The 234,077-nt window shown below is 38.5% G+C and overlaps 1 long non-coding RNA gene across 1 annotated transcript; it reads left to right on the forward strand.

Moving 5' to 3' along the window:
* Positions 1-25,891: 25,891 nt before the first annotated feature.
* On the forward strand, positions 25,892-161,721 carry LOC147914557 (uncharacterized). The gene is made up of 3 exons (XR_015555185.1): positions 25,892-26,131; positions 55,313-55,411; positions 161,670-161,721. It is a non-coding gene; the product is annotated as an uncharacterized LOC147914557 (long non-coding RNA).
* The last annotated feature ends 72,356 nt before the right edge of the window (positions 161,722-234,077 follow it).

Raw genomic sequence — 234,077 nt, forward strand, 5'->3', positions numbered from 1 at the left:
TATACTCAGAGCTAGAATTTTTTCAGTACAGTTTATTTTTTCATAGCTGTCTTGAATGGATATTTTAAACTTAAATGGGTTCCATTTCTCCTAAAATAAAGCATCTTTAGAGGAGAAGTTTTAAGGGAACAGATGAAATTTCGTTACCATGCTTGTGGTCACACCTTGTCAGAATTTGGGTCCTAAATTTCACTGTGATATTGATATTTGCACACATTTAAAGTGACATTATTTGGCAAAAGAACAAGTACCTAGTTTGAGTTAGTGGTGCACTTGGTGATGACTAACCACGTACTACAAGGTTAAAACAATTTTTAAAATCACTTGTTAATGTGATAAGACCAGGCTTGTGTTTTTCTTAACCTCATTTTCAATGGCCCTTTTTGTTCAGCCAATAGGTGAAAAAATGTTTGCAAGTGACAGATGTATTCTTTACTCAAATGGAAAGGACATGAGGGTGAGATATTAACTGGTTGATTCACACCTTCGTGGGCATTAATCCCTTATTCTAAAATTGAGTAGTGTTTTTAGTATAACTGTCCCTAGTTGGAGCCTAAACCAAGGATTTCATCTATGTGAATGGACTAATGGGATTGGTCTTGTTGGAAAAATGTATTTCTGGAAGCATTCTGTTCCAGAGAATAATTTATTGAGTATAAAATTATATTTGAATTTCTCTCCTTTCTCCCTATTACTCCTCCTCTCTCAGATCATCATTCCACAAAAAACAATCTGCCCAGCTAAACAAATTCTACCAAATGCTCAGACTTTACCTTCTTTGTTATTCTCACTCTGCAGTGGTGTTCCGCATGGTCAATGAGTCTTTTGGATATGGAATTTAGTAGGTATTTAACAGATTCCATTTTGATTTTTTTTAATGTTTGTGGATTGACCTTGTCAATGATCCTTAGTAATTATTTAAGACATTTTTGGTTTCGTTTGATCACTTGAAAAATTAAAGCTTGTCTTTATTATTTTTTTGTCTAAATTTTGTCTTTATGATTATGGTCACTGTTGCTATGCAATATATCCAGTTGTATCTTCCGTTCTTCCTCTCATTTCCCCCCCCCACCTCCCATGCTCCTAACACAGCAAACTCTGCAATCTTCCTTCACTGCTCTGCTTCACAGGAGCTACTCTCTGCTGGGCCTCACGGAGTCTTACCCTGTACAGGCAGAATCCAGACCAAGGCCAAGGAAGTGATGGAATCCCCATGCATACTTATCCCCACCCATCTGAGTAGCTCCCACGATGCTGGGAACCTGCCTCTCAAATTTTGTCTTCTTCCACACCTTTGAAATCAGATAATTGCCTCCTCAGCTACACAAAGTTACTATGTTTTATTTGGGCTCTATCTTCAGATACTCAAGTTCAGAAAAGATGAGAGTCTTCTCATACTTTTCCATTCACTTAAAAATGACAGTTCTTTTGCCTGTCACCTATTGCTCAATGCTTCAAAAGTCTCTATCACAAATTTTATCCATGTTTATAGTGATTAACAGTGAGAGGACAATTTCTTAGCAATTACTATATCACAATCAGAATTGGAAATCCTATAGAATTCTTTTAAAAAATTTTCTTTAGATATAATTCACACATCACAAAATGCATCCTTTTAGAGTACACAATTCACTGGTTTTAGTATAGTCACAAAGTTATGCAACCATCACCACAATCTAATTCCAAAGTTAGATTTTCAGCACCCCAAAAAGAAACCCCGTATACAATAGCAGTCACTGCCCATCATTCTGTTCCCTTAGCCTGTGGGGGGCTAAAATATTTTCTGACTCTATAGATTTGCCTATTCTAGACATTTCATATAAATGAAACCATGCAACATGCAGTCCTTTGTGACTGGCTTCTTTCATTTAGCATAATGTTGTCAAGGTTCATCTATGTCACAGCATTTATCTGTACTTCATTAATTTTTATTGCTAAATAATATTCCATTATTGGATATATCACATTATTTATCTATTCATAAGTTGATGGTCATTTGGGCTGCTTGTACTTTTTGAATATTGTGAATAATGCTGCTATCAACATTCACATAAAAATTTTGTGTGGACACACATTTTTATTTCTCTTGGGTATCTATCTAGGAGTATCATTGCTTAGTCAAATAGTAAGAGTATGGTTAACTTTTTGAGAAACTACCAGACTGTTTTCCAAAAAAGCTATACCATTTTAAATTCCCACTGTAGTGTGAGGATTCCAATTTTTCCACATCCTCACCAACACTTGTTATTATCTGCCTTTTTGATTACAGCCATCCCAGTGGGTGTGAAATGGTATCTCAATTTTTCTGATGGCTAATGATGCTGAGTATCTTTTCATATGCTTATTGGCTATTTGTATATCTTCTTTGGAGAGCTGTCTATTCAGATTCTTTGTCTATTTTTTATTTGGGTTATTTGTCTTTCTATTATTGAATTGTAATAGTTATTTACATATTCTAGATACAAGACACTTATCAGATATATGGTTTACAAATTTTCTCCCATTCTGTACGTAGTCTTTTCACTTTCTTGATGGTGTCTTTTGAAGCACAAAAGCTTTTAATTTTGATAATGTCCAGTTTATCTTTTGTTGTTGCTGCTGCTGTTACTTGGGCTTTTAGTATCATACACAAGAAACCATTGACAAATTCATGGTCATTATGCCTCTGTTTTCTTCTAAGGGTTTTATAGTTTTAGCTCTTACAGTTGGATCTTTCATCAATTTTGAGTTAAATTTTGTATATGGTGTGAGTTAGGGGTACAATTTCACTCTTTTGCCCGAGGCTGCTGGTTGTCCCAGCACCACTTGTTGAAAAGACTATTTTTCCCCCATTGAAATGTCTTGACACCCTTCTTGAAAATCAACTGACCATAAATGTGAGGGTCTATTTCTGAACTCTCAATTCTATTCCATTGGTCTTCATCTCTATATTTAGTCCAGTAACACACTGTCTTGATTACTGTAGCTTCATGGTAAGTTTTCAAACCAGGAAGTATGAGTCCTGCAGCTTTGTTTTTTTCAAGATTGTTTTGGTGTTTTTGGATCAGATGCTTTCGTATGAATTTTAGCATCAGTTTGTCAATTTCTGCAACAACAACAACAACAACAGCTGAAATTTTCATAGGGATTATGTTGAATCTGTAGATCAGTTTGGGGACTATTGCAATCTTAACAACATTAAGTCTTTCAATCTGTGAATATGAATGTCATTCCATTTACTTAGGTCTTTAATTTTTTCCAACAATGTTTTATAGTTTTCAGAGTATACATTTTGTGCTTTTTGTTATATTTATATCTAAGTATTTTATTTTTTTATTGTATTGTGAATAGAGTTGTTTTATTAATTTTATTTTTGGTTTGCTTATTGCTACTGTATAGAAATACAGTTGGTTTTGTATATTGATCTTGTATTCTGAAACTTTCTGAATTGGATTATTAGTTCTAATAGTTTTTAGTAGAATCTTTAGGATTTTCTATATATAAAATCATGTCATTTTCAAATGGAGATGGTTTTACTTCTTCCTTTTCAATTTGAATGCCTTTTATTTTATTTTCTTGCCTAATCGCCCTGGCCAGAACCTCCAGTACAATGTTGAATACCAATAACATCTTAAAGTCTCCCAACCTCCAACCCCAACAAAACTAATCTCTATAACTACACTCAATAATTCAGTAAAGACACAATTTCCTCAGTAAATACTGAGTGTACACAATGTATAAGACACCGTTTTAGGGGTGGCTTCTGTTCAAGGTGACAGTGGTCTTTATAAAACACAGATCTAACTATGACGTTCTTCCATTTAAAACTCGTTAGCGATGGTGCCTCATTACTATTAGAAAAAAGGCTAACTTCTTAACAGGGCTCCCCGGATCCTACCTTTCCTGGCAGGAGAGTAAATCTCCAACGTCTTTCCCTGCTGCTTCTCTCTTCAACACTCTGATACTAGGCAAACTGAATTTATTTTAGTTTTTCCAAACGCACAATACAGTTGATCCTCATTATCTGAAGATTCCATATTTGTGAATTCACCTACGGGCTAACATTTCTTTGTAACCCCCAAGTCAGCACTACTCACAGTACTTTCGCAGTCATTTACAGATATGCGCATGCACACAGTGGCAATTGAACAGTTGTCCTTTTCATGGTCTATTTAGCGTGACATTTTTTGCATTTTTGTTCCTTTTTTGGGGATTTTGCTGTTTAAAATGGCCCCCAAATGCAGTGCTGAAGTACTTTCTAGTGTTCCTAAGTGCAAGAAGGCTGTGATGTGCCTAATGGAGAAGATGCGTGTGTTAAATAAGCTTTATTTAGTTATAGTGCTGTGGGCTGAGTTCAGTGTTAACAGATCAACAATGTATATTAAATAAGGTGTCTTTAAACAGAAACTCAAATAAAACAAAGTTATATATTGTTCAGTAGATGGAAATATTGTGACCAGAGGCCCACAGGAACACAACCCTGTATTTCCCTGAGGGGCAATGAATCAGTATTTGTTAATCTAGTGTTTGAAGGGACTTTTTAGATCATACCTACTATAAATAATAAGAATCCTCTGTATGTCAAATGATAATGACAATATAAAAATAGCTAACATTTGCTGAGTGCCAATTATGTACCAGGCCCCGTGCTAAATAATTTACAGGCGTTATCTTGTTTAATTCCCATTATCCTATTTAACTCATAAGGTAGGTACGATTATTGACCCCATTTTTTAGATGACATAACTGAGGCTTAGGGATATTAACAAGTCTCCCCACGAAGCTGGGATTTTTCTCCCCCTGGTAGACTGAATTCAGAGCCAGGGTTATTAAAAATATTTCTTGAATGATGAATGCCTTTTGTTATGTTGCATTCCATTCTATTTGAATTTGTAAGTATAGTCTTTAATATATTTCTTGGTTATTTTCATTTTGTTCTCTAATTTTCATTTTGTTCTCTAATAATAAAAATAATAAGTTGTAATTTACTGTAATTATCTCTGATCATTCTAACCATTGGCATATTTAACAATTTCTGTGTTCAATTTCTGCCGTTTTAGAAGTCTCAGATTGTTTCTCATTCTAGAATATGTGAAGAATAACTCTTTTGAGTGAACAATGATTACTAAGTACCTAGTTCCTGATGACATTGAAAATGACAGATTTCCTCAAAAGGAATTTTCTCCATCTATAAAATAGGGGAATTTTAAGGTCTTTTAACAACTCTGTAATTCTTTTTTTTATTGAAGTATAATTCACACACAATATTAATCTCAGGTGTACATCCATAATTCTTTTTCTAAAAAAAAAACTTTCTCACCATTAAATTTCAGGAAAACAGACAATGCATAGAAAATGTTATTAATTTTCAATAACTTTTTAAAATAATATTCCAATTATTTGAAACACTGCCCAAACAATATAATGAAGAGTTATTTTAATTTTATTGATAAAGAAAACATGACCTTCTCAAGGCATTGGCTATAGAATCAAGGAAACTAAGTTCTCTTCATGAGTTGAGATTTAAACAGCATTATCCTCCTTCAGCATTAATGTGACACATCACACAAGGTGTCCTTAGAGAGAATTACAGTCTTTGATTAACACTGGACTTATTCAATAAGCAAACCAAAAATAAATTAATCCTAAGGAGGATTATGACAAGCCTCAAAGGGAAAATGCCTTGATGGCCAATGAAAAACAGAACCAAAAAATGCACAACTTTGAAAGCATAATTTTATATCTCGTTTAGAATTCTGTCCCAAAGCTCTGTTCAGATTTCTGTAGAGTTTCCTATGGGGAGTGGGGGAGAGGGTCTCAGCAGAATGCTTCTAAGACTCAGAGCCAGGTTAACCGAGGAAAGTTGGGCCAGCACTTTCCTGAGAAATATGAAGTCCTCAAGCAAACATCCATAGATCCAGCTTCACTTCCTAAGTTCAAAACAGCCTGTTAATATAAGGATATATGTTTCTATTTCAAACTTTGAGGAGCCAAATATCTTCCTAAAAAATGGGGAAATTGGCTATAGGAAGGCTAAAGGAATAACAGGATTGGAACCCTATGGAGATTAAGCAGCATTTTTGTTGAAAGACAGAAGCAAAGTGTTTAGTGCCAAGAGGAACCAATCACTCAGAGAGGAAAGAAGTCGAATACCTCTAGTTAACTTGACTTTGCAGATCTTGGGTTGAGGCCATCTTTGCTATCCTTGACTGAAAGAAGTAAAGGAATCCACTGAGACTGAAAACTACTTGGGAACTGTGGTCTTTGTTGCAACCCAAGAGAGTAACAGGTCCCAGAAAAATGAGATGAACACAACTCACTACTGTACTGCGTGTTCTCCCCATAGAAATAGTGCCGTTTCAACTCGTAGACAAAAATAAACACCTTCAGAGTTCCATTACAAAGGCTCAATATTCGCATGGTAATACTGTTAAACATACAAGGAAAAATAAACATTTTTAACTGCTATCAGAAACATATTCAATAGAATTTAAAGTCCAGGATATTTTATACCATTTTATTTATTTCTCAATTCTTTGCCATATTTTTGAATCATCAGAAAGCTTTCTAAAGAACACATTCTATTTGGGTGCATGCCATCGTTTTTATTTAAAAATTTTGTAACTTTTATTTTAGCATAATTTCAAATTCTTTGAGGCATTCATGCTTGAGATTGTTTCTATAGTTCATGTTCTTATGGGTCTGAAAAGAAGTACCTAATAGTGGCATATGACAGGAGTTCATCAAGCATTTATGAAATAAGTGAATGAATGAATATAGAAAATTGTTTTCCTTAAATAAAATTAATGATCTCCTGAACAACATTCTTGATTAAAGCCCTTGTATTTAGTGTTAGAACTATTTTAAGTTGCACTGAATTCATATGTAAAATCACATAGTCCTATTGGCAAACCTTCACTGCCCAGGATCTCTATGGAATGAATGTTCTGTATGGATTTAATCCCACTTATTTCCCCCAATTTAAGCCCATCTCTTAGTGAATTGATAATGAAAAAAGTAAGAAAGAAACACTGTATGAGACCACCAGGCCTTGCAGGGAGAAAGGTATACTGTTCTGAATTATTAGGGAAAGTTTAATTAAACTCTGTGTCACTTGGAATAACATCAACATTATTTTTGAATCGGTCTAGCTCTGGGTAAATTGTGAAGAAAGAGAAGTTTGTTTTTAGGTCCTACCCTCCAGCTTTCCGTTCTGTATCCCAGCATCTCTTGCTCACTTCCATTGCCTGCTTGCACCTCCCATGATCCAGGCCCATTAAGGTATCCACATGCTGCCTTCTGGATGCCACTGCACCCACAGTAGCTCTCCATCTAGACCTAATGTGAGCTTCCCTGTGCTCAGAACCCCGTCAGATTCTCTGTCTTCTTCCCATCCCTATCAAAACTTTCTTGTCCTGAGTTCTATCCTGTCAAGACCCCACTGTCTTCTTTTTAAGGAGATTGCTAACTGATCTGATACATGCAACCTCACTGATGTGAATCTCTGATTAATGTGTTGTGGAAGAAGCCTTCCATCACCTCTTTTAAAAAATAATTTTATTGAAGGAATAACATACATTCAGAAAAGGTGCATTAGTCACAAGTGTGCAACTCAATGAAGGTGAACACACACATGTAACCAGCACTCAGATCAATAAATAGAACATTGCCAACAGCCCAAGCCCTTCTCCATGCAGTATATCCCCCAAGAGTCTGCTCTACTCTAACTTCCAGAAGCACAAATATTGTCCATTTTGTACTTTACTTGAATTGAATCACATTGTATGTACTCTTTTGTGTCTGGCTTCTTTCACTCAACATTGTGCTTGTGAAATTCCTTTATATTGTTGCATGTGTTTGTGAATTATTCTCGTGGTATATATAATATTCCATTATATGAATATGTCACAATTTTATTCTTTCTATTGTTGATTGGCATTTGAGTAGTTTCCAGTTTGGGGCATTAGGAATAGTGCCAAGAATATTCTTCATATGCTTTTTTGTTTGTTGATTTTGTTTTGTTTTTTGGTGAACATAACTGTATTTCTGATGGATGTATACCTAGGAGTGGAATTGCCAGTCACAGGGTACACATATGATCAGCTTTAGCAGAGACTCAGAGAATGTTTTCCAAAGTGATTAACCAATATATAGTCCCTGCAGCAGAGTGTTAGAGTTTGTTTTTTCCAAATCCCCCCTAACACTTAGTATTGTTTGCTTTTCCTTTAGTTATTTTTGTGCGTATATAATAATGTTTCACCATAATTTTAATTTGCATTATGCTAATGACAATGAAATTTTGAGCATCTTTTCATGTGTTTATTAGTTGTCTATATACCATCTTTTGCAAAGTGCATATTAAAGACTTGTCTGGTTTTCTATGATTGTTTTTTTCTTGCCGAATTATAGACATAACTGTATTTAAGAAAGGAACTCTAACCAGGGAAGCATGGAAGTAAGCAAGGTGTAGAAAGCCTGGGAAAGAGGTCGAGACCTAGTGTTGTTTCCATTTGTCTCAGCCCTCGAGTGTATTTCTAGGGAACACAGGAACTCTCCTCCTGTCCTTACCCTCGTAGACCGTTTGAACCAATACCCTCCCTTAGAAAATGGATAACATTTACCATCCAAGTTACACATTTATGTTATTTTTCATCTGAGAAAAATCTGGTTCTAAGTCAAGATTCTGCTGAATTGGCATCAAATATCAAAACCCTAATGGAAAAAAGACTGCAGAGAACCAGAATTGAGGGCGGAATGGAATAAACATCCTAGCCTTCGCTGTTGTGTCTCTCGGCCATTGATGCCACTATGGTAATGTTTTCCTACACGTGTGGTCAGAGTAACTAAAAGCAAAGCTTCACTGAAAGGCACCCAGAATGAGCCCACAGCATTTGAACCAGCCTGAGGAATTTTCCCATCAATGGTCCTCCTGAAAGAATGCAAGCAGCAATGCAGGGAATAACAAAAATGCCGAATTACTAATACTGTCATCTGTATTTTCCATTTGATTTTTTCTTTAATTTCTTACTTAGTCACAGGACTGCTATAAGTTCCTAGGTTTGGCAAGGATCTCTTAGTTCAATTTGTGTCAGGTTGGCCCATCAGTTGGCTTGGAAAGGTGGTGCAAGAATGCTGGTTAGTGACGATTTCAGTTCAGCCTGATTCAATTTAACCTCAGACTCGGAACCTATAAAACTATGTATTTTACATGATTTCGTAAATGCCACAGCAAATAATTATCTTTTGTTTTTGTTTTTGTCTGTTTGTTTTCTTTTCCCCAATGGTATGAGCCAACCAACACCCGACGACCCTAGTGGGCTATCTCCCAGTTGTTTGGCAGTCCACTTCCAGAGCCTCATGAGCCAGGATGTGAGTCTGCTGTGCTCCCTACTGAGCAGAGTGAGCTTAACCAAGTGACTTGACCTCTCTAAGCCTCCGTTTCTCATCTGTAAAATGGACTAAAGATAGTATCCACCTTTTAGAGTTGCCAGGATTAAAGGAAATTATACAAGGAATACATTAGGTATGCACACAATAAAGTTGGCTAATATTACTACATACTTTACCACACAAAGATTACTTCATAAAGATGTGTCTTTAACATCTAACATTTATCTGTAGTATTTTTAACTTTTCTAGTACTTTGGTAATGTTTCTTCTTTACCAACCTGCCCTTTAGCCATTGAGCTTTCTCAAGTCAGAAATTAGGAAAAGTGACTTTTTATCTCTATGTTAGATTTAGAGAAATCAATCAATAGACCTGTGGTTATCCTAATTTATGAGTGAACAGAATTAACAAGAAAATTTTGCCTCATGCAAGTTCCCAAGTGGTGAAAATGTAAATAAAATGCTTTAAGTACTCAGATAAAAGAATCAGAAGCAAGATTTTATCAAAAATACCCAAGATGCAAATATAAGCCTGCAACAGGCTTTAAATAGAGCAGGAAGTTGACTAAATTCTCCTCTCTCCCCGTCTCCTTCCCTTCCTTCTCCTGGGGTCTGAGGGTCTCCTCTTGAACCATTCTAGTTCCCATTTAAATCCACTGCGAAAGTTCCCCCAGAACATCGCTTCCCCAGCCACTTAAACATAGCTTCTCCCTAGCTCATATCAAAACATCTTTACTGTGTGATACACTCTTAAAGTGTGCCCCACTTTGCTATCACATTGGAAAAAGAAAAGTCCCGCTAAGATAGCTTAAAAGCATTATGGGACCACCTAACAGAAGATCTGTCCACATGAACAGGCGAATCTTGGTTTAACTCAAAGGAATCAATTCTTGATGCTTGGGAATCTCTTACAGAGCTGTGGGTGAGACATTTTGGGAGAAAACAAATTTTCTAAATACGTCAAATTAGTCAACCTGTCAATGACTATACAGCCCTGTGGGCAATCCCAGTCCTGATTAAACACATCCACTGTGTGTATATATCTCTGTGGGTTTCCTTTAACTTTTCCAATACTTTTTTCACTACATGTTATTATGTCCACTAATATAACTCACATCTTCCCCTCCTCCCATCACTTGAAAGTTGTTACAGGATACCATCTGAATAAGGGCCATACTCGCACACCCTTGACAAGCTGGACCTGAAAAGTAATTATCCTGGATTACCCCAGGTCCTCTGATGCTAAATTAGCTGTCAGATCCATGCACACAGTTGCTCTCTGACCCTCAATTACTCTTCACAGAAAACCTGCAGAAACCCAAGGAGAGCAGTCCCTATGCTATTGGTTTAATTTGCTTACCATTTATAGACCTGGACTCAGTTGGGAAACAGATTTATTTAGTCACTAAGAAATTCATCCAACCTAGGTACATATTAGGCAACAATTAAATGCTTATTCATTGGCTGGCAAATAAGCAACATAAAAAAGGTGGGGGAGCAGAATCAATGTTAACACTGGAGCAGGCCTTAGGGATAATGACTGAGCTCCATCCCCTTCTTCTGCAGATCAGTAGACTAAACACAGAGAGGCAAAGTGACAACAAATTTTACCCAGGGCTCAGGATCCCTAGTGTAGTACTTCTTCCACTGTGATCTCTGGTCTGTGTATCAAAAGGAAAAGACTAGGGCATAAAACACAGTATGATGTTGTAGCTATAAAATTTTATCACCAATTGTTAAGGAGAGCTGCATATCCCATTGATAGATAGACACCTTAAAAATATACTTCGCTCTTCTAACTCTGTGACTATAATGTTTATGATAGCTTCCACGCCCACAGAGTTTCCATTTATATATTTAACCATTGTAACTCCAATTCTAAGAAGAATTGTAAATTTGTTTGCAGCTGGCTCAACAACTGGATGATGAGATAAACCTAAATGTTCAGTGGTGGCCGGTATTCCTCTAACGGAGTCATCACCCTCAGCATCACTCTGGTCTTGATGTATACCAGTAACAGTACAACACATGACGTGTCCAAATCAAATGCTCCAGTGCTCAAGAATAGAAGAAGCTATCTATTGGTGTTGTAGGGAATGTCATGAGTGTCAAAATTGAGGGAATAAAGCGTGAAATGGTTAGTCTAGTGTTAACACAAGGTTATTTGTACTGAAGTAGGAGATAAACAAGAGCAGGGAAACTTGAGAGCATAGTGGAAATAATTTTGGATAAAACATTGAAGTTAACCTGTTTATATATTACATATCATTTCTTCTTTCCTATTCTTTATTCTGCTTTTTTGTAAAGTGGCAATTCAGTGCCTAAGGCCAGCCCACAGCACGTAATTTAGCACCTGCTGACTCCTGTCTGCTCACTAATTTGGCATCCATGGACTTTAACATCATGTGACTTTTCATTTTGATTCAAGGATGTTAAAATTCTGCTATGAATCACAATTCAATCAAAAAGTGATTTATGTAAACTTTCTGGTAGGAAACAAAATTGAAACATTCTCATCATTGAGAGAAAATACCCTGTTGTCCTCTTGCCCGTTAGAGAGTAAATGAGTCCCTCCTAAACTCCTCTCTGTATAAATGAGACAACTCCGAGGACCAGGAGGCATTGGTCCTGCATCCTCCAGGGAGGCTCACATTTTCCAGTAAAAGTGTGAGAGATCAGTCTCAGCCAGGCACAGATGGAATTCACATAGTGCTCCCTACTGTCCCTAACCATCACCCCATTTCCCCTTGTCCTGTGTGTGTGACCATCTCTGTGACTTTTTAAAATAATGATTTCAAAATGGAAGATGCTCAGAAATGAAATGGAAACAGTTAAAATGGTCTGTATCCAAAGGAGAACAGTGCAAAGCATGGAAATTACGGGTTTGGGAAAAATGTTTTCTTGGTTTATTTGATTAACACTTTGCCACTGAGGAGAATTTTCCTTTGAGGTTTCTTATTCTGGATAGTTTTTAATGTAATTGGTTTAAGTAATACTTTACTTAAATATATCTTAAAAAGAAATCTGCCACTAACTATAAAATTTTCATGTTCAGTCCAATTGACTTCAAAGTAATCCAAAATGCTTATTCCCAAGTGACACCTATCAGTCTCCAGCTGTGTTCCTGATGGAGACTGACATCTGAAACCAACAATTAAAGTCACCTAATGCCAGGACTCTCTAAAGTCTGAAGGGCTTTACAGTACCCTATCAAAGCTGCTCATAACCAGCTCATTCTATTATTGTTTCTATAAGTGTGCTGGGAAGATTAATTTCTTGACACTCATTTAACATTACCCGAAAAATAATTTTCAGAGCCGAAAGGTCATTCTTTGCCAAATCAGCACATTGAAAATAGTCTGTTTTAATGAAAAACTGTAAGCATCATTAAGGCTTTGACTATTTTGTGTGTATTCCATAATCATCCTGGCCTTTTCTCTCATTATCTATGTGACATCAACTAAGAGATGTTACCTAATTTTAAAACTTGCCTTAAAGAGATAGAAAAGCCAGAGAGAGAGAGAGAGGAAAAGAAAGAACCCCCAGGGTATACTACCACTCAGATTAAGGTATAACAAAGCAATTTTCTTGTTCTGGGATGTAGAAGTCTCAAAACTCATGCAGCCAAACCTCAGGAAACATACAGAAATATCATTAGTATCAAGCTCTAAATTTGAGATTGGATTAATTTATTCATGCAACAGACTTTTATTGGGTACCTACTATGTGCCAGGTCCTGAGATGGGTTATGGATGATGTCAAAGGAATTCTTGCTGAGAGAGGGAAATGGACATCCTGAGCTATGAGTGCAACTAGAATCATCACATAACTCCTTTATCCAACCCTACTGCCTTCCCTCTACTTCCTACCAGTGAGGCAGCCCCTTCTCCAACTCCTTCTTCCCTTGATTTTCACTCATAGGAATAAATTACCAGGACCACGTGGAATGGGTTAGAGAGATCTGAAGGAACTTAAAAATGAAACTGTACAACTGTTGGGCACAATGCATACCTATCAAAGTGAACAGTTAAGGCACTGAATATCTGGTAGATTTCCAACAGATTCTCAATTTTTCAAAAGTTTCCAGAGGGGATACTCCAATCTGTAGTACACTGATGAATCCCAATTCCATATTACATAAGCAAAAATAACACATAAATAGCATATAAAACCACTGGCAAGATTATAAATGTTGAAATACAAACTCTTTTGAAGAAAGAAGCATACTTTTTTTGCTATTGCTTTTGCCTTTTATTTGTTTTAGGAACTAAATTCTTTCTGTACCAAAGATTGCATTTCAAATAATAGGTTTTGGTCTGACATAGATAATAATTGACTTTCAGCCAGAAAACAGAACAGGATAAATGGCACTTTTGAGGTTTAGTATCAAACAGGGTGCTAAATAGAGAATAGACAAATAATATTTTTGAAGATGATTTAGAGAGAGAAGCGTTCAGTTAAATATCTAATCTTCTAGATGATAGTAAGCCATTCTAGTTAGTAAAATGTCAAGTAAACATTTGGAAGAATGTTTTAAGGCTGTGTGCGTGAACAGCTTTATGGAGGTGGATTTCAGGGTGTGGATTGCAAGGCAATTGATGTAGCAAAAGTACCACAAACGATACTTTGGCATGATGACTTCTAAATTATAGGTTACAATCCTGGAGAGATAACTGTAATAATTAGATTATTTCTGAAGAAATTGCCCCAAGTGCAACCATCACAAAATATTTTGTTACATTCTTGACATTGTTAGAGAAATGGTTGTTCTACCTTTGCCCAGAATTATGGATCATCTGCATCTGCAATGGGATTATAGTTTTGGTGACTATACTCCATGAAAATCTGATGGTTTTTGAGAAAGTCCAAACAAAAGGCAATTGCAGTTGAATTTTGTGTGGGTTCATTCCTTCATTTTATAAGATGATTGGGGCTCTTCAGTTTCCTCACAAGAAAATTCTAGAGGCCTTTTAATAGAAGTCCATGAAGTTATGAAGTTGTGAAGATGCATTAAGAATATTAAAACAAGGCAGCAGTTTTTGCAAGAAAGGGATGTTTTTAAAGTATAGATTAACTCATATATAATAATAAGTTATTAATAAAAACTAGAATTTTGGGGTCAATTTAATAGGCAGAGATGGCTATTTTGTTTGCTAGGCCGTCTCAGATCTCACGCTGTATATAAATTTTAAAAACAAGAAGAAAGCCACAGACACTCATTTTCAAACCAGTGTACAGTCCTTGAAAGTACAAAATTCTGGTACTGAGTTGAGTAATTCTTTATGAGTTTTAATATGATAAATTATTCATCACTAATACTTTAACAGAAATGCTAATAACATTAAAATAACAGATTTGCTATTTAATGAGTTGAGGGATATAAGTGAAATACAAATTGAAAAAATGAAGAGAGAACATTGTCCTTTATGTTTGATCAAGAATGGCACCAAAGTACAATCTGTCGACTCCTTAACAAGCAGAAAACCTAAACGAAGAGTTAATCCAGCTGGTTACTCACGGTGCACAGACCATTGAGGGCCACGGGAAGCCAACCATTTCGTGTAAGCACATACTTCAAAGCTACAATGACATGGAAAAGGAACTAAAGCAAGTTTTTCTTTGTTTTGAAATACAACCTTCAATGAATCATTGTTTGCATATTGAACTAAATGCATAAACAATGCTGTTGTGGGTTTAATTTGTGAAATGAGTGTAAGCCTTGATGAGCTGTGATGTTTGCTATTTGGAAATAGAAAACTACTTTTAATTTGACATGTTCATCTGAGAACTGATACAAACATAAAATATGTAGGCTTCACAAATTAGCTTAAAGTTCGATATTTTTCTCAGTAAGAATTTAAATGATAGCACAAAAAGTGATTGTTTTAAAAATTACGTGTCATAGGTTATGAAATTTTATGACAAAATACCCAATAAAAATATTTTTAAATGCTCCAATATTAAAAACACAAATGAAATACTTTCAGTTGTTGGCAATGGGTACTTAAGCCCGGCACAATTGTGTCCTCAACCTACACAGCCAGTCCTTGCGTGTTGTGTGTGCATCATGCTTGTTTTCAGTTTGATGGTCTTTTAAGTTAAGTATCACTGTGATGTGTTCAAAACGTATTCACATTGTTTTGCTATTTAATATAAATATGAACAATATAAATATATTAATGAATAATATTATTAAATAATACATTAAATAATTTAAATAAATATATTCACTATACATGTAAATATTTCTGTTTATCTAATATTGATAAAGCAGTCACATATCAAACATAAACATCTTTGAATTTTGTTTTGATACTAAAAATAAAACCGTAATTTTAAGTCCTGCTTTACTCTAAAAATGGTTAATATAAATTTTAAATTAAAAAGCTTTATATACACACATAACACTTCTGGTTTATTCTTATTTGCCAGTTTCAACTTGCCGATGAACTGATGTCCAACTTCTGTATGTAGTATTAGTAAAGAGAGTAGGTCACATTCTCCTGTTTTTAGAAATTTGATAACCATGGCAAATGGAGCTCATTCATGCCATTTTTGTAGTAATATTCTGAATTATATACAACAGGAAACCTATGCTAAAGAATGGTTTTATGGGTTTCTGATTCTAACCCAAAAATATAAGATGCTACAAAGAATCAATCTGAAAAACAGAAGAAAAGGGGGACTTTTAAGAATGGATCTTGCCAATTATGTTATTTTTCAATTAGTTGCACATCTTTATAAAAATAATATTATATTTAGAGAGTTCCTGTTAAAATTTGTCATCCGCAGGCACAATAACACACATGTTCCGTGCTGAGTGACTTCAGCCCACGTGGGAAGAGTGGAGACCTATACTTTACTTCCATTTCTCCAACAATTAATGAGCAGATCACTTAACGTCTCTGTGACTGGAGTTTTGTAGCCAGAGAATAAGAGGTTTGGGCCAGATGACAACCAAACCTATTTATAAGTTTATAAAATCAGTTATTCTATGACAATTATTATCCTACTGTTATCGAGAAAAGAAATGAATTATCTGGAACTTTTTGGTGGGTTGCTGACAAGGGTGGAGTAAGCACGTTAGAGAAACTGTGGAAGGAATTACTTCATAAAAATGAATGATATATTTCTTAAAATGCAAGATTCCTAGAATTCTAGCCCTAGATATACTTTGATGAACTTTGCCCTATTTTTTGTTATGTAATCTTTCAAAACAGTGTGAACCTTTTTAAAAGCTATTTATTTATAGGCAGCTTATATGGACAAAATATGATTAGAAAACAAATTAAAAGCAGATGAGAAAGAATAAAGGCAGGGTGGGGGCTTAAATGGTGCAGCGATGAGGCTGGTACAAAAAGACATACCATAGCAGCCCCCGCCCTTGCTGGGGATGAGTCCCAAATGTGGTTCTAAACATTTTAGCAGTAAGTCAAAAGGAGAAGCTTAACTACACAAGTCTCAGTGCCTTCCAGATGTAAGAAGCCTATCATTCCGATCATACTAAGTCTTCTTTGTCTTCACATGCCATGAACTAACTCTCAACAACAGCCTGTGAAGTAGATGTAAGAACTCCTTCCACGGGCCTATTCTCACCAATACGATTCCTTATGTCTTTTTTTTTTTTTAATTATAGCTATACCAATTAATACAAATGTATATTTCAATTGAAATGAAATTTCAATTTCAGGCAATCTAAGGAGGCTCCAACAGTATGTCTATAGTACATCTATTAAAGAGTCATCACTGGTGTCTTCAACACGTCTTTATGTAGTGCCTACCATGTGGAACATTCTACACTGAGCACCATAGAGGATTCAAAGATGAATAAAATGGAGCCTGCCTGCAGCCTGCTATCAGTAATCATCGTACTACAGAGACTATTAGCCACAGCTAAGACAGACACAACTATGGAGGACATTCATGAGAAAGACCAAAGATCACCCATGGCTGGGTGGCTGGGCGGCTGGGTGGCTGGGTGGCTGAAAGTGCAGCAGATAGTGCTGGAAAGACAGGATGGGACTGGAGGTGGGAAGCTCCGGAATGTGGGCATAAGGGTTTATTCCCTCAAAAAATAAAGCAGTGCCATGAACAGAACTGTGTTATAAAGTGAGTAATCTGATAGGAGAAGTGGGGAAAGGCTTTAGCAATGGGAAAACCAATTATATGGCTATGGAAATGGTTTGTGTGAGAGTAAATAAGGCAGAGATTAAGTGAGCATTAGCAAAAATACAAGGAGGGAACAAAGCAAAGCTTATCAGGACTCAGCGAAAGATGGGACCAACAGGGCTAAGGAATGAAAGGACTCATGTCCACCTCCAGGTGGCTGGGATGTTCTTGGTGCCGTTAGCAGGTTAGGGAACACTGGGAGAGGAGTATCTTGTTTGGAGGAGGCTCCAAGGGAGAAACAATGGCTTCTACTTTTGTTGTATTGAATTATACGTATTCCTAGGTATAAACACACTTCATGATCTAAGGCTGGGTCCAAGTGCTACCGCCTTCATTCCGCCAGCTGGAAGCAACTCTTTCTGCTCTGAACTAAAATAGCCTGTTTGTCAATGTTTCTCTTAAGGAGACTGACACTTTCTGTCTCATGTAATAACTATTTTTAAATGCCCTATTTCTGCTCTTGACTGAAATTTTCTGGAGGACAGGGACTGTGCCTGATTCATCTCTGGACCTCCTTACATGGAGCAAGCATGCTTGAGTACTAGGAGCAGATGCTAAGGAACATCCGCATTTAAGTGACCAGAGGGGAGTCAAGGAGAGGATGAAGAAAGTGGGCAGAGAAGTGGAAGTGGTCAAGGCCAGAGCAGACCCACAGAAGCCAAGGAAGAAGAAAGTTCCAGTGAGTAGCTTGTCAGTAGGGCCATTCACCAAAGAACTGGCCTGCCAATAGGAGGACTGAGCAAAAGATTTGACATTGAAAGAAGAGAGTTTTGGGAATCTGATATCCTGAAACCCAGGATGACAACTGGGCGATGCCACCAGGCCCTGGAGTTCCTCAGGACTGACGTCCTGGATGGCTTCAGTCTTGGCAGTTATGAACAATTTTTTGGCAATAGGACCAATTTGGGGAAAAAATTATTAAATGTTTATGGGGTTTCTTTTCTTATCCTTCATTCAAAATTAAAATAGCTTCATTGGCTCCGATGGGGACAAAGGGTCTATTCTTATAATTTAGACTGCCTCTTAGTTGAAGGTTGATGAGAAGAATGCTACAGCGTTTTAACCACTCAAATATACAAATGAGGCAGAATTGAGGCGCAACAGCACAGAGGGCTCCCTAAGGCTCGTCTCACACGTGTGTACAGCACTTGAGAGAATATAAAGTTTTTTCTCCGTGCACTAGCTCATTTCACCTTGAAATAAAGGCATGTGGGCTCCTCCTTTTGTTTCAAATGGAGTAACCGGCTCACTTTAAGTTACAATCACGTTAGCCAGGGCGCTGTGGCCGGATCTGTTCATTTAGTTCAGTGCAACAATAATGGGCATGTATTAACATCTGAGCTCCACATGAGGCACCGCAAATAGAGGAATGAAGGCCGTCATCCTGAATCCTTCCCTCCTGCCTTTTTCTAACCCAGCCCTCCCTCTCCTGTCTGGTGGGTGGGTTGTCCCCAAGCTCCCCTCTTGAGCCACGTGCTCCAATCTCTCTGTTTTTTTGAACTCATAGACTGCTTTGGAAATTCTATCATGAAGCTGGGATGGTTCATCACTGATCCTGAAATGTGGGACATGTGCAAAATGCTTTATCTCTCTAATGTAGAATAGTGAGAAGCAGAATACAAGAGAGGAAAGTTGTTTGGGGCTTAAAGAGTACATCAAAGTGCCCAAAGGGGATCCTACATGAGTTGGCATTCCCCCAAATCAAATTAAACATATAAGAGGAGGGTCCCCATCACACTGAATGTTCTCTGCTCTATTGCATTCTGGTTATCAACTGGAGTATTTGGTCACCCTTCATTTAAGCACCTCATTTTTATCATTTTTTAGTAAATATTTGTCAAGTGTTAGATACAAGTTAGCGTGCATGAGAGGGAAAGGAAGATGTGAGGTTCTACTTTGCCACCTCTGCTCTGGGCAGTTCACTGCTGGGTTAAGATATTTGCACTTTATTAAATAGACATTTGGAACCTACTGGAGATTTTTAACTGAGAGAAGAGCTATACTTTAGAGAAAGAAGAACTCATATCTCTGTCGAGTGGAATGGCAGAGAAGGGCCTAAAGGAGGAGATGCCAATTATGACAGAAGAGGCAGATGCGGAACTGGGCCTGGGGAAGCAGCAAGGATAAGCAAATGGAAGGATAGATGAAGAGACACTGCCAATACAAAATAAACTTGTCCTGTTGACTTGTTGTATATGAAAGGGAAGAAAGAAGAGTGAAGGATGAATTCAAAGAGTTGAGCCTCGATGAAGGTGGTGCCATTAACAGGATTAAGTCAAGGAGAGCTGCTGGGAGGGGCGGACAGGATGGGTGATGCATTCAGCTTTGAGTGTGTTCACCTTCAGATGCCAACCAGCCCTGCAGTTGAGGATGCCCAGTCTTCTAGGAAGGAGATTCATGTCCTTAAATTGCCCATTTAGAGGTGAAAGAAGAGATTGCAGAAGTGAATGAAATTGTAAAAGGAGAGAATATAGCGAAGGAAGAGAAGAGAACCTATGTCTAGGTCTATTTCTTAGTAGAATTAAGAGAAAAGGGGAAGCTCTGTAGGAACCAGAGATGTAGCAATCAGAGAATAGAGACAGAATCATGGAAGTTGAAAGTGGAGAAGGCTGCTGAAAGTTAGCAGAAGTTTGCTGTTGATAATACCAAATGCTTCCTGGAAGGCAAGGGTGATGGAGACTAAGAAATGACCATTAGAAGACCACTGATGAACTCAAGGGGAGCTGTCTCAGTAAAGGGAGGGGAGCAGAGGTCAGATTTCTAGGCCTTAGTAAGGCTGAGAAGCAGATGCTCTGAGTGCTGACCACATATTTTGAGAGGGTTGGTGGCAGAAAAAAGGAATCAAGTGAACAGGAAAGTCATTTTAATGCAGCTTGGGGTGGGGGTGGGGCTGAGAATATACACTTAAAATTGAAAAACACTGTATAAAGAAATTGTTTTTAAATGTTTGTGCTCTAAAATATAGTGGAAGGAATGGACATTAGGGAGCTTTCTTTACAATTTTCAGTGATATTATTTTATAATATTTCCATTCCAAAATATTCAGTCTAAATGGATTATTGCAATTTAGTAATCTTCCTAACTTTGACATTTTATAAAAATAAATAGATACTGGAGTTAACCATTTCAAATGCATTACGTTAAAGTTGTCAAATGGATTTATTTGCCCTCCATGAAGTAAAATTCCTCCTTCCACCAATCATTGAACTGTGTATCTGGAGACTTTCAAATTATAATCAGCAGACATTTTTCATAAGCAGATAAACATCATAAGCATATATAATAAAGATCTATATAAAAGAAGAGATTAATTGGATCTTTCCTGTTTTGAAATGTAGATAGTTTTAAGCCAATGAAATCGAAAGAAGAACAAAGTCATATTGTTCATATTTTGACTACTATTATCATTTAAATCTGCATCTGAAGTACTTGAGAAATCAGGATTGTTATGGTATACCAAAAGAAATACTATGTGAAGTGAAAATAGAGAAAAAAATAATCTGTAAGTTTGTTAGAATATGAAAGTAGCATGTGTTGGTGAGAATTTGCACTGAAGCCATAACACAATGCCACAGAAGAAAAAACAAGTGGGACTCATTTAGAATGCTAATGAGACCACACCTGGAACAATGCATTCAACGTGGGATACCTCTAAGGAAAATGAACAACTAGCAAACTGGAAAGAGTTCAGAGACGAGCAATAAGAATGATTAAGGGCTTGGAGAGACTGAACTGAAACAAGATTAAAAGGCCTTACATTTGTTTAACGTGGCTAACAGATGACTAAAAGTGGGCATGATATCTGTTTATAAACATCTGAAGGTTGGGCGTAAACATGGAAGATAGAGTAGAATTGCATAATATGGTACTAAAAGGATTTAACTTGAGAAAAAATGTCCAGAGAGAATTGAAAAGTAAATATCATGAAGCTGTCTCCCCAAGAGTGTGCATTTCCTTTTCTTTAGAGACTCTGCCAAGAATGAGGAAGTTCAGCAGAGAGCCTGGCAGAAGAGAATGACCCAACAGGTCTGCTGCAGATCTGATTTCTTCATTTTCACAAACTAGTAGGAACCTTTTCAAGCTTGGTCTGTTTGCACAAAATTACTCAGAAAGTGTGTTTATTTACAGATTTTAGAAAACCAGCAGCACAGCACTTTAGATTCCTGGGAAATCAGGTTTTATCCTCATTGGTTCCATACTCTGTCACTGGTAGAGTAGTGGAGTAAAACAGTCTTAAAGCTGGTCCATATTGATACTGGACCCTCAAAGTCCATTCTCTCAAAGCTCAAAGAGTTTGGTTTAGGATTTACCTAAGAAACGACTGAATGACTGTATTTTTTAAGAATTGTGTATACTTCCAGCTAAACTTCAGAGGTACACCAACAGGGAGTTAACTCAAGAGATCCATTTTGGGATTATTTCTACAAACATCCAGTCTTCTGTTTTCGTTTTTGTTGAATGTAATGTCTTATTCCATTTTTTTTAGCCTAACGTTTGTTCTTACTAAAGTGAGGGAATGGTTTTCCCTTAAGGTTACTTTAAAATGAAATTAAAATAAAAATTATGTTTTGGATTATGAACTCCTAAAGGGCTTTGTTTGTTTAACTTGACTCATACAAAACCCAATGCCAAAACAGTGCCATGCACACTTGAAGAATAAACAAATAGTAGATGATAACTGCAGAAGCATCCTGCCCAGGGCGGTTGGTTAAGGGAATTGCTAATAAGTGAATCTTTTATTTCCCCTGATTTTCACTATAAGGTCACTTTTTTTCTCCCTCCACAACAAATGCCCTTTATCAGATGAAGTTGAACATTTATGGATATTCTGATGGCCTGATTCAGGTTATGTGGGACCCACTAGTGTTTCTGAATTACTTCCAGAATTTTCCAGCAGATTTGAGACTTCAGAATTTCCCTACATATCCTTTCAGGCTCTCTGAGGTTCTCCCATGGATCTACTTTTCCTCTTCACTGCCTCGTAGAACTTTGTTGCAGCACCAGCCTGGGCCAGTAGATCTGCCACGTCATGATGTTAACAGATGGAAAGTTTCTTTTATGGTGGTTAAGGCCTCAGATGGAGTGTGTGTTGAGGAGGGAAAGTCGATGGAGAGGGAGGGTAATGGGTAACTGGTGTCTTCTCTCAGGAGAGTAGTTTGGTTTTTAATTGTGTGCTTATGAATTGTTTGAATTTTATCACAAGTAAGATAGTAAGAAAAACAATAAAAAATAAATTAATTTTAAAAAGATTTCAACTTCAGATACTTCAAGTGTATTTTAGGCAAGGAAGTCAATAATTGAATAAAAACAAAATTTAAAAAGTAATATCTAAAAGTAACTTGGACTCAACATTTCTCAACAATAATGGAAAGGGAGGGCTTGAAACTATGTTTTGGAGAGCCTGAGGGACATATTCTTTAAACCAGTGTTTCTCAAACTGGTGTCTCAGATAATTTTGGGTGGTGCAGGATAAATCATTTTTATTTCCATAATATACATTCATTTGCAAGGTCATCTTCTACTCATGGCAAGTTACACTGGTTTTCCATTTATGATGAGGATAAAAAGTTGCCTTTATTAGATAAACTTATTTCATAAAAATAATTTAAAGAAAATTATTAAGCAGATAATATTACAAGGGTGATATGGCAATAATTATAAAAGTGGTATTCAATAGAAATGGTGGAAATAATGCCTTGTTTAAACAAGCAATACAGTTTTGCCTATGCAAACAAAATTCTTTGTTTCCTATGTTCAACTTCTTATTTCAAATGTGGACTGCAAATGTGACATTTTGTATCATTCCTAGTGGTATGCATGCAATATATGTATATTTAAGACTAGACGGATTGGAAGGTAATCATAAGAAACCGAACAACTAATATTGTGATACAATCCTATTTTCTTGGAATAACTTCTGTAAACATATTCTTATGGAGATGTATAAAAAATTATGTGGGAGAAAAGTAACTTGAAAGAAAGGTCAGTATTGCTGAAAATCTGATTTTAGTAGAGAGTAAAGAAATGTGCTAAAAAGTTATATTTGTGTGAAAATATGCTGTACTAAAGTATGATATGAATTTTTATTTTATCTAAATTGTGCATGTCCTCACCTATATTTAGAGGTCACACTAACACATAATGTTTTATACCCAAATAAAATTTAAAAAATTGTGGCTTTATGAGGAGAGTATTAAATTCAGCATTGCACTTAATTTTTACATGATCTTTGCTATAGCCACCGAGCGTTCTTAGACTCTGAATGATTCAAAAACATTTAAATTGCATATTTTGCCCATAGCATATACACTGTACTAAAAATAATTACTATTTTTCTGACTACTACCATTAATACTGATAGCCTCACGGTCGATAAGAGTGGTCTTCGGAGTTACACAGATGCTGGTTTGAATCTTAGGTCTGCCATTTATTAGCAAGTTGTTACAAATTCTGAGTCCTTAGTTTTCTCACCAGTAAAATGGGAAAATAAGATCTGCAAAGTTAATTAAATCTGCCCATTGCTATTTCCCTCTTAAGTGTCTATTAACCGGCATCGTCTCCAGGCCAGAATGTGCTCTAGACCAAACCCACCTCCAGAACTCCTTCAACCCCGAGAACCAGAAAGAGAAACATTACTCCTGGCAGTGCCGAAGCCCTTCAAAATAAATCTGCAGGAAAGAAAACCCAGTGAGTGATGAGAGCAGCCAGGAGCGCCTTTATCAGTTTAAATTTACAACCTCACCTTTTCCACTGCCTGTTAATAATTGTAGACAATGCCCCACTAATTGAGAAATAAATTGAAACTACCAGTATTTGTTTTTGCTTTTGAACTTGACGGTGTCCATGTCAGTTGCATAAGATTACGCCCAAGTAGCCAGTGAAATCTTTTTCTGAGCTTTTCTACAGAATATAACTTAGTTGATAATATATTAAAACTAAATTTTCTTTGAATGGGAGTAATTTCTGCTAGTTAACTTGTAATCCCTCAGGCCACCTCTAAGGCAGTGTGAGGCTTGTTGAATCTTAGGGTTGGTGTTTAGAGACCAGTGGGTTTGTCTTTGGGAAAGTTACTTTCTGAGGTTTCTTTGGGCCTCAGTTTCCTTAGCTCTTTTACGGGCTTAAATAACCACCACAGAGTTGTGAAAATTCAATGAACCCATACGTGCCTTAAGTGACCGGTGTAGGACTGACAGTAAATTCTCAATGAATTAAAACATTTAAATCGATGTGACAATTAAAGAAGATGCCCCTAAAATAGACAATAGGTTTTAGGAAGAGGTGATTGAAAGCATACAAAATGTATGTATTGTTTATTGTCTACTTTGCTGCGGCTTCTGGCTGTGATATTCACACGTGTGCATATAGAATGCTAAATCCTATGCGGGTGCGTAACGTGCAGAAGGCTCAGGCATGAAATGTCGCTTCAGCAATGTGCCTGGGGAAGCTCTGACGCTGCCTTGGAAGTCAGTCGTCGCCGCCTGACCTTTGGGCGTCTGGGAGGGATGCCTATACCTGCGCCCAGCGCTGGAAGGGGCCCAGGCCCTTCCCAGCACAGCCTATCCCCGACTGCGCACTCGTTCCCAGCACATATCTTCACGGAAAAGGGTATTTCCTCCCTTCAGAGAAAGCTCCCCAGTCTGGCGTGGGTTGGTTTTTATTTTACGTTGCTGCAAGTAGGCGAAGTCCCTTCTGTCTCCACCCTTGGGGTAAGTGGAAAGAGTCCGGCTGGGGGCCCGCAGTGGCCCACACTGGGCACCGGGTCCCGCGGAGTTACAGACCCCTCAGGGGCTGCCCCGCAGAGGCAGGTGGGGACAGACAGCGGTTCCCAGGTCCGGGGAGGGGAGTGCGGCCGCGGTTCCCTCCCCCAGCCGGGAGGTGGCAGGGCCGGCGCCAGGCCGGTGGGGGCGGGGTGGGGGCGGCGCGGAGGGCGCGGAGATTACCGCGGCGCCACCGGGGACACCCAGGGCCCCGAGCGGTCCCCACGCGGGACCGCAAACCATGACAACAGGCAGTCCCCCGAGGTCGAATAAAAAGGAGCCGGTGCCCCGCGCGCCGCCGCCCCCCGCCGCCTGCCCCGAGGTCCCCGGCGGCCCCCAGTGGCCTCGGGCGCCGGCGGCGGCCCCCGCCCCCACCCCGCGCGCAAGTGCGCGGCCGCCCGCCGCGGGGCGCACGCCCGGCCGCTCCCGGCCTCCGCGCAAAACTTCGCGCCGGGCCACGTGAAGTTGTCGCTCCCCTGGCGGAGGGGACAGAGCTTCGGGGCAGGCTGCAGCGGGACGGCGGCGGCGGCTGGGCGCGCGCTCGCTTTTTCTTTTCTTCTCCTGTTTTTTTCCTGTCGTCAGTCCGGAGTTTTGGCTGCTCGCCTTTCCTCCTCCCCCTCGGAGCCGGCTTCTCCCCCGCCCCGTTTCTCCCCCACTTGTGTACGCTATTTGTTGCGGGGTGGCCGAAGGGGATGTCCTGTTTCCACCAGAGGCACAGCGCGAAGGGGAAACTTCGACACTGGAAGGAACGAGAATAAATATCTAAGTAGCGACGCGCGGATCCGCGGCTGGGACACGCGCTTGAACTTCGGGATCCCGAGGCGGCCGGGCGGCAGGAGGTGAGTGCCCCTTCTGGCGACCCCCGTCCCAGGCCCCGCGGGGGTCCGGGCTTGAGGGACCCCGCAGACTCGCTCGGGAAAGTGTACGCGGCTCCGCCGGGGCGCCGAGCGCTGGGGACGAGGACGCGCGGCGGGACGGTGTGGGGGCGCCGAGTCCCCGGGCGCCCCGAGGCGGAGTGCCGCGCGCCCGAGGGCCCTCCGCTGGGACTGCAGCGCGGCGCTCGGTCCTGCAGGACGCCCCCGGCCCCGAGGGTCCCCGCCGAGCCTGCGTGTCCCTTGCGGGGCGGCGGCGGAGCCCGCGCGGAACGGGGTGCGCGGCTCCCCATCTGCACTCCGTCCCCGCCTCGCCGAGACGCGCTCCCGGGGTCTCCCTCCATCCTCCTGTGACATTTATTACTTTGTGATGACCCCCTAGGTCAGCCAGGCGCAAGGATGCTGACCCAGGTCCCCTGGAGGCCCCAGCGCCCGGGTTTCCCGGTGCTGGGGGCTCTGATCCCGCGGCCGGAGCCGGATTTTGAACGGCGGCCGTCCCTCTGCCATAGTTTTATGTGGCGTGGACCGAGTGTCTCCTGCAGTTTGCCAGGGTCCGTGAAATTAGAGGCGCCTTGTCAGAGCAGTCGCGTTCATTGGCTCGGGACGCGGATGCCATGGAGGGATTATAACTTCTCCAAACGAAGGGACCTGGCTGGGAGAGCAGGTTTGCTCTCGTTTCAAAGCCTGCTGGGCCGGGGGTGCCGCGGCACTGGAAACGGCTCGCTGTTTCTGCGTCGTTAAGCAGGATTTGGAAGTAGACCCTGTGTGTGCTTGTTTTATTTTGCGCCACACAGTAGCCAGAACTTTCGTTTAGTAGCACTTTAGAGATGTTTCTTTCTTTGTACGCATTGTTCGGAACAGCTTGGAGCTATTAGAGAATTTGCGGACCCAGTCCGGTGGCAGAGCGGTGGCGGCACCGGAGAGGGCAGTTAAATTTTTGTGACCTCTTGCCTAGTTGGAGTGGCAATGCCTCCGCTCACGACCACCTCTCTTTCCCCTTCCCTTGAAGGCTAATGGGGTGTGGGCTTCGGCGAGCGTGTGTGTGTTGTTTGGAAACGATCTTCTCCCCTCGCCCCCTGCGCCTCTCCCCTGGACTGCCGAGCGGGCAGAGTCATTCATGAATCCTAACCCGAGGGCAGCGAGGCGCAGAATAGGGACGGGACTTGTGTTTTGGTTTCAGAGCACTTCCACGTGGAGCACCTCCGTGTGCGTGTGTGTTGTGTACTTGATCTGTGAGGAGGTATCAGGAGTCTCGTGTTCAAACCCAGTGGGCCGTTGGCCATTAATTTGCTTTCCTGGCTGTCATTACAGACACTTCCAAAATCTGATACCTAAGAGAACCAACAGGTTAGGTTTCACATTAAGAGCTCATACTTAACAGTTTTCTTTCTCCCTTACCCCTTTGGCTTGGCACCCTGGGCTCAACGTAATTGATGGAGCGAAACATACCTTCTCCAAGATGGCATTTTGTGCCTCTTCTCGTCAGCGGCCACTTTTTGCGCCCTCGGGCGTTTGTCAGTTTCGGTGCGGGCTCCTGCCGGGCTCAGGTGGGGTCCAGGAGCCTGGCACAGCCGCGGCCTCCCCCTCAACAGCCTCTGAAGTTTCTTTTGCACGTAGGTGACTGACAGCGTTGAAAGTTGATGGTGGTTTTTTGTTTGTTGGGTTGTTTTTGTTTTTAAAACGTCCTCAGAACAAGGATAGACTTGGTAACGTTTCCCGGGTAGGACTTCTTAAGCAGAAACATTGCCTTTACTTTTTCCTTTTAAAATATTTCTGGCCAGTTTGTAGCTGAAGAACCCAAAAACTAGGAAGGAGGTCAGAGAGAGAATCCTAAAACAAAATATTTGATATGTGGTAGAGTGCGTTTTAGGAGACTGCATTCAAAGGCATTTGTGTATTTTTTAAAATAACATTATCCCACGTAGCAGTAGTAACAGACACAAACTGTTTTGTGTGGAGCTAGACTGCCAGAATCTGATTTTTATGGCAACAATACCAAAGGCACTTATAACTACACCCATTTTTATTGTTATTATAAACCATAAAAATAGTTTGTTCGACTCAAAAGTTGTAAGTATTCAAAGTTAAACTAACTTTTAGAAATGACTGTACAAGATAGTTAAAAACTTTGCCAGTTACAGCTTTGAAAGTAACATCATTAGATTATCTGGAAACTGCCCTTTTTTCTGATTATTAGAGATATATACTTGTCTCATAATAAGTGGGGGTCTAAAGGCCTGTTCTCCTTTCTCAATTACTTGAAAATAGTATGCTTCAACATTTTTAGGCCATCGTTATTAGAGGTTGTTTCACAATTATAACTGAAATAAAAAGATTTACTTGATTATTCTCTTTTTTGTTAGTCAGTATTTATTTTATTGGACATTAGAAACTTAATTTCTCCTTTACGAAATGAAAAGTTTTATGTATATGTATATATTCATAGCTAATATTAATTTTAAGTAATATGTTCAAGTTTAAAACTTTTAAAAACCCTGAGATTTGTATAAAAAGAATTGGTTCAAGAACAATCATTATTCTTATTAAGAAATGCAGGTGCTGCATTCTAGCAGATTTGTAGAAGCTAGTTGAAAAGAATTGTCTTTACATGAAAGTTTGTTTTTTGAAGGGAGGCAGATGAATAGTTTGTCATTTTGTTATAATTTATTTTTTCTTTTAAAATAACTACTTTGAGGTGAAAAAAAGAAAAACAAGTTCTCCATTTCTACGAGTTTCCTTTTTATTTATATTGTAATTTGGGGTGTAAATAAATTTTACATAGCCACGAGAAATAGAGTGTCCAGTTTCATGTTTTCAATCTCTGTTGCAAGCTCTAAATGACTGATGCTGTGTCTAAAAATATATTTATGTGGCTTGGTATTTCATTTAAAAAATTTATGCTCTGAAATTAAATTACCCAGAATTTTTAGAAAAGTAGAATGATAGAAAAACCATAACTATTGTTATGAAAAGTTAGGATGGTGGCAAGTTCACATTTTAACTTTCAAACAATAAAATTAAACTTATTTCACCCAGTGGAACCTCACACTTTTTTATAGAAAATTCAAGAAAAGGGGAGATAATCCTTTTCAAGACTTAGTGAAGTGTTAAGTAATTTAAGAGTGCAATATTTATTATGTTTTTTCATTATCTTTTTTTTCTGTTACTTAAATGCAGGAACACTGAACATTCAGTAAAAACAGGCCCCCCTTTATAAGGCGTTTATTCACCATGGTTCTGTATTGCAGCTGCTGATCATATTTCATGGAGCTGTTAAAGCACTTAAAACCTAAAATTAGGTACTGTCTGGTTGTAAATATTTCAGATCACTCATTTAGGAAATAAATAGAAAAGCGTGCTATCAAAAGTAGAAGACATTTTGAGAGGTCTCGTTGAAGAGCTCAACAAACCTCTATCAAACACCTTGTTATTTTAGTGAGAATATAGTCATGACAGTTTCTTTTTCAAATGGAGATTATTCTTACATGTTCTAAACTCTTACAGTGTGTCTCCTGTAGAGTATCTTAAACTAATTGTATTCAGAAATACAGTTGGGGGATTTTCTTACAATGGTTACTAGGTGGATGAAATCAACACCAGGAGGAATGGATGACGTTGCAATGTACCTGTGTCTCATGCATTTTTCTCGGTGAACTAAGATATGACGTGCTCTTTCAGGCGTCTGTTCTAGGGAGGGATGAGATGCAATGGTGTATGTAATTGCAGCATATATAATACTGCATTTTGCAGTTAGAAGTGTTTTCATATATGGGACATTGAGTATTCGTTAAATTGCACATGGAGCTGAACTTGGTGTCATTTAGTTTGCACTCGAGTGGAAGAAAATAAACAAGAATCACATATTCAAAAGCAGTACAGTACAATCAGCAAAAACTGATTGCTTTTAAGAGGTTTGAAGACTTTGTAAACATTGCTGTCACCTAATTTTGCTGTGGCACTGCACAGTCGTATCTGCTTTGGTGACACGCCATTTTACTCTTGAAGTTTCTGATTCTTACTGGATCCCCATCCCTGTTTTTCCTGGGAGAGAGGTACTGAAAATGAATACTATTACCCTTCCTCTCCTGACTCCTCTACTTCTTCCAGAAAAGAGATGAAATGGATTAATTTAAAAATAGAAACCATTTTGAGTTATCAAAACCACATTTCTGTGGTGGTTTGAAATAGTTTCAGAGTGCACCTCAGAGCCTCACTGTAACCTTTTCTGTCATTGAAAGGTGCTAATTGATCTTAGGGCACTGACATAATAGTATAGTTTGATATTTGAAACCTTTCAGCATTGGTCTGGCCCTTTTCTCGCCCTGAGATTTCAGTCCATGGCTGATGAAGAATAACACCATATTAAAATGTCAGAAATTGTAATGTTTTTCCCCCGTATGAAACATTTTAATACAACATACTCATTTTTAAAGCTTTTATTTTTGTAAAGTAAGTAAATTTATTTTAATGTACTTCTGGGCTGTGAGAGAAAGACCTATAAGTGTTATCATGTTAGGGTTTTTAAATATTATTTTTTCACAGGTTGATTTTTTTGGATTGAAATTTTTAGGCAAAGTCTGATTGCTGTGACCATATTTGAACACTTTCAAAATGAAGTTACATTAGTCTAATATAGAATATCCATTTTGAAATTCCATATCGAAAGTATATATTTTTAAAGTGTGTTCAAATCTTAAAGTATATTTTAAAATAAAAGTTGTCAGTTCAGTTTTTGTGTAGTTATAGTTTTTCTAAGTCGTCATCATTTTCATCATCATAACATCACAGCTAACATTTATTGAGGATTTACTTTATGCAAAACACTTTAAAGTATTTTTGTGGATTCGATAATTTTAATCTTCTCAACTATGCTATAAATTAGGTACTTTTATTATTCCCATTTTACAGATGAGAAACTGAGACCCAGTCACTCGGTGCTGTGGAGCCAGGATCCATCTCTGCTGTCTGACCCCAGATCCCTGATCCTTAAATCTAGGCAGTTACTCCCACCAGTGATACATGAGTCATTTTAGGTGGTACCCAAACAAACATTTTATTTTTGTATTGTTAGTTATGTTTTTATTTATAAGGGTATTAGAAAAATATGTTAAATTTCATATTAAACCTAAGACAAAGCCAAAAAAGTATTGAAGTAAAAACAAATTTTTAAAGCATCTATTTAAAGAAACATATTAAGTGGCAGTGAACAAGTGCTTGGCTAAAAAAGCCAAAATCATGAAGTTTGGTGGCAAATGACTGAATTTGGAGAAACTGTTACTCTAGAATGCTTCCCAAACGTTAAGAACTTATGGCCAGATCTTTTTAATGTTTAATTTACATGTAAAACTTTCCTTTGCTTTTGAAGACTTATCCATTGGTTAGATGTTATCAATTTTACAGGGATTTTGTTGTTGGTGTCATTTTAAGCCTGAATGCTGGTGAGGAATCTCAAATCTACACATTCATGTTGAGCCAGCTAATAAGGACTTCATAATGAATTTCTAGAGGCAAGTTTAAGTCACAGTGGGGTCACCCATATTTTGGAAATACTTTCAATTTACACAGATATCAGACTTTGCATTTTTAAGGTTTTTTTCTAGTGAACACTTTTGCTGTTGATCTGTTCTATAACTTTAATATATTTTTCCATTTTCATTTTTTATTTATTTATTTATGTATTTAGTCCCAGACCCCTTGATTCAAGTGAAAGCTGACGCTGTGCCCACTAGAGCAATACCCACTGCTCCGAGTAAAGCGGGTCGCAGGTGGCCTGTGAATCACGGCCAATACTGCCCTCCTACCGTTGCCACCTCCCAAAGTCTCTGTAAGGGTCTTGAGTGTGTGAAAGTGGGTGCAAAAACGAAAGGGGTGAATTTAGAGGACCCGCTGTAGTATGTCAGTATGTCATCCATTTAAAAACAAAATGCAACAAAAAACAACTCTCAAATACGCAAAATATCTCCCGGTGTCATGTATGGGCAAAAAGTATGTCTGTTCACCCTAGTATAACTTGACTGCTTATTAACCAATCTGCAACTTTATTTCAGTTTAGTACTGAGAAAATAAAAAGTAGTCAGAATGTTTCCCACATTGAGTTAGAGGTCTGAATGAGGCACACAGAATTTGTATTTGCAAAGGTTTGCTTTGTTAGAGAATCTTTTGTTCTTTAAAGACTTTATGAAGAAACATCAGCGCTGACATAAATTGATGTGACCTTGGATAGTCACTTAAATTATTGCTACTGTTTCTGTAATTCTTTCCTCCTTTCTTTTTTAAAATGAAAGGGACATTTCTTATGAAAGGCTACAATTAAATCATAAAAATTTACATTCATGTGCCATTAAGTTTAATTCTACTCACAAAAGCAATAGCATTAAATTTGAAATTCTATCCTTAATCAGGTGGGTGTACCACATACCAGGAGGGCTTATTCTCCACAAGGTCATACACACAATTCACAGACCTCTGCATATACCCAGTGGAGCGATCTATTCATTACATTTTTCCTCTGCCTCTGAACTCCCTAATGTTGAGGGATTTGAAAAGACCTGAATGGTCTGACTAAGAGATTGAATATTAATGTGGCCAGTATGTTGAAAATGATGATGACTTGGGGAGTCAAGAGGTCTCTGAATTAGCTAATTCTTTTCACTTAAAATTTTATATTTTAATGCAAATCTGTATTCACGTTTGATTATGACTCAAGTAATTCTAGCCAAATTTAATCACAAGGTGGGTGAGTCACGTTCAGATTTCCTTTTGCAGGTTTTCAGTAATCTCAAACTGTGCTTCTAGTAGGTAACTTAAGAATGTGAAATTCCATAAGTCTGTCAAGAACAGCAATGCTGCCTCAATTTTTTACAAGAACTTTTAGGTGTTAAGAGATGCTACTGTTTTATTTTTCTCAGTTGACCCAAGAAGAATTTTAATTTAGATCTGTTTTGTCTCCTTAATTGTTGACTTTCGTTCTTAAAGGCTTCATTCATGAAAATATGTAGCAAAGTTCTAGGTACATGTAAATGCCTTTTTAAATGCTTTTTCATTATCAGTGTTGTTGACATGCAAAAATTAGAGTGAGGTGAGTAGGTTTTTTCTATTCTATATAATTTTGAAGACTTTGGGATTTTTAGTCTATTATAGTAAGTTTTGCTTCTTCTTGCCATATACCATTCGTAAGGAATGGTTAGCACAGTAAGTTATTTAACCATGGTAACCAAGGTCACAAGTTTAATCTTCAGATTATCCTGTTAGCTTTAGGTGGACACTTGTCCTATACACACTTGGTCATATTGTCTTTGTCATGAAGAGTATAGTTGTGGTATCTTGACTGCCTCTCCTGGGGAACCATTCTGGACTATGCTGGATCTGTCTCCAAGATTCCCCTCCCCATCCCTAGGATGGTCAGCCACATTTGTACAGCTTTTATCAGGTCCCTTTTGACTTAAAATTCTTAAAAAAATTTCCTGTTGCCATAGAATAAATTCCAGACTTCTTAGCAGGGCCTGCAAGGCCCTTCATGCTGAGACCCTTGCCCAGGTTGCCATTCTCCTCTTCACCACCCTCTCCCAAGAAATCTCTTCTCCAGCCACATGGAAAACTACAGTGCTGAAAGACCCCTGGTCGTTTCCAGTTCATTGCTTTGTGCATGTGGTTCTTTCTACCTGGAAGGCATCTCTCCTCTGCCTCTGAAACTTCCTTTTCTACTTCTTTTTCAAGACTCAAGATGCAAAATGTTACCTCCTCTGGTGAGTTGTTCTGCCTCCAGAGGCTGAGTTGGATGCTTCTTTTCTCTTTGCTCCCAGAGCACCCAGTTATTAGCTTTAGCCTGGCACTTGCCACGTTGAAGTGTAATTGGTTACATGAGCTTCAGTCCTGCTCTCGACTGAGAGGTTACTGAAGCTATTACCAGTATTTGTCATGTCGATATCTCCAGTATAGGAGTTAGTAAATTCCTGTGGAGCGAATGAGGAAAGATAATGGGGATGAAAGCAGTGGTGGTGCACTGGACATCCTCTGCCATAGGACTGGGAATGGTGGGAATGGGTGTGACCATGACAAGGCAGGACAGCCTTGAGAACAACCTCAGGGCTTTTTGGTATTAGCAGCTCTGAATCCAGGCCCAACTTATGTGTATGTGTGTAGTGATGTAGAAATGTATTTCCCACATGACCAATGGGACTTCAATGATCTAGTAGATAAGCCAAGGATCCTGAAAATCTCTGCAGATAAGAATGTTTCATAGCACTTGAAATCTGAGAGACCCAGTTTTTTTTTTTTTGGTGAGGAAGAGTCGCCCTGAGCTTACATCTGTTGCCAATCTTCCTCTTTTTTCACTTGAGGAAGATTAACCCTGAGCTTACCTCTGTTGCCAGTCTTCCTCTTTTTTCACTTGAGGAAGATTAACCCTGAGCTAACATCTGTGCCAGTCTTCCCCTATTTTGCATGTGGGATGCCTCCACAGCATGGCTGATGAGTGGAGTAGCTCCGCGCCCGGGATCCGAACCCATCAACCCTGGCCGCTGATGCAGAGCATACTGAACTTGAACCACTTGGCCGCAGGGCTGGCGCCGAGACCCAATTCTTTTTCTAGCACGGTGGTTAAGTACAAAGAATATGGAGCCTGGCTGCTTGGGTTCGAACCCCAGCTCTGACACTGAAGACGATGTAATGATGAGCATGTTACTTAAACTGATTTTGCTTCAGTTTTCTCATGTGTAATAGAACATGCTTCATAGCGTTCTTATGAGAATTCAATGAGTAACTAAATGTGAAGTAGTTAGAAGAGTGTCCAACATGAGTACTGTGAGTAGGAGCTGTTATGATTATAATGATTGTAATTATATATGATATGTGCTGTTAATGATTATAATGGTTATAATTATATAATATGATATGAGCTGTTATGATAATAATGGGGTGCCCTTCATTAGACTACTCAAAAAGTTCCAGAGATTTTTAGAGCTGAAAGTCCTTTTGGGGGCTGTAGATTGGAGACCATAAGTTGAGTCCCCAGTGTCCAGGTACAGATTTGGTGCTCTGGGGTGATCTTGGCAAATCTGAGGCTGTGTTTGGAGCCCTAAGAGAAGACATTAGAGGTGCTCAAAAGTCAGCTTTGACCATTGACCTTGTGCAGTATTTCTTTTAACAAATACTTCCACCAGCAGTAATCTAGAATTGATAAGGCTTTGATCTATGTGGTTTCTCAATTACTCTAAGCAATTATAAGCGCATCGTATAATGGTACTTTAGTTTATAGCCAATATTTAAGTTTCTTCAGTTGCTTTTTTTTCAGCCTGAAGTTACCAATGATAAGAATTTGTGTAATTATCAATTGACAGTGGGCTTGATGAACTCATGGTAAACTTTTAAAAAGATAACTTAAAATATTGCTATGATTCTTATCTTTCTGGTGACAATAGGGGGTTATAAGCACCTCTGTTTCTAGCATTTATCACTCCTCAGAGTCAGATGTAATGACTGTATGGCAGAGTGGGGCTGAGGGAGGAAGGAGAGTTAGAACATTAATTGTCAAAGTCCCATTTTTGCTGCTTACCTGCAATTGCTGCCAGGTGCATCTGTATAAAAATATGGTGCTAATATTGATGTTTTCCCTGAAGCCTTCAATATATTTAGACCAGGGTTTCCCAAGCTCTGGTTAGTGACAAGTGGGGCTGGATAATTCTCTGTTGGGGTGTGTGTGTGGCTGTCCTTTGCATGCTGGGATGTTTAGCAGCATGCCTAGTCTCTACCCACTAGATGCCAGTAGCACCCTTCCCCGAGTGGTGACGGTGTCTCCAGGCATTGCCAGATGTCCTCTGGAAGCAAAATTACCCCCAGTGGAGAACCCATAACCAGAGTAGATCTTAAGATCACTTGATATAGTCAGAAGATTCCTAGGCATCTGCATGAGAGGACGGTTCTATTTTCAGTCAAGTGTGGAGAATCTTCATACCTTCCTCCCAAGTTAAACACAAAGTCACACAGCTCTCATTGGTCTGTGTCGATAGGTAAACTTGACATAGACGGGATTCACAGATAAGCTTTACCCAGGTTTACTATCTTCAGCATATTTTCCTCTTCCGGAAATAACATATGACTTGGGGGAGCAGAATGCCTGAGAAAGTGTGTGTAGGAAGTAGATACCTATTTGAATCACTTATATGTCTACACTTTCTATTATTTTTACTGTTACTTGTCAGTAGATACTTTTGATTCATTTTTAATAATGACAGTTTTTTGTCCTTTTCAATAGATAAATATTCAGTAATAAGAAACTTTTACTTTATTTAGTCTGTAGTGTCAGAAAGAGTAAAGCTACCTATAATCACAACTGCCTAAGATTAAAATACTTAATCAGTTAAATCGTTTGTTCATTTGTAATGCAAAATTCTCAAACAAAGTATGTCTTAACTTTCAGTTTGTACCATTTCAGGATCTTGGGTTCAATAACGTTGGTACAGTCTGCAGAAAGTAAAAATGAAAATATTTCGTGTAAAAACTCTTTTCGTGGATTACTAAATCCAAACTTATGTTCTAATTCTATAGGTTTAATCTGGACATACACATTTTATCTATGAATTGATATGCAGTTGTGTGTAAGTAATGTGGCTGTAGTGTAAGTACCACCTCTGACCTCTGCCTAGTTTAGGTATATGTGAAAGATGTTTCAAAAATTACTGAGCAAAACAAAATGGGAACAAATAATGTTAACTTAAAGTAAGAGAGGATAAATTTGCCTCCATGAGTTGTGGGTTGAATGTGAAAATTATTTTGAAGTATGAAACAATTAATATTATAAATATATGATTAGACTAATATTCATATGAGGTTTAAATGATAGAGAATTTTTGTTTTAATCTCACTAGTTGTTGCAAAGATACTTGAAATTACAAACACACGTATTGTCTAATTTAGTGGTTTTACTGTAATTGTATTAGGTGGGTAATCATGTTACCTGGAAGCAGTCAGACTGAGGGATTTCACATCATTTACTAATTGATGCTCGAGCAGCCAGGGCCGAGTGCTGTCTGTCTCTTAACTCTCCTTTGATTTGTGTTTTAATTTTTGAAATATACTCGTAAGAGGGGAAAGTGGCTGCAAATCTAGCACACTGTGTGTGTCCAAAATAGCCTTCTGTTTTCTAAGAAGAGAACCCCACACAGCTGCTTGTGAGCAGAGAGGTGAAGTGGGTGCTGGGCAACCCAGTGACAGATGGGGGTCATTCCAGGGGAATTAGGGAGATGTGAGTCCGGGGTTGAAATCATGAGTTTTCAGACAGTGGAGGAGGGTTTTGCTCCATGCTTTGACAGGAAGCACAGAGAAGACATAGGAAACCTCAAGTCCATCCAGGCACTTTCTGCCTGACATTGAACAGGAAGCCTGGTGGCCCTTTAGTCATTGGAGAACAGCCAGCAAACCAGAGGTTTCTGTTTTTCCAAATGAACACTTCTTGGGTTCATAAATCAGAGAACCCTCGAGAGAATTCAAGTCCCATATCTACTTTCTCAGGTTGATTCTTTGTACAGTGGCTCCTAACGTAAGACTAGCCTACTTTTATGAATGCTCCATGGCATAAAATACAGTTAGGCACTTCCGTTCCTCTCCCTGGAATATTCTCACCACCCTTGTCCTCTACCCCCCAACTGCCTTAACCTACTTGCCTCTTACTCTTTGCTGCCTACCTGGACAAAAAATCTACTCATCTTTCAAGGCTTAGCTCAGATGTCACCTCCTCTGGGAAGCCTTCCCTAAGGCTCAGGCAGAAGTCATTCTTTCCTCTCTGTAATGCCATAGCACCTTATTTGGGCTATTAGTATAACATCTCATTGTACTGGGCTAATTATCTGTGCATCTATCTGTCTTCTAGAGAGATTCTGAACTCACTGAGGGGAGAGATCCTGTCTTTCCCTCTCTGTAGCCCTAGTGCCGGGGCATATCGATGGAAATTCACTCCCTGCCCTGTTGCATGCATGTGTTCAAGAACACACATCCAAAGCCAGACAATTACAAAGAATGAATCCTGGTTACATTTTAGAAACTGATTCTCTTTACTTGTGGTCATGGAAGCCAGTTTATTGGTTATTTTCTATTCTAACTTATTTTAAGCTTCGTTTATACCAAAGTATTACTGATTTTCTAGCAGAAGAAAAGATATGTCCAGCATGAAGTGGTATTTTGAATAAACTGAAATTAAAAAGACAGATTCTAATTGAGGTTTCTGGTCTTCCTGTTCCCACTTTTCTCCAGAAACAAACTGGGACCTCTTTGGTTGCTTTCTGCTGAGATAAATTTCATGTTATTTTGAAGAATTTTTAACTCTCAGAATTATGGATTTCATCGGAGAGGAAGCATGTTCTGAATTTGTTTATATCAGTGTTTCAAAATGTGGAGACCCAAAATCCCAGATGTATCTGTTAAAAGTTTATGTGGCCTTTTGGTGAGAAAAATTAGGTCTGTTTTCAGGCACAATTGAGGAAGGAAAATTTTTTGTTTAGTTTCTAGTGGTTTGTTTTTAGGCATTTTCCACAAAAAGATGAGCAAGACCCTTCAAAACCACCAACTTGCTTATTTAGGGGAAAAAAAAGCCCTCCTATGTCCAAAAATAACATTAAATTAAAATGATTGTTTCCAATAGTTTCGAAAATTGTGGTTTTATTTCCTCGTGTGAGTCATTTCTGAATCCAGCACATGATTGCACTGCATCATGATGAAGCATATCTGCTCCATATTTTAGTAGGTCACATCGTTTATCAGAGAATCAGATCAGGAGAGGAATGTAGCCTGACTCTCCATTTCACAGATGGATACTGGATTAGGGATGTTAAGTGATTTATTCAAAAGGAAGCTAAAAAGAGAACCTCGTGCTGGAGACATCCTAGTGCTCTCAGCCCTACATCTCGCTGCCCTTATTTTTCTTTGTTCGTGTCTGACAAGGGTTTGCAGATCCTCGAATGAGACCACCTTTGTGTGTATCCAGGCCCTGCCGCCATTCATAGCCATGTAACCTTGGGGAAATTACTGAGTTGCTGTAAACCATAGTTCTGCCATGTATAAACGGGGAAAAATGATAGTACCTGCCTCATGGAGTTGTTGTAAGGAATAACTGAATTCATACAGGAAAGATACTGAAAATCCTCGGTATATATTTTGAATTGATTTCTTTGAATAAACAGCTGAGTGTATTTAATAGTATTCAAAAAAGAGACGTTCATGCTGCAGAAGCAATGATTTTGTTTTAAATCAATCATTTTTTTAATCCAGACATTGTGTAAGATACTAAAACAGATGTGATAGGGGTTACCTTTGAAGGAAGGAGAGAACCTTATGGGAAGGCTGATAACGTCCTTTATCTTGATCTGATTGCTGGTGACATAGGGGTGTTTGTTTAATAAAAATTCGTCAGCTGTCTATTTTTTGCTGGCACATTTTACTGTGTGTGTATGTTATGCTTTATTAAAAAGTAAAAATATCAGATATATTTAAAGTAAAAAGTGAATGCCCCCACTTTATTCATCTCCTCCACATTGTACAAATCAGGGTAAATTGTCTTAGCTCAGGCACTTCCTTCCAGACATTTTTTTTCTATACATGTGTAAATGTGAGAACTACACGAGCATGTCATTTATTTTTATTTTATATTTTTAATCCAAAATGGATCATTAATTGTCTTAATACTTGCTTTTGACCTGCTGTATCTTCATACTTTTCCACAAAAGTACACATCTTTGGGTACTTCTACTGAGCAGTCCTGGTGTCTAGTGGGTAAGATCCGGTGCTCTCACCGCTGCGGCCTGCGTTCGTGTCCCAGTCAGGGAACCACACCACCCACCTGTCAGTTGTCACACTGTGATGGCTGCTTGTTGCTGTGATGCTGAAAGCTCTGCCACCGAGATTGCAAATACCAGCAGGGTCACCCGTGGTGGACGGGTTTCAGCAGAGCTTCCAGGATCAGACAGACTAGGAAGAAGGACCTGGTCAATCACTTCTGAAAAAACTGGCTGTGAAAACCCTATGACCATGTAGCAGTGAAGCAGTGTCTGAGCACAGGGTTCTGCTCGGTCCACAGGGCTCTAGGAGTTGGAATGGACTTGATGGCACTAACATCAACAAACTTCTATTGAATGTATGCATGTGTTTTATCATTTATCTCTTCTCTTCTTGGTACATATATAGGGTGCTTCCAGATTTTTACTATTACAAAGAATGTTCCAGTGATGATTTTTATATATCTTTGTACATTTGCCAAAACTTCCTGTAGATAAATGTCTAGATGTAGGATTACTAGGTGAAAGAGTTATGTGCATACTGCATAGATGGTGCCAAAATACTTTTCAAAAAGGTTATAGCACCTTGCATCCCTGTGATGATACTTGCATCTTTCTCATAAAAGCCAAGGGAAATATTTTCTGCTTAACGGAACATGTAATTATTTGTGCTCTGGTTAATAAGAAGGTTTATAATAGTAAATTCCTTGAGACTTGTACATCAATTGAAGTAGTTCACTGATAATAGCAAATAATTCTGTTAACCATGTATATAAAATCTGTTATATATAGTTAATCTCTTACTTAAGAATTGTTATTACTCAGTTATATGACCGATTATTATATATATTCATAGTTCTTATACTAATTGTTAGGAAGAAAAAAATCAGTACATATCATATTCATGATATTTTTTCACTTAGCACTATATAATATTTGCCAAAATCATTAGGAAAAAGAGCTCTAACTCTGATGTTGTTGGTGAGGATTTATGAGGAACTATGTGTTGTTGTTCTATTAAGAGCCAACTATGTGCCAGGCACAGTTGTGAGCCCCTTACATATGTTACTATAGCTTTTTAACATACAGATGAAAGGTGTGGACATTGTATTGTTATAAACGAGATTACTCCATTCTGAATGTATGTTGATAAATATTACTATATTTCAAAATATGAACTGTGTCTTATCAATGTACTAATTTGTAAATCTGTGAAATGTTATAATATGTTTAATATGAAAATTGAACTTAATGCATCAAAATACAAAATTACTGCTCAAGTCCCAGCTAAAGTAATATGATATATAAAGTTTAAAATGAGGTATATTAGTCAGTTGGCTTTATTGTTAGAGTCTTATATATAGAAAATCCTGTCTCCAGAATATTTAGTTCTTGTAGTTTCTGGTTAATTCAGATTCTGGTTAACCTTTAATGGTTATCTAATGCCATAAAAGAGTAATCCAACTCAAAATAGCTAACTTATTCCTCCAGCATTGGATAAATATGGCTATCAATTTTTGTGGGATTTCTTTTCCTGCAGAATTTCCTGTTATTCTAGGGGATTCAATAGGACTTATACACATAAAACTGAAAATTATATTACTATGGGGAAACTGCTTTGTGCCTTTGAGAAGGAACTCTCTTGCTAACTTAAGTACTATATGTGTGTAGAATAGCTAACTTATTCCTCCCAAGAAATTTCATGTATGCAGTTAAAACACTCTTAAATTGATTAAGGATTTGTTATATATTTCCAGAAGCACTCAAGAGTACTTTTATGGTTATAAGAGTGGAGTGCATTAGAATGCCAGAAACCAGTGAATACGCTAGAGGCCTTCAAAACCATGCCCAACATTCCTGCCTGTACCATATAAACATGTGGGGCAGCCTGGAAAAACAGAACAGCTCCCCTTCCCCTCAACGTAGGTAAGCCTATGATGATAACACTTCAGCTGGCTTGAATATTAATTTGAAACTTTTTCTGTTAGAAGTAATTTTTATTACTTAGCAAATGGAATGGTGAAGTAATAAATATAACTGATATTTATTTCTCAAGTAAAGTATTATTTTACATCAGATTTGACCAGTTACCTTTATATTTTTTGGAAAGCATATTATACGGCTACCACAGTATTTTCCCTATTAATCAGGGAAGCTAAAAAGTGCTTTATAAATGTTGAATCAAAACTCTCACTGCTGTGAGGGAATCAAATTTCAAGCAATATACTCCTTTTATAGGGTGAGAAACTGAAGTATGGATAAATTACAAGGTTTTCCTAAAGCCGTACGTCGAGTCATGGCAGACATGGAAATCAACAATTCTGTTTGTCTGGTTCAATCTGAAACTTCTTGAAATTAAAGTTATCTATTTCCTGACGTGCCTTAAGAGTGTTTCCTTATTTATTTATTCATTCTTTGATTCATACATTATATAGAAATCAGTGTTTTTATAAGATACAGTCTTGATGTAGGGACTGTAATACTTTGAATTTATATATCTTAGATATTTCCTTTAAAGAAACTCCTTGTATTTTTTTCATGACCATGAAAGAGTGAAGGCGTTAAAAAGCAAGTTGGATTGTACAGGTGTGGGCCACAGCAGTGTGTAAGAAGTACTCGAAGCTTCTTTAGGAGCTAATGTGGTTTGTTCAAGTGTTGGAACAAGAACTTGGCTGAAGCCCTAGATAGTCTGGAGCATAGATGGTGACCAGGGGAAACCACAGCAATCATCTAGAGTATGGAAAGGACTAGAGTCCACATTTCGACAACTGAGTGTCTTCGTGTTTGGTGTAATCAAGAGGGAGAAAATTATTCTGCTGCTCTCATCTTCCTGAGTTTCAGGTCTTACATTTGTGATTCTAGTTACTGTGATCTTTTTCCTGCTAGTTTAACCAGTATTAAACTTTCTTCATCCTCTTCATTTTTTCCTCCAAGCTTTAAGAGTCACAGTTAAAGCAAATGGTATTTCTCTTGGTCAGAACTCACTTCTCCTTGATTGAACAGCTGCTGCCACAAGTAACTTCAAATGAGGAAATTGTCTAGCACCTTCCCAGCACAGCACCCTGTAACAGAGAATCCAAAGAATATAGGGATGCCAACTGCCCTCAACCTCTTCTGCAGAGAGTTTAGTGAAAAAATTTTTGATGGTTTGTTTGTTTTCTTGTTCTTTTCTAGCAGCCCTGAGACTTAGGACTCCGACTTGATGGCTGGCCAGCTCTTCCCTTGGAAGAGTTCTTTCCCAGGAGGCCCCTCAGGCCCCAGAGCCTTGGAGTCCGGGGAGCCAAACCAATAGATTCTACAGACAAGGCCAGGCATATCCACGTCCTAGGCAGACCAAACCTTCCTGTAGTTTGAACGTTCGTTTTTTTTCTTCTTTAATTTTCATGAAGAATAATTCAGTCTTAAACAAACTAGCAAACAAACAAAACCCTAGGGTCTTTCTGAAAGGAGCATTCTTAATGCTTTGAAATTCGTTGTCATTAATTTCCATTTCAGCTAACTGGGTTTCTTTTATGTTTTTGTCTGGGTGTAAATATGATATTTGGTATACATTAATGCTGGTCTATATTAACTTAATGTCAATTTATGATTGAGTGATTTAAAAATAATGATGCACTATGACCTAGTTCGTATCTACCTTCCATTTAACGCATTTTCTAGGCAATTATGCTTTTGTGGTTGACTAAATTCATCCATAGTCCTTGTTGGGAAACAAAGATGTTTTTATTAAAGATGTGGTCTTATTAACTAGGGATACTTAACTTGAGGACAAAAAGGGTTAGGGGTGACATGAATGATAGCACTCTCTTAATATCTAACAGCCCGCCACGTATGAAAGCAGGGTTCAGTTTATGCTTTCTGGCCCTGGTGGGCGGACCGGAGTGGAAGTTCTGAAAGGTAGATTTTAAGACTAATGTATAAGGAAGAATTGAAAGAAGAAAAGAGAAGACAGAGGTGGTTCTATTCACTGGAGCTAAGAAGCTTCTAGTGTTATATCTACAGACTCAGATTATCAGTTTGTAAATAAACCCCACTTATTTCTATGCTCTTCATGATCTCAAGACAAAGAAATAAGACTCTATGGATTCCATTCATCTTCTTTCTCTGTCTGTCTGTAAGTTTGCCCTAAGGTCAAAACATACAGTAGGGAAGCACAACATGGAGTTGAACCACAACGTGAAATCTACTTGAGACGTTATTTTTTGAATTCTTACAACTGTAGCCCTTAGAATGTTCTTTGGATTTTTAGAAGCTATAATGGCAGGTTTTTTGTAAATGTGATTCCTACTTTGAATGCAGTTACAAAGTCAGTGGGATGCTTTTATACTCTGATGCTACAGAAAAATATATTGAGAGAAAAGAAGGTGTTCAAACGTTCCTAGATGCCTCAAATAAAAATTTGGACAAATAAAATTCTCCAAAGTAGTCCCAAATTTAGGAAGGCAAATAGCATCATAGTCATGTGTTGTTTAACCACAGGGACATGTTCTGAGAAATGTGTCATTAGGTGATTTCGTCGTTGGGCGAACATCACAGAGTGTACTTACACAAACCTGGATGGTACAGCCTACTACACACCCAGGCTCTATGGTGCTAATCCTGTGAGACCATTGTCCTATGTGCGGTCTGTCATTGACTGAAATATCATTATGTGGAGCATGATTGTATTTAATAAATCGTTAACTAATACTCACTATAGCTGCAATTCAAGCAAGTAACTTGGCTTTAGATAAATCAAATTTACTGCTACGTTTTATATCTCTCATGTTTACTTTGTTATATATTGCACCCCCCCAAACAATAAAAAATATGACTTTCAGGTGTCATAGCTTGATTCCTGAGAAATTGGTATTGTGGAAAATTTGAAAGGAAAAGATATATTTGTGTTGTTATTGTTTTTATCATTAATTTCATTTATGGGGATGGGTACTTCCTGAGTTTAATCTTCTGCTTCACAAATTATTTCTTTAGCAGAATCTAATTTGCTGTTTAATTAATTCATTCATTTCTTTTTTGAAATTTCAATGCATATATTTTTAAAAACTATTTTTATGGTTCTTTTCCAAATTTGTGTATTTGTTTTTCCTAATGTGTGGTTCCTTCAGTTTTGTTTCTATTCCTGCAGTCTCTTTAATTGTTTTAAGTATACTTATTATATGGCATTTTTCAGATTGTCCTATAATCTGGAATTTTTGGATTCCAGTTCTCCTGTTGTTGCATCTGCTGTCTCTATGGTGTTTTTTTTCCTTAAGGAGCTTATCATTGTTGATGAGTTTCTCTCTCAGACTCTCCAGTGCCCTATGGAACAGTTTTGTTTTTGCTTTCCCTGGAGTCTAGTGATTTCAAGCCCTGGATCAGTCTTGATTTTGATTTTTTGGCTTAGGTTTCCATGCCACAGATGCAGCATAATTTAGAATTTACATTTGTGCGAGGCTGAGGTTTTGATTTATCTCAAGTAAGTATTTTCTTTTATTCTCTTCCCAGGGGCTCCATCATATGACAAGCTTCCTTGCTGAGTCTGATGGTGGGCTGAGTGTTTCTAGCCCTCCCTCAATAAAAGGGACAAGCTTCTCACACTCCCTCCTTTATGCATCCCCTCTGGCTTTTGTTCCCTGCCAATACATGAAGATAATGACCACAAAAACAATAACACACAAAGATAAATATATCTTTTCCTCTCAATTTTTCCAGATCACCGTTTTCTCAAGAATCAAGGTGTGACATCTGAAAGTCATATTTACCTCATCAGTTATCTTCATATATTTTCCATGTCCTATTGCTATGTCTTTCATGTTCTCCCTCCTATCCACCTCTTCTCCAGGCTTCTTTCAGCCACCACATCAACCAGGTTCTCTTGATTTCTCACCTACTTCATTGCTACAGCCTTCGAGTTGCCCCTTAGTTCTGGCTACTGTTCATCTTGTTTTTCAGAAATCTGAAGTAGATGTGTTGTTGCAGTTATATCACAGATGCCATCCTTTATTTGCATTTTAAGGCTATCAAAATATGGTAGTAGCCAATTGTATTTATTTGCTAGTATTTAGCACTTTCCTCCTACTTTTGCTAATTCAAAACTTCTTAGCATCCCATTAACACTGAATGCTCATTCCTCGCTCATGCTTTCTTTTCCAAAAACATGCTCCCTTCTCTTTCACATACCCATCTATAATTCTGTCAGCAGCAGCATCAGTCTCTCAACACTAAGGAAACCACACAGCGTTGATATTTTGTAGAATGGCAAACCAAAAAGGACAATGGCAAATGACTTCATCAAGATATTGTTCATTTTTACAAACTTATTTGAATTCAGAGAATTGGTAAAAGACTGGTGACTTTTGACTACTATCTAAATATAGATAGTTGATGCAGCTCCTGGAAATCACTGATTACTATAATATTCTTAGTTGAGCAGAGTTAAAAATCATTACATTTTCACAAGAAATCGCATAGTACTACTCCACTGTACGGTGAAAAATGTTAAAATGTTTTAAATCAGTATATAAAGAGCAAAATATAAAAGCAGAGATTTTATTTAACTCTGTTAGTGGTAATCAAATGGCTTGCATTTTTGAAAAACGTGATTTCATTTAATCCTAACAAAATATAACACAAGTATTATTATTGTCCCTATTTTATGGATGAAGAGAATGCTATTTAGAGGTATTAATTAACTATCCCAAGGCCATACAGTTTTCCAGTGGTAAAGCAAGGACTCACATGTAGACCTGTTTGATTCCAAAAGTCTTTACTCTGAATTATTAAATTTATATTCCCTCTAGCAAAACTATCTTTTAGACCTCTGGGGTTTCAAGAGTTGAATACTAAACTTTGGAGATCTATTCTTAAATTCTTTCAAAGTGCAACAAATTTTCCTCAAGAGGGGCATAAAGTCATCAGATGTGTGATAAGTAATATATATTCTTCATCAAAAAAGGTTCCTAGGTATGGAAGAAAGGTTTATGGCTGAGAAAAAAACAGACAGTTTGTAAGAAAGGGCTCAAATCATTCTTTTCTGCCAGGCTACAGGAGAGCTAGCTGAATGAACCATTACGATGTGTACAAAGGCTCAGCAGAGTAATTGTGAAGTATGGGTTGGCAGGAACAGGAGGGCAGTGCCTGAGAAGGGAAGTTGGTCTTCAGAGTCAGCCTGCGTATCTGTAGGAGTCACTGAAGTTGCTCAAGCTCAGAATTCTTTCAGTCGTTTCTCTGGGACCGTCCGGTTATAACTGTGTCTGTGTTTGCCAGGATAATTGACCAACCATCAACAATTAGCAGACACAAACAAAATAGGAAACCTCAGCTGGCCATGCTTGTCAAAAGTCAAGTGATCATAATGGTAATTCCAGGAAGATTACTGCCATCAAATGAACTTATCACTAATGACCCAAATGATTATCATAAAATTGAGCTCGTTACAGTGTTTTAGCATGAGAAATTAACCCCATTATTATTAAACATTTTGTATTAAATGGACCATTTTGCAAAGTCCATGCTCTGTCTTAATAAACAGTTCAAAAATAGCCCAGCATCTAGTTTGTAGCTTGGCTCCATTTAAGGAGATTGAAGTCAGGCAGTGTGCTCATTACTGTTCGCCCAGATCTGTTTCTTGGACACCTTTGCTGTTTCCTTTGGGATAAGCAGGGAAGAGAGTCACGTGCATGGTCAAAGAAGGGCCATCTCCACCTCTGAACAGTAGGCCACAGAATTGGAGCTAGGTGCTCTTTGTGCTGTTGGCTTCCCTCTCTGGCATGCTGCCTGAGCAGTTGGAACCAACCAGTGCCTGACCCAGCTTCACAGACCCATTAATGAAATTTGGAGGGCAGTGTGGTAACCTGGTGCGTGGGACATGAAAGCATTGCACTTCTTGACTGTTGATCCCAGCCAGAATTTCTCAACAATGTGATGAGAAAGTAAGTTGTTAGATTTCCTATACAATTGCAGTTTTATGTTAGGCAATATGCTTAATAAAGGAGAGAATTTAATTGAAGACTATGAGCATAGCTTGTGGTATCCAAGGAAGAATTAAACAACCAAGCAGCACCAGGAAGGGCATAGAAACAGGGAGACTTCTGGAGTAACAAGGTCCAGGTCCTTACATTCTGCCAGGACTTTCTTACCATCCTCGCTTCTGCTCCTCTTTCTGGGTCAGCTCCCTTCTGTCTCTCCCTAGCAGACCACGCTTTTTCCACATGGCTGTAAAGACATGTGGAAGTTTGACATCCGAGACATTTTGCCACCGAAGGAGGACGAGCCTGGTACTTTCCCAGGCCCACATCCTAAGCAATAGGAAGGAATTGTGATGAGTCATTCAGTGGAAGTGATTCAGTGTAACTGGAAAAGACCGAGAAATCTAACAGGTTATAAGCTGAATATGGATTAGTGTAAGATGTATCTTATATGTGTATAATATACCCCTATGCAAGCAAACCTTAACTTTCTACACAGTATGTTTCTGAAAATATACTTGCAGTTTGAAAATCTGAAAGTCAAACAATAGATTAGCTATCTGAATGATAAAATATCATGGAAGGACACCTCCCCGGGCCCAGGAAATTCTGCTCATGTACATAGATTCTTCAGAGCCCCCACCTAGGTTAAAAGGGGGCTGTGCCAGAGGTTATGGGCAGGAGGCAAGGGTGGCCTCTGCTGTGCCCGCACCCTCGCAGGTGACTCCTGGTGCTGTTTCCAGCCATTGGCTGCAGGGCCCTGTGATGGTAGTGACAGGGCGAGGGAACAGCAAGACAGTGGGACATGAAGTGCAGGAGAAGGGAGGTGGAGCTCTCCCCCAGGACTCCTATTTGGGACAGACAGTGGCCCCAGGGAGCAAAAGCACCCGATTACTGGTTCCCCTTCCTGGGACATTTTGGCAGAGGGGTCAGCTCGGCACCCCACAGCTTCAAGTAGGACTAATTAAAGAATTTCCGGTTTATCCTAAGGGTAGGATAAAGCTCTGAATTGTTTTAAGAGATACAATCAGATCTTTATTTTAAACTATTCTAGGGCCGGCCCCGTGGCTTGGCGGTTAAGTGCGCGCGCTCCGCTGCTGGCGGCCCGGGTTCGGATCCCGGGCGTGCACCGACGCACCGCTTCTCCGGCCATGCTGGGGCCGCGTCCCACATACAGCAGCTAGAAGGATGTGCAGCTACGACATACAACTATCTACTGGGGCTTTGGGGGAAAATAAATAAATAAATAAAATCTTTAAACTATTCTAAACGCTTGGGAGGCTGTTGCTGCAGGCCAGGCAAGGGACAAGATGACTTAACTGCTGTCGTAGCAGCGAGGAGAGGGACATGGAGCATTGAGTGAGCTCTGTGAGGTATTGACTGGACTTGGTAATTTACTGAATGTGGAGAGGAGTGGGCACAGAGTCAGAGACAAAGCCTAGGCGTCCGGCTTTAAAGAGCAGTGGAAGGCTGTGCCGTTGGTGTAAGTAACCCAGAGGCTCAGCCTCTTGCCCCGTCCCCCACCGGCCCGGGTGCAGAGAGCCCCTTCACGTGCGTGTTTTCAGCCGGAGTAGTGCAGGCCCGGACAGTCGAGCTGTTCTTGAAGGTTTGATTAGAAAGACGGAGGACTAGGGCTGCATCACACCAACTCTGCAGGCTCCTCGAACTTTCTTCAACGTCTTCGCTCTCTTTAAGGCGCCTTTAAGGCGCGGGGTCCTGTGTGTCTCCATCACCTGGATCAGGCCTCAGTACCTCCTTCTATTTCTGAGAATTGTTTTAAAACTTGATAGATGAAATTCGTTATATATTTAAATTAGAAGAATTGTTGATTTTTTTAATTCTAATTTTCTAAGACACAAGAGTTTATAGCTTACTCTAGAGCCGAGTTAGAGAAGGATATGATCAATTTTGTATATATTGAAACTCTAACTGCAGGAGGAATAATCTAACTTGGAATGGATGGGGTTGCTGTTACTCCTGGTTTGAATTCACCTTTTCTTGGGGAATGGCCTTGAAATAGAGCTGGGAACTAGATTATTGCCTCATAAAACAGCATGAGGTTACTGTTATTCCTTAATTTTATATCTTTATTATGAGGTAATACTTCTCTTACTGATTTGAAGAGTGTGCTTGTCTTTTTCTCATATATTTGTGAAAACTAGATGTTAAAGGATTTAGCATAACAACCATTGCTAAATTATGATGTAAAATAATACTGTGTCTGCAATTAGCCTAGGTAGTTTTACTTGGTTCAATAATATAAAATCACTGGGCTCATAATATTTTAGTACCTTAGTGTGTTTGGCAAAGAAAGAAATTCATGTTACCATAAAAAAGTTAAACTAAGTAACAATTAATCTCAACTTTAAGGAAATATAAAGCAAAATATTATGTTGTAACATGGAACATTGATGCAAATAGCTCCCCAACTGGAACATTAAATAGATTCTGAACTGGTAGTTAACCAAAAAAGGCTGGTCTTTGCTTAATTCTCTTATGCTCCAGCATCTTTCCTGAAGTCTTAATTTTTAATTTCACTTGAGTTACCACCAGTGCCCTGAGATGTGGTCCTTCTAGAAAATGATCACTTCTTTCCTAAGGATCAACATCCTTAATTTAATTCTTATGCATCCTTTCTGGAAATATCACATTTAAACCTTGATCACGTCTTAATAATCATTTCACTGTGAATAACTGTACTTGTGTTGTGGGTTGAATTGTGTCCCCTAAAAGATATGTTCAAGTTCTAACCCTCTCAACCTGTGAATGTGGCCCTATTTGGAAAGAGGGTCTTTGCAGATGTAATCAGTTAAGATGAGGTTTTACTGGGTTAGGGTGGGTCCTAACCCAGTGACTCGTGTGCTTATTAGAATAGGGAAAAATTTGGGAGCCAGCCCGGTGGTGTAGTGGTTAAGTTCACGCACTTGGCTTCAGTGGCCCGGGGTTCGTGGGTTTGGAACCCTGGGTGTGGACCAGTGCACCACTCATCAAGCCATGCTGTGGTGGCACTCACATACATAATGGAGGAAGATGGGCACAGATGTTAGCTCGGGGCCAATTTTCCTCAGCAAAAAAAAAAAAAGAACAGGGAAATTTGGACACAGAGATACACATGCTGAAGAAGGCCACGTGAAGACATGGGCAGGGAGAATGCGTGTGATGATGGAGGCAGAGATTGCAGTGATGCATCTACAAGCCAAGGGATGCCGAGGACTGTTAGCAAACACTGGAAACTAGGAAGAGACAAAGCATTCTTTTCTGGAGCCTTCAGAGGGAGCCTGGACCTGCCAACACCTTAATATAAGACTTCTTGCCGTCAGAACCATGAGACAGACAGAACCAACAGACAATAAATGTCTGTTGTTCTAAGCTACCCAGTTTGTGGTACTTTTTTACAGTAGCCCTGGGAAAGTAAAACAACGTGCTATATTATAAGTAAACATAGGTTAAATTGGTATCAAAACTCATTTTATTCTAAGTATATTTTATTGTTAGGTCAGGTGAGTAGGAAAATACCTGGTGGACTAACTCTTAATATTGAATTTTCTGAAAAGTTACAATACTCTAGCTTAGCAAATAATTTGTCCCCCAAAGTTTCTATTACTGTCTTTATACCAAGTGAAAAATATTATGAAGTCAGTGATGTACTTGAAAAATGTAGGACAAAACAGAATTTTTATTAAAATAGCCACATATTTGAGACAAAATTTTCAAAAGTTAAATTATCTGGCTGTTTACATTTTTTGTTCATGTCATCAGATACATTAGGTATGATTTAACCCACCATTAATTGTGTCATTCGTTCAGTTGATATTTATTAAACATCTAATGTTTGCCAGGCAGCAAGGTAGTGCTGTAGAGAACACTGGTAAATAAGAGAAAGGGTGTCAGCCCTTGAAGACATTACTCTGGCTTCAAAATGTAATCCATGTAGAAGAGGCCACAGAAGCCGCTTGGAGAAAGAGTCTACTTAGAAAATTCATCTTCACTGCTGTAGTTTCAACTGATCTTGTAAAATCGTGTTAGCATCATTTGCTTTTACTTACTCTGTGCTCCTGTATTATAGTGGAAAAAAATAAAATTTTATTTCTTGCACACACAATAAAATCAGCAATAATCAAAGTATGTGAAACCAAAAATATAATTCTTTATCAAATTAATTTTTAATGTTTTCTTTTCATTAATATCCAAGTGCATGCTTCATTGTACATGCGTTAGGATAGCTAAAATTTTGTGTTCTGATTTTTTTGCTTAGTACACAATCAATAATTTTGCTTTTCCATGTCGTTTTTATAATTAGTCTTTTGATCATTAAATTATACTGTATTAAATTGACCACAGTTTGTTTAATCAATCCTTTACAAAGATGAGGCTGTTTCTAGTTTTTATTATCATAAATAACACTGTAGTGAATACTTTGTGACTTTTTTGGGAGGAAGTTTACTCCTTAGGAAACTTAATATCGGGTGAAAGAGTTTAATGTATTTGTAGCTTTTAAAATGCAGTGACAGATTGCTTTCTAAAAGTGTTAGAGAACTTGACATTATCACTAGCAATTGAATGAAGACACCATTTCACTGCATGCTTTCTGACAAAGGGTATTATCAATATTTAAAATGGTTTGATTATTGAATATGTATACGGTAATCCAAAATGTATACTTGTTGCTTAAATATGTGTCTTTTGACAACTATGAGAGTGGACACTTTTCCATATGTTTGTTTATTACTTACATTTTATTATGTGATTTGTGTTTTCATATCCTTGCTTAATCATTTAACAGGCCCTTGAACTTTTCCTTGTCAATTTCTTTGTTCTCCATGTCACATTTATAATATTGACTGAAGATATTTTCCATAATCTGCTGTGTTCTTTTACTTTTCGGCTGTTTTTCTCTATTTAGAAATGTAATTTTGTTTTGTTTTTATTTAGCTGAATCTATTATCCCTTACCTTTGTAAGCTGGTACGGTGTTTTTACCATTCATCTTACCTGTTTATCTATTGGAATGAAAAGAAACATCAGATTCTCCCCTTTAAGAGAGCACTTGGCTAATGTGTTGTCCAGGTAGTGAGGAGAAATGGCTCTAAAGGAGATGATCGGCCACAGTTCCATCCTGGAGGATGAGGGAAGGGCTCGTGAGGCCGGCAGGTCAGCATCAATTGAACTGGTGGCTGGCACTTACTGTGGCGTGCACCATATCCAAGGCAAGCCTGAGCCAGAGTGGTCCTGGGTACCGGGGGAGGCAGCAGTGTACAGAACTAAAGATCAGGAGGTCCGCTACCATAGGAGGAGCAAGCAAGGCATCAGCAAGAATTGGGACCAGAGTGAGAGACCCAGATCTGATTCGAGGAACGAGTCCATAAGAAGATGGGAGAGGGTGGGAGAGAAAGATGGAGGTTGAGCCAAGAGACAGAGATGGGCTTTTTCAGGTCACCATTTCTCAGGCCCACATCGCAACACAAAAGTGACATCTTTAAGTCTAGAACTCTCTGCCTCCTTACCTTCCTGAATTCAAATGTACGCTGCCACACCTTTCAGTGTGCTTAATACCTACCCTTCCCCGTTCGCATGTCATATGAGCTTTAAATTATGCTTTTCTCTGACATGACGCTTCTCTGGTTTTGCAGTATTTTTAATCAGTATCTTATTAAGACTGTCACGTTGCATACATATAAGTTGCCATTGCCATTTTATGACTTTTAACTCTTAAGATTGGAAAAAAACTTTGATCTGTGTCTGTGTGTTTGTATATGCATAAAACAATTTATAATTCATATTTTAAATTTCCTTTCTAATTTTTAAGATGTCTTGTATTCTAATAAAGAAAGTAACAGGTTTATTGTAGAAAATATTGCAAAGCAGAAAAGAAAAGAAATTAAAACCATGTCTACCTGGTTGTAATAGGGAATATGTGAATGGATTTATGTAAAATTGGGCAAAACCCTGCATATGCTGAATGTTCAATAAACTGATTTGGGAACATATTGTTTCTGCAGATTGGAATACTTATTTTTCACTTAAGTTATATTTTCAGAAATTTTTGATATCACTAAATATTCCTTGAAATGTGTTTAATAATTTATGCCTGTGTTTATGCCTGTGATGAACACCTTCTTTTATGTAAATATTTTTCTAACCTCCCATATTCTTTTAATTTTATTTTTTGAATTAGAATTTGAAGGGCTAGAAGTGTATCATTTATTAGTGAGTTTGGACGTTGTTTTGTGGTGATGGACCATTTTTCTGTAGGAGTGTGTGTGTGTGTGCCTTTCTGTTTGGATTGTAAGAGCTCTTTATATGTGAAGGACATTAGCCATTAGCCCATTTGATATTTGTACAGATATTTCTTTTTATATTTTCGTGTATCTTTTTTTTTTTGGTGAGGAAGATTAGCCCTGAGCTAACATCTGTTGCCAATCCTCTTCTTTTTGCTGAGGAAGATTGGCCCTGGGCTAACATCAATGCCCATTTTCCTCTACTTTATATGTGGGATGCCTGCCATAGCACGGCTTGATAAGTGGTGCGTAGGTTCACACCCAGGATCCAAACCTACGAATCTTGGGCTGCTGAAGTGGAGTATGAGAACTTAACCACTACCCCACTGGGCTGGCCCCTATTTTTGTGTATCTTTTAACTTTGTTTATTGTGTGTGTGTATGTGTGTATTCAAGGGGGTGTTTGGCTTTTTTGTACTATATTCCATTGCTTCTATTATAAAATCCTTCTCTATCTGGGAATTAAAAAAAGATATGCCTATTTTTCTTAGAGTTTTTTAAACTTCAGTTTGCCTGGAAAATTTTTAATGTATGGCGTGGAGTAAAGATTAACTTTATTTGAGTAGGTAACCAGTTGTCTCACCATAGTTTATTGAGCAGTTGTCCTTCTCATGTATGTTTGTAATATCTTCTTTATCCTAATAGTCTTATTTTCATTCTCTTTTTAAAATTGGGCATGTATTTTATAACATTATATTCTTTAGAACTGAATAATGATCATCTGGTAATTCAGACAAATTTTCCTGTAATAGGAAGCTGTCGTGTTAACATGCACATTGCATTTCCTCAGTTTTATGTTCTTAAGAAAGTGAATGGTTAATGCAGACTCTTAATTTTTAATCTGTCAATTGCTTAATGACAGAGCTCTCTCAGCAAAACAGTGTACTAAGTGTTTATTACAGACCATGCCTCCAAGGTTGTCCACAGATGTTTTAGTTAATCTGCAGGGTTCCTGAGTAGCTATTCACATATCCCAATTTTACCATGATGTGATTTTCCAGATCACTATTTCTATCACCTATGAGGACAATATTAATGAATTTTGTTCTTTAAAAATAATGCTTCTACAGATTACCAACTATCACATAAACCATAGTGTGTTTTGGTAATAAATACAGATAACTTTTTCACTTTCCGCCTGTGTGTCCATCTTTTTGTTCTAGATAGTCCACTCTTAATTGAAGGAAGCTGCTTCTACGTGGGAGTGGCAGGAGAAGTGAGAAAACCACATGGAAGACACCCAGGATTTAAATGAACAATCAGTAAGTCTGAATTCAATCTCAGGTTTGCTGAAGAAAGTTGTGATAAGACTACTCAAACTCATACTAAAAGGAATATATTGTAAGAAGCAAGTTTTTTGTTAAATGTATTTTTTAGTCGATTTTTTAATTCTCTTTCAAGACCATAAAACAAACCTTTGGAAATTTATGGTGCTCCTGCTTAACGATATCACATTTTGAGGTCTCCCTTGATTGACTGCTTGTAAACCCAGTGGTAGAAAGACTAGAGCCTTGAAATCCTACTAGGGGATTTATGCAGTCTAGACATGTTTACACACTTCCTGAATGAGGGTTTATTCCAGAGTGCTTAGATAGCGCATGTGTTGTTGAATCTCAGAAGCATAAGTATATCACCAGCATGCTTGTTGTTCATTTCAAGGGTGGCAACTGCAGTCCTCAAGGGCTTTCCTGATTGTGCAAACCTCTTTGCAGAGTGAAGACTGCACAGGATTGGTGGCAGTCATTCTAAGATTCTGATTTCTCAAAGAGAAAGGATTTAGGTGGCCTTTCTGCTAACTCGTCAGTAGTGTCTCCATGACACTAGTTCTTTAGTGTGTGGAACTGGAGTCGGTGAGAGGGCTTCCCCCACACTCCCACCCGCCTGCCAACTGCGGCCCAAGCTGTTCTCCCCACCGACAGCTAGCCATGTCACAGGTAAGGGGAAATGTGTACCCACCAAGTATGTGTTCTGCAGGTTGATGCTGTTCTTTACTAGCTTGTATGATCATGACTTGATCTTAGAGTCTAATGTTTCACTCAGACAGCAGAGGACAGTGTATTTGTGTATAATAATGTGGTTATGATGAGTCCACTTTTAAAATACAGAGGAATATGTGTTCTGGTGTATCCATGCCGTTCCAAGTTAATTTGTGTTCTGTTAAGTATTTCATTTAAAAGAAGTGATAATCGAGTCTTTAACTTGCATACAATGACCATTGTCTAATTTCATTGTGTATTATTTAATTTCACATGGCATCATTACAGAAAAAAATGTTACAAAAAATTACAAAGCCATAAAACTATAAAAAATCTGTCAAGTAGTAGAGATGTTATTCCTCAAAAATTGCCTGACATTTTTAGAAATGTAGATAAATGGCAGCGGGAAGGCAGGGACTTCAAAGTAGTTTGATTTTTTTTAATGCTGGTTATCAAACTTAAATATTCGTAATGTGGACTCTAGCAAAATAGATGATAGTCAGCATGACAATATGTCACCCATGCCATCGCATGTCTGTAGATCCCAGTGGTGTCAGAGGTCTGTGGGTGTGACCACGTAGGTACCTGAGTGAACGACGGTGTCATCTTAGCGATGATGCTTCAAGAGAGGGCTATTGTTGATCTATACTTTGTTCTAACACACCGAAGGTTACTTAAAGGTTTGTGTGGGTGTGTGTGTGCGTGTGTGTATATGTGTTAGATTGACCAACTGTCCTTGTTTTCCAGAGACCTAGGGGTTTCCCGGGACATGGAACTTTCAGAGCTAAAGCAGGTGGAGTCCCCGAAAACCGGGATGGTTGACCGGTTGACCACACCCTAGGGTGTGTGTTTACTCAAGTTTTCAGTGTTTGTTTTCAGTGCAGGGGAGGTCAAAGAGAGTATGTTTTTCTGTTTAGCTTTAGAGTGAGGTTATTACCCAGGATGCTTCATATCACCTTTTACAAAATGAAACCCAGCACTTGTAAATCATCTAGTTTCCTCGCAGGGATATTTTAGGGTTGTGAAGCTCAAGATCTAAAAAAAATCTTTTTTTAAGTTTCCGGTGTTGCTAATGTGCAGCCAGGTTTGAGAACCAGAAATCTAGGCTGACCTTGTGGCCTGTCAGCTCGAACCCAGCTGCTGAATTTGTGGTGTGAACGGAAGAGATTTTGAGAGAAGAAAAGAATGATCTTCACCCTTCCCTCCTCTTTCCCCTCTCCCACATTAACTCTCCGCTTGAGGGTTGTGATCTGGTCAGAGTCAGATTGGGTGCTCCTGAGCTGTGGGGTGGTGGACAGGCCATCAGGAGTGGGCGCTTCTGCTTTAGACCACAGGAAGCTTGACGTTTGTGTCAAGAGTTAATGGCAATGGCTTTGATTTTATTAACATCGTAAATCCTTCCTCCTCCTTCAGCATCCTTAGACTTAGGAGAACATACACGCCAACTTGCTCATCTTGTTCATGTGCAAAGGGATGCTTGGGACTGTTCAGTGACTTGCCTGCGTTGGCATGGCTGGTGAGCCTCAGATTTGGGAGTTCACACAGGTCTTCTGACTCCAAGTCCAAAGCTCTCTCCATAACATCAACATGCCTTCTCGCTTTTGGGTTTTCTTATTTTGACATTCATCACTATAGAAAGGGCAAAATAATCAGAACCAGCTCCCTTTACATTGAGATTATTTCTACTTGAACGAAATCATCAAATGACTTTAAATCTTGCAGAGGATATTAACATCTCAAAACTTTTGGAAAAATGATACTTAGTTTTTGTTGATATAGCACAAATAGGATGGAATTAAAATAAAGTTCATAATAAGATGAAAGGGAATTTACTTAGATCATAGCTATTTTTGTTCAAGAAGAATTCTTTCTCTAGGCACAGATATAGCAAGAGGTGCCATTTATGGCTCATGCCCACTCCATCTAGCATATTCCGTACACTCTCTGCAATCCTTACCATATCCTTGCAATGTAATTGTTATGGTCACCATTTTACAGATAAGGAAATGGTGGCTTAAACAAAGTCAAACAACTGTTAAGTAGCAGAGATTAGAATTGAACCCACTTTTATCTGGTCCTAAAACCTATAATGGATTTTGCATGATACAACCTAGTCTAGTGGGCAAGGGCTGAGCTGTGAAATCAGACATCATCTCTGACACTTAAGTACCTCGTAATCATTGGGAAATTACTTAGACTCTTCCTCATCTGTAAAGTGGGGAGGATAATAAAAAGAAGTTATATGAAGGGCTTAGCACATGCCTGGCTTAGAGTAAAAACTCATCAGTGTTAGCTGCTGTTACAATACCTGACATCTTTAGATGGTCTTTAATGAGCGCGTTTTCATTCTTGCATATCCAACTAGCTTCTGGTGGACACCCTTGCCTAGAAGTGCATAGGTCTACAAACTCAGCAGATGAAAACTGAACTCACCAGCTCTTCTCTCTCCCAGTTTTTCTCCGTTTCCCCTCTGTTCTAGTTCTTCTCATCTCAGTGGATGGCACCATCCGCTGCTGAGTAGCTTAAGTCAGAGAACGGGTGGTCACCCTTTTCTCCTTCATCCCTGTCTCAAAGTCCTGTCCATTCTTAATTTTTAATATCTCTCAAAACTGTTCTCTTTGCTCTAGCTCCTTATTTTGGATCTTTATTTTATCTCTTCACTGTCTTTTTCTGCTTTAAGTTGCTTCTAGAGTGGTCTTTCTAAAATATGTACCTGATTATATCACTATTCTACTTAATATCCTTCACAGGCCGTCTCATGCCCTCAGGAGAAGGTCCCAAGTGTGTGTTAAAGCACACAGCCTTAATTGCTTACCTGTATTGCTCCCATCCTCTGTCTGGCTTCTTTCGTTTCCCTGAATCTCACAGGTTCTCTGAGGTTTCTGCGCCTTCGCTGGTGCTGTAGACTCTTCCCAGATGGGCCTCTTCCCTACATGACAACTTGTAAATCTTGAAGACTCACTATGGGTTTTACTCACTCTGAGCAAGCCTCTTCGACTGCCTCCTTCTCCGCACGCAGTCAGCCACGCTGGGTCAGGTGCCTCTACAGTGTGTGCCATATCCTTCGGCTTTTACACTGTCCCAGGACTTACCTTCCGGAACTGAAATCTTACCTGTTTCTTTGCCTCTCTACTAGATTATAAACTGCTTAAGAGTAATAGCGGGTCTTGTTCATCTTGTATCCTTACTTCTCAGCTGAATTCTTGGTGATATTCAGTAAAGGTTTCTTTCAAAAGCTTTTGTATACTGTTAGTAAGGTATGTTAATGAATAGCCTGAACAAATTTTAGAAAGCCAAAATGTTACTTCAGAATGGATTACTGACTCATGAATTCATGTTTCACTTAGAGTTTTAAAAAATTGCATATAACACATAATACTAGTTTAACAACAGGTGATCAAAACAAAGTTTGGTCTTTTAACAATTTTGTTTTTCTTGCATTATATCTGGATCTTATTTTGCAGTCTGGCTTAGAGGATCTAGGGAATTTTGAGGTAAGCAATTAAAGTAAGATTTAACTTTAATATTTGTCTGAAATTCTGTGTTAGAACTTCATAATTCTTTAGAAGCAGTTGGTTAGATCTAATTATAGCTTACTACAATTTTTAACTAAATGTTGTTCTTGTTAATAGACATGTGAATCTAGATTATACATAGCAGTATCAGTGTCTATACTAGCCATCCCTGGTGGTCTCGTGGCTAAGATCTGACGCTCTCACCACCGCAGCCTAGGTTCTCGTCCTGGTCAGGGAACCACACCAGCTGTCTTGTCGGTTGTCCTGCAGCAGCCGCCTGTTGCTGTGTTGCTGAAAGCTAGGCCACTGGGATTTCAAATACCAGCAGGGTCTCCCAGGGTGGACAGGTCTCAGAGGAGCTTCCAGATTAAGACAGACTAGGAGGAAGGACCCAGCCACCCACTTGCGAAAAATTGACCGTGAAAAACCCCGTGAACAGCAGTGGAGCATTGTCTGATATAGTGCAGAGGATGGCACGGAAAGACCAGGTAGGGTTCCGTTCTGCTGTCCACAGGGGCCCTGAAAGTCAGAATTGACTTGATGGCACTAACAGAATGTATCTATACTGATAATCAGAAGTTCCTTTGATACTGTGAAACATGGTGTATTCCCAGTATTCAAATAAAGGATGAGCAATATTTATTGTTTTTATAGCTTCTATAGTATCCTTACACATCAAGATATTTTAAAATCCTATTTTGGTGGTGCTGAATATTCTCACAAAGTTTTTCTGGTCTGATTCATTCATATCAAAGTGAGATGGATTCTGGTCCTAAATTTATCATCAAGCTAGACAGTTTGAAAAAAAATACTGTTTGTTATGTTATACTATAAAACAGTAATGGCTACTAAGTAAAATGAGGTAGATTGAATAAGTTACAGGTTATGGTAGGATTGCATTCCCTAATATTAAACATTAAGGGTTTGAATATTCCTACATATGTCAACATTGTTACTGAATCAGTTGACTTATATTATTGATGACATATTTCAGTTAGTGAGGTCTAAATTAATTTGCATTCGTTGGATCAATATTATATGTTATATGTTTCAGCAATATTTTTATGTTCATACATATTTGTAGATATTAATAGTATTTATTTTCTTCCCTCAAACCTGCTAACTTAATCATGCGTATTAAAATTCTAGAGTTAGTTTAATAAATTAATCTGTTTTCTGTCTCTGTTTTTCTCCATTAGAATATCAAATAACTTCAGATTGTTACTCAGCTCCTTGTTCTTAGAGATTCTGTAGCATCATCTTTGACTATAGCCACTAGCCCATCTTTGAAACCTGTGGTGAGCCATTTGGACAGGTTTCTACCTGTTGTATGGGATTGAATGTACCATCCAGCTTATCATCAAGATGTCGCTTCAGAATCGCCAGTTTCTGTCCCTGTTTCATCATTATGCTAGAAAATTGTTTTGATCAGTTTCGGTTTAAATAATTTTTTATTTTTGATAATGTGGCATTATCAAAATCCTGAAATCTTACTGTTCTGTGGCTTTTTTCTTGGATACTCTAGATCAATTTAAGCAGAATACATGTAATGTATTTTATTCAGATCTAACTGAAATCAGATTATTCCTTTTGAGGCTCCACGTCTGTTTGGAAGAACTTGGCCTTTAAACTAGTCAAAAGAATCATGTTTACAACAAATATTTTTTACACCATTCAACTGGACAGTATACTTTAGAGTTCAGTGGAATTCTGCTTAAAGCTGAAACAATTTCAGAACTGCCGTAACTCCCAATTGCCAATTATAGCTTTGCTTTGCAGTAATACGATAGAGTACTAAACTGTGAAATTTCAAAGTGGATACATTAGATATATTTTACTTTTTATTAGTCATTAAGACTTACTCTTTCATTTTAAACAATTTTCTAACTCTGAATTTCTGTATTTTTGCATGACTTTATAAGGATTCATAAGACAATTCCATGAATTATCTTCTATGACCTTCTAAAATGATAATTTAGTTTATTAAAAGTTTTTCACAAATTTTAGAATATGTAGAGAGGGAGAGCCCCATATTACACAGAATATGGATTGTGATTGCATACCATTTGCCACACTCTAGAGAGGAAATGCACGTTAGGCTTTTCGTCTGTCAACTGTGCTCAGGTGGAAGCACCTGCCTATGTTGAGAAGGAGCCTAAAGCTTCCTCCAGGCTCACTGGAGAAGTAACATGATAAGTTTAGTGCAGTCTGCCGTGGACTTTGTAAACTGGTTATTGGTGAGGAGGAGGGGTGCACCAGAGCCTGGATGGTTGTCAGCAGTTTTGAGCACTTTGGGCAGTATAGATACAAATAAGAGCTATGGTATCCTTCAGTACCAAAGTCTCTTATCTGAATTTACAACATCTATGGTATATGGATTGTCCAGTAATTCTACCTTATGAATTAAAGTGAAAATAACTGTTTATGGTAGAAATATAATCTATTTCTTTCATGCTTTAATAATTTGGGAAATGGGAAACATTAATGCAGTGTAACTTTTGCTATAAGGTGTACAGCAAAAGGCCCATGGTCACTGATTGAAAGGGCTTGCGTTCATTGACAGGCGTCGTGCTGAGTGCTTTTTGTGACTCATCTCATTAAACCGCTCCATAGCACCATGTGGCAGGCTCTGTCATAACCCGTCCAAAGAAGGGCATGCTGAAGCTGAGCTCAGAGATCTTATTCAAGGTCGTGAGAGCTAGAAAGCTGTGCTCATGGAGTGTGAGCTCACATAGTCTTATTCCAGAATCCGTGCTGCTAAACACACTCTCTTACCTGCTTTGATCAACTTAATGGTTTTCAGAGTCTTCAATAAAGTTGTTGTTTTAAAGTATTCATTAAAACTCAACTTGATCTCAGCATATTTAAACAAAGAGTAGAGGTTTTAAATATCCTGAGTCTTGGTGAGAAATTTAAGTTATTCCACCATGATTACAGATCAACTACACGATCTTCATTACTAAATATTTTGAACAGGCAGTCGTAAGATAGTGGAATGTATGAAAATTGGATGCTAATTCAACAAATTCAATTAAATAAATATTTAAAGATTCTTCAATCCCTGTAAGGGACTTTGCTAAACTAAGGATTAAAAAATAAATATAGTACGATTCTTGTCCTCCCCCAAATTTTAGTTTAGTGTAAGATTGCAAGATGTTATGACAAATTCTAATGTTATTTTAAAATGAGATTTAGGCAATGGCTACTAATTGATTCAGTGAATATTTGTGGAGAACTGCTGAATTTGAAGCATGGTTTTAGATGTTGGAAATACTTGGTGGACAAAATGAACAAATATTATTCTCATAGAGCTTATATTTTAGTGAGAGGAGACGAACAGTAAGCAAACATAGTATGTCAGATAGTAATAAATGCATGGAGGAAACCAAGTAAAGCAGAGAGGAGCATAGGAAATTCGGGGGGGAAGGTGGGTGGGTGAGGAAAGCTGCAGTTTTTGGAGACTAGCTGGGGATCTCACTGAGAAGATGGCATTTGTGCAAAGATTCAAAGAGGTGAAGAAGCGAGCCATGTGGGTATCTGGGGAAAGTGGGTTTTGGTTAGAGGGAACAGCGACTGCAAACACCGTGAGGTGGCAGCGTGCCTGGTATGTTCCAGGAATAGAAAAGAGGCCAGTGTTGGTGGCAGTGGTGGCGAAAAGGCAGAGATAAGGAAATCATCAGGATGGGAGTGTGGAGGTGGAGGCGCACACATTGTGGAGGGGTTTTAGGCCGTTATAAGAGCTTGGGCTTTTCTGAGTGACATGTGAAGCACTTGGAGGGTTTTGAGCTTAGGGATGACATGATGAGATTTAAGTTTTTAAAAGTTTTTAAAAGTTTCAATATAGATATCTGCTATATTGAAAATAGACTGTATGATGCCAAGAGTGGAAACTGGGCTATTGTAAGTATCCAGATGTGAAATGGACAAGAGAGCAGTGCAGCTGGTGAGACATGATTGATTTTAGGATGTGTTTTGAAGATAGAGCCAAGATGACCTGCTGATGGATTGGATGCGGATTGTGAGAGACGCACATGACTCAAAGATGCCTTCAAGGTCTTTGTCATGAGCGGTGGGAAGGATGGGGTTGGCCTGTACTGAGATGAGATGACTTAGAAGGAACAGATTGAGAGTGGAGATGAGGAGTTCAATTTTAGGCATGGTAGCAGAAATATTGTGTTTTTACCAATCCTGTTTCGTACTCCTCTTTTCTGGTGCATTGAGGCCTACACTTCCTGGCCTCCTTACATTTGCAGGACCATATACTGTTTTTGGTGCATGAAATGCAAGGGGCAGTGATGTGCGTATCATTTCCAGGCTGAGGCAGTGAGAAGCCTGTGAGTGATTCTTTGGTCTCCATGTTCCCCCAGCATGATGAATGAGGAGGAGGCCTCGGGTAAAGATGGTGGAGCCCCGAGACTGAGAGGGGCTAGATTGCTGAGGTACTGCATAGAGGACAGATTCCCAGCAGGGTATTAAGCTCATGAGTTAATAGAGACATACTAAGTTTTACCTGATATTAGACATATGCATGGAAATGTTGGGTTGTCCATTGGATATAACCGTTTGGAACTCAGGAGAGAAGATTGGACTTGAAATATAAATTTGGGAGGCTTCAGGGTATCAGTAGTATTTATAGAAATATTATTGGTTGAGGTCACCAGAGAGTAAGTCTAGATAGAGACAAATTAAAAGAACTGAGCCCTGGGGCACCCAAAAACAGGGGTTGAGGAGATGTCAGTTTACGTAAGACAGCTGCTTGATCCTGTACCATGACACCTGTAAGCATGAGTTGTGCCACATCTGTATGTTGCCACACTCAGTGAATCCTCCTTCAGTGTGCTTTCTTCCAAATTTTCCAACAATCACGTATTATATCTGGGTTACTGGTTGCTGGGTTCACCTCTCTCAGGGGCGAAAGAGGCAGCATACAGCTGAATAGGTATTGAGACATCATTCACTTCTTTGTGTTTTCCATCAAAGTAACAAAAAGCCATAAATATTTAGAAGAGAATAGTCAACAAGTATTTATTATTTTCTCATTGCCGTATTTGTAGATGTGATGTTTCTAGGCGTTACAACTTAGCAAAGAATTGATCTCCATCAGAGTTTCTCAACTTCAGCATTATTGACATTTTGCGCCAGGTAATTCTTTGTCGTGAGGAGCTGTCCTGTGCCTTGTGTGATGTTTAGAACCATTTCTGGTATCTACCCACTAGATGTCAGTAGCACCTCCTTCCCGCCCCAACTCGCTCTTTGGTGACAATCAAAAATGTCCCTAGATGTGGACAAATGTCTTCTGGGAGGAAGCAAGAGTCACTGATCTATATTATGTCTGCTTTCAATGAGTTACTGGTTTATAGACTTATTATATACTTATATACTTATTTCCTGCGAAATATTTCAGAAGGTTTCCCTGAGCATTTAATATAACATGCTATATTAATGCTAAATTTTGAGAGAACTGGGATGAAAAGACAAAGACATGCTAATACAGAACTTAAGCAAGAAAACAAAATAACATTGCCAGGCTAACAGTATAGAATAATAAGTACTATGTTATCAACAGGGAAACTCTGTTTAAGAAAAGTCAAGAGAGGAATTCTAGATAGGCTAGGCCACCCCTTAACTGGGTCTTGAAAGGCAGGATAAATTCATATGGACGCAAGAGGACCTATCCTGGCCTGGCAAATAGCAGGAATTGAAGAATCAGGAGTGCAAACTTCAAGGCATTGAGGCCTGCGCAGGAACCGTGGATGGATTAGAATTACTGAAGCAGAAGCTTTGGGGGGTGACGACGCAGAGCAGTGGGAAATCTGGCTGAGACTTCCTGAGTCCAGGCTTAAAAGAGCTTTGCAGCCAAGCTCAGGTATTTACATGTTGCTTGGTGTCCAGCATGATGCTGGTCACTACGTGATGTATGGAGATGTACAGGATACTGCCCTGTCTTTTTGGACTTTTATCTTGGACATAATGGAAAGTCACATAATTTTTGAGTAAGGGAGTAATATTTTTAAAATGTTGTTTTAGGAAAATTAACCAGATGCTAAGAAGATTAGTGAAGGTGTGAAACTGGGCATGGAAAACGGTTTAGGGACCTTGAAGCAGTTTATGTGTGAGCTGAAAAGGGCCTGACGCAGGGACAGCAAACTTTTTCTGTAAAAGGCAAGACAGTAAATAATTTTGGGTTTTCTGGCCGTACAATTTCTGTTCAACTACTCACCTCGGCTGGTGGAGTGTGAGAGCAGCCATAGACAATACATAAATGAATGGACATGGCTGTGTTCCAATAAAACTTTATTTGCATAAACAGGTGGCAACCTGCAGACTATACTTGGCCAACTCCTGGCCTAAACTAATGATGTGACAGTGGAAAGAAAGCATGGAAAGAATCAATGAAAAGAACTTGAAAAGGAAGCTTTGCTGAACTTGGTAACTAACCAAACAGGGTTAATGGGAGGAAGGGTGAGTGGTGGATGGGGAGAAGGAAAAGGCAAGGATTATCCTGGAGTTTCAAGGTTAGGAGTTAGAGTAAGGGACTTCAGGAGCAGGTGTCAGTGGCTTCAGGACAGAGAAGGACGTGTCTGAATTTAGAACTTTTGAGAACATGTTCAACTAGCAACTGGTGAAGCTCTGTTGTGCTGTGGAGGAGCTGTCTAGGCTGGCCATGGAGAGCAGAACAGTATTTTCCTTGAGGTCCTGTGTGTAAGGGGAGATGATGTCTGTCAAAAGGGCAGAAAGATGAGGCTCAACCTAGGAGAATCCCATGTTTATTAGGTGGAAGGAGGAAGATGGATCAGGAGAGACTCAGAAGAGATAGAGAAACAAAAGGAAGATCAGGTTACCACTGTCTTCAGAGCCAACGACGAAGATAACTTCCAGGAGGAATCGGTCATCCCTGTCTGACATTTCAGGGATCAAGCAGAATGGGGACTGAGAAAAAGGCTGTTTCATTTGCTGATTAGAAGGTCATGGTGGCACTTCAGAATCCAGTCCCATTAGAGTTGTGGCGAGAAAAGACAGCTCAGAGATTCCATACAGAGAAGATGACAAGGAAGTAAGAGTAAGCTCATGAGTTTAAAGAAGAGAAACAGAACAGTCATTGAAGAGAGGTCCTTTCCTCACAAGAGGAGGCTTGCATGGGGTTGATGACAGGGCAGAAGGACGCAGTGGAGAATAGACTCAAGTTGTTCCAGAAGAGATAGTTAATGGGGTTTAGTGGAGGTCAGAATGATAACGTTGGCATGAGGAAGGGGCTGATTCTGAAAATGTTAGAGACTGTGTATATCCTCGCGTATTCCAAGGTGCTCTCCCTTGATGGCATTCGATTATTTAGTGATTTAGGAGGGAAGTACATTTGTTCACACAAGCTCAGGAAGTAGATGGAAGCATGGTAGGATTAAGGGTTTAAGTCATATAAAGAACATTAGCAATAGCCATTGTTTTAAAAAATGGTAGGTGACCTGCTAGAACTCAGTACATTGATTACTGAGAGACATTTTCTGCTTTCCCTTAGCAAAGTGGGTCACATTGACTAGAACTTAAGACTATGTGTTAACATTGAAAGTTTATTTTTTTTGCACTGAAATCATTAAGGAATGACAAGAAAAAACACTTTCGTAAGTTGTTGAAAAAGCCTCTCATGTTTGGAAGAAACTGCCTGCTCTGTTTTCTTTGGATATCAGTACATCCAACAAAAAGAAGAGTCTGTTTGTTTAGATGTGATTGGGTCAGATTTGACAGTAGAGTCAGACCAGAAAAGTACTTGTCTCAAAAGTACAGGAAATTCTATCATTTTGTATCTTCTTGGATTAAAGATGGGCGCCTCTGAGACTTCTTCAGGATACAGGTACCTTGTAAGGGTTAATATGGTAAGAAGTTCATGTCAGTTCTCTTGGCAGGAGCCAGGGTAGCAAGGTGGGAGAAGGACTGTGCAAGGAGCAAAGGAGGTTAAAACAGAAAGAATGAAGACCGCCTGCTGACTGCTTGGCTTTCATCGCTTTCCCCTAAGTGCTGTGGATGCCGCATGTGGACGGTGGGTTGGGTCTAGATTGTGGGCCCCCAGTGCTCACAGCTAACACTCATGTGGTCCTCGCTGTGTGCCGTGGGTTGTCTAAGTGCTTTATGTATATTGGTCCTTTAACTCTCACTATGGCTCGACGAGGTGGGCGCTGATACTAAACCCCAGTGTGTAGGTGGGGGTCACCCAGCTAGTGGGAGGGAGCAGGACTTTTACCCAGGCAGTCTGGCTCCTAAGCTGATAGTAACTGCTGGGCGATTCTGCTGGGAAAGGGCTTTATTTATTCTTCAGTCCTCCACCCTGGCTCGGGCCTTCGACAAAAAAATTTGAAATGTTTTGAGTTTTAATACATGAGAAGAAGAAAAATTTGATTGTGTCCGTGTTCTTTTCTATTAACATTTTCTTTAATTCTCAGATCTGTCACACCAGAAATGCTGTGAAAGGGGCAGACTGAGTCCTAGAAAATACATGGTGTTTGTTTGTCAGTCTAATGATTAAAAAGGGACGGAGGTGGGACCTAGAGTCTGCACTGGTTTTTCTACACCAAGATCTTGAGGAGGGTTCAAAAGCACACTTGCATTTCTTTTACATTAAATGTCGTGCCCAGTCTGTCTCCTTTTCATCTTGCATGCTTGATGCAGAGGGCTGGAGGACTTGCTTTACAGGTGTAGGACCCTGAGAGATTACTCTTCAAACCCTTGATCTCACAGATGCAGAAACGGAGGCTTAAGCACCTTATCCGGCTAAGGCCATCACAACAGCACTGTTTGGAAATAAGATTTTTTAACTTGTTTCAACATCAACACTAAAATTTGAATGCTTTTGTATACAGCTTCTTAACATCTGGAAATTAAAATCAGCCTCCTGAAAACTGCATTGAACTATTGCTATATTTAGAGGTTGGGGAAATGATTGCATTTGAGCTTGTACTAGAGTTGTTGTAGGTCGAGGTCACATAAGAAAGCTCAACAAAGGTGTGAAACACTTTATTTTACGTGTTTGTTTTTCTCCTAGTTGTTATTTACTGCTCAGTCAGCATTTACAGAAGAAAAATAATTTGGCTGCTTAAGTTACTCTCATATAGGATTTCAAAGGACCTTATTAGAGAGAGATGTAATTTCATCCTCTGGACCTTTTATATAACAGAGTGCATATTTGGGTTACTTCATTTTGACCCGGAATTAAACAATAGATTAAAGTTGTGCACAGGAAGTGAAGATATTTATTCAACAAAGATTTAAAAGTATATTATGGTTGTTTTTCAGATTGCTTGGATGTCTTTGTACTTTATAGCTTTACACTCTTAATTGAGTTAACTCTTGTCTGAGTAGCTCCTGCCTCAAAGAGTTTTCTGTTGATTTCACATACCTTATCAAATGTAGGTATTTGATAACTACTATGTATAATCAATAGCTTTTAAATACATAACTTTGGCAAATTGATATACATTGTATGCTTTTACATATGGCGTAACTACATATGGTCATTTTGGTTATGGTATTCGGTAATGAAAAATATAGAGTAGATGTCATAAGTTGTAACAATGCTTCAAATATTAATATGAAAGGAAGTAAGCCTGAAGGGCCCTAAATTCAAAGTAAAAAACCTTTACAACTTCAGTTCTGAGAGCGTTGTCATGAGATGAAGGAGACAACGTCAGGGTTCTCCCAACCCTCACTGTCTAGCCGGGCGTGTGTCCTTCATGGGACTCAAGGTGGTCACCTCTGCTCACTCCCCCCAGGACCAAGGCCTTCCTCTTTCTTCAGGACTCTGTGATTTGCATAATAATACCCACGCGGATCTGTGTTTGGGGTGATTGTTTCCATCCTCACTGTGAGATCCTGAGCTTCTTTCTTTTCCATGAAGTGCAGTTTTCATTGGCTAGGATCCCAGCTAGACTGAGGCTTTTTTCTCCTTTTGTTTGTTTGTTTAATATCTTAGATTTTGAAAGTCATTCAGCATTAAAGGACTTGCATATTATCCTAGGAGAATAATTTTTGTTGGAAAACCCTTGTGAAAAATCATGAGAGGTGTTTAACTGTTTTTTAAGTAGCTTGTTATCCACGGTTGGAGATGGAGCCTTTCTGGAGTGCTCCTCTGCTGAGCATTTATGTGATACTTACAGTGATTGTATCTGCTTACTTTTTGGATGATTCAGATACATTCCATTGTGCATAAATTAGTCTGCAGAAGTAAGACAGGAATCATTAATGATAATTTCAGGTTATGCATAATTACTTTTAGAATGTTGAGTGAATATGCCAATCTTTAAGGGAGTAAATCTTACACTGAACGTTTCTAGTTTAATATTTTAATGCTAGACTTATTTTTTCCCCTTAGTTTATTATGGTTTTTTCTTTGCGCGGTCATTGGAATTGTGTGTACATTGTTTCATTCTTCAGCCCTTTAATGTCAGGCTTGAGATTTAAGGGAATTAATTGAAGGCTTTCAGGATGTTGGTGTTTGTTACATGAACATGGATTGAATGTTGATGTTGGGATCTTAAGCTGGAAGTTGCTTTGCTGTTAGATTTCATCAGATTGAATGTATCAATCTTTATACAAGGAATTGGGGGAAAAATGTACTCCTAGAGCCTGATTTTCTCTGTTTTGGGGACAAGTAACAAATTTTGAAATCGATAGAAAAGGAATTTTCAGACTTTAAAACATTACTAAACAACATCCTTTGACATCTGGATGCATGTGAAAAAACTCCCAGAAATTGAAGTATGTCCATTTAAATATTTTTGTCCTTTTTCTAAGTCTTGCCCCTTTGGCAGTGTCTTTGTGTGTTAAAGCTTGAAAAGATCGCAGAGACCGAACAGTCCAACTCTATCGTTTCATAGATGTGATTAAAGTAAACTGAGTACTGGGAAGATTCAAGAGGTTGTTCAGGGAGATTCAAGAGGTTGTTCAGGGAGATTTAAGAGGTTGTGTTTACACAGCCAGTGGGTGACAGAGTCAGGATTCAAGCTTGAGTTTTTGAGTCCCAGGCTGTGTTCTTTGCAATGCCGCTGTGCTTGGCTTTTACATGTCCCAGAGCATTCAGCTATGACATATGTTAAAGTTTTGAGTCTAGGGAACTTTCGTTGATGAATTTTTTTGAAATTACACAGGGTAAACCTTTACTGAAAGTTTCAGACTGATTAAAATCCACATCCACATCCATATTCAATTCCCAGTATTCTATAACACATTGAAAACTCTGAGCCAGGATTTCTCATCCTCCGTAGAATAAATATGAGACTTCTTACACTGAACCCAACAGTAGTGCCCTATTGCACAGAGAATGTGAACTAATTTTAATTGTTTTCTCTGAAGAAGATGGTATTAGAAAATGGTATTAGTAAAAGTAAAACTAGTCTGATGAAATGATATAAGCGTTGCAAAGAAATTTCTTTCATATTCTGTATTGCCCACATCAAAAACTATTTATAGTTTCTTTTTTGTTTTTGTTTCTTTGAGAGTCAGAAATCACTGTGCTTAATGGCAGCAGTGGGTTTTCAAACCCTGTGTTCTGGTACACTTCACAATTACCAGCACCTATGCCACACCCTCTCTCTCTCTTTCTTTGAACTTGGCTTAGATTATTTAACCTTTTTTTTTTTAAGCATATTATATTATAAACCACCAGAAATGCTTTTTTTTTTGAAACTAGGGAGACTCTATGAATAAATAAACATTCATATTCATGCTTCTTTTCTAGAATATGGAGAATAGGGAGTTAATAAGTACATCAGTAATATGAAAAGCTGTTCAGGGTTTCTGTTTAAATTACTAGCCAAGAATCGAGAAGACATTTTCAGTTGCCTCCTAAATAGTCATTTACCTCTTTTCTTCTTTGTTAACAGAATCCCGATTTTGTTCAGGGCCACCCAGTGCCCTACGTGTCCAATTGGTTGAAGCCAGAGTTATGGTAATCTTAGTCTTCTTTGTCAGTGATTGGTCGAGTGTTGGGCAGGTGACACGAGGGGCTTCTGGGGAAGATCTTATTCCATCTAAGTAGAGGGCTGCAGGAGTGAGGACTCCTCTCATCCGTCATTGCTCACTGCTCTGGAGGCTGTTTCAGGAGAATGTGAAGCGTTAGCCGTTCTCTGACAATGAGGTGATAAGCCTAAGAATGGAAAGCCAAAATGCTGAGGGTGGCCAAGCAGAAGGACAGAGGGAACTAGCATCCTTGATGAAATTATCGAGCCGCCAGGCTTGGCGCATCCTCCTTCCAGACTCTTGCTGGTGAGATAATTGTGTTTCTCAATTCAAATCTTCTGTTGTATTTGTTAAGACTTGTGTGTGTGGTTTCAGTCCCTGATGGAAAGGAGAGAAAAACCAGAAGTTATAGTCTCTGACCTTAAAGGATCACATAATCCCATGCTTCTTGAAACCGCTTTTTAAATAAGAATCCATCTGAAACTAGGGTTTGCCTTATTTAATTTGTTTTAACTTTAAAATTTTTATTGAGGTATAATTTATATGTAACAAACTGCGTGTGTGTGTGTGTATTCTGGATACAAATCCTTTATCAAATACATACTTCACAGACATTTTCTCCCAGTCTAAGTCTTGCCTTTTCCTGGTCTTTGGAGCTTGTTAATTACAAAAAAAAAAAAAAAAAATACAGAAAAGAAAAGAAGAGGAAAACGGGATTTTGACTGACATTGCATTGATCTTATAGATCAGTTGGGGGGAATTGGCACCTTAACAGTGAATCTTGGGTCTTCTGACCCATTTATTTATGTCTTCTCTAATTGCTCTTGGCAATGTTTTGTAGTTTTCAGCATACAGGACTAACACAGCCTGTGTCAGATTCATGCCTTAGTCTTTCATATTTTTGATGCTATTGCAAAAGTTTTTTTATTTAATTTTCAGATTGTTCATTGCTTGTGTATGGAAATAAGTTGGGTTTTGTATACTAATATTTTATTATGCAACCTTGCCAAATAATTATTAGTTCTACTATATTAGGTGTTCTATATAGATAATCATATTGTCTGTGAATAAAGACAGTTTTACTTTTTCATTCCTCAATCTAAATGCCTTTTATTTCTCTTTATTGCCTTATCACAGTGGCTAGAACCTCCAGTACAATGTTGAATAGCAGTTGAGAGAACAGACATCCTTTGTATCTCTTTACATCAAGTTAAGCGTGGAATCGTTAGTAGTCCATAGAAAGTCTCAAATGAAACTTCTTGGAAGGCTCATGATTGATTTTGAAAAAATCATTCATGTTTAGCATTCTTCTCTGTAATATGTCTTTATCTTTTAAAATATAAAGTAAATTTTAAAAACTTAACAGTTGTCATTCGAGCACTGTCTCTCCCCTGACCCCAAATATCCATGAAAGGGAAGTTCCAGGAAGATGTGCTGTATTTAATCTTGTGATTTTGAGCATGTTTCTTAAACCTTAATTTGAGAATCAAGATAACATAATAAAATGTGGATCACTTATGAAACACATCTTGAAAATGCAAAGCAATGTAAAACAAGTGCAAGTTGTAGAGCACTGTACTGAATTATCTTGTAGGCTATGTATTAATTTGTTTATCTCAGGCCTTCGCAACCAGACTGTAGTTTCCTCAAGGAGGGACCACATCTTAGTCTTCATTGTATCTACCACAGCCTGTAGGATAGTGCCTTACACAGAGTTTGTAGAATGACTGTTCCACAAGAGCTTCCTCAACTTGAGCATGTAGAGATTACTGGAAATAAGTAAGAGTGTGATTATGCTTAAGTGGTTAGCTTAGAAACCAGATTAGAAGAAATAGAAGTGTGTGTGAGTTGAGGGCTGTGGTTGGATTGGAGGACAGGATGCCTATGAAGTGAAAATAGACTGTATGTCCATTATGATTGAGAAGTGATACAGAACAATGTTTCTCATATTGGGATCTCTATACCCAGGGGTCTATAGATATGTTTCTTGAGGGAATGGGCTTAAGTTCTTCATAAAAACTCCTGAAATATTGTATATTTGAGAAAACAAAATTACTATCCATGTTTTTGGGCCATGTGAATGACCCACGACCTTATAACCACGTACCTCTATGAAATTTTAGTACTGTAGTTTATGTTTTAAATTATATTTTATTGGCTCCAACTGATCACACAAGTGTCAACAGTTATCTGGTTAACCTGATTACTTAATATTTCTCAAATTAGACTCCACAGATCATATTCTTAAAGGTCTTAAAGTCTGGGAAACACAGATCCAGGACAGTGAGCCAGAACAGGGTGGATGAGACACACTGTGGTACCCCAGATGTTTGTAGCCTCTCTGCCTCTATGCCCCTGAGTCTTCCAGCTTTCTGAGATCAGCAGGGAGGAGCTACCATTCTCTTGAGTCAGTCCATGCTGCTGCCTGCTTCTCTGCCCTCCCGCAGATCTTTGCCGTGGCTCTCAGAACAGGAGAGGGACAGCTGTCCCTCTCCACACTGCTTTGCCTCACGCTACCCACAACCGTCTTGCCTTACTGCTGCCCTGTTCCGTGAACACAAGGTGGTTACTGTGGCAGATGCTTACGAACTTCTAGGGGAGATTGTAGAGTGAGTACAGTGAAATATAAGAGCTTGAAACTCCCCGTCACACGTCACAGTTTGTAGAAATTCATTGGTCATTCATTGCTCCCTGGTCATCCATCCCCAGAGGTCTCTGTCTTGCACTAGATCCCCATGGTCTCTCTTCTCTGATCTCCTTTGCATCTACTTGCCTTCTCTAAGTATTCTGAATTTCTCTTCTTTGTCCTCAATTTCTCTCACTTTATTTTACAGAAATTCAGTTCTGTCTTTGTCATGGACAGATGTGTAAGGACATGTCTCCATCATTATGGTATCATACGGGGTATTTTCACTGCCCTAGAAATCCTCTGTGCTCCATCTGTTTGTCCGTTTCACCCCCCATCCCCAACCCCTGGCAACCATTGATCTTTTTACTGTCACCATAGTTTTTCATTTTCTAGAATGTCATATAATTGGAATCATACAGTGTGTAGCCTTTTCAGATTGGCTTCTTTCACTCAGTAATATGCACTAAGGTTCCTCCATGTCTGAGGCTTAATAGCTCATTTCATTTTAACACTGAATAATATTCCATCGTCTGGATGTACCATAGTTTATTTGTCCATTCACCTATTGAAGGACATATTGGTTGCTTCTAAGTTTTGGCAATTATGAATAAATCTGCTATAAGCATTGTGTGCAGGTTGTTGAGTGGACATAAGTTTTCAGCTCCTTTGGGTAAATACCAAGGGGCATGATTGCTGGAATGTATGGGAAGAGTATATTTAGTTTTGTAAGAAACCAGCAAACTGTCTTCCAAAGTGGCTGCACCATTTTGCGTTCCCAGCAACAGTAAGTGAGAGAGTTCCTGTTGCTCCACATCCTCACCAGCATTTGGTGGTGTCAACGGTCCAGATCTTGGCCATTATAATTGGTGGGTAGTGGTGTCTCATTGTTGTTTTAATTTCCATTTTCCTGATGACGTATGCTTATTTGCCATCTGTATATCTTCTTTGGTGAGCTGTCTGTTAAGGTCTTTGGTCTTTTTTTTAATCCAGTTTCTTTTCTTAAGTCAAAGTTAATATTTTGAGTTGTAATATGCTATGTGTGAAAGCTTGTTTGTGGTCAATACAGTTTTTTCCCAAAGTATACAAAATTAATGTTTCAAATGACATCTGAATTTCAAAAGGATCCTTTAAATGATTGGCTCTGTCAATATGTTCTTCATCTGATTATATGTATAAGAGCTCCCCTACAGTGGTGATAAATGGAATCATTGATTAATGTTAGGACTCTGAACTCACCTAGAAAAAATAGATTTGAAGCTGTACTCCAAGAATTTCGTTTAGCCTCACCAGGGCGACTGTCTTTCTCAAGCAGTATTCTAGGGCCCTGCACTGTGATTGGGCTTGATCGTTAGAGAGAGATACAGCAGCAAGGTGTCTCCAAAAATAAAAAATAACAACACCTACTACTTATTGAGCACCTACTAATTATAAATCACAGTGATTTATATATGATATGTAATTGTTCATACATATTAAATATATGTGCATATAGAAAGAAACAAACAAAATATATACATTTGTCCTACAGTGGTAAGTGCTATGGAAAAAGAGCAAGGATGTGTAATAGGATAGAAAGTGATGGGAGAAGAGGCGTGTGTACTATTTTTCTGTAGGTTGATGGTCAGAGAAGGCTCCGTTTGTACAACTGACATTTGAGCAGAGGCCTAAGGGAAGTGAAAGGATGAGCCCTGCGAATATGTGAGGGATCAGCCTTCAGGCAGGGGAACAGCATGTGCAGTGCTCTGAAGATGGGAACTTGCTTGACATGATTGAGGAGCAAAAATGAGGCCAGTGCGCCTCAAGCGGAATGAGTGTAGGGGAGCAGGTGGGATATGAGATCAGAGAGGTGGTGTGGGGCCAAAACCTGTAGGCCTTGATCAAGATTTTGGCTTTTCCTCTGAGGGAGATGGGAAGTCATTGGAAAGACCTGAGCATATGTTTCTGACGTGATGTGACTTACATTTTAGGTGGAGAATAGACCGTAGGACAACAGGGAAGGATCTGGAGGACCAGTTAGAAGGCTATTGTAGTAGTTCAGGCATGAGCTGATGGTGGCTTGGGCTAGGGTAGTTTCTGTGGCAGTGATGAGAAGTGGTAGAATTCTAGATCCATTTCAGAGGTAGAGCCAACAAGATAAGCAAATGGGTTGGATGTGGGGTGGGAGGAAAAGAGAGGGTCATTGAGGACTGCGTTTTTGACTCTTAAGTACTACGATGAGAAAATCTTCAGGAGGAAAGATTAGGAAGGAAATCAGGAGTTGAGTGTTTGTATGATGTGAGGAAGGTGTTTTCTCCCCTAAATGGCTAACCATTCCCAGCACATTTATTGGCCTGCCTTGTTTTTCATTTATCATCTATTTTTCATTTTTCATCTATCAGATATCGATTTATGTCCATTAAAGTAGATATAATTGTGTTGTTTAAAGCTTTCATATTACTGATTTTTTCACTTAACCTATCAATTTTTGTGGGGGGAGGGTCACTAAGTCTATTAATTACTGGGATGGGTGTGTTAAAATCTCTCACTGTGATGGTGGATTTATTGCTTTATCTTGCAATTGTGTTTTGGCTTTATACATATTAAGGTTATGTTATTGAGTCCATGCATATTTAGAATTGTTAATTCTTCCTGGTGAATTAACTTTAATCAGTATGTGTTAACCTCTGTATCAAATGCTCTAAGGTCTATTTGGTTTTTTAGTAATCTAGCTATAACCATTGTTCTTTTGGTTAGTGTTGGTGTTCTTGTTTTTGAGCTCATGTTGTTTTGAACTTTATCTCTGGGAATCCTGTGGGGCCTGGATTTAAAATATGTTCCTTCACAGAGAATTTGAATTTGCTCCTGCCAGATGCCTGGAAGCCCTATCATCTGGGGTTAATTTAAACTAAATTTTGATTTAGGCTTCTTTGGCAACCCATGTAGCGTGAATTTTGATTCTCAAATTGAGTGATTGTGGGCTTGTGGTTAGGAATTCTCAGGAAAGCGTTTGCTTATTTTCCCATTGATGCCAAAGTCAAGACAGACGTGTGGCCCCATCCTCGCCCTCTGCAAGGTGGGACTTTTTCTGCTTCATCACAGGGGGTGCAGCCATTCAAGGGTCCCACCTTGGTGTGAATGTCCCAGATCTTAACATCTCACCCTGTTTGGACTCCTGGCTTTGCCTCATTAAAACCCAAGTTTGGGGGCTGGCCCCGTGGCTTAGCGGTTAAGTGCACGCACTCCCCTACTGCCGGCCCGGGTTCGGATCCCAGGCGCGCACTGACGCACTGCTTCTCTGGCCATGCTGAGGCTGTGTCCCACATACAGCAAGTAGAAGGATGTGCATCTATGGCATACAACTATCTACTGGGGCTTTGGGGGGAAAAAAAAAAAAGGAGGAAGATTGGCAATAGATGTTAGCTTGGAGCAGGTCTTCCTCAGCAAAAAGAGGAGGATTAGCACGGATGTTAGCTTAGGGCTGATCTTCCTCACAAAACAAACAAACAAAAAAAAACAAAAAAGCCCCACAAAACCCAAGTTTGAGTCCACTGGGCATTGACTCCAGGGCAAAGCCCAGCCTGTGGGCAATAACCTGAAGAGTTTTCCAGTCTTTTCAGCATTGTCCTCTGAAGAACTCCCTTACTTTCCTGCTATCTCAGCCATGCTTTAAAAGATACTTAATTTTTATACAGCGTTTTTACATCTGCCTTACCAGGAAGGGTTTCTCTAAGCATCTGATTCACAGTGGTTCTTGCTGGCACGCAAGGTTGAAGCACAGGAAGGTTTGAGGCCAAGCCCAGCATTGTGGTGTCTGTTCACCAGCTTTGTGGGGTAAATACCTTCAGGCTGCATGAAGATTCTCTTCTCCAACAACCTTCTCAGTGGTTTTAGCATTTCCTAATGATCATTGCCTGAATTAACTATTACACCAAGGTGAGATTTAAGACCTGTTGTTTATTTTACATGTATTATTTGCCATTTTTCTATAAAGAAGAGCTTTTTCCTCTGACCTATCTACCTTTTTTCCTCTTATTGTGTTCTCAAGGATTATCTTTAAATTAAATATGTTCTAATCCTTTACTGTCATTATTTTTGATAGTCAAACTGTCCTGAATTTGTGAAGTGGGAGCCCCTCAAACCGTCTCCTCTGCCCTTTTGACATGCCCCACTTACAGCTTTGAGTCCCTCGTTGATTTTTAGAGCAAGATGATGTCGTAGGCTTGCCCCTTCACTAGATCTGGGATCAGCCAGTGTTCCTGCTTCTTTTGGGGGAAATAGCATTTATAAACCAAGATCAGAGTTCTGGATGTGCTCATTGCTCCTGGAGTGTCACTGCGGTTAGGCTCTTTGGGTGGAAACAACTAGCAAATCTAATTTTTAAAACCATAAGTTTATGCTGATATCTTCAACTTTCAGAGTTTATTTGCTCTAAAAAAATCAAATACCGTATGATTTCCTTCATTAAGTAGTAGATAATAACAACAATAAACAAACACATAGGGACAGAGATTGGATTGGTGGTTACCAGAGGGGAAGGGGGGAGGGAGGAGGGTGAAAGGGATAATTTGGTACATGTGTGTGGTGATGGGTTGTAATTAATATTTTGGTGGTGAACATGATGTAATCTATGCAGAAATAGAAGTACAATGATGTACACCTGAAATTTTTACAATGTCATAAACCAATGTTACTGCAATAAACAAAAAATTAAAAAAAAAAAAACTTATCAGAGGATACACTTAAAAAAAAAAAATCAATGTCAGAAATGATAGCATAGTGGTTCATAATCCCCATTCTGAAATGTTATGGCCGTTTGACCTTGGACAGTTTACTTAACCACACCATGTCTTTTTTAGTTTCCACATCTGCAAAATCAGAATGAGTACCTACTTTAGGAGGTTGTTGTGAGAAGTAGGTATGTTGATATAGGTAAATTGCTTAGAACTGTCCCTGCCTCAGAATATGCACTTCATAATTATTTTCTAAAAATATTAAGTTGGACCTTATGGAACGACCACTATTTGACCATTTTTAATCTACAGAAGTGGTAATTTCATGTGGTTCAACCTAATAAATGTATGAACACCTTCATTCACTGGGTGCCTGTTAGGGGCCGGGCGCCATGCTCTGCAGTAGACACTGAAGATGAGTAGAAGAGTCCATGCCCTGAAGGAACTGAGAGAGAAGTGATGGAGCTATCAATAAGGTTTCCCAACAGTGCATTTCATGTAGTGGAGAGGAAGGCAGCACTCTTCTTAGGTTATCATGAGTCACTTGGGGGCAGGAGACAAAGTCTGGAAATCTAGAGAACGAGCAGGGTGCGATTTTAGATTGGAGCCCGCAGACTTAAGGTGGGAACCGCTATGGAACATACCCAGAGAGTGAATTAGAAAAACTAACCACATGTGTGCAGTAATATGTGCAGTTATGCAAACAAAAAAATTCTAATAATCATGAACCTATTTCCATAATGACAAAAATTAACATACACATTAGAATCCTACTTATTCCTTTTTTGACTCTTTTTAAAGAATTTTCTTTCTATCTTTCATGTGTGACACAAACTCAATTCTATAGTAGTATTTTTACCATTTAAATGGTGCCATTAAACACTCAACATATGGTTACCCTTCACAAATAGCACTACAAATAGAAATTTATGGGATGAATGTTAATACTTTATTCTCTGATTCTCTCATCATCTCTTATTAAATGTTAATGTAATAAGAATAACACACAATTAGCATGAATATGTGGCTGAAAATAGCTGATCTTTCTTCAAGAAATAGTGTCTTTTATTGGCAAATATTTAGTTAATTTCAGTGTTAATCACAAATATTTGTACAGAATGTACTGTAACTTGATTTCTTTTAGGAGTAATGCATTTTCATGCTGGCTGCCATCATTTCAGACTTGCTTTAATTGATGCAAGTGTCAGAATGGCAGATTGTTATGAGTAACGTTTTAAAACTTGTGATGAGCACTGTAGTTAGTCACCACGCTGCTCTGCTTGCCTTCTGTGTTCTGTAAGTCCAATGATTTCTTTTAGTCGTTATAAAATTAAAAGCAAAGTTTTTGTAAAATTCTAAGAAACTTCATCTTGCTGAAGAACAACTCTAGCTGGTCTTGACTTTTCGTACCATATGTTTCATATTTTATACACTTTTGACTGTAATGAGACTGGCATATCCATGTGAGTCATGCTGATGAATAGGACTGTGTGTTTGTGTTTATGCTCTGTATGAGGGTTCTAGAACATATGTAATTATTACAATTATAAGAGTCTATTAAACCATCTTGATAAGAAACTTTAAATATGTAAACTATTCATTAAAAAAACCCTTTAGAGAGAAATTCTTGAAGGAAAACATGATGAATGAATGTTTGTTTTAAACATTATAATATTGTATTAATAACACATGATGAAAATACCAACTACTGTTATCTTTGGCTGGTGAGTTTTTTCCTTTGTGTACATTCTGAATTTCCAGGTTTGCCCTTGGTGCACCAATATGACTTTTGTGATTATCAAGATTTTAGTGGATTCCTGGATGCCTTTTGGGGTCCTTTGGTTATTTTATTTCGTGAAAAAAGCAATATCTTAATACAAAGTGGATGAAGGTAGCTGTGCATATGATCATAATAGCTGTCTTACTGCATATCAGGCGCTGTGCTGAATATTCTCTGTGCATTATTTTATTTAATCTTCTTGCAACCATACACAGTAGATGTTGTGTTTATCTCTGTTTTGTATATGAGGAGAATTCGAACCTGAAGATGTTTAGTAACTTGCATAATGTCAAAGACAGTGAGTGGTGGAGCTGAGATTTGGACCTGTCTGCAGAATTCAGCTTCTGATCCACTGTGTCGTCCTTGATTTATTGTGTTGGTTGTCCGTGCTACCTTCCTTCATGCAGCAGATTTTTGGTCAGTCTGGACTTTGCATGAGGAAATGTGCTGGACTTCAGAGGCAGAAAGGCGATTATGAAGGAGCTGACAGTCTACTGGGTACACAGTCGTTGAGCTCTGATTACCAGGAACTGTGGAAACACAACAGCACAGGACTGAATCTTCCTGGAGAAGACAGGGGAAACATCAGGTTAACTTCTTGGAGGAGTGATGTGTAGGCTTAGCTGGCAGAGAAGGGCAGGAGGGTAGTCCAGGAAGTGAGGACAACGTGTGCAAAATGGTGGTTTTGCAGATGACTCAGAGGCCAGATTTTGAAAGACCTCAGATGCCCAGTGAAGGAGTTTTGACTTTTGTTGTGTGAACTGCGGGAAACCATTAAAAGAGATTAGACAGTAATAGAATTAGATTTTTCTTTTTAACAAAGAATTCTCTAGCAGCCCTGTAGAAGTTTTGTTACAGTGGGGAGTTTGCAGTTAGGGAAAGCAGACTGAAGGCTTTCAGGATTCCATGGCCCAAGTCCTTTTGAGAACAGGGAAGAGATAAAAATATCTGAGTGCCCGAGATTTGAGTTTAAAACTGGAGTTGTAGTGCATTGAGCTGGTTTTTGGAGTCTAAACTACGTATTCTAATGCACCAAAATTAATAACATTTTTTACAGCTTACTCACTAAATAATTGTTTCATAACTGAAGGAATTTGGAATTTATTCAACCAGAAACTTTGACATTCTACAAACAAATTATTCATAACAAATGATCAGTTATGCTTGTTTTAATTTTTTAGCCTAGCTGTTAGCTTCTGCAATGAAGTTGAAACTTTTAAGAAAATAAATACACACAAATGCACGTTTACACAGCAGTTTACTATTTACTTGTTTGTAGTAAATTCTGAGTAGCTATAGATTTTAAAAACTAAAATCTTAAATCTTTGTGAACAGATGACGGCATTATCACCATATGATAATAATAAATTTATATTTATTAAATGAAAATGTTCTGAAAAGTTTGTATAATTAAAAGTTTTCTGTAGACATGAAATAATGTATTATATCAGCTACACCAGTCACAAATAAAAGATTTATATTATTAGCTTCATCCATCAATCTGTAGACTTTTTCTGTAAAGGACCAGTGAGTAAATATTTCAAGGGGCCAAATATTTGTGGGCCATATAGCCTGTGTTACAACTACTTCACTCCGCCATGGTGGGCTGGAAGCAGCCATAGCCAATATGTAAATAAATGAATGTGGCTGTGTTCCAATAAGACTTTTTTTTACAAAACCAGGCGGCAGGACAGATTTGGCCCACGAGCCATAGTTGGCTGACTCCTCCTCTATAGTTTTGTATGCTTGCTTGTTTTTGATTCTTAATTTTATTAGGAGATGCAGGCTTGCACTGAACAATATTGCATTTGACTCTAGTACATGCTTGGTGTAAGCATACTGGTATTCAGTGTTTTCTCAGTGATATTTTTTTCTTAGAAACATTGATTAGTTTCATATTTGGCAGAAGTAGATATATTAATTTTTTTGTTTTGGTTTTTATATTCTCTTCTGTTTGAAACCAGTGAAGAAGTTCTTCGTGGTGATTTGACTACGGTTTGTTCATTTTTTAATGATTTTGGATCTTCACTTAAACAGAGAGACAGTCCCATCAGAAGTCCACTTGGAGGCGGGTGCCAGAGCTAGACCAGTGTTTTCCAGCCCATGTTATAAAACTGGAGAGGCCATTGTTTACAGGCTCCCTTTCTGCTACCTCCAAGATGGCAGCTATGACTAGGCTCTGTTCTTCTAGTCTTTCTGCCTTCCCCCATTCCTGGGGTCAGTTGTAGAGATTTTGGATACTTTACCAGCACACAGTAAAATTTTCACTTAGAAACACTCAATTATGCTTATAATTGGATGGAAAAGAGGAATTTCGGTGTAGTCCATCTTGTAAGATTTGGTTTAAGAAGAATATTCTTTTCCTTTGATATGAAATATAAATGTTACAATACCCCCAGTTCTTTCAGTTTAAGCTAAATACCACTTCCTTCATATCATCTTTCCTTCTCACTAGGGCCTGAAGTGATAGCTCATGTGTCACAGTCTTGGTAGTACTTTGTTAATATCATGCATGTGAAATTTACTGTGAGATAAATTTACTAAATTTACTATGAGATTGTTAGCTCCTAGTTGGAGGTAGCTCAGGTGGAGGAAGACTTATCTTCTTCATCTTCATGGTGCAGTGGAGTCTGACACAGTACTTCTCACAGAAGGTTCAACTAAATGTGTTGGCTGAGTGAATACATAAATGAGTGTTCTCCTTGGAACAAGAATGGTACATATGATATTGTTGGTAGCAAAGGTTTCCCTCCCACATCCTAAACACATAAACTTTCTAGTGGGTTTCTGTAGCCATCATGCAGTTTAAACTTAATTGAATATCAGTCCTATGCTATGTATTACTTTAGATTCTAAGGGTAAACTAATTAATTAGTTGATTATGGGGAAGACAAACATTAGTATATTGTTTTAATACAACGTGGGAAGTCTAGCTGTGGGAACATGTGCAGGGTTCTATGATAGTCCAGAGGAGGGCACCTCACTCCAGAATCTCCTTCAGGAAGATGGACAGTCTTTCCTTCCCTTACATTCCCAGCCAAATCCTGAAATGTGGGTTCAGGAAGCTAGGGAAATAGCAGAAAGAAGAAGAAGGGAAGAACATTGAGGCTGAAGAACTGGCTTTAGCAAAGGCAGAGGTGGGTGAGATGATGTGGCATGCACCAGGAACCACAAGCAGCTCTGTTGTTGGAGGGCTGGGAGCTGAGACTGGAGAAATGGGCCTGGCCGGTTTATGGATGGTTATGTGTATCACGGTAAGGGACCATGAACTTTATCTTGAGAGGAAGAATAGCATAGTGAGCAATTGTGCATTCCAGAGTGTGAGTTTTAATCCTGCCTCTACAAGTTACCACAAGTTGAAAGACCCTTTCCATTTTTCTTGCCTGTAAAGTGGGGATACAAATGGTCTATCTTCTAGGGTTTTTTCATTAATTCAAGAGTTAATTTATGAATACACACTATGTTCCAGGACTTTCTAGGCATTGGAAATACAGCCCTAAACAAATAAACAAAAATCCCCGTCCCAAGGAGCTTACATGCTGGATGAGGTGGGGTGGGGTGATAGACACTGAACAATATAAGGAAAATGTGTAGTGTGTTAATTGGTGGAAGGAGGATGGGGAATCCTGGGGCCAGGTCAGGAGTGGAGAAAGGGGGAGGTTACAGTTTTAAATAAAGTTGTCAGGGAAGATCTCTTGGAGAAGATGACCCTTGAGGAAAGACCTGAAGGAGGTAGGGGTCCCATCTCTGAGGGTATCTAGGGGAAGAGCCTTTCTGGCAGAGGGAACAGCCGATGCAAAACCCCAACATGGAATGTGCTTGACTTGCTTGAGGAACATTCAGAGTCACTGTGGCTGGAGCAAGGCAAGTGAGCAAGGGGAGATGAGGTCGGAGTGGTGACGGGGCCCAGAGTTTGCAGGTCCTTGTCGGTCATTGTTATGACTTGAGTGAGATGAAGCATTGGAGGGTTCTGGGAAAGCACTAATGTGATCTGACTGTTTTAACAAGAACGTTTTGGCTGCTAGTTTGAGAATCGACTAGGTAGGGCAAGGTCAGAAGAAGGAAGACCAGTTAAGAAGATAGTGTGATAGGAAAGGAGTTGCGAGAAGTGGTCTTTGTAAGGATTAGACAACTTGTAAATCACTTAGAATAGTGCCTGGCACATGGTAAGCAAACAATGAATGTTAGCTACTAGTTGATTGTTAAAACTTCCGATGACATTCAGCAAAAAGGGTCAATGCTTGTTCTTTGACTTTCCATTGCTGAGCACAGTGTCCTCCATGAATTGATAAGCATAATGAACATGTCTTTTTTTTGGAATTGAAGAGAAAACATATATTCCATTACCAACTGAGACATGACAACCTTACCTGCAAACAGCTGCCATGAGGAGTTAAGCATAGGGACTCAGCCAGCTAAGAAGTTGATTGCTACTATTTAGGGAGCACTCACAGAGAGCAGGTAGTGTAGGCTCCTTATCATGTTTTCTTCTTAATCTTCTGAGTAACCCAACGTGGTGGCTATTGTTATGCCAGTATCCGTACTTCAGATGAGGCTGCTGAGGAAGTTGAGTGCTCATAGAATTGGTAAATGGCAGCCTTGTGTTTGGAAACCAGGTCTGTCTTTTTTTCCACTAGGTAAGATTGCTGCATATTTATTCAAAATTTCAAGTAGACTATACAAAATAATAGAATATATAAGTAAATAAACATATGGAGGACATATATGTTATATTTTTGCCATTATTCACAACACTTGAGTAATAGTGATGATGTATGTGTCTAATGTTATTTTGTGTGTGTATATATTTATTCTTCTAGATGGTATGTCTGATGTAGTTACAGTAAACATCGGGCCAAACATAATCACTTTCCCTAGTGGTTTTAATGATGTTGCAAAATTTTATGATGCTTTCAGGTCCTTTTCTGTCCCAGGTAGACCAGTGTATTCATATTGCATGATTTGTCATGAATTACAAAGCAAGGAGATAGGGCAAGGAAAGGTTAAATGCCTTGGTGAAGGTACTTGCCTGGGTAAGTGGCAGAGTTTAGATTAGAACAGAACAGATGGGCTCCGGAGCCTGTATCCTTATAGAATAGAGCACTGGAAGGCCTAGTCACAGGCATGTGGTGTTAGAAGGGCCTTATAGACGAGGTCCTCATTTTGCACGTAAAGGAAGTGGGGTTCTGACAGTGGAATGACCTGCTGTAGCCAGTGACGGGCAGAGCCAGTACTGTAATCCAGGCCTCTCACTTCCATTACCCTGCACAGTCTTAATTTGATCAGCTGTTTTTCCAGGTGAAAAGTATATTCTCCAATGGGGAAAAACAAGTGCTTCTTTTATTCTCTCAAAGTTTCTGAGCAACTTAGTTTTATTGTGGAGATTTAGTAAAAATGGAATCTTTAATTTGAAAACCAGACTTGCATCTTTTAGTTATGTTGTATATTTAATGATATTGAAAAATTACCATATTCAGAATTTCTCTTGTTTGTTGCATGTTAGTTTATAATATTTAACATTTAAAAAAACTGATACTAGAGCTATGTGTAAGTAGTTATTTCTATAAATCAAATATAAGGGATAATATATGCCTTATGTATAAACCACATCAATTTAAATCATAAAAGAACTGAACTGGACAGAGATCCTCAGTAGGAACTTTAAAAAAAAAGTATCACATGTGTTTAATCCACACTTTCCAGTCGCTGCCACAAAGCAAGGAATGATTTATGTACAAGACAAACGTTTTTTATTATTTTTGTAGTGGGGTATTTATTGCACACACAGTAAGTGTTATACCCAAAACAAATATACAATTGGGACATTGTGTTTAAATTATCTTCTGTCATGTACTATATAAACCAACAATAGTTTGAAATGTATTTAAACTACCATCTGGGACGAAGCAAAAGCCGTTCCAGGATCCAGCACATAAGGAATGTGAGCCGAGTTTCATTAGGAGCCTCCTAGCACGTCTCTGCATCCTGAATCATTTCTTCCACGGTTTGAAAGAATTCCAACATCCGTCCCAGCTCCCAGAGGTTTTGAGTGTTTTTAATAGATCTTGACATTTTTTTCTGACCCCATAAAGAACTAAATCAATGAACTTAAATGTTATTGTGTTTAGATTTTCTTTTAGTCTAGAGAGATAAAGTTATAGTTTGTGTCTTCTAAAAGCTTCAGCAGAATGCCCCATCTCTTGAGAAAATTTCTTACTGGGGTTTGACAGTTTGAAAGGAGCAGTCTCCCTTTTAGAGTTGACTCACCTGAATTGAGAACCTGCTGCCATAATAACAGGTAGGTATTTAATCAAGTGCCCCTTAAGTGCCGTGGGCTGGAGGCATTTCAGACCTGAATTCTGGCCCAGCTCTGATGGCTGTAAAGCCTGTCTGTTTTCCTTTCAGGACACTGTTTGTTGCATTTTCCCTGTATCATGACAACGATACAAATAGTGATGGTTACTGAGTCCTTTCTATGTACCAAGCGTGGTTCTAAGCACTTTATACAAATTATCTCATTTACTCATAACAACAGTCCTATAAGGTAGATACATTTATAATCACTATTATTTTACCTACGAGGAAACTAAGGTCATGAAACACAGTGTGAATTGCCCAAGGTTACATGGCCAGAAGTGCTAGCCTTCTAATTCAATTCTCACAACAGTGCAGGCATCATCTCTATTTTTACAGATGATGTAACTAGGATCAGAGAGGTTTAAGCAACTCAGCCGAATCATGTATCTAGTAAATGGAAAAAGCAGGAGTTGAATCCAGGACTTCTGATTCCAAATTCAATAAGTTTAGGCTAAAACATGTTGTCTCATTTTCAGTAATTTTATTTTGACACATATAAGCTTTAATACACCTATGTAAAGTATTTAAAATAAGTTTAAAAAGCATTTTTTATTCAGAGAGGTTTTTGGAATTCTTTATGTAAATTGAATCAGAGGAGACGCAAGCTTGTAATTGTGGATGTGGTTTTCTGTGGGTACTAAACTCTCCAGTTGCACTGGAATATTGTGTTCACCCTTTAAACAAAATATAGCAAAAAATAACATGCACACAAAAGCATTCTAGGTATTATGTTTGAAGAGATGCAAGTATAGTTTTGTTATGATATCCAGTATAATACAGGTTCCTTTAGTAGTTAAGCTAAAATATATTTTTTTGCTTTATTAAAACAGTATAATACTCTTTTATAGACAGTGAAAAAAATCACTGAACTGTGGAAAGCAAAGATATTTAAAGTGAGATTTAATGGAGATACACTTGTTTTCAGGGAACAAATTTCAATATATTAGAGTTTAAGTAGGTGGAGTCTGATGATGGTTGTGTGATAATCCAGAAGTGCAGTAATTTTAGACAGACCAAGCCTTGAAATTTAATAAAAAGATTTTAAAATAAATTAGGCAATGACATTGCAATAATAAATACTCTCTTAAAATAGCCAAATTTTAACTTATTAGTCATATCTTTATATATATGCAGATGTAAAAGAAAAAGTTTTTTTTCCATAAAAATTTTCTGTTTTAAAGCCCTGTAGACATTTTCAAATAAATCTTTGTTCCCTCTTCTGATTAAGGTAGTACTCCTCCAAAAGGCTTAGGAGTGGTTCTCATTAATTTGTTATTAATCTTACCATTCTGGTGTTCTTTCCTCAATAGAAGACTAATAAAACCATTTACCACAATAAGATAATGTACTAACATGTCTATTTGCTTTGAAACCAGATCTCTTTTTCTGGTTTGAGACTTGTCAATCACATCGTTCTCTGGCACAAGGAAGCCAAGGAAGGTTAGTCAGCCTGGCAAGAAGATTGCACAGTCAAACCCCGTGGTGAGCGATGGACATTTGGGGCGAGACCTTCGTCTTATTCCTTTGGTTATGAGACAGTGTCCTCTCCTGATGACGAAAGTAACAGGGAGAAGGTTCTGGGGATGTGCAGGGGAGAAGAAAAAAGATATCTGGGAAAGCCTCTATGATTTGCTGATAATTAGCAAGTCTTAGACAGGGAATCCCCCTTTAGTGTGAGGTTTTATGATTATGGGTTGAGGGAGCCTCGTATTCACACCAGGAGCCTCGGATCACACAGTCTGGAAAGTGAGGAGGCATATTTTACTTATTTGGAGGTTTCAAGTGGAAAGCCTGTGTGAAAACACTGTGCTGTGTTTTGATAATTCCTGCTTTATAGGACCTTCAATAATTTCTACTTCCAGAAGGGAAAAAGCTTTTCTCTTAGCAGAATATTTATTGGTGAACAGGGATTTTAGTGCCTTGTTATTTCTCAACTACATATTTGTCGTCTCATTCTGACTTGAAAACAATTTAACTTCACTAAAAATAAATATTTCTGATTCTGAATAATTCTTCATTTATCTCCCATTAATATGTTATTGCAACATGTATCTCCTGCTCCCCCAAATCTATTAGTTGTTTAGCATATAATTTTAATATGATATGCGAGGATATGAATTTTGTTAGCTTGAATTTTAAATTTTCTTCCAGCTGTGATTGAGTGAACCATTAGTTGCCGTAAAAGCAAAAATGTAGCATAGACCTGACATGAGAAATGACTATCAAGTACTTGGTGATTGTTCTCTGAGAATTTATGAACTTGGATGTGGCATTACTATTTGGTTAACAGTATTTCTGTTGATTTCAAGACTTACGTGACTCTAAAATATATTTGGAGGAGTCCTGAGGAAAAATAAATATGAAAAAACCTGAAAAGAAATGTGAAGCACCACAGATTATAACAAAATTATGCGATTTAGATGTGAAGTGTTTAGCCAAATTCAAAATCCAAAAATAGATTCTTGAATATTAAAATGTTAAGATAATTTAAAAACTATATGGCTAACATTAATTTTGTAGGAAACCACTGTAACTTTTATCTTTTGAGCTTTCCTTTATATTAGATTTCTAGAAGGTCATATATATATTTTTTTAATTTCCGTTTCTTGGAATTTTTCTTTTGATGACTGTCATAAGAGCTCAGAATTCTTTTTTTCCATATATGTATTTGAAGTTACCTTATTTAGTTGTCTTTTTAGTACCTGAAACCTAAAACTAGCTCTTACTATTTTCTTCTTGCTCATTCTCCACATCCAGGCCATTACCATTATCAAGGTCTGTCCAGTTTGCCTCCAAAATGTGCCCAGTGTGTTCACATCCTTCCAGCTCTGCTGCTTTCTCAGATGCCCCTGCCAGGCTGTGATAATTCCTCTTCTGAATCTTTTCAGTTGCTTCTGGAAGGCATCCCTTTTTCCCCCTCTCTCCTGTGTCCTGTCTATTCTTTTTTTTTTTTTTGAGGAAGATTGGCCCTGAGCTAACATCTGTTGCCAATCTTCCTCCTTTTTTCCTTTTTTTACCCCAAAGCCCCAGTAGATAGTTGTATGTCATAGTTGTATGTACTAGTTGTTCTTTGTGGGACGCCACCTCAGCGTGGCTTGATGAGTGCTGAGTAGGTCCACACCCAGGATCCAAACCAGCGAACCCCAGGCCGCCAAAGTGGAGCGCCTGAACTTAACTGCTATGCCACCAGGCTGGCTCCTGTCTATTCTTTATATAATGGAAGGAGTAAATTTTTAAAAATTTAAAACTGGATTGCATCTCTCTCACCCCACAGTCCTTCAGTAGCTTGCCATTGCACTCAACTGAAAATTCAAACTCCTTACCACAGCCTACAAGCCTGTATGATCTGCTGCCCCTAGAATGTAAACTCCGTGGAGACGTTCATTCCCATTCAGGAATGTTTATAGAACTTGTGTACAACACAGATGCTGTGCTGGGTACAGGGGACACAGTTAGCAATCAGTTAATGAATAAATAAATAAGAATGAGAGAAGAAAAAGAAAAAAGGAACATATATGGACCCTATATGCGTGGAACTTACAGTCTAGCGGTAGGGTAAATATTAATCAAATAATCACACACAAAAAAAGCCCTGCAAAAGTAAAAGAGTGATAAATGCTACGGAGAATAGGTTCGTGGTTTTATGAAGGCATGTGACAGTGAAGTCTTACTGAGATAGTCACGATTGAGGTGGTGAATAGGAGTTAACTATGTTGAAAGAAAGCATGGAGTGTTTGTGTGGGGGGGCGGTGAGGAGGTGCAGGGCAAGAGTTTCACAGGAGAAAGAAGCAGTGTGTGAAAAGCCTCTGGGGGCACAGGTAGACCATGGCCCAAGGGCCTAGGAGGTGACCATCTCTGCAGAGTGTTTCGGGTCTCATTGAAGGATTCTCTAATGGATTGAACGTGGGGAGGCGTGAGGAAAAGGGAGCAATTAATAGGTTTTTGGTTACATTTGGGTGGATGTTAGCAAACATAATTAAACATTTGGAGACCTAGGTTCAAGTCTCCATGGTGCCACTTACTTGCTCTGTGTGTGTGTGTGTCTGTGTGTGTGTGTGAGAGAGAGAGAGAGAGAGTGTGTGTGTGTGTGAGAGAGAGAGTCACCAACCCACCTTACGCAAGTCACTTAGCCTTCTGAATGGCAGATCCCTCATCTTATTTGTAAAATAGACATAATAGACGTAATAAAAATACTTAACTCATTGTGGTGAAAGTCAAATGAAATAGTGAAAGAACTTTACAAACTATAAGTTGGTGTATACCTAGATTATTATTACTATTTCTCAGATATTTCCCCGTATTCCTCAATATTAGTTTCCAGCCATTCTGCAGCTGGACCGTCTTCCTCACCATACCAGTAGCATTTGCTCAAACCTTCATTTTCACCCAAAGCAAATGGTTTCACTTCAACTTATCCTCTTTATTTTTTTATTTTTATTTTTTGTGAGGAAGATCAGCCCTGAGCTAACATCCGTGCTAATCATTGTCTTTTTGCTGAGGAAGTCCGGCTCTGAGCTAACATCTATTGCCAATCCTCCTCCTTTTTTCCCCAAAGCCCCAGTAGATAGTTGTATGTCATAGTTGTACATCCTTCTAGTTGCTGTATGTGGGACGCAGCCTCAGCATGGCTGGAGAAGTGGTGCGTCAGTGCGCACCCGGGATCCGAACCCCGGGCCGCCAGTAGCAGAGCGCGTGCACTTAACCGCTAAGCCATGGGGCCAGCCCAACTCATCCTCTTTAATAGCTTCTTTGCTTCCATCCTCTTTTTCTGCCCCTATTAAATTTATCTTCCTTTGTTGTTTCTTCCGTATTGTCTTCCTTTTTTTTTTTCTTTGACTATTCCTTCCATCTTGGGCTATATTTCACTTTCAGAATATGGCTTTCTTCTGTTCCCCTATGGTATTGAGCCTAAGGCTATGCCCTCTTTTGTTCACTTCATATTCCCTCATGGGGAAGAGGAGTTTAGGATTACATATGGAGATGTCCAGTCTTTCAAGATCATTCATATTCTTTTATATTTATTTTCATTTTCTTTTATCAACTAGGTTTTCTTGCTTTGAAACATTTTTCAAAGCTCATGTCTATAACATTTATTTTATTACTTTTTTTTTTTTTTGGTGAGGAAGATCAGCCCTGTGCTAACATCTGCCAATTCTCCTCTTTTTTTTTTTGTGCTGAAGAAGACTGGCCCTGGGCTAACATCTGTGCCCATCTTCCTCCACTTTATATGGGACGCTGCCACAGCATGGCTTGCCAAGCGGTGCATTGGTGCGTGCCCGGGATCCAAACCCACGGACCCCAGGCCACTGCAATGGAGCATGTGCACTTAACCACTTGCACCACTGGGCCAGCCCCTATTTTATTACTTTTTTTAAAGGCAGAGGTTACATATTGAATTTATAGTATGTGTATAGAATGTGTAAGTATGTATGTATGTATAGTATGTGTGGTATTTATAAGTATGTATGTATGTATAGTATGTGTGGTATTTATAAGTATGTATGTATGTATAGTATGTATAATATGTACATGTATGTATGTCTGAGTGTGCATGGGTGTGGCAGAGCTCTATTTGTTACATTTTGGTCTAGGGACAAGGAGATGCTTCTCTTCTTTTGGGATGGGAGGACATTGTCTCTCTTCCTCTGGACAAGGGAAGTTTTCCCAAGTCGAGCCTGTCTCCTTCCTGGGGAAGGAGGAATGGCCCTCTGCCTGGGTCTGCTCTTCAGATTGCCCAGAAAAAGTTACCAGATAGGCAGAGCTTGAGGATCTGTGCAAATTATGTGCTTCTTACTCCAGTTCACATCTTACATTTATTGTCTTTATTTTGGAAAAAGAATCATTTCAATTAAGTATACTCCCCTTTTCATTTTGTCTCCCTACCCTCGGTGACCTACAATATATTTTCTAGGAGATAATAGATTTAGATGCTGATTAGGATGATTTAATGAAATATAAAATCTGTGTGAGGTTAATTGTTGCTACTCCCATAAAAAAATCAAACTGGATTTACTTATTGATTGCCAAAATATGCTAACCAACATCCAGCTATTCAGACAAATTTGAGTCTACATAATTTGTTTTTGTTTTACTTTTGTAAACTCCCTTTTCCTTTCTTTGTTACAAAATCTACTATAATTCTCTGGCTTCTTTTCCTTATATAATTGTTAGATTGGGATTTTGTTTTCATCACCTTCATTCATTTTATTATTGTATTTAAGCCAAACTACGAAGGAATCATTTTAGAGAATGTATGTGAAGTATTTCTCCCTTTTCATGAGGATCTTTCTGACATCTTTTTCTGAGGGAGACTGTAAGTTGACTTTGGTTAAAATGCTAATTTTTCATCTTTTCAAAATACCCTTTATGGACTTGAAAATGGCTAAATCCTAATGTAAAGCTGCATTTTTGAAAGCTATTTCTATATTAAAAAAACATTTCAAGTTGTGGAAAGTTTGGAGGTTCTACGTTACTGAGTAAAGCTATCAGTGGAGGTGTATGTGGTTGTGAGAGAAACATGAAAGTGTAAATATGGCCAAATCATTCATCTGATACAGATTACTTATGACTCTGAATTGTACTTCAAAAATTGAAAGACACATTGAGCATCACTGATTAAATGTTATCCTAGAAGAAAAATATAGATGAGAACGCCGTAAGTAGCATAGTGTATGCCTTTGTGTGACTATATGTGTGTATAGAAAAACTTGTATTTTATACACAAAACTTGCTAACTTCTGCAAAACTTATATTACTTGACCATTTTCAGTTTCTGCCGTTAATTTGCCTAATTTTATTACTCTACTTTATTGCATGGATTAATTTTCCCAGGTGGTAATAAAGCACTGTTTTTGTTTCAGGCACACCAATATAACTTGTTTCCGCATGAAAATGTTTCAGCTTTTAAAACCATATTTCTCAACTAAAATTCAGTTAACATAGCAATATTACCATCATCATCAAAAGCTTATATTATACATGATTAGTTTTATTTTGATTTGACTTTCTTCACCATTCTTTACTGTTAAAACATTTTTAGCCCATAAAACATTTTATACGGTAAAATAAAGTAACATATAGCTCTCTCCCTATGGTAGTTGGTGATGGGAAGTCCAGTCGAAATTGCTAGGCACAATTGGAATCCATTATGAACCAATATCAGGAATGACCGTTTTCCCTGTTCATCTAAAGTGGGCGTGTAATTTTGGGTCGTGGCAGATTTTCTAATACAACTTTGTAAGTACATCCTATATAAACTTTTGCTCTCCCCCAGCTCCTGTCAGTGAAAAGGACATGTCTAAGCTGAGGGGAAACCCACTGCATGGGAAGGGTGGCACATGGTTAACGGAGCCTCTGGATGTAAAGGTCTGTGGTGACTGAAGCGGCACAGAATTCCAGCTTTCAGGCCACTAACTCCACTTGGCTTGCACAGCTGTGTAGTCAGGGGAGGCTGCAGATATTATTCAGGATAGCAACCACAAAGTCTGTTTTTTGTAGAATATTTTCCCAGTGCTTTTGGAAACCCATCAAGTGTTAAAACTAAGTGTTTCCTGGGAAAGTTGATTTTTCTCTCCTTTTATGGTGATTTCAACCTTAGGTGACATATTTCTTTAATCATATATAAACCACAGTTTTTAATTGGGAAAATTACATTAAAATAGTTTTGTGGGAAATTATTGAGCAAGAAGGAAAAATCTATCTTTAGGTGAGATTTGGTTAGCAAATATTCTTCAATTCAGAAAATTTGCTGAAAATTCTCTCAAAAAATGGTAAGACAAGATTAGTGAAAGACAAGTGCCATTGATAGAAAAGTGGGAGGATACTAAATAAATGTTAGGAGCAGAAGTGATTAGAGTGACTGAGGCAAATTCCTAAGGCTTCGAACTAGACTAAAAAATTTGAACTATGTCTTGACTTAAACAGGAAGCTCGTGGAATTATGGTGAGAGATGTGTTCTATAGCAATGATCAGAAGTATATTGGCTGTTATTTTAATTCATTTGAAAAGCATCTTTCTTTTTTCCACTGCTAAGATTTGTTTTATTGAAAAGATGTTTTGCGTCTCCTAATAGAAATTCATACTGGAATAAAGTGGCAGCCGCAGTGTGGTAATTTCTATAAAGGGGGAGATGTAAAATCAACAGGAACAGAATGTTTTTCGAAGTGTCAGCGGAAAGGTCTGGCTAGCTGGAACGAGCTGTGCGACCACGCGGGCCCCCCCCCTCCAGACAGCTCTCTGCCTTCCCACAGGGCAGCCTGCAAACCCTGGCGGGCCCAGACGCCTTTCTGCTGATGTCACTGGTAGGTGGGGATGTGATTTGTATTCCTGTTGAAGAGGCTCTCTCTAATTCCCGCTTGGGTAAACTGAAATCTCTCTAATTCTCTCAAAAGCCTGGCAGCTTTCCTTTTGTCTCAGCAAATAGCTGATATTAGTGAAGGCTTATATACAGTTTCTTTAATATTATAAGGTGTGTGAACATGTAAAAAATAAGCTTAGGTACAATCCCTCCACCACGCATGCTTATAGGCTCCATGGTAAAAATCTTATAGCCTTAAGAACACAACCATAATCAATGTAGTTCTATAATCATCTGCTTAAACAGATGTTAGCATGGATATTTAGCTAAAATAGACTAGAGCAGATTTTTCTGGGTAGTGGAGTTGTTTTTTGGTTGATGTTGGGAGATGGTCTTTTTTAGATAATTGGGTAATTTAGGATATCAATCCTCAAGTGCTTAATTGGAATATTACTTACCACTGCTCTCCTGTACTTCTTTAGTTCCTTTCCACTGATTTCCCACTCTACCTTTTCTTGGCCCTTCCTTACTTGTATATGGCTATTCATTAATACTGTGTTTTGCCTCTTACTCATCTCACACCAACAGATACATGCAGTATTGGTCTCAGTATTTTCCTCTCAAATCTCTATTTTGATGTGGCTGGCACAGCCTTCTTTTGCCTTTTACATGTTATTTCAGGGTGCCTGTCAGCAGGAGCTAGGGCTCTGACCACTTCCTAACTGCCTGTCCATGACTTTGCTGTCCATGCAACATTCAGGCCCTCTGGTACCTTCCCTGTGTCTGAGTGGCTTCCAGCATTTTCTTCTTTTGGTCTGCAGAGAAGCCTAGACTTGCTTTGTTCGTTTTGGACCATTGCGGCCTCATCTAAATTCTTTGTTCATTTTGGAACAGGAAAGAAAACAACAAGGAGAGACAGAGATGGGGGTTAGAGGGCCGGAGTCTACACTAGGTGATGTTATCACCATCAGGCAGCTGCTGAAAGCTGAACAGCTCCATTCATTCTCTGGGCATATCAAAAGGTCGAAAGGCTGTGGGACCTTAAGAAATAGAGATCCTTGAGGGCAGCTTGTTTCAGTATCTCATAGTACACCTGTAATTACCAAATAACAAGTGTCTGTAGACCTTCATGATGCTCCAGAGAATCTCAGCTTCATTTGAGGAATTATAGTCACCCACATGGGTGAATGGCTGAAGATTAATTTAGCTGCCAGGCAAGCAGTGTCCAAATTGAGTTTGCTGTAACAAATCCAGTCATCAGTTCTGGGAAAGCATTGAGGCAAAAGTAATTATGATTTTATTATTAACAACTTGTATATGTACTAATAACAACAATGTATTTCTGGTCTCCCTCTTTGGTTTTATGTTGGAATTATTGTAACTTAACAGCATTCTAAGTTTATATTAATTATTGTTATATCATTATTTAGAATAAATGTGCTTAGATTAATAAATATAAAAATAATTATTAAATAATACATATCTAGTGTTCTGAAGTCAAACTGGTCTCAAGTATATGAAATAAAGAGAGTGATATCTTCTTCTCATCATGTCACTCTTAGGCCCTAGTTGAGAACCACATAATAGTTTGATGTGCATCCACCTGAATTTTTATATGACCATTCTCAATCTCACTGTCAGTCATCCGTCTGTCCATCCATCCATCCATCCATCATCATTTATCTTTTATACACGTGTGACCATACTATTTACCTTGTAATGAAACCTGCTTTTTTCGTGAAGTTTTAAAGATAAGTATATACTTTTGTGGAACTTGCTTGTATGTATCTGTTTGTTGATCTACAATTCAGGAGGATGGTGTACCAATGCTTTGTTTCTTAGCCTGTGGTTATTCACTTGGAATGTTTTTTTCTGAAGCTTTGCGATTTGTGAGCAACTGAAGTCCCTGATTTGCTGTAGGTGTCAGGCTCTTCTGCGAGTGTGACGGGTGATTGCTGGCTCCACTGAGGATAGAACTAAAGGGGGAAGATGTGAGAGGAATTATCACGAGTTTAGAAACAGAATTTTAGAGCTGAATGGGCGTCAGTGATTGTTTAGAATTTGATGTGACGATTTTTCCGGCGGTTAATAAACTGTTAAAGAAAACTGTGGTTTGTCTGTGGAGGAAAGCAAAAACCAGGGGCTTCTCTGCCTGTACTGGTTATTTTCACACCCTCGTCCTGGGGCACCTGTGTGCTGATCTTCACGTCTTCTCTGTCCTCCCCACCTGATAAAACTTCCTCTTGGTTTATTCTGTTTCCGGATGCTCTTTTTGTTCTGCTGTCCGTCTCCTTCCAGTTCAAAAAGTAAACGATTTTTTTCACCGTCCAGAGTCTCCTGAACTAATTTAGTTATTCAGCGTTTTAACTGCCCTTTAAACACCCAGCAGACCTGAGCGCGTTCTGTACCACTGTAGAGACTGCTCACACATGTCACTCCGGCTTGTTTTTACCTCGTACTCTCGTTTGTACCTAAGAGTTTCTGATTTTGGGTTTCCCTGTAAGTCCTGGACTGTGCTTTCTACTTTTTCTTTCACTTGCTTTGGTGCCATTCTCGTTTTTTTAATGCAGTCGACACTGTATTAATGTGATCACCGGAGCATAAAATACCATTTTTCTAAATTCCACCTGAATCTGTGGAGTCGTGTCCGAGCAGTGGATCCACCTACAGGAGGCCACGTGCACGGCATGGTCACCTGCCACAGTGGCAGCGGGCAGCTCGAAGGCTCTGCTGTCTAGGCAGCCCTCCTTCTGAGGGAGTCCAGTCCTAACAAAACCCCATCCCTTCATTCCCCCTCCCCCCTCTGCTACCAGATTTCAGACCCCAGGAAGCCTTTCTTCATAGCCCAGTCTTGAGGGGGCAGAGGGAGGAGTTCTTCATCCTCAGGGATTGGATTAAATCTTGAGGATAGCCGCAGGGTGGTATGTTTTAAGAGGCAGAGAATTTCAGGACTAGATACAAGTAGGGGATCATGCTTCTGTGCTTAGAGTTAGTAGTCAGAATTTAGATGTAATCAATTGCCATGAAACTAGATGAATAAAAATCTCCCTTTAAGATTGTTTGTTTGTTATTATTATTCTTTTTTACATTGTATATTTTGAAGTTAAGCTGCGTATGTGTATATGTTCATAATTATTGCATCTTTTTTTTTTTTGGAGGAAGATTGGCCCTGAGCTAACATCTGTTGCCAATCTTCTTCCCTTTTTCTCGCCAAAGCCCCAGCAGACAGATGTATGTCATAGTTGTATATCCTTCCAGTTGCTCTATGTGGGATGCCACCTCAGCATGGCTTGATGAGTGGTGCGTATGTCCATGCCCAGGATCCGAACTGGCAAACCCCAGGCCACCGAAGCAGAGCATGCGACCTTAACCTCTATGCCACCAGGCCAGCCCCCATAATTATTACATCTTCTTGGTGGATTTTCCCTTTTGTTACTGGACAATGTCCCTTTTACTCCTATTCATGCTTTTTTGACTTAAACTTTATTTTTCGTATCGACATCACAGTATCAGCTTTCCTTTGGTTAGTATTTGTTGAATGTTCCGCTTTCCATCCCTGTGTTCTCATTTTAAAAACAATTGTTTTGCATGGTTTTGTTTTAGGGATGTCTCTTCCAAGCAGAATAAGCTTGATTTTTTTATTTTTAGATAGCTCTGATAATTCCTGTCTTTGAATAGGGAGTTTATTGTTTACATTTATTGTCTTTGTGGGTATCTTCATATTTATTTATATTTTCTTCTTTTGAGATTTATATTACCATCCTTTTGCTTTGCTCCTTTTTTCCCCCTTCCTGTTCTCTCTTGGATTGTTAAAGCTTTCTGTGTTTCATTTTATTTTTTTCTACTTATTTGAAAGCTGTACACTGTAATTCTGTTTCTTTAGGAATCACTTTACCTTTTAAATATAAAGAAATTATTATACATTTTAAAGTCTAAAGTTAATCTGTATTTATAGTCTCTTTCTGAACATACCTTAGCATGTTACAATTTATTACCCAATGAATAATTTTCATTAATATTGACTAAAGTTTCAGTTTTATCTTTTTTATAATGCAATATAGTTATTATTTTATAGTAAACAGTTAATTAAACTTAGAATATTTTATCTTTTTTTTCTTTTATCCCGTTGTATCCTTATGGATTCATTTTACCACATACTGAAGTAGATCCTTAAATAATTGATTCAGTGATGGTCTTAAAGTGATGGTCTAAGGGTGGCATTTTTTATATTTCATTTTTGAATAATAATTAGGTGGGTATAAAATTCTAAATTAACATTTATTTTCTCCTCAGCACTTTAAAAATGTTATCCTGTTGTCTTCTGCCTGGAACACACTAAATAAAAATGTTTTTTGAGTAAATGAATGACGTCTGTTATTGCTGATAAGAAACTCCTCTCAGTCTAATGTTTTGTTTCTTTGTTAGTAATCTGCTCTTTCTTTCTCTCTAGTGGCTTTTGATGCTTACTAAACTTGTTGTTTGCAAGTTTATTATGTTGTGTCTAAGTATAGTTTTAGCTTTATTTATCCTACAAGATATTCAGAGAAAATTCTTAACTTTAATATCTCCAAATATTCTTTACCTGTAATTTTTATCTTATCCATAATCTGTATATCTTTATCTATAAAAGATATTTATAATCTCTTTCCTACAACTCCTATCAGATATGTGGTCTTTATCTATAATCTTTTTTCCTGCAACTTCTAGCAGAAATATGGTGGACCTCTCAGTTGCTCTGCGATGTCTATTTCAATAGAAAATCTTAATTTCCTTTTGATATTTTTAATTTGTAATATCTCCTGTTCACAAAAATATCTCCTGATATTTTTAATTTGTAATATCTCCTGTTCTTTTAAAATTTGTGTCAGTTGTTGTTTACAAAAGTTTTATTTTTCAGGAAGAAGGGCAAGGAACTTTTCCTTTTTTTTGAAAATTCTAAATTAAGTTCCATAAAAGTATTTCATATGGAGAAAAATTAATGTTCAAATTGGTTGATTTTATTGGTTGTTTCTTGAGATTAGGGTTCCCTTTAATGTGTTTTGAAATTTTGGTATGCAGGTTTGTTTTGAGTAGGAAGATTTCAGCAAAAGTATTTTTTTTCTAAACATCCTTTCACAATTAGATGAAATTGAGTAGGAGAGAGGCAGTCGACTATACTAGCTCATAGTCTCAATTAGTGATCCTAAGTTTTATCCAATATCTTGTGTTGAGCACATTTAGGCTTGTGATGCTCAAGAGCCAAATTCCCACCTGATTCTGGTCACGGAGGCCAGTAGGTCCATGGTTTCTGGCTCACTTACCACTTTTCCATTTCTTGCGTGAAGATACTTAGCGATGTTTTAAGAAACTTCAACTATAGCTTTATGACTTTATATTTGCTTGTGTTTATTTGTTATTATGGGTTTTGAGCCAGAGGAGGTGTGTCAGTGTTTGAATGTGTGGAAGCGTCTTGATTGGAAGTTGAGATTAGACTTGGGGAATAATTATTGAGAAAAAGTAAAAGGGTGAGCATTTGTTATTTAAATCGAGTGGCCACTTCATTTATTATTCAAACTGAGACACTTTTGAGAGTAAAAGAACGTACTACTAGTAAACCAAGTAATACCAATTAGTAGGAGTAAACCAAGGCCATTACAGGAAAATTGTTGTATAATCATTGGGCTATGAAAGACTATTATCCCTTAATTTTTAAATATGAATTTTTGTGACTCAGTACCATAGTCATTCTTTCCATTGATGTCTGTACTCCACCCAGTTACAAGATGGCTTTTCCTACAAGAAACACATGATTAGAATATACATTTAAAGGCCAGTAGACTTTGAAAACTTAAATAATACAAGGCTGTTGACAAGAAAGTGTGGTACAGGACTAAATCTGAAACTAATTTTATTCATTAATTTACTTAGCAAATACTTACAATTCCCTCTTTAAAATATTTATAGTGTTGCATCTCATGACAGTTGAGCCTCATTTCCCAGGGAACAGACGCAGGAATGTCGGTCGTAGGAGCTGACTCTGAGGTAAAGGTGGTGTGCTCACTGTTGAACACATTATATGATGGGACTATGTCTTGACTATTATAATATACTATAATTGCCAGTGAATCTTGTAAATAGACATGTATAAGAGAAATTCAGAAGCAATATGCCTTGCAAATCCTGAGTGAACCAATATACAGAACTTTAAAACTATCAGCATAAAAGGATTATATTTTGCAAACACATTTTAGATTTTGTATGCATTACAGAATTGACTGCACATATCTGCTACTGATGAAACACAACCAATTGATCTCTAATTAACCTACTTTCTTTGAGATCCTATGATTCTAATGATTGTTTCTAAATATAAGTATTACCAGTTTATCAGAACAAAATTCATTTTCACTCTGTATATCTATATGTCAATACAAAATTCATGTGTGTGTGTGTGTGTGTGTGTGTGTGTGTAAGGATCAAAAGCCCATGATGAATACAGGCTTTAAATTTTTTTACTCGTTAGCATATCTCCCCAAGCCAACATAATTCTTGTTTTTCTCTTTTTAGAATAAGCCCATGCCATCATGTTTGTCAGCTAGAGGGATAGCCATCTCATCTTTTGTTTGTTAGAGAGTTTCAATTATTTAATAAGTGCAAGTAATTAAGACATTAAGAATTAAAGTGGCTCCAGGAAGAGCTTTGAGACTCTGAACTGTCGTGTTGCCTGGGTTTCTGAGTTTGAATTTCAATAAAAGCGAAAAATTTTTGCTACAGGTTGTTTCAAATTTTTTATAAGGTGCAATATGTTGATATTTTTATCTGAATTAGGGACTGAAAAATTATGTGAACTTCAGTTAATTGGAACAGTTACAAAATCCAACCACATGCTTTTATTTCTTACTAGATTGGAATTATTAGTATCACCACATGGCTCAGTATCAAAGGGCGGTTTTTTGCTTGCATGTAATAACTTGAGTTGATAATTTGGTTCTAGTGGAAGCAAGGGTTATTATATGTATGAGCACACACGTGTGTGTGTGTGAGAGAGAGAGAGAGAGAAAGAAAAGAAGAGGAATAGGAGTGAATGTATGAAGCATCAATACTTTCAAAAACTTGTTTTCCAGTAACTAGCTTTTATGTGCTAATGTAGATAAAATAATAAAGGAATTATCACAGTTATTTCTGGAATCTTACAAATGCATAACAGTCTCCCATCAGGTTATAAAGCGCACATCAGGAAGAGGGGATACAAACATAGGTTCTTAATACAGATCTGTGAGAAGCTACATGTTGTAGTGTCTGGATATCTGGGTGGCCATTTTTCTTCCCAGATAATAAAAGAACTTTTTTGGGTTAAAGCTCATCCTCCATTAATTTTTTAAAAAATTTCCACCTCCATCTGAACAAGTTCAAATATTATTGATTTCTTCTTCTTTTGAAAATCAACCCCTCAAGTTTTCAATGACAACTTGAAAATTGGATACCAGCTCATATATAATGCATATAACCTCTCCACTGCTGTCCAAACAGTCTTCCTATAGCTTCATATTAGAAGCATAAACTTCTTAAATTCAGAAAAATGCATTAATTATTATACAGTGCATCTCTTTATATGACAGAAAATTTATACTGTATTCTATCCTCCAAAAAATAATTTTCAAGTGTCCATAATTGTAAGTTATATTTACAATAACATTTCAGCTTCTGAAATGAAAAATGTAATTTTGAAGGAAATAAAAGAAATTTAAAATCTTAAGATCTTAAAATTCTATTTTGTGTGTGTATAAGAGAGAGAAGTGTCATATAATACTTGATTCACCCACTTTCTGTTTTCAAGAATTCAATTTTAAAACTTTTTCTTTCTTATGGAATATATAATGGTGGTTACTATTTTGGTTTTATGAATTCTTTTTTCTTTTTATGTAAAATAGGTGTGTAAAATCATTCCACTGTGTGTCTGAAGTGTTAGGAAAATAGAAGATCCCTGTGGAGGTGAAAAGATAGAAAACCAGTACCAGGTTATTTCTCTGGTCCAAACTGGTTCCCAGCATAGGTCAGGGCATGTCGTAGGTCTGCAGTGAATACTTGTTGAATGAAAGATTGCATGAACTTCCTTAAATATGGGTCTTAATAATAATAGTAAATTAAAGGAAAGCTTTTCATTGGAAATAAACCAATATTTCAAAAAATCAAATTAATAAATCCAATGGCTTCTTTCAAGTTTCATTAGTTTTTCCTGTAAACTTATAGAGCATATTTCAATAATTCTTTTGACAGAGGCAGTCTAGTCTCTGAAAGCCAGTTGGCACATTTCTAGGATGCCAGATTAGCTCACAGCTAAATTATCCATTATGGCAACCAAGAATCTGTTCGTACAATGGGCAGAGTGTGATTAATGCAGCATGGACAGTGGGGCAGGTAAGAGTGGGAGTTCTACAGGAAGATGGTTGTGATTCCAAGAAGCAAGGACTGATACAGTCGTGTGGAACGTAAACCTGTTGGTAGAGTGGGGGAGAGCCATACATGTATACGTAGAGAGAGAGAACTGAAATACCGTGTCTTATTGCTGTGGAGGATTTGGTTAGTATCAAAATTGCTATTGCTTATACTCACATCTGTGCGATCCATCTGGTTAGCGTGAGTTAGCTGTGGAGATTGACTTTGTGATATTGTTATAGTCTGTCCTTTCGAGTCTTTACAATTCTACATTTTCATAGTTTGCACTTATTTCCGTGTATCAATTTGCATCTAGAAAGACTGATGTTTCTCTAAGGGAGGGGTCAGCAGACTTTCCATGTAAAGGGCCGGACAGTAGACGTTTAGGCGTTGTGGCCCGTTGTCCTGGTTGCAGTGACTCAGTCTGCCATTATAGCAAGAAGGCAGCCATAGGCAACAGGTAAACGAGTGGGTGTGGCTGTTGGCTTTCCGTTAGCTCAGCTATAGGAAAACAGGTCTGGTTTGCTGACCTCAACCCTCACCAACTCCCCCAGGCTCCCCAACTCCTGCCCCGTGGCCATTAGCTTTTCACAAGTGATAAACTGAACCTCTCTACCATCACCCACCTGTCTTACAGTTAGTTCTGTTGTGATGCTGTATCTACAAGTTCCTATTCAGTGGTCTGCCTCTTTGCCTCCTATGCTTTCCAGAAGACCCTGAGGGGACTTCCATGCCTCTTTGCTGGTTCAGATTTGGGGAGAGGTGTGCATCCTCTGCCTGTCTGTCTCATTCTCTCACAGACGGAGGCAGTGATGCCCAGAGCAGCCCAGTTTCAGAGCATCTTGACTAGAGGTTGACATGTGCTGGGGGACCTCAGCCCCTTCTGCTGTGTGGGGTGAGTTCTGTTGTGGGACCGTTGCCTGGTGCCTGGTGCCTGGTGCGGCTGGGTCCACGCTGGGCAGGGCTGTGCGGCTGCAGACCCTGCTGCTCTACTGGGGTTGGGACCTTGCCTGTTTGACTGGACAGCATGATTCCCTCTTCTCCAGAGCTCTGATTATCTTCCTTGTACCTTCCCTGGGGGTGAAGTGCTGCTCTTAGTGGGCAGCTAGCCCTCAGGTGACTCCATCTGTTCTTGAGTACTGGTGGCATCCTGGTCTCCTGTGGCTGGGCCAATTCCATCACTTGGCCTTTCTGGGCTCTCAAGGCCTGCCTGAACCAAGCCTCTTGGGGCTTTCTTCTTTGCTCCCATCTTCCCTGTTTCTTAACCTCCCAGTGGCACCAGTTTCTGAAGCCTCACCCCTGGTCCGGTGTGAGTTATGTCAACATAGAGATTATGTTGCTTCGTTTTAGTGTACTGATATATAATTTGATCTTTTGTTCAAATCCCTACATTTTACAGTTTTTTGTTAAATACAAGTAAAACTTACACTAGTATTGATTTTGAGATATTTTTCAAGGAACTTTAAAATCAGCACTCAAAGATATTGAAAATAAATTGAAATCAGAGAAAAGATCAGTGGGATCTCATATGGTCAGATACATAGGGAGCAGTTGGAGAGTCACAGGAGATAAAAACAAGGCTGACAGAATGGCTATAATTAACAAGACAGGAAACAACATGTGTTGGAGAGGATGTGGAGAGAAGGGAACTCTCATACACTGCTGGTGGGAGTGCAAACTGGTGCAGCCACTATGGAAAACAGTATGGAGATTCCTCAAAAAATCAAGGATAGAACTACCATATGATCCAGCTATTCCACTGTTGGGTATTTATCCAAAGAACTTGAAAACACCAATTTGCAAAGGTACATGCACCCCTGTGTTCATTGCAGCGTTATTCACAATAGCCAAGACTTGGAAACAACCTAAGTGCCCATCAAGGGACGAATGGATAAAGAAGCTGTGGTATATATACACAATGGAATACTACTCAGCCATAAGAAACGACGAAATCCAGCCATTTGTGACAACATGGATGGACATTGAGGGTATAATGCAAAGTGAAATAAGTCAGAGGGAGAAGGCCAAATACCGTATGATTTCCTTCATTAAGTAGTAGATAATAACAACAATAAACAAACACATAGGGACAGAGATTGGATTGGTGGTTACCAGAGGGGAAGGGGGGAGGGTGGAGGGTGAAAGGGATAATTCGGTACATGTGTGTGGTGATGGGTTGTAATTAGTATTTTGGTGGTGAACATGATGTAGTCCATGCAGAAATAGAAGTACAATGATGTACACCTGAAATTTTTGCAATGTTATAAACCAATGTTACTGCAATAAAAAAAAAAAAAAAAAAAAAAAAAAAAAAAAAAACAAGGCTGACAGCACTGGTTTTCCTCGATGATAAGGGTGTACTAGGAGGTTTTCTGTTTTACATCGTCTTTTACAATTCAAGACTCAAAATACTTGATACAATTCAGTAAGTGGACATATACAAGAGACTAGTGATTCTATTCCTTTTGTATCAGCAAATTTCTAGGAACGATATTGAGTCATAATAATTTTATTACAAAATCAGACTATAGAGACTGTCGTATGTGTACGGACTGGAGAGAGGAAAGATTGGATGCCTAGAGACCAGTTAGGGGCCTCTGTAATTGTCCAAATGGCAGGCTGGGCGGGGTGAGACATATGAAATGGAAAAAATTCCTAGAGACTGCAAGCTGGTTAGTGTCCCTTTCACATGGGTCAAGCCGGTAGACCTATAATAAAGTCAGGATCATTGATGTAACCAACGTAGCCCTTTGGGATAAAGGGCTGGTGAGTTAGGGGTTCTGGGAGGGCAGTCTCAGAGCAAGAGTTAGAGCTGCACCAAAGAGTTGGACCGCCTGACGTAACAGCAGTTCTGCACCTTGGTAGTGGGAAGGTTATTTTACCTCCCTATGGCTAGTTTTCTCATCCTTAAAATAGTGCTGTTAAGAGTAACCAATTTCATGGAGTTAGTTATGTAAGGATTAAATGAGATAGTACATGCAAGACACTTAGAACATTTGAAAAATAGGTTATTATTATTAGTATTTGGAAACCTGGATTTTAATCCCTGCTCTGCCATTTACTAGCTGTATTAACTCTGGGGAAATTAATTAAATTACCTTTGTTTAAGTATCCTTATCTTTATTGTGGGAATAATATTATCTATCTCATAGAGTGACTATAGGGATTTATTCAGATAAATATAGGTAATCTTTTAACACATACTAAGTGCTTAATAAATGAGAGCACTCATTAGCAGTCTCTAAAGAGATAAAATACCTGTTTTAAATACTCTGATTGGTTTTAGGGAGAAAAAGAAATACCTGTTTTAAATAATCTGATTGGTTTTAGGGAGAAAAAGAAATATATATAGAAGTAAAATCTATCTGCTATATGTCATTTACTTAAAATTAGTTTATAGTTTTTCTCCATTGATAAATATTTTTAAAATGTAGTCACTATAATTAAATCCAGTTTAGTATTTTGTAGGGATAGAGAAATAGGTAAGAAATACCAGACAAGTGAATATAGAGAGAATTGTCCTTCAAGACCCAATATAGATGAATTTTAAGATCTTGAACATGGATTGTTTTGATAAATCCACAGGTTTGTTTTGACAGACCATTACAGGTAAACGTTTGGCTTATAAAAATGGTACTGGGTGTTTATGCAAAAGTCTCAGCTGATATCAACTTCAAAACCTTGGAGATTTAACTCAGTTCAATAAAGAGAGGGCCTCTTGAGTGCAAGGAAATTTCTCTACTCAGTCTGTTTTGGAAGTATCCTTCATTTATTTGTGTAAATCTTTTAAAAATACTTTTAAGCAGCAACCTCTCCCCGTTCTTGGAGTGGCAACAATTAATTCTAGTATCTTGTGGTTTGATGATTGTCTGTTTTCATACCATCCAAACTTTTCAAAGTTTTAAAACTTTTTTGAGCTTATTTTTTCCCATGTCTCTTTTCCCAATACAAATAATATTCACCTGAAGAGCCTTATCATGTGCTAACAAGTCCATTTCCAGTTAGAGCCCAGACCTATTGAGTAACTACTACAAAATGTATACAGACACTAAAGAGGGATACCAAAAAATGGCAATGTAACCTCTCATAAAAGAGCTGAAATTCTAGCTGGGGAATTTTAAATTGAATGATAATGTTTTTGCCAATTCACAAAAAAAAATTTTTTTATAGCTTTGGAAAACCTTAGCCTGTCTACTATGGAAGAACAAGTCACAAAACATCAATTAATAGAAAAATCTCAGAAACACCCAGTCTTGGTTGAGTTGTTAACTTATTTTTGTGAGAACTGCGTATGCTCATGGCTGATTTTACATTGCGCATGTAGTCATAACGTCTTCTTGTAAAACTGTTCTTAGTTCATATTGATAGAATTAAATACTCAAATTAAAATTGAGGTATTTCTCAAAGGGCCCAGTGTTTTCCCACAAATTCTCTGTGTGTTATTTGCTTGAGACCTGCCATTGTAGTACAGTGTTGTACCTGCCATTGTAGTACAGTATACACCTGCGTGTAAATCCGCATGGTACAGACCACTTAAGGGCTGATGAGGATCCTTTGTGGAAGTGAATGGTGATGTGATGTCAAAGAATTCTGAAGTGGTGTGTTTGGGTTCAACTCTAAAGGAAAGAAGACATGATTTGTCAGAGAAGGAGCCCAGAATGCAAAGGAACGAACAAGAGCTATCCAAGAAAGGTGGGTCAGCTTGACCATTTAATGAAAAATGTACAGTGGGCAGGGGAGAAAAAGGGAAGAAAGAGAGTGGAAAATTGCAAGTGATTCAGAAAGGGCTTCTGTAGGAACTTTCTAATTCTATCAGCTGATTGAAAATGAAACAAGCTGCCTAAAAAAGTTGTGAATGTCGCAGTGGGAGAGAGACTCAAGTCAAGAGCATCTTGTTTCAGATGTTTGAGGAATCCACACATCAGACAGAAGATAGACTAGATGCCTTCTAAGATATGTTCCACCTCTGAGGTGCTGTGATTCTTTATGATTTATATTGCCAATTAGCCAGTGAATATAGTATGTGAAAGATACAACAATACAATTGATTGCTCTGTAATTATAAATTACTCCCTCAGTTAACTACAATTAATTTGTTTTTTCTTTTTAAACACTGCTGAAGCAATACATTTCTTTATGGGAAGACTATGTCACATTTTCTAACTTGATTTTTTAAAATCCCATTTAAGAAAAATCTGCCCTATGCTAGTAGAAATAACAAAAATCAAAACTACAGTCTTAGACTGAGATTTTAATATATAAATATCTTTTTTGGGGATCAGAATCCTTAAGATAAACCAAGTAGAATAATTAAAACTTATATGTTTCGCTGATAATTTTTGGAATGTCCTAGATTTGTCATACACTGTGGCATTCAGAAATGCCCAGATTTTCCCCAAGTAAATAAAGAAATGTCTCTTAAATGTTTTCACCCCTTAAAAGTCTGGTTTAGTGGGTTTCATTTTTTCTTATGCTGATTTATCAGGATATGTATCTTGTGCCTAGTGCAGAGAGAGTGGTGTATTTATAAAAGTGAAGTATGTGGTAACCGGAATCACTTAAAATTGTGATTTATGTTGGTTCATGGCAAATTAAAAAAAAATACATTGACTTTGTAAGACTCTTTTTACTGGTTACTTTATATAAAGAAATCAAGCAAAATTCTGGTTTCCTTCCTAATGCTGTTTGATTATTTTGTATAATTGAAGCCGTTTTTGTACCAGAAATGAAAAAATTAATGATTATTACATTCTTCCCTATTGTCATTTTGAAGTTGAAATTTTAGATTTTTAATTCTGAGGTCCCGTTTTATATTTATCCTATAAATTGAATAAGTTCTGTGAATTAAAATTTTCACCAAATGGATACATTTTTATGGCTGACAAAATGATGGCCCTGAACTTCCAATGGACCTTAAAAATGGTGTGAAATATCAGAAATCTTGGAAAAATATGACTTTGGAGAAGGATAATGCATAGGTGTGATCAGTATCATTTATTGTTGGCAGAATGGCAGAACCCTATCAATAATTCATTTTCTTAAGGCCAGACTGATACCTAGCGAATCCCTGTGTCATCATCAGCATTATTTAAAAGATGGCACAGAAGGTAACATCTGGAAGCCAATTCATCATTTAATTAAATTATCCTGTAATGAAATCTTCTGTAATGAGATTAATTTTAATTATTAATCGGGAGTTGACATGGGCACAAGGCACCATGAATAATAAATGAAAGGCTTTGTCTGTTCCATTTCTAAGAAAGGACCTACTTTACTGCAACAGTGCTTTCTGTAGAGCCCTGCTCAGTCCTTGCAATGTGATCATCCAAGAAGCTGGCTTGATTTTTATTTCACAACCTAGAGAGAGAATAATTGATCAATACTTTCAGATTTTAATTCCAAACCTATGCATTTCCAGTGTACACACTGATTTTTTTACTTGAAGTGATTTTCAGTTTTTAAAGTATTTTGAAGATGTCAGAGATAGAAAATACTTTTACAAAGTAATCTGAGTTAAAGTCCTAATTTTCAGGTACGAAAATGTCACTGTTTTTTCCCCAAATTTATTGAGATATAATTGACATATAACGTTGTGTAAGTTTAGGGTGTGCAATGTGATGATATATTGCGAAGTGATTACCACAGTAAGGCTAGTTAACACATCCATCACCTTGTGTAATTACAATTATTTTGTTGTGATGAGAACATTTAAGACTTACTCTCCTAGCAACTTTCAAGTATATAATACTATATTGTTAACTGTAGTTGCCGTGCTGTGTATTAGATCCCCAGAACTTATTTATCTCATAACTGGAAGTTTGTACCCTTTGGAAAATGTCACCTTTAATGGCTAAAAATAGTTACTGCAGTCACACTTGGTATCAACTGTAGGTATGTAGTTGTGCTCTCTTGTGAATGGTCTGTCAGCTCCTGACAAGTCTGTCCAAGGGGGGTCATTGGCCTCCAACCAGGCTTACACTGGTCCTAACAAGACAAGACAGTGGATGATTCAGGAGACTGAACCAAATTCAGTGGGGACTCAGCAGTGCCCCGGGAGTACTGGGCATCTCAGTCATGGTCACCAGGTTGAAGCCTTCCTCAAGACCCTGGCCATATTTGCTCAGATCTTATGGCTTCCCTTTCCCTTGGTTGCCTGAATGGAAGACAGTCATAAGAAAGAGGAATGAGGCCTACTCTTTGTGGACATAGAAATCAGGGTGAGGGCCCAATTAACAGGACCGCAGACTGAAGGGTCTTTTAAAAAAAAACAACAAACTGATAATTTCATCCCCCTTGATTAAAGGTCTTCAGTAGATTCCTAACTTCATTTAGGCTAAAGTCTAATATTCTTAACAAGGCCTACGAGGCTTCTGTAACGTCAGCTTTCTTTCATCTGCCACCCCCACCCCCATTCTGCTATAGTCCCAGTAATATTATTTTAGGAACTGGAAGGTGCAACAATTTTTCCTACTTAGATGCTTTCATAGTACAGTTCCTGTTGCCTTCTCCTGGATATTTTTCAGATGTGCTCCTAGTCATACTTTTCAGGACTTAGCCTAAATGCCACCTCTTCTGAGAAGCCTTCCGAGATTCCCCAGTCTAAACCATTTCTCCCCATTTGTTATAGTCTCTCATCACATCTCGATTGATTCATTTAGTATAGTGTTAAATTATTTTGAACTTACCATGTGCCAGGCAACTTTTGCTTTAATTCCTATAACTTATCAAAATGTGTAATTATATAGTCATTTTCTACGATTATTTATTTATCTCTCCCACTAGACTGTAAGCCCCAAGAAGGTAGGGAACACGCTGAAACCCTGGCCCAGTACCTGGTACATAGTATTCCCTCAATGAATACTTGATAGATGAGAACAACAGAGATGAGAACTTTTTAACAATCAAATCTCCCAGACATCAGACTGAGCTTCCTTAAGAGGCGTGCACTTTCCATCCGTGGAAATGTTTAAAAAGAGTCTGGACAACTGTGTGTTAGAGTTTGTCTCCAGAAATAAGATTTAAGCATCAGAAAGGAAATTGAAACAGATGACTGTACAATTTTATTCTAATTCTGTGTGGTGATTCTAACATCTAGGAAATAATAAATATTTGCTTACTAATTAATTGCCTAAGACAATTATTACTTCTCGGCGATGGTCTCTCAATATTTGCTTCATAGAAGAAATTGAACATTTTCCTCATTTATTCCTTAGCTGTTTGTTGAGAATACTATGTGAAAACTGAGACTACTGGCTCAATATGTTAGCCATAGCAGTGTCTAACACTGTCCCCTGCGATTCTTTTTTCCCTTTATTTTCTACCAATTATGTTAGCAAGAACACCAGTCTTAACATATTAGAATAGTGATGAATGTATAGAAAAGGGAAAATAACACGATAACTGTAGTAACATCACATTCTATAATCGGATTAGGTTGTACTATACATTTTGAGTCTTATTTATGTGTAATGACAAAACTTTGGCAGATAAAATTATCTTGCTTTCTGAAAAAATTCCTTTATGATTAGGAATTTCACTGGTGGGCTATGTCTATCCACTAAGGAACTCTTTCTTTTTAATTGGCAAAATTCCACTGCTCTCAGCTATCTCTTGATCTTGACCACTTGGAGTAATTAAAAAGTCGGAGCAGAAGAAACCACGAGCTTCCGTGCAATTCTGCAGCCCAGTTTGTGGTTTCGATCTGTGACAATGAGTCAGTCTTTGGAAAGGATATTTCCTACCCTGCTTAATAGCCTTCAACTTCTAATATGACAGAAATTTGAATTAGCAGATGCATATGCTAAAAGCAAAGCATATTTTTTTCATTCTGGTTTTACAAACCTAAATTGTCAGCGCATAGGGACAGAATTCATGTAACTCTCTCGTCACACCCCTGTGTCTGAGAGAAGAGATCCAAGCTTCAGTGTTTTGCAACCAGAGATTTAAAATAGTCCAGTCCAGAACAGAACATTTCTTTCAACATGACCTGGTTGCCTGCAGGTTGGTAGCCATAGTAAGACTTCCAGAGCAGGAGTTTTTTTGGTTCTGGCATGGTCTCTGGAGATTATATTAGTAATTGTGATTAGCAGACTCTGCTTGAATATATTTTCCTGCTGCTGTGCATCTAGTTGGCTTGTGTCCGTGGGGCTGAACAACTTTAGCATGAACTAGAAGTTGTGTTGTGTTTCTATAGTTTTCCTACGTGAGTGTGCATTTGCCAGTCTGTCTATTTGATCACTCTTAGCAAGGAAAAAAAAGTCCCCTAGCAGCCTCCACCGAGTTCTTTATAAAATAGCTAGTCTATTTCATTAAGGTTCACTTTATTAAGGCTCTGTTACGTACCCTGAATGTCTTGAGGAGTATTAGCATAAATATTAGAAATAGTACCTATATAAAGAATATTTTATGATACATTTATCTTTGGTTGAAAAGTTACTTACATGGCTGAAATTTCAAAATCTAGCCAGTAACTGAACTACGTACAGATCTAGCCAATAAATAATACTCTTCAGCTAATTTTAGGAGTAAGAATGTCATCAAAGCTGTGACAGTTTTACATGGCTTTTGCTATGGCACAATGCCTTTGTTGTAAGAGAGAATTCTTTATTCTACAAAAGAAAGTTATTTTTAGACATGACTGATGACCTGGTAGAGGCCTTTCTGCATTTCTGTTTTTTCGAGGCACTCCATTGATCCAGATCACTAAAAAGTAAATAATTAAAAAAAAAAAGAACTACAGCAGTGGTGCACCCGTGTGCCTAGGGCTCTGCTTTTCCTTTCTAGCTAATTATAGATGGACTCAACAACCAGTTCTGGAGACTTTGATTGCTACTTTATACATATTTACAGGCACTTCCATTCTGTCTCTATACAGTTCTAAAGGTAAATAAAAATAATTAGTAACATCAGCCATCAGGTTCATTTATTCGTTTATTCAACAGGTATTTATTGAACATCTACTGTGTGCCAGGCACTGTGCCAGGTAAAAAACTACCAGATTCTGTTCTTGCCCTCACGTTGCTTGTAGTCAGTTTGGTAAAAGAAGGATAAAGCAGATAACCATGCCAATAAATGTGAAACCCAGCTGTCTTAAGTACTGCAAAGCTAGGTAAGTAGGTAAAAGGTTTGTCTGAGGAAGGGGTTGATTAAAGACTAAAAGTGATGAATAGGAGTTAACTAGGAAGAGGTGCTTGGGGAGCACATTCTAGAAGGAATAGCATGCACACTCTGTAGGAGGAGGGAGCATGGTGCTTTGTAGATGGAACCCTGAGAGCAAGGTAAGCTCTAAGTGCAGTAAAGCTGTGCAGGTGAGCAGAGGCCGAATCGCAGGCACTTGTGGGCTAAGTTAAGGGTTTTTTTTCTTTTTTTGTCTTTATCCTAAGAGCAATGGGAAGCCCTTGAAGTGTTAAAATGTGTGTGTGTATGTGTGTGTGTGTGAGAGAGAGAGAGGGGCTGAGAAAAAGATTTGCTTTTAAAAAAGATAACTTGGGCTGCACTGTAGAGCATGGGTTAGAGGCATTAATAAAGGATACACAGAGGGCCGGCCCCGTGGCTTAGCGGTTAAGTGCGCATGCTCTGCTGCTGGTGACCCGGGTTCGGATCCCCAGCGCACACCAACGCACCACTTCTCTGGCCATGCTGAGGCCACGTCCCACATACAGCAACTAGAAGGATGTGCAACTACGACATACAACTATCTACTGGGGCTTTGGGGGAAAATAAAGGAGGAGGATTGGCAATAGATGTTAGCTCAGAGCCGGTCTTCCTCAGCAAAAAGAGGAGGATTAGCATGGATGTTAGCTCAGGGCTGATCTTCCTCACAAAAAAAAAAAAAAAGGATACGCAGAAATGATTGTGATTTATTGTAGCACAAATGGAAGAAATTAAAATCCATGAATCCATCGTGATGCTTAAGGGTAGGGTGCGGTGGAAGAAAGCTCTTCTTTATAGAAAAATGCCAGCTGTTGTAAGTAGAAGGAATGATAGAAAGTCGCCATTTGGGCAGTTCCAATATAAGAACTGATTGGGGGTCATTAACAGAACCTAAAACCATTAGATGAATGCCTGCTGGGGACTCGTATATTCATATGGTACCAAAAACTCACCCCGGAGACTGAATACTAATTACAGAAGAAAAATGTAACTTTGTAGTGGCAGGTCACCTCTTTAACCAAGGGATTAAATTTAGCTTCACTGATGGTGGGACAATCTGACATTACAGGCTTTGTGATGTGATATGATATGAAGTTCCCAGCCTCACATATGAAGTATTGATGCAAAAGGAAAAAAGAGTTTACCCTGACTATAGTCAAGCCTCTAGATCCAACTCTGAGTTTGTGGAGAATATAAGAAATGGAGGATAAATTAAATGACACCATAAGGTGGGAAATTCTATAGGACTCCTGGCCTAAATGTTTTAGAAACGTGGTATCATGGATTAAAATGGTGGGAGGCTGTTCAATATTAAAAGAGATTAAAGAGATGTAACAGCAAAACAACTTGTGAAAATCTTGGTTGTATTTTGGTTTTAAAAAGCTGTTATAAAAAGACTTCCTTGGGACATTTGGGGATATTGGAGGATTTTATGGTATTATTAATTTTTGTAGGTGTGATAATGAACCTGTTCTTAGGAGATGACATGTTTAAAGCTGAAATGTCAGCTTACTTTCAAGTGATTTAACAGCAATTATAAATATAACGGCAATTAGAAATAAAGATAAGTAAATATGGAAAAATGTTAGGAATTATGGAAGCTAGGAGGAGAATATCTAATATCATTGCATTATTCTTTCAATTTTTTTTTTGTCTGTATGAAAATTTTTATAATAAAAATTTGGGGGCCAGCCCCATGACGTAGCAGTTAAGTGCTCGCGCTTCGCTGCTGGTGGCCCGGGTTCGGATCCCAGGTGCGCACCGATGCACCACTTGTCAGGCCATGCTGTGGCGGCGTCCCACATAAAGTGGAGGAAGATGGGCATGGATGTTAGCTCAGGGCCAGTCTTCCTCAGCAAAAAGAGGAGGATTGGCATGGATGTTAACTCAGGGCTGATCTTCCCTCACACACACACAAAAAAATTTGGAGGAAGAGATTAAATGGCAACCTGGGTAGTTACTTGACTCGGGCTATGCATCTGGTCACAGGGTTTCTGGTACTTGATGAACTGTAGCTGGTGGGCTAATCCTTTACCAATTCAGAAAGTCAGCTCAACGTCTAGAACCCCAAATCTGCCAAGTGCTCCAGGTCTTGAACGCCTGGAGTGTAATCACGTCGGCAGTGTCAATGCGTGTGGTGTGGTATGAATCTCAAACCCTACGTCCCTCTACTGAGAGTTTGGGGCTTACGGTTGATACCTGCCTGCAACAAATAGGCTTAAACAATGCAGGAAGAACAGCTGTGGATACCAGTTAGGAGGCTGTTGTAATAGACCTGAGAATAGATAACATGAGAGCTGTGTACCAGGATGGTGCTGATGAGAGGGAGGCATAAGATGTGAGAAATCAATACATTTTGAGAGGTAAAAAATGACTCCACTTAATATTATATTGTTAATGAGGAGTGAGACAGAGAGAGGTCTAAAGGATGACTCCTAGGTGTCTGACTTACCTAACTGGAAGAATGTTGGTGTCAGATATGGAGGGTCAGAAGTCTGAAAGTGGACGAGTTTGGGAAGAAAGATCCTAAGTTTGGTTTTAGATATCATTGGTTTGAAATATTTTGAGAAATTAAAGTGGAAATGTATCATTTGATTATATTGGGTCGTTAAATGTAATTTGGCTGGAAAAACAGACCTTTAGAAAGTACTGTAGTGCATTTCTTTTGCACAAAAGAGCACTAATTTGCACTAATTTGGTATACTTCCCTAATTGCTCTCACTTAAGACAGTTTCCAGATGATGAAACGATAAATTCTTTTTAATAGTAAAATTTTTAAAAGAGCTTTTCTGCACTGTTTATTCTCTATGAAGCTATAGTATGTAAAAATATTATATAAGTAATTTTTTTTTCAGAATTTCTCCAAATATAAAAATTAACATTAATTCTGTGTGGGGGTACTAACTTTTAGAGCTTATTTTGTGGACTGACCATCTAGTCATTAGCCAAAAAAAAAATTTCCAAAATATTTCTACCACAAGTAACAGATACTCATTTTAGAAACGTTCAACAAATTCTAATGAGTTAAGGGGAAAAAAATGTTATTCATAATTTTACTAGCATATGATGTAGATAATTTATGCTCTTTTTAAACTCAAATTATATTTGAGTTTTATACGTCGTGAATGGATTTATTACTTTTGTACTATCCATGTATGTTTTACTGTATTTATTCAACAAGAGGTAACTGGATGGTTTGTTTCACTTCACCTGAATGTGTATTTATATTCCAGGATGGTTCCATCAGGAAGGTCTCTACTTAATTTACATTGATAGCAATTCATTAAAAGTAAGCCTTTTATTTTTAACTCTAAAAGTCATAACCATTTAGGCTCTATTAAAGCTGTGTCTACAAACAAATGATAGATAATTTAACATGAGACCACGGCCCTTGATGCAACACTTTGGTTGTGTTGTACTTTTAGTCATTCCCACACTTGTCCCTTAAAATAATTTCTTAGGAAACATTATAGCAGCCGTACTTGGCAGTGTTGAACTTAACTTTGGCATAATGACTATAGAAGAGGCAGCAGTTCTCTTCTTGCACAAATCAAGAACAAGTGTATGCATGCACATGCACACAATAAAATTTAGAAAATTTTATTACTTATTTTTTTCTCATCTCAGAAATAGGCAGATGTATTATGTACTAAAAATACAGATTCTTAAGAATCATGTTTATCCTGTGAAGAAGATGGTGTCTTCTGGGCATCATTCATCTGTTATAAATTGATTGTCATAGTCATTTTTATCACTATCAGAAGACCTTACTAGATGCTGACATCACTGCTGGGAATGCAGGATGTGGTAAGGGAGGGTTATTGGGCGGGTGTTGTGCTGGGCATCAGGACACCTGGGTTCTGTGCAGACTGTACCACAGACTTGTCATATGTCTTTGCGCAAGTCATTGCAGATGAAATCATTGTTTCCTGAGAATTTGGATGGTCTGTTTAGGGAACGGGCTAGTGGCCAAGAAAAGAGACTGTTGTTTGGACTTCAACCGAAGCAGCACAAGGTAGTGAAGTCCATCAGGGTAGACCCAGTTCAATTTTGTTAGGTCTCTCAAAGAGACAAGTTCAGATACTCAGTCCAGGAGCTGGTGGAGTGAGTGGAGCTGTAGCTTCAGAGTATCTAGCAGTTGCTGTGAACACCAGTGTGTTTGCTGCCTGCCTCTGGAGACCAGCAGGTGTATGATGGCTGCAGTTAGGTCAGACTGGTTTAGATGCCCAGAGGTGGTGCAGAGCCATCACTGGAAGAACATCAGATTTGTTTGTTTCTAGAATTGGGGAAATATGATTGTGTGTCTCTGCAGCAGAGGTCATCCCTGGGGCGGAAATGAAAATATGCAAGAGAAATGAGGGGAAAAAGTCATTCTTGCTTATTAGTAAGATTATCCTCTGAAAGCATGATCACGGATTCTTGGCTGTCTAATGAAATACGACAGCCAGAAGGGGCCTATAGCCTACAGTTATGGCAGAATGTTCAGGAGACATGTGGTTTTGGAGTGATAAAAAGAGAAGAGCTTGTATTTAGAGAGGGCCTACTAAGAGTTCCAGCTTTGACTGGCTGATGAACAAGTTATGACAGGGTCCCGGTAGGTGTTCATAGGTAGCTAAAGTGGAGAACTGGGAGGTCACTGACTTAGAGGCAGGGAAGGGCTGTGCTTCCAGAGGGCAGAAAAGGTTAGTAACATGATGTTGAATCATCAGGAATGATGGCCAAGGATGGATTACAGAGGTGTGAAAATAGTTGCTGAAACCAGCAAGCAAGTTTGGAAGATTGCTCCCGGGATTGATAAAATTTAGCAACCAGTATGGGTAGAGGTTATATATGGTGGTGAGAAAGACTTAAAAGAGAAGAGGGTGTTAAGTCACAATATCAGAAGTTGTCATATCTACTAAAGAGAGTTAAAAAAGTTGTCACCAATGTTAAGAGTGTACGTAGGCTTAATGTGTTAAAGCGTACACAGAAGTTCATTCCACACCCCTTCTGTTTACTGGAGGGATTGTGGTTATAGACACAAAGAGAATTTAAAAGCAAAACAACAGTTGTATAATCTCATGTCCCGTTTTTGCCAAATTGGTTTTGGACCATTCCTCTAGCTACAAGAGTGCTTCTTCTTCTGCCTTTACCCCTTTGGACATACACGGCTTTCACTCAGGACTGGTGTCATTTGAAAGGGCGTGGGCTTGTTTGACTGAGATTGTTTTCAGGGTCGCCCTAATTACTTTCCTCACATTTGCACAGCGTGGATTCTTCAGGTACCTGGGCGTCTGTTTACTGTGCTTATCCAGCGCTTCCTTTTGCAAATCTTCCTTGGAAGACTGGAAGGCCTTCTTTTAAAATGTGTGTTCAGAGGGGCTGGCCTGGTGACGTAGCAGTTAAGTTCACTCATTCTGCTTCGGTGGCCGGGGGTTTGCAGGTTCACATCCTGGGCATGGACCTATGCATTGCTTATCAAGCATGCTGTGGCGGCATCCCATATAGAAGAACTGGAAGGACCTACAACTAGGATATACAACTATGTACTGGGGCTTTGGGGAGAAAAAAGAAAAAGAGGAAGATTGGCAGCAGATGTTAAGTCAGGGCCAATCTTCCTCAAAAAAAAAAAAGAAAAAAAGTGTGTTGAGGGTCCTCAGTGCAGGGTTCATGTCCAGGGTCTATACCCCAGCACACGTAAGTGTGGGAGGAGTTAGATTTTATCATTTCCTAAGTTTTTGGGTCTGTGATAAATAACTTTTGTTTAAAATCCAGTCCATCAGCAAATCACATTGGCTGTATCTTCAAAATACATCCCTACTTCAGCACTCCTTACCCCCCACCCCAATTTCACGCGGATTAGTGGCCCAGGCTTGGAGTAATCTTCCTGTGTGTTCCCTCAGCCCTGCACATGCCTTTCTTCACACAGCAGCGAGAGCGATCCTTTTGAAGACTGACATCAGTCATGCCGCTCTCCTCTAGTGTCTTCCTATCTGACTGGCAGAAAGAGCCCAAGTCTTCATTGGCCTACAGGGCTTGAGATCATCAGTGTCACCACTCCCTCTGACCTAAGCTTGGAGTCCCTTTCTTTTCTCACTCCTCTGCGGCCGCATGGCCTCCTTGCTGTTTTCAGACACTCAAAGCACCTTGGGACTTGTACACATCCACCCCCTGGAGCGGTCACCTGCCAGATACACTGAAACTTCCTTCTCTCAGGTCTGTGAGGTCCCTGTACAAATATAACCTTATCAGTGGGGCTTGCCTCCCCCACTCCAATCCCCTCTAATCTCCTTTCCAGCTACATTTTCTCATAGTCCTTATCACCATCTGACATGCCATATATTTTACTTGTTCACTCATTTATTGTCTGTCTGACTCCACTAGAATGTAAGCACCAGAAACCCAGTGACTTTTGTCTCTTTTGTTCATGCTTTATCCCTGAGTACCTACAAACTACTTGGAACATGGTAGGTATCCATTCAAATGTTAGTTGAATGACTAAGTGGTTGAATGGACATGTGGATGAATTTAACCTATAAGGTAATTTAAATTATAAAGTAAGTGGTAAAGCCAGGATTCGTATGCAGGCCACTGTTTGGTCAAAGCCACTGTTCTTTCTACTGTACCATGTGAACGAGTCTGGATCCTTTCCTGAGAAATGTCGATGAAACATTAGCAATGGACCCTTATGTCGAGTTCACTTTAACGTTAAAACTTAAATTCCAACTGGATTTAGCTTTATGGATTTCCAAATAAAAATAGTCTAATAAATTCTAGTTTAGAGGTGTAGCACTGAACAGAATTTAGAAAATTCTTTTCTGTCATTGAAACAAAGGACTTTTGCTATAGTTGAATAAAAAAAAAACATTGACTCACAAATGACTAGCTAAGGGAGAGCAGGATTTCTAGATAAGCAGGACAAAAAATTTCCACTGTTTCTCACCAACTATGTAGCTAATGGGGATGGTGGCTTTAAGCCAACTACCACTTAAGGGGAAAAAAAAGCTTACCATTCAACAAACGAAATAGTTAGTGAGGAATGGATAGTATCTATTGAAATTTGATTTTCAGCAGTCTCCCCAAGTGACTGAATAAATTTTTTCAACCTGTTTACTTTTGAAACATGCCTTCTCATAGTCAAATTCAGGATTAATTATATGACAGAATGTGGTCTGATGCTATTGGATTTTCTCAAAAATTCTTGAAGGGTCATTTGAAACATGCTGGGACCATAAATGGGCTGACTGACGTAGGAGCATTAGCCTGGAATGGTCTGGACTTGGGGGAAACTTACTGACTGTAGGGCTGAGCCCCAATCCAGATCATAAAATCTCAGAAGGTGAGTTGAAATTGAGACCAATCTAGTTTGGTACCAACACCTGTGGGTTTCTTCTTTGGCAGGTGGAGTCAGATGGGTGGGACCATGAAGCCATGTTGGGTATGGGTTGATATAAACCTAAGGATGAATTCTAGCCAGTAGGTAAGATGAGGACACAGGCAGGTCCAGTCCCCAGAAGGGCTTTATGAAGCCTGGACACATTTTCAGGGTCCAGCCAAGTGGGCTGAATTTCAGGACAATTGTATGGGCCCATCCCGGGTAAAAGGAGATAAATACAGGTCAGCAAGCCATTCAAGGGGCAGAGGAAGGCTGTTGTATAGTAAGCATCGAACTTAGGTCTACATTACTTAAGATGACCTGATAACAAGGTATGTTGCTGCTGTCCAGTTTAAGGCACCCACTGTAATACATGTGGTTACTAATATTTTCTGAACTTAACTGAACTTGGCTTAAGGCATACATTGAACTTATCCTGCATACTGTAATTCCTTAGCATTTTTATATCTGGGCCTGGCCAGGGTAAACAGATATTGACAAGAGAATTTAAGATTTCTGAAATCTTTATTCAGTGTACCTGAACCATGAAGTAGACTTGATATAAACTAACAGCACTGATTTATTTTATTGCTGAAAATTCCCTTATATTTTGATGCTAATATTTCTTTAATATGGTACAGATGATTCCCAGTTGTGCACTCCACTATATAGAACTATATTCTGGACACTATTTTCTATATTGGGCTTACTGATCTTTATGATTTTGATAGAATGATTTTGTGGTTAATTTATTTTATAAGTTATAGAGAAATGAATAGTTGCCATAAATGTGAATATTTACAGGTCAATGGCTATTTTGAGTTATTTGATTTATTTTATAGGTTTCTGCTCAGGAGGTGGAGAATAAATTGATCTTCCTTGAAGTGTCTTATGAACTATTCTAGAATATGTGCAAACCTCCTGGGAAATGAAAGGATGAGCTTCTTTAAGAAGAGCTTGACCTTAGGCCAACGTAACAAAACCTCAACTGTGAAAAGATCTGTCAGAACAAAATTGTGCACCTTAGCAGATGTAGTTCCTGCCTGTGACTCCTCAACTGAATTCACCAGGAAGGGTTTGCAACCTTTTACTGTAGATCTATTATTGGTTTTCATTTTCTACTTACTTGTATGCTCTTTACTCTGTCCCTACTCTGCCATCCTTGAATCTCAGCCCTGTCTCTTCTTCTTTTATGGCTTTCTTGGCATAGACCTTGATCCTAACTCGGAGTAGGTTTCGGCTGGTGTCTTAGGTCAGTATTGGTCTCGTTCCCGTTCCCTAGCAGCTAGCCCCACCCTAGCCCCGCAGTCCCTCTACCTCCACCCCCAGCACCTCCCCCACATACACACGCACACACATTGGTACATTGTATTCTGATGCCTTTACTTTAACAAAGACTAATAAAAGCAGATAACATACCACTTTACCATTTACAAAGTGTTTGCACATTTATTTTCTTATTTGAGGTAGTGGTTGCTGTTTCAAAACAGAAAAGGAAGAATGTGGTATGAGTTAAAGAAGAATTATATTTTTTATAAATATTTATACATATTCACATATAGGTAAGAAAGCGTCCACATATGTTGTTTATAAATGTTTTCTTGTTATAGGATGGGATATCAAATATTATGGACTCTTATATATGTACAAAATTTTGTTTGCTCATCAGAAGAATATTGCCCCCAAAGTCTTACAATTTGATAGTCATTATTTATTAATAAATTTTGTGAATTATTAAATAAGTCATTACTTTGGCCTTGTTTGTCATGCTCTGTATAAGAGTGACCTCTTGTTCTGGAGATGAGAGGCAAGAGCAGGAGAGTCTTCATCCGGTACGGATACAGATGAAGGTGACGAAGCAGAGCTAGATAGGAGAAGAGACAAGCTTGTGTTGAACACTTGCCAAATGTTAGGCACAGTTATATGCCAAGGGCATTGGACTGGAAGTCAGGAGACCCAGGCCCTTGATTACATGATGTGTCTGACTTACATCAGGTCTTCAGTTCCTCACATGAAATATACTGGAGCAGATTTAGGATTCTGTGATATCAAGTATATGTAACAAGGGATGTCCATGCCCCTTTCCCTTTTGAAAAGATTTATTGCATTTTTTGCTTTTTGAATAATACAATCTCACAAATTTGAGTCCAAAACTGCATTTCAGTTTTTTGATAATTTTGCTTTTGCTTATCACCGTAGGAACTTATTCAATTATTTCAATCTTAGTGGATTGGTCAACATTTCAGGTCAGTTTTATAATCTATTTGTTTTGGTTCCATTTATACTTTGACCTGATCAATTTTGGGTAATAAACCAATTAGGGGTGAAAACTACCTTTAGAAAAAATTGGTATTTTTAAGTGAGATGACATTTGAATATAAATATTATATATTTTTATATATTTTGCATTTATAGGTTATATAAGTGAAACATATTTCAGTATAATATTGCATACAAATATGCATGTATACAGAACCCAAATTGTGGATTCTAATATTTCTTTAATCATATCAGAGTTGCATCTCTTCCTTTACTCATTCCATTCTCAGTTGTTGTATAACAACTTGAAGGATATAAAATGTTTATGGCATTTATGTAATGTTGCTCCATATATCAATATCAGTGGAACTGAGAAACTTAGTGACCTTTCTCCTAAAAAGGCCATTAATACTTTGGGTGTTTTCTCCTCTACTTAATCTGGTTAATAGATGGCTTCCAGTTTGGAAAGAAAGAGTCTCATTTCTGAAAAGAGACTGGATGTTCCTTCAAGTTTCTTTAGTTAGGCAAAATTATTAGCTCTTGACGTGCTGTTTTCATAACTGTGTGTAGATATGGAACTGTGATCTTATCTAGCATTTTAAAATGAATCAATGGAATTAAACAGTTTAAAAGAAAAGAATGTGTAAAGTTATTCTATGGAGGAAAGAAAACCGTTAAGCACTGTCTTTTCATATGATGTGGAGGGGAATCAGCAGAGATGATGAGATGTGGGCTGTGCCACTTCTGTCTTATGGAGAATCGTATTTTGTGGCATGGATCATTTGGCCAATCTCTCTTAAAACTAAACTTTCCCATAATTTTGTGAGAAACATAGATACTAAATATGATGTATATAATACATGTTTGCATAGACATACACACATATAACTGAAGATTTACTGAAGTATTTTTAATTGTAATGGTAAATCCAAAATCTGCATACTCAACTTTTAACTTCCAAAGACATGTTATCAGCTTTTTCGATTATCAATCTCATTCTCCTTTTCTTTTTTTTTTTATAATTTTATTTATTTATTTTTTCCCCCAAAGCCCCAGTAGATAGTTGTATGTCATAGCTGCACATCCTTCTAGTTGCTGTATGTGGGACGCAGCCTCAGCATGGCTGGAGAAGCGGTGCGTCGGTGCGTGCCCGGGATCCCAACCTGGGCTGCCAGCAGCGGAGTGTGCGCACTTAACCGCTAAGCCACGGGGCCGGCCCTCATTTTCCTTTTCTTTTAAATCAACCAGAACACAGCATATTGAAAGAGTCTATTGACCAGCATTTCTGTTTCATCATATGTTTTAGTAATAAGTGACTGTGCACACATTTAAAATCATATTTTAGTTGTATCTTAAAAAATTGAAATTGAGAGTAATGGTTAACTAAATTGTGGATTTGTCTGTTAATTCAGTTAACTATAAGAAAAGTGATTCTGTGGAAAGGGCGAAAGTACTAAAAATAGTCTATCTATTGGATTCTGCGTCAATTTTCAAGGCTTTCTGAGGCATATTTTACTGTTTACTTCTGCCACAATATGTAAGAGAAGATAAGGAAGAACGTCTTTCAAGAAAGAGACTGTTTCTAATTCGGTTTCTCCAACACTGGTTACCTGCAATGGAAGACTTGGTAGCATACTGACCCGCAGTCAACATGCATGAAGATGTAGACTGCGTGGGTGATGGACACTCACCTGTTCACTCCTTCCTCAGTCAGCTGCACTTACAGCGGCCTGTATGGGAACTGTGTCAGGCTTAGCGATTCTGAGAGGAGACTGCTCTGGGGAAATGGTTACTTGATACAATTGAAGTGACTGGGTTCTCCATTAGTCTTTTTGAGCTTTCTGGTTATATCTCCACTGTGCTCTGAAAGGTTATTTTTTTAGTGATAGGTTTAAATAATTTTAATTTTGGTCAAATTTTATATAGATATTGTCTTTTTTTTTTTCCCAAGCTGTAGTTATATAATCTTTCTTGACGTGTACTTAGAATGTACAGTTTCATGGGCTTGAAAAGAGTAGAAGTAAATAACTGGAATTAGCATTAAAGTAGTCAGAGGAAGGCTTATTCAGATCAATAAACCACCTTATACGTGTTCTATGATTTTTAATATCAATTGACTGCAACTTTTAATATCAATCAAGAACGTTTTTTCCCAGGATATCAAATTTATTATACTTAAGAATCTTCTGGTTAGAAATCTTGGGGACTCAAAGTTATAGTCTTAGGATATTACAGAAGTATTCTCTTTTCTGTTTATTTGTGCAGTTCCTTAATTATTATCCTTTTTACAAAATAATAGCTAATATTTATTGAGTGCTTCCTGTGTTGCTAGAGACTAAGTGCTTCTCATAGTTTGTTATTCCGTTCTCTCTTCTATCAGCTTTATCTGGCAGGCAGGCCCATCTTACAGTGACAGAACAATAGTTTGCCCGAGGTCGCACAGCTCAGGAGTGGCCGCTTGGGGATTTTCATCCCGTCAGGCTGACTCCAGGCTCTGAGTCTAACCCACACCACACTGTGCCCAGGGTGTGAACTTTACACATGATGCAGAGGTTGCTACAGTTTCCTCTTGCTACAATTGTATATCTTATGCAAACAGAAACATTGTTTTTGTGATGAGATGTGAACAAATTACATTTAAAAAGTTTTTGGTAATATGGTATTGTAAAGATGAAGATCCAATCCTTCCTCTAAGGAGCTCGTGGATACTGGACAGATAGTTAACAAATAATTGCGGTGTGTTATTACAAGGGTCAAAGCAGAGAGTGGCAGCTGTGCCACGAGGGGTCTTTAGAGAAGACTAGATGCTTGAGATTAAGTGGGAGCAAAATACTCTGTTCTATTGACCTTCTTCTGGCAATTTGGTCCAGCATTTCATGGTATCCTTCTCATGTCTCAAGTCACATGAATTTCTGATCATGGTATTTATTCCAAACTATGCATTTCTCTACAGTTTCATTATGGTTGGTTTTTATATGCTTTTCGGTTTCTCTTTATGAATATTTAAAATGCATATTTGACTTTATAAGGTTCTTGGGGAAAGATAGTGATTATTCTGTTTTTTTCATTTTTCCCCTCAGAATATATTTGTATTCGATTCTTTCCTTTTCTAACTTCTGATAGTAAAATGTGTAAATTATACACTCAAAATGGAGAGTTATAGGGGTAGTGTGTCATGTGAATGGTCCTTATGCATGCCTCCCCATATCCTCTCTCTCATCTTATAGCTATCATATCTCATAGTAAATATTGAAAAGGGAAAGATGGTTGCCCAGATTTAGCACAGTGTCTAGAAATAATAATTGCTAACCTTTATCATGAATTACTCTATGCCAAGCGTTGTTGTTAGCATTTTTCAAAGATTATTTTATTTAATCCCCACAACTCTACACATAATTAACTATTGTTATGCCCATTTTAGAGGTGATGAAACGGAGGCACAGAGTGGTTACATAATGTGTCAAGGTTCTGTGCCTCGCTAGTGGCAGAGTAAAAACATGAACTGAAGACTTCTGAGTCTAGAGCCTGGATACTCTGCTTCACTGGGGCTCTTGGCTGTGAGAGAAATCTGTAATTTATGAACTGGTCGTAACTGTATTTATTCAGTAAATACTCCAAATTAGAGAGTTCTTTTTCTCTATGAATATGGCATTGCTTAAATGTTAACAGGAGAGGCAGGTAATATAGGTCAGAGTAGCTCTGTCAGATGTGCATTTTTCAAGTCTGGGCTCTGCTCTAACAGTTGTGTGACTTTTGCAAAGTCCCTTCACTCCAGCCCTCAGCTTCCTAGTTTGGCAGATGGTGTTTTAAGTACCTTATACCTTTAAGAGTCGATGATACAAGGTTGCTCTAGTATCATTCTTGCTGAAACATGATGTGAGTTGAAACCTTCAGACTCACGTAATGGGCACTCTTCTCATCTTTTCCATCTTTTCACGTGAGACATTCCCTTTGTGGTCTCATCCAATCTCTGTGTTTTAAATACTATTTTTATAATGAAGATGCACACTTTGTTATCTCCAGCCTAGACCTTTCCTCTGGTCTGCAGACATCTAGTTCATTAGCAATTCTGTTGTCTCTATCCTTAAACTATAGCCAGAATTCCATCAATTTTCAATACCTTTATTTCTACCACACCTGGTCCAGGGGCTTCGTCTCCATCTGGATGACTGAAGTAGCCTCCAGACTTGTCTTTCTCTGGTATGTTCTCTGCACAGCCCAAAGTGAGCCTTTTAAAACTTACGTCAGATCATGTCCCTCCTCTATTCAAACCTTCCACTGGCTGCCAGTGTCACTCAAGGTAGAAGTCACAGCGTTACAGTGGCCTACAAGGCTCCACGTGATCAGGCCCTTGATTGCACTTTTTACATTATCACTTATTTCTCTCCTGCTCGGTAATCTACTCTAGCCAAATTAGCAGGTTGTGGTCTTTGAATACACCAGACCCACATCTGCCTCAGGGCCTTTGCACTTTACCCCCTGCCTAAAATACTCACCGGCCAAATGTCTCCATGACTTATTTCCTCATCCATTTTAGGTCTTTCCTAAAATATCTTTTGAATGAGGCTTTTCCTGGCCACTTGTTTTATAATTGCTCCCCGCCCCATTCCTGATTTTGCTGATGGTAATGAACATCATCTAGCATAGTAAATTTTACTTTTCTGTTTGGCTACTTTTTGTATCTCCATTATTAGTATGTAATCTTTATGAAAATACAGATTCTGTATGTTTTTATTTCAATATTATATACTCACTGCCTGGAAAATTGCTTGACACATATTAGCCACTCAGGAAACATTTATTGGGTTAATGTATGTATGGGTGAATGAATGAATAAATGAATGAGTGACTGTGTCTAAGTTTCATTAGGAATTTGAATCTTTATTTGAAAATAATTACAAGTTAGTATTGGTCTCTTTTTCTACTATCTAGGGCCTATGAGCATATACTGAAAAGAAATGCCTTGAGACCCAGGCAGGTAATGAAAACATATGAAATACTTTGAGTATAAAGCAATTCAGAGGTGTGGGGGCTGTGGCAAACCAGAGGGGTGAGCCCCCATTTGGGGGCTGCACCTCACTGCTGTCATGGGCCAATGGTGCATCACGATTTGACTTAGAAGAAGCAGCTGGAAATCCAGATTTTTATGTGAGCTCCAGCAATTTATAAATGTTGACTTCAAATTCAAAATTGTGTGCAGGTCAAACAAAACATATCTTCTAGCCAGATTCAACTTGTGGGCTGCCAAGTTGGGAGCTCTAGTAAAAAGAAGCATAAACATCAAAGATCTACCTATTTTAGCAAACCTTATCTGTGTAAAATATCATCAGAAAAGTTTGTAAAATAACATGGAAAATGTGTAAAACATTAAATACCAAAGAAATCAAGAATATTTGATGAAAAATAATTCCTAGAATGTTTTGAAACATTTCTGATTCCCTTTACCATTTCCGTTGATTGCTATTCAGGGTGACAGGGGCCTGGTCTATGATGTTGACAGCATAATTGAACAGAGAAACAAGCAAATAAAATTCGTTGAGGTCCCATTATGTGTCACACACAGTTGTAGGTTCTGGGGTTACAGGAGTGAAGACACGTAAGTACATCTTGCTGTGAAACTTCCAGTCCATTTTGGGGGAGAGGGTGATAGTCAGTCATCAAATTAACTAATGAAAAAGCTAATTTTATATACACCTAAGTGCTATAAAGACATAAAACAAAATGTTCTGTGACAGAGTACTGGGGTTGGGGTGGTGGCTAATTTGCAGAGTAGTCAATGAAGGTGGCTTTGAGATGGTGACATTTGAGCAGACACCAAACTGACAAGAAAAGCCAGCGTTCAGAGATCTGGCGCCGAGCTTCTAGGCAACAGGAGCATTAACTGAAGACACAGGAAAGCAGGAAGGAGCTGACTGTGTTTGGGGAACAGCACACAGGACAGGACTGGAGTGCAGCCAGTGAGGGGAGAGCTGAGTGAGATGTGAGGCTGGGGAGGCAGGCAGGGCCCACGTTAGAACGCAATGATGAGGATGCCCTTAGAGCCCAGGAAGTGGATTTGGATTTTGTGTGAACTACAATAAATGGAAAGGCGTTGGATAGTTTTAAGCATAATCTAATTTATATTTGAAGCAGAAACCTTCATACTTTTTTGATTTAGACTCATAGAAATATTTTATGTAGCGCGCGCACACACACACTTTAAGTTTTATGAAAATATACTTAACTTCATTATGCACAGGACGCTCTGGTATTTTCTTTTCTATTCCATTGCATTAAAAAATCCTGGTTTTGATTTTATGCCCCAGTAAAGAGTCAGACCCTACAGTTCGCAGATCAGTGCGTTTAAGGCGCTCTCACCGGTTTGTAGATGAATTGTGGTAGGTCAAAAATAGAAGCGGGGAGAAGACGAAGACGGCTTCTGCAACAGCAGAGGAGGTCAATTATGCTCTCTTGGACTAGGATTGTCATCATGCAGACAGAGAGAAGTGTAATGGATAAGAAGGACTGAGGGAGAAGGACAGGCTGACAGAGATTTTTAAAAAATCAAAATTATTGACATACAAGTTACCTACAAAAAACTGCACACATTTTAAATATACTGTTTTATGTTTCGACAAATGTATACATCCGTGTAACTACCACCATAATCGAGATGTAGAACATTTTTGTCACTCCAAAAAGTTCCTCATTCCTTTTTGCAATCAGTAAATCCCCTGCCCCTGTGCCCAGGCAGCCACAGATCTTTTTGTAACTAGGGAGTGGTTGTGCCTTTTGTAGAATTTCGTCGGAATGCGTTCATACAGTGTGGTATTTTCTTGTTTGGCTTCTTTCTTTTCACATGATGCTTTGGAGCATCACCGAGTTCTTGTGTGCATCAGTCGTTTGTTCTTTTTATTGCTGCATAATATCCACTTGTATAGCTGTACCACAATTTGTTTACCCATCCAGCAGTTGGTGAACATTTGGGCTGTTTTCAGGTTTTTTGGGTTGTTATGGATGAGCAATGGATATTCATATACAAGTCGTAGTGAGAATTTATGGTTTTATTTTTCTTGAGTAAGTACTTAGGAGTAGAATTGCTGGGTCATATAAATGTCTGTTTCAATTTATAAGAATCTGCCAAACTATTTTCCAAAATGGTTTTACCGTTTTACATTCCAAGCGACAACGTCTAAGACTTCCAGATCTTCCACATTCTCACCAACATTTGGTATTGTCTTTTAAATTTTAAGTTTTCTAGTGGGTGTAGTAGTGATATCTCCTTGTGTTTTTCATATGCAGTTTCCTGTTAATAGTGATGTTGAGCATCATTTCATGTGGTATTAGCCATTATGTGTCTGTTGTGTGTGTATGAAGTGTCTGGTTAGTTCTCTTGCCTATTTATTATTGGATTTCTTATCTTCTTACTTTTGGTAGTAAGAGTTCTTTACACATTCTGGGTGTAAGTCCTTTGTCAGATGCATGTATTGGTAATATTTTCTCCCAGATTGTGACTGAAAGTGTCATTTAAAGAGCGGATGCTTCTAAAATTTTATTTTCACCAAAGTTGGAAAATTTTTGGCCATTTTTATGCAAACACTTTTCTGCTCCGCCCCTGCCTCAATTATGTTTGATGTTTGATTGCTTAATATTGTCCCACAAGTCCCTGTGGCTCTGTTACTTTTCTTATCTCTTTCTTTTTTCTCTCTGTGCTTCAGTTGGCTATGTCCCCACGTTAGCTGATCTTTTATGTTTTGGAGTCAAATCATTAATCCAATTCAGCTAATTTATTTTTATTTCAAATAGTCTATTATTTTTAGCTCAAGAAGTTCCATTTCATTCTTTTTTTACACATTTCTTTTTATTATGCTCATATTTTCATTTAAATCCTCAAACTTATTTATAATAATGGTTTTAAAATCTGTTTCTCCAAATTATATTATCTCTGTTACTTTTGTGTATATTTCTAATGACTGATTTTTCTCCTGGTTTATTTTCTTTGCATGGCTAGTCACATTTCAGGGGATGCTGAACATAATGACCATTCTGTGGTTGAGTGTCTGCATTTTATTGTCGTCTCTATGGAGTGTTAAACCTTGTTTTAGAAAGCCATTAAGAGCTTCTGAATCAGCTTGAATTTTGGAGGCTTGTTTTTAAGAGTTGTGAGGGTGAGTCCAGTGTAGCCCTTCATCTAGCATTGGTTTTGCCTTGTCATTAAGGTGTGAACTTCCAGGGTCTCAACAGAACGTCCCAGATATTCATCGAGGTCTTTCCACTCCAGTTTGGTGGAACTCAAATGTCTTCTTAGCTCTCTGGAAACTCTGCACATTGTTAAGATTAGAGCTCATCAATTGGTCATTTTTTTTTGACCTGTCACGTGGAGTTTCAACCTATACGTGTACAGTTTAATTTTAGCAAACTGCGTAGAGGGACCCCAAGCAGATTTCTGGACTCTTTGTCTGCATAGCTCTGTTATCCTCAGTGCCCTGCCCGTGTATTCCAGGCTCCCTATCCTTCCAGAAATGTGATATCTGACTTTTTACCTATCCGCTCCCTGCATCACAGTCCAGAAAGTGACTCTAGACAGAAAGCTAAATGATCCTCCCGCTCACCTTCTTTCCTGGATTACTCTGCTGACTTTGTCTCTTATCTAAAATCAACCATTTCATATATTTTGTCTGGATTTCTAGTTGTTTTACTATGGGGGTCAAACATATACGCAAGCAGAGAAAGGTCCCTGATGGACTCTCATACCGCTGTCCGTCTTCAACAGTTAACAACGGAATACCAAACCTGTTCACCTAAGCCCTCTTCCCACTCCTCTCACCCATCTAAGATTATTCTTAAACAAATCGTGAGGAATAATTTAAAGTAAGAAATGGCAAGACTTCATGCTATGTTAAAGACAAAAATAACAGAAGAGAAAATAGTATTTATTGAATCCCTACTTTATTTATTTGGTACTCATTCTTGAATTACAGATCTAAAACTTTTTTATCTCAGAAACCTTACAGCTTAATTTAATCTTTTTGAAGGCTGCCAATTACTTTTTTTAATAAATAAACTTCATTTTTTAGAGTAGTTTATTTTTTAAGAGCACGTTCACAGCAAGATTGAGTGGACTATCCAGAGCTTCCACCTTCTCCTTGTCCTGCCTCACTGTCCACCCCACAGTGGTACATTTGGTAAGAATTGATGAACATGAGACACATCATAACCCAGAGCCAAATACTTTTTAAATATACGTTTGATCCGTGTTTATATTTCTGTTGCTAAAAAGCATGACAATTAGGCCAATAGTTTCAATAGTTTATGTACCTTAAGCATTGTCTGGTATGCAGAATTGCCTTGTGTGTCATCTAATTTGGCTAAAACTGGTAAAACACAATAATCTCACAATTCAATGGCTGCCGTGGGAGTGACCCACAATGTCTTGTTCTGAAGGAAGTTTGTGCTGAGATTTTTTATTAAGATAACTAGTCTGGAATTTAAAAAGATAAGCAATGAAACAACGTGGAAATGTTTTAAGATAATATAATACTTAATATCAAGTGGAAGAAACTATGCAATATGTTCGTGTACATTATAGTTTGTAGTATCTATTCTACATATTTTACATAAGTGGTTAAAAATGTCATATACATACATATAAAAGTGATGTAGATAATGTGGTGGATATCTTAAAAGGAATCTAGAAAAAATAAATGTGAATAGTTTTTCTGATGGAATATTTTTTCTTTCTAAATTTCCTTTAATACTGTTTCATTAATAAATACAAATTAAAATAAATGGAAAAGAAAATAATTGGACACCCATAATTAATGAACATAACCAGTTGACTTAATTTACAAAACATGATGGTGATGAGGCCAGAATTGCAGCTGCACTGAAAGGAGAAAGTCAGAAAAAAACATAAAGTTGAAGCCAAGTTTTAATAAAAGGAAGAGTCTTGTGAGACAGAATGAAAGTTGGGAAAGCAATTACCCAGAGCTAAAGCAACAAATTTAGTACCACTAACGAAGCTCCTCGTGTCTTAGCTTAAAATATCGCAGTTGGCAGTTGTGAAAAGTTGATAATCTCGTTATCCCAACACTAAAGATATTTTGGACATGTATGCACAAGTTCAAATGAAAATAAGTGTGTAGGGCCGGCCCTGTGGCTTGGTGGTTAAGTGCGCGCGCTGCAATGCTGGTGGCCCGGGTTCGGATCCCGGGTGCGCATCGAGGCACCACTTCTCCGTCCATCCTGAGGCCGAGTCCCACATACAGCAACTAGAAGGATGTGCAGCTATGACATACGACTATCTACTGGGGCTTTGGGGGGAAAAAATAAAATAAATAAAATCTTAAAAAAAAAAAAAAAGAAAATAAGTGTGTAGCTTATTATCAGTGAAAGCACACATATGTTACAGTCAAAATCCTACTGTGGGTAGTAGTTTCTCTACTTTGAAGTAAATTTCAATGTGTTTTTAAAAATCATGACTGTACATTGTGCTGAGAATGTTTATTTCTTTAACAATGGGGAGAATTTTTCTAAACAATGTTATCATGATTAATAATTATTGAGTCATTCTTCCATTTCAAGTTCACATAAAGTTTCTCAATTATCTGCCGATCAATATTCCATTTCTGACATCTCGTCAATGGGCAGCACTGGTGTGTGTGTGTGTGTGTGTGTGTGTGTGTGTTATGAAATGACAGATCTTTTGTTCTGTTAGGTAGTTAACATTGAAACAAGTGAGGGTTATTCACCCTCCCTTCCAAATCCTGCTCCTAGGTCAAAATCAAAGAAGTCTCAACCACATTCTGCCTTCTATATAAAAATGTGTTCAACATTTGTTAGTAAGCAGCACAAAAAAGATGATCCCATAGTTTTTTCTATAGGCTCAAGGTACTTCTAGCTTTAGATCCTTTTAGGTGTTGGGACCACCACCTTGCATGAAAGCTTCAGTTGATGCAAATGTCAAAATTCCAAAGGCAGGATTCTCTCACGTTATGGCCAGGATTAGGCAATCAGAGTCTTCTATGGTTCATGACTTGGCTTAGGATTGCTTAAAGAGTTAGCCAATGGCGTCTCAAAAGTAAACGCTACAGGCTTCTCTGATTTTCATGCTTGATTTATGCAATAGTGGGAAGTATTGCTAAAATATTTTAGTGACCCACTTATGTTAAATACTTGTAATTTCATCTGTGTGAGCTCGTTTCTAACATTCACAGTGCTACTCAAGAGGCCACTGTGTTTATCAATGAAAACTCATTTCTGATAGTAAATATTCTAATTTTTAGAATATTAGTTGTTGATGGAAATACAGATACCAGAAGACTTTTATTAGCCACCCCAGGGAATGCAGGTTTTCTGATGAGAGGGTCACCCCTCTGTTGTTGCATTTTTTTTAATAGAATGCTTATTACGCCTAAATTATAGCTTAATCTGAGTAATCCATACATAATAATACATTGTATATGCTACAGTATTTTAAGGAAAATTGCAGACATCGTAACAGCATATGTATTTGTAATATTAAGGGCAGGGTTACATATGCTTTATAAATCCTTGGTTATAGCTTCTGTGACAAAATGCCGCCTGAATCCTTGAATGAACCTTGTCTAACTATGGATTCCAGAGAGGTGAGGTTGCCATCTTTATCAGAACTGAACACACCACCAGTAATAGTAATAGTTACTGTTATTGTTTCGAGTAGTAGTGGCAGGGGTGGACTGAAAAGTCACAGCAGTAATAATAGTCATGATAGAGGAAGAAGGTAAAGCCCAGCTAACGTTTCCTGAGCGTTTGCTCTGTGCTGTGTACTTCAGGGTCCTCACCATATTTAGTCACCATGGTGACTCAGGTGCTGTTATTTTATCCTAACTTTTCTGATGAAGTTCCCATAATTGCAAGCAGAAGAAATGGAACACTAATTCTCTACTTTCTGATTCCATAACATGTCCTCATTTCCACTGCCTTATTATACTGCTTCTTCTTCCATCAAAGCTTTTATAAGGATTCCCATAAAGGTTTTTAGATGCATTTCTGTTAGGACTTCTGGAATAAGAATAGTTTATAGGGAAAGAAAGGATCTAAAGTTCTTGAGTTTCTTAAAAGTTGTGCCAAGGGAAAAAATGTGGAAAACTTCATTTCTGTTTATGAAGGCATTCTGCTTCTGTATAAAGATATGAGTCAGATCCATTGAAAATAGATTGAGATGTAGTTTTTTTTTTCACATGAAGGTTTATGGGAAATCACAGAAACAGGGCCTCTCTGTAGAACCTGAATTTTCCCCAGAGCACAGTCAGCTTCTCGTGAAGACTGCCGCTGAAGCTTTTAGACAACAGAATAACAAATCTACCTTTTGGGCCCATAGGCATCCTAATAAAGGTTCAGATAAGTGGTTTTGAAAAATAGTTCTTTAATGATTGTAGTTTCCTAGGAGTGAACCACAGCCCTAAACTTGCTTACTTTTCCTCCTGATTGCTCTATAAGTATCTTTGATAAGGTCTCTAAATAGCTTTATGTCAGTTTTTGTGTTCAAAGGTTAAGCTTCTTATTTTGAAAAATCTTTTTTATATTACGTGCTTCAAGAATTCAGGATCTTGAAGGTGTAAAAACCAAAAAAATAATAAATAAAATAAAGGGCGTGCTTTTATTAAAAACATGATTACCAGTAGGGTTGCGTTACAGAGTTGCATGGGGTCTTAGCTGAAGCTGCCGTCACAAACTATCATAGACTGGGGGGCGTAAACAACAGAAATTTATTTCTTATGGTTCTAGAGGCTGGGAAGTCCAAGATCAAGGTGCCAGCATGGTTGCTTGCTGGTGAGAGCTCTCTTCCTGGCTTGTAGACAACTCCCTGTGTCCTCACATGGTGGAGAGAGAGACAGGCAGCAAGCTCTCTGGTCTCTCACTTTGTAAGGGCGCTAATCCCATCATGAGGCCCCACCCTCATGATCTCACCTAACCCTAGTTACTTCCCAAGGGCCCCATCTCCAGATACCATCACACTGGAAATAAGAGCTTCAGCATATGAATTTGGGAGGGATACAATCATTCAGTCCATAACATGTATCATCAACTTTAAAGTCAAGAGTCATACCGCTTATTTACAGTTTTTCACTCAAATGGAATAACACCTGTGAATTATTAAAATTGACACATTTTACTCAAATTATATTAATACATACTTTGATGGTCATGGTGATGATGTTAGGGAAATCAGTACTTGAGCAGAACTCTCTATGGTACTTTTCTTTTTTTTTTTTTTTTAATTTTATTTATTTTTTTCCCCCCAAAGCCCCAGTAGATAGTTGTATGTCATAGCTGCACATCCTTCCAGTTGCTGCATGTGGGACGCGGCCTCAGCATGGCCAGAGAAGCGGTGCATCGGTGCGCACCCGGGATCCGAACCGGGGCTGCCAGCAGTGGAGTGCACGCACTTAACCGCTAAGCCACAGGGCCGGCCCAATGGTACTTTTCTTAAACTTTTTTATTTCTGAGGTTATTATTTATTGTTTATGACTGTCACTACGAGAATTATGCAGAAGATAGCAGAAGTTGACTGCTGCTGAGGGGAGAGTGATGTCTCCTAGGTTCAGATTTAGAAATGATAGCTATTATTATGAAATCTGCTATTTTGATATGATAAGGACCAAATGGGATATCGAATGTGAAGGAGTTTTGAGAATGAGCTTACTAAAGATTAGACTACTGGGGCCGGCCCCGTGGCTTAGCGGTTAAGTGCGCGCGCTCCGCTGCTGGCGGCCCGGGTTCGGATCCCGGGTGCGCACCAACGCACCGCTTCTCCGGCCATGCTGAGGCCGCGTCCCACATACAGCAACTAGAAGGATGTGCAGCTATGACGTACAACTATCTACTGGGGCTTTGGGGGAAAAAAAATAAATAAAATCTTTAAAAAAAAAAAAAAAAAAGATTAGACTACTGTCCATTAGCATTCAGAGTGTCAAAGCATGATTGGGCATGTTTTAAAGAGCGAATGAAGAGCATTGGTTAATCCAGTACGTTTTTTAAATGCAAGAGCTTCTATCGTATTATGGCATCATAATAACTAATAGGAAAATATATGATAAGAATATAGTAAATACCCACATAGCAATAACCTTAATTATCTGTTATTATAACTAATGTGTAGTGGAGTTGTTTAGGAAAAATTAATTACAAGCTTTTAGTTAGACTCAGACAATTCTTCTGACAATCAAATTCAGTTGTCTGTGAATGGGGCTCCAATTGATATTTTCATTCATGATCCATAATAAACTTGGTTAAGAATAGTTATATATTTAAAGTTAAGTCAGTAGTTTTTCCTGTATATTTATAATTACAATTACAGTATATTTAATGGTCTTTGCTTATTAGCACTTAAGCAGTCTTTAACTCTGTATTTTTTCTCTTTTGGTTAAACTGAGCCTTTCCGAACTGAGTTAATCCTATTTTAAAAGTTTATTTCCTATTATAGAAGAGCAGAAAAAATTAACTGGTCTCCTTATGTACGTATACACTCTACGAGTTTCATTTCCTAGCAAAGAAAAGGGATGATCTTTGTATTGATCTCACAAAATCTATTTTGCAGAAATATCTGAATGTTATTAAAGTACCAAAACAATTTTATAGAGGTAAGTTTTTAAAATCTAATTAAATGATAGTACCTAATTTAATTGTAGGATAATTTTTGAACTGAAGAAATCATTTGGAAAAGTTCCTGAACTGTCTTTCCACTCCCACACCATACGTTTCAGAATCTGACATAAATCCAAACACTACCATTTCCAGGTCGTGTCAGAAAACCAAAACTGTTTGTTTTGCTGCAGTTTTCAAAGACCTGGGAGGCCATTATCCAGAGCAGCTGTTTTCTTACTAATACTTGTTTCTCTTAGTGTGTGTTCACACCAGATGGGGCCCTTCATCACTGGGGTTGCTGTGTTTTGTAGTTAAGGGCAGGTAAAGGGGTCTTTCTGATAGTTTTGCTTGGGACACAGATTTCAGTTTATAGTAATGCTTATTGTCATTTTGGGAACAAAAATAATAAATATAATATTTACTTATATATTCATAAAAATATATTTACTTATATATTTATGTATTATGTTTAGGAACAATAACTCTGTGTACGTCATATATATTTTATATAATATCAGTAGGCCCGGTTTGCCTGAGGTATTATGAAGTCTTGCTACTGTATAATATTTTCCTTTCAGTATAGTTTGGATTGAAGGAAATGTTAAAGGTAAAACAAACCCTGAAGTGAACCTCACTGATAACTTCATAGCTTCTGTTGACTTACTGTTAATTTTATTGAAGTTCTTGCTTCAACACAGCAAAGCTGACTGGTCTAAAACTGATTGGATAATAAGAAACCAGAATGTTCTTTTTCCACTCTCTGATTAGAGCTTTCTCTTTAAAGGAGTGATGGCATAGTATACTGGAGGGTCCTGGACTTGCATCAGAAGACCTGCATTTGAATCTTGACTATCGAGTATTGTTTTTGTGACCATGAGGAAGTTGCAAAATATCAGAATTTTCAATTATTTTCCTCTGAAATTTGAGATAGCAACTATCTTACAGGATCAAATGAGAAAATGAGTAGGTGATTCTAAAAAAACTCCTTTTTTTTTGGACTGGAAAATATATGTGTAGAATCATACTTCTACATGAAACTCACAGTGAAAAGGAGTCATCCATTTTTGTTGGTTTTTACAGATATCCTAGGTATTACCCATTTAAAGAACCAAACTTCTTTCTAGTTGAACTATTTTGATTATTTTTCCTTTCTATTTTTTTTGTGTGTGTGTGAAGAAGATTAGCCCTGAGCTAACATCCGTGCCAGTCTTCCTCTATTTTTTTGTATGTGGGATGCCTCCACAGCATGGCTGGTGAGTAGAGTAGGTCTGCACCCAGGATCCAAACCCATGAACCCAGGTCGCCAAAGTGGAGCACATGGAACTTTAACCACTCAGCCACAGGGCCGGGCCCATTTTGCTTAAGTATTTTTCTAAACTTATTTCACTTATATTTGCTTCTTATAATGCACAGATAGTATGGCCTTATATTTACATGTTTGTTCAATCAATCATTAACAAAAATTTGCAGAGTGCTCTTCTGTGCCACGCACTCTGCTGGACCCTGTATATGAACTGATGGAAAAGCAGACATAAGTCCAGTTTTCACAGTGTGTGAACTAGTAGGGAGGCAGCCATTGGAGAGGTAAAAACAAACAAACAAAGGCATACAAATTGTGATGAACACTAAGAAGGAAATCAAAACCCTGCAAGGAAGAACAGGGAAAAGTGCTTTAGATTGAGTGATCGAGAAAGGTCTCTCTGAGAAAGTGAAATTTAAGCTGAGATCTGAAGGATGAGAGACAGCCAGTCTTCCAGAATGTGGGGGAGAGCATTCCAGACACAGGAAATGTGGATGAGAGGCCTTAGTAAAAAAAGGGCCCATTTTGTTTTCAAGAAACTGACAGAAATCTGTGGTGGCTCGAACAGAGTGACATGGAAAAGAATTGTCTGATGTAAGACGTAGAGGCCGGTACACTTTATAAAGCACACTACAGAAAATAGCCTAAGGCAACCAGGTGAGACATATAAGACATTGTTTTTTGTTAGACAAATATAGACACTGAAGGTTAAGGAGGATGACTTGCCCAAGGTTGCCTTGCCAGTAGGTTAGATGAGAGCTGCAGTCTCTGACACGTAGTCCTGGGCTCTTTCTCCTGTGAAAATCTCCTGGCTGAACATTTTCATACTTTGCTGATGCCCAAGGTCATCATTGTGCAATCAGTTAATGAACTGAAACCTTAAGGGCCAGTTGGAGTGTGGGAGGCCAGTTGCCCTTACATAAGGTCTTTTGGATTCTTGTATTTGAATCATAGTTCTCTGTTTCTCTGCTGTTGGGTTATTCTCTCACTTGATGTCAGCTATTCCCTTTTCTGTTTTTGAGGTGCTGCAACATGGAAATTAGCATATTTAGTTTCTTAGGCATGTGTAAAGTAACAGTAAATAGGTTCTGAGTAAGACTCCATTGGACTATCCTATTAATATAGTCCATGGATTCAGGTGTGTAGACTTCAATATTTTTTTATGACTGTTCAGGAGCAAAGTTCATTTGGTCCTTGTTGGGGTCTTTTCCTGATAGATGAAGTTGTGAGGGTTCAGTATTAGATAGCCAGGGCATTACTGGTGTTTGGGAGTGAAACTGTGTGTCTCCCAATATTTTGTTGCCATCATCATTGGCAGTGATGTCTAATTATTTCTAATTGTAAAATTGATTTTATTTGGGAAATATTTGCCTGTAAAATAAAATATTCCTCTGTAGCCAAGGGCAGCCTGCTTATTGCCCATTATAAAAGATTGGGGTTCCCTGAGCTCAGGGCTGTTTTACTGTAGTGCAACCCATTGCATATGCAGATGTTGTGTTACCCTGTGGAAATTGGAACTTAGAACTGTCACAAGAAAATGCTGATATTTTGGCTTACACTGTTGCTGTGAGTAATAAAGTCCTTTGTCTCTGACCCAGAAGTCTTGTGTATTCTGCCAGCATCTGTGAAATTGTGGCAGGCTAACTTGCTAGTTTGTAAGTAGGGTGAATCCTCAGACCCTTCCCAATTCTTGGCAGTATTGGTGATGAGGATGGGATGCTGATAGAGACCTGGCTTCCTGGAAGAGAAAGGATGAGGACCTCATGGGCCAACTAATGGGATTTGAGGGAAATCCATGGATGTCATTAGTGAATGTGTTGACCAACTTGTTTGGTCAATTGGGGAATAAATGGTTATCCGTTTTATTGCCCGTTAATGAGAACTAAGTGGGGAGGTGGTTGTAATCCAAGTACCTGGAGGTAGGTTCAAAGTGAGCTACCTGAAAGGTGACTTGGTTGTGGCTAACTCCCTTTCCAGGCATGGGGACTTCCTTGCCAATCTTGGGGTCAGCTTCGGATCCAACCCATTGTGACAAGTAGTACAATGATCTATCCTGGTCTGGAGGAAGGTTCTGACCCTCTCCAGACAAGTTATAATTTCATGCACTAAGCATGAAAGAAGGGAAATTCGAGACCATTGAGGACAGACACTAAGCAAATAGAACTTTGGCTACTTCATTTGGAAGATAAAGGTGTGGGGTGTATAACACTTGTTAAGGAAGAATGGCAATAGCAGGTCTGTTTTATGGCTCACCCCTCCTGTAGTCTGTCATACCAAACTTAGATCCATTAGGAGACGGTGAAAGGTCTTAGAGTTCTTGTAGTGGGTCTGGGCTGCTGTAAGGGAGCTTCGGCCCTCTTGGGGAGATTTCCCCCCCAGATTCCCCAGATTTCTGTTTCCCCTGAAACAGAAAGCTCCATGGAAAACCATCAATGAAGTATTGAGTAGTATTTGGGCTCTTACTGCCCTGGAATGCTGATGAAGGTGACCTATTGGAAAATGAGAAACTGACCCAAAGATATCTAGACAAATTCTTGCAGTTATCACTTTTGCCTTGGAAAACACCCATAATTCTTATGTTGAAACAGGGATAGAACTTTAGAGATGTTATCATAATAATAGGGCAGTAAATGCCCTCAATTAAAACCCACTCCTTAAAACAGTCACTGCTGTGCAAATCAAGCCCAAGTCAACCCAACGGAGCGAACACCATGGCCACAGCCAGAGTGGTTATGGCTGCCAAGTCTAGGGGTTCCCAGACTGAAACAGAGTGTCAGTGATAATGATATTGCTGCCCCATAGAGTGTTGCATGGACTGACAACATTAGAAGTTCATTTGATTGAGCCCTGAGCGAGCTGCCAGTCAAAACTGAAAGTAAATGCACCTCGTTCACTAACATAGAGTTGTTCTCTTCCTCCGTGTGCCTAGATCTCTCCCTCCTCCTCTCCCCTAACTTTAGCTTCTTTAAGGAGAAAGATGGTTAGGAATGAGGCTGAGGTCTCCCTGTCCTGAAGGAGGACCAAAATTCTTACACACTCATCCAAATGGTGCATAAGACATATGTAGTGAGCTGGGAACCCCTGGGGAGGGGAGGGACTTAAACTTTTATGGCCATATTAGATTCTAGTGCCCCATTTACCATCCTACCCATCCTATGGAGTGAGGGGATACCTGAATGCAGCAGATGTGGCTTGAGCTGAGTTTGCAGCGGGGGAAGGAAGCTAACAGACCTTGTGGATGGGCCCAGTGGGCAATTCAGTGTCTCATTGTTGTAACTTCCATTACTGAATTTTACATGATTATACTGTGAATGCTTATAAAATCCAGAGGGGATTCTCCTGACCTGGAAGAGCTGTGTGTAGAGAAGTGCTAGTGCCTTTGGGGCCCCACAACCCTAATGACTTCTTTTGAGCCCCAAGTCACTATAACTTTGCTGATTGAAGCCTCTGGCAAAAAGAGGGTGCCTCCATCAGGAGGTACCACTTGGGTTCTAGACTCATCACATCCCTGACATGGATACCAGGTACATTCCTTTTGTATTCCAAAGTGAATGCCTGGCCCATGGAGGTCTTGTAACTCTTCAGCCTGATATTCCCACTTGGAATGGGTCAACTCGTACTTGATGAGTAACAAGGTGGGGAGGGCCCCGTGAGCCTCGAGGGTTAAATGGGAATGGTATAGTCAGGAATGCAGCCGATCTGACACCAGCAGCATCTTAACTTCACATGAAAAAGTAGCAGCTCTCCTTTTGGGGAGAACTTTATCCTCCTGATTCACAGGATGTTCCCTTAAATGCCTCTTGTGGATCTGGTTCACTGATGGATTGGCTAAACTGAAATCTAGTGGTATATCCACTGGCCTGCTGTGGCTGTTCAGCCTCACCATCAGCTGTGCAGAAAAATGGATATTGTCTCTGCTCGGTGCAGAATTCAGGGCAGTTCTCATGGCACTGGCCAATACTCCCTTAATGAATCTTATTATATATTTACTGTCTCTGGGAGTGTTGCCAATGACCTAGTTGTTTGGTGTGCCACTTGAAAAACTATAAACTGGCAGATTAAAAACATCCCTCTTGGGGGCCACAAGCTGTGGAAATGGTTAAATTGTCAGGGTCATTTGTGAAGATGCTTATGGTAAGGGCCTATTCTCTGATGAGAACCAGCTGGAATCAAGCTGCCTGTCCCACCCAGATTGCCGCTGTTGCTGCCTCGATTCATTGTTGTACTGGACATGCAGCACACCCAGGAACTGGGCATGAAGTAAAGCACACTTGTTTCTGATGCAGAGGTGACCAGCATGAAAGACTAGTGACTCCTGCTAACAGTTACCTGTTTGTCTCAGTGAGGGAGGGCACATTTGATGGGGGTCCACCCCTGCTGTTCCTGACAGATTAACTGCATTGGACCTCCTCTTGGGACTGTTGGTGGTACCTCACTGCTGTTGACATTTTTTCAGGTTATGGTTTTGCTGGTCCATTCGAATCAGCCAACTCCAGCCACACCAAGTGGCCCTTGAGATTAATCTATGTAAGTCTGACAATGGTGCACCTTCTATCACAGCAACCAGGGCTGATAGGCAAGGTATTCAGTGGCCCTTTTGTGCTCCCTATCGTCGACAAGCATTTCATATTGTTGAGTGTTGGAACAGCCTCCTTAAAATCAACTCAAAAGATGTATAACTCTGCCTCCTTGTCCTCCTTCTGGCCCACATCCATTAATCAGACACTATGATTAGTGAATCCAACTGGCCTCAGTTCGGGATCATGTATCGCCCACTTCCTAGGTTACGATCAGGATGAAGGGGGTGTGAGTTTATATTGAATTTTATATTTTGAAACTTTGGCATATCATCCTGACCGTTCCTAGACATGAGGGGTCTTTCTTTCCCTTGTTAGCCACCCTAGACCTGCCTGTTTGGTACATCCTCTGGGTGGCACCCTCATCAAAAAGGAAAACAGAGGCTTCAAACTTATTCTGGTTCGGCCACTTGAATTTTCTTGTTAGACTGAATCGTCCTGGATCATAATGATATTGATCACCTGATTGAGTCAGCTGCTTGCCAAGGCCCCTGAGAGTGGACCTTGTGGGCCACAGTGGGGAACATATGACCCTCTGTAAGTTTCATAAAAATGGCCTTGGCCCTCTTGCTCTTCACCTTTCTGGATGAAAGGTCTGTGTGCGAGTAGGGGATGATTGGGAAAAAACGGTGACGTTGTAGCTACTGGAAGGTGACAGAGGATTTTGTGGTGATGGGAGGAGAGCAATGACTCTGAATCTGTGCATAGAAAACCTTAGACCTGGGAGGTGTGGTCTTTGGAAGGACATTAATGATTTTGTCTTTAAGAGCCACTCTTAGAACCTTCGTCTTGAAGGAAAATGCCCTAGTGTGGCTCTCCTGTACTGTTGGAAGCACCTTAAGTTTTACTGACTTCTGGCTCTGCTGTCCCCCTGCCAGTCAGCTCTGACATGATTTGAACACTGTTTCCCTTAACCTTACCAAGAAGTCTATTAGCAACAGCAGAAGGTGGCCCAGCTCCTTCGCCTCTCATGCAGAAAGCCTTTAGATGTCTTCCCCATCATTCCTGCAGCTGTTATTCATTCATTCCATGGGGCAAATAAATGCCACTGGTTAGTCGTGTGGACAAACAGAGATTGAATTAAATGGTCCCCAAAACAAGACTAGACTCAGTTATTGGAGCTGAGCTGGGAATCGTAAGGCCTACGAACTGACCTAGAAGCCACTTTGGAGGGACTGTCCACCTGTGCTTCCCCAACTGATGTTGAGCCCACTTGTGGGGCCCCAACAATTGTGAAAAACACTTTTTCTCTGGAGGCTCTGTGTGCATCTTGGAACTGTACTTGTTGTTTAGAAGATCTTATGTTAGGGGTGTCATAAGAGATACTCAAGTGTTGAAGGATTATAGATCATATAGTCATCAGACAGATGTGGAGCTCGATCCCAAATGGAGCTATACTTGGTCACTCAGAGGAGTTTCATGGAGGGGTAGCTGACTCATTGTTTATTGTGCCCTGTGGGCCATTATCTCTATCTCCAGTTAGAAAAGGTGATATGAAATTTGTCCTCAATTTTAGGTGATCAATGACACCACCTTGGCCCTGGAATGCATTCAGCCCAGGCTCAACTCACTGGCCAGGGTTGTTATGGATGACAGAATTGCACTAGGGTTCCTCCTGTGGGGCACATTGGCATCCACAGAACAGATAGAAAGATCAGTACAGAAACTTAAGGATAAAGCCACCTTTTTATCACCACTCAGGAGGTGATAAAACTTTGGGAATCTACAGCGTGGATGGTATTTAAGACATGACAATAGATGAATTATCTACGGGGGAAGTATAGAATTTGAAAGGTTTGGGCCAGGTTGTGCACTTTGCCAGTAGCCCCACCTCTGCCTGGCCTGCTCTGCTCCTGCAGATTGCCCACTTGGCTCCTGAGTGGACTGCAGTTTGTCAGTCTTAACAGAAAAAGAAGGAAGAAGACTAAGCAAATGGCAAATATAATTACTGCATTGAAAACTATATGGTATTTATTATACAATGGCATGTACATAATTTGCTAAATGTTTATTTAACAATAGGCTCTCAGGTTTTGGATTTTATATTCTCATATAGGCACCACATCAGAAACCTGGCTAAGGAGCTGTTATGGTTGGTGGAGGCTGTTCAGTTTTGATTCCATATGGTCTTTTTCAGATCAGCAATATGGGAGCTAATTGTACATCCAGAAAATTTAAATTATTTTCCTCTCTCTATGGTTTTTCAATTGTTGTCAGAATTATATGATTACATTTTTGATTTTCTTTTGTTCTCTGTTTTGTTGACTCTGTTTTTTCTCTTAATTTCTAACATCGTTCCTTGGAATTTTTCACAAAGCTGTATGATAGTTAATCAGCCAATCATGAAAGGTGGCAGGAAATGCTGTCAAAGAGACTGGAGGTATGTTAGAACTCTGGAGAGTGCGGGTGCTTGACAGATTACTAGACAGTGTACGAAAAACGAGGCCACTGAGTGGGGGAGAAATGAAGAGTAGAGAGTGCAGAAGCACCCACGTGTGCTAAATGCTTATGGAGAGGGAGCAGTCAAGGCGATTTTGAAGGATGTACCCCAGGAAACTGCAGTAACTGATTTTTTTTTTTTTTTAATTTATGTGATTTCTACCATACGTAAAAGTTGTCATGATTCACTAAACTTAATCTCATTTTGCATGTTTACTTCAAAGGATATTCACACATTTAACAAGTACCGACGTGGCACCGACACGGTGCCAGTCACAGCTGTAACGTACCGCCTGTCTGCAGTTCATCACAGCTTCACTTTCATCAGAACGTGGGGCAGGCCTCAGGGAGTGCACTTAAATCACCGAAAGGGAGAATTGGAGGGACCGTATAGAGGTTTTGGAGGTCAAAGTGCCATTTTCAGTATTTTAAAACATAAGGAAACCAAGCATTTACCCATAATAAGGCTCTACTGGCTTTTAAAAACATCTAGTTCCTTTCATTTTGGCTATTTTATTAACTCATGTGTACCTACAGGCTATATCATAATAATTAGCAGCCTTGATTGACAGCTATATGCCTGATTTTAAGCATGGGTAATGAAAACAACTACTGTTAAATGAAATACACTTGGTAGATGGAGTCTTCGGAAATATGTGATTTGTGTTGAAAAAATAAATGCTATACCAGTGACACTCTGAGATGGAAACCTTTATTTCACAGACGGGGAAATGGATGCTTAGAAGGAGTGGTTTATCTGTTCGTTCCAGGTCACGTAATTAATTGGTGGCGGTACATTGGGGCTAGAAGGGCATCCCAACAATCTGTGTTCATCAAATGTTATTGAAAAACCACCGATGTACTTTTTCCTCCTTCGTTATAACGGTGTCAAGTAAAGGTATACCATTTACTTGTATGATTCTAGGAACACTTTGATGCCCTGATGTAGGCTGAGATAAAAATTATATTTTTCATCAGAAAAATTGTAGTCATTTGTCCTCTTTAAGACTTGAAACTACAACTGACATTTATTTTCATGTTTATAAATCCCTTATTTACAAAATTTTCACCACACGTTGTTCATTGCCCCCCCTTACCCCCCCACCCCCGGCCCCCAAGATTGGGAAAGAAAATTACCAGCCGGCCAGCTTTTCTTTAATTTATGAAGAACTTATCTTGTCCTCCTCAGGGTTTTAGATATGGTTCATTGGGTCTCTGTTGTAACAGAAACAGACATAGATTTTTGCTTCAATGACTATTTCATCAGCTCTTAAGAGTTTAGAAAATATTGAATGACTTATAATCTTTTAAGAAAGTAGCTATTTCAGAAGCATATTCTGTTGAACTTAAAAACTTTAATTTATACCACAATAACTCAAGAAGCTCTAACTACTTGAGAAGATTTGGCTGCAAAGACGACACTACTTTTAGTGATCCTATCCATAACAGGAGCAAAGACTTGAATCTGTCAAAATGAAGTCTCTCAAATAATTAATCAACACGTTTTATTAACTCATAGAGCCAGGCAGCTCTCTGTCATGTCAGTATTGTAGTGGCCTCAAAACCGGGGCTGAACATGTGCTGCGGGGTGGAATGTTCGAGCTTATCCAGTTTCACAGCAGTAGCAGCAGCAGCTGACACCATGGGGAGACAGCGCCGTCTTCAGTTCCTGAGGGTGCTGGGGTTTCCACAGTGCTGCCCAGACCTGAACTAGGTAATGGCTTTTCACTCAGTTCCTCCCTTGAAAATAAAAACGACTTCAAGAAACACTTGTGCCGCAGATTCCTCGGAAGGCGGCATTTACTCCTTAGCTGTAGTCTTGATTTTGTATCCTTTGCCTCGCTGTATCATTCAGAGCAACGCTGCAAAGAATCAAGAACAACGAAAGAAAAGGAAATCATCCCCGAATTATGTAGACAGATTGGAGGCAGTCATTCCCAGTATGCCTGTAAATGCTGAATTGAAATATTGTAGGAGGAATTTATGAAACAAGCTTAGTCTTTCTTTTGAGATCTGCAAGACACAATTTTAAAGGGATGAATGGGGAAAGTTGCATAATGTTTTCTCTAAAGAAAACAATTCGTTTTTATAAACCATTAGAAAAAAGGGAACTTCTGTACCAGAGAATAGACTTATTTGCATTCTATTTCTTGAATTTAACGCTTTTTGTTTCCTTTTCTTTTCATTAGAACTTAAGGTATCTCTTGTTTTGTAAACATAAAAGGCGTTATTTTAGATAGCATTTTACATAAAGTCATAACCTTTGGGCGAGCATTTCTAGTTGTCTTCATCCCTTCCTCTGCCTCACATAAAAATACATAAAAAATGAATTAAATAAAAATGCCTGTCATTATCTCCCCACTTTGTTGGCGTGCACGTGTGTGTGTGCACAGGCTTAGGGTAAGAAGAAGAAAATTTTGTACTTAATGGAGAGATGTAATAATGAAAGTGAAATCTTACAAGCCTTCTCCCTCATCCAAAAAACCAGAAACAAAAGAACAAAACCCATAAAATGTTCGTTGGGGACTTTAAATGAGTACCAGTTCTTATTTAATTCTTATTTAAATGAGTACCAGTCCTTAACTTGCCAGGGAGGTATTTTTTCTATAGAAATGTTTTGCTTTAAATGAAGTTAAAGTAAAACATACTTTTAGAAAATGTAAGGCAGGGATTTAACTCTTCGAGTAACTATACCAGTGGGTTGTGTATGTGTCACCATGACAGCAGGCTGACAGCCTAAGAGTCAGGATAAACGCTGTAGGTTGGATCTCACTGAAAGACAGGAGCTGTCGATGGGGATGACCTCTGAGGACAAGTCATCTTACTATAAACAGAAGGGCGTGGAAAGCCGTTGGTTGGATCCAAGAGTGTTTACTCTCCAGGTCTCCTCCTAGTTAACCTGAATAACTGGACTGTTTCTGGAGCCCGAAGTTCATGCCGGAGCAAGGTGTTTTTAAGGTTACCTGGGTGTTGTTAAGAGACTATAAGCCTCTCCGAGTGCGCTGTCATCCTCGAACGGGATTTCATTCCACGGACACTGGAGAGTGGAATTTATTGGCTGTAGAACTTCACACACACACGTAAAACTCACTTCCAAATAAAACTGCAATGAGTTTCAAGTTTTCAGACTTTGCATAAGGTGAGTTTTATCTACTTTTGATTAAAGAATTATCATCATTATTATGTTATGTGGTAAAACATACACATAACATAACATGGTAAGTATAGCAGTTGTATCTTAGAGAAAAATATTAGTTAAAATAAGTGGTTTGGATTTTTCTAAGTTTTAGCACAAGGATGATAGAAGAAATATATATGTAAAAATTGAGCCAGTAGGTCAATATAGAGAAGATCTCTAATCTGCCCTTGCTGAAACTTTTAAATACATTTTGTCTTTATAAAATTCAAATACTGTAACTACGTTATGTTAATGCTGGGAGAAATGCAGGTAATACAATAATTGATAATAAATAGATTACATTTTATTAGAAAACTTTAATTGACTTTGAGGATTTTTGCCTTCTTGGTGCATGCTGCAGGATTTGAAAAATTAATATCAGTTATTTAAATGAAAGGCTTTTTTTTCCTGGATAATTTTTTGCTTTGAAATTTTGTTCTGAATTTGGATTTTTATTAAATTTCAAATACAGTCATTTCAATGATAAGTGTTTTCTACTTTTTAAGAGAACAAATATTTCCCTCTATTTACGGAACCTTATTAGTTTTTTCCTGAAACCATAATAGTAAGATCACATTTAATTTTAACTTCTTAAAAAAAATCCTAAATTTCCAGTTGGTTTTACCTTCATTTGGATGTGTACTGGAACATGTGCTTTCATTAAAAAACCTTGATGTGGAAGCCTTCAGTATGCTTTGATTTAAATTATTTAAATATTTTTTGTATCTTTGAATCTCACGAAGGAAGAGTGTGAATTGCTGTTTTGCTGCGGCAAGGGGCTGAGCTCTGGGTGAACTTTCACATTAATTGCAGTACCTTAAAGATTTCTTTCATCCACAGCTGAAGAAAGCCCTGTGATGTGGGTGCTGTTTTATTATTCTGGTGAGAAAAATTCAGGAGGAGAAAATATTCTCTAATACCAAGTGTCTGTGAGAACTGATTTACTGCAGAATTAGATTGTTTAGGGGACCTGTTTGAAGGAGGGAGGATGAATTATCACAGCCAATAAGTGTTCCTTTGGTTTCCAGGGTCTACTGGGCATCAGTCCTCACTATCCAGTTCCCTGCTCCTTTCTTAGTTGCAGTTACTTTTTTCTGAAATCCTCTGTAATTGAATAATGATGTTGCACTACCTTATTTTGCTTTTGGCGTGTTTGTTTTTTCACTGAAACTTTCCTAAGTTACTCAAATATTACTTATCAAAAATGGCAACAAAAGTAAATACCAATAACTATCTAATGCTTTGTGTTAGCGAAAAGGAGGGAAGGGGGGGGAGGAAAGAGAGAGAGAGAGGCCAATTTTTAAATCTCTGTTTGATTTTTCTCTTTCCTCCTCCAAGTTCTTTATAAATTACTGTTATTAGAATTTTCAAAATGGTGTGATCTGACTTTTTGAGCTCGTAGGCACCTGCAGAAGGAGGGTGGTTGTGTGTGTGGGGCAGTCTCCCATTTTGCTTTGGGGAAATGGGACAAGCCAGTTTGGAAGGTAATGCAGCTGTTGAAGAAATACAAAAGCCAGATGACTTCATAAGTGCGTATTGAGGAAACCAGGATAAATTGTCCTTAGAACCTGCTCTCAGAAAGCCATTTTAATTAAGGTCAAAGAGGAAAAAATCGTTAAGTATATCTCAATTATTTATTAGGCTCACCTAGATGAGACCTCACTACAGATAGACCTACTCTATAATTCCTTTTCTCTTTAGCCCTTGGATTTAACCGCTGTGTGGCCTCGTTTTACATTGAGACTGCAGAGGGTACTTCATTCTTTATGATAGACAAATATTTAGGGCCACAAAAACTGTGAAGTTACCTGACTGAATTTCACTTCCATCTAAAGGATCAACTTCTGCATTTAAAAAGGCTTGTAATAAAGAGCTTAGCTTGTACTTGAGGTTACACAGTTAATGGGACTATTTCTTCTTACACATATTTGTGTATGTGAAATACGTTTCCCTGGGAACCATTTTGTCTTATGCCCTTAGCTTGTGGGTAATTCAAAATGTTACTTCAATTTGGTAGAAAATCTACTCAAACAGAAATTGCATAATTGGTGTTTTTTAGTGTGTAAATTATGCCACAATCTGTATTTATTAACTCTGCTAATGTAGAATTTCATTTTAGGATTAAAACCTGAGTAAAGATGATTTATAAGCTTTTTATAACAATGCTTATACAAGATGGATTTAATATAAAACTACTTTAGAATAGATTTTAAAACTCAAAAAAGGGTGCTAAAATATTGTAAAAAATATCAGATTAAAATCCAACATGCTGCAAATACATTTTTTCTTATTGTATATAGTTTAATTTTAAAAATAAAGAACTTGATGCCAGCACCCCAGAATTTTCTCTTTCTAAAACCTGCTATTTTAATGGAAAATCAAGAACTTAAAATTTACAAAATTTGAAAATATATCTGTCTTTATATACTTCTTTTATCAACATGCTGTGCCAGAAATATTTACATCATATGTAAATTAATCTACAGGTCTTCAGATTAATCTACAGATATATACAGATATATGCTATTCAATTTAAAATTGCCTTAAACATTTTATTGTTTACGTTCTATCCATCAATTTGTTTTTAAAGTTAAAGAATTTCTCAATTTTCCTTAAGAGTTATGGTGATACCTTTGGGCTCATTAGGAGAATTTTTACATATTTGTTGAAAATATCTTTTAAAGTTTATATATGTATTCAAACTTAAGAGATTTTTAACAGAAACTTTTACTAAAGTTATTACATATAATTCAACACATATATTAATAAACCAGACCATCTCTATATTAATTATTGTTCAAATTGAAAAGGTTAGTTATCAGTTATACCTAATAGACAAATGATGTTGGGTGCACTAGAGTATGTTACACAATGATTGATATTTATGCTTTAAAATAAATGATAGCTGATCTCTGCCTGTGGCCATATTCTTTTGAAGTTTCACGACTAAGATGAGCTGAATTTGTTAAGTGGTGGAGGGCTGCATTGTCTGGGGGCCTGTTGTGCCTGGCAGATCATGATAAATGGGGAAGTTTTTCTTAACCTTGTGGCCAAAACATTCCAAGATCTAAAAAAAGAAGAAGAAAAAAAACCCAGCAAGATGTAGAGATGTTGCTAAAAACATTAGCAAGATTTCTCTATTTAGGGGGATAGAGTCAATTCTTCAGATTATTTTTAAAGCATTATTTGTGTGAATTCATAAATCTTCAGTTGAAGGGAAACCCGAAGCTGAAGGGTTTGATATTTAATACTGGTGAAATTCTTCTTTCCTGGCTCAGTGAGAAAGTGTACAGTAAAGTCAGCAATTTAAGTTTAATTGCAGTGGATTCTACCAAATTAACATTATACTCATTAAGTACCAGGTCTTGGTTTACAATGAATATTCCATTTTGTTCTTTTGTTGTTTTAATACCATCTGTCTTGTGACACCCAGGACTGCAAAGAACTATGTAAATAAAAAGTATAAAGGAGACCAAGATATATGGGTAAATATCTGTTAGATGTTTATACGGCGCAGTTTGTGAGAAAAAAATCCTTTTAACATTTATCATATTTGTGCAAAGTATTATGGCTGAACAATCCAGTCTTGCTTCCAAACTTGGCAGAGTGGGGGGACTTTCATATGAGCTGTAACGTGATACGGTAAGGCATCTTATGGTTCATTTCGTGGCATTTTAAGTACTCTGTTACCTTTGATATAGTCCCTGTTGGGTAGTAGTGAAAAAACATACCATTAGGAGTTTGAAATTTTCCTGAATATTTCACGTAGTATATGTGGAGTTTATGGCAGGTGACAAAGGACAACGGCATAATTAAGGAGAAAGTGCGCTTCAGAATTCTTTAAAAGCTTATGTGGTTTGACATTTGATTTAGTGCGTATAAACTGTACATAAATAATTATGCTTTGTTTCCCTGAGTCATTGTTACTAAGTTGCTTTTTAACTATATCCAACCTTACAATGAACTCTGAAATAATTTGAACGCCATTGTGATAGTTGTAGTTGATGTAGAGTTATAGCCTATAGGATTTTTTATGTTTAGAACGTACTTCTTCCCCAGTGTGCGAGTTTGTATAACCCCCCGCCCGCAAACCTGGGTTCTGGAAGGCCCCTGCATTAAGGGCGAGAAATCAAGTAAGATCTTGCCTATGGCAGTTCAATACTAGAGGGTAAAATAATTTCCACATCAGGGTTTTAGTAGTGGATTTTCATGTATTAACCCTCTAACTCTACTATTAGTGTATACGTTTATTTTGTTTACTGTTGCAGTTACAGAGTATTCAATTGTATCTTTGTACTTTATCTGTGTATGGCAGTCAAAGAAGAGGTACAGCAATTTTTCTTTGGACTGAAGTAGACGCAGACCTCCAGTGATGCAGTCAAGTTCTCTCACTTTTATTGTAAATAAGTGGTAGCGTGGGCTTTTGGAAACTGATGCTAGGTGTTATGGGGGAGAAGCTTGGGCAAGCAATGACAAAGAGATGGAAAAGGGATATCCTAAGAAAAAAGAGGAGTAAAGAAACTTTCCTAACTCCATGAAAAGGATTTCAGAAATGTATGTATTTTAGCTGCAAGATTTTTGTTTCTAAGGAAGAACGACACTTTATAAAAATAGTTTTAGATTATTTAGTAAGTAGATTTTTATAAAGTCTATTTCCAAGACTTTAACTTTTTGGCCAGTGTTTGGCAAAATGGCATTTTATTTTTTGGTAAGCCTCTCAAATTTGTATGGGCATATTAAAACAGAGATATATTTTCAAAGACTCTATGTGACAACTTTTGTATTCCAAAGATTTTTCTTGTGCTTTGAGTTTGTAGAGGTCAAGAACTGAACTGTAACATATGTGAAAAATGTAAAATAAGTTTTGTTGAGAAATGTGGAGACATTTTAGTTGAAGCCAGTTTAGATAGTGTCTCTCTGTTTGTATCTGCATGGGACTAGCAGCATAGCGATTCTGTGCTGATCTTCTCAATATAAATTATATTTACTTGGCTGCACAAATAATCATAGGTTATCACATAAACGTGTGCATCTTATGCTAAGGACTAGAGTGGTATTAATTTGTAAACATTATATTCAGAAAATGAACATATTTTTTCTTTCACTACTCTAGGTAAATAAACAATAACTTTTGGCAAAGGCCTCTATTGTAAAAATTATATATTTTTTTGTAATTTGTTTATAATTATATATTATATATTTTGAAATTGAATATTTCAACTATTATTATTTTCACTCAATTTTTAGATTAATTCATATATCTGATTTTATATTTTCTTAGTTATGTTACTATGTGCATTCTGAAGTAAAATAGAAAAAGACATATTTTAATTCGTATTTATTTAATGCTGCTGACTAGAGAAGAGGGGGATCTGGGGAAACCCATCCAACTCTATCAGTTGGTTCAACTAATTGAAAAAAATTAAATGTGTAAAAAGGATTATCTAGTTGAGATATATTAAATGAGAGCATAATTTACATTCTAGAATAAAGCTAGAATAATTATAAGAAAATACTTTTTAATTCCATTATATAATTTAAAATTCAAATATGACTGACTTCTAAGTATTAGAAAATAGAAAAAAAAGTCACATAACATTGATATTTCAAGAAGTCTCTTATTTTCACTAAATCAGAACTTAAAGGTAATTAAAGTTAGCTACTCATTCTCAATCAGACAGTTATTTACAATAATTTTATGCAACCCAGTCATAAAATACATTTTATAAAGTGTACATTAATACAAGACTCTAGGCATTGATACCCTGCAGTATTTGTAAAAATATTGTTTATTCAGTCAGATTCACATTTTAGAGTATTCACATTTGAAATACAGCCAAAGCTGGCAATCTAAATTATTGTTGTTGACAGTAATTCTGTATCAATTTCTGTATTGACGGAGAGTTTTGCATGCAATAATCTACAATATAATTTGCATTTGGGGGACAAATTTTATTTTTATATCTATCTTTTTATCCATTGTTTTCCTTAAACCATAATGCATTCAAATCTAATTTACGTTGTGTTTCCTATACAGTCCAGTGAAGAAATAAAGATTGTCTTACATACCACCCATAAAAATGTATATAATAAAAATGCATATAAGTTATTCATTACATCAGTAAACCTTCATTGCTGAAGTTTTCATCTTGGATTTATAGTTGCAGAATTGATCTTTTATTATCATAGTATAGTATGTTTTAAGAATTAATCATTAAAGTTCGTTTCAAAACAAAGTGAAGTTACAAAAGAGGTCTTTTCAAATGTCTTCTTCCAGTATTCCAACCTTTACATTTTTTTTATTATCTTTAATTTTTCAGGACTTATAAACAGCAAGATTAAGTAGAAAATAATTGGGGTAATTGGTTCCAGCTTTATTAGAAGATGGTAGATGGGATAAAAAGAAACTTCTTCTTTGCATTTTTTTTGTGAGTTAATTCTGTTTTTCCTCAAAAGATTGTAAGCTTCTCAAAGCACCTAGTGATTAGAGAATATGACAAAATTTAAGATGATGTTTATACTTCAATTTCTTGGTCATAATGCAAAACATTCTAGAGATTACATTTTGTACATATTTTTTCCAGACGTTTAAAGTATTAATTATTGTGAATACCAAATCCCAGATTCTTTATAATTAGTTTACAAAATGCAATTTATGTTACTCATGTACATAACAGCGTAAAAAACTTGAAGAATGAATGGTGTTGTGAAATAGGAACAATAATGTTTTATAATGGTTTAACTAATGAAATATTGTTGACCAGTCTTCTCTCCCCCTTTATTCTGCTTTATTTTCTCTCGACACTTAGCACTGATGACATTACGTGCTTTATTTACCTGTTTTCGCACTTATTGTATGTTTCTTCCACTAGAATGCATGATCCGTGCAGGCAGGCTTTTGTTTGTCTAGGTCAGTGCTGTTCAACAGAAATATGGTGCAGGCCATATAGGTATTTTAAATTTTTTAGTAGCTGTGTTAGAAAAGTAAAAGGAAATGGAAGACATTATTTTATTTAACCCAGTATATCTAAAATTTTATTTCTCAATATAAAAAATATTGAGATATTTTGTTTTATTTTTTCATACTAAGTCAGTCTTTGAAATTCAGTGTGCCTTTCACTCTTACAGCACGTCTCAGTGTAGACTAGCCACATTCAAGTTCTAAATAGCCACCTGTGGCTAGTGGCTACTGTGTTGGACGGCTCAGGTCTAGTTCATCTCCATGCCCAGAAGGGTACCTAGTATACTGAGGCATTCAGTAAAGGCTTATTGAATGAACGGATCCTAATATTTCAGACATAAAACAACAACAAAAAGACAGAAGCTGTTTTTCACATTAGACCTTTTTTGCAGTTTTGGGGGGGTATTGGTGGTGGCGGTGGAGGTGAGAGGTATTAGGATAATTTCTTCAAAACTCCATTTTACTTTGCTTATATGGACTTTAAATGTTACTAGTGCTTTGTAAAACCTGGTTACTTCAGTAGTCCAATTTAAAAGATTTGCTTAACGGCTGATGTATTACAAGAAGTAACTAGTGGGTTCTTTATGAATTGTTCCATGGAATGTTAGTTCCAACTCCTAGTTTTAAAACAACTTAATAAAAGCAACTGGCAAGGGGTCAGCCTGGTGGCGCAATCAGTTAAGTGCACGCGCTCCACTGTGGTGGCCCAGGTTTGCGAGTTCGGATCCTGGGCGCTCACCAACACACTGCTTGTCAGGCCATGCTGTGGCGGCGTCCTGTATAAAGTAGAGGAAGATGGGCACGGAGGTTAGCTCAGGGCCGGTCTTCCTCGGCAAAAAAGAGGAGGATCAGCATAGGATTTTGGCTCAGGGCTGATCTCCTTCACACACACAAAAAAAGCAACTGGCAAATCATAAGCGAGAAAGAAAGGCTTGATGTATAGCATTCCGTGCTAACTCCAGCCCTGTTAGCACTAGCTGTGGGACACTGGACGAGTGGTTTAACCTCTTTGAGCCTTAGTTTTATCACTTGTAAAAGGAAGATTTCATCCATCATACCTGTCTTCATAGATTAAATGATTACATATATGCAGAGTCCAGCACAGTGAATAATTGCTTAATAAATGGCAGCCATTATTATTATGATGCAATAAAAAATTGAACTTTTAAATATTAGGATGTTTTGATCTTCGTTTTAAACATTTTAGTTTATGTTTTATGAATTTTAGGTTCTTGGCATGTACTGGCTAAAATGCCCTCATAGACCTGGATTTGAAGTTTTTTACACAGCCTGCTTGCAGATTAATGTTTCTGGTTCTCAGTAGTATCACCTGTGAATTGGGGGAAAATAGCATCTACCTAAGCCTTGTGCCTGGCATATAATAAACACTCAGAAATTTTAGCTATTATTCATTCATTCATTCAAAAAATTCAGTGTTTTGATATTTGTGTGTTCATTACATACTAATAGTTATTTTCTTAAAATAGTTAAACTTTTTATTCTTTTTTGTCTTGTTTGATTTTGCATGTACTTTTGTAACATTAAGTAGGCTTAAAATTCACATTAGTGCAGCCAATTAGATGCATTTAGAACTATTCATCTTTTCCCTCTTGACATATTTTTTGCCCACCCCTTTGTGTGTTTTATGAAAACTAGGATTTGAATTTAAATTATGGGCATGAAATTCTGCCTCGTTTCTTGGCTAGCTTGTTTCAACTTTATTCAAAACAAATTCAAAACTAAATTGATGGTCCTTGGAGACAGAAGACTCTGTATATTTTGTAAGAATATTCTTTATTCTGTAACGTGTATGTTTCAGCAGTCACCACCTAATGAAGTGTTGTTGAGCTCTCAAATGGGAAAGTGTGTCCACATTTAGGTAAAACTGTCCATTTGGCTTCTAATTCTGTGACAAAGACACTATAAACACATAAGTTTCATAATGATTCATTTAACTTTTCTCCATCAATTCAGAAATAAGATAGGATTTTGAAGTATTTTAAAGAAATCATAAGTTAACATTTTTTTTGGTCTTTGGTATGACTAAAATTTCTTTTCAAGGACAGATTAAAAGGTAAGATCATATTCTACTTTATACTTTGCTTCAATCAACAACAATATTGTGCCAATTCTGTCTCAGAAATGTCTGTCATAAAGGTCCCGTCAGCTCTCTCCCCATGACTCCTTGTCTTAATTCAGGTCTTCACCATCTCTCACAAATGTATTGAATGACTCACTTAGTAAACCAGTGTATGGGGAGTGTCTTAGTCCATTTGGACTACTCTACCAAAATATCACAGACTAATTTACAAACAACAGAAATTTATTTCTCACAATTCTGGAGGCTCGGAAGTCCGAGATCAAGGCGCCAGCATGGTGGTGTCTGGTGAGAGCTGCGTCCTGGTTCATAGCCAGCACCTTCTCGCTCTGACCTCACTTGGTAGAAGGGCTATGGGGGTCTTTTTTGTAAGAACGTTAATCCCATTCATAAAGGCTTCACCCTCCTGATCTAAGTACTTCCCAAAGGCTCCACTTCCTAATCTTTGGGGTTAGGATTTCAACACGTGAATTCTGGGGTGATACAAACATTCAGACCATAGCAGGGGGCATCTGCTCAAGGCTTGGGATGTAGTGATGTACAAGACCATTGCCATTTCTGCTTTCATGGAACTTTTACTTTCTCTTCTGTTGCATTAGACTCTTACCTGTCTTCAGCCCTCACCTTGTCCCCCTTCCACACCATCTCTACCCAGTCTGTTTCTTAAAACTCTTCAAAGATCTTCTTCGCCCAAAGATTAGATTCCAAATTCTTTACCATTTATAAGGTCTTCATAATACAGTTCCTCTGGCAAACCCCATGATGTTGAAATACCTACCTTTCTCCAAAGTTAGTCTTTGAGGCCCATATCCTTTAAGACTCAGTTCAGAAGTCACTTCCTTTGTGGCCGTCCCTTCTTCCTTTGACTGCAGTAGGTTGTCCTCTGAATACCCACAGCACTGTATAGACCTCTCCTATAGTAGTCATGGTATCCTCAATATTATTCTTTCCTCATTTGGCCATGGATGAACTGAATGAAACCCCTGAAAAGAATCACTTTGAAGAATGCATAGCTAAAAGAATATCTGTATCGACTTCAGTCCTTCATCATGTGCTTGTTAAGCGTTAGCTGTGAGTCTGGAACTCTGTAGGTACTAGATTACTAGAAAGTAGTCAATAGATGTGCTCTCTGCCATCAGTTACTACATGGAGAATAAATTAACATAATTGGAACTTTCTGGTTAGGTTTTTGGAGAAGGATGCTTTGTAAAGCCATGGGTATTAAAGAAAAACATTCTTTGTTTTTTAAACCACAGGAAGCTTGTCTGGTTCTGAGCCTTGCTTGGGAATATATGTCTAGTTTGCTGTGTGGTCTGGAGCTTGTTCAGTCAGGCCCCAAGTCACATCATCATAGTCTTGAGGAAAGTGACTTCACTTTGAGGTGATTTCTGCATATTCATTGGGCAGTTCCTATAGTTTCTGGTGATGAATCAGGGGGGAAAAAGGGTTTATTCTGGTATCCTTCTCTTTTAGTTCTTATTTTTCTTGGACAAATTTTTAACAGACATAAGACTTTTGTGGGTTTTGTAGTGAATTTTATGTTTGCGTTTTAAGAAAGGTATCCCTTTTTTCTCCTTTCCTTTTCTTTTCTTTTCTTTTTTAACTAATTACTCTTGAAAACATTTCTTCACCCTTCCATCTCATGGTGCTGAGTTCCATGTTCAGAGCATAGAAGGGACATAATAGGACAGGGATGGTAACCTCTTTGCTCATCAGTTCTATTTTCATGTTGTATAAATGTAAACACAGGATGCAAAAGAGAGGACAGTTAATCAAGCAAATAGTTGATTTACCAGATTATAAAAATGTCTAGGCTTAGAATTGAAAGCAAAAGACATAGATTTTTGAAAGTGTAGGCGTTTTTTGTGTGTTTGATTTTTAAGCATTCTTCTGAGTCAGAGGAGGAAAGAATTGCTTTGTGAGCTGGAAAGACAATGCTGCATCTTTAAAATTCAAAACTTGGTATTAAATGATGCCATTCATATTGCAGTTCACACCCCTGGTATGTGCCACAGTGAATATTCAGTGGACTTAGTTTTCACTTCCACGCTACATACTAGAATTTAAAGCCTCGGATTCTGTAGGCTGCATAGATAGATTTTGGCAGTATAAACACCTAGAGTATATGACAGTGGCCTTGTAAATGTATATTGTTCATGCTACATATTCTAAGGGATTTTTGAAATTGAGTCTACTTTGTATATAATATACCATTAAGACCATAATAACCAGATATAAGTATCTATGCTTGAAGATAAATTATGAAAGGCCGTGGATTTGTGCTTTACCTTTTTTAGAGAATGTGTCACACACTATGGTGCTAAATGGGTAGCATGTCCTAGAAGTAAAAGTTATTTTCATTCCTTACCTTTTGTGGGTTAAAAACCACAAAGTTGAAATATAGTCGGCAAAATATACTGCAAATATATGTGAGAAGTCTGTGAGCAAGGCTGAAACTTAATTGATATGGTGAGAAATATATAAAACATACAACCGCTGGATTGAGAGAATGAAAATTAATATATGAATGTTTTAGCTAATGCTGCGCTTTGCCCCCAGAACCTGGTGTTTATTATGGTGCGCTTTAGTGGGAGACAGAAGAGGTATCAATTGGAAAAACATTTCTTAGTGAACTGAGAACAGTATGGCTTTCTAGTTCCTAAGTGGGAAACCTGGTTCTTTGGTTTCTTTGTTCCTAGTTAAGCTGGTCCCAAGCTATTTTAGCTGAACATTTTACATACTAATGGATTCTAGGGAAGTGCCTTTGGCAGCTGTTCATGGGATAATAATGAAATACACTATTTAGTGTATTTCACTATTACATGAAGCAGGCATGGTGCTGCTGTAAAACGTGGGAGTATTTTATAGAGATCTTGGTGAGCAGAGCTGTATTTGCTTTAAGTTTAACAAGTGTGTGAACCTGAGTGAGGAAGTTGTATATTCCTATGAAAATAACTGGTGCTCTTTTCTTATAGGTGAAGAAAACGTGCACAGAATCAGATGTTTCAGAACCTCAGAATTCCAGGTACGGTAAAATGAAGGCCAAGACTCTGCTAAGAAAAACTGCAACTCTGGAGAACTAATAAGATGCTATACTCCAGATACTACTGTGATTTGAAACACTGAGTATCTTTAAGAATTTATCTGTATGGGAATTATTTATGATACTGGCTAGGGTGCCGTTAATCTTACTATTAATAAAGAGAACACTGATTGAAGTCAACTTTAAAGACTAATAGTAGAAACATCTCTAGAAATACTTGAAAACGTGTTCCTTTAGCATTCATTATTTTATGTCCACCCTCATTTTTCCTTCTAATCTCTTCTTATAATGTATTCACATCTGAAATTTTGCCAGAAACTGAATAACTTTCAAATCTATGTTTACCAAAAAAAAAATACAATAGTTAGTTTTCACTCAAACGTTGCTAGATTTTGAGAATGCTATCAAATTGGAAAAATCAAAATTAACTTGGCATTCTCTTTTCAGTTATTTAGAACCTATGGAAATGATGAATTAAAGTGGTCAGGCCATGATATACAGGAATTGAGCACCATTTAGTTGTTTGTGGTTGGACCAGATGTCCAACAGATTTTTTTTAGGCCTACACATTCTCATTTCAAAATTCAGGCCTCAATTAAGTGGATAAGTGAAAAGTATTATAAATACCATTACAATAAAATAATAAAAAATAATATGATATAAATGATATAACTTAACCTCTTGCATTGAGAAATTGTATGTAATGTTGAGATGTTATTTTGTCCTACACCCTCCACCATATGATGGCTTTAGTGATATTCTTGGTACAATCAAACAATACAGATCTAGGTAAAATGTTAGTGACCACCACGTTTTCCTTTTGGAGAGCAAGTGTATATTATGTACTGTTCATTTACAGTTTGAGTAACTCTGCCCTTGTTTTATTTAGTATGATATTCCTATAATTAATTCCTGTACATATTACATTAAAATGATTGTATGTGGTCTTTTCTTTTGGATCATCAAAAATATATAATATTATATAGGATTTTTGACATTTGATCTTTGTCCTTTATAATTAGATATCAAAATAGACCAAATAGTTTTAGCTTATTGGAGCATTAGGAAATGGAAGAACCGTTAAATTTTTTCCTACAAAGCAGAGTAATTCCAGGATGCGTGGAGAGAAGGAAAGGCCCACGCTCTGTTCCTTGTGGGCATTGTCTTCCTCATCACCTTGCCGACCTCTATGAGTGACCTACCTGTGACTTGTCATTTAAGTAATTAGATAACATTTGCAAGCAGCTGCAATATAATTATCCTTATTATTAATATATCACATCAAAATTTCTTATCCTTGAGGCCACTCAGGATTTTTTGGACAAATAGTGTTATGCTTGAATAAATTTTAAACAAGCAGAAAGCTACCAGACTTGTTCAGTGTTCACAGCTGATATCAATAGAGAAGAAACAGCGAGTTCAGAGCTCAGTGTATTTAAACCCGGAATCGTTCTCTTTTATCTAGCAAATCCCAGCCCATATGGCCTTAAAAGTACAATTTTATTTTTAAGGTAAATACTGATTATTTTTAAAAGACTGTTTAAAATATATTTTGTTATTTTATAATATATATTATAAATATTATTTTAATATAATATATTAGTATGATATCTAATATACATATCAGTTGAAGAGTGTCTTGACTTCCTGGAAACCAGGAGTTGGTCACCATGGATTAGCTGCTTCTAAAAGTTTCCTAATCTATAATTTAAATGGGTAAAATTAGACAAATCAATTTGTAAGGACTCTAAAGTTCGTGATATCAGAAACAAAAAAACAAATAAAAAAATCCTATTTTTTAATTAAAAAATCCTAAAATAAAATCTGAGATGGAAACACCCTCAAGATGACCTGTAATCATTTATTGGTTCCATGTTGCGCAGACATTTTGGTAGTGGCTGGTCTCTTGTCCTAATGTCTGGTGCAAGGTTAGTCTCCACACCCTAGTTGTGTCCGTAACAGAAAGATGTGGCTATTCTTGGATTCTCTATTTATTCACGGATATTAGGTCTGGGAGTGCCAAAACGGCACTTAGTTAAATGCAATGATGGAATGCCAAGAAGAGAATAAAGATATGCTAAAGAACATTCTGCACAAAAAGGATACAATAACTTACTGAATAGTCAACAAATCAAAGAATGCCAAATATAGTATTTATTATATGCATGTACTGAGGTTCAGTTTTTATAACCTATCAAAAAAAAAAAAAGAAACCCATACCAAAATGCCTTTATTGCAGACACTGGGCAGCATTACTTTAGCATATACATGTATCGGTACATTCTTTCTTGCTCATTGAGAACCACAAACATTCATATATTCTCTCTCTCTCTCTCCCCCTTCCTCCCTCCCTCTCTCTCTCCCTCTCTCCCTCTCTCCACCTCCCCCTCTCCCTTCCTCCCTCCCTCTATACCCCTCCCTACACTCCATCCTTCCTTCCCTCCCTCCCTCCCTCCCATCTCCTCCTTGGGGTGGGTGGGTGTGTGTGTGTGTGTGTGTGTGTGTGAGAGAGAGAGAGAGATTGATTGATTCAGATTGAGATTTGAAGCCTGGGGCGGCTAGGTAATTCTATTCTAAACAAATCTCAAGTAAAGAACTGAGCTCAAAATGAAATCCTGTATCAGCGTAAAATGCATGTGAGCTGGAGACCCACTGCCTTATAAAATGCTGCCTCACTTGGAACCTAAGCTACTATCATTCATTTATTTAGCTAACTTTATAGTGTGTTGGTTTTGGATTTGAGCAGATTAGAATGAATGCAGATGGAAAGTGTTTTTACAGTAGGGAAGTAATTAAATTGTGTGTGGAGACTGTCAGGAAAATTCTTGGAGTGACATACGTGTATCAGCAAATTCTTTGTCTCACTTTGCCTTAATTCTTCTTTTGGAAAGAAACACTTGGGCTGCAGATGGTAGATTGGGAAAAAGAGAATTTACAAACCCATGCCATATAAGGAAGGTAAAAATGTCTTCCTAGAAATCATGTTATGTGTATATGCTAAAAGTCAGACGTTGGAAACACTATTTTCTCAGTTTCAAAAAACTGTATTGAACTTGATATCATATGGAAAGGGATATAATGTACTTCTTAGAAAAATTGACGTTTCTTAAATATATTTTTTTTACTTTCCTTTGTGTTGCTAACCATGTCCAGAATATAGTATTGTTGGCCTTTGTTCCTAAAACTGTTAGCCATAAAATGGGTACATGAGAAAACTAAAATTTATATTTTTCTCATGCTTTATCTTACCTTAAATTAAGTCTGTTATTAGATAAACCATCTTAAAATATAAACTGAAATATCATTTTTATGTTGATTTTGTTTTTTCTGTGTTCTTGGTGGCTTTATTTGTGTGGATTTGTGCTCATTTGAGCCATCACTGAAATTACATGGTTCTTGTTTAGTTGTAATATAATAGATAGCTCCTCACGGAAGTTTCTATGAGCCTCAGTTTTTTTTTTTTTTTTTTTAACTCTTCTACCTTCAGTCCTCTTCATTTCTGATGTGAGATGAGGAAGTAATTTATTTCATTCTCTAATTGCAGTCTTGATGAGTCTCGTGGAGTGCCTACCTGTTGGAATAGTCCATCACGCCCACGTGATTTCTTGGTGATCTTCTGTTTCTGTTTCTTTTTCCTTTTTGGGCCGATAACTAGTAGAGCGTTTTCAGCAAGAAGAGATCACGAACATAGAAAGGAAATAAAACTCAAATCAGGCAATTTTGTTTTGTGCTAGTTCCGGTAATTATGGAGTAAATGGAAATAAAAATTTTGGTGAAATTGGGCTGTGAAGTGACTTCTAGGAAACATACCAGTTATTTCCTGTTGTTGCTTCGTCTCGTCCTGGCTACAGCACCGCCAGCAGGTTGCGGTAAGCAGATCTAAGGGAGAATATTAACACGTAGGCACTGCTTGCGGTCGCATGAGCGAAGATGATGGTTTTTCCACGTGGAGAGTGAAGAGATTCTGTGGGTCGTGGTGACAGTGGACTCTTCCCTGCTTTACTGGTTAGAGAAGTTGGGTTTGCCGAGAACTTAATGATTGCCTGAAATCAGCCGAGGCCTTTGCTGTGTCTTCTTGGCCTGGTCTGTGCTAACGGTACAGTTACCCGGAGAAACACACAGGATGGTTCAGCTTTTAAAGAGGCATTGGAATTAGTCTCAGTTTACTATCTCATATTGAAGTGAGCCTCAGGAAGCTCATCTATTCAATGTGTATGTGTAAAAGTTTAAAAAATGCAACTAATTCCTCTTATGTAAATAGTTATGATTTGACAATGTTATATTTAAGGTATTAAGTTATACGTGGTTATACAGTTGTGCATGGTTATTTGTTTGTAAAATAATTATTGCAGCACTTCCAGCAAACTGAAGTGTGTATCTATATATAATTGCCTGTCAAAAAATTAAATATTATATTGTTTTCATAGCAGTGAAAGCTGAGGGCACCTTTGGGAAAACACACATAGTATTTCACTCTGTCAAATCAGAGGTCCATTTGGCCCAATAGTCGGTCGCCAAGAAGCATCGAAAATCATTACTACCAGGGTGTGTTTCCTCAAACTTGAAAATTTCAAGATGTAGTTTCAAAAAACTTGGATTCTCCCAGTAACACAGTCTCGCTGTACTGCCCATGGAATTCTGTAACCATTTCTCAGACTTTGTTACATTGTTATCATGTACTATCTTTTTGACTAATGAACCCAGAAAATTACTAATTATAATGCAAATTAATTAATTCCTTCTAGTTATCTAAAACCACCTCTTTCAAGTTACATGATATACTTCCCCTGAAAATGATAGAAGACTGATAGATATTCTGAGGGTGTGAGGTAATTCTTTTGTTTGGGTATTTGAAGATCTAATCAAGACTCCGTCTATATATTTAGTAAACCTGAGTCGTATTATAACGTACTCTTTTTTGTCCCCATTTGGAGAGTGTTGTCTCATTTCAAAGCCTGGCCTCATGTGGACACCTCTTTAGTCTCTTCATCGTTTTGGCTAGCTTTCACTGGAGGTTTTCTGAATCGATTTCGCCTTTTCTGGTCTGTGTTGATAGATTCCTGCAGGTGTGGAGCAGCTGGGGTTCTGAACAGGAGTGGATCATGTGTTCCATTGTGCTGTTAATCGTCTCCTCAGTATCTGGGATATCTTGACCCTGTTGGTCATGGTGGCATAGTGAGCTGATTTCCTCAAATAATTGTCTGAGTATCTGCTAAATCCCTGGTATCAGTGATAATTGAAGAATTAAGGAAGAGTCTCAAAGCAGATGATTGTTTCCTCAATGCTTTGTCATCCATGTGCCCGGTGAGGCCTTTCCTCTAATTCTTGGGAACTCCCGGTAATTTATCTTTCTTAGCCAGCATGGATGAATAAATGAGAGCAAAAGAACACATGTGCAAGACCCTCACACATTGTTGCTCGCAGAAGAGTTGCTGATTATCTGTTTAAAACTGAACAAGACTGATCCTTAAGCCCAGGAAGACAGAAGAGTAGGCTTAACTAAAGGGAAGATCCTCACTGTTGACACGTCTTCACTCACATACATGTTTTTAGCCTATTCTTCCCCATTTTCACATCCCTAGGTCTTATTCTTGATCTTTCTGCTTTCCTTTCATTGCATGTTTTCTTGCATATAATCTCTGTTCACCACTTTTGACATGGCCCACGACGCCTAGCTGCTCTGGCCGCTTGCTGCTACTCCAGCCTCCGTTTCAGTGAGGCCTCCCCCTGTAAGGTCTGCCTCACAGATGCACTGCTCCTCCTTCCACAGATGCTGGACACTCCTTTTGTGCTACCCTCCCCCTCCCAGCTTTGCTCATCTCCTTGATTTTAACTCATCCTTCGGATCTCTGCTCAGTCTTCTCCCTCCGGGAAGCCTTCACTGGCTAGCCAGCTGGTCCAGTCCCACTGTCATGTGGCCCCATAGCACCATCTGCTTCTCTTTCAGAGGTGCCTCCTTTGAGTAATGCCTGCTTCATGCACTACATTCAGCTCCACAAGGTTAAGGATTATGTCTGCTCTCCGTAGTTCACTGTTGCATCGTTAGTACACAGCACAGGGCCTAGCACTTGCAGGTCTGCAGCACCTACCTGTTAAGTGAATGAGTAGCATCCTAATACACAAATCCAGCTTGCAGTCTCTCCTGGAGCATCTCTTGTAACCACAAATTCCTAGTGTAATTTTTTTAGGGATTTCTCTCTGCCATCTCAAACTCCACTTGTAAAAAATTATGATTATTCCTTTCCCTCTCCCAGGATCTTTTCTTTCCAGTGATAATTCTCTCAGTTGTCCTGCCTCAGAACTTGAGAGCAATCTTTGACTTATTCCTCTCTTTCTTTTCCCAAATCCTGCTGGTCATCAAGTTGTATTTAATTTTCCTCTGCTATGTTTTGAACCTCTTCATCCTCCCCCTCCCGCTGCCACTACGAAAGTTCAGGCTTTTGTTACCTTACCTCTGAATTAATACAACAAATCCCCATGTGGCTTCCTTGGATATAGACTTTGACTTTCTATTCTGCCAGGCTGTCAGACGAGCCTTTCTTAACGACACTTTCTATTTGAGATTGCCCTGTTGGTTGATCAGACGGAAAATGTTTAGGAGACATCTAGAGTATACACAGAAGCAGGAACAAATTACCTTAAAAATAAAATCGTGTGCAAATGGTAAAAATGAGGACATAACACTATTCATGCCTAATTTCTGTCTGCAAGAAGTCAGAAATTATCTGGGATACCTGTTATCTGTTCTCCTGTTGCCCTTATTCTGGTATGTTAGCTGTTCGTTGAGTTCCATTTCACATTCTTCCTTTAGTTCCAAGCTGACGTAAGAGTACAGTCATGTGTCGCTTGATGATGGGGCTGCATTCTGAGAAATGCATTGTTAGGCGATTTCGTTGTTGTGCGAACATCACAGAGTGTACTTACACAAACCTAGATGGTATAGCCCGCTACACACCTAGCATATATGGTACTAATCTTATGGAACCACTGTCATATATGTGGTCCATCATCGACAGAAACATTATGTGGCGCATGACTGCATACACATCTAACACAGGTCTTAGAAAGTACATTTCAGAAAAAAATATATACCAGTTACGTAGGTACCTTGATTTTCATTCTTCCCTTGTCCTGTCCCCATTTCCAACATAGCCATTAGAGTAACATAGGATGTTTGTGGATTGTGTGGTTACTCAAGAGCATCTATTTTCGGGCAGTACTTATCTGGTAGTTCTACAAAGGAGCTCATTTCACTAGTGGGATGGAGGAGAGTAATCCTGCCAGAGTGCAACGTGAGCGCTGAGCACCGTGGGCCGCAGAGGTCAGAAAGAATTTCATGAAGATCTAGGGCCATCGCTGAATGTCAGAGTAATAGGATTAAAGAAATGGAAGAAAGAGAACTCACAGTGAGATACAAACAAGGGACTAGAAACTGAAGTGGAAAGGTATTTTTGATGGATGCTGAGTAGTCTCCCTTGATTCGTGTGGAGAAATAGATGAGATTGGAAATGGGTGAATTAGCACAGATTGTGGCTGGCTTGGATTCCTAGTTCCTTTAGTTAGGACTCAGTTGCAGTTACCAATATGAGCCAGTTTAAGTAGAAAAGAGGAGTTTTTTGTTGTTGTTTTTTTGCTTTGAAACAAGGGTATAATATCTGAGAAAAATTGAGAAGAGAGGGCTGCTGGATCTCATAAGGTCTGGGAGCCTGGGACCCCCTTCCTCTCCATCTCTTACCTGCCAGTGTCCTTACTGCTTGGCTGCTTCGGTGTCTTTCTCTCTTTATAAAGATTAGCTGATCAGTCTTATTTTTTCTCCAGGCCCCACAATAGAGGAAAATGTGACACTGCTCCTGATTTTAGAATTTTTTCCTCTTTAGGCACCCAGACAATAGAATCTCTCTCTTTCTCTTTATCTCAGTTCCAAATTTCCAGGGAAGGGAATACTATCAGAAGGGCTTTCAGAAGCCACCTCTGGGAGCATATGGATCAGGAGTGAGAAGAACTTCCAAGGATACCGAGCGGATAACCCAACAAGTTCCTCTGCTTTCTGCCTCTTCCCTGGCAGAATATATAACTCGCCTGTTGTATCCAACAGCCCTATCCCCAGGTCCTTCATTTTATGTAACCCAGCATATATCCCTCTCCCCTTCCCTAATTAGATGTAACTCAGTGGTTATCCCTGTCACTAGCATGGAGACTTGGAGCTCGATTTCATGGGTCAGACATCTACACGCTATGATCTGCAAAGCAGATCTGGCTCGAGAGCTTTAAGTGGAATGGCAGCCAGCCTTCAAAGTAAGAGGAGCTCCATTCACCTCTTTTTGTAAACGCTTCTACCAATTTTTGATCTTCCTGTCCCCATCGCCAAGCTGACCAGTCACTATACAGTGGACCTTCCGTTCTCAAATACCAGTCCAGATATAAATTGCTTTCTCCATTTCCTGTGGTTAATCCAGGTGTTAGATAATTGTCTAATGAGTGCACTTCAGACTGCAATTTAACTTATTTACCTTTCTGAAGGTAATTTTGCCAAATTGAGTATCTAGGTTTGGACTTTCTTTTAAAACCAACTCTCAAACACGCCTAAAGAAATAAGATCAGCAATCAATATCCTGGAATTCAAACATGAAATTTTGGCAACCAGTCTTTCAGATATTGGAAAGTCAACAGTTGATTTCTGATCAGGTAATAACATGATTAAAATTGTACTTGTGATGACAGGTCAGCCCTGGCACAGGTGCCTGGAGGCAGGGAAACCAGCTATGAGACTTACTTAAAAGGCCTGAGTGACATTTAGCAAATTGTGGTTATTTTGGGGAAAGCCTTTTACACTATTTTTTCATGGTTTAAACACATTTTCTAAATTTTCTACATCATGTATTTTTTTTTTTTGTCCTAAGAATAAATATGTATATACACAGTCATGTGCCACATGATGCCATTTTGGTCGACGGATTGCATATACGACAATGGTCCCATACGATTAGTACCATGTGTGCATAGGTATATGCAGTAGGCTATACTATCTAGGTTTGTGTAAGTACACTCAATGATGTTCGCACGACACAATCGCCTAACAATGCGTCTCTCAGAACATGTCCCCGTTGTTAAGTGGTGCATGACTGTGTGTGTGTGTGTGTGTGTGTGTGTATATATATATATATATCATGAAATAATATATTCGGCTTGAAATAGGCATGGCAACAGTGGGAGGGATCTAGCTTCTTCTTTCCGACAGCTTGTATTATTCTCCAAAGATGAGAAAATGCCTGATTACCCCACATATATTAGTGATGAGTTCCAGAGAATGTCTGTGTTTCTGGTCAGCCTCTCCTACAGTAAACTGAGTTCCTCTGAAGTCTTTATGGTTAATTATATGAAACAGTCTTTCTGGAGACTGTTAGCTGCTTTGAATTAATTTGGTTGGAGTAACACATGATGTAAAGTAGCATTTGTTTAGCGACTTGTATCCAGAGATCCAGAGGAGCTAAGACAAAACTCTATTTTGCGTCACAGTAATAATTAAAATTGTTATGGATGGGGCAGCGACGGTCTCTGAGTATATACCGTGTTGGCTGATAGTCTGCTTAGGAGTTACTGAGCTGCATAAATCCTTATGGGAGAGGCCGGTCCCGTGGCTTAGCGGTTAAGTGCGCGCGCTCCGCTACTGGTGGCCCGGGTTCGGATCCCAGGCGTGCACCGACGCACCGCTTCTCTGGCCATGCTGAGGCCGTGTCCCACATACGGCAACTAGCAGGATGTGCAGCTATGACATACAGCTATCTACTGGGGCTTTGGGGAGAAAAAGGGGAAAAAAAAGGAAGAGAATTGGCAATAGATGTTAGCTCAGGGCCGGTCTTCCTCAGCAAAAAGAGGAGGATTCCATGGATGTTAGCTCAGGGCTGATCTTCCTCACACACACACAAAAAATCCTTATGGGTATTCTGGACTTGTGGTACCTATAGTACAAAGTTCTAGACTCAGTGTGAGGAGAAACGTGGAAGCTTTTGGGGATCCCACTTTCTGTTGGGCCAACCTAAGGTGGGAAGAAACGAGAGGATTTTACAGTTTTCCTTTCAGCAGTTTAATTGTAGAACTTAGTCTTGCCCTAAAGGTACTATTTATTGGGCGTCTACGATACGCAGGCATGGGTCTGGGGGCCTGAGCTACTTCAGTGAACGAAACAGAAGCGTACGTGATAATGGAGTATGTTAGAAGGTGATCAATTCTAACATACTCCTAGGGCGTAAAAGGAGGATGAGGAGTATTGGGGGGAGTAGGTTGTGGTTTTAAACTGGATGAGACTTAAGTAAAGGCTTCAAGGAAATGAGAGAATAAGCTGAGAGGAAGGCTGAGGAAGTGCATTCCCTCGAGGATGAGCCTGTGCAGGACCTTTCAAGGGAAGCCTGCCTGGCACGTTCAAGCCACAGCGGGGAGGACAGTGTGGCTAAAATGGAGTGAGTCCAGAGTTTCAAATTTGAAACAGCAGCATTCTAGAAAAAGCTACTATTTTTAGTTTTTCTCTATTTTGAAAATATTTACTTGGAATTTTAATAAGTCAGTTGCACATGATTTTTTCTTGACTTAGTGGTAGTGTCTCACAGGCACCTCATCCATCGTTCCTACAAGATGGGGTTGATCCCCAGCCAGCAGCGCCTTTCTTTGCCACACCACACGCATCCTCCAAGACAGGCTCTCTCCTGATGGGAAGCCTTCAAGCTTCTTCACCAGCAGAGCTCAAAAGCCTGAAGCCTATTTTGTTTGTTTCTTTTTAAGTATTGCTCTTAAAATTTCAGCCATAAATAGATGAGGGCTTAGTAAGGATTCCAAAAATTTGATTCGTAAAGGTACAGAGATTCTGCTCATTATCTCACATTTAATCATCACATCTCAGTTGTCTTAGCAACCTACACAATGTTCTCATTTGCTTTTCAATAAGCCAGTGGATGAATGGATTCTTTGTTGCTGTGTTTATGAATTTCTATCACCTGATACTTGGTGTCTTTCTGGCATGCTTACTGTGCCAAGGAACTGTCTTTCTATTCTTAAAATTCATGTAACGAAAATTAAACTCTTTTTTTCCTTAAAAAACTAAATTTCTAGTGAGAAAAGACCCAACATAAGAATAGTTGGAAAAAAACGGTTAAGGTTATATTATAAAAATGCTTTCATTTTAATTGTAATTAATTTCCAAGGCTCAGCAAACTGGGCAAACTCAGTTATCTAACAGACTTCAGTCACACAGGCGTATTTGTGAACTGCAGAGAAAGGAAACAGCCTGATGACAAATCTGGGCATCACAGAGTTGATTCCCCCAAACTCACATGCTCACTTCTCTCAGATCTGTCTTGGAGTGTGTTCTTTCTCACCTTACACACAGTTCTCAAGTTTTCAAGCTCATAGCATATGGTGGATGTGGGCGTGCCCATGTGGCATGGGGGTCACACAGGGCAGCCTGCCTGAGTTCACACCCCCCCGCTCTTTGACTGTGTTGCAAACTACTTCCCTTCTCAGTGCCCCAGATTTCCTCCTCTGACCAAAGGGGATAATGCCATAGTATCCCACGGGGTTATTTTAAGGACTAAATGGAGGAATATATGGAAAACACTTGGAGAAGTACCTGCCACATATTAGGTGAATTTAAACGACTGCTCTTACTACAGATAGTCGTAGTGATGGTTTTGACAAGTAACAGTCTACAGACTCAAAGAAATAATGAAACATCAATGTAAGAATGCAAAATGCTTAGTCACATGGGGTGCTTTGGCATTGATGCTAGAAGCCCTATGTGCTTTAGTAATCTCTGAGGGCATTGGCCTGCCTTAGTTCAGTGTAATGTTTCTCATTAGTGTTGATCACCTTGATTCTGTAAGTAAAAGTTACATTATGTTTAGCATCAGAACACATTTTTGAATTATTCTACACAAAGCCATTCCATTTTAAATGTGCTATGGCTTAAAATGATGTACATCTCAGTGACACAGAAAATTTGACTAGACCCTAATGAGTATTCCTTGAAGGTTCTGGATAGCTGAGGTTTTGTAGAATGGTTCATTTTTCCCACTAATAGGAGCAACTCAAGTGTCTAGATCATTTAGGGATTTTTCAATCCAGTTCAGTACCTGGCACATAGTAGGAAAGCAATAAATATTTATTATGTGAACAAATTAATGAATAAATAAATAGCTAGTTTTTACATTTTTTTTGGTGAGAAGTTGTTCATGTCTTTATGTACACTATTCTCACTACGGCATGCCACATAATAACTAATAAGGCTTAAATGTAATTTGTAAACATGGTCAAATCTAAGAAAGACCTCTGAGTTTGCTGTAGGAGGTGGGGAGGCTCTACATCCCAGCCTGCCTCAAGTTCAGTCCCAGTTTACACCTGCTTTGCAGTGTCCCCTCTGGTTGGAGACACTACTTTTAAGAAAATTCTAGTTTGCTTGATAAAGTTTATGGTTACTCTAATTAAAAATCATCATGCCCTCTCCAAAGTTTCTGAGATAGAAATGTATCAATCAGTCTCTCTTTCTTCATCCCCTCCCCCTTCTCTCTTTGTTTCCCTGCCTCTCTTTCCTGTCTGAGGAAGATTTTTATAATGGGGCCTTGCACTTTTATCTTGAGAGCAATGCAATACGTGAAAATGCTCCTTGGAACAAAAGATCACTCAGGAAATAGTGGTCCTGTTCTTACAGGCTTGACTTAAATAGACAGCTCTTGTGTCGCATTCTGCCATGTGATTAATTTGTAGAAATTCCATACTTCTCAACAATAATGCCATCGTTTCAAGAACACACTCAGTCTTCTTACACGAAGTGGTGTAATCCTGTATTATTTCTCTCTCCTGTGTTGTGCATTCTCTCATTTTCGGTTATTTTCAGAGGGATGATCCAGAGTCCCAATGATGGGGATGTTAGCCATCAGGCTAGTGCCTGGGAAAGGATGATTAATGTGGTTTGGTGGAATGCCAAGGCAGATGCACCACGCCCTCCGTGCAGCAGCTGTTGTAGTGAAGACTCCAGGCTTTAGAAGGCAGCATCGTGTCTGGCACTGGGCAGGAGACAAAACAGGCTGCTATAGCCCAGGCACTGACTTGCGCATATTCTTCTCCATAATGTTACGTATGTGCTCTTGGGTAGTTGTTGTCCTGGGTTTTCTCATTATTTATTGTTGTTTCCTTTCAAGAGAAGCAGTGATGATAAGCTGTGGGGTAGCGAGAAAGCGAGGTGTGTGTACGACGTGACTGGATGGCCCAATGTGTGCATGACCCACTAGAGTTTCTCTGAGGGGGATGTGGAAGAGTCAGTTCTCTCTTTGGCAGGACTGCCCAGCACGTTGTAGGACTGTCTGAACCTGACTTCTTCCAGATCTCAGGAGTGGCCCCAGGCGGTGAGAACCCCAAACTCCCTGGCATGTCAGATACTCCCCAGGTCCCCAACAGATGCCTGATTGTGGTCAGAGGAGGCTACTGTGTGTCCTAGAAAATTCATATGTGTCTCTTGGACTTTCTAGAAAAGGTTTTAGAAATATAAGGCTTAGAAAATGGTGCTAGTGAAGCCAACCTTCTCAGGACCCAGAATGAGTCACTCAGCATGGCTGGAAAAGCTCTCTCTTCCGTAGTCTCTGACAGTTAACCTTAGTCATGACTCTCGTAGACACTTGACATTGGGACAAGGGCATCCATGTGACAGAATAGGCAGCAAAGCACAGCCCATCAATGCCTTAGAAAAACAACTCAAGGTCAGTATCACAATGACATCATTTGACGGTAGGTGCTGCTTAGACAGAGACAGTAATAATCTCCAGAGCCGGAATTCAAGGCCTTCTCCCGACAATGGAAGAGGAGCAATGCGAGGCTTCAGAATTATTTCCCAAATTCCTGTATGTTCAGTGCCTTTTTACTCTTCCCATGCCATTTCCAGTCTATCTGTTGCATTCCCTCTAACAAATGCTTGGTATTAGGGCACGTGAATTTTTATACAATTGAATTTTACTTCATGACAGAGATTTTTTTCTTCATGCAGTGGGAATTACTGATCTTTGAGGAATATTAGAAACAGTTGGCTTTTACGTGTTGATAACCTCTTCTTGATTTATCATTTATCGGAGCTCTGAACGGGAGTTGAAAAGTCTTTGGAACTGCTGCTTTCTTTTACTTGCACATATGATATACTCCCAAATTTCTCACACCACATTCTTTGGTGTGTCCTTTCCCCTGTGGTCATACATTGAGGGTCAGTTTAATTAAAGCATCTGAATGGCTGCTAAATAAAATGGGAAAAAAGAGAGGACAGTGCAAAATGTTGGCCTTGTCTTCAGGGTGAGAATCAGATGAATAGCGAAAGAGTGCTTGTTTTCCATCTCTGCAGTCCCTCAGAGTGACGGAACTGGTTTTACAAACCATGGGAACTGATTCTGTGTGAATGGTCAGGGGTGAAGGGGCTGTTGAGACTAGTTTATTTGAAGTATTTTGAGTGTTTTTTACTTCCTAAATAATCTTACCCCTTTTGTTCCAGGAAAGGAAGTTTTTTTTTATGCAATAGAGTTTCATTAAATTGGATTTTTACGTCCAAATTGAAGCTGCAACAGTTGGTTGGGCTCTGGTTAACGGAGTGACTATCAGGACAGGTTTCCATTTCTTCTTAGTTAGGGAGTCTCATTTATCTAGCTGCTATTTTTTTCTTCATCTTTTCATGTTACTTTACTCAATTGGCTTTCCTGTCGATATCGTCAGTAATAAGAGTTAGAACTTCTAAGTCTGACATGTATTTCTTATTTTGAAGTTCTCTTCTAAAATTGCTCCTTTTTCATGCATACTATAGATTTGTTTAAAAACTTTAGGAAGGGCCAGCCCCGTGGCTTAGCGGTTAAGTGCGTGCGCTCCGCTACTGGCGGCCCGGGTTCGGATCCCGGGCGCGCACCGACGCACCGCTTCTCCGGCCATGCTGAGGCTGCGTCCCACATACAGCAACTAGAAGGATGTGCAACTACGACATACAACTATCTGCTGGGGCTTTGGGGGAAAAATAGGAGGAGGATTGGCAATAGATGTTAGCTCAGAGCCGGTCTTCCTCAGCGAAAAGAGGAGGATTAGCATGGATGTTAGCTCAGGGCTGATCTTCCTCACAAAAAAAAAAAAAAAAAAAACTTTAGGAAGATTCCAAATTAGTAGAGTACAAAATTTCACTAAAATGATGGACATTTTCTTTGGTAAATTGTCTATACTGTAGGATGGGAAAGGCCAGCTTCCTAAAGAAAGTCCTGATATGACTTCTTTGGGAAAAAAGCCAATTTGCAGGTTAAGATTGTATTTGGTAAAATCTTGCCCCCAACTACAACTGGCGAAATGTGCACACAGAGGAGGGCTATTATTACAGCTGATGTGATTGGTGTATGATGCAGGAGAACTGGATTGTTTAAAGATTAATCGTAAAGCACAGGAATGAAAGTTAATTAAATAAGTATAAGGTATAACATCACTACGTGGTTATTTATCTTTTGGCTAAACGTGCACCTTCCGAGGTCTGCAGTCTTTCTCTCTCCTGTTTATAGAGTGGTGCCAGCTCAGGTCAGCTCGCGCCCACACTGGGTCATGCTAAATCCAGGTCAGTATCCGAGGGGAATCATCTTGCTTTGCTAGTGGATTTTCTGGGCATAATTTATACATGCTCATTTTTTTTCAATGTCAGACCAAACATATTTATGTGATAATTTATTCTTTATGATTGTAAACCATTTAATTTGGAGTGAATATAAATTATTCTTAATGAAGCACTAGGGACAGAAGGAAATTACTTTTGTTAAACTAGTACTTTAGTATGTTTTCCTCTCTCAAGTAGAGGATTACTGTGAGAAAACCGATATTCAGTATCGTTCATTATCTGGTTAGTTCACTGGATCAAGATGTCAGTGTGTGGTGTAGAAAGATGGGAAAATTAGGGAGTTAAAAACAGGTTGATACAAGTTGTTGAGGAAAAAAAAAGTCAAATGAGGCCTCTTATGTTTTAAATCAAGAATATGTTTTCAGTGAAAATATTTTCTAATAATTCACAGAAGAATGTTGTCAACTTTGACTACATCTGCTGAAAATCAAAACGTAAGTAGTTACATAGCATTGAATTCTGGTGGGAGTCTCCGCTGTGACATGAAGCAAAGTTCCCATTAAGTGACAATCCTTTTGTGTTTTTCTGGCTTTAAAAGTAGTTTCCTGACTTTAAAAAAATGTTAACAGCGTTTTTTTCTCCTCTGCATTACACGGATAAATTGGCAGCATGCCTGTGTGATTTCCAGAGGTTTCTTAGAATAGTTTCGATGGGAAGATAATTGTTTAATGTCAGTGCCACAGTTTAAGCAAAATTAAATAGAGAAAATACAGAGGTGGTTTTGTATAACTATTGGGAAAACGTAGATGAAAGGAACAATTAGGCAGTTAGATCTGAAAAAAGTGGGAAGAAGGGTTTCCAAATTTTATAACATTCATAAGGACTCCTTGCCTTGTTCTCTGACGTTGCTTGATTTGTATGTTTCTGAATTTGCACATCAGAATAGCAGTGTATTTATCTAACTTATTTCTTGCTTTGTGTGTGTGTGCTTATATATTCTCTATTTAAAAGAGTTTCATACGCAAATGAACACACCTAATACATCAAAACAACATCATTACTAAAATATAAATTGATCCAGACACAAGTTAGAAGATTGTGTGCAAGGGCCCTTGTGTAAACAGTCTGTGCTAATACATGGATTTTTATTTAGCAAAATCCATGAGAATAGACTTAGTGTTTGTGCCCTGGACATCGTGTTGAAGGCTATCACACTTAAGTCAAGGATAGTAATATAGTAAACAAAGTATCACTGGTTACCTTCTCTTTTAACAATGTTAATTTTTAAATAGCTTGGAGATGTTCTAAGTTGTGATTTGGGTTCAAACCAACTTTAGTTAGCATCTGCCCCTTTTATGTTAAACTGTAGATTTTTTTCTTACTTATTTGGCATAAATTCTAATCAATTCTAACCTCTTTGTATCAGAAAGAGAAAGAGTTTGAAATGGTTCCTGTGGGCAGCTCTGGTTGTGAAATTAGACTGACGGACACAGCTCCGGCTCTCCTACCTTGTTCTATCCCTCTCTCCTTAGAAAATACATCAAATAATGAATGCAGACTTCAGACACAAAAGAGCTGAGTTCAGATATCATTCCCCTGCTTACTAACAGCTAAGTGTCCTGTCCTCTTATGCCCCAGAGATCTGGTACCTTCCTCTTCTATTTTCATGAAGACTGAGTTAGATGATATGACGTTTAATGTTTGACACATAGTAAACACTCACTGAAAGGTAGTTATTATCTTCCCGGGTGGACACAGCTGACCCCAGGGAATTATGACTTGACCTGTTGAAATGTGGCAGAATCCAGGGCTCAGCTTTCCTAGGAATAAGCAGCCTTGGATCCAGAGTCTTTTCCTGCAGACCTCTCTCTAATATCAGAAACCCAATATTTTAGCAGGCGGGGAAAAGATGACAGGCAGCAACATGCCACGGGTGGACTGCACTGCTTCTCTCTCCTGTGAGCAGTAACCACAATGAACTAAGGGGAGAAGGGAGGAGAGCCGGGGAGCTGGCTGTTCATGACCTCCTTCTGACCAGCCGTCTTCACTGGCTGTGGGAGGACTGTCCTTTACTCTTTTGTTCCAAAATTTCAGCCAAAAACATACTCTTTTTCAAAATTGTCTGTATGATTCTTGGGAAGAGGAATTTACATATGTGTATGTGCACATACACACACACACACACATCTTGTTTATACCATTGTAGATCTGGGGACCCAGCATGTACACCTACCACAGATGGCATAATGACACAGAAGGATGTCTAATGGCAATTCCTAAAACTTTTCCAAAATACCTTATTAAAGAGAAGTACTTTGGTGCCTCTGCTAAGTCGCTGAGTGGCAGGCTCTTATGTTATCTTTATTATTTAGTTAGTTGCTCCTTATTTAGTAAATAGCTCTCTAAATACAACATCTGCCCTTTTTATTCCTTGTCAGATTTCTAAAAAGGTAGCATTCATAAAATAACACAGTCTCGTAAAAAACATTCCAAAGTGAGAATCTGGTTAAGTATCTGGAAGCTAAATTCAAAGTACTTAGTTATCAACACGAATGTTGAAACGTACTGAAACAGTTTAGTCAGTTTTCCCCTCAGCAAATTCATTTTGATGAGGCACAGTGGAAACTTCTGACTGGAATTGGGAGCCAGATGGTTGCTCTTTGTCTAGTCTAGTGACTCAGGGAGCAGTGCTGTAGAGGCGTGACCGGGAGGGGAGGTTGCTCCAGATCAATGCCTCGTGTAAAAATCCAGAGCCATCACTAAGTATGCTCTTTATATATTAGCTCAGTCAATAATAATTAGGATTATGGTAGATACCTATTAAGCCAGAAGGATTAGAATTTAAGCTCAAAACAATAATGAAATAAATCCATTTGCAAATATAATAAAAATCTCATGTTTATAGAAATAAGAGGGAGGAAACCAAACAGACAGCATGGGTTATAGAACTGTTCATTATTTGATACTTCCATTAATTGTGAAAATCATAGTACTACTAATAAATACCTTTTGTTGAGGGCTCGAGAAATGGCATTGTGCAGAGGCGAGGGCAGGGCCGTGGAGACAGACAGTCTGGGTGGAATCCCGGCTCCCTGGCATCTGCTCTGCCATCTGTGGTCCTTCTCTTGACCTCTCAGTGCCTCTCAGTTCATCACTTTCATCACTGGGATAATAACGATGCCTGCCTTCTAGAGCCGTCGCAAGCAGTAAATTCACTAAACTAAAGCACTTAGAACAGCATCAAGTGCTCTCTTTATTATTTCTGTTACTACTACTGTGTTTATGCATTTGTGGAAAAGGAAGCATTAATATTGTGCAGGACAAATGGTGGGGGAAAAGTGTTTTGATAAATTAGAATTTATGTGGTTTTAGTGCACTTGAAGGTAAACAGGATTCTGAGATTCTAAAAACGGAAAAGCTTTAAAAAAAATCAAGCTCTTTTCAGACCATCCTAATTCGTTTATAAAGAAAAACAGAAATTGACCTGATAGTGAATGGAGACTATGAATTAGCTAGCTACCTTGCTTTATTGATATTTGCCACAGACGTTATTTAACTCCTAAAGACTTAGCCTACACAATAGTGTTTTAGAGTGCGTAGTCATATAAAATAATCCTTGTGTTTTCCTCCAATGCCTTCTTTAACTGAAGGGGAAAAAATTAAGACTTGTCTGGTCTTTTTTTTTTTTTTGTAAGGAAGATCAGCCCTGAGCTAATATCTGATGCCAATCCTCCTCTTTTTTCTGAGGAAGACTGACCCTGAGCTAACATCCATGCCCGTCTTCCTCCACTTTACACGGGACGCCGCCACAGCATGGCTCCACAAGCAGTGAGTCGGTGCGCGCCCGGGATCCGTACCGGCGAACCCCGGGCCGTGGCAGCGGAGCGTGCACACTTAACCGCTTGCACCACCAGGCCGGCCCTGTGGTCTTTTTAAGTTAAGGGTAGTACATATAGTATACAATGTTAGTTCCATATGAAAATGACAACTGGATGAAAGTGTTACTAAGAAAGATTACATTTAACTTCAAGGATTTTCCCTTATATCAAGCAATATTGATTTTTCATGATTGAGCTCATCTCCTTAAAATAATCTTTCAAATCTGAGTGACTATAGTCTTCTATTTGCACATTCATAATTTAGACTGCCTTTTATAAAAGAAAGGAAGCTACTCCACAACGAATACTTTAGAACTGGGAGATATCTTTTCCTATCATATATTCTTAGTAAAAATGTCTTGGGAATTTAAACTCTTGATGTCTTTGGACTGCTTCCCATGTTCACTTTTTTAAATTTAAAGTGAGTGTTGCCAACCAGAGATAGATTAGATGTCTTTTTTCTAACTAGATGTCTATTTTCTATTCATTGTCTCTTTTCTAATTCTGATGTTATTTAGTGATGAGGGGGAGTAGATAAGATCCCCAGCTACTGAAGCAATGAAAAACTTCCTTCCATTGATTCATGGACATCCACCTAGCCAGTATTTGTTGAAGACTTTCATTCATCCCTGTCACGGTGCTCCATCTGAAAAGACAATATGCACTCTTAATGGGCTTGACAAGTAGTGGTTCCTAGTTCAGTATTTTTCTCAAAACATTCAGAGCTGATTTTTTCATGTTATAAATGTAATGCATTGTAGATCCTTTAAATAGAAAATACTAAATAAAATAAAAATCATCTATAGTTCAAGCTCCCACAGTCTTCTAATGATAAGAAACAATTCCAGTTGTTGGCTTGAATGTTAAAAGCTTTTCCTAATATAAAATACTTGAGACCAATAATTTCATATCCATTTGTTATCAGCTACTATAAGTCTATAAGTACTAGAAAGCTTTTCCATTTCGTTTTGGAATGGACTTCTGGGTTACGTGGGACCCTGCTTCATCAGCCATCTCAAAGTGGTTTGCTTTGATCCAGCTTCTTGTCCCCTTGGCTATTCATGTGAGGAGAGAGAAATGGGAAACCCTGATTCCTGTTCTCTTGATTCAGCATCTACTATTACATTCTATTTTGAAACTCTCCCCGGACAGTACCTGCTCACTCATTCTTAACTGCTGTTAAATGTGCTATTCTTTCTGCATGAACACACACCCTTGGTTCTTCCTGTGCGTAACTCTTACTTTTCCTTTTTTACTAGGAACTCACTTCCTGAAAATCATTTCCTAGTGTCATGAATTTGAGGTGCCTTTCCTACCCACTCCTGAATGCTCACCACTGCCGTACCTCCCCATACACACTGTGCTAGAATGTTCTCCAACTCCCTGCCACCCTAACTGGACTTTGATTTGGTAGAGACCACGCTTCTTATCTGTGTTCCAGGATCTTAGCTGTCTGCTGGCACGTGAAAGTGGGTGTCATAAATTGGATATGTGAGTGAATGAGTAGATCAGCATCATTTTGGCAGCCTCTCTCTTCCAATAAAAACCAGAATGGAATACACTTCTTACAGTCTGAATATTTCTGACCAGATATAATGGTTATCTTGGTGTAGAAAGCACTGTTGTTCTGAAAAACTCAAGGCTGTCTAGTAACTTATTATATTTATTCTTGCATTGTCGCAGTGAGGTGACTAATTTCTACAAGTCTCATAAAAATTGTTCTCCATATTTTATATTCTATTACATATCTATGAAATGTAAATATTCTTGATCCATTAATTCAATAAGTGAATTCAACAGATATTTATTGAATGCCGATAATGAACCAGGCACTATTTTAGAAGGGAGTACCCCAGGTATAAAACAGACTAAAGTTTCCCCTTTGGAGCTTAGTGGAGGGAGGCAAAAAATAAGCAAGATTAATATATAAAATAGAGTATATTAGGTGATGGCAACAGCTATGGAGACAAACAAAAGCAAGAAAAGAAAGAGGGAATGTGTGGGGACGGGAGGTGACAATTTTGCATTGTGTGGCCAGGGAAGGCCTTTAGTGAGAGCATTAGACAGAGGAAATGAGGGGATTGGCCATGCAGAAATCTGGGAGAAGAGTTCTAGGCAGAGAGAATAGCATGTGCAATGGTCCTGAGGTAAGAGCATGCTTGTTGTGTTTAGGAACATTGTGGCCAGCTGCAGAGCAGTGAGAATGGGAGCGAGTGGTAGATGATATGGTGGGGGGTGGAGTCGGGGGAAAGGCAGTTCACCTAAGGTCATTACAAGGGTTTTACCTTTTACTCTGAGTGAGCTGGAAAGCCAGTGGAGGGCTGTGAGCTGTAGACTGAATGGTCGACTTTGTTTTTAATAGGATCACTTTGATTTCTCTGTAGAGCACTGCTATACAATGTAACTCCCCATGATGGAAATGTTCTATAGTCTGTGCTGTCCAGTATGGTAGCCACTGGTCACATATGGCTGCTGAATGCCTGAAATGTGGCTAGTGCCACTGAGCAACTGAATTTTAATTTTAGTTAAATTATATTTAAAGACCCACATGTAAGTGTTCACTGTGTTAGTGCAGATATACAGGAGAGACTGAAGGGAAACCTAATGTCGCTGTCTGTATCAAGTATTACCTTGTATGTATAGTGTAGACTGTCAAACTTCATTAATATTCATAATATTCATGAATTTAACAGACAGTTATTCAGCACTTAGCATGGGCCAGTTTCTGTCCTAGGTATTGTAGGGAATTTAAAATCTATTAAATGTGGTTCTTGCCCTAAAGAGGTTTACAAAATAATGGGAGAGATAAGACACATACGCAAGTAGTGACGCAAGATAGACCATCCTAAAGAAATGACCGGTCGTCAGAGGAGGAGGAGGGAGAGGATGAAGTCAGGGGTCCTGGAAGACTGGCATCCAGCTGTACCTGAGAGGCATCCAGTGCCAACAGAACATCATATGCAGTGGCATAAATACGGGCCCGCCTGCAGGGAACTTGCAGTCCTAGGTCTGTGAAAGCAGGAGTGGAAGGTAAGCCTGGAAAGGAAAGCCTCAGTCAGCATCGCAAAGCTTTTTGAGCCAATATATAGTTTGGAATTCTCTTCATTAAAAATGTCCTAAGATTTCGCATGACGTTCAATGCCTTGGTCTTCAGAATCCTCTGTTGTTCTCAGCTGAATGCTGATACGTATCGATTAGATTGCCTAGCCCATACATGTCAATTAGACTGCATAGCCTGTATACACTTTCAAGTTGAAAACTGCTAACAAGTTGTATAAAACTTGTTTTTATACTTTAACAAAATATATAATGTCCAGGCACACTACTATGATTTTTTAATTCTAGAAATATTTCCATCACAATTAAAATGAAATATACAAAATTTATTTATCATTTCACTCCTCTTATAATTTTCTGAGTTGAATAATTTAGGAAGAAATACAGAAAAATTTAAATTAAGCTTACAATTACAGAGAAAAGCTGACAAGAGAAATAACATGTCTATAGCATTGGTTTTTCCAGAAGTTGGAAGATAAATCACTTCTTGGACTTTCAACTTTCAGATCTATCATCTGTGTTTCTCTTTAGTAGATTTTGCATAGAGCTGTCGGTATAATATCTCAGAGCAATACCCATTACATTATACCTTTGGATTTAGAAAGAAAGAAAAAAAACTTTGCTATTACTTTTTTAGTTAGGGAAAGGATTAATTAAAACCCTTAAATCGGACTGTTTAATTGTTTAAATGCTAATTCAGTTTTATCAACCACACGTTACCATATGGTTTTATCAGCCTACACTGTTAAATAACTGAGTCTAGATATTTTTTTCACTGAAGGAAAGGTATTCATTACAAGAGGTTTATTTAGGTCATTTTATTTAATCTTGTTGGGAGTCTGTTAGCATTTCTTAAATTAAAAGAAGATTGGACTAGATGTGGAATGGGGGCGATGGCAGTGGAAGGAGACAGACCCTACGAGCCCAGACTCTCCCTGTCACCAGGACTCTGTTCTTGCTCACTGCCTGCCTTGCTCCGCAAGCCCGCTTGTCTCCCCAGGGGCCTCACATTACAGCAGGCTTAACGGAAGCAGTTCCCAGGGTGCCGGCTCCCCTGAATAATCCCAAGACCCCCTGTGCCGCAGAGATAAGGCAGTAACAAACCTTCTCAGTTCCAGTGATTTCAGTCTCCTAAATTCAATCACACTGAGCCTAGGAGGAATTTGTCAATCACACAGTGAACTCGATGTCGACTCGAATTCAACTTAGGGCTCCTAGGTTTGTTACTGATTTTTTTTCTTCCCGGAAAAAAAAAAATAACACTGCTGCTGTTTTCCATTTTTCAGCTTCCTTGTAAAGATATTTCTTATTGAAACCAAACTCGTATTTCTTAAATTCCCAGACCGCTATCTGTCACGCAGTTCAAGTCTCTCTTCCAGATGGTAGAGTGCCAGAAAATCAGAAGCTGCTTGTTGTAGTGGCCTGATTTTCCCTAGCATGCTTTGGAAACTTGAAGTAGGAAAAACACCAAACCTGACCTATATTAAGAGATAAATATGAAAGGGGATTAGGACTGGCTCTGACTTATTCAGTTATGCAGACCTTCCCAGAACTCTGGTGCACACCTTTCTAGGGTTTCTTTTATTGTGAGTGCTGCTGTTTGGATTTCCCTGAAGAGCATTTATTACTAAAGATGCAATGGTTTTTACTAAGCAAGTCATGCGTTTCACGTTTGGAACCTCTGTGTGCTGAGCAGAGCATCCCTCCTCTGTCTTTTGCTGGTGAACACCCAGCCGAAGGTCTGGGTGACAGCTAGGGAAGGTGGTCCTCCTCCAAGGGCAGCATCTGGTTCCGTGGCAGATCCCTTGTGTACTTTTGTTAATGGGCTCGCCTTTGCCCAGAGTCTTTTATGTGGTTCCATTGCAGATGGACTGTCTGCATAGTCTCGTCCTCCTGAATGATTTGTGTGCAGGTTTAAAAAAAAATCTTTGGTTTGTAGAATCTACACGTAAGATTGAATGAATCTCAGCAGGAAAAAATTATAGTTGTTCTTACAAAGGCAATCTAGTGTAACGGCAGAGAGTGTAAGATTCTGGGGCCAGACTAACTTATTGTGAAACCTGGATGTACCGCTTGCTAGCTGTGAGAACTTCAGTACATTACTTAACATCTTGGTGTCTCAGTTTCCCATCCAAACGTGAAGTCCTCCTAACAGTGCCTGTCCCAAGCATTTCTGTGAAGGTTAAACCAGTTTACCCCCAAGGCTTTCAGGACAGAGCCTGGCGTGGACTGAGCACCCAGCGAGTGTTAGTCCCGATGTGATGTCTGTCCGTGGTACTCCTCAGACTAGAGCATGTTCTCGGTTTTATGTGATGTAGGATAACATTTGGCTTTAACTACCAAGTCGTTTAAGGCTATTTTTTATTTTTGGTGGGGCTCATGGAGATGTGTGGTCATTTTTAGTGGGGAGTAACTTCAATTCCTTTTTCAGTAGTGAAAAAGGAGTTCACCTTCCGCCAGCTAGACTTTGATCTTGCAAAACCCCCGTTTCAATCTGGGTCATATTATAGGTGAAAATGAAGTTGGTGAGTCGGCGGTCCTTGGGTCTTGGGTCCGTAGCTGCCATGGTGCATGGAAAAGCCTTGGGTCCTGACTGGCAAAGAAGACATTTGAGGCTGGATTCACAAAATAATTTGGAAGCATCCACTGCTCCCAACCAAAATTAAAGCATTAAAATTCATATTCACTTCTTTCACGGTCATTTGAATAGACTTTAAAAAAAAGATAGAGGAGTATTAAGCTTTTGAAACACTTCAGCTACAACCAATGCATGTCTGTTAAAAGTTTAACCTAGCTAATTTACTAATATTTGCAAAACCAGATCATGACCTTAGTTAGCATCATATGTGCTACCAACAACTTGATTCATCTCTTTCATGAATTTAATGAGATGATAGTGGTATACACTGGAACCTGCCTAAGTGAACAGACAAGTTAGCATCCTAGAAAGCTTCCTGTTGAATGTGCGATGAGTAAAATCCTCATGTGAAATATATTTTTAAGAAGTAGGAACGTGTTGGGGCCGGCCCAGTGGTGTAGTGGTCAAGTTCGTGCACTCCACTTTGGCGACCTGGGGTTTGCAGTTTCAGATGCCAGGCGCAGACCTAGGCACAGCTTATCAAGCCATGCTGTGGCAGGTGTCCCACATATAGGAAGATGGGCGTGGCTGTTAGCCCAGGGCCAGTCTTCCTCAGCAAAAAGAGGAGGATTGGCAACGGATGTTAGCTCAGGGCCGATCTTCCTCACACACAAAAAATAAAATGTAGGAATGCGTTTCTTAAATATAAATTGCACGCTGTGCTGCTTTTGTCCCAAATTTGATTTAAACTTGAGACTGAACAGCAGTGTGTGAAGACTAGGAGGAGAGGAAACACATTTTGAGAAAGCAGTATTTAAGTTGGTGTAAATCCAGCTTAGTTAAGGATGTTGGATAATTCCTATTCAAGTCACAAGTTTTCAAAAAATTACCACCAAACATAAAAATTAGCAACTTCTTCCACAAGTAAAAATTACAATTTGACTACGAAGGAGCTCCTCCTTAGAGAAAAATTCTCTGTATTTTTTCGTTGAACCAAGATCTTAGTTTCTTCCATCAATCATGAGGCTTCCCTGCCCCCTTGAAGGCTCCCCACTCTCTCATGTGGCCGCGCAGTCCCTCCTGTTGACCTGGCTCTTGTCTTCCAGTGGGTCCCCTGTAGTCCACTTCAAACGGGCTCTGGTTCCCCAGTGGGCCAGCTAAATGATGACCCCCAGGTGTTGATTCCCCATGGCATTGTTGGGTTTTACCTCCTCCAGCCTTGAATATGGAGGAGGGGAAGGGATTGGAAGAAGATCAAAGTCGCATTGTTCTAGTTGGAGCCTTAGAGGTGGGGTTGAGCCCTCAGTCCTGTCTTCTGCTCCTCTTACCGTCCCCCACGACCCCTGGACCTTCCATGCTCCCGAGCCCAATCAAAAGAGAGACTGGAGTCTGTGGCAAAACCACTGTGCAGTTAGCGGGATTTTATTTTTACTTCTGAATACAAGCAGCAGAAGGTTGAATGCTGCCTGATGTTTATTTAATTGTATAGCAAATTATAGAAATAGAAGATAACGATTGAGGTCTTGATACTTGTTTGATTTTGTATTTTTCGAGCATATACTCTGTTCTCTGCAGGGTCCTATGGGAAAAAGTTAAGTGAGTAAAATATACCCTTGCCCTCAGGCAGCCCCAAGTCAGATAGTTAATACAATTCTATGGAGCGGAACACAGTTGTTACTTGTGTTGTTACAAAAATATGAAACTCCATGAGAAAAGCAAATTAAGATGCAACACCAGCATGATTTTTTAAATCTATAATCAACCAAATATTGCATACTCTTTTTAGAAAAATTTAGGAAAGACGAAATTTTTTAAAGGAAAACCAAAATCACTCTACCCAGAGATAACCACACTTTGATACATAGTTTTTGTAAATAATTGAAATAATACTGTATATTCACTTTTTCTATCTTGCTTTTCTAAAAACTCTATGTTGTATTATGAACATTTCACCATGTAATTGAAAATTATTTGCATAATTATCAGATCGCAGGATATAACAGTTTATGGCATCATTTCCCCATTTGGGGACATTTCAGTTTCTTTGAAAGTTTTCCCTCTTATAAATAATTCATGGACTATATTTATGTGTAAGTCTCCTCATATTTCTGATTTTCTTAGAATGAACTTCTAGAAATGGAATTCTAGGTCAAAGGCCATGCATATTTTAAAGCTCTTGAAACATGTTGCCAGGTAGCTGTCCACCAGACTCCTGCCATGTGAAAGTCGAGCCAGCAGGGCCCAGGAGCTCTTGTCTCATGCCTGCCAGCATCAAGAATTACTGTGGTTTTTTAAAACTGTAACTTTTGCTCTTTTGGTAGGTAAAATGGTACATATTTTTTTCACATGGGCAGTTTTAAAATTTAATTTTTGAAGCGTAATATACATACAGAATTGTGCACATTTTATAAGTGTGCAGTTTTGTGAATTTTCACAGAACTGGACACACCCATGAAATCAGCACCCAGAAAAGGCAAGGAACAAGACCCACTTCCAGCAGCCTTCCTCGAGCTCCCAGCCCAGTCGTAACCCTCTTTTCTGACTTTTAACATCGTAGTTTAATGTTATGGTGGTTTTTACTTTGGGTTAGTGGAATTGTATGTGCACTGTGTACTTTTTTAGTGTCTGACTTCTTTTGCTTACCTCTCTATTTGTAGAATGCATCCATATTGCTATGTTGGTTGTATATTTGTTTTAGTCTCCATTGATTTCTGTGAAGTGACAGTAATGTTGTGTGGGACCTCATTAAGGCACCTAGTCTGTCGTTTCCAAAGGATCATCACTTGCTGTCTGGTGTAGATCTCAGGCTCCCCTTTTCAACCGCCAACCTGTCAGTGGTCCTGGCTTCCTTTCCTTATTCTCTTTATCATACCCTTAGCAAAGTCACAGCTGTCTGTCCTCTCTGCTCATACACTCAAGGCTTCTGAGTGTTTTAAGACTTAATCCATGTATTAGTTAGACTATAGACTAATGAAGAAATCTAGAAATACCCAAATTAAACAAAATAGATGTTCTCTCACATAACCCTCCAGAGGTGGGCAGGTGATGCAGGGCTGGTGCTGGTTCTGCTGTCCTTGTCCCTTGACTTCCATTGGTGGCGCCATACTGCTAGCTCTAGTTCCCGGGATCTCCCAGCAGTGAAGAGGGGCAGGGAGGGCAGCCCAGGTGGAAGCGACATGTCTCTTACACTCACTCCCGTTGGACAGAACGCATCCTGTGTGCAAACCTCCACGTCAGAGATTGTGAAGGGCAGAACTGTGTTTGGCTGACCATGAGCACAACTCAAACCCTGTTTACTGTGAAGGAAAAAGGGAATCACAGAATCTTGGGGGACAACTGGAAATATGCCAGAAAATTCTAAAAGTTCCTCTTCATTGTGCACTAGGCCCCTAATCCTGCCTGGGGATTATTCTGAGTTTCACAGACAACTCTCTTTCTCATCTCTGGGAGTGTTCATTTAACTCCCTCCACTCTCTGTAAGCCTGCTCCACCTTATCTTCCCTCCACGTTCCCACATGTGAAGATCTTGCCTCCTACGTCACAGATAAATTAAAACTGCAGGCCAGGAATTTCCTTGATGTCCTCTCTTATTTGTGTCTGCAGTCATCTCTCCTTGTCTCTTACCCTTGATGTTATGGCACAATGTGCCTCATCCTGTCAAAGGCCACTTCTCTCCATACATGTTCTGGATGCCCTGTCATTTCAGAGGTTTCCAATAACTTCTGGTTAATCCAATGGATTTTTTTAACTATCTTGAACCATACCCTCTCGGCCTTCCCAACATCTCTTGATTCTTCTTTTCTGATGTCTCTCTTGTGTTCCTCTTTTATGCCCATCCCCTAAGTAGCAGTGCGTCTGGGGATCCTATGACGTTTATCCTCTCACTTGGTACCATTTTATTGAGTGACCTCTTCCATACTCAGAGCTTGAAGACCCATATATGGTGGATGAATCTCAGATCTGTTTACAGCACAAATCTCTCCCCCAAGCTGGATATTGACTGCTGGATATCTCTACTTGCATGCCGCACGCACACCTCAATCTCAACATGTCCGAAATGGAACTCATATGCATCTCCAAAATTTCTCCTCGTTTTTTGCTTCCTATCTCAGTGAATAGTGCCTTCTCTTGCACAGAAATCTGGATGTCCACCTTTGAATCCTTTCTCATCCTCTCTCCTCATATTTAATCAATCATAATTTATTACAAAAATGCATCTGCCTAAAATCTCAAGAATCTGTTGACTTTTATTGATCTCTACTCTTAGTACCCTGGTTCATACCCAGAATCTATCATCGCATAACAGAGTCTCCTGATCATTTCCCTGTATCTGGTTTTCTCTTCCAGTTCATTTTCCACACGTTAGCCAGAATGATTTATAAAAATACATATATAATTAAGTAATTTCCCTGATTACACCATCAGTGGCTCCCTGTTGCCTGCAGGACTAATCCAGTTTTCTTAGCCAGACATATAGGGTTCCTCATGATCGGGTGCCTGCTGACCTCTCCACCACCCCCTCTCTTTCTTCACCCCTTGTATGCTCCATGTTCTCCATGCTCATTCCCATGTCTGGGCTTTCCGTGTGTCCCCAACTCTGCCTGAATGGCTCTACCTTCCTTTGTTTAGCTCCTATTTAGATTTTCGAACATCTTATGATTTTCTCTGCTAAGAACCTTTCTCTGATCTGCCCCTTCCAAGGGTTGATGAAGAATCCCTCTATATATTCCCAGATGGTTGTGTGCTTGCCCTTAGTGTAAAGACCTTAAAAAGCTGTATTGTAATTTTCTCTTTATTTCTCTGTATGCCTACTAGGCTTTGAGCTTCTTGAAGGCAGAAACTCTGTTTTATTCCTCACTGAATCTATAGATGATATTGAAGATATTTAACACCAGCTACAGCATCAGCACAGATCCAATAAAAGGATGCCAGTTCCCTGCTGTGCCCCCTCTATCTCCTCAATTCACTGGGCTCCACCTGTTTCCTCCTGTCTGCGCTGTGTCCTGAAAACCCTCTCCAGAGACTCAGAGGCTGGAGGCCTCACCCGGTTTGTTTGCCATCTCTCAGGGATCACTGTTCCATGTGGCCTGACATTCAGTATCTTGAGAACCATCATTTCATATATTTTGTCTGTTTTTTTTTTTAAGTTGTTTCCAGTGGGAGGGTAAATCAACTCCCTGTTACTCCGTCTTGGCTAAAAGCAGAAGTTACATCCTGTGTTTTTACCTATTTGAGGTGGGTTATGAGGGGAATTTGGATAAGGGCCATTAGTAGATTGGGCTTCAGATAGAATTTCAACATCATGTAGAAAAGATAAAGCATTATATATACCTTATATTACATTAATATCACAGATAAGCAGACTACATGTGCATGAGAATTTACACACCTGTATTTTTGCATTAAGAGCAATCGGACTTTTACATTGAGAATAAAAGCCCCAAATCTGACTACTCCAGCTTGCTTGGCAAAAAATAGTAGAATCACGTTCCTTGAGGTACAATTGCATATTCCCTTTGTCTTGCTCTACACCTTAAGTACTGTGGCTCACACGTGTATGGGAGAGTAGGGCACAGCATCTCAACTACGGCATCCAACCCAGTTCCACGGAAAAGAGTGGTGGCGGGCCAGCTGCCCTCTGCGGTGAGGCCGCCCTGGGTTCGCATGCCTGCTGGGGTCCCTGCTGCCCTGTGGAGGAGGGGGAAGCACTTGGTTGATAAGGCAGTTGCGTGCCATTGTTTCTGTCCTGATCATTATTTAATTTGGGACCGTTCTCTTGACTATACATTTTTGCAATGATGTTTTTGATGTGTTATTTGAATAATAAATTTAAAATTAAGAATATTAGAGTTGGAAGGGACCAAGAAATCCTTTAGATCAAATCTACTCAATTTATAGAGGGGAAAACTGAAGACCAGAGGGGTTAAGGGATTTGCCCTGTATTGGGGTTAAGGTTGAAGCAGAACTGAGACTAGACATTAACTTCTTGGCTCTCACTTCAGTTCCTTTCCGCTTCACTCTGTAAGCTTGTGGCACCTAACAGGGGAAGAAGGAAAACCATCTTTTAGGAAGGTGGATCTATTGGTAGACTAGGAGTGAAGGTTGAAGTGAGAAGGTCTGGATAGTAGTGTGGCAATTCAGACCTGAGACAGAGGGACAATGTGGATTAGGGTAGAGTATAGGGGAATAAGAAATAAAAGGTGAATATGGGGCCTATTTTCAAGAGAAACTCATAGGACTTGTGATGAGTTGGTTAATGCACAAGATTTGCATATGGTAGACAGTCAGAATATATATGTTGTGGAATGGTGAATGAATAAGGATATATGTATGGTGCATGCAAAATATATATATATATTTACACAGCCCTCTTACATGTCACAGATACACTCCATATTGGATATTCATAACCAGGCATATTAGTGTAAAACAAAACAACAACCAAAAAATGATTTTTCCCTTTAATCATTTTAATAACAGCTGAGATATTGTTCCCACTGTATAGATAGAAATAAGGCTCCGAGAAGTTAAATGTTTGCCTAAAATCGCAAATTACTGTGAGGAGCTGAGCTAGGACTTGAAAACAGATTTTTTGAATTAAAATCTGGATCTTTCTACAGGAGCCTTTCTAATTACCCCAAACATATAGAGAATATTTCTGGTTTTTTCTGCCATGGCTGATTTTTAAACCTGATATGTCAGTCTGTCCCTTTATTGCACGCAGTGCATAGTATTCTTGCTCGGAAAACTTACTTATTCTCTGATTTTCCAGATTTGTTTTGTCTTCACTGCTTTTCCCTGTTTGACCACTAACACCACGATGCTTAAAGATGTGCTACTGCATGTGGCATTAGTTTTGCTTGTGGTCTTGAGTGTTTCTACTTGAGCTTTCCATCCTTCAGCAGTTGGGGGAAAGCAATACACGTTCTGAACCCATGAACCACCAGCAGAGTCTGTAAAGTCCCTGTGGCGTCTGCCTGCGTTCTAGGAGTCTGTTCCCGACACCCTGACTCTCCAGGGTCATGCCAGAATAACAGCTCACATTGTTCACAGAGCGGATGCGACAGCTGCGGCTGAGCTCTGAGCTTTGTTTTGTATCTCTTAGACTGTTAGACGTCTTGTAAATCTCTTCTCTCCACACTGCCCACCACAGCACCTTGCACATACTAATTGCTCAAGGATATTTGTTGAATGCATGATTAACGAAAGTTATCATTGTCATTATACTGTGAACTTTTTTCCTGACTATGACATTTAACATTAAAATGTATACATACATACATACACATACACACATCATTATGTATATACACAAACAGTATAAACTATCCATGTTTATTCTCAATACATTTTAAATACACATAGTTGATAAGACAGCACACAGATAAACTGTATGAAGTCTGAAACATGAACTTACAGTTTTGTTCAACATAAGTACTTTATATTTGAGACAGGTTTGCTGGGGAAATGGTGGAACAGTAACCAAGATAACTATAAACAGATCAACCAAATAGATATAATCAGGCATCTAAAAATTAATTATGAGTTTATAAAGTTTACAGTTTTGGCATTTCCAGATTAGAAAACTGTATACTTCTTTCTTTGATATATACTTGAAAATAGAGAAAATAGTTAATCTATGAGCAATAATTTCTAAATTGATGAAGACTTAACTGCCATGGCATTCCATTCCTTTTGTTGATAGGTGTAAACAGAGTGATGTAATTTCCTGCTTTCTCCCTCTTGTCTCTGGGCCACTGTTAGGCTGTCTAATCATATCTACTCATAGGACACAGGATGGTCATTTCTTCTTGTTATGAAGGGTGGAATTATACAATAGTATTTCAATCCTCCTTCTAGCAATTGCTCAGAATCTTTAATTCCTGATGTAATTTCAATAGCTACAGACTGCACAGCCTTACACACGAAGGAAAGGGATGGAGACTGGGAGAAATGTCCAGTAGCACATTTCCACTTACATAAACTCGTGAACCAGTGTGTCAGCAGCTTTACACTCTGTTAGGGCATGTGTTTGCCCAGCGTTGTTGATCCTCTATCAAAATGGAAATATTTAGTTTCTATGCAGATAATTTCCTTTTGCAACTTATTTGTGATTTGCCAAAGTTCCTCCTCTGTGATGTATCCCTATCCTATCCTGATAAGATGTCAACAGTCTTCTGTCTCAGGACCCCTCAGGACACATCTTATCTGTGTGTCATGACTGGGTCTTTATGATACACCACCTGGTGTTGTCTTTTCACCTGTTTGTTATGGTTTGGCTTCCTAACTAAAATGTAAACTCTTACAGGAAATGATTTCTAACCTACAAAACTCAGTATCCCCTAAACACCCCAGATGAAGTAGATTTCAGATACATTTTTGTGAGTTCATGAGATAATTTCATCCTGTATGAATATAATTCCATAATGGAAGACAACATGCGGATACACCGTGAATACTCTGTTTCTCCCATGTGCATTCTCTCCATGGGAAAAGAAGAATCAAACAAACCAAAACATCATACTACTCAAGCCGAAAGGATTTCTGTTCATTTAAAAAGGAGTGTAATACAGTCCAACAGTGTATCAGCCTGACAGTCCGAGTAGGTGTGACCTCATTGTGCAGGACAGACGCTACATCTTCTCTGTCAGGTACACACAGGGCAGCACACTGCCCAGCATATGGTGGGCATCGAGGAAAGACATCTATGAATGAACGAATGGCGTGCCTCACATCTGAAAACTCAGAAGAGATGTTTCGTGTTATTACTTCTGCATAAGGTTCTGTTTAGTGTGTTGTGGGGGAAATATCGTCCATGTAAACATGGGGAGAACGTTTCTGAGGTGACCTGCCATGGTGGAGAAGCTGAGGGGATGTATTTGGGCAAGTGACTCTGCACAAGAAAGCTCTGATGAGATCTGTAGCTCTAGTCTCTGGAACATTGCCCAAAAATCACCCATAACTTAGCTAATAGGAATTTCCCATAAGTTAAGAGACATTCTTTTGGGGGAAAAGCATAACTTTATGCATTCGTTCTTAAGTCTGTGAGCATTTATTCAGGATCCCTTGTGGGCAGATCTGATAGCGTATTGATAAACATCCCAGTTTTAGGTAAAGACTGGAGAAAGAAGGGGTACTTTGTAAATATAAAGTCTCTCCTGATTATTATTTTTGCCATTATTATAAATAATATCTTGCATTTGCATACAACTTATAATTTTAAAAGCATCTTCCCAAACTTATGTGCTGTTGCCTCCACTCCCTCTTCCTTGTTAGGCAGGACAAGAGCTGTTCTCCTGCTTTATACATGAGGAAATGGAGGTCAGAAGGCTGTAATAATGTCACCGCCTGAGAAAGAGTGTAGCAAGGACTAAAGCCCAGACCTTCCAGACACACTGTTTGTCCTGCTAGGCCACTGGGGCTTTTAAAATAGGCCTCTGAAAGGGGGTTCATAAGTTTACCTTTTGTTCAAACAATGTTTGAAGGAGGGACGACCTTGATAATGTTGAGCAACTTGAACACTTGTGTAAGCACAGAGAAAAATCCACTCTGCCAACCTTGTGGTGCCCGAAGGTGACTGTGAGCTGAAAAGCTAACCCTGTGGGGTGGCTGCATTTTGAGCTGTGTGCAAATTCCTAGAGTTCACATTAGTCATGGCATGAGCCCCTGGAATCCAGTAAGCAATGCTATAAGCTCTGACACTCAGTTTCATGCAAAAGGAGCAGGCCTGCAGTAGTCTAAGAGGTAGCCACACACTCGTACAGAATAGACCGCTACTTAACAGCCTTTTCTGCGCTCGTACTGCTGTTACTGCAGTCTGCCCTCCAAGTCAGGCTTCTCTGCAGAAAGGATATGGAGAAGCCTTAAAAAAAATCCCCCTTCCCTCCTTCTTCCCTCCATTTGGCTCATTAGACTGTACCTCCTCTGCTGTGAAGACACAGCTAGATGCAGCCCAGCCACACAAGAGGCAGGTCTGAGTGAGCCGTCCGCCCTCCCCCTGGGCAGATGCGCTCAGCAGAAAGAGCTGCTGCTGTTCCTACTGCATGCTCATTGTAGTTGCACCTGGAGTAGTATTCCAATATAGATGTCATTCAGATTAGCTTAGCGCTTCTATCCAAGAACTCCTGTAAGATCTTAGGAAGAAGAGCGGCTCAGACTGCCAGCACGTTAATCCAAACATGCCAAGGAGTCTAAATCAATCATAACATCTCATTTGGGATAAGGTTTAATGTGCTGAGTTTGTGGTGAGCACAATGTTTTGAATTTATTCCACATGCCTAAAATCTGGTTACAATCGGTGTTCTTTAGTGTGGGTCCCCAAGAGTGGCCCAGACTCTTCATTTCAGCATCTGTGTATCCAGGCGGTCTGTGAGAGTGTCCCAAAGCTCCAGCTCGCTTTGAATGACACTGAGAGTAATTGAATTGCCAAGTCCAGAGTTTTCTGAAATTGGGCATCACATTATGGGAAGGGATTGAAACCAGGTTTATCTGTTGTTTTGCTTAAAGCTAAATTTGAACAAGAGCAACTCAGCTTTAGAAAATGTTTTCCTGTAAGAACATTCACATTATCAAAAGTTGAACCATTTATGTGATCAGCTTAACCAGGATGCTGTCCTTGTGTTCATAAATTCCTAGATGGGGTGTGAATCCAGAAGGGAAACCTGGTCAGCCTTATTTACCTCTGTTAGAACTGAACTGTTGGCTATTTTCCATTAGAATGGGGTTTTAAAGGTATCATATGTCTACTCTTTTTTTATCTTTACCCTTTTTTTAGTAGAAAAAATGAAATTGTTTTGGTACCAATTCTTTTGGTTTGAAAGTGAATAAAACTATTTTTTACTTTTTTATCCCCTTGTAAACATTTGTACTCATCCTCTATCTCTATGAGATCTTCATATCAGTTTATATTCACTTTGGATTGTAAGAATAAACAGTGCAGGCACTGCTGAATATCCTGTGTACTCCTCTCTCCTTGAGAAAAGTACTATCCTGAATTTAGAACTTATCATTCCCATGAATGTATATATTTTTACTACATATTTATGAATTCATGAAACAACATATAATATGCGCTTGCAAATTTTTAAACTCCATGTGAATATAAAACAGTTTGCATAGCTCTGTGGCTTGTTCTTTTTCTCTAAGGTCATATTCTTTATCCATGTTAATACATGTAGCTCTAGCTCATTTATTATAAACATTGTATCATATTCTGTGGTATTTATATAACTCAGATAATCTGCGGGTTCTTTTCTAGATGGACATTTACATTGTTTCAAATTGTTTACTCTTACAAACAAACAATGTTGTGGAATAATTTTTCTGGAATTGAAAGGGAAAAGAGGAATTTGAGGGTTCAGTGCATGGTGTTTGCTGTTCCAGAGCAAGTGACAACATCAGCACTCAGCCTTGGTCCTATAATGCAGTATTAGTAACAGTGTTTTAAAGTATCAGATTGTGTGCATTCAATAAACACATTTTAGTGACACATTTTGTAAATATCTGAAACATCTCAATAAAAAATTAGTAGCTACATGTGGCCAGCCCGGTGGCACAAGTGGTTAAGTGCGCACTACACCGCGGTGGCCCAAGGTTCGTCAGTTCGGATCCTGGGCGCGCACTGACACACTGCTTATTAAGCCACGCTGTGGCAGTGTCCCATATAAAGTAGAGGAGGATGGGCACAGATGTTAGCCCAGGGCCAGTCTTCCTCAGCTCAAAAAAAAAAAAAAAAAAGAAAAGAGGAGGATTGGCATCAGATGTTAGCTCAGGGCTGGTCTTTCTCACAAAATAAATAAACAAATAAATAAATAATAACAAATAGGGGGCTGGCCCGGTGGCGCAAGCAGTTAAGTGCACGTGCTTTGCCACGGCGGCCCTGGGTTTGCCAGTTTGGATCCTGGGCGCACACCGATGTGCACTGACGCACTGCTTGCAGAGCCATGCTGTGGCAGCGTCCCATGTAAAGTAGAGGAAGATGGGCACGGATGTTAGCTCAGGGCCAGTCTTCCTCAGCAAAAAAAAAAGAGGAGGATCGGCATCAGATGTTAGCTCAGGGCTGGTCTTCCTCACAAAACAAAACAAAACAAAATAATACAGTAAAATAAAACATTAGTTGCTACGAATTATAAAATTGTGACCTGTCCCTCTTGCTACTGTTGGCTCTGCTGCTTTTGGGTGTTTATCACCTCCAGAATGCGCTTGCAATTGCCATGTCTGCTGTGACCCTGTAAGGGCTTCAGTACCTTCCTGCTGTGTCTACTTGATTCTGTGGCCTCCCCCGCCCATCTTGGCCACTGTCAGACTGTCCCCATTGCAGAGGGGAGGTGTCTTCTTCAGATGGCACTTTTGATCCCTGCTCAGCCTTTTTGGGTGGGTGTGGGCTGGAGAGGTTGAGATGGGGAAGAGAAAAGGAGCTATTAAGAGGCCGGGGGTTTCCAGGAGTGGTCAAGTGACTGGAGGGTTTCCGGTGAGGCTGTCGAGAGGAGAAAGAGGAAGGAGAGAGGAAGGAGAGAGGGTTTGGAGAGAAATCTAGGAGGGAAAAACTAAACTGTGGCAGTCTGAAATATCAACATTTATACAAAATACAAAATGTGTGCTAGTACTTTTAAATGGCACCAATAACAAGAATAATGGAAAATTGAAAATTGGTTCTGCAATCATTAGTAGTATAGACACATTTTCAACTTTACTAGATATTGCAATATTTCTTTTCATATTTACTGTACCACTTTATATTCCCACCAGAAGTGTGAGACTCACCCTTCACCACACTCTCGCTGACATTTGACCTTATCTGATTTTGTAACATTTGCCAGTCTTATGGATTTGATACAATATTTCATTGTTGTTTACAGTTGCAGTTCCCTGATTATTAGGAGAGTAGTTGAGTACCTGGCCAGTGTACTTTTTATATTTTTTACAATTTTTAAAGTGAATTTTATTACAATGCTAATATAAGGTTTTATAGCATCATATTTAAAATGTTAAAAAGCAAAAGAAGAAAATTAAAATTAACTCATGACACACCACATGAAGATACCTATTATTTTTATTTTTTAAAAACAGCTTTATTGAGGTATATTTAACATGCATATTTAAAGTGTCCAATTTGATGTTTCTGACATATGTATATGCCAGTGAATCCATCACCACAATCAAGATAATCAATTTATCCATCACTCCAAAAGTTTACTCCTGCATCTTAATAATGTATTCTTACCTCCCTTCCACTGGGAACCACAGATCTCCTTGCCTAATTCTTTTCAGATTCTTCCATGTTGTAAGCATCTATCAATGGGTCATTCCTTTGTATCGCTGAGCAGTGTTCTGTTGGGTGGTGGTACCACAGTTTGTCCATTGATGGACATTTGTGTTGTTCCCAGTTATTGAATTGATTGACAATTTAACCCTTTTTAAAGGAAAATATATATATACATATTTGCCCATATATTTTCTCATAAGCAAACATTAAACGTGAAATAATCCCTGTCATTAATCATAACTGGAGACAGTGTCTGTCATGTAAGGGGGTTCAGTAATTATGTGGGGAAAGAACTAGGCATCTTTTGGCAAATCTAAATGCTAATTAGGAAAACAAAGCAAGCAAACCTAAGAAGCTGAAGAGCATGGAGCAGGTGAACTGAACTGACATCAGTCATCATCTTCTTTTACCCACGTGTCCGGAGGTCCCGCGCTGCTTCCCGGGAAGTCTTTCCTTTCCTTCAAAGCAGCACATCGCTCATCTTTCCTTGAAAACAGTCCCTCCGCTTTGTTCCATCCTTCTCCCAACCCCCGAGTTCACAACCTCCATCATCTCTGGAATTGCCCTCTCCTCACATCTAATTAGTTACCAGGTTCTGGATTCGTCTTCCTAAGTAACTGTCCTCCTGCTTCCGTTTGGTCTCTGCCCATCTGCCACCTCAGGAGGAGGCCAGTCGTCTCCCATCTCGCCTCTGACACCAGCTTCCCCCACTCCAATTGAGCCTGCACGTGGTCACCACATGTGTTTCTGAAATGTAATTTTGACCATGCCGCTTTGTTGCTTCCAGCTCTCCCTTCTCCGCTGCCTGCCTGCAGACAACAATTCAGAGCGCTCAGCATGGAGCTGAAGGAGCTCTGTGCTTCTCCCCCTGCTCCCCCACCTCTGTGATGCAGAAATATTTCACTACTGGCGGGAACCTGGACACACTGGACCGTTTCCATGCCTTTGAGTAAACCTCTCCTCTCACCTTCCGGAATCCGTCACCAACTTTGACCAGAGAGAATAACTCAGAACTCAGTTTTGAAGTCTTCTTTTGTCCCTGCACACACGTGCATATGCATTCACACAAAACCCAGCAAAGCTAATCACTTCTCATCTGTGCTACCCATGTCCCCGACACCGTGCCGTAGTTACGTCTTCCTTACACTCCTTACAGAGTGTGGAGGCCACGGCCTTTTCAACTTTGAATCTGGTAACAGGTACAGTGGCGATTGCTGGGTGCCTGATAAATATGAGTAACTCAAATCGTGGTGCTCAATACGTACAAAGAAGTGAATGTATGACTTAAATGCCTGATCGTCAAGTTGTAATTTTCCAGCCAAAATATGTTTAATGTCTTTCACTTGCTTTCAATCCTGTCATCACCACCTCAGTCAAAAACCAGTTAACTTCCTGCCTGAATTGTTGCATCAGCTTCCAAACCAGCCTGTGTCAATAAGTTCTCCCTCCTTTCTAAACCACAGTAACGCAGATTAGCTGGACTAATCTCCTACATGACGGCTTTAATCGTAGTACACCCCTGTCAGATTCCACTGCCTGGCTTTCAAAAGCTCTAGCTATTCTAGAAATTACACTTTTTTCTGTTCTCCAACACACATTTTCCATTTTAGTTAGCCTGTTCTTCCCACTTCCCCACGCCAAACTGTGTTCATTTCAGCTTGTGTGGAGGGCTCAAGTTTATCCTCTCGCGAGAATACCCTGTCCTCTCGCCTCCAGCTGTCTGAACTCTGCTAATAATTTATGTCTTGCTGAAGTTGCACCTGTGAGACTGAGCCACCTATCCTGTGGACTCCTTTGGTGTTTCTGATCTATAGCATCCAGGTTCTAACTGCATGGGGGACAGTCGTATAAACAGGTGGAACAACCCATTGCAAAATATTTCCAAGTGAATAGCAGTTACAATATAAGGGAAGGTATAATCTTCTCCCCTACCCCACACTGGAATGTGAGCTCCACAGAAGCAGAGAATTCTTGTTTGTTTTGTTCATAAAAGAAAACCAGGGACCCAGGCACCCAAATATTTGTCACATAAATAAATAAAGGTATGAAATTGTCTACTACATAGTGGGAATTCAAATCCTTCTTTCTTCATTAAAAAACTTTGAAGGAAATATGAACAAATTTGAATGATTGCTGAATTTTAAAGAATGTGATACTTTAGAAGTAATTTCTTAAATGGAATCACAAGACCAGCAAATCACCATATTCATTTATCTAAAATGTATTTAAATTCTGAATTTTAGAGCAACTTCTGGAAAAGTCGTGATTTCTGTACCTGACTGTATCAGTTAGTCAATCATATGTTTTCTGGAATTTTTATGCATTAATATAAGTTGAAATTAACTAAAGATGGTTCTAGTACAGGTCTAAATAGATGGAGCATAAAAATGATATGAGAATATTCTAGCTCAGAGTAAAAATAGATGCAGGTTCTTGGATTTAGAGTAATGTGATGATACCTGTATTTTGCCATGGCTGAGGTCGTTTACCAAGTCTTTCCTAATTTAGATGATTTTTAAAAGAAAAAAATAAGTCACTCTTTCAAAGCCCTTAGCTCAGACTCTGACATGTAGCAGATATTTGTTAAATATTTGAACTTAAGCCGCTAGGGAACTTTCTTTTTTGCCAGGATGGGAGGGGATTTAAGAAAGGGAGTGACATAGTTATAGTTGTTTTTGAGAAAAGTAATTCTGATGATTGTTTGGAGGATGATTTGGAGGAAACCCAGGAAGCTGTTTGTTCATTCATTGAGGTACAGTTAGAGAGCATCTGCTCCTTGGTATGCACTGAAGAATCAATGAACTGCTAAGACTCTGTGTGATAAGCACAGCAGTTGGGAAAAGTGTAGGTGAAGAATTATGAAGACCTCAGTAGTAATTAGGATGAAAGAGTGAATATTTTGGAATCTGTTCAAGCTGAAGCACCGAGAGTATCTGGTGAACTAGGTTAAGACTGAGGGCTTGAGGATATATGTCACCTAGTGTCCTGATTTGAGTGACCAATTTATTAGTAGCTACAGATAAGAGTGTATGAGTAGGCATGAAATGAATGACGATGAGTTTAGCTGTGAATGTATAGTGTTGGAAGAGTCTGGGAAAAATTCTTGTGGAGATAACCAATATAGAATTGTATAAGATCTGGTGCTTAGAAGAGATATGAGCACTGAGGAGGAATGGGTTTTGAATTGGTCAACAATAAATAGTTGTTGAAGACATAAATACATGTGGAAATTTCCCAGAAGGGTGCTTACCTGAGTGAGATGAGATGAGGGCTGAGGCTGAAAGATGATGGACATCAAGAGGTTCAGAAGACAAGAATGACACACAAAGAAGACTGAAAATTAATTGCCAGATGTGACGTCAAGAAACCAGGAAGGAGTAGTTGTATCAGTTAAAACGGTTTCAAGTGCAAGTAATAGAGAAGCTGACTTCACCTAGCTTTAAACAATAAGGTAATTTATTGGTCCACATAACTGGAATTCCAGAGGTAGAATGGCCTTGGGGACGGGTGATCCAGGAGCTCAATAACATCCAGAAACCACTGTCCTTTGTCTCCTTTTGCTCTGTCATCCGGGGTTTTGGATTTGCCCTAAATCTGTTTCTCCTCTGGTCATAGAATGACTGGTGGTAGAAATTAGGACCGCATGCTCCCTCATTCCCATCCAGCTGAAGATGCAGTGTGGCTCTGGAAGCTCTCCTAGAAGAGTGAAGAGGAAGTTGCCCACAAGTCTCCAGCAGAGAACTGGTGTCCGTTGGCACAAATATGGTTACCTAATGATTCCTGAGACTGTCATTAGCTTGGAAGAGGAATGAGGCTGCCATCTCCTGGAGCTCACAGTGGATTTAGCTTTCCCTGGGAGTCTGAGCGTTGTTGGTGAGAGATGAATACCTGAACAAAGATTAAGATTCTTTTAGGTAAAAGGAAATGGAAAATGGAGAACCTATAACCAGGCAGCAGGCCCACTACAGAAGCATTAGGTAAGCCTAGGAGGAAGAGAGTTTGAGGACAAGTCATTAACGTTGTGAAATGCCAAAGAGCCGTCAAAATAAGAGTTAAAGAAAAAACTGAAAACCTCCTTAGGTTAGTGATTAGGAGGACGTGACTCTAGATACACTCTGTGATTCTGATTGAAGTGGAGATAGGGTGACTCTGAGGTGAGAAAGAGGAAATGACGCGTTGACTCTAGTTTGAAGATTCAGGGTTTTGAAAGGAAGAGTAATGATAATATAGCCGCTAGAAGGGGAAAATGAGTAAAAGGAACACCAAATAAATGTTTCAGTCTACTCAGGGGCTCCTAGTCAGGGTCTGAGGAGGGCTCTTCCAGTGACCACTTGTGTGAACTTCGTCACCTTGTCAAGCCCTCTTGAGTTCTCATCACTTTAAAGGGAGAAACAGAAAGCTGATTTTTTTTTCTTTTTATCCCACAGAGTTGGTAAATTTCACAAATATTTTAAAGAAGATAATATCATTTATATTTTAGGTGTATGCCTATGTGTGTGTTTAGGAGAGATTTTAAATGTTATATTCCACTGAGCTTTCAAAAAACTATTTATTTGGGGACTGAAAATAAAATATTTTTACTTTCTATCTCATTGCTTGGCGCCAAGGTCTGAATGTTTGTGTCTCTCCAAATTCATATGTTGAAATCCTAACCCCTAAAGATGATGGTATTAGGAGGTGGACCTTTGAGGGGTGCTTAGGTCAGGAGGGCAGAGCCCTTCTGAATGGGATTAGTGCCCTTAGAAAAGAGGCTCCAGGGAGCTCTCTAGCCCTTTCTGCCAGGTGCAGACACAATGGGAAAGTGCTGGCTATCAACCAGTAGGGAACTCAACCCTGCCAGTGCCTTGATCTTGGACTTCCAACCTCCACAACTGTGAGCAATAGATTTCTGTTGTTTTTAAGCCCCCCAGCCTATGGCATTTTGTTATAGCAGCCTGAACATACTAAGATACTTGGTCTTAAGCTAAAATTTGTATTTTGCAAAGAATACAAGAAAATGTTTAATTTCAGGTAAAACTATGTTTTTACTAAAACTAGATAAAGCACAGTGCCTGATACATGCTAGGCACTCATTAAATAATTATTAAATTATTCTATTCTTCAAATTTAAGGATGAAAAATATTAGAACTTCTCTGTCAATCAAACTATAAAATTCTTTATACTTGAACCATATTTTTTAATTATTGGAGAATTAATTCTAAAAAATAATAAAACGATGCCACAGAAAACTAATAATATTGAGCAGCGCAATAAAGCCTAGGTAACTAAGACTAAATTGGTCACTTGAAATTCCTGGAAAACTTATTCACACATTGAATGACTGTTAATTGAACCCTGACTCTGTGCCAGGCACAGTTCTAGGTGCTGTAGAGACAGCAGTGAACAAAAGTTCCCTGCTCTCAAGGAGCATACATTCCAGAGGGAGAGACGATTAATGAGTAAATTAATATATACTAGGTCAGCGGAGATAATTGCCTTGAAGAAGAATAAAGCAGGGTAATGGGATGGTAGGCGATTATTGGGTGGGGTTGTTGTAATTTATAAGGAGGGCAGGGAAGGGACCTCTGAATAGGGGATTTTTGAGCAGGGAAACAGGACAAGGAGGGTGGCTGGGGGAACAGTTCCAGGAAAAGTTCCAGGAACATCCAGTGCAGGGAAAAGGGAACACTGCCCTGGGAGCCTGTTGGGCATGTTTAAAGATCAGCAGGTCAGGCTGGGGAGATGGGATGGAGGGGGCTGGAGGAGCTCCATGAGTGAGGTCAGGGAAATGGGGCATCCGTACATCCTGTAAGGAAGGAGGCCTTCCAGGCCAGGAGAGGAATTGGGAATTACCCTAAGAGGGATGGGAAGGCAGTAGAGGGTTCTGAGCGGAAGACCAACTTGGTTCCAGTTGGTTATTACAAAGCTCTCTCTAACTGCTTTGGGGCCAATGCGCTGTTCTAGGGCAAGTGTGAAATTGAGAGATAAAAACAAGTGCAACTTTTTTTTCTCTTAAGTACATAATAAAAGTAAAGTTACCCACCTAGTAAGTTTGTCCAAGTAAGAGCACTGACATATCTACTCTAATAAATAGACAATATCAGTTTATTACTATTAGCACAGTAACTATTCATCTAGAAATAATCCAGTTGACAATAGTTAACCATTCCACAGGCAACCTTACTTTTGTGTTTGGTGAACTTGCTTTGTAGCAGGTGACTATGAAACACACCCTCCCCCTCAGCACCAACAAATTACAACAGATTATTGAGGTTAATGTCCTAAAAATTAATGACATGACATTTTGTTGTAAAGAAAAAATTACATTGTAGGTATTTTTGTAAAGCGTCTAGAAAGTGTTCAAGTGCTTTAAATTCGGAATATTGTGTGTTCCCCTTAAATGTTAATGGGTGGAACACAGCTAAGTTTACGCAACATGTAAAAACCTTTTTGGCAGGGAGATTCATGGGACAGTGATCTCAAAGTGTCTCTCATCCTACATCTTCTAGGCTAGCCAGCAATTTATTTCAGAACTTAGGGGCAGCCATTTGGATTTTTCAGGCAGAAGTTGCAAAATGATTCTGCTTTGGAAAACAAGAAGAACGTAAAGATTGCACGTGAGCCTAACAAAATATTCAATTTGCTTGATATGTTTTGCCGAGACTTTCTTGCTGAGGGCTGCCCCTAGTGCATCGTTTCACACCCCCAGCATTTGCAAACCGCCAGTCATTTCCTAAGGGAGCTCTGCAGACAGAAGCATTGAATTCTCTGCAGTCAACGTTGCCTCCCACCTGGGAAAAAGACAGCCCTGTAATTGAATCCCAGCATATGCATTGTCATCCCTCCTGCCGGCCCCTCTGGTGCTGCCGCAAATTAAAAGATCTCTAAGGCTCAGCCTGCCTTCCAGCTGCCAGCCCCGGTAGACATGAGGGAGCCAGAAGGGACCAGGTGGAGCCGTTTTGAGTTGCACTAAACACACAGGGCGAGGAGGTTGGCCGTAACTTCCCAATGAATATTTATACCAGCCCCATTTCTCATCTTGCTCTTTGGCACAGATCAGAGTGCTGAGCTCCTGCTGAGTTCAAGGGCCCTGCATTGTGTTTGGACCAGCTCCGTGAAGTTTTGCGCCAGATGAGAAATGGGCCCGAGGTTCCAATCACCAAGATGGCTGGTTGACTTTTGTTTTAATGGAGACTATCATGTTATGGTGTCATAAGGATGGGGCGATCGGGGAGTTCCCTGACGTCACCTGGCGTTGCTATTCCTTGAATTGCATGCGGCCTCAGTCCCTGCTTCCCGCGGAGTGGAACTTTGCTTGTATTAAGAGCCACAAAGTACTCTGGTTTGTATATTGCTGCATTTTCTTCGTCTTTTTCTTGGAGGTTTTATTTTTGTTTGCTAAGGTCAGGCACTTATCACGGCGCTCTCATCACATTTCACATTCTGATCCCTTGTGGCAGGTGGTAACTTCCTAGCGCTCAAAGTGAATGGGTTGAGTAACCTCATAAAGATACAGAATGTCTTGGCATAGAGCGGAAGGGAGCACAGAATGCCTCTATGGAAGGCTCGCAGTGTTATTTAGAGAGCCTGTAAACCCGAGAGGATGTTTGGAAAACCATCTACGCATACACCCATTAACTTTTTCTCCGTCGTAGATCATAGACTTAAATTCATGTTGCTGATTCCCAACCCATATCATCTAATAAAACACATACCTTGTGTATATTTTATCATCAGATTTGCTTAAGAGAAATAATTTTTTCATTATTTCTTTGTGTGACAGAATTATAGGCCAGTGAACTTCTTGTGAATTGTTGATTCTAAAATTACATTCTTAGATAATAAAATGTAAATAATTAGAGAGGGGGCTATGATCTCAAGAATCCAGCAGAAGTTCTCCAAGCAGAAGGCATACCGGAATAGCCTTGAAGCCTTTTGTGACAGCAATACCAAAAAAGAGGAACAAACGCGTGCATTATACTTAGTCCGTATGAAATTCAGTAAGGTGTGTGTCAAAGGCTCTTGATATGTTTATGAGGAAAAGATTAAAAAATAGAGACTGAATGATAGTACAACTGTCAGCTCAGTAACTATTCCTGAAGAGTTGATATAAATCTGGAGATAGACCTCCGGTGCCCTCTTCAAGATTTGTCCTTGACATTGGCCTAGTCAACATGTTTATTTTGATTTGGCATTGAGGGCAGGCTGAGAAAGTGTAAGGGGGTCATAGTAGGGGGAAAAGCACGTTGACCAGAATCACAATCTTGCAGGACAAGCTGGAACAATGGACTTGGCCCAACGAGGTGGCTTTTAGGAGGAACATATGAAAATATGTTCACTTGGGTTCCAAAGGCCGATTGCATGTGTTGTGGCTGGGAGGACACAGGGCTGTAAAGCGTCACGTGGACAAAGACTTAGGAGTTTCGTTGGCTGGGTTTCAGCACGTATTCATACTGTGATGTGTCTGATAGCAAAGCTAATATCCTCTTCAGGCTGCACTGACGTGCCCAGAGTAAGGGTTGTAATATCCCATACAGTATTTTATACCGTACCTGCAAGAATGTGGGTCCCACAATTTAAGAAGAAACTTGGAGTTTTCCTCAGAAGAGAACACTAGAAAGGTAAAGGAGTTTGAAATGGCCTGGTGGACTGACGGTACCAGAGATGCCCAACCTGGCAGAGGAAGGCTCTGAGTCAGGACTGCCCAATTTGATGTTTGAAGGGCAGTTGTGTGAAAGAAGGTTTAGATTTGACATGTGTCAATGGGTTAAATTTCTTCTAGGAACAAAGTGCCATGGAAACCGTGTATAGAAAATTTTCTAATAGTAAGAGTGATCTGAAAATGAAATGGGCTGCCTCTTAAGAAAATGATTTTCCTGATATTACAAATTTTCAGACAAATCAGGCATTTATTTACAGTGTTTTAGAAGTGATTGTGGTAATAGCTAACATTTATTAAGATACACTATATGCCACATACCGTGCAATTTGTGTTGTGATCTTATTTAATTCACACAGTAGTCCTCCAGTAGATATTATTATCTCTATTGTTGACCTAAGGTCCAATCACTGGTAAATAGTAGAGGTGGAGTTTAGAGCCCAGGTTTGAGTCTACAGTACAGGCTCTTAACACTGCACTCATGGCTTCAAACGTGGAAGGGTATTTTTGCATTTGAGGACATTCAATGTCTCCTCGGACCCTGAAATTCCATCATTGTAATAGGGAACCAACTTTATTTTGTACATATGTCAGTGCTTTGCTCTTTTTAGTTGAAAATTCTAGTATTGAATAATCCTCGTTCATTCATCCAGTAAAATGTTTGATCCTGATTGGTAGAGTTTTTTCTTAGAAAAAGAGCCCATATATTTCTTGGTATAGCTGATAGCATTAGATGTTTCGATTGTGGCCTTATGGCTTTACTACTTGCTACAGGGAAATAATTTCCTGCTTCATTAACCATGATTTGTAACTGACCTCACAGAAATGTGAGTCCTGTACCATTCAAATAATGCTTGGAGAATTCATTGGATTTCTTTTCTTTGCTTTCAAATTAAGAGGGGGTCTTTGAAAACCTAAATTTAGAGATATGCTTCTGTCCTTTAAAAATATTTACTGACATTTCTTGGGTGGGGAGACCATGTTTTACCTGAATAATTTGTTAGAGTCATAGTGAAGAGAGGGACAGGGGTGCAGGTCTCAAGTCTAAGCCCTGGAAAGGAAGGACTATAAAAGTGTCCAGAGAACAGAGTGTTCGGGGCTTTATTTGCTATTACTCTGGGGCCTGAGGTCACCCTGGCAGACAGGTCACTTGCACTGCAAGCATTCATGCTGGCCTCAGGGACAGGCATGAGGTCACTGGCACATTGCAAGAACAGCTCCCATTATGCATGGCCCACTTCCCTCAGCCTTGGCGTTAGGGGTCTTCTTCCTCCTACACTTCCCTTTCTCTGCAGCAGAACCCAATTCTGACCATGTCTAGTGAAATGGGCTGGCGAGGGCCTCCTGGGATTGTCTGTCCATCTGACCAATGACATAGACACTATGCAGCAGAGAGGATCTACATCTCCTAACCTACCTCCAGGGGAGAAACTGGCTAAGTCTGTGGCTGTGGCAAGAGTTTCTTGGATCCTAATCCAAGATGTGTTGGTTTAAGATGGCCTGGCATTGTTACCTGATGTTTTTAAAAGGCCAGTGCTTTTTCCAGAGAGTGAGAACTGGTACTCAGGAGTGACATGCCCATGACTTGCCCAAGTTGCTTTATTATTATTTTTTCTTCCACAGTGGCTTTCTGCACCCATGCAGAGCATCCTCCCCCACCGTGCATGCATACACACACCCGCCTACCTCACTCGTTTGGGAGAGCTAACACTGCACATGCAGATATGAAAACTCCCACACACATTCACATCAGAGAACTAATCCTTGTCTCCTTCCACTTGTCTCTTTGCTCTCACACTAGCCTACAACCTCTTTGTAGATACTTTATGTGTTTATAGAACTGTCCCTAGAAGATAGTAGATGCTCAAGCAGTGTGTGCTGAACTAGACTACATTTGACTCAAGTAACTCAAATCACGTCATCTTCATTTTTCCTATTCCTGTTTTATTATTCATTCATTAGCTCCCACTAAGTACAATTCTAAGTGCAGGGGAAAAAGCAGTGAATAAAACAAAAAATAATCCCTGCCCTAATGCCTCTTACATTCTAATTATTTAATTAGAAGCTGATATTGTTATTCCTACTTTTCAGCTAAGGAGAATTAAGACTTCTATTACATAGAAAAGGAAGTTATGAGCAAAGCAAATACCTGAATTTTTGCCCTTAAACTCATGCTGATGGTCAAAATGAAAATTAGCTAATTAGGTGGACTCTGAGAACACGGGACAAAGAGCCATGCATACATACCATACACGTCTTGCAAATAGGAAAAGCTGGCTCGAGAGAGAGAGTGTCTTTGAAAGTCTAGGATGCTTTTGCATTTCTTGGGTCACGAAGAATTGGTGGAATCTCAGCCTGTAAATAAACAGGCTATGACTCATTACCAGGATTTGTGCAGAAGGAATCATGGTTTCTGAGTTGGAGTAGTTTCTAAAATGCACAAATGTATAGCTTACTCTTCCTTGGGTTTGAAGAGGATATTTCCATTAGAAATAAATTAGTCCATTAGAAATAAATTCCATCTGTGCTACAGAAGAATTGCAGAAAACAACCAAGAAACATTTCTTGTGACCTGCAATTCTTCTTTATTTTCTTTTTTTAATGAGTTTTTGTGCTTATGGGTAAGTTCATTTTTTGTGTTGTCCAGATAGATGCTAGTATTCACATGGTCTTATGACATAAGGACCACTAAAAAAGGGTTGAAATAGACATCTTGGGAGGAAAGAGGTTCACCTTTAAATATGATAATGACTAGTGTAGATTTGGCAGAGTAAATGCTTGCATTGAGTTTAGTAATTTTTGAAAACCATTCAAAATATTTTATTGCAGGGATATGCATTTCTGATTGTGGTTTCATTTCACAGAGTGGAGGAATTAGTCACTTTTTTAAAATGGGAAACATACAATGTATGATATAAGGAAGCTGGGCTCTGGCATCAGACAGACATGAGTTCAAATTCTAGTGCTGGTCTTTCTGCCTGCATGATCTTGGGCATGCTCTGTATCCTCTTTGAGCCTCAATTTCTTCATCTATAAATATGGAAAATAACATGCATATCAATGTGTTATTGTAACGGTTAAAGGAGATAATATATATGAAGTACTGAGCACAGAATGTGTCATACAATATGTATTCAGTAAAAACTGGTACCTGTTAATTATTTTCTGCTGTTGAATTCTAAGGTAAATTTTACATTTTATATTTTCTATAAACTAGACTTAAAAAGAATCTGAAGTTTTAGAATTAAATTAATTACAAAACATACAAAAGGAAGTACAGCAATATTCTTGCTATGTAGTTTAGCAATAATGGAAGTCTGGTTGCTAAAGGCTCTTCTACTTGTAAGAAATATCAACCCACTAAAACGAATTCAAGCAATGTGGACTTATTGTAAAGATCCAGAAAGCGGCATTTCAGTTTCCTGGGAACTGGTATATAAAATACCAAGGCTAGGGGCCAGCCCAGCGGTGGAACGGTTAAGCTTGGGCGTCCCGCTTCAGCGGCCCGGGGTTCGCCAGTTCGGATCCTGGGTGCGGACCTACTCACCGCTCATCAAGCCATGCTGAGGCAGCGTTCCATATAGAAGAGCTACAACTCTACAGCTGTGCACTGGGGCTTTGGGGAGAAAAAAGAACAAGAGGAATATTGGCACCAATGTTAGCACAGGGCCAATCTTCTTCAAAAAAAAAAAAAAAAGCAAGGCTATTTTTCTTTTGTTTTGCAGGAGTAACATTCTGTCTCCTCTCTGCTCCTCTCTGTGGTGTATGCGCCATCCTCTCATTCCTAACTAATTTTCCTTGCTTCCTCATCTTACATGTGGTCCAGATTGGCCATGAGCCCCTGCACTACCTTGTAGCTTTAGCAATACTGCTGACCAGATGCTTCCCCCAGGACCCCTTCTTTGAATTCATCGAAACCCAACTGACAATTTCTGAGAAAATTTTCCAGACTCTTTATATCTACACTGATTTCTATCTGCTCCACTCAGTGGACACTTAATGTACTTGAACTTTCTGTGCACAGGGTCTGCCTTCTCTTACAGATCATAAAAGCCATGAGGGTGGGCCCATGTTTTCTTCACTCAGCAACCCTAATGCCTGTGACAGTGCTTTGCATGTAATAAGCAATCATAATTTATTTGACCAATTAAAGTCTTGATGGTGGGTGGGTTCTATAGGATATAATGAAATCGTGAGCATTCATTGTTTACTATCCTTAAGCCTGTTGTCAGGATTGTGCTACAAATAACATTGTTTTGGATCCTAGTGTTGCTCTGTATGTGTCTTTTTTATCTGGCTGCTATAACGCTTTCTCTTTATCTTATTTTCAGAATTTGGCTATGATGTGCCTAGCTATGGTTTTCTTTTTGTTTTTTCCATTTATGTTTATTGTGCTTCAAGGATCTTTGGGTTGGTGTTTTTCATCAAATTTGGAAAAATTTTGGCCATTACTTATGACAATATTATTCTGTCTCATTCTCTTTCTTGCTTTCTGCTAGTATTCCACAAGTTGCTTATACTCAATTCAATTTTTTCCACGAAATTTTTTGTCTCTCTGCTTCAGTTTGGGTAATTTCTGTTGACCAGCCTCAGGTTTAGAGATTCTCTCTTTTGCGTTGTCTGATTTACTAAGTCCATCCAAAGAGTATTTTTTATTTAATATGTTGCAGTTTTCATTCTAGAATTTTCATTTGGTTGTTTTATAGAGGTTCCATTTCTCTTCTATGTGCAATATATGGATATATACATATAGGTATTATCTAATACATGTTACATACATGTGCGTATTGTATTATATATGTTTATATCTATCTGTGCCACATATGTATATATGACATAAATGTCATATATATCTATATATGTGTCATATTGATGTGTATATACCTTGTGTGTGTGTATCTTTTCCTGTAAATCATTTCATATATTCATGATAGTTTTTAATTCCTTGTCTCCTAATTCCAAAACCTGGGTCATATACAGGTCTGCTTCCATTTACTGTGTTTTCTCTCCATTAGGGGTCACATTTTCCTGCTTCTTGTTATGACTCAAACTATTTATAGTATTCTGAACATTATGTACAAAAACTCAGTGGAGACTGAAGCATAATATTTGTTTTGTTTATTTCCCAAAGAGTCTAAGTCTCTTCCTCTGTCTGGCAGTTAAGGTGAGGGTCTGAGCATTCAGATTCCTCTTGGAGCTGAGTTGAGCCGGAGCAGGGCTATGAATAGCCCAACTTCCAACCTCCTGAACAATCACTGTTTTGATATTTCAGTATTTAAGCTAGAGAAGCCTTGACTGAAGTTTTCGCATATTTTTGGTTCATGTTTTTAGTTCGTGCTGGCATGGCCCTTGTACCCGTAACTTTGGTAAATTCACTCATTAGTTCTAGGTGGTTTTTCTTCTTGGTAGATTTCTCAGAATCTTTTACATAGATAATGTTATCTGTGAATTAACAAATTTTTTCTTTCTGTCTAAACTGTATCCCTTTTATTTGTCTATTTTTGTCTCCTTGTACTGGCTAAGATTGCCAGTAAAATGTTGTGTTGACGTGGGAAAAATAGATGCCCTTGTCTTGGTTCTGTTCTTAAGGAGAAATAATCAATATTTCATCCTTAAATATGATGTAAGCTGTAGATTTTTCAAGAATGGTCTTTATCAGATGGGGAAATAACACTTGTTTTTCTAGTTTGCTGAGAGTTTATGTCACGAATGGATGATGAAAATTGTCAAATTCTTTTTTTACACCCATAGAAAGAATATTCTGTTAATATAGTGAATTACATTGATTTTCAATGTTAACTCGACCTTGCATTCTTGGGATAAAGTGCACTTGGTCACGATACATTATTATTTTTATTACTGGATTTCATTTGATAATATTTTATTAAATTTTTTCAGCTATGTTCATGAGAGATATAGATTCATAATTTTTTTTCCTCGAAATTGTCTTTGTCAGGTTTTGAATCAGGGTAATTCTGGTCGCATACAATGGAATGAAAAATGTTCCCTCTTATTTTTTTCTGAAAGGATTTATAAAAGAGTGTTATTTTTCCTTAAGTGTATGCAAGAATTCACTAATGATGCCGGGTGGCCCAGGAGGTTTTTTTTTTGGAAAGTGTTTAATTATGAATTTAATTTCTTAATTGATATAGGATTATTATTATTACTTTTGTGTGTGTGTCAGGAAGATCAGCCCTGAGCAACACCCATGCCAATCCTCCTCTTTTTGCTGAGGAAGACCAGCTCTGAGCTAACATCTATTGCCAATCCTCCTCCTTTTTCTCACCAAAGCCCCAGTAGATAGTTATATGTCATAGTTGCACATCCTTCTAGTTGCTGTATGTGGGACACGGCCTCAGCATGGCCGGAGAAGCCGTGCGTCAGTGTGCGCCCGGGATCCGAACCCAGGCCGCCAGTAACAGAGCGCATGAACCTCACGCTAAGCCAGGGGGCAGGCCCCAGGATTATTTTGATTTTCTATTTTTTATTGGGTCAGTTTTTATAAGTTGTATCTTTCAAGAAATTTGCTGATTTTGTCTAAGTTACTGAATTCTTTGGCATAATGTTGTTCATAATATGCCCTTATCATTTTTGATATCTCTAGTATCTCTAATGATCATCTTCTGGATTTATAAATTGTCTCTACTACTGCTCATAGATTTTCTATTTCAATGATTTCTGCTCTTTATTGTTTCTTTCCTTTTACTTACTTTGGGTTTAATTTGCTTTTGTTTCACTAGATACTTAAGGTGGAAACTTGGATCACAGATTTTAAACTCTTCTCCTTTTCTAATCTAACAATTTAAAGATAAAAATTTCTCATTAACCTCAGCTTTATTTTCACACCACAAAATTTGATTTGACGGGGTCTTTTGTTTTAAAGACCTTAGTTTTTAGAGCAGTTTAAGGTTCACAACAAAATTAAGAGGAAGACGGTACAGAGATTTCCTGTATACCTTCTGCCCCAACACATTTATAGCCTCCCCCATTGTTAGCATCACTCACCAGAATGGTGCATTTGTTACCAAGGATAAACCTATCTAGACACATCATAATGTGTCAAATTTCCTAGTTTACCTTAGGGTTCACTTTTGGTGTTGTACATTCTGTGGGTTAGGACTAATGTATGATGACATATACCCTGCATTATAATATCATAGAGAGTATTTTTACTGTCCTAAAAATTCTCTGTGCTCTGCCTGTTCAGCTCTTCCCCGCCCCCCCGCCCCCCCCCGCCCCCCCCCCTCCCCGGCTACCACTGATCTTTTTACTGTCTCCATAGTTTTGCCTTTTCTAGAATGTCTTATAGTTGGAATCCTACAGTATGTAGCCTTTTCAGATTGGCTTATTTCGCATAGTAACATGCACTTAAGGTTCCTCCATGTCTTAGGCTAGATAGCTCATTTCTTCTTAGTGCTGAATAATATTCCATTGTCTAGATGTACCAGAGTTTATGTATCCATTCACCTACTGAAGGACATCTTGGTTGCTTCCAAGTTTTGGCTATTATGAATAAAGCTACTATAAGCATCATATGCAGGTTTTTGTGTGGACATAGGTTTTCAACTCCTTTGGGCAAATACCAAAGAGCGCAATTGCTGGATCATATGGTAAGAGTATGTTTAGTTTTATAAGAAATTGCCAAACCATCTTCCAAAGTGGCTGTACCTGGCCAGTCCCATGGCTTAGTGGTTAAGTACACGCGCTCCGCTGCTGGCGGCCTGGGTTCGGATCCCGGGTGAGCACCGACACACCGCTTCTCTGGCCATGCTGAGGCTGCATCCCACATACAGCAACTAGAAGGATGTGCAGCTATGACATACAACTATCTACTGGGGCTTTGGGGGAAAAAATAAATAAATAAATAAAGAGTTTAAAAAAAAAAAAGTGGGTGTACCATTTTGCATTCCCGCTAGCAATGTATGAGAGTTCCTATTCCATATCCTTGCTAGCATTTGGTGTTGTCAGTGTTCCAGATTTGGGCCATTCTAATGGGTAGTGAAGTGGTATCTCATTGTTGTTTTAATTTGCATTTCCCTGTTGACACCTGATGTGGAGCGTCTTTTCATATTTGCTTATTTGCTGTCTGTGTATCTTCTTTGGTGACATGTCTGTTGAAATCTTTCGTCCATTTTTTAAGCAGGTTATTTGTTTTCTTATTGTTAAATTTTAAGAATTCTTTGTATATTTTGGATAATAGTCCTTTATCAGATGTGTCCTTTGCAAATATTTTCTTCCTGTCTGTGGCTTGTCTTCTAATTCCCTTTATATTGTCTTTCATAGAGCAGAAGTTTTTAATTTTAATGAAGTCCAGCTTATCAATTATTTCTTTCATGGATGGTATCGTTGGTTTTGTATTTGAAAACCCAAGGTCATATCCAACATCATCTAGGTTTTCTCCTGTTATCTGCTAGGAGTTTCATAGTTTTGCATTTCACATTTAGGTTTATGATTAATTTTGAATTAATTTTTGTTGATGGTATAAGATCTGTGTCTAGATTTGTGATTTTGCATGTGGATGTTCAGTTGTTTCAGCACCATTTGTTGGAGAGACTGTCTTTGCTTCATTGAATTGCCTTTGCTTCTTTGTCAAACATCAGTTGACTGTATTTAGGGGGGTGGTTTGATGTGTTTTCATTATTATTTTATCCTCAATATTTTCTACATTCGCTTGTGATTTCTTCTTTGATTCATAGATTATATAGAAGTGTGGTGTTTAATTTTCAAATATTAGACATTATTTTATGTATCTTATTATCATTGCTTTCTAATTTAGTTCTTTGTGGTCAGATACCATACTCTGTAAGATTTCTATTTTAAAATCTAATGATACTTATGTTATGGCCCAGCATATGGTCCTTTGGGTGGATGTTCCATGTGCACTTGAAAATAATATGTATTCTATAGTTATTGGGTGTTCGTGTACTGTAACTGTCAATTATGTCATGTTGGTGATAGTGTTGTTCAGATCTTCTAATGTCCTTTTCAAAAAAAAAAGAAGGCTCTTTCAAGAGTTTGTTTTATTTAGGGTCTCAATTCCAGCACATTCCCTATAACAGACATAAGTCAAAGTCTTTTATTCCTGAATGGGTATTAAAGGGTAACAATTACTTGAATGGGTAACAACCTCAACCCTAAGGCCTTAGGCTCAGTTTTCAGCCCCCTGGGCCAGCAAGGTCAGCTAGAAGCTTCTGCTCTGGCTTGGAGTTTACATGTTATTTCTGGCTACTGATTTCTTCCTCACTGGTGGTGGGGGATGTCAAATTTTGGGAGTTAAATATTTTCAGCATTTCTTCATGTTTATATACAGAGGTGGTCAGTGTAGGAGGGAGGGTACTCATATCAACCTAAACTGCCAAGATAACAGAATCAGCCTTTTTTCTTATATTATTATATAGAATAGTTGTAGGATTACAAATAAACAAATTATGAGGCTTAACTCTCATGGAAGCTTTATTATATTTTCACTTTTAATGGACTGACGTGTTCACCTGGTGAGTGAAGAAGTCTTAGCTTTTGGTTTCAGTTCTTATTGTTGTGAGATCACGTATGTGCTCAGTAGAGTAAAAAATGTAGTTTATTAAGAAATCATTGCTGAAATTTCAGCTCCTGCTCTGCTGCCTCCTGCCCTCACAGGTCTATGGAAATGCAGGACCTAGCAAGTCCTCATCCTCTTGTTGGAGGTGGTGATACTCCTGGTAGCTCCAAGCTGGAGAAGGCTAATCTCAGCAGCACATCCGTCACCACAAATGGGACAGGAGGTAAGTGTCCCACCCCAGAGACACCCAGAATCACATCTCAGGGTTTGCTGTAATTTCACATGTGAGGGATCTGCTAGTAAATAAACATCTCCTTAGCAATAACATAATCAGCATTATATCCAAGGACTATATAGTTAATGGATTATTTATCATCCTGTTGATTTTTTTTTTGCAAATTTTTGCTCCTCCCCTATAGCTGAGAGCATTTAGAAAGAATAGGTAGCCCGAGTGACATTTTGAAGGCCTTTAGCGAGGCTTCTTTTTTGTGTTTGCCCTTGTAAATGTTCCAGAAAATGTGGCCAAAGGATTTGCACTCTGATCTTACCAAAAAAAATTTAAAAAAGAAAAGAAATTATACTAGTATTTGGCTTTATTTTAAACCATAAGAGAAAGGCTACCCCAAAATTTTTCTTAAAATGTTTTTTCTTAAAAATGGTTTTGGGAATAGAAAAATATCAATATCTGCTGTATTTTCTTTTCAAAGAGAATAATATCCAACATGTATTTAAAACAGAAATTGAATTTTTTTCACATACTTTCTCATTTGATTAGCCCATAATTATGCCACAGCATATGGCGACAATAGCAGTTATTATTTCAAATATTCTGCCCTATTGTTTTTATAAAATGCATTCAATCTGTCAGAAAATGTGATCTGATTTTTGCATTAGCATATGTATAAAGAGAGACGATATATATACACACACACACACACACACATATGATGTATAAGCTGTAATTTAAATTATTAACAATCATTTTAAATTTTGTACATCTGGTTGTTTTAGTCATAAATTAAAAATTATGTGAAATTGGTTTTAATTTATAAACTATTCATATTACTAGATATTAGCATTTGCCACATCATATTTTCTTTTAAATTTTCAATAACTGTTTATGAAATTGATACACCTCTTCCCATTTACTTTAGAATAACTGTACAATCTAAAATTTTCTTTGTAAAGTTGTGTGCATTGCAACTTGCCTGTATTTAATAATGTTTTACACCAAACCCTTTGTAGATTAACATTTTCCTTGTTTATAATGTTTATTTGTCTCTAAACATGCATCTATAATTTCAGCTAATTAATTGTAGGATTGCAAATCTATCAGGTTGTTCAGTGATGACTTCTGCAGTAAGACAATTTATATTTAAGCCTTAAATTGGGTACAAATAGCAAGACTTTTAAACAACCCATGCACTCTGGGATCAGACCTTGAGTTCACTAGTCATCATGTGTATATATTTCACTGAACTAAAGCAGACCTGATAAACTCAAATGGAAAAGCCATCCAGTGCAGTTCTAGTTTTGGCGAAAAGGCCAGAAAGCAGTGCATTGAGGCCTACTCACGTAGGCTGATCAGGCGTGCGGACAGTGATTCCTTATACTGTTCCTGTTCTCAGGGGACAACATGACTGTTTTAAACACTGCAGACTGGTTGCTGAGTTGCAACACCCCCTCTTCCGCAACAAGTATGAGAGCCGATGGTACACTGCATGCGTTTGGGTGTGTGGATTGCCCTCTGGTTTGCTTTCTGTTGCTGTTTCTACATCTGCACTCTTTTCTGTGTTCAGTACTTGCAGAGAAAAAGGAGACATGAACTTGCCTTTCAGTTGTTTATTGATAACACTTGGCTTTGTTTTTCTTATCAACTAGTCTTCTAATCTTAGATTACTTAGATCAGTAGTATTCTTTTCTTAGATTTTTTATAATTTTGCACAAATGGATGTGTCTGTTGTTTTTTTATGTATCAGTCTATTAAGTGGTTAATTCAGCACAATCAGAACAGTTGTCAATCAGAGCAGGTGAAGAACATCACGCAAACATACAAACTCAGTCATCTCCATAACTTAAAAATTCTTTTTTTTTTTTTTTTTTTTTTTTTTATATTTGATTTATTCATTTTTTTCCCCCCAAAGCCCCAGCAGATAGTTGTATGTCATAGGTTCACATTCTTCTAGTTGCTGTACGTGGGACTCGGCCTCGCGCTGGACGGAGAAGTGGTGCCTTGGGGCGCACCCGGGATCCGAACCCGGGCCGCCAGCATCAGAGCGCGCGCACTTAACCGCTAAGCCACAGAGCCGGCCCCATAACTTAAAAATTCTTAACATGGCAAAATGATGTTTGTTATTTTACAGACTTTGTTAAATATCCCGATTAAATTACCTAAAGTGGCATTAACAATTAAAATCCCATCATTTAAAAAATTATCAGTGATGAAAGCTATACATTTAAAATTATAAATAGTCTCTTAAAATGTTTTAAACTATAAATATTTACTACATTCATATATAATATATATAAAAGTATAAACAGCCTTTCCTAAATCGAAAGTTAATATGCTATCAAAATTGAAAAAGAAAAGAAAATACTATAATGCTATGGCAGAACCAACCAGTTTTAAAATTAAACAGACCTTACCACCTATCGGAAATGTGTTTTGCAAGCAGACTCTTAGAATAGGCGCAATGTGGCTGGACCTTGCTATGTCTCAGATTAAATGAGAATATATGACCAGTGAATGAAGAACACTCCATTATACCCATTACTTATATTTTTATAGGTTTGGTTTCAAGTTTTTTTCAATTCTATACTTAAAATATACTTTTCATACTTAAAAAATATGTTGCCAGCATTTAGTTCCTCTTAATTCTAACTCAGGGGTCTTTTCCTGTAAAGAGCCACATAGTAAATCTTTAGGCTTTCTAGGCCATACCATCTGTCTCAGCTACTCAGCGATGCCACCATAGCTCAGAGGCAACCAGAGACAATACAGAAATGAATTAGTGTGGTTAGTTTCCAACAAAACTATTTATGGACCCTGAATTTGAATTTCATATAATTTTCATATGTCACAAAATATTGTAATTTTGATTTTTTTTAAACATTTAAGATGTGAAAAAAAATTCTTAGCTCACTGGCTGTTGTTCTGTTCTAAACTAGTATTAATGTAACAGGCAGCTTTACAACAGTCAATATGTACAATGAATATTTAGTAATTTATATCTCATCTCAACCAGAAACATTTTTCTAAATGTTAAGCATCAGGTGTTCCTAGTCCTTAATGTTAATGTTAAGAGTTGTGAGGCCACGTGGGAAGAACAGGGACTTGTGTGTCAGGAGGACCGTGGATCTGAGCACTACACTTACCAGCTATGTCACCTTAGTCAAGTTACTTAACCTCTCTGAGCTTCAATTCCTTTCTGTAAAAGGAAGATAATAATAACATTTCCCTGGCAAAGCTTTGGTCTTAAATTAGATAAAGTATGTAAATTGCTTAGCAATGAGTACCGATATATTTCCCTTTTTTTAAATTAATTATTCAATAATAATTAGGCAACGATTTTTTAAGGAAAATGAAAACATGCATCGTGTTAAAAGACTCTCCAATGGTTGGTCAGATAATAAATTCTTCTGCATTTAGCACATGTAAACTGGCCAAAGAAGGCAAACTTTTAGTAACAAAATTTTAGGTATACTTCGACTATCAATGATACAGTCTCAGTGGCATATTGATATGAAATTTTTAATGAATTTTAATGACTTTTTCATGTCGAGTGTTTATAACACAGACTTAGCATTTGATGCATAATCTCTCCCAATGAGAGTAAACTATTTCATTTATAATCCTGGATTTCATTGTTGGAATTGGATCATTTTGTAAAATTATTATAATAAAACAAAAGGCAAAAGCTAATTTAGTGGCTTTTCAAGATCTTTCCATTAATGTTGAGATGTTCAGAAAGATAATGTTAATTATATAGTTTTTATTAATATGACTGAGTTTGATAGTATCACCTTAAGATCTTACCATACCATGTTGGTGCTGTTTAAATATGTTGCCTTATTACTTAAAGTAATTTAAAATGTTTCAACACCTTAATCTTAATTATATAATTACATCTGCAGATTTATATTGGAACCTACATTTTCCTTTCAAATTTTTGTCACCTGTAAAGTTGTTAAAATGTAGAACCATGGACAAAAATAGAATAAATGCAATCATACCTTAGCATATAGGTCAGTGGTCAACAAACTTTTCTGTAAAGGGTCAGATAGTAAATATTTCAGATTTGTAAGCCATATGGTCTCTGTTGTAACTCTTCAACTCTGCTGGTATCACCCAAAAGCAGCCATAGGCGTTATGTAAATGAGTGAGGTTGGCTGTAATCAAATAAAATTGGATCTATGAACACTGAAATTTGAATTTCATAAAATTTTCACACCACAAAATATTCTTCTTCTTTTGATATTTTTTAACTATTTAAAAATGTAAAAGCCATTCTTAGCTCATGGGCTGTATAAAAACAGGTCATGGGCCAGATTTGGCACATGGGGTTAGTTTGCCTACCTTTGATATAGATATAGGTAAATGCTATACATGAAATATACATACTTTATGTATATGCCTATTCATGCCTGTAAATGCATGCCAATCATATGAAAAGTTACCTCCAGACATAGGTAAGATTCTCTTGGCTTAATGGTGTCAAGATTCATGATTAGCTATACTGTATATACTTTATATACAAAAATACTCAGATCTATTGGGAGTGCTTAGGATAGAGTCTAAAAGAGTGAATTTTCACAGTCTGAATTAAAATGTATCAAGTTCCTGTTATATGCCAGGCTCTGTGCTAGGAAATGGGAACCCAATGACCTATAGAACATGATACTAGCCATCAAGGGACCAAAAGTCTAGCAGAGTGAAACAGACAAGAAAATAATGAGTGCATAATGTGTTCAAGGTGGGTGCACAGCAGAGGGAGGGAATATTTGATTCTACATGGGGATTAAGAAAATACTTCAAAGAGGAGGTTTGGGGAAACCCAAATCAGATATTCTGATCAGGTATTTTCTATATTTAAAATCTATATATCATAAAAAAAGGATCTTCCAGAATTTTTAATATATAGATTATTGACTCATATGTGATGGATTTGTTTCTGAATATTATGTATTTGTGCAATAGAGCCACCTACTATGGTTGGCTCTACTCTTTTTAGATTTTCTTTTTGGAATGAAAGCCATAAATTGCTTCATCAAAGTATTTTACAAATTAAATACTTTATAGGTTTAAGGAGTGAAAGACACTTGGTGCTCATAGGTTTTTGAGTGAATATATTGATTTAAACAAACATAAATCGTAGGCTGTACCAGTTATTAAAACCAGTAGGCGATAATTCTTGCCCCCCTGCAGTGTTATAAATTGTACTTTCTTGATCTAACAACTGAAATTCTTTGTAGAACCTAAGCTGTTAGAAGTCGCTATGTGTGATTTTGTGGTTTAGAAAGAAGTATATTTGGAATTACATATAGATAATCTTTTAAGTGGACCTCAATTTAAACACAGATTTCTGAAGATGAAATGTAAAATGTAAATCACTTGGGTCACCTTCTCTTTCAAGGATTAAGTCTGATATTGCAACAAATGACCATGAATGTTGAGTTATGATAAAACAGACTTTCTCCAAAAATAATTAATATACATGAAGGTTATATTTGAGTTCTAAAGATAATACGAGGATAGAAGATTAAATTTGTTTTGAAAATATGTGTATGAGGGTATGGATGAAGGTTGAGATGTGAAGAGAAGAAATCAGTGATTTAGTCGCCATAGCTGACACCTATCAGTAATCACGTACAATCTTGGTTTAATCTGTAAATGTCAATTATTTTTAAAGGTAAAAAATAAAATCCAGGGCTAGCCTCGGTGGCCTAGTGGTTCAGTTTGGCACGCTCCGCTTTGGTGGCCCGGGTTTGGTTCCTGGGCGCAGACCTACACTTGTCTGTCAGTGGCCATGCTGTGGTGGCGGCTCATATACAAAAAGAGGAAGATTGGCAGTGGATGTTAGCTCAGGGTGAATCTTCCTCAGCAAAAAAATAATAATAATAAAATAAAACAAAATCCAGTCATATCAATATATTAAAATTATTTTGACTTTCTTTTTTTCTTTTTTACTATTTGGCTCTACAGAAAGCATCCAAATTGCAAGTGGACAACTAGTGGGGAGGGGAGCCTGACAATACAAGCATTTCTTGAAGTAATAGTTCTGTACAAAGTACTCTATATAGTTTTTTCATCCCACTTTTATGTAAACCCTGACTCACTTATTTTGAGAATGTAGGAAAATAAAACCACAAAATTCTTTAACCCAGGACATTAAAATCTGATTGTTGCTTTTGAAATCAAAACATTTATTTTGTAAGTTTGAATTTTGTTGAAAAATATGATACTTTACACCTATAGAAGGTTATCCTTTTCATTTTATAGCATATGATTTTGGACACTGTCCTGAAAACAAGTTAAAAGCCCTATTTAACCTCTGTGTTAAATTAAGAAAAATAAAATACAGTAAGAAAAAGTACATTTGACCATGACATGAATATACACTGATAATCATTTGGAATGAGGATTTTACAAGTTTTAGAAAGTAGCATGTTGCCTAAAACTAGATTTATTTTGTTGAAGAACATCTCTCCAATAGTACCATGCACATATTTAATGAAAAGAAAAGTTTCCTGCCACTAGAAAAGTATCTAGTATATCTAATTTAAGTGTGGAAACAAACCCAAGACAAAAGAAAATGGGCATACATTTCAAATATAGGTGGACCTTTAGTGAAAATGACTTCCATTTTTCAAACTTTATCTATAATTATTATGCTGTTTACTTTATACTGGTTACCTGTTTTGTAAATATTAAGATACTTCTTTGTATTCTAACACCTTTTTAATAAATCAGCTTATCATATAAGGATCGTCCATTTCACTTCTCTCTCTGAGTTTTCTGTCCCTGAAAAAACCATATTATTTATTATTACCTAATATTACTTTTTGTATAAAATCAAACCAAAATATCTTTGTGTCTTTCCTGGAGCTCAAGAGATGTTTGTTGATACTCACCAATGTGAAAATAATTTATTTTCTGTAGCAGCATAGTTAATTTCTGCTCTTTTCCTATTATTCTACTCTTACCTGCATATGAAAAATAAATTTTTCCTTTTTTCCCCTAATGTTAGCATCCATTTGTTGAATTATTGCTTTAAAATCCATGCATGTTAGTTCACTGACCACATCTTGATATTGATGCTTCTTTTCATATCCCTAATGCCTTTTCTCAGTAAAATGAACCTGTCTTTGGCCAAATGCAGCCCTTTAAAATTTTAATGAGAGCCGTTTCCAGTATAATGAACACAACCACAAACTCTCTCTCCCTTTTCTTCCTTTTCCTTTGACTGCTTGAAACTTTCAAATTGAGGAGATTATAATCAGCATCAATTCTAAGCTTCTGAAACCGAGTCTTGAAGCTGGGATCGAAAGTAACAAAACTAGTCTTCAGATCTGGATCTAGGCCAGTTTTTTTGACACAGCTCCTCTTCTGCTCCCCTCTTGCCAATTCACAAGTGAAATATGTATTGCTATTAGTATTAATAAATGTATTTTATAAGTATTCTTTGTAGGGTTAGGCACGTTTAAGTAGGAATTTAGCCACAATTAGAATTTGGAAATTCTCAGAAACTGTCCCTTGTCTCAGTTTTGCTGAAGGCTTTGGACTTTTTGTCATAAAAGTCCAATCAAATGTGACACAGAGAGAGAGAGAGTAGCCTTTCACCCATCCACATCACACTCTGGAGCGTCTTTATACAGATGAAAGGAATTCTGATCAGGTAGTGTTGCCAGGGAGGCAATGTGGTTTAGAGTTTGGATTCTGAAACCGCACCACCTGGTCTCAAATTCTCACTCTTACTAGCTGTGTGACTATAGGCAAGTCATTTAACCTCCTTGTGCCTCAGTTTCCTCATCTGAAAAATGGAGACGATAATATTATCTACCTCATCTGATTGTCGTGAGGAGTGAATGAGTTAATATCTGTAAAGCACGGCAACAGCAGCTGGAATGTATGAAGTACCTTTTAAGGGTGTGCTGTTGTTATCTGCTTTCAAACTTGCTACTTCTTGTTGTCCTTTAAAATATTTCCTGAGGAAGAAAGGGAAAACATACTTTAGTAGCCGATTCCCATGTATTTTGCAGTTTTCATTTTTAACAAAGTGTTCCTAATTACTGTCTAGAAGATAACCCCCTCCTTATCACTCTCTGAGCCTTTGTGAAGGGTCACTGTCATGAACGTAAGCCACTGTCATCCCTGAAGGCAGCCTCTAGGGTGGAGAGATCAGGGATATTAGAGCTGAAGACTTGAATTCAGATCTTAACTCTGTCATGTGCTGTGGAACTTATCCACGCTCCTCAGCCCACCCGAACTGTAGTTTCTTGGTGTGTAAAATAGATACAGTAGTTTGTATGGATCAGGGTTGTTTTAAGGATTGGCTAATTGTAAATAGTCTAGCACATGGTAGGCTCTCAATAAATAATCATGTAGTAGTAAAAAATTTTGTAGTGGTGAGTATATTTAGTGGTCAGCTCTGACCATAATATGGATGACTGCACAGATGACTACTGAAAAGTGGTAACCCCCAGTTCCTTATTTATCATTATACAAATAATTAGACACTCCTCAGATTATTGTTGCTTTTGAAAAATAGGTCAACCTTAAATTTGCCTTTTGCTAGAAGAAGTAGTGCAAGTTTCTTTTCTTCCTCTTTACAGCCTTTACAGTTTTCCTCTGACTCTTCCAGCAAACTTCATGACATTATTAAATCACAGATCCTAAATTAACTCCAGAGCTCACTGAGGGAGGGTCTGGTCAATTCTGTTCATGTGGCAAGAGAGCCTAATCCTTACTGCATGTTTCTCCATCAGTCTGTTGCTTTTCTAACAGAGTGACATTGCTGACTTGCTTGGTTGGTGGGTACACTCTTACCCCACTCTTCTTTTTGCCATATTTGCTCATGGCTGGCTAGTCCTCACCTTTCTTCTTTATGGTTTTCTGCTTGCTTCTAAGTTACTTAACCATATCGTTCCATTTATGACCAGGAAACATAAGAGGTGTTAAGTAGAAAATAATTTAGTTCATTCCCTTGCTGCTGTGATGTATGTAGCAGAGCTTTGCCCACACAGGGAAAATATGGTGTGACAAAACAGGGGGAGGCTTTCCCACTGCCTCCCTCCTCCCGACTCATTGTGTCTCATAATGACCATAATGTGTGCCAGGCTACATCATTGCCAGGTGAGGATTTTGCCAAAATATACCACCTCAAAGTAGAAATAACAGATTAAAGAGTTTTCAGAAGATATACTGACTGCTGTAGAAATCATCTCTTATTCTACATTTATCTCTATAATGCATTGAAAATTGTTGCACCACTGAAATAAAAAGCCCAACACCTTATGGCTCTAGTCTTTTATAAGAGCAGAAATTTATTGAGTGCCTCATTTTTCATCCATCGTGTGAATATGCCCATGGTTTCTATATCTGCATATCCCTTCACTGTACTCCTCTGCAATCATTTTTTAAAAATGTCTTCTTGGGAACAGTAAAATATAAGCTAGTAAAAATCTCTGTTGTGATTTGGATTCAGTGTGCTGAAGACTGATGGTTCCTTTTTTCTGTCTTTTGACTATAATATCAGAGTGTGCTTAGGTGAGTTAAAAATGCAAATGTGAGTACTGCTGTCTCACTTTGTAAGGTCGACTGCCTTTCAAAGCCAGATTCGAGAGAACTAGCTTAACCAGAGGATTTTCAGATGAAGTCCTCTACAAATGCATGTCCATTTAGAAGCTAAATTAACAAAACTGTCCTCATCGACTTCTCCCGTTTTCTCTTGCATGCCCATTGTAGCTAGAAAAACCACTAGCAGAACAGTCAGCATCTTGGATATAAATTTAGAAATAAAACTCACATGTACTTATTCTTCTACGTAGTGTCTCTCCTTGCAGTCAAAACAGAGCCTTTGAACAGCAGTGAAACCACAACCACAACTGGAGATGGAGCGCTTGACACCTTTACTGGGTCAGGTAAAGCCTTAAGCTCGTGTGTTGTTCCGTACACGCTGGGGTACACGTAATCCTCCTCGTGAACAAGCAGCCTCAACACCAAAGCTCTGAGAGCTTGGGTGTTGATAAGTTTAGCGATATGTTCACTTTTTTGAGAACTATTTGTCATAAAACTATGTATTCTTAGAAATTATACTTGGAATCGTTTCGGATTTTCATTTGACAGCGAAACAATCCTCCGACTTTCTTATTAGAAATAAGCAGAGCTGGCTTCCTTCGTAATAATTTTACACCATGTTTAATTTAATAATTAGGTTGTAATCGTTGACTTTGTTCCTTCAACTTGCCCATTTAAATGACGTAAAAACTGCCTTCTCTCCAACATTTGAGATGTAAAACTATCCATTTGATTCCTTCTAAATAACCTTGTTTCCTCTCTGGGTTTAAAAAAGTCCTCCTGTGTAAGCAGCTGAGTGACGAGTATTAAAGGTTAATGGGCTGCAGGGGAGCACATGCTGCTTGCATTAGAGCCAGCCTCCGAGAGCACTGCTTTCACTCCCATGCTTCAAAGAGAACAATAGCCTGTCTTCAAACATCAGTCCTTTTTTCAGTATAAATACCGGATAACTCCCAGGTGGGCACAAAGGACGCACATTACCTTGACTTAAAGACTTTTTTTAAGTTACAATATTTTGTTTTGTTTATTATCTAGTGAAAGGATTTTTTTTTTAACCTGAGGAGCAATTTGTAGAGCAGAAAGATGAATGTTAAACCTAGGAAAGCATTTGTGGTAATTAAATCTTGGTTCTTTTATTCTATGTTAATATATTTTACGTGTATCCATGTTCTTGTGCGAGAATTTTATGTGGGTATGCTTCGTTTAAAATGAGTTGAGGTACATCCTTGAGGATAATGTCATGATAGTATATATTTGATTTTTATAGATAGAGATGATCCTATTTCATGAGCTCACACTGATTGGAAGCAGTTGCCATGTATTCCCATAAATATCAGTACTCCAAACAGAAGGAAATAATAATTCATACACTTTGCATAGAGACTCATACTTGCTAATCCATATCCTGTCTAGCAATTCACTTGCCTCCCAGGAGATAAATAGGTACCAACTTACTCTGCATTCTTTATCACTGGTGTACCATAACTCTTGTAAACTCTCTGCAAAGTAAATGCATGTGAACACATTTTTAAGGAAAGGAATGGAATTATTAAGTAATTGCTGACGTATTTAAATAGTATACCACAAGGTAATTGAAAGATAAATGACAAAATTGTAGAATGTTAGCTCCAGAAGGAATTTCAGAGATCTCTGATCCATTTTATAGGCAAAAATACAGAGGCGCAGAGAAGTTAATGGTGGTTACCGCCATACCGTCGAGACCTCACAGGTGGTCACTGGTATAAATGAGTCTAGACCAGCATTCTGATTAATCTAGGAGTTCTTTCTGTAATACCCCATTGAAAAATATGAAGATGGAAAAAGAAATAGGTGTGAGCAGTCATCCTGTCTGAAAGGCACTCATATTCTCTTTACAAGTAGTTTCCCAGTTTGCTGTTAAGAATTATCTAGGGCTGTGCTGTCCAGTAAAGCACCCACTAGACATATGTGGCTATTTAAGTCTAAATTAATTAAAATTGGGTCAAAGTAAAAATGTTGTATCCAGTCACACTAGTCACATTTGAAGTGTTTAATAGCTGCATGTGACTTTTTTAGTGGCTACCATGTTGGACAACTCAGATGCAGAACATTTCCAACACCATAGACCAAGTTCTTTTGGACAGCAATGATCTAAGTCAGAGATTCTCAACAGCAGCACTATTACATGTTTGGCTAATTTTTATTGTAGGGGAGCTCTTTTCTTCATTTTAGGCTGTTTAGCAACATTCCTATCATCTATCCCAACATGACAGGAGCAGCCCCCAGTTGTGACAACCAAAAATGTCTCTAGGCATTTTAAATGTCCTTTGGCAGGCAAAATTCCACTCACCCCTTATCTGACCCCCCACTTCCCACCCCCTTGAGAGTCACTGATTTAAGGTGTCAGGATAATAAGAGTAAAACCTTAAAATTGCTTGACACCTCCTTCTGAGAACCTGATAATATTCTTTAAAAATTTGCTTTAATTAATTTTCAGGACATTTTGAAGACAAGCAGTTTTGCCACTTTTGTATGCAGAAATGATGGAGTATAATAAATTGAGTGCTTTGGGTAATTTCTCTTGATTAATTAAAAGACAATGAGGAATAAAAGGGAAGTCTCCCAAATTTGTACATGGTATTCCAGAAATCATCCTGGAGGTTAGGCTGCCCTGTGTGGGAACAGTCTTTACTGTGATCAGCATAATATCAGCTCACTTCAGTGAAATTTTGTTGTCATTTTCAGTTATCTCCAGATTTATGAGTTAGAATAAAATGTATAAATTTTACTTAAGAAGCATAAACTTTCCAAGTTTTATGTGAACATCTTAGTTTTCGGAGCACGATGTTTTGTATTCTATTTATAAAATGAACATGCGGACATTAATAGGAAATTTTAAAGATTGAGCCTTTATAGTGTTACGGGTACCTTATTTTAATGATGTCTAGATTCATTGATTAGAGGGAAGAAGCACCCTATATGTTTGATCTGTGTTCATGTATGTGGGTTTTTTTTTATAGTAATTTTGCTCTTTGGCTTATTTAACAAAATCTGCTGTAGTGACTGTTTCTTTCCATTTTTGCTGTCTCTTTGGAAAAGCCTTGTGTTTTAGCATCTTGAGAATAACTGATTAGTATAGTCCAAGTCTTGAGTGTGCCAAACTGAAGTTTCATAAATAAGGGACCAAAAAATGTGGAATTAAGCCTCATTTAACTATATTTCTGCTAAAGAGAGTATTCATATAATGTACGCTTAATGCCCATGGTGTGGTAAAAAAAAAAAGCCTGTTTTCATTGAGTTTATTTGAAAGTTTTAAACATTTTTTAAGTTTTCAATAAATAAGTAGAAAATTAATAGTTCATTTGTCAATTTATTTTCAAATATGTCTCACAAATACACTTATTTGATTGCTGAAAATATTTAGAACGTAACACCTCTAGTCATATTCAGTGATTTTCAAAATTGATTCATAATGTTCTCGAAAACATATTTTCTGCACTATTGCTATGAAAACTATAATACACTTTCCACACTCAGAGCTTGCAGGCCAAATAGCATTTTAAATACATTAAATTCTATGTGTTTATGAAGCAATAGATCACAAGGGTACTTAATAGCATTTGGATATAGAAATATATCATGTTTCATAAAATAGTTAGCAACCTAAACCTATTTGTCACTTTTACAATTCTAAAAGTTTAGCTACAGAATTATTATGAACAACCTAGAAGGGACATGGTACTTTGAAGTATAACTATGATTGATTAGACTAAACTAATTCCAGCGCTGCGTTGTGTACGACTTTAATCTTTTTGAAAAGTGAATGAACAGCAGATGGCCTAATAAAGACACGCTGTGTGCTCGCCCAGTGTGGACGGCTCTGAAGGGACTGCCTCAACACTGCAGAGTCCATGTATTTGCAATACATCTGTCTTAGTCAAGGTGGATGGTTAAAGGGAAGAGAAACTTCCAAACTTTTGGGTATAGTCCAGTTTGGGGCTGTGTGTTTAGATGAAATGTTAGTAGGACCTGACTTTCACCTTTAAGTTCTTCTCAAAAAGTGCTATCCCTGATAGTTTAAAGTATGTTTGTAAATAGGATTGCTGCTGCATTTTGCAATTATATATATATTTTAAAAAGTGTTGCATCCACTTTTTAAATGTATGTATATTTATATTCTATGTATATTCCAATTACTACTAGAATATTTTGGACTCTGCAGTTTTTGACTACTCATCTGATTGGTAAAATGAAAGGAAATAGAAAACGATAGCATTTTACAATTTGAAAATGAAGGTTGAAACTTCATATTTTTCTTAATTTTTATGGTATTTCTATTAGAATAAATCTGGGGAAAGAGCAATATATTGCCATCATATTTGGAATTTAAAACATAAAGTTTGCAAATTTTAAAAATTTACTTTTATATCACTAAAGCTTAATTACCTATAATCAAAGATATATATTCATATCACATTAATACATAAAAGCATGCTACTGATTTGAGAAAATGGAAGAAAGATGGAGGGAAATGATTTGTGAGAAGAATTCATTTCATGCTATTAGAACAAACTCAATGTGGTTTCATTAGAAGAAAATGTTTAGGCATCTGTTTCTGTTTAGAAAATGAATTCATTTTCTTTTTAGAAACATATCTTTAACATGGTAATTTCTTCAAATTGGTTTTGATACTCTAGTGAAATATATTTATGAAGCAACCTTTTGTGTACTGGTTTTTGTGTTTTACAGTAATAACAAGTAGTGGCTACAGCCCCAGATCAGCGCATCAATACTCCCCCCAGCTCTATCCTTCCAAGTAAGTGGTCAGTAGATTCTTTCCAATCTGTTAGAATAATTTTCTGGGATTATCTTTATTAATCTATATTCACACAGTATAACAACTTTTTTGTATGTAAATGTGTTATAGAGAGTTGAATAGATAGATACATGGATAGATTACCTGGATAGATTAGATATATAAATAAATATCCTGTACAAATCTAGAAATAGAGATACACTCACTTTTGTCTTGACAATTTCCTTAATTCTGGATATTTATATACCTTGAGGAAAGCATCAACTTCAAACCAGATACACTGATTTTTCAATGAAAATTCAAAAATGCTGACTAGTTTAAAGAAAACCTAAAAAGATTACATTTTATTTAAACATCAACACTTCATAGTTTGTTCCATCATTACAATATTTTTATCTGATTTCAAGTTCTAATAAACATTTTTTGAAGAATATGCTCTGTTGTTTTTATGACTAATGTTGTCAACTTACTGAGGACGGTGGTGGAAATTTCGAGTTTAACTATATTGGGTGTATATCTGAATTTGGTTGCAATCAGCCAGATGTGTCAAGATTTTGGATTCCTGATTCATACACATTTAAATGTTATTTTCTACAACAGCCAGAGTTTCTATCCTTAAGTATAGGCTGGAGTTGACATCTGTTTGGGAACGTTCTGTAAAATGTGGCATGATGAAGGGAATGACATTTCATTTCTTTTCAGGAAGCTGCCTACATTTTTTTTTTTTTTTTTAAGATTTCTAGTTTTGGGTAGAGAATTCTTTTTTTTTTTTTTTTTTTTTTTTAAAGATTTTATTTATTCATTTTTTTCCCCCCAAAGCCCCAGCAGATAGTTGTATGTCATAGGTTCACATCCTTCTAGTTGCTGTACGTGGGACTCGGCCTCGTGCTGGACGGAGAAGTGGTGCCTTGGGGCGCGCCCGGGATCCGAACCCGGGCCGCCAGCATCAGAGCGCGCGCACTTAACCGCTAAGCCACGGAGCCGGCCCAGGGTAGAGAATTCTTTGTAGGGCTTTCAATGACTTCTGTAGTCATTGAATATGTTGGAGCACTTATTTGACTGGAAATATGCTCATGAGCATATTCATTAGCCAGCCTGTGCTCCATTGTCCTCACCTACACATTAATTGGAATACTATTTCAGAAGTAGGCAAGAATTATAGACTGGAAGAGACTTTAGTTATAATGTCTA

Source organism: Ceratotherium simum, chromosome 19, assembly GCF_057802395.1.
Source record: "Ceratotherium simum simum isolate JZ-2026a chromosome 19, ASM5780239v1, whole genome shotgun sequence".
Lineage (NCBI taxonomy): Eukaryota > Metazoa > Chordata > Mammalia > Perissodactyla > Rhinocerotidae > Ceratotherium > Ceratotherium simum.